Below are 247,178 nucleotides of genomic sequence, written 5' to 3'. Positions count from 1 at the left end.
AAATATACTCAGCTTCATTTTCAGATTGTTATCTCTTAGCAGAGTCACCAAAGGGAAGACTATGGCAAGACAGTTTCCCAACTGAGCTCCACCAATCCAGAATTAGTGATAGATCCCTACAAAAAATACAGCATCCATTATCTCACCCACGTAGATAGACATCAAAGTTCTCCATTAGGCCATAGAATCCAGTGGCCAGTCAGCTCTTATTGGACCCTCCTCATTGACAGAGCTCTGCTTATACATATTGCTGTTCATGCCATATCCAAGGAAGGTGGTTAAGTCGAAGAGTCTGTGAGAATAAAGTGGGATAGAGTGTTGGATTAGACTGTGGGGGGATGCATATTTGAATCCTCGTTCCAATTTGCAAACTCACTAAGTGAACCTCTTTCGTCCTAATCTGCCTTTCAAGATTATTGCTGTAAGGATAAAATAGAAAATGGGAGAACAATGGTGTAGAAATATATCTTAATAGCTAAACTCTGAATCAGTTATCACAGACAGATCAAATTAATTTGCCTCCAGAGGATGGCTGGGACACAACCCTTACCAGGTCCATTGATGTTTGTCAAAGTGTTGTCTGCCTACATGCTTTATGGAGAAACTGCAAACTGAGTTGGTCTATGTGTTTTGTTTTCATGTAATACAGGTTCATACAAGCCTTCATTTCACCTGCTTTGCTTTGTCATGCTTTTCTATGCTATGGAGAGTTCTTTGTTCTTTTTACCATGGAATTTTTAAGTGGAATAGGCACATACATATCACAATTCTCCCCTCACAATTCTCTTGTCTATAATTTCTTTAGAGTATTCTTAAATCAGAGTTCAGCTGTACTGGAATAATTTTACTCTACAAATTTCCAGGCATTGGACTGGATCCAATCAGTTTTTCCACAGCAGAAAAAAGAAGAGACTCCCTTTTGATCACTGAAAAGGCTACGCTGGGAAGCATGAACTAGAGGCATGTTGGTGAGAGCTGTAGTAAACAGTAGTTGAGTGGAAAGAAAACTGGCTGGGTTCAACACACTGTATTTTCAGTCTGTTGCTCCAAGATGAAAAACCGAATAAATGTATGAGATAGGGGATGGAAGCTGGAAATTAAAATTAATGCAAAAAGATTGCAGGCCAGTTGTGTAACTTCTAATATGACAGTAAATGTGAATATGCTTAGACATCTGATAATGGATTGTAAACAGTCAGAGCTTTTTTTCTGGAAAAAGAAATGCCAGAACTCTCAATAGGCAAATGAAGGAGAAACACACAGGTCCCCCTAATGAACCTTTAAACCATTTTTGAGACTTCTGTTTCCACAAAGAGGTTCTGGAACTCCATTTAGCTATTTCCCTCCAGAAAAAAAGCCCTGGTAACAGTCAGGGTACTTTTTCAAAAAATACATTCCGAGAGCAGTAATAATACTTCACTCTTCTTTGGAATTTATATTTCAAGGGGATTCGTGAGCCACCAGCAAAAGGGGAAAAGGAAATTAGTTTCTCCTTCTCTTGCACCTGGGAAAATAAATTGTTTTGTTAAGTGGTGCACTTGAAAAGATACCTAGAAAGTCTATTTGAAGAATGCTTATGTCACCAGGACAGAGTGCTCAATTTTCAACTTTTTCAACTGGAATGCACTACTAAACCTATTTTCCCTTTTGGGAACCACTTGCAAATTAACTCCAAGCTACTTTCCCTGTTTACAATATAATGTGCAGGAATATCACATCAGTGAATACTGAACACACTTAGACTATTTTTATATATATCATTACTGAGCAAAAGACTGCATTTCCTAGGCATTTTACACATATACTTACTTTTCTTCTCAGACCTCCTATGATCAGATGATCTTGAGCAATGATTAAAAGATTAATAAATTATTTACTAAAGGAAAATATGTTAGAAAAAAAATTGATGACCAAGTAGGTTGTGTTTGGGTCAGTCTAGCATCGGACAGGGAATATTATCACTCTGAAGTTTATTAAACAAAGAGTATGACCAATTTCGCACTCACTTTATGCCGCTGTCACGTTCACCTTCTCAGCGCGGCGTCCTTTGGATTTCCCACTATCTGCACTGGGGCTGCAAACATCGCGGCTTTCACACAGCAAACAGAAACTGGCTTTTAGCAGTTTCCATTTGCCGCATGAAAACTGCAATGTTTGCTGCAGCCCCGGCATAGATAGTGGGAAATCCGAAGGACGCTGTGCTGAGAAGATGAACATGACAGCGGCATAAGGTGATTGCGAAATCGGTCTGTGTTAAAAGCTGTGAGGTACAACAGTTTCTAAAAGCAGTAAAAAGCTCCAATATTCTAATATTTTGTGAGATATATTGTCAATTTTACCCTGACTGAAAGGGAAGAGATGATCTGAATACAAAATATAACAAAATACTTTGGAGGGGATGGCATTAAGGTGAGCTAAAGCGACTACCCTAACAAGGTGGGGGGGCATTAGGTGTCTCATATATAATGGCAGAGCCCAAGGAGGTAAAATAGCAAAAAAATGCCTTGAGCAGACTCTGTGAGAGTGAATCACCATACTGTTGTAATCCTGCTCTGTAAGGCAATTCTGAGCAAGCGAAAGGGCCTTTGCCTTAACTAGCAAGACGCTATCTTCAGTTATAAACCCTAGCTGCCTTAATCTAGCATCTACTCTCTTCATCCAAGAATCTTGTTTAAGGAAGAAAAGACCTTCAGCTTCTGAATTAAGATAATCCTTAGCCTTAGCTTGAAAGTGTTGAGCCATGCTCTAGCTTCCAATAACTTGTGACCAAGTTCAGCTGTTACCCAGGGGTGCTGCCTACACTTGGGGAAGCACCCCACTAAGAGATGGGGTCTCCCAGTCTTTCACTCTGAACCATGACCCATTGCAAAAGCAGGCCAAGAGAGAGAAGTCATGCTGGAATGGAAATACAGCATGTAGACAGTGTTTATCGTTCAGTAGAACAGCAGCAGTCCCGGGCTAAGTTTCTTTCCCTCCCCACTCTGCAATGGAATATGTAGAACAAAAGAGGTCTCAGGTAAAGTATTGCTCATGTCTTAATCTCTGGCTAGCAACTAACAGCTAATCTTTCTTAGCTTCTTGCTGCAACTCAGCATCTTTGGTTTACCTCCATGCAAATGTTGCCCAAATCTTTTATTTTCATTCCTGACTCCTCCTCAGAGTATCAGAACCAAATCGATATCTAACATTAAGCCTATTATGGCCCTTCATGACAAAACATTATGGGTAATTCTCGTCCTTTTGTCTTAAACTGAGAATCTATTTCTCTCATCCTGGAAAGCCCATCTCCTGGCTCCATTCTCTGAGCACACAGAACATTACACTTTTTGTCTAACACCTGGGAGAACTCAGACCTTGCTATTGTCAAGATCTCCAAAAACCATCAAGTTATTGTTTACCACTTTATACACCCAGTCATACCTCTGGACTGTTTTTGCCTGTTTAAGGAGACACTCTGGACATGCTCGGTGTGTCTTGTCCTTCCAGAGACTTGCACCCCCAAACACTATTTGGGTCACTTCCATATTCACTGCTTCACAGATCCTTGGACCACACCTAGAAAGGTCAATATCACCTCTGCAATAATTCCTAAAAATCTCTGTTTCTCACCCCTGATTTCCTAGCCTCTTGACTGTATTTTGAATGCGGTCCCATTATCCGAGGCGATGGTGTCAGGAATCCTGTGTGTGCAAAGGACCCTGCGCAATGCTCGGACCGCCGCCGCTGTTGAGGTGGAGGCTACCGGAATAACTCCCAACCACTTGGTGTAAGCGTCCACCAGAATGAAAAATGTTTGGCCCTGGAATGGCCCCGCGAAGTCAATATGTAACCTAGACCATGACCTTCTATTGGCTTCCCAACAGTGGATCGGGACACTGGGCGGTTCTGGCCAGGACTCCTGGCAGGCTTCGCACCTTCGAACCCACCCCTTGATCTCTTCATCCATTCCCGGCCACCATACATAACTGCGCTAGGGCCTTCATCCGTACAATCCCGGGATGAGTCTCGTGTAGGGCCTCCAGCACTTGTTTCTGCAATGGGGGGGGGGGAGGACTACCACCCTGGTTCCCCAGAGAAGACACCCCTTGTGCGAGGAGAGTTCTTCCCTGCGAGATGTGAATGCCCTGAATTCTTCGGCCTGTTTTCCCTCAGGCCATCCCCTCCCTACCCAGCCGAGAACTCGCGCGAGTATTTTGTCCCGCCCCATGGCCTTCGCTACCTCGGCGGCGTGTAAGGGTCTCTCCGGTAGTGTTTCAATGAGCATCACATGGTAGGCCGGGGCCGGATCCATGGAGGGCAGCGGAAGGCGACTGAGGGCGTCTGCGTGACCCATCGCCTTGCCCGAGCGGTGTACCAGGGCATATGAGTAGGAGTTCAGGAACTCATTCCACCGCAGGACGCACTGCGACAGAATCTGTGGCGTCTGGCGGTCTGGGGCGAGGAGTCCCAGGAGCGGCTTGTGATCCATGGCGATCGTAAAACGTCTACCGTACAGGTAGTCATTAAATTTATGCACCCCCGCCATGATTGCCAAGGCCTCCTTATAAATCTGGGCATAGTTGCGCTCTGCGGGGGTCAGGGTTCTGGAGTAATATGCTATCAGGACCTCCCTCCCGTCCGGGAGTTGGTGGCCCAGGACGGCGCCCACCCCATATGGTGACGCATTGCACACTAAGACCACCGGCAGGGTTTCATCAAAATGGTGGAGAACGTTATTGGATACGAGGAGCTCCTTGACCGCCTGAAAAGCGGCTGCCTGCTTCTTTCCCCAGAACCACGGGGCGTTTTTATCTAAGAGCCTATGGAGGGGTTCTGCTAAGGCCGCTTTGTGGGGCAAGAATGAATGATAAAAATTTAATAACCCCAAGAAACTTTGTAGCTCTGCCCTGCTCGTGGGGGCCGGGGCTTCCACAATGGCCTTGGTTTTGTCAGCTGTCGGGTGGATCCATGCCGCATCCACCGCAAACCCCACCGAGGGAACTTTTTTCCCGCTTGACTTTCAGTCTGGCCACCTGGAACCTGCGGAGGACCTCTCGCAGCCGGTTGCTGAACTCCTCGTCTGGTGCGGCGATCAGAACGTCGTCGAAAAACAGTTGCACCCCGGGGATCCCTTTGAGGAGAGAATCCATCAGGCTCTGAAAGACCCCCGGAGCCACACTCACTCCAAATTACAACTGCCGCACCCTGAAAGCCACCCTGTGGGTCACTATGGTCTGGGCTTCCGCCGTATCGGCGTCCACTGGGAGCTGCTGGTACGCCTGGGCCAAGTCCAGCTTCCCAAAAAATTTTGACCCTGCTAGGGCTGCCAAAATGTGACTGACTACTGGGATGGGGTAAGGGTTATCTTGTAGTGCCTTGTTTATGCTGCACTTGTAGTCGGCGCTTCCCCATTTGGATTCACCGGAGTTACTATCGGGGTTTCCCATGTGGCGTAGGAAACCGGTTCTAGCACTCCCTGGGCTGTGAGGCGGTCCAGCTCTGCTTCGATTTTGGGCTTCAGAGCGAACGGAAACCTCCTGGCCTTTAGCCGTATCGGCCTCACGTGGGGGTCAAGGGGTAAGGATATGGGAGGACTCTTGTAGCACCCTAGGGCTCCATCAAACACCTCCGGAAATTCCCCGCACACATGCTCAAATCTTTGCGTCCCCAGCTGCTGCACCCCCACGATCTGAATTCACAACGGGCCAAACCAGGCCAGGCCCAGCAGTGTGGCCACCAGTTTGACCACCAGTACATCCAGTTTCCCTCTAAAGCTCTTAAACTCCACCCTCACCGTGGCCCACCCCAGGATCTGTACGGGGTTCTTTTGGAAGTCCCGCAGTATGAAACCAGCCGGTCGCAGCCTAGGCCGGCCACATGGGCACAGTTTTCTTAGGGACTCCTCCGAAATTATGGAGATGGAGGAGCCCGAGTCCAGTTCCATCAGGCAGGGGTTTCCCTCGATACCTTGACCTTGTCGGGGGTATTGCTGGGCAAGTTCATTACCTGCAGGCTGGTCGAGTAGTCCTCGGTCGAGTCTTGATTGGTGGACTGGCATCCGTGGCTGGCCTTGGCCCGGCAAGCCAGCGCAATGTGGCCCATTTTTCCGCAGTTCCTGCAGTCCACACGCTCGTGCAGGTCTCCACAGCTTGCGCACTAGGTGCTGGTTGGTTTCTCCATTGCTCATGGCCGCTGGGTCGCTCTCAGTCCCGTCCCTGGTGGGCGGCGTAGCTGGTGTGTCACCTCCTCCTCTGGGTGGCTCTGCGCCGTCTCCTCCTGGTGGACTGCTTCTGCCCTCGGGTTGTTGAAAGCTTTGGTGGCTCTCTCGAATGCTGTGGCCTCATTGAAGGCGCCCTGGAGGGGGAGCTCTTCCCTTGCGAAGAGCTTCTGCTGTAGTCTTTCGTCCCTCAGGCCCCAGGCAAACAGTCCCTCAGGGCCTCCTCAAGCTTGTCTGAGCTACAGTTTCCCGCTATTTGGCAGAGAGTGGCCAGGTATTCGGCTGCCGCCTCTCCCGTCTCTTGGTCCCTCTTGTGGAAGAGGAATCGGCGGGCGATGAGTGAGGGCTGGGGCAAGAAGTGCCCCGTGAGCAGTCAGACTATCTCCTCATACGTCTTCTCCGTGAGTCTCCTGGGGGCCGAGAGACCCTTGGCGATCTCGAATGTGGCCTCCCCGCAGACGCTCAGGAACACGTCTCTTTTCTGGCTGTCGTCCGTTATCATGTTTGCTTGAAGGTAGCAATCGACCCGCTCCGTGTAGGTCTCCCACCTCTCCAGTTTAGCGGGGTTGAACTCTTCAAGGCGACCCGTCGCTCCGTTCGGGTTAGCCATGGTGGCTGTGGCGGCTGGTGCTTCCATTTCCCTGGATGGCGTGCCTTCTCCGTCTCCGGCCAGCTCCGCGAAGGTCCTCTTCGGGAGTTACCTGGCTAGTATCCCATCCTCGTCGCCACTGTAATGTACTGAGTTGCGAGACGGGTTGAAGGCAACATGCTTTATTCAGTGGTACATTACAAGAGGGGGAACACGCGGGCCGGGTCCCACTTATATACATTTCCCGGGACTGCCCCCCAGTCTGACCAGGCCAATCCTGGTCAGTCAAACTCCCCACCGCAGATCTTGATGGGCGGGGCGTCTGATAAGCTACATCCGGGGACCCGTGGGTCGCCTCTGTAGCGATCGCCATGCGGTACATCAGCTTGTGTTTCCATACATAACAGATTGCTTATGTGTGATTGTATTTTTACATATTTTTCTAAGTAAACATTTAAAAACTATTTTAACTCTGGAGACTTCCTTCTGATACTGGACCTTAGCGCTTTTTTTTTAAACAGGAATGTAGTTCCAGCTGGCTTGGTATCGGGGTGGGGCCTAATATGCAAATAAGTTCCTGCTGGGCTTTTTCTACAAAAAAAGCACTGCTACCATCCAATTTAGCTAAGAGAAAACAGATGCTAGCATTTTTCCACACTGAGAAACTCAATCTGGACCTTATCTGTGCCAGGGGGCTTGCCAGATCTCATTTGATGGATCTTATTACATATATCTTTCTCCATTATAGGGGGGCCCAGTTAGGGAGATCACCCGGCATTCTGTTGTCTACCTAAGTATTGTTGGAAGAACTAAAGGAAAACAACTCCTTAAAATATCTCGGTCATCTGGAAGCAGAGATACATGATGGCAAGTTGGATCTCAAATTCATGGCCATAGAAACAACTTTCCAAAAACTTGATAAATCATTAAGTGATGTAATAACTTATGCCAGCCCTTGTACTTTTCTTCTTTTTTTTATCATTAATTTTTGTTTTGTTTTTGAGGTCCAGTAATTCCCCTAAAACATATAAAGTATTATCTCTTTTAAATTCCCTATGCAATTGCTGAATCCTTCTTTTCATAGTTTTACACTCAGAATCGAACCACTTGTATCTTTTCTGGCACATAGCATTACTGAGCAAAAAGCTGCATTTTCTAGCCATTTTGCACATTATGTAGAGGCCTCTGCTCTATTGGTACAATACAGAGAGGCATATGCATAGAATTATATCATAATCACACCACTCTGGAGCTACACTAAGGTAGCCCTTGCCTTTACATCGTTGACGCATACTATGTGGGAATGAAAGCATAAGTGTAGAGCAACTATTGATCTGGTCACTCCAAATCTGAAAATGCTAGCATGGAGCATATTTCATGCCTATGCTGGTGACAAATCAATATATGTATTTGTATAAGTTTTTGAAGCCATCTCAACCAGGCCCTGGAGCAAAAACCATCAATTGCTCCCACAAACCTATCTTCATATACCCCAGAAAAAGGAGTCTCCACTTCAGAAGATAACCCTTAAGCTTTCATCTCTTTGGACCAGTCACCTTATGACAATGTTAAATGTAGAACTGTTTGGTAGGAGCTGTTATAGTCAGGGTGCTTCTGTTTTATTGCTTCTAAAAGTGATGTCCATGAAAGTTACAACAGAAAATTCATAAGATGGCAGATAGAGAGGAAGGTACCACTGACAAAAAATTAGTAAATGTTTTGCAATACACAGCTGATTGTGTTAGCTACTGAGTGTGTATTCTCCACAACAAACAATATTTAGAAACCTCCTGGTTTCTATCCTCCAGTTTAATCTTTCCCCCTCTATGCAAGTGAGTGAATCCAAATGAAGTGAGTGAACCCCTCCTTTTCTAAAAGAGTAATAATTCTAACAGGACACCCCAAGACAGCAAGAAAGTGGATACTTCAAGCGAAGGGTTGTCAGGTTGAATTTTGTTCCTGGCCGGGAGGGGGGGGGGGGGTCAGGGCTGTAGCCAGAATTTGGAAAGTTGGGGGGGGAGCATTTACATTTTGGGGTGGGCATTGATGTCCCACCAGTGCCCAAAACGAGCTTCCCTTTAGTGGTTCCCTCCCTGCCTGCCACTCTCTCTTGCCGCCGCCCTCCCCTCCCCCCCCAACCAACTTGCTTCCGGGCTGGGGGCAGAAGCAGACCTCGGACAAGTTAAAGGGCCCGTGGATCAGCTGTTTCACGGGTCCTTTAACTTGCGTGGCGGCTGGGGACTGCCTCTGCTGCCGGCCCACACGCTGTTTTTGTGGCAGGAAATGGAGTGTTGTGGCTCACGGGTCCTTTAAGTAGTTGGGGGCTAGGGGCTGCTTCTGCTGCCAGGAGTGACTCTAGGGGGAAATAGGCCCTAGGCAGGCAACCTCCCCCCCCCCGGCACCTTTCAGTTGCCACACTCTGCTCGCCCCCACTCGCCGCTGCGGCGCTCCGCTCACCCCCCACCGCAGTGCTCTGCTTGCCAACCCTTCTCCCCCCCCCTTCTCCACAACTGCTGCCAGCCCGTGCGCTGTTTAGTGGCAGGGAAAGGAGAGCTGTGGCGAGCTTACTGCCGCCCTCTCTTCCCCACCAGTAAAATAATACGCAGGCCAGCAGCAGAAGCAGCCCCCAGCCCCCCTGCCAGTTAAGGGGCCCGCAGCTCAGCTGTTCAGCAGGCCCTTTAACTCAGGCCACAGGCTGGGACTGCTTATGCCCCCTGCCCCAGAAGCAACCTCTCCACTGTCCTGGAGCCATGGCAGAGGCCCCAGGGACTGGTTGGGGCCCCAGAGTCAGGGGGCTGTGCCCCACAGGCCCCCTCGTAGCTACGGGGCCTGGGGGATTTGGGGGCGTTCTGGGAGGGGCCTGGCAATCCCCGACACGATTACATCACCGAATGACTTCATCACGTCCCCGTGCAGCCCCCGCAACCCCCTTTTCTCCAACTATTTCCCCCTTTAATGGGGGGGGGGGGGAGAGCGGGGCCCTCGTTTCCTGCCCTGCAAGAGACAAAATAGTGCAAAAGCTCTTTTGCCTCTTGCAAGGTAGGGGCCGACACAGCCCAAAGCCGGGCCAGCGTCGCGAGGCGAAGACGGATGCTGTCGGCATAGTGCAAACCCGTGAGCCGCTGTGCTCGCGTTCCTCCTCAATGACGCGGTTACAGTGGAACTGGCGAACTACGAGTGCTACTCAATGCATTAAAAGGCTGCCAGGTTGGCACAAGGGCTTCCTCTCGTCGCCAGCTAATGGTTCAAGGGAACCTTTTTGTGCCCGTTCTGCCCGGGAGATGGCGCTCTTCCCGAGTCGGCCTGAGAGGCGGGAAAAGGATGCTCAAGTCATCTAGGCTCCTTCCTGCGCAGCGGAACCTGCGATAAGGGGGCAAAGGCCGCATCGGCGCTTTTAGTTTCGCTTTACTTCGTAGCGCAGCGCTGACGTTGAAGGACTTCCCGGTCGTTTCTTCCTCATGGAGCCCCTGAAGGCAAGTCTCTTGGGGTCCCGATTGGGCTGAGAAGAATCCCCTCTTCTGTCTTGACTTTTCTCCCTGATACCTCCTGCTAACTTTTATCTCTCCACCCTATTACGTGATCTCTTAGCTTTCACTTTGCTTGTGGAGTCGGTGCTCTCTCCTTTTCTACTTCAAGGGATTTCAAAGGGTTGCGTTTTTGAGCTGTTCATTTTAAGCTCCGTTTAAATTTCCCCACCCATTTACAGCTCTTCTCCGTCTTCCTTATCCTGCAGCAGGGAGTCCTGCTCCCTGGCTCTGTAGTCTCCCCATCACTCTCCTTCCTGCCCCAGTTATGCTCCTACAACTTCCACCGTTTTCTGCTTATGTAAAATCGGTCCTTTTATGGTAGAAAAAGCCCAACAGGAATTATTTGCATATTAGGTCACACCCCCTGACAGCAGGTTAGCTGGAACTGCGTTCCTGTGTGTTCCTGCACAAAAAAAGCCCTGTGTAAAATATTTATATGCCACTATATCCACTTGAACTCAAGGCATCTAGCAAGGCAACAAAAAAGTTGCAAGGTCACAAAACATTAGAACATGCCATTACAAAGTAAGACAGCAAATAACGAAAAACAAACTGAAATATGTAACGTATGATTGAAGGGTGTTAATGAATCATTATAACTCATGACGATGACTGCATAAAACAGATGTTCCTCTGAACACATTTCCAGTAACCGGTGAATCATAGCTTGATGTTTATCAGAATGGGCCTTACAGTAGCCTAGCACAGGTATGATCAACTTTTTGATTTTGGGGGATATTCTTCTTGGCCAGATCTCCCATGCTTTTTGATGTTGCTGCCCATTTGCTGCAGACCAATCCGCTTCTTAGATTTTTCTCTGTCTTCCCACTGCACTTTGATGAAGAAGGGCACTTGCAGTGTAAGGAGTGGGACCAGGTGAGTTTCATGCCACTTCCTTGCTTTGTATGCAGCCTCTTCATTGGGAAATGAGAGATTGCCCCAGAAGCCTCCTAGTAAATTATATCATGATTCCCTGCTCAGTACTTATAGAGGTAGATGGAGTTTTAAAAAAAGAAAAGTTTGAATATGGTCCATTCCACCAGGTGACCAGCCTTAACCTAATGGTTGTCTCTGGTTTGCAAATAATGCTTGTTTCTTTTTTAGTGCAAAGTTATTTATCCCAGATACATCCTCAAGAACAATTAAGATAGAGCTTTGCACTACTAATAGGCAGTTTTCATACGGGCAATATCCAAATAATTGCTTCAGGTGCATCCAAATAATTGGGCATGCTCAGTGGAATCTTTTCCCCATTTTTCTTTAAACAATAAAACCTCATGTTATGTATTACATTACACAATCATCAGTTTCAAAAGAGGCTTTGCCACATGTCAGGGAGCTATTACTGGCCCAAAGTTTCCTTAGGTATTAAGGAAGAAGTTTCCAGTGTTTCCTAGAGGTGTCCTTGGTCACTTCCAGGTAGCTTTAGGCATCACCAGGAATTCTTACGTAAAAACTTCCTGAAAGTAGATTAGACCTTCTTTTTCTTTTTAATTTTTCTCTCTCTGCTGCTTGGGGGTTGGGGGAGTTCCCAGGGGTGTGGTAGCCCTATTAGGTGTGCAGGAATAGTTGCATTTTGCTGTGGATCCATGTGTTTTCTCTTGTTGACTTTAGACTAGTAGAAATAATATATGATGTCATGAGATGCAGCCAATTAATAATTTATTTAAAATTCAATAATTGTTAAATTTGTAACAGTGCTTTCAATATATTATATATTGTGTGTAAGAGATGTTGCAGTAAATTGGAAAAGGGCTATTCTCACTTACCTAGCTCGAACTTTCTTATATATGTACATAGTTTTTTCTGATTTGATTTCCCCCAGCAACTTTCAATTGTAAATGTTATGGTTCTTTAATTTTCAGTCTTTGAACCAATTAGTTAAATATAGATGTTTGCATAGTGACTTAATGTTTATGTTATGTTGAGTTTTTTAAGTATAAGAAAACTTTCAATTTTTTTTAAACAATTACTAGTTCAGATCAAAAAGAAGAAAAAAGGCAGCTTTTTTGTTAGAAGGGAAGATCAGCTTAACCTTTTTTTAAAAAAAGAAGGGGTGGCAATTTCCACTTATATTCCCCTCTGAGTGCAGACCTCTTGTGCACTTAAACCTTTAGAACTGTGTGGTTGTGTGTGTGTGTAAAATGTTATCAAGTTGCAGCCAACTCTTGGCAACCCCTCATGGCGTTTTCAAGGCAAGTGATGGACAGAGGTGGTTTGCCATTGCCTGCTTCTGCATAGCAACCCTGGACTTCCTTGGTGGTCTCCCATCCAAGTACTAACCAGAGCCAACTTTGCTCAGCTTCCAGCCTGGGCCATCCAGATCAGGGCAGTGTGGTTGAATACATGCCAGTATATATGCTCAAGTCAGTTTGTAAACTACAAAAACTGTGAGCAAGTGACTTCTGCAAACTTATTTGAAAGGCTGAATTGATCTACTAGTTAAATGCTTTAAAGTTAAATGTTTAAAACTTTGATGACATAGTAAACACTCCTGGGATAAGAGAAATTAGGGACTTTTTTTCCTTAGAGCCCAATCCAGTTGGTTCCTTATGCAGTAATGCATCTCTCTGCTGAATAGAAGACTAGAGAGAGAGAGGAATGTGGCAGCAAGGCAGCAAGGTATCCCACCCCCATACTGCATGCAGTGTAGATTGTTTCTTTGGTGCAAAATACTAAATTTGGCAAGATTTATCAGTGTTCTGAAATTGATTAACAAATTAAAAATGTAGAGCCAGCCCATCTTCTCTTCCAACTCTGCACAATTCTGTATGCATAGAGGGAGATTCAGTACCAACTATCCCCTGGTAGTCCTCCTGATGTAACTGCAGAGCAGTACACAATGTTTCAGAGTTGAATTTCAAAAAGAAAACTTGAACACTTGCAAAATTCAAGCACATAAATTCAAATTTTAAAATTTTCCAGAATTTTATGTGGGGTTTTTATGCTCTAGGCAGAGGTTTAGTGTGATTCTGAAATGTGGAGATGAAGTGGTTTACCATTCTTAGAGTTCTTTTTGAAGTGCCTGTCATTGAGCTTGTCTTTTATTTATTTTCTATAGCTGGGAGAAGAACTTTCTGATCCTTCATCATTGCAGATAGATGAAGATAACGAACAAAATAATAGTGATCAATTGGATGCAAAGCCAGACAGAAGAGATCGATTATCAATCTTCGGAAAGTAAGAAACACTTTTAAAAAATCTTAACTATGCCTTTTGCATTAAAGGGCTTTGTCCCAATTCTTCTGTGAATTAGTAATTCTGTTATTTCTTTGTACAAACTAACACTGTATTAGGGCTGTCAAGCTCCCAACGAGTTTTGGCAACAAAAGTGAGAATCATGGAGAGGAAGGATAGCCCCTGTGAAAATCGTCCTCTAACTCAACACTTCAGACATACTCAGAATGCTCAAAACACAAACTTACTAATAGTCATTCTTGCATAAACAGTAGAATAATTAATTAACAATCTACAGAACAACCATAAGGTGGAACATTATTTCCTGCAAAAACAGGGTTCTAGATATTCTGGAAATACTCGTCAGCTATGTGGTTGTATGCCTGAAGTTTTCACTTTCTGCGGAGCAGAATCCTCTTCTTTGAATGAAACAGGATCTATTTTATGTGAATAGAGGAAAAAGCATGAATGAACTTGTCTGTTAACTACCACTAACGACTTTGTGTTACATGTCTGACACTTTACCTATTCCACCTTATGGTTGTCCCATGGATTGTTAGTTAATTATTCTACTATTTGTACAAGAGTGACTATTAGTAAGTTCGTGTTTTGAGCATTCTGAGTGTGTTTGAAGTGTTGAGTTGCAGGACAAGCTGCCAATGGGGGCAAGGAATGCACTGTGCCTAGGTCCAGTTGCCCACAGTCTGGAGATAAAAAAAAATTAAAAATTGCAGCTTCAAAAGCTCCTACCGGAAGTGACAAAGGGTAGATCTATCCTAATCATGGGAAACGCTGTAGTTTCACCATAGATTTTCTGATAATTCCTATGGCTACCCTTTGTTATTTCCAATTTTTAATGTGATGTAGCGCCACAAGTGCCACTGTGGGCCCTACATGGTCTGCCCACAACCCTCCTGCTGGTTGCTACTCTGGACTCCCTCAGAGAAGTGTAACAGGAAAATGCATAAGCAGCCATCGTGGTATTCACTGTTGGTCTTCTTTTGTCATTATAAAGCAGTCACCGTCTCCTCAGTTGCCACAGCTTTCAGCTCTTGAGTTCATCCACAAGTGGTCTGATTATTTTCTCTCCTCCCCTCCCCCAGTATAATTGGATGCTGTTGAAAATCCTGCTAGTCAGGGTTCTCAACTGAGAACAGAACATTGGTTCTTTCCATCTGTGAGTTAGGAGAGTATCCTTCCCCACCCAATCTTCTATTTGTTTTTGTGGTGGAGGAAAAATGGTTGCATTCCTAAAAGGCATTAAGTTCAGTTTTTATTCCTGCATCATTTGGCTGTGTGATCCAAATATTATTTTAATGTGTTCCTGGGATCTTTTCCATATCTTCTTGCATGCATTAGCTCCTTCCTAGGCTTTCCAACCTCCAGGCAGGGCGGAGAGATCTTCCAGAATAACAACTGATCTCCAGACAACAAAGATTAGTCTCCCTGGAGAAAATACACTATACACAGCATTATACACTGTTAAGTTTCCTCCTGTTCCCAAACTACTTGCTCCACAAGGTCTTTCCCCTATTTATTTATTTACTTTCCATTTATATCCCACCCATTCCAAATGGACTCAGGGCGGCTAACAATCATATAAAAACCAACATCTCAATTTCAAATATAAAACAATAAGGCAGTCAATTATAATTTAAAACAATTTAAAACAAAGTATTAGTGCTATACAGAGTATACAATTTATCTGTTGGTGGTCCTGTTGGTGGAGTTGCCCAGTAGCATACTAGCGGCAGCCTTCTCCCCTAGTTGTTATAGACCTGTTATAGGCCCTAGCACCATGGTAACATGTAATCGTTAAATAGCTGCTCACCATCACCACTGCTCTTCCTTTTAGAATGTGGGATTTATGACTCTGTTTCTATTTGATGAAAAAAATGATTTTTAACAAACTGTTTATTTTATTTCCACTAGATGGCAGGCAAGTATAATTTTTGCTTATGAGAGCACACCATTTTATGAATAGATTTTAATTTAGGTTTCTAGAGTTGTGGGAGCTATTGAGTATTTATTATTATTGTCATGTGTTTAAAAACTCTACTTGTTAAATAAATATTAAAATATGTCGATATTCTTTAAAAATTAAATCTCAAAATAGCAAATGAAGGGGGGGAGGTTGGTCAGATTTCTGTTCTGATATTATTGTCTTTGCTTTAAAATTAAATTAAGTTTCTTAGTAGCCTTTGTTTTTTGCCTATAACTCTTAGCATGGTTGATTAGTTCAGACCATGATGAAGCACATTTACTTGCTGTGAACAATCCAATTTTAGAAACATTTAGAACCTTGTAAGAACATGTATTTATTTAGGTATTTATACACCCCCCTTATTCCAGTGGAACCAAAACCAGATTACAACAATATTTTTTCCCTCCTCCATTTTATCCTCATGGAAACTCTGGAAGGTATCTTAGCCTGAGAGCATGCGACTGGCCCAAGGTCACCCAGTGAGTTTCCATGACAGAGCAGGGTCTGCCAGATCCACTGTAATCATACTATGGTTTTAACACTTGCTGTGGACTAAATGAAGCACACTTGGAATGAAGTTCTTTAAAGGCAACAGGACATTTATCTCAACTTTTGGAAGAGCCTTTGGCTCTTCCAGATGATTGCCGTATGGGTGGGTGTTAATTTTTATGATGGCTGTTTTTAATGTTTTAAAGAATTATAATTTTTTACTGTTTTTCTTGGTGTTTTTCACTTTTGGGTCCAACTTATTTGGAGGAAAGATGGGGCTATAAATGTTTTAAATGAATAAACTTTAGGTCCAAGCATGTTTGGATCCAGCTTACGTATATTAATAGGGAATCCTGTATCTGTGCCATCCGCAACACTGTGCAGTATGTACTCTGCCAAATATAGAGGGAATACAGAAATACTTGTTTGGCAAGTTTGGGAACAAGACCTTAAACAGTTATATGAGGCATTGGGCATAATACATGAATATTCAGTTTGGTTTTTTGTTGAACTTTATGTAGTCTGGTTCCCTTTTGAGAGTGGTACAGGCAACTTCTAGTCTTGTTTTGTTTTTCAAGTCAGTGTTCAAACTAAAAGTGTGGAACTTGCACTTTAATTGTTATTCACAGCCACCTGAGTGCATTTTGCTGCTAATGTTTTGTACCATTTGTTTTTACAAAAGTTTTATTCACTGTGTGACTTGCAGTCTTTTGCTGAAGAAAGATACTGTAAGAGAGAATTTGATGAACCTTGATTTTTTTTTTTTTTACAATACTTGCACATAGCTTAAAAACCAACTGTGATCAGTTTCAGATACGTACTACAAGAGGGAGGGTTGTTCTCTAGGTTGTTTCTGTAGTGTGACTTCCTTCCATTACCACCTTTCCTGGTAGTACGCTTCTTCCCCCATCTGTAGTCACTGGATGGTTCCTGAAATCTTAAACTGGCAAAACACTAGTGGGAAAAGGATGTAATAGTTATGAAGCAAACACAAGTTGGTCCTCTCAGAGCCAGATGTGATTTTTACTCTGTTGTGTCCTTTAGAATGCTGGTCTGTGCAAAATGAAGCTACATTTCCTGATTAATTTTTTAAAATCCTTGGAAGCACTGGGCTGCATCCAAATGATTTACAGTGGAGTGAAGTACCTTCTTCTTTTTGAGACTGGCATATGGCTGTGTGGCTCCAGGATATTTGCAGTTTAAATTGCAGAGCTTGAACATTCTTTGGTATAATTTTATTTTAATTTTTGTAATGCAAATTTATGGTTAAGAAATCTTGTTATTAGTTTTAAAAAAACCTCCACTGGTGAAGGCACGTGCATTTGGATGTCGTGACTAATTGGAATTTAACTGAACTTTACTTCTGTGTTCAGTCTCAGTACACTATGCTGAGAAGAGGCAAAAAACCCCTAACTTTTGTTTGTGATGTCTTGCTAGACTTGCCAAACAAACTTACTATCAAGTATATCAAGGCTGGGGAAAAAATGGAGGAAAAAAAGGTTTCATGTGATTCTCTTGACTGAAAATAATTTGGCCACAACCCAAAATCAATCTGAAGTTAAATTCAAATTGAATAATAATAAATAAATATGCTGCATTTATGTAAATAAACTGAGGATTTTTTTCTCCATCAAGAGATTTATTTAATCATTTTCAGGAAGACTTTCTTAATAAGCTAGTATAATTGGATAATGGGGAAAGTTAAAAAGATTTATTTAAATGATAGTATAGTCCTGATTCTTAAAAAGAAAAATACACTCATCTCTTAAGCTTACTTTCTCTCCTGTACTGTCACAATAGCGTAGCGATCGAATCAGTGATACCTGTTTTTCTGCCTGTCAGCAGGAGCAGAAGAGACCTACATGACCTCAGCTGCTTGCTGGGGCCATAGTTATGGAGGTTTCAATAGTCCTATAGAAAAGTCCAGCGTGACCCGTTGCTGACACAGACAAATGCTTTGGTCTGCGAGCACATTGTAGCCTGCTTCACTCTCTAGTGTAGTATAAGCATGGTGGGATGCTGGCATTATTAGAGAAGATTAAAACTATCTCTCGGCACAAGGTAAACGTATTTTTCAGATGCAGAGTGGTGTACCACTTGATGAAGAGCCAAGGTATTGTATACTATTTTTCTCTACTAATTAATATCATGAAATAAAACTTAAATAAGATGTTTCTAGATTACTGGCAATTCAGAAGCATGTTGTTGGCCAGCAGCTTTCTTGGACCAATTAAAACAGGACATTATTGGGTATAATTAGAAAAATCATTTGCTCCCTTGCAAACAACAAAACTCTTAGATCCTGTCTCAGGTTATGTTTGGGAAGTGGTGGCCACTGGAGTATGGTTCCCCACAGCACTTGGATGATGTGAACTGTCCTGAGCGCATAGGAGAAGCCTCTGTACAGCTCTTCCCTACACTAGTGTTAGCCCACTTTCCAGGAGAGGTGACATTGTGCCACATTATCTGAATTATGCACAAATATAATATCAGAAGTGTCCTTCAGAGATACTGGAAAACTTGTCACATGTCAATTCTGGTTATTCTAAACCTTCATTGGCAAAAGAGCTTCATGAATGGCTTGAAGCTGGAAATCATCTGAAGGTGAAGCTAAAGGAAGTTTTGTTACAGTAAAGAGCCAAATGTTTTTAAATTAGCAAAAGTTATGAATTAGTGGTATAGACTGAAGCCCTAGTTTCTCAATAATAGAAAATATCAAAAAGACATTTGGTTGTTTGTCCAGAAGGTCCAACTGGATAATTCTTTATTCTGAATTTGTATTATATTTAAACATTTTGCTCCTGCTCCAAATTACAACAGTCCATGGCCTGCAGGACATGGTGCTGTTACATTCTGCTATTTCCCCACCTGATACTCTTATATGTAAGTTGTGAGTTGCACCTTTGTATTACAAAATCTGACAGGAATATTTGTTGAATTTACTTGTATATTTTAAGGGCAGTCTTTCATATAGTTTCTAACAGATTAGAAACATTTCAGCCTATGTGTTAAATCCTGATGAAGACAAAATGTGCATAACGGTTTGACGGGACTTAAAGTTTAACGGTAATAATGGATATCCATGGAACAAGATATAAAAATTCTTTACTAAAAGAAATAATGATGCTTTGATCTGTAAATGATTATTTAATTATGAGAGGAGCACTCAGTGGTTATAATTCACTTTATGTAGGTGTGGTTTCTATGGTGTCTTTTTCCATTTTTTTTTTTTAAATTTAGTGTGCATGTAAGTTACTATTAGTTTTTATGGGCTGCTTACTTCTGTGATCTTTTGGAGAATCCTCTCTGCATAATGAAGCATTGTATTGCTTAAGGCTTGCACTGTTTTGGTTGTATAAACAGCCTTTTAATTAAGAATCCAAGAAAAAGAGCAGGCACGTTTGAACAGACTGTATTTCAGATCTCCTTTTGGATTAGTTTTTTCTACATACAGGCAGGACGCACATTCAAAAACTTCTAGGGTTTAGGAAATTTAAAAGCTATATAAAATTTGAAAGATATAAATATTTTGAAAGCACATTCAATTGGGAGGGGCTGTTAATGTACTGGAGTAGAGAGCCCCACAACAAGATAGATACATATATTTTAAAGAGTAAGCACTTTGCTCACTACTGAGTCTGACAGCTTATTTGTAATTCATATCACAACAAAGGGACAACTGTAGCACTTTCCCCCTTATCATCTTTATGCATAGCTGACATCTCTTTCAGGGGTAAAAAGTTTGTTTTTTTCCAATAGGGTTGTCTGCTCTGGATTGGATAGTTCCTGGATATCCGGGGGCAAAGCTTGGGAAGTGCAGAGTTCATGGACGAGAGGGCGCTAAGTAGGAATGTAATGCCATACTCCACCTTCCAAAGCCGTCATTTTCTCTAGGGAAATTGATTTATGTAGTCTGGAAATCAATTATAATTGTGGGAAAATTAACATTCCTTACCTGGAAGTTGATAATGCTAGCTGTCCAAAGGAAGAACTTCAGAATGCAACAGAGATCTTCCATATGGAATTAAGAAATAGTTTGATGACCTCAGCCTTATTCTGTGGATGAACTCTCAAAAGCTAGAGGTCATTCATATCACTTATGAGAGTTTACTTGTCTAGCAGGTGCAGCAGAACTAAATGTGAACAGGGATCCCAGTTGGCAGTACTGAGGTTAGAGTCCTTTCTCCAGTGAGCCTCTTTCTCCTACTTCTGGGCTGCTGCCCGAGATGGTTTATTATAATTTATATTAGCCACTTTTCTACCTTACAATAACTCAAGGCAGCTTACATTGAAAGCAACAAAACAAAATTAAAACCACCAGTTTAAAATCAGCAATGAAAAACTGATGGAGGCAGAATTGAAATAAATGGAGCCTTTTGATATAAAATTATTTTAGTTTTCTCTTTTGCCTAAAAAACCTACCATAATACTTGTTGAGGCAGGGGTGTCAAACATGTGGCCCGCAGGCCAAAACCAGCCCCCATAGGGCTCTTATGCAGTCTGCGAGCAAGTGGCTGTCTCTTACTTTCTCTGGACCTGTGTTACTCTGCTGCAGCTTGCTTTGTCAGGCTCCCTGTATCAAACCTGGCAGAAATTGCAAGCCTCGGCCAGCTTTCCTCTGTCAGTTGAGGCTTGGCTCCTCTCTGCTGAGGAGGAAGGGAGGTGGTGCAGGGAAAGAGCTTCCTTTGTCAGGCTGTCTGAATTGCAAGGGGGAAATAGCAAGCCCAGCTCAGCTTCCACCAGAAAGCGCCCGAGAGCTTGCTTTGCCAGGCTGCCTGAATTGCAGGGAAGAGCTAGCAAGCCCAGCCCAGCTTCATGGGAAAAGAGCCCCAGAACTTCCTTTGCAAGGCTGCATAAATTGTGTGGGAGAAGTAACAAGCCAAGCCCCCTTCCGTGGATGGCTGAAGCTCCTCCCTTCTGAGGAGGAAGGGAGATGGAGGGAGTGGAAGTGCCCCAGAGTTTTCTTTACCAGATTGTCTGAATTGCAGGGGAGAACTAGCAAGCCCAATCTAGCTTCCCTTGGAAACTTTGCAAGGATGTTTAAATCGTGTGGAAGAAATAATAATCATCATCATAATAAGTTTTTATTTATACCCCGCCCTCCCCGCCAAGGCAGGCTCAGGGCGGCTTACAGAACATGATACAGTATCATGGCATAACAATAACAGATAATATCAATCAACAGTATAAATACAATATATAAATTAATATTAAAAATAAGCTAAAACAATACAATGGTGCTACAGTCTCTGTTTATCCAAGGCAGCGTAGTATTAATTCTGGTTCCATCTTAAAATAGCAAGCCCAGCCCAGATTCCCAAAGCTTCCTTTTGGAAGGCTACATATTTGCACTGGAGAAATAGCAAGCCCAGCCCAGCGAGCTTCCCTTGTTGGCTGAAGTTCCTCCCCACTGAGGAAGAAAGGAAGTAGGAGGGAAAGAGCCTCAAAGCTTCTTTTCCAAGGCTGCCTAAATCACAGTGGAGAAATAGAAAGCACCTTTAAAACCAACAAAGTTTTAATCAAAGTATGAGTCTTTGCGTGCCTTGCTACTCTGTGTGCATGTGAGGTTTTTGTTTTGGTTGGGCTTGTTATGCCACAGCTCTCCTGGGTGCAACTGGGTTCACCTCCCCCCTCCAATCTCCTCTTTTTCACTGTATTGAATGCAATGTATTCATGGCCTCATGACCCAGTGTTTTTCAGTAGGAAAGCAACTGAACTAGATGAGCAATAACATTCAAGCCAGTGAGAAAGTGTGTGTCCAGACCAAGTTCACCCAGTACATTTCCTTTGTAGACTTTTGTCTACATTTCCTTGTAAATTTTGAACCTAGACTTTCCAGATAGTAGGCTGATACTGACCACTATACAATGCTGTCACTCTAATCTTGCACTGCCTCATAGGAGTTACAATTATTTTTCTGGGAAGACTGTAGTTTTGTAGACAAACACATAGCTGTCAGTCTGTGCCAGATGTTCTTGACCAGTGAATATCAATAAACCAAAAGTAGGTTTGCAGCTTACAGAAACACACCTAAACAGCATACTCAAGATTGCTACACACAGACATTTTGATGCAGTAGTTCAGAGCAAGAGGTGTCAGTTATCAGAGACTGTTAAATAAACAAAATATTGCAAGAGTGCTAATGTTTTAAGCATGTTTTTATTTTATGTTTTAAAATTAATATTTTTAATTGTGTTTGTGTCCTTTATAAAGTTCATACCTCTGCTACCTGGCATTACATTATATGACACGTGACCCGGCCCAACAAGGTCTCATTAATGTCAGAGTCAGCCCTCATAACAAATGAGTTCGACACCCCTGTGTTAAGGTATGATTACATCAGATAATTGTGTAAGAAATTCTGTGTTTGAAAATGATTCCCGTGTAATGTGAAAATTGTTCAAAAGAAGTACATGAATACTTCTTCAGTGTTCAGTACTTCCTACATGAATACAACTGGAGGCCGTAAACTCACCACATAATAGAATGTTATTGAGCATGATATTGAGGATTTTTGCAATTAACAATTTAATGTAGTTTTCAGAACATACTGTTACTTTTACTTTTATGGATAGTACTATAACAACATAAATCATAATTCAGGCAACCTCATAGCTGTTGTCTACATTCAAACTACAGCTGATAATACTGAAATTTAAACTAAAATGTTTTGTTCTTGCAAAATTATGGAATGTGAACAGTTACAAAAGAAATCTTGGTTCGGCAGCAGATAACTTTAAAAGTGACCCAAGGATGATACCAGTTCAGTTCCCATGCAGCAAAAGCGTTAGTTGCTGCAATTTATCTAACTAGCATAATATTTGAATTGACAGAAGGCAAAATAATTTCTTTAGCCATATTCATGGCAGAGGGCACAACTTTTAAAAAATGCTGTATGATACTGTGCAAAGGTTTTAATGAGTGTAAAAATAAATTTAACTTGTAGGTTTAGCTGCAGCCAAAGGTTTCTACTTAGAATATAACTACCCCCAAAGTGTTTCTAGTGAAAAATTTCAGTACATGTAAGAGCAGATAAAGTTTTACAGTAATCTTAGAGTCACTGTAGGGCATAAGCCTGGGCAGATGCCTCAGCATTGCATCCCTGGATTTCATTGGTGGTCTCCCATTCACATACTAACCAGCTGTGCTTAGATTCTAAAATCTGACAAGATTGGGCAAGCCTGAGCTATCCATGGGGTTGCCAGTCCTCCAATGGGGACAGGAGTCCCCCAGTTCCAGGCCCCAACTCTCCACCTCCTGTCAGTTAGCCAGTGAGGGATACTTGCACTCCAAAAAAAGGGAGGAACACCCAGCATTTTAGCAACGTGCCTGCATGACTTTGATGTGACCCAGAAGTGCCATAGGCACATCAGAGTGATGCTGTGGTCAAAAACTCTGTGGTATTATCCCAAAAACCAGTGTTGCCCACATCTTTTGTATGTCACATTGGTGGGCACATCACTAAATTGTCAGATGAAACTCCTTGTTCCCAGTAAGACCATCCTCCCCAGCTGCCAGGAGGGACCTGGCAACCTTAGCTACACAGGTCACAGCAGTATGAGATAAAGAACTGCTTTAAGACATATGGCCTGTGGGCCAGAACCGGTCCCTGCATGGCTTGTATCCATCCCATGAGCAACTGGCTCTTCCTGCTCCCTTCTCCAGGGCTGCTTTTACGCAGCTACCTCTCTTGCTTTGCATGGAAGAGACATGAAGCCAAGCCTCCATTCCCTCCATTGACTGACTGAGGTTTCCTCCTTTCGGAGGAAGGGTGGGGGAGGGAAAGAGTGAAAGAGTACACCTATACAGGAGAGAGAGAGCAAAGTCTGAGTTCCATAGTGCCTCTAAAACCAGCAACGTTTTGTTTCAGGTATGAACATTCATGTGTATGCAACCTTCTTCAGAAGGAGGGAGGGAAGGTGGGTGGATGGATTCTTCTGACAAGCTTGATTTTACTGAGATCCCCATGTTCTGCTGTTTTCTTTGGGTCTCTCTTTCTCTCCCCCTCCCTTCCTCTCCCTCTCTCCCTCCCTCCCCCTCTCTCTCCCTCTCCCCCTCTCTCCCCCTCCCTCTCCCTCTTCCATTGGTTAACTGAGGTCTTCTCCTTTCTTCTTCTTTGGGAGGAAGGGGAAGGAAAGAGCAAGAGAGACTGCCTGAGCAGGAGAAAAATCTGAGCTCTGTGGTGCCTTTAAGACCAGCAAAGTTTTATTTCAGATATAAACTTCCATGTGAATGCATACTTTTTCAGATGGAGAGTGGGTGGATACTTCTGACAAGCACGTTGTTTACTGAAAGTAGATGGCTAAGTATTCAAAATACATTTATGATTCTATATATTCCAGTTCCAAAAATCTCCCTTTTCCTCCTCCTATCTCGTTGGCTGTCTTTCTTCACTCCCCCTGATTTTTTAACTGTTTTGTTATCATCACTAGCAATGTGCCTTTTGCCCAGTCTGAAATCAACACATTATTTCACTTGGAGAGATCCCCATCTCTAATGGCAGGGCAAGAGCTTTTGTGAGTTACTGCTCACTTCTTCAGATACATCTGAGAGTCCATTTGTCCTTATATCTTGGAGAGTGAGATGATTTCAGATGCCAAATGACAATAGCGGCTGTTGGTAATAAAACAGAAAACCTAGGTCTCAATTCAGTCCTGGAGGATGCATTGAACTTCTTTATCAGTTGCAATTCAGCAGTCTCTCTTTGAAATTCTTTTATAAGACAACTGCGACTCTTAGGTCAGCAACTGGAAGGCTAAATGTTCCACCACTTTTTAAACATCAGACTTATGTCCATTTATTCTTTGCATCCTACTGGACTGAATCCTCCTGGACCAAACTAAGTTTCCTATGTCATTACCAGTGCTGGTATCTCCATGCCTATTACCCCTCTGCATATCACAGCTAAGCCAACCAAACCTGCTTTCCATAACATTAGTCATTCAGCTGCTTTTTGTCATTCAGCATCTGAAATCACTGTTATAAAGTTTATATCTCTTGTACCTGGTGTTATATTTTATGGTGAACGTGACCTGGCCCAACAAAGTGACATTTATTTCAGATCTTGTAACAAATGAGTTCAACACCTCTGTTTTAAAAGCTTGTTCGTTTATTTATTGCATCTTGCAAACCAATTGGCAGAAAATAGTTTTAGATTATTCACTACTTTTATAAGTGCTTTTTAGGCTAAAATAAATGAATGGAGTGGACCAGAGGGCGGGGCATTTTATGCTTCCATGGGAGGAAAGAGCTACAACAGTCACACTCCAAGAGTGAAAGTTCTTGCACCCTTGCATCCACCAATGCACTGTTAGATCCTCCCTTTTATCCCTACCACAGCTCAGAACAATAGCTACCATGTAAGAACGGCAGGAGATCCCTGAATCACAAATTCCTACTCAGTGGGAGTGAAAATGGGGTAATTAACACATGGAATTCACTGCCACAGGAGGTGGTAGCAGCTACAAGCATAGACAGCTTCAAGAGGGGATTGGATAAACATATGGAGCAGAGGTCCATCAGTGGCTATTAGCAGATGGAACTCTCTGGAGCAGTGATGCTCAGTATTCTTGGTGCTTGTGGGGGACAACAGTGGGAAGGCTTCTAGTGCCCTGGCCTCACTGATGGACCTCCTGATGGCACCTGGTTGGCCACTGTGTAACACAGAGTGTTGGACTGGATGGGCCATTGACCTGATCCAACATGGCTTCTGTTATGTTCTCTTAAGTTCTTAAAAGTTTCTTATTAATTAGTACCAAAATTATTAAAAAATGACCTTATATGTTCTTGCTTGGTTAACTTTGGTTGTCTTATAAGGGCATAAAGCAAGCACAACACTAGTTAAAACAGAATCCCCCCAAAATTCTCCATGTAGTAAAAGAAGGCTATAGCTCTGCACACAGCTAATTGTACACAGAATTGCAGCTGATAGCAGGGCCAGATCTCCCACTAGGTGAATTAGGAGATTGCCTAGGGCGCCACCAGTCCAGGGATACCAAATTGGACCCCTGGACCGGTGGGGCTTTCTTCCTGATAGGATAGAATTGGCCCTAGGATAGAATTGGTTATCAGTGTGGGAGGGGGTGCAAGTAGTTAGCCTTGCCTAGAGTGCCAAACAGTCTAGGTCTGGCCCTGGCTGATAGAAATAGCCATTGGCACCAGAAGGTAGGGCATTTACAATGCAATAAGAAAATACTAAGGGTGCACTCACACATGATTTGGCCTGCCATAGGCACCCTTCCCCTTTGGATCAAACAGGTGCATTCACATGCACACATCTGGCCCCCATGCCGCTCCCACCCCACCTCATCCCGCAGTGTCTCTCACACACTTTAAATAGCCACTGGTATTTCCCAGTGGAAAACTGCTGAAGCGATTGCATGGCATGTTTCTGAGCAGTCTGAATGTCCAGGGCACACCATGCATGCGCCCTGCATACACAGGAGCAGTCTGAATACTCATCTAAGTGTGTGTATAGTCTGTGTTGAGCGCAGTCTGATGCAGTGTGTCTCTTTCAGGGGCAGCTTTTTTGAAGCTAAGAGATTGCTGCAGCAATTTCTTAGCGTGCTTCCACCCGAAGTATGATTCAAAGGAATGTGTGGAAGTTGCTGTGATCAGGAATAGGCAGATAATTATAGTAACAATACATAGAAGTTGTTATGTAGCCTTAATAGGATTGTCAGTTCCAGGTTGGAAAATTCCTGGATTTTGGGAGGTGGACCTTGTTTTGTGTGATGGGGTTTTGGGAAGGGAGAAGAACCATCAGTGGAGCATAAATGCCACAGAGTCCATCCTCCAGAGCAGCCATTTTCTATAGGAAACTGATATCTGGGTGTGTTCACACTATACTAAATGTGTTTTGCAAGTGGATTGTTTGCTATTCTTACACAGTAAAAATCCAGTTGCAAAACACATTATTTAGTGCAGTGTGAACACAGCCTCTGTCTCTGTAGGCGAGTTGTCATTCAGGAAGATAACCAGGCCCCACCAGGATGTTGCCAACCTGATGGCCAAAGTTTTCTTTTGTTATTAGAAACATAAGTTTGGGGATACATTTTACTGTTTACTGTGGAAACATATTGCACCATGCTTTCTGCCCGAAGAACTTGTACTGAGCATAAATGAAATTACAGATACCAATAATTAACTTTGAGGATTCTTGAGCCAGTTGTTTTTATAACCCTTTGCTTTGGCAGGTAAATAAGGGAAATTCCCAGATCTGATTTTTATAATGCAGATTAACTTCCTTAATGACCTGCCAAGCCTTGGAAAAATACCAAGTGTTTGCCGGAAGTGCCTAGGTGGCTTTTATTTTTAGGTTTAATGATTTTTATATTGTTATATAGGTGGCTTTTAATAATATGGATGTGATTTTAAAGAAGTGCCAAGCAGAGGCTTCCAAAGTCCAGCAAATCTGGGAAAGCTTGGGTAGCTAAAGCTTGCCCATACAGAGTTTGGCTTGCAAAGGAGAAAGAAAATGGGGAGATAACATTACAAGCAAACAGGATAACACCTTTTATGAATATCATGCCAGCTGCATAGCATCTAGCTGAGCTTCCACCTCTTTCCTGTCTGCAGATTTTAAATGTATGGGTGCAAGTCAGAGGACAAGGGCCAAAAGCTTTTGGCCCTTAGTTTGAGGCTTACAGTCTAGGGCAGGGGTGGCCAAACTGCAGCTCAGGAACCATATACAGCCCATAGTTTCATAGCTCTTGTTAAAGCTGTATTTACCAACCTTGGTGTCAAGGCAAAGAGAGATGCATAATGATGCAAACTATGGTCCATTATTTATATGGTACATGTGTATTTCCTTCTCTCACTGGTGCCAAAAAAAATTCCCTAATCTTTCCCTGTGCTGGTTTATGGGGCTTTTGTTTTTTAAAAAGTCTCGTTCTAGTGTAGTCGTGTTGTAAAGTGCATGCATATGTATTTTATCTTTATCTTCAAAGAAAGTATTAAGACAAGGGTGTCAAATGTGCGGCCCAAGGGATGGATCAGGCCCCCAGAGGGCTCCTATCAGGCACACGAGCAACTCGCTGACATCTGCTTCCTTCTCTCTCTCTTGCTTCTTTCTGCATCACAGCTTGCTTTGCCAGACATGCTCAATCACATAGGAGCCACAGAGCCAGTTTGGTGTAGTGGCTAAGTGCACAGACTCTTATCTGGGAGAACCAAGTTTGATTCCCCACTCCTCCACATGCAGCTGCTGGAATGGCCTTGGGTCAGCCATAGCTCTCATAGGAATTGTCCTTGGAAGGGCAGCTGTTATAAGAGCTCTCCAAGCCCCACCTACCTCACAGGATGTATGTTGTGGGGGGTGAACATAAAAGGACATTGTGAGCACTCTTAAGACTCTGAGATTCAGAGCTTAGGGTGGGATATAAATCCAAAAGCTTCTTTTACTGTGCTAAAGGGAGACATTTTTCTGTGTACAAACATAACAGGGAAGGATCTGTCTCATGAAAAAGAATTAACTTCTATTCTGCTGTTTTAGGAAGCTGTACACCTCAACTCTGGTAAAATTTATTCCTGTTACAGCAACCAGTTCCATAGATTTCTTCCTTTATCACATCCCAAAGCAATTTATCATCCAACTATTTGAATTTTGAGTGCCCAAAGGAATTAAAAATAATTGCTTACCACAGAGACTATAATTGTCTCTTAGCAAATACTTTTTCCTCATTCTAATGTATGTAAAGGTTTTCATGAAGCAGATACAGCAAATATACACAAGTCAGTAATTCTCTTATATGTGTACATTAACAGTGTACGTGTGTATAAACAAACTTGGTGACCGTATAACATACCAGCCTAGAGAAATTAGGGGTGGGGAAAATCATGAAAGCCAGGGAACAAACAATTAATTATTTCTAAGAGAGAGTGAATTTCTGTATTGTTAGCCAAATTGCTGGGGTCTCCTCTTTTGGGGGGAATTAGCAGAGGGAGACTTACGTAAAGCTATTTTGGAGCAGGGTTCTTTCCACCTATAATACAGAGGTCCAGTATCAGAAAGAAGACTCCAGATTTAAAATAGTTTTAAATGTTTACTTAGAAAAATATGCAGGAACACACATAAGCAATCAATATACACACAATCAAGAGGCTAGGAAAATTAGGAGTGTGGAATAGAGGCTTATAGGGATTGTTACAGAGATGATATTTACCTATCCAGGTGTGGCCCAGGGATCCATGAAGAAGAAGAATTGCAGATTTATACCCCGCCCTTCTCCCAGAATCAGAGACTCAGAGCGGCTTACAATCTCCTATATCTTCTCCCCCCACAACAGACACCCTGTGAGGTGGGTGGGACTAAGAGGGCTCTCACAGCATCTGCCCTTTCAAGGACAACCTCTGCCAGAGCTATGGCTGACCCAAGGCCATTCCAGCAGGTGCAACTGGAGGAGTGGGGAATCAAACCCGGTTCTCCCAGATAAAGAGTCCACACATTTAACCACTACACCAAACTGGCTCTGAAGCAGAGGATGTGAATATGGAAATGACCCAGAGTTTGGGGGTGCAAGTTTGGGGGTACACGTATAATGTCCACTACCTTCGCACCAGGCAGGCAAGTCACCATACGGTTTTGCCGTCCAGCTGTCTACTTGCCTAAGGATCAAATCACCAACTACCAAGACCCCCTCCCTTTCTCCCTGCCCAGGACATGCTTTTACAAGCTTTTCAGGCTTGTTTTACAAATAATTAGCCTGCTGCTGCTTCAAAAAAACATATATGCATTGGTGATATCACAGGCCCCTTGGCTACCCATTGACTGTCTCCCAGATGCCACCATGCCCACCAGACTTCACTTTCTCTTGGGTTTCTCCCTTTTTACTGAGGTGAGGGGAAGAAGCCCTCCACCCACTTCCTGAAATCAGAAGTTGCACGCTCACTCACTGTCCTGTCTGGTTGTCCAGCCAATCCTCCTCAGCAGCCTCCTTTCCTCGCCCTTTTATTCTTCTCCCTTTTATCTTCCCACCCTCCTCCCTTGTCTTTGCCTCCCCCAGCTGTCTTTGTTGGCTCACCTCCCACTCCATGGAGTGAGCTACAGTTGCAGGCTGGCACTGGGAGCCTCCACACTGGATTCCATGTTGCTCATGAGCGTCCCTGGCCTGTCATTGGGAGTCAGCATACCTGCCAACAATGGGGTTGGGTGGTGGCCCAAAGAGGCAACCTTACCTGGCTCTGCAGCCTTCCACATTGCACAGGCCATCCTGAAGCCAAATCCTTTCCCTTGCTGGCCAGTATCCTCAGTGGGTCGCTCCCGCCGTGCCCCCACCCCTTATCAAGCATCACGGCTGATGCATTCTCCAGTGGGTCATCCTGGCTCTACTCCTGCTGTCTCGTTGTGGCCATGCTGGCAAGTGTTTGTCAGGCAAGTGTTTGTCAGGCCAGCAGGGAGCTGAGGCTCCCCAGGGATCAGACTGGACTGGTCTTGGACAGGTGACAAAAATTGCTGAGTGTTGTATGTGTAATTGGTGAACATGGCTTATGCAGAAGGGACTAAAGTTTTAGCAAGGATTGTAGTGCAGTCTACATGGGTCTGCTCTTGGAGCCAGCTTGGTTCAAAATGCTGCAACTGTGCGTTACATAGATAGATAGGAGCGCTTCATTTGTGTAAAGATCATCACATATTTTCATTTATACCATATGTAGCTATAAAGAGACATTTGTGACTTGGCCCCTAAGCTTTGTTTCCATTTGCAGCCTCCTTTGTTCATTGTGGAGGCAGGTATCTGTTGCCCAATCCATTCCCCTGGCACTAGGTGCTTTTCAGCTTATTGAAAGATGAATTCTTCTTGATTAGTGTAAGTTTATCCTGTGAAATATGCTCTGCAGAAATCCACCACAGAACAAACAAAAGCAAGTTTGAGGATCTAAGCATAAATGCTTGGTACTTTTTGCAGCCAGGGTGTCAGGAAGATACCATACCTGTCAGCCTTTATGTGGTTATGCCCACATCATACACTGGTTTCCTTCCAGAACATCTGAAACTACCTTTGTTAGCTTAGGAAGTCTAGGTGGTAGATGGCCTTGTGTAATTAAAAGGTCCCAAAGACATATGAGTATAAATATTTATTTTTCTGTCATGCCCTCCTCATAAGGAGGCTCAGGGCAGGTTACAACAGATAAATTTATAATAGCGAAAAATCTAAAAACATCATTTCAAAACACAATAAAGAACAGTAAGATGGCTTTCTGAAAGTATCATAATATTTTGGCTCTTTCAAATAATAATGGATGTGGCCTGATTCATGGGTTCCCAGGTTGTAAAGCTCCCTACCAGGAACAGTTGAATAGAATAGTTTAACTAACAGTTTGAGCAGGAAGGGCCAATGGTATTGGATGCTTCAGCTAAAAGCCTTGGAATAACTCTGTTTTATTGGCCCTGCAGAATTGTAAAAGATTCTACAGGGCCCTGATCTCTATTGGGAGTTCATTCTGCCAGGTCAGGACCAGGGAGTTTTCATCCCTGGCCATAGTTGAAAGTCAGGCAGACATCTTTTTGGCCAGGTGGATTACCAGTAAATGTAGATCAGCCAGACGTAAAGCCCTTCTAGGTACATAAGGGGAGAGGTGGTCTTTCAGGTATGTTAGTCCCTGGCTGCTCGGGGTCTTAAAGGTTAAGGCCAACACCTTGAAATTGATCTGGAACTCTGTTGGCAGCCAGTGCAATGTGCACAACACCAGCTGAATGTGCACCTATGGAAATATTACAGACATTAGGTGTGCTGCTTTATTTTGCACTAGCTGCAATTTCTGGATCAGGTATATAAGGGATAATTCTACTTAAAGGATCAGAGTGGCCAGTGGACTGTTCTTTTCCCAGCTTAAGTTTGTTTAACAAAATGTTTAGAACCATTTTGATAATTAAGCATAATATGAATAAAGCTTACGGCACCCTTGACTATTGGAGAGGGGTTGAAACTTAGTGGCAGAGCCTCTGCTTTACATGCAGAAGGTCCCGGGTTCAATCCTTGGCAACTTGAGTTCAGGATCAGGTAGAAAGACCCTCATCCTGAGACCTTTGGGAGCCACTGCCAGTCTGAATAAACAATACTGACCTGGGTGGACTGAGTAAACAATACTGCTTCAGTGTAAGGCAGCTTCATGTGTTTAAAATATGAAAATCCAAGTGAATCCTTTGACCATAGGATCAATTGATGCATAAGTTCTATCACTCACAGCAAGTGTATTTCAAATATTAACATTCAGTTGTGTTTCCGCAGCAAAAAAAAGAATGGACAGGAACAACAGCCAGATCCAGAGGCGTCTTTCAGTAACCACTACCGAATTGTTACCCCAACATTCCGATACAGTATGGACTACAAGAAAGTTGGTAAATGCATTATTATAAACAACAAGAATTTTGCAGACTATACAGGTATGTGTTTGTTGCTGTTGGGTTCTGGATCTATATAATAGAGTATTTTTAAATTGCATGTACAAGGAATGATTTAAATAATGAACTGACCTTTCATGGAATGTTACCATCTGCATTCACTCAGAAATTTGTATATAGACAGTTTTTACCTGGCTATCACTTTAATGCTAGTCAGAACTTCAGAGACGTTGATCAGTCTTATTATTAAAGCTAGTGTCATTTGGAATTACCTAAATATTTTCAAATAATAATCAGCATTCTGAGTTTTACAGCCATTTTCATTCATAAATTGGTCCTCTGAAAATCTGCAGAAAATGATTCTACTTTTCTGCAGCAAAATGATCATCTTTGTTTTCTCATTAGGCATGGGTAGACGAAATGGCACTGACAAAGATGCTGGCGATTTGCAAAAATGTTTTCAAAATATAGGGTTTGATGTTGTTGTCCATAATGATCAAAGCTGTGAAGAAATGGAGAAACTGCTCAAACAAGGTAACAATGAAAGTTCATTATGTTAGCTTTCCCAATGTGGAAGTACTGTGTTCCTGTTGGTTTAGTTAAGAAGGCATATATATAAAGTCAACTTATTTTTGTAGTCATTTAGGAAACTGAAGGAGAGTCTAGTACACAGTTTAGCCGTGCCTTAAAGAACCTCTTTAAACAGACTTTCCAATTACAGCATTGTAAAGAAGCCGAATAGTATTTCCATTGTTTTAACAGGAACTGTGTTTGATTTATAGCTGCATATGAGAACCACAGCGATGCTGCTTGTTTTGCCTGTATCTTTTTAAGCCACGGAGAGGAGGGTCTCATCTATGGCATAAATGGAGCTATGCCAATCAAGAATTTGACTTCTTTTTTTAGAGGAGACAAGTGTCCTAGCCTTGTTGGAAAACCTAAACTATTTTTCATTCAGGTAAGGCATTCAATTCTAGCTACAAATCATCAGATAGAAACAGTTTTGCTGTAGATTAGTAAGCTGAAATCTAAAAGACTGAAAACACAATTCTTCTTGGTAGGCTGAAGGGCATTGGCCGCTCTTTGCAGGTTATTTCCTCCCATCTATCAAAGAAACAGAACAAGCTTCTTAATCATCTGTTCATGGGAGAGCTGACTTCTGCTCTTAGGCCTTCCTTAGCAGTGTGGGAACTAATTCGCACGATTTCTAGAAAGCTCAATTTTGTGTATTAATAGCATGTGTCTGCTTTCTTTGTTCTTTCTTCACCTCTCCCTTTTCATGTCCCACCACCACCAAATGCATGTAGAATTTGGGACTTTAAAGGCTTGAAGTAGCCAAAGAGGGTTCAGTACCAAGTGGTTATCAGCCCAACAGAATCTTTGTATTTGTTTGTTTAATGTATAAAGGAGGTAATGGTGATATGTTTGTTTCAGATGAGTCTAGTCAGGCCTGATTCAGGCATAGCCATGCACATAAAAAGCCCTGGCCATCACATTAGTTTTTTTATATCAGATCGTTAATCTCCTGGCAAGGGGTACATCTCAACACTGTTTTGGATTCATTTCAGATATAGCACAGAAGTAAAAATATCACTAGAGAAGCTTGCCCGCATTATACATTTTTATTAAAATTAAGATGCTATTGCCATCTATTGATTTTACATAGATAATTAAGCAAGAGCAATTACTTTATCTCATTAATTTCATGCAAAAAGTAAGCAGGTTATAGGCAAGCAGCATTTTCAAAGAAGACATTTCAGAAGAATTCAGTTTCCCATATTTATAGGCGTTTAAACTCATCTTTTAACAGTAGGCAGCCATCCCTCCTGATAGAGTTCACATTCTTGGCTAAATAATCAATATAGTTAATTCTCAACGTGGCCAGATCTGTGGATAATTAAATCCAGAAACTGGAACCATGAACAGACAAGACAGATCTTTCTACAAGCCAGAAAAAGCCTCACATTTGCAGAAAAATATGAAATATTTTTTAAAAAAAATACATTAGAAGCTTAACCTTTTCTCAAATAATGGAAGCAGTGTCTGTAGCTTTAAGAGATGAATGCACTCAGTTGCCATTACAACAGTATTGCCAGCATTCAAGTCTTAGGGCGATTTCCCACACAGCTTACCGAGAAGCGAAGTCCCTCCTCACCACGCAGCGTCTGTTCGGATTTCCCACCAGCTGCTCTGCGGATTCAGGAAGTGCCGCACCTTTTGCATTGCTAATGTAAACTAGGGTTTTAGTGATTTCCATTTGAGACGCAAAAGGTGCGGCACTTCCTGAATCCGCGGAGCAGTTGGTGGGAAATCCAAGACGCTGCGCGGTGAGGAGGGACTTCGCTCCTCGGTAAGCTGTGTGGGAAATCGCCCTTTAGTTTCATTTACAGGTGTCAGTTAAACTTCAGTTGTGTGATGTGAACCTGTTACAGCTACTGAATGGGAATAAAATTCCATAACTCCTTACCCCTTAACATATCTTGGATTTATGTGTGATTATTTATGCACAAGCAAATTATACGTCTTCTATGTTATGATTTCAGGCATGTCGAGGTTCTGAATTTGATGATGGTATACAGACAGATTCAGGTCCTTCAAATGACAATCTGGAAACTGATGCCAATCCCAGATACAAGATTCCAGTTGAAGCAGATTTTTTGTTTGCATATTCTACAGTGCCGGGTATGGCTGGAGAAAGTGAGAGCTTTTGGGCATTCAGATAGGATAAATTTAAAATCAGGTGAAAATTGGTGGAACAATATCAGAAGGCCTACGATCAAGCTTAAAAATTGATAATGTAAATAAAAAGTGAAAATATTATTATAGGGAAATATTTGTTCTTTGCATTGTTTTTTTAAGCCATTGTTTTAGAATTTTAAAAAATTTGCTTGATAAAAAATAGAACAAATTGGACTTTTATGCTTCTAAAATAATATAATACAAATCTTAAAGTCATCTTGTGTAATCTGAATAATAAATATTTGCATGTTTAATTCCTTTAAAGATTTAATAAATTAGCAATCCCTATAGCTAACAATATGCTGGTAAAGTGAGAGTGAAAGATGCTCTAGATGTCAGAATACAAAATATGTAATTAAAATAGAGGGATGAGACCAAAGGTAGGTTTAGCACTGTGTCTAGCCATGGCCAGCCACATGCTTGGGAAGATCACAAACAGCAAATAACTTAACCCTCCTTGCATTTGTCAGAATCTGTTTTAAAATTTATCTGTGTCAGAGGCTATCACAGTGTTTTGTAGTAATGAATCCCATGAGTTGATTCATTGTGTAAGAGAAATTATTTACTGGTGGTTGTACATTAACATATTTACTGTTCATAATTTCTTATCAAAGTTTTAAAGATCTGCTGTTGGCTAAGTTCATTGAGTTCAAGTTCTAATGTCTGGAGATCAAAAAGTTTTTCGCTGTTTTCTTTCAACACCATTCAGATCTTTATAAATAACTGTCATACCTTTGTGTGTTTTTTTCCTACACCAAAAAGACTCTGGATCATTTTAATTACTGCAGTCACAGTGGTGTTTAGACTATAGCCATGCTAGTCAGTTTTTCTGATACTAATTCCCAGACATAATTGTTATGAATATTGAAGGGAGGCCATGTTTGTTGTTGCAGCAAACCATACTGAATAAAATAAAACCTCATTACCTTACCCCATCTGAAAACTCAAATCCAATTAAATGCCCTGGCAACTAAAATGGACTTATAGTGCCCAGTGCATCTATACACAGCAAACACACACATACATGCATACACATATATCATTTCCTCTAGAAGCTATTTCATAGGGTGGGAATTGCTCCTATTGGTGTGCAAAAAAACCAAATCAATATTTTTTTTTGTTTCGGTCTATTGGACCAATTTTTTTTTTTTTTTACAAACAAAATCCAGGATTTCAATACCTGTATGATATTTGGATCTAGCTAGCCTCCAGGTGGGGCCTGGAGAACTCCCGCTTTTACAACTGATCTCCATCTGTCAGAGATTAGCTCCCTGGAGAAAATGGCTGCTTTGAATGGTGGGGTCTCTGGCATTGTAACATAATAAGTACCCACGCTCTCCCAGATCATCCCCAGAGTCTCCCAAGTATTTTCCAACACAGACCTGGCAACCATATTCGGATCCAGGATTTTTCAGAAATTCTAAATTTTGAGGGGTCCAATAGACTTGAGAAGAAAATACCATTTTTTTTAAAAGCCAGCCCAACTGAGTTGGCCCCAGGATCTGTGTGCAGCAAGGAAGTCTCTCTCTCCCTGCCTCCCTATATGGCCGAGGACCTGCCTACCTGAGGGACCGTCTTTCCCCATATGAACCCCAGAGAGCACTGAACCTGCTGACTATCCCCGGGCCGAAAGAGGTAAAACTACAGAGTACCCGCACTCGGGCTTTCTCTATAGTGGCTCCACACCTATGGAACCGGCTCCCAGAAGAAACGCGGGCCCTGCGGGACTTTGAACAGTTCCGCAGGGCCTGCAAGACCATCCTTTTTAGGATGGCCAACATTGATTAAAGAGAGAGACTGCTCAGGAAAATAAAAACTTACCACCGGTTTAATAGCACCAGGATGTCAATTTTATTAATTTTACTAATTTTAGAATTTTAATTAATTTGTTAAATTAGTTATTGCTTTGAACATTATTGTACTCAATGTATTAATTTAATGTTGTTAGCCGCCCTGAGCCTGCTTCGGCGGGGAAGGCGGGATACAAATAAAATGATGAATGAATGAATGAATGAAGACTCAGCTGGCAGGGCTTTTTCTGCAACACAGTTTAAACCAAGTTGCAAGATGTGCTAGCTCCAGTCTAAGTGGCACCACATTCTCAGCTCCCACCACCCCAGCTGATTCTCTCCTGTAGCACTGCTTAAATCAAGCTGCAAGAGAGGATCACTTAGGACAGTGGGAGCTGGCTTTTCTTACAGCTTGATTTAAACCGAGCTGCAAGACGAACCAGCCCCACCCAAGTTGGCACAGGGCTCTCAGCTCCCACTACCCATTCAATATAGCTGAATATACCCAAATAAAAGCCAAAAAAATGGTTTTTATTTGGACTCAGCTATACCAGTAGTTGATCAGATTCTCTGTATTTGGTGTAACTAGTACCTGAAAAGATACCAGTAAGGTATTTTTCATGTATTTTTTCATCTCACTTTATATTCTGAATGTACACTACTAGTTGCTATTGAAAAGAAGACTGAGCTCTGGGGAGAGTGGTCAACTGGAAGTGGTTATGTGAAGGGATTCCTTCAGATATGTGGCTCACAGACCCTGAAGGGCTTTAAAGGCTATAAGTAGAAAATAAAATTAGAACTGTGTTCCACCTGAACTTTTTGAAGAAAGGAGTACAATAGAAATGTAACAAAGGGTGGTCATTGTGACTGCATATCCAGCTGGTTTTTTGTTTGTTTGTTTGAAGTCTCACCAGAAACAACCATGTTCTTGAATGTTTTTTGAATGGGTGACTTGCTTTTACAGGAATGCAAGTTGCTGTGAAATAAACCTCCAGCAACAGGCTGTGTTTTCTTCTTCATTCAACCGATACAATCATAACTTGTAATATGTGTTGAAGTTTGTGACTCTTGCTTCTGACACCTATAATTTTTTTTTTGCTCTTCTAATTCATGTTTTCTAATTCTAATTTATAGGTTATTATTCCTGGAGAAATCCAGGAAAAGGCTCCTGGTTTGTGCAGTCTCTTTGCTCAGTACTGAGCAAGTATGCAAAACAGCTGGAGATCCTTCAGATTCTCACCATGGTTAACTACAAGGTAGCTACAAGCTATGAATCACAGTCTGATGACCCTCGCTTTAGTGAAAAGAAGCAAGTTCCTTGTGTGGTCTCCATGCTAACTAAAGAACTGTACTTCTGAAATCTCATCTCAAAGGAGATTATCAACAGCAGTTCCCAAAAATCAACTCAAACTCTGGAACCAATCAGATGCTGTTCTTCGGAAATATGCAATACCATGATTACCTCAATTGATAGATTAGATACTTTCCTAGGTGCCTCTAAAGTGTGTATGTGAGTGTACATTGATCAGTGCTTAAGTACTTTGTTTATATAGACACTAAAAGAAATATTGTTAATATTTCTCTTGATTCACTATGTCCAGGCTATTTTGTCCACATCATGGAAATATCTTTATGTTTCTATATTATTTTAACTTTTTTTCTAGCACTACATGGAAACCATCATATTTATTTCACTTATGTAGTACCTGCAAAGGAAAAAAGGGAGGGTATGAATTATACAGACCTATGACCAAGGTGTAGTGGAAGGTACTTTTAAGTTTTCAGTAATTGAATATTGATGTTTACATATCAGAGGATATTGCCATTTAACATCTCTCTATTGGTCCAAATATGGACCTTCTCTAACTGATGTAACATTTTAGCCATTTATTGTTAGAATCCTTCCATTTAAATCTCTCTCTGCTTTTCTTAGTCTTGAACAAACTAGCCTTAGAAAACCTAGGAACTGCTAAACTGTTTGTTTATTTTTATCCAATATGGGGGAGGGATTTGAGTCTATTTTGAGATCACTAAACTATGTGCGACATTCAATCTACTTCACACCGTAACAATTCATTAACAAAAATCCATTGTAATGTGTAGCTCAGTAGTTATAAAACTGAACAAATGCAAACTGTTAGTCTGTTTAAAGTATGATGAAAGTAGGCTGAACAAATGTAGACTGCCAATCTGATGGTTTCACAAAGCAATAAATAAGTCTGTAGCAATGTTCAGTGCAATGTTCAGTGCTAATGTCTTAAATCATATACTGCTGCTGAAGAACCATAATTGTTTGTTTCCAGTACTCAGGATAGTTACCTCAGTCTCTAATGCATATTCACAGGTTGAACATTCTCTTAAAGACAGAAGAACCACATCTTAATCTAGTACTTCACAGGCCTCAAATAGTAAAGTATTGTTTTCCTGTGGCAAGCATTGTCTCTTGTTTTACATCTGATGCTGTGTAACTACTGAATTTTGGTTATTACAAGAAAGCTGTTTACTGGGTGCAAATGCATCTATTCTTTGCATGTACTTACTGGTTTTACTGTTTTCATTACTGCACATCACCTCTTATTTTTTATTTAAGGATGATGTCTATCTGATATAAATTTGGCCCACAAAATCTATCAGCATCCCAGAAAGTAAAATCACTAGCCCAAAAAGTTTTTTCACATTGAAACTGAAACTACATAAATGTAAACAATCAAAATTTAATTAGTGAAAGATCAATTTAGTTGTTCACATCAAGAAGAAATTTTTTTCAGTCACTGTAAAATGGAATCCAGTGAAGGGCCATTGTCTGAAGGGACACTGCATTATGGATTCCATGATGAAACTCAAGGCTACAATGACATCAGCAAGACAAAACAAAATATAGCTGTGGGATTTCATGTGGTGGTGACTAGAATTCACCATGAAGTGCGAAAGACTGTTTTTTGAATTTACATTGACAGTGACTTGTATATTTGTTGAATAGTATAAATTTTAAACAGCAGTAGAATCCTAAGACAAGCAAACGGTATAAAACATTCTCAGTTGTTCTAAGAATTATTTTTGGCACTTAGAATTGTTGAATGCTTCAGAGTTCACTTGTCTGTCAGTTACCTGGTAAGAATTTTTTTACAGGATTTCAAAGCATCTATTCTTAGCTTTATAAAATAAAATGGGAAAACTTGGCAAGTATCTTGAAGTAGTGAGGTTAATCAAGTGTGTGTGATGGAGGTACAATAAAATGTACTGTTTTTCAGGATAAAATATTACAGGAATTTTTTTTGACATCTGTATATTTAGCAAAAATATAACCTATCTTTATGTTTAAAGATATTTTTCTATAATTATTGTAAGGCAACATGGAATATCTACTTTTCCTTCAAAAACTTGTCAATGAATTATTTAGGGAAACATAATTAAAGAAATAAAAGTAATTTCTTAACATTTTTTTGTTTAATTTTTGTCTTTGGGTGACATCCATACATTCAGAGCACTCAACTACACAGATGGGTAATTTTGTATTACTGATTCAGCCTTTTAAGGCCTAGAATCCACAAATCTCAAACTGCAATAGGGATATTACCTTTTATTTTTTTACCACATATGCATAACTTTTTTTTTTAATTTCAAGATGAAAGGGGGGCCAGCAGTTCCCATATGTGCCCCAGAGATCATTACAATCCAGCACACAGCATCTGTTGACCGTCCCTGGCCCAAAGGACGTTCAACTTGCTTCAACCAGGGCCAGGGCCTTTTCAACCTTGGCCCCAGCCTGGTGGAATCAGCTCCCCCTAGAGATCTGGGCCCTCACCAAATTGTTATCTTTCATAGGGCATGCAAAATGGAGCTATTCCACCAGTGGGCATCCTATTCCATTAGCTGGCCCTATGCAATCCATCACTGCTGCAATCCATCACTGCTGTAACATTAAATTTATTTACTGTTCTAGACTCTTAGTATATATTATATGCGCCCAACTAAGCCACCTTTTATACCTTCTTATGATTTGTTAAATTGTATTGCTTGATTTGGTTTTTAACTTGTTTTATACTGTTTTTAGAATGTTGTCATCCGCCCTGAATTGCCTAAATAAATAAAAATAATAGATTTGAAAATGACAGGAGATCTGACAGCATAGAATTGTACAGAAGAGCTGCTTAGAGCAGGCTGAAAATAGTAAATGTGTAACTTTCTCAGTTGTAGAAATAGTACCTCAACTGATGTCCAAACTAGGGATGTGCAAAAAAAAAAAAAAATTAGGTAGTGCACGGATTCGGAAATATATGGGGGGAGGGGAAAAATACGGAATCCCGTATATTTCTGAATTCCATAGTCAGAATAGCCGCATATATGGTAGATGCGCGGCTATTTCCGAATATACGGCCCCATTATACCCTATGGGCCATTGAAATCAATGGCAAATAGGGTATATTTGAAGCTGCCTGGAGGGAAGGGGGTTTGAGGGAGAGCCCCCAAATTTGCAGGGGACTCTCCCCTACAAACCCCCCAAGTCCCAAAAAGATTGGGCCACGGGGTCCAATTCCTGGGGCACCCAAAGCCAAAACTAACTTCACACCAGAGAATCTCTATAGGACCCAAATGCACTATATACATCTATCTACTCTATGAACCCTGCCACACAAAACACAGACCTGGCTGCAGCAAACCCAGATGCCAGCTCTCCACCCCTGCCCCAAACAACACGGGGAGAGCTGGCCAAGCACAACAAGCCTGCTGGTTCTGGGTCTCTCACCCAGGTGCCAGCTTCCCTGCCACAGAACACACAATCTACAGATGCCAACTCTCCAGCCCTGCCCCAAACAACATGGGGAGAGCTGGCCAAGCACAAGGAGCCTGCTGGTTCTGGGTCTCTCACCCAGTTGCCAGCTCCTCCCCCCAAAAACCAGAACCATGGAAAGGGACAACAGGAGAAGGCCAAGAAAACTGTTAAAAAAGTGGCCTTTTAAACAATGAAAATTAGGCCAAACAGCGCCCCCCCCCCAAGAACCAGAACCAGAAGAGAAAAGGAACAACAGCAGCAACAAATCAAACACAGAATCCTTTTAAAACAGTAAAAAAACCTTAACTTTTAACAATACGGGAACTTTACCAACCCCTCCCCCCCAAAAAAACCCCTTCACCCTAACCCCAAGAAATCCAAGCTACCCAAATCAGGAAAAGTAAAAGGACACTGCACTTTTAAAAGTCCTCTCACTAAAGTAAGATATGGGCAAATTGGCAAAAAAAAAAACTCCACCCCAGGCCCCCTCCCCCAGCAGAACACCCTAACCCTAACCCCAAATAAGCTACCGACCACCCAAATCTGGATAAGTAAAGGGACTCTAAGTCTTAAAAAGTCCTTTTACCAACTAAAATAAAAACAAGAATCCCAAGACTGTCTTACCTTAGACGTCTTCTCTACTCCAGGCAAGTCTGGTAAGGCTGAGAGAGAGCAGCAGCTGAGGCCAAGGGCCAGCACAGCACAATCTCTCTCACACACCAACACAGCAGCAGTGGAGGAGTCCAGCCAGGCAGACTCCTTCAAAAGGTTCTCTGGCCCTACAGAGAGCAGTTTCAAAAAAATAGCACTGCTCTGTGATTGGCCAGACAACAGTGCTTACTTGGATACCTCCTGTCTCAAAATGCCTCCTGTCTCAAAAGCACATTAGAAATATCAGTCCTGTTGTAGGGATGAGAAACATGTTTATAAATAGCTCAGAAGCTCAAGTCATCCTGCAAATAATGTTATTGCAGAAAATGAGGGGTCATGGGGGTATCTGCGATGCCAGTTTTGATTTTGGACCTGTGTTTGATAATTCTAGTTCTAACAGTTTTAGTGCTAATGCCCACATAAATGAATTGACATGGACATAAAATTAAATACACAACCCCCTTGGAATTGCAATTTGATAGGTAAGATCCATTAGGCCGCAGGGGTGGCCAATGATAGCTCTCCAGGTGTTTTTTGCCTACAACTCCCATCAGCCCCAGCCAGCATGGCCAATGGCTGGGGCTGATGGCAGTTGTAGGCAAAAAACATCTGGAGAGCTACAGTTGGCCATCCTGCATTAGGGTGTATAAATTCTTTAATTCAAGAGTTAAATAGCAGATGGAACATCTACCACATTTAAAGTAGCCACATGTCTTAGTCATTACTATTCATGGACAAATATCTGATATATTAACCATGTCCCTAATGCTTAAATAAAAGCAGCTGGCCAGCAAGGCAAGAGGTGGGGCAGAGGGAAGGAGCTCTTAGCTCCTTCTCGCTGCCTCTCCACCTCTTCCTGCCTTGGTTGGCTGCTGTCGGCAGCCAGAGGAACTTCCTCCCCCCCACCCTTGTTGCCACAAAGGGAGATAGGGATGTTGGTGGGCAGAATGGAAAGAGGAGCTGCCTGGTCCATCCTGATGGGAGCGGCCAGGTGGCATGGTACAGCAGCAGGTGGGGGGAGGGCACATGGCAGGCAGGAAGTCAAGAGCAGGGGGTGCCTTGCCTGGGGTGGCGCGAGGCTGCTAGTGGTGGCACTGATTGTGCAATATGTAGCAGATCTTTAAATACATAGCTAAATAAATAAATACTACATAACTAGCTAAATAAATATGTAAATACTATCTGGAGGCAGTCTGACCTCATAGGGACTCCTAACACACCTCCTAAGAGAACTACTAGGGCAGAGAAACCTACCAGGGCTACATGGACCAGACAGAACATGGTCAAAATGGCTGCCTCCCCCAGATCTCCTAGCGGGCAGTAGCAAGCGGATCCCTAGGCTCCCATCTCCCCTGGCAGTAAGGCCATAAAGTCACCTGCTGCCCCAGCTGATAATTCAGCCAAGTTTCAGGCCTTTGCCTTAACAAACTTTTTGATCAGATTAGCATGCCTCTAGGACCTCTGTAAGCACAGGAATCAGATGGCACTGCTACATGCTATGGATACCTGTTGGTCAATGCATTAACGGTACTTCCACAACAGTACTTAGAAGAGGGTTTGGTCGCACAGTTCCAGCAGCTCGGACAAAGAGGCCTGAGAATGGCAGGGGTCACACAGAGACCGTTACCTGAGGCAGTAGAAGAAGCAAAGCACACCCCAATACCAGGACGCACAGTCCTCCAGTGAGTACTCTAATGAGGAATCAGTTAATTACTCTGGCCAGGGCTTTTTTTTTTTTTAGCAGGAACACACAGGAATGCAGTTCTGGCTGGCTTGGTGTCAGAGGGTGTGGCCTAGTATGCAAATGAGTTCATGCTAGGCTTTTTCTACAAAAAAAACCACCCCTGACTCTGGCAAATATTGGTTGTGAAGAAATGCATTTCTTCCTCATAGGTTGGAAATGAGCAAAACCTCCACTTTGCATTTTAACAGCTTTTTCTATCTAGGCAGAAATTAGGCTGGAAAGGGGAAAGTTGTTTCAATTGCTTCTCAGACCTCAGCTTGCCTTCATACAAATGCTAATAGATCTAGCAGAAGAGATAATGGGTGAATCAAGCTCTTCCTCTTCTCCAAGCAAGGAACTGAGATTTGGAGGACTCTAGGAATAATCTTCAGGAAGGTGGCCAAGGAACTGGTTTGCTGACCTGGCCTGACCTAGTCAGGAGGTGGAGATTATAAAAACTTCTTGTGGCAGGAAGGAGCTCCTTTTCATACTGGGTCCATCAGAGGAGGCAGATCTCTTAGCTGAGGTCTGGGGGAGGCAGCCATTTTGACCATGTGTGGTCCAGAACAGCAGGAGAAAGTGTCAAGGGATCTGTAACTTCCTGAGCTAAAGAGCTGTCCTATATTTTACCATGTGACAGGGCATGTAAATAGAGAAGGACAGAGGATTTGTGCTTTACCCATTTCTTTTTGATCTCTTGCTCAGTCTGTGCTGTACTAAATGTATGCTTGTAAAGATTTTATTTTTAGTAAATACTTTATACATTTTGATGCTCTATGCCACATAGACCTCCAGAGTGTCAGACCTGCTATTTTAAAAGGAGCACCAAGAGAAGGCAGGCAGTGCACAAGGCCATAAATTGTCACTGTGGTGACCAGGCACTGGGCAGCAGGAGACACAGAGGCAGGGCCTCAATACTTAGAAGGGAAGCTTGGAGTCCTGACCCTTCCAGTGGGCAATTCCATACAAAGTTCAGGTGGTGGTGGCAAGCTATTTGAGAGTGAAAGAAAAGCCTTCCCAGGTGTTGTGAAAAACCTAGGAGTTCAGAGTGGAATAGACCTGCAAGCCAGAGCAGAACTATTCTGCCACAATTTGCCAGCACAGTGAGATAAGAACAAACAGAGAACTTGATTGGCCAAGGATTGTGAATTTGGCATGTGCATGTCCAGAGAAAGCAACGGAAAATTTTGTGGGGATAGGTTTCAGGTCAACTGGAGTAGGGTCTGATCAGACTAGCTAGGATGGAGTTAGCAGAGCAACTGAGAATTCTTAAACTGACAAGGCAAGAGCTGCAGAAGAATGCCAATAGCAGCAGATAGATTATGAGAGCAGAACTCCTGATGAAACTGTGGCAAGTCCATAGGGGTAGCTGAAGCTGAGTGCCTAAGCCAGTGTGACAACGTCAGGCTCAATTGCTCATCCCACCCTCCCTCAATGTTTTTTGTAATGCAATATTTTGCTTGTGTCTTTAATTGTCACACCTTTGTGCTTTAGGCAGTGAATGGGGGGGGGGGGGTGTGTGACTGTGCCTGTGTGCCTGCCACTTCTGGTTGAAAGGAAAAGGAAAGGTCCCCTGTGCAAGCAGCAGTCGTTTCCAACTCTGGGATGACGTTGCTTTTACAACATTTTCACGCCAGACTTTTTACAGGGTGGTTTGCCATTGCCTTCCCCAGTCTTTTACACTTCCCCCCCAGCAAGCTGGGTACTCATTTTACCAACCTCAGAAGGATGGAAAGCTGAGTCAACCTCGAGCTGGCTACCTGAAAACCCAGCTACCACCGGGGATCGAACTCAGGTCGTGAGCAGAGCTTAGGACTGCAGTAGCTTTAACACTCTGCGCCACGGGTTGGGGACTCCCTGAAAGAGTTTTGGGGGTTTAGCTCTTGCTGTTGTGATCAATAAAGCTATGGCCTTTTTCACTCCAACTCAGTTTTGTGTAATTTTGTATGGTGCTGCCTGCTTTCCTGCCCTTCAGTTGCCCTTAGGAGCACAATGGCAATACTTGTTCCTCTTCCAGTTGACCAACTAAATTAATGAATAACAAAGGAAACAGGGGGAGGGAGGAGTCTTCCTTTTCCTGAAATATTTCCTTTGGAAAGTCCAGGTTTAGAAAAGAAAGCTGGGGGCTTTGTTACCTGTATATAAGTCTATATTATTTGGGTTAATTGATTAGTGAATACTGTACACTTTTTATTTTTTTAAACAATCTTTCAACATTAACATTATCTTTCAACATTAAATGAAGGACATTCTTTTCTGTTCATAATCCTTCCTCATTGAATGTTAAATAACCAGATCCATTCTATAAAATAAACAAGAAGTCAGACGTCAGCATTCTGAAAAGTTTATAGGGACTTTAAGAAGAAACTGAAACAAGGAAATGAATTTATCATTGTTTTCTGACCTGGGTGCATTTTGTATTAATATTTATCAGGACTTATCCCATGTGTGTTAGCATTCTACCGTCTACTGTGTTTCCCCTTTCAAACATCTTTCAGTTAGAAAACATCAGCTGGGGTATTTCCTTATGACTCATCCTGAAGGCTGTGTTATAAGTCTTTTGCTGCACAATCAGCATTGAACTGGGAATAATTCAGTGCTCAGGAAATGCATCGTGGTTGGAGGTTGTTGATCTTCAACATGGCAAACACACTATGCCTGTAAGTATTTTTACAGCCTTCATTTGGGCAGTGTTCGTTAGACTTAAAGACGATTGGAGTCCTGTTTCTTTCTGCTGCTTTATCAACATTTTAACTGATGTGGCTGTTACATGATTAAGCTATGCTAACAGAAGTTGTATTTTAAAAGCAAATCACAGGTGGTATAGCCATGGAATTATCATTATTTAACCTGTGAGAGTTGGTTAAAGGACCATTATACCACTAAATAAAATGTAAGCGTACTAAAATTAAAAATTCTGTCCCAACCAATCCTAATCATAAACTGAAATTCTGACAAAGTAATCTATAATTTATGAAATCTTGTGATAGAATAAAATTGTTAGTCTTCAAGGTGCACTGAATTCTGCAGATGACTGAAGCCTCTACACCACTTCATTAGTCTCTCTCTCTCTCTCTGCAAATGATAATCCTTTCAATTTAAATTCTGATATATTTTAGTGAATAGACTTATAGGCTCTTTAAACTGTACAAGCAGAACTTAAATGTTGCTAAACTATCAAGAGGCAAAGCATGCAACTGTTTAATTAACAAACTGCTTATGCTTTTCTTTGGCTTTCATTTGGAATTATCTCAGTGCTTAATTAAATAATTTGGGCCATAAATTGCTTAATAGTAATTTATTCTGTGCCTTCACCATGGAGGCAAATCATAGATATTCAGTACAATTAGGGTTGCCAGGTCTGTGTTGGAAAATACCTGGAGACTTTGGGAGTGGATCCAGGACACGGCGCAGTTTGGGGAGGGAAAGGGCCTCAACATGGTACAATGCCATAAGAGTCCAACACATTCATTTTCTCCAGGGAAGCTGATCTCTGCCAGTTGGAGATCAGTTGTAAAAGCAGATCTCCAGGAGCTACCTGGAGGCTGGCAACCCTTCTCTTAAATAGAATATTGATCTATCTTGAGGTGTAGCTTGGCTCATGGTCTCATGCCAACAGACTTCAAAACAATTTCTATTTCAAAGTCCAAGAATTCTCAAGATCTCTGGAATTAGACTGCTGTGTTGTCATTTTTGCATTGTATTTATTTGGCAGAAATAAGTCTTAACAAGGTGCAGAGTACTACGCCATTCAACAATAATTAAAAGTCCAAGTATTTATATCACACAGCAAGGGCATAGGAGGGCCTTCTACTGGCTGCCACCACTCTGGTAAGTGTCTGCTTGGGAGGGCCCAAAGCACCCAACCACCCTTGTCTTCCTTATTAGTAAATACCTCCAAGGAGATGTGAGGACCAAGGCAGTATAACAACAACAACAGTTTATTTACAGTGTTCAAATAATGTGGGTAAAAACAGTGAAATATATATACCGTAAAAGTGGGTGCAAATAAACAGAAGCTCTGACATTTAGCTAGACATTCCCTTCCTCCAATACCAAAACTCACCACCTTGGGTAAGGGATCTCTCCTGATGCCTTCTCTCCTATAGCCTTTTCCAAAGAGAACCCACCCTGTCTGTGCTTGACCCTTTTAAGCTTTCATCCCAGGTCCCACCCCTCTCTGGGCTAGTTTCCCTCCAAAACTTTGCCACCCAGTCAGAAGAACAGACGGGATCCTGGGAGATGTATGCTTTCTGTAGTAATTCCTAGGCAGGCTTCTATGGAGCCTGTAGGCCTCACTAGGCCCAGGATCATGACAATTTAGAGTTGCCAAGTCCCCAGAATCCTGCTTTGCGTGCGACACAATGACATCACCCAGAAGAGACTTCATTCCAATGGCAGTGTACACGGCAGCTGCTCTAGGCATTTCTGGGGGAACTATGGTTTTCCCAGACGCTCTAGCCATTTTGGAGGTAAAAACTCTATGGTACATATTGCATCATAGAGTTTTCCCTCCAAAATGGCTAGAGCATCCGGGGAAACCATAGAGTTTTCCCGAGGTAAAAACTCTATGGTACATATTGTACTCTATGGTACATATTGTACCATAGAGTTTTCCCTCCAAAATGGCTAGAGCATCCGGGAAAACCATAGAGTTTTCCCTCCAAAATGGCTAGAGCATCCGGGAAAACCATAGAGTTTTCCCGGAAATGCCTAAAGCGGCCGCCATGCAACATCACCAGTGTGACAATGTCATTTCCAGGTGACATCATCATGCCAGCAACGTATGGGGAGGTTCCCCCCGCCAGCCCAATGTAGGCCAGCGGGTTGGGAACCTCCTGGGCAGGGGAATCCTTGGCAGCCTACGACAATTTATTATCCTTATCATTGAGTTGTGCTATTATTTTTATAAAGTAAAATTAGAAAGGAGCATGTCAGTACAACTGGTCATATTTTCATTGTCTCGTTAGATCTCCTCCTTGATTTCTGACATTTCTGACTTCTGGATGCCTTTGCTTTGTGTTCTTTGAAAGTAAAGTTGGCCCTGATAGAACAGATCAAACAAAGATCAATGGATAACAATGCGACGGTTCATAAGCAGTATTTGCTAAATACGAAGTACTTCCATGCTCTGACCTGGTTGGCCCTGGCTATCTCAATCTTATCAGATCTTGGCTGATGAGTGGAATTAGTTCTGGTTAGTATTTGGATGGGAAACCCCTGAGGTAGTCCAGAATCACTATGCAGAGGCAGGCAATGGCTAACCACTTGTGGATGTCTCTTACCTTGAAAACCCTATAAGATCACCATAAATTGGCTGCAACTTACCCACCACCAAATACTTCCACATTTATGCAGAGGCCCACTAGATGAGATTGGCTGCCATGTTGATCATGGCGCTGTCCCAGAACATTCTGGTCTCTATGCACGTAGTAAGATATATGCTTGATTTGGGTTTTTTGTTTGTTTTCCCCTGGGGACCAAGAATATGGTTTGCTAATGCAGGAATTTTCCGCTTTCCCACTACAGTGGACTGATCATTAGCTGGTAAGGTTTAGATTCACAGGCACTCAAAACTTCTGCAAGGGTTAGGATGGTCTGTCCTAGAAAGTGGATGCATCCAGAGGTTTTCTGTGTCGCTTGCGGATTTTCCAGTCAGCAAAGTTGGTGATACTGTTACAACACTAGCTGACTTGTAGAACATATGACCTAGGGTGAGGAAACAATAGCTACTCAATATCTCCTCCTGCAGAGTCCTGAATTGCCTCTGAGTTAACTGAGCAGCTTGGAACAAAGGAGAAAAACTTGAAATGAATGTGATTAAATATCGATGGGAGAACATTATCATTCCTACTCTGTGGTGGCGGCAAAGTGAGCTCACTTCTCTGTCACCATTGTGCCTATACAATGTCACCAGGAGGAGCTTTTTGGAGTTCTAAAAAGGAGCTCTTATCTCAGGCTCCTGAGGACTTTAACCTGAAAAACCTGCAGGTCCACTGTGACTTTTTTGCATTACATTTTGCATACAAAATTGCACAAATTATTGGTTCAGTTAAATCTCAGAATGTTATTGGAATGCAGTCTGGTTCTAGATGACAAATTAATTTCAGTTGGTGAGGCCTGATGTGGTGGACAAGCTGTTTAGAAGAATGTAGCCCACTGCACCTAGGCTTAACCCTTGCCCATCATGGTTAATAGTATCAATTTGGGGTGATTTAGTCAAATGGGTCCAAGTAGATAATACGTGCCTCTTTGCAGGAAGGTGTTGTTCCAATTGTTTGAAAGAGTCAGTTGAGAAACTCCTCCTGAAGAGGACATCCCTGTTCCAGAATGACTTAAATCACTATCACCCATTGACCAATGTTCCATTCTTGTGCAAGAAGTTTGAGTGGATGAGGGTGACAGAGCTTCAAGCAGTCTTGGAGAAAACAAATTATCTAGACATATTTCAACCTAGATTCAACCCTAAGTTTGGAACAGAAATAGCCTTGGCTGGCTGCCTCACAATCTTCACTGGGAGAGTGACAAGAGGAATGCATCCTTTTTTATTGTCCTGGACCCCTTGGTGGTATTTGATACCATGAACAACAATATGTTTCTGGAGAAGCTGAATGAGTTGGAAATGGAAGACACCATGCTCCAAAAGAACTGCGTTGTCTGCTCATCTGTTTCTGGGCACAATTCAGATTCTTACCTTTAATACTCTAAATGTCAGATAGTGTACTTGAGGGACCTAGGGTTGCCAATCCCTAGTTGGAGGGGATCCCACAGTTTGGAGGCCCTTCTCCCACTTCAGGTTTATCAGAAAGCAGGAGTGGGGGAAGGAAATGTCTGCTGGCACTTAATTATACCCTATGGAGACTGGTTCCCATAGAGTATAATAGAAAATCAATCTGTGGGTATCAGGGGGCCTGGGGAGCACTGTTTTTTGAGGTAGAGACACCAAATTTTCAGCATAGCATCGTGCCTCTCCTCAAAACACTCCCCAAATTTCAAAAAGAGTGGACCATGGGTCCAATTCTGTGAGCCCCCAAAGAAGGCGCCCTATCCATTATTTCCAAATGGATGGAAAGCATTTATAAGGTGTGTGTCCCTTTAAATGTGATAAGAGAAGCCATGTTAGATCAAGCCAATGGCCCATCCAGTCCAATACTCTGTGTCACACAGTGGCAAAAATTTATATATATATATATATATATATATATATACACACACACACACACACACACACATACACTCTGTGGCTAATAGCCACTGATGAACCTCTGCTCCATATTTTTATCTGAACCCCTCTTGATGGCCAGAATTCCCTTTGGAGTTGCATCATTCTTGTCACACCCTTGCTCCTGGCTCCACCCCAAAGTCCCCAGACATTTCTTGAGTTGGATCTAGCAACCCTACTGAAGAATCTGGCACCACAGGCCTCTGCTAGACTTCAGCAATGGGCTCTCAATTTGGCAGTTTATCCATATTCCATGTTGTATAAAGCAGGTCAGGCTATTGCAAATGCAGATGGACTGAGTTGCCTGCATTTACCTGAACAACCTGGAGATCCACATGTCACCAATTCAGGGCTGCTTTGCCTGTTTCTCCATTATGTCTGTAGGAATAGTCTAGTCGTCCTTGGCTGTGGCTTCATATTGATTATGCTGGTCAGTTTAAGGGGGTCAATGCTATTGATAGTGGTGGATGCACATTCCAAATGGCTGGCTATCTTTGCAATCAAAATGGCTACTTCTGCTGCCTCCATTTAAGAGTTCCGTTAGTGATTAAGTATCCATAGACTTCCACACATTTTGGTAACAGTCAGTGCCTCTATATTCACTAGTGAGGAATTCAAAGGCTTTCTGGCCATCAATTGGATCAGACATATCACTTCAGCAGCATACTATTTGTCCACAAATTGGCTGTTGGAAAGAAGAAGAATTGCAGATTTATACCCTGCCCTTCTCTCCGAATCAAAGACTCAGAGTGGCTTACAATCTCCTATATCTTCTCCCCCCAACAACAGACACCCTGTGAGGTAGGTGGGGCTGAGAGGGCTCTCACAGCAGCTGCCCTTTCAAGGACAACCTCTGCCAGAGCTATGGCTAACCCAAGGCCATTCCAGCAGGTGCAACTGGAGGAGTGGGGAATCAAACCCGGTTCTCCCAGATAAGAGTCCGCACACTTAACCACTACACCAAACAGTACAGACTGTGAAACGACACTAAAGAAGGTTGTAGGACAAACCTTACAAACAAAACTTTCCCACTTGCTTGCTGTGTACTGCACAACACCATGTACTACCGCTGGAAGATCCCTATCTGGAATATTTGGTAGATTTATTTGTACCCAATAGGACTTGCAAAAACCCAATATTTACAGTTAAGTCCCTCAGAAACATCAATCCATGAAAAAGAATCATGATAACTGCCACCCCACACAAGCCTTATGTCCAGAACAGGTCACCTCATGTGGGTCAAAAAATTGTCAGTGGAAATGAAGTGGGTTCCAGGGCTCTGGTTATGACAAACTGAAGCATTCTCACACAGTCCAGGTGGACAGCATGGCTATGAGATGCCATGTAGACCAGCTTCTGTTTTGCATAGGGAGTCAACAAGCCCTACAGCCCTTCTGGGACAGCATAATTTTCTGAATGCTGAGGTGACCAGGGGGGGAAATGATATAGCAGTAGTACACTGGAACACTTCCCCTATGAGGAGAGTCTGAAGAGCCTTGACTTTTCAGCTTAGAAAAGAGACAACTAAAAGCGGACGTGATAGAGGTTTATACAGTTATGCATGGGGTACAGAGAGCTGACAAACAGAAGCTTTCCTCCCAAAATATTAGAATTCTAGGGCATCCAATGAAGCTGATGGACAGTAGGTTCAGGACCAGTAAGAGGAAATACTGCTTTACACAGAGAGTGATTAAAACGTGGAATTCACTGTCAGATGATATAGTGATGGCCACAGGAATAAATAGCTTTAAAAGGAGATTAGATAGATTCATGGAGGATAAGTCTTTCAATGGCTGCTAGCCATGCTGACTAAGGGGAATATCCACATTCAGAGGCACTAATCCTCTGAATCCCAGATCCAGGAAGCAACATCAGGCGATGACCTCAACCTCTAGTTGTTGGCTGTCCAGAAGAACTGGTTGGCCACTGTGTGACACAGGATGCTGGACTAGATGGACTATTGGTCTGATCCAGCAGTGATTTTCTTATGACCTTATGTACCTGAGATAGATTCTTCCACAGCCATAATAACCTCAAATGCATCAGAGTCCCATGATGGAACTGTGGATTCTCCATATGAAGTTCCTGAATATCCTGGCCATGTAATGTTCCAGAATTATCTGAGCCAGTGCCAGCCACAGCAGTGCTGCCTTCACCTCCTATATCATAAAGACTCAGAAAACAACATGTGAGAATGGAGCTGTAGATAGTACCAGCCAGGGAAGCCCGGGCAGAATAATCCCATCCCCTGTTAACCACTGAGATCAGGCCTATTTGTGGTTAGTTGTTCATTCTGTTTATTCAAGTTGTTTGACTTATTGATAGACTTTGGAGGAAAGGATGTAGTAAGCTAAAGGTTAATCTTCTAGTCTGCAGGAGATATACCAGATTGTTGGAGGTGGGGTTAACCAAGTTCCCCCAAGACGGCTGTGTCTAGTGCTGCCAGCCTCCAGGTGGGTGCAAACCAAGAAAAATGTGTTCTTTGAAAATTAATCACAACACTTAAAGAAGACTTTCAAATTCACTAATCTTATTTATAACATGAAAATTACTTAGAGAACTAAACTACTCTTTCAATAGAGCACTTAAAGTCATTCGAACAACAAATATATTTATATAAACAAAACAACAATAAAGAATTCAGTATGAGGTAGAAAAGTCCATCACATAAGAGTCCATAAGGATACACTACTCAAAAGTAGTTTTTTGTTGACACACAGACTTCTCCTTGCAAAAATAGATAAGATATTCAATGATGCTATGAATGTTCTGTAGAAAGGATTCAGATATTGAAGAGAAGTACTACTGATAATACGATTCACAGGTAAAATTTCGTGTTTCGATTAATAACTTCTGATAAATATACTTTGATAATCTGGAATTGCAACTTATTTATGCAAAGATAATGCAATGCTGAAAAGAATCAAGAAACAAAAATGAAAGCAAAAGTTAAATTTATATCAACAAATACACTCACCCAATGCTCAGAGGTAATTTACATGAAGTAAGTCAATTTCTTACAGTGGCATTAGCAATTTTTGAAGGGAAAGACACATAGCCTCAATCTTATATTCAGTCAGGTGATAATCTGAGTTGCACTTAAAGGCACCAATACAGAATAACACTGATAAGATAACAACAACAACAAACAAATTCTATTTATATCCCGCCCTCCCCGCCGGAGCAGGCCCAGGGCGGCTAACAACACAGTTCAGGGTTAAATTATACAAATGAATAAAATTACATTAAACATTATAAGCATTTAATTAAAATCTGGTTAAGTTTTAAAATTAAATTGATTAAATTTTTAAAAGTGCTAATGCTATGTTTACTTTTTCTGATGGCGGTTTCCTTCGCAATTTCCATTTTCATCAGCGAAAGCCAGTCTGAAGAGGAAGGTCTTGCAGGCCCTGCGGAACTGTTCTAGGTCCCGCAGGGCCCGCATTTCCTCTGGAAGTTGGTTCCATAGGCTTGGGGCTATAGAGGAGAAGGCCCGGTTACGGGTGCTTTGCAACTTCACCTCTCTCGGTCCGGCGATAGTCAGCAAGTTTTTCCCGGCTGACCTCAGTGCTCTCTGGGGTTCATATGGGGAGAGACGGTCCCTAAGGTAGACAGGTCCTCAACCATATAGGGCTTTAAAGGTAATGACCAGCACTTTGTAACGAACCCGGTATGTAACTGGCAGCCAGTGCAGTTCGCGCAGCCCAGGCTGTACGTGCTCCCATTTAGGGAGTCCCAGCAACAGTCTAGCCGCTGCGTTCTGCACCAGCTGCAGCTTCCGGGTTCGGTACAGAGGCAGCCCCATGTAGAGGGCATTACAGTAATCCAGTCTCGAGGTGACCGTTGCATGAAGCACCATTGCCAGATCTTGGCGCTCTAGGAAGGGAGCCAACTGCTTTGCCTGCCTTAGATGGAAAAAGGCTGACTTGGCAGTGGCTGCAATCTGGGCCTCCATTGATAATGCAGGCTCCAGTAAAACTCCCAGGCTCTTAACCCGGTGCGCCGCTTTCAACGGCGCCCCGTCGAAGACCGGGAGAGGTATTTCCCCTCCCTGAGCGCCCCAACCCAGACAAAGGACTTCTGTCTTCGCTGGATTCAGTTTCAGCGAAGATGTCAAAACATACTGAAGTATCATAGAAAAGGAGTGAAATCAAGAGCTGCATTTAGTCCAAAGGGAATAACTGTGTTGAACTTCTGAATAAAGTATGTTTCCTTTTGCAACAATAATTTGTGCACATCTTTTACATTGTGTGAATCATTCTGCTGTATTTTATATACAATGCCACCCCTAAGTAACTTAGGATCATGACCAGACTCAACCATGTGACTCACTATTGGAATCTCCATGACCTTCGTCTTAACGTGAGACAGGTGTTCAAGGAAATGGACCTTAAAGGGTCTCATTGTTGATCCTATGTGACATAACATACAGCTACAACGTAAATAATAAATTATTCTGGAAGATTCACAGTTGGAGTAATGTCTCAAGTACCATGTAAAATTATTTATACATATCTCATTAGACTGACAAATAGTCCAGTTCTTTACACACTTGAAATGCCCTGAACGTAAATGAGATGCAGGGTCACTTTTGGAAATCAAATCAGAGTGAACAAGCATGTCTTGTAAGCTTCGTCCCCTTTTTCACCCCACTACTGGAAATTCCAAACCACCTAATGCTGTTTGCGCTCTATGCCAATGCCTGCGTAAGATCTGAACCAGCTGTCTACCTTTTGGAAAATAGACACGATCAGATTATCCTGTTCCTTCATTTTACTCTTAAAGAGCTCCTTTCTAGGAACAAAATCAGCTCTGCTCTTAGCCTGTTGTATTATTTTGGAAGGATAACCCCGACTCTTAATTGCCCACCAAGGTCGGAATAACGAGTCGGACACGATATATTGGATTGAAATTGGGCCACTTTATTAACTTACAACATGAACAGCAAGGGAACCCCACCAGCGGCCTGGCCAGGGCTAGGGGTCACCGTGACCGCTCCCCTGCCATTAACGGGCGAGGACCCAGCCCCCTTCCGGAGCTGAGCTGCTCAGCTCCCTCCAGGCAGGCCCAGCAGGGAGGCCCGCACCAGAGGGCCCAAACCCAGACGCACGTCTCGGCGGAAAGGCACCCTCTAGCCGAGCCTCCTGGACAGTCTGCATTCTCCAACCCGGGTCTCCAAACCCCAAGGCCGATCATGCCAGACCCCAAAATTTCCCCCAAAGTGGGGGATGCTTCACAGTCCTCCCCTAGCCGCATAGTGTCCTAAACCCCTAAAACCTGCCAACTAAAGTGACCGCCTATTTAAAGGCACCTTCCCAGAGCCAATTCCACAATCCACTGCACTGCTATGCAGGGTAGGCGAAAAACACACCCCAGCACCAGCCAATCAGCTGGGGCGTAAAAAATTCCTACCCGGCTCCCCGAATGAGGCAACCAGCAATGCCCACATAGCAGACAGGGCGGGTGGGAGGGCCGATCGTCGAGGGACTGAAGAGAGGGACAGGGAGCTAGCCGTTGACTCGGCTAAACCCCGCCCCCTGTAAAGCGCGCCCAAACAGCGCGCGGTCCAACTCTCCCGCCCTGGAGGGCAAACAGCTCTAAGCAGCCTAGCAGCTACGCTGCAGGCTGCAAGATTACGATTGCCCACCAAGGTCGGAATAACGAGTCGGACACGATATATTGGATTGAAATTGGGCCACTTTATTAACTTACAACATGAACAGCAAGGGAACCCCACCAGCGGCCTGGCCAGGGCTAGGGGTCACCGCGACCGCTCCCCTGCCATTAACGGGCGAGGACCCAGCCCCCCTTCCGGAGCTGAGCTGCTCAGCTCCCTCCAGGCAGGCCCAGCAGGGAGGCCCGCACCAGAGGGCCCAAACCCAGACGCACGTCTCGGCGGAAAGGCACCCTCTAGCCGAGCCTCCTGGACAGTCTGCATTCTCCAACCCGGGTCTCCAAACCCCAAGGCCGATCATGCCAGACCCCAAAATTTCCCCCAAAGTGGGGGATGCTTCACAGTCCTCCCCTAGCCGCATAGTGTCCTAAACCCCTAAAACCTGCCACTAATAAGGCCAAGTCTCTACTTAGGGCTTAGTACCCACCGGGAGGCCCAAAGCCACCCGCAACCCTTGCTGCAAATCTCTCAGAAAAAGCACGTTACCCTTTTCCGAGAGATGCACCCCATCCCCTCTGTAGAGGTCAGGACATCTCGCTGAAATATCCGGATGGGGTAAATAGTGGCCCAAACCCTTTGCAAGTAACTTTTTAATTTCTTTATTGGCCTTATACCTAGCTCTTTCTAAGGCTGCAGGGTCCACAGCATGACGCCACACTTGGCGGGGCAGCATGGCTGACCAAACTATCGTGGTCTCTGGCCATCGCTCCCTGATGCGCTGGAAGTCATCCCGGGCTTGCCACACCAAGGCCTTACCCTTCAATAACCCCAGATCATTACCTCCCAGGTGAACCATTAAGACCTGTGGAGGAGGACCCGCTCTATCTTTGAATAACAACGGCAGCAAGCCTGGCCACTGGAGGCCCCGGCGCCCCTGCCATTCGATAACCGCATGCTGGCTGAGTCCCAGCTGAGAGCCGACCGCAGTTCTCCGTGCTTGAAGACCAGCCCAAAAGACGTAGCTATGGCCGCAGATGAGAACTCGGCACTGGCTCCTCTGGCCAGGAACAGCAGCATCTAAAAAGAGAAAAACCGTTAAACACAAACGGAACCAACTCATGCACACAATCCAATGCACTCATTGCCCGTAAAAGGGGCGGATGTATGCCTTGTAGGCTGAAGAACGCCAACGCCCCAGCCTCTGAATAGAGGTGGAAGGCAACCCCATAGCAGCCGCTGTCGAGGCCGCCCCAATTCTAAAGGAGTGTGTACCAAACCGCACCCCTGATAACCCTAACTCACCCAGCGCCCTAGACGTAACCGCCCAGAACTGGTGCTTCGTTAATGGCTTACCATCCATGTGTATAAACAAAAATCCGTCCTTGGGCCCGCGCACTGCCAAATAAGCAGCCAACGCATTAACTGGACACAACTCGAGCTCCGAACAACTACCCAGCTCAAGCACAGTACCCCGCTGCAACTGATCCGCCTTCGAGCGACGGACAGTAACAACCGCCTTAGGCCCCAACAACCTCAGGTCCCTCAGCTGCAAAGCCCTACCAGAAACATCGTTTCTAGACTGAGCAACCAGCTCACTCACTCTAAGCGCCCCAAAAAAGGCCAACAAGGACGCGGCATGAAATAAACATGCCTCAAAAGGCGAGGCACACACCACGCCCCATACCCTCTTCAACCCCTGCAGAATCGACGGAGACACCGGATTCCGCGTATCAGCCCTGGGTCCGGCTTCTCTAGCCCACCCCTCCAGCATCTTTCGAAGACGAAAATCTGCTGTATCTTCCCTATAACCGAGTGCCTTACTTGCAAAAGCCAATGCAGAAAGGCACCCCCTAATAGATCGCACGGCCAACCCCTTACCTCGCAAAGACACACAGTAATGGAGCAATTCCTCCACCGGGAGGGGCCAAACCCTGCGATACCCTACCTCAGCCCGAAAGCCTTCAAACTGCCGCACGGCCCGCTCATAAGACTTCCGAGTGCTGGGCGCAATGGCTAGGCCTATCGCTCTGCAGGCTTCGGCTCTCCAATCTGCCATAGCTCCTGGGGCATTGGCACCGGCTCTCCGTCTGCCTCTGGGGCCAGCTGACGAAACCTCTCCATCTGTTTACGAGATAGAGCATCAGCCACCCCGTTGCTCACCCCAGGAACATGCCTGGCTAAAAACAATATATTAAGCCGCAAGCAGCGCAGAGTGAAGGCCCTCACCAACCTCATTACCCTCTGCGATTTGGATGAAAGGGAATTAATGACGTGGACTACTGCCATGTTATCACACCAAAAATGGACAGTGTGATTGGCCATATCCTTCCCCCACAGCCAAACCGCAACTAAAATGGGAAAAAACTCGAGAAACATAAGATCTCGGTTCACCCCTACCTGGGTCCAGGAATCAGGCCAAACATCCGCGCACCAATGTCCGCGAAAATAAACGCCAAAGCCTAAAGATCCTGCAGCATCAGACATGACCTGTAGTTCGGCCTCAAGCATCAAGTCGTCCCTCCAAAAGGAGACCCCGTTAATCGACTCCAAAAATTCCAGCCAAACCCTCAGATCATCCCTCATGCTGCAGGTAACCCTAGTTCTATGCTGGGGCAAGCGTAACCCTGCCATAGCATCACACAGTCTCCTAAGAAAAGCCCTTCCAGGAGCAACCACTTTGCAAGCAAAGTTGAGGTGCCCCACCAACTGCTGCAATTCCAGCAGAGTGACCTTCCTCCTATAAAGAAATGCATTAATCCTATCCCTCAACTCCCCCAATTTCTGCAAAGGCACCCTAGACAACTGATCAATCGTGTCAATCTCAATCCCCAGGAAGGTCAACCTCTGGGTTGGACCTTCCGTTTTTTCCGGTGCTAAGGGTACCCCAAGTTCAGTAGTGAGCTCGGCAAAACCAGCCAGCAGCTGGCCACACTGCCCTGTCCCTACAGGCCCCACAAACAGGTAGTCGTCCAAATAATGAACAACGTCCTGCAACCCCACTTTCTTTCGCACAGCCCATTCTAAAAACGTGCTAAAACGCTCGAAAGCGGAACATGACACAGAGCAGCCCATTGGCAATGCTCTATCCATGTAAAATTGGCCCTCAAAAGAAAATCCTAAGAGATCAACGCAGACTTAATATCGCATTTCGCCAACTCAGCCCCCACCCCGCAATGCCTCACCACGGCGATAGCCTGGTCGAAGCTGGTATACCTGACAGAGCATAAATGCTCTGGGATCCCATCATTCACTGACTGCCCCCTAGGAAAAGACAAATGGTGAATCAAACGAAATTCACCAGGCGTCTTTTTGGGCACCACACCTAACGGCGAGACCCTCAAAGTAGGCACTGGAGGCTGTGAAAAAGGACCAAGGATCCTTCCCTCAGCCAACTCCTTAGCGATCTTGTCTCTAACAACCTGTTCCAAACCTTTAACAGACTTAAGATTTCTAGACATAAACGCAACTCGAGGCCCCTGAAAAGGGATCCTAAACCCAAACTTAAAACCCTCCAACAGGTACAAAGCGTCCGCCCTCCTAGGATACTCAGCTAGCCATCGCTTAAGCGGTCCCACCCTTATCGGGCTGGGGCCCTTTCTTGGCTGGAAAAGCTCCTCCGCCCCCGCCAGGCTTCTTTTGATTCCTGCGCCCACGGGCTCTAGGGCAGCTGTCAAAGGCGTGGGATCCACCACACAAGGGGCAGGCATGCTTGAACTGGCACGCCTTTCTATTACACACCCCCAGGGATCCAAAGTCCCAGCAGAGCAAGCGGGGTTGAACCGCCTGCCCCGCTGTACCGCGGGGAGAGCTCGACGAAGCGGATGAGGACGCCCTACTCACTAAGTGACCACTATCTGATCGGTCACCCAGGTTAGGCCTAGCCGGAGACATAACCTGCAGCCAAAGCTGCTGGTGAATCCGATCCCACTGGATGGACGGATATAGGGCAGCCCGCATTCTAAATTCCTGGTCGTACTGTAACCAGGCTGATCCACTAAAGGCAGTATAACCCTTATAAATAATGTCCAAGTATTGGAACAATGATGCCGCCCGCCACGGCTGAGCCCTGGCAATTACCCCGGCATAAATGCAGAACCCAGGCAACCAATTAGCCCATGTTCTGTCAACCTTTCGCTTCCGCAGCTTCTCCTTTTCATCTAATTCCTCTTTGTCTTTCTTTTCCATTTCTCGATAAAGAAGGGAAAATATGTCTACATACTCTCCCTTCAAAATTTTCTCCCTTGTGGCAGGAAGCAAATGGTCCCCGAGTGGCAGAGCAACCTCCCCAAAAGGCAAGTCTGTAAAAGGCACCATCCCGTACTGCGATGGTGCTCCCAAAATGGGCCCAGATAAGCTCATCTGCCCTATACCTGGATGCACACAAGGTATGCCCTGCCCCCCTGGCCAAGCCCAATTCTGCGCAAGCCCCACCCCAGGAGTAGTAGGCACACCTAAGCCTAACCCTGAGGCGCCCTGTCCAGCTACTGCAGCAGGTCCCCATGTTCCCCATGGCCAAACCTGCCCAGACCCAACTTGCAAACCATCACTAGACCTACCTCCAAGTCCAACTGGCACCACCGGCAAACCAATGCCCGACGTCCGCGCCTCCTCCACCGCACCTGCATCGGGGCCACTGGAACCAGCATCCTTGCCAGGCATAACTCCGCCAGACCTGCCCTCAAGAATGGACAACCTGGTAAGAATATTGGCCTGCCTTGCCTTTTTGGATTGCCTAACATCGCCCCCCACACTTAAGGAAGGAACACCCGCCGCCTGCTCTAAGGCCTGCAGCCTACTCAAAATATTATAACCCACCGCCCCTTCACCCTCCTCATCCGAAGAAGATGACGGAGGTGGTGGCCTCCTAGCAGGAGCTTTAGATGGTCTGGGTGCAGGCTTCTTACCCTTGGACTTGCCTGAACCTTTACCCCCAGACATCTTGCCCACCTTCCTTATAAAAAAGGGGGCACTTCAAGAATGGCCGCCCAACTGTCTTTCTGCCCCTTTCTTAAGGAACCTAAAATGGCTGCCCGGACTGCCTAGCAACAGCCCCAGCTGCCCCTTTCTCAAGGAACCTAAAATGGCCGCCCAACCTGCCTAGCAACAGCCCCAGCAGCCCCTTTCACAAGGAACCTAAAATGGCCGCTCGAACTGCCTAGCAACAGCCCCAGCTGCCCCTTTCACAAGGAACCTAAAATGGCTGCCCAAACTGCCCAGCAACAGCCCCAGCTACCACGCAGCCCAATGCTACTCTGCTATAACTAAGGTTCTTAAGCCCTTCACCTGGCCCAAGCTTCCCCCAGGATCTATCTCAGTTTATGAGTAGCTTAGACTGCAGTACTGCAGCTTTACCCCTTTGGGCTACCAAGCTCCTGCAATATATAATTGTGGAACACACCCTATGCAGGAGCAGAAAACTCCTTGCCTTTTTGCTTCCCCCAGGATCTATCTCAGTTTATGAGTAGCTTAGACTGCAGTCCTGCAGCTTTACCTTTTTGCTTCCCCCAGGATCTATCTCAGTTTATGAGTAGCTTAGACTGCAGTACTGCAGCTTTACCACTCTGGGCTATCAAGCTCCTGCAATATATAAAAGTGGAGCACACCATATGCAGGAGCAGAAAACTCAGGCGACCACCCCAACTCCACAGGCTAGGCTACGAACTGACCCTCAACCACATCAAACACCCAGCCCCCAGAGCAACTCAGCCAGCCAGCGTCCAACTCCACCCGGCTAGGCTTCAAATTAGCCCCAAACCGCGCCAAACACCCAGCCCCTTGAAGAACTCAGCCAGCCAGTGTCGATCCTCTGCTCAATGAAGCTGCCGCCGCCGCGCCTCGCGAGGAGCACAAGGATTCAAACACGCTCCCACTGCGATGAAACAAGCCTCGGAAAAACACGCCGACACAGAAAGCCTCCCGAACACGCTCCCGATCGTCGAGGGACTGAAGAGAGGGACAGGGAGCTAGCCGTTGACTCGGCTAAACCCCGCCCCCTGTAAAGCGCGCCCAAACAGCGCGCGGTCCAACTCTCCCGCCCTGGAGGGCAAACAGCTCTAAGCAGCCTAGCAGCTACGCTGCAGGCTGCAAGATTACGAATATACCAAAAATGTAATTTTTGATATAAGTTTAGCTTTTGCTTTTATTTATTTTTCTTGATTATTTTCAGCAATACATTATATTTGCATAAATATGTTTCAGTTCCAAATTATTGAAGTATATTGATCAGAAGAAGTTATTAATCGAAACACGAAATTTTACCTATGAATTGTATTATCAATACTACTTCTCTTCAATATCTGAATCCTTTCTACAGAACATTCATAGCATCATTGAATATCTTATCTATTTTTGCAAGGAGAAGTCTGTGTATCAACAAAAAACTACTTTTGAGTAGTGTATCCTTATGGACTCTTATGTGATGGACTTTTCTACCTCATACTGAATTCTTTATTGTTGTTTTGTTTATATAAATATATTTGTTTTGCGAATGACTTTAAGTGCCCTATTGAAAGAGTGGTTTAGTTCTCTAAGTAATTTTCATGTTATAAATAAGATTAGTGAATTTGAAAGTCTTCTTTAAGTGTTGTGATTAATTTTCAAAGAACACATTTTTCTTGGTTTGCAACTTCCTGTGTTCTTCCCTTGTGGTTTACACAGCCTTCAGGTGAGGGCTGAACTGAAAGCTAGAATTTTAAATGAATAAGTGTTTCTCCTACAAAGCTAATTTAGTTCTCTTTACAGCACTGCTTTAACTTTTGAGTGCTTCTCATTGACAAAAATGTTAAGCAATTTAAAATCCAAGATAAGTGGCATGTATGATATAAATATCCTTAACACTCTTGCAGTATTACCTGCTGCTAAACAAAATCATTTTTTAGGAGTCATACCCTCAAGCTGCCATCTCCATGTTTTTCAGATCAAATTTGGTGTCTCCTGTTCACAAAATGAAATAAATAGTAACATAGCCATCCATATACCTTTCTATTTTTCTTTTAGATAAACTGGCCTCCTATCTTTCTCAGCGTCATTGCTTGGATCTCAACATATTATCTTTTGTAAGTATGGTTTCAGTTTTGGATTAACAATGGACATCTATAAGTGGAATTGTGTTCTTACATACACACAAATTAGTGTAACGGAAGCCAGTATCCATTATTCTATCATCAGAATTGAGAATATAAAATGAATACTTCCATCAGGGGTTTCTTGTGCAATTGCACCATTCTTATGAGAGCCCCATGACGCAGAGTGTTAAAGCTGCTGCAGACCTAAGCTCTGCTCACGACCTGAGTTCGATTTCTGATGGAAGCTGGGTTTTCAGGTAACTGGCTCGAGGTTGACTCAGCTTTCTATCCTTCTGAGGTTGGTAAAATGAGTACCCAGCTTGCTGGGGGGGAAGTGTAGATGACTGGGGAAGGCAACGGCAAACCACCCTGTAAAAAAGTCTGCACAGGGGACCTTTCCTTCCTATGAGGCTTACAAATAAATAATTCTGTAACTAATAAAGAATAATAAATAACCCTGTGACGGACTACAAGGCTTTTAGCTAAACAGCAAAGAATCAAGAGAGCTGCTAGGTCACATGACTAAGAGCTGTGATGTCAGACTGCTTAGAATTCTGAGGAATTAAAAAAGAAAGAAAGAAGAGCAGTGTGACAGTGAGCTGAGAGTGTCAGCAGAGTATTCAGACCTAGAGAGCAGATCTCTGAAGAAGCAGTCAGTTTGAGGAGAAACTGTTGCTTAGAGACCAAATTATGTTGATTATCTCGAGAGAGGCGGGGCGGTAGTTAAATAAAAGGAGTCTCAAACAGGAAAGCTCCTTGGTATTAAAAGAGTCACACTCTTCTGAGAGAAAGCTTCTACCCAATTGAGAAAAGACTAGGTGTCTGGAAAGGTTTGCCAAAGGTCCTGGATAAAGGCAAGGACAGTCTTTTAGGGTCAAGTGAAACTGAGGTAATTCTCATGGTGTATAGAGATTACCTGGAAGTCCAGACTAAAAGAGTCATAGGAACAACAGGAGATATTAGCAGAAGTAGAATAGCTTTGGGTGTTCTCAGAGCCACCAACAAAGTAACTGCTTTAAGCTATACCAGTATAACATTTGCCTAGAGAAAATTAAAGTGAAGTATCTTGAACTAAAACAAAAGACTGTCCTATCTAAATATTTGAACCCCGCCTGTGTGTGAATAAAGATTTATTCTGTTTGCTGTTCAAAAACTATGATGCCTGAATTTCTGAGGGGAATTTCTGAATTAAAGACATCAACCCCCCTGAAACAATGTCAGCCCAAAAAGGGTATATAAACCAGCCTGAAGGAGTGTACATTACCAACGTATTTTAAAATAAAGTTTTGTTTTAATTTTGGCAGTGAGCTACCACAAAGATATTTAATTTTGTTTATTACAGCAGCAGTACAGCTGAAGGAAAGGGGGGTGGGGGAGAGTCTGTATGCTTAACCACCACACCAAACTGGTATACACCAATAATGTAATATTATTTTGATTGGCTGTGTAATTCTGATTGCATCTTAACCCTTCCAAGAAATCGGGGAGGGGTGGGGTTAATCCAGAAAGTCATGGGAAAATTTGTTTTACCAATTTAAAGCTTTCTAAAGGAACCAAACTTCTGTTGAGCCTTCTCAATGAACTGCACTGCGTTGAAGTCCCTATCTTCCCTCCCCACTGCCTCTTTTTTATTTTTAGTTTCATCAAAATGGTAAATGCGGTCCATCTGGCTCCCAATAGACTTGACTTGAAAATGAAAGCACTATGCATAATCATTACTGAGGTTTCTAATCCCCCAACAACTACTGAAAAAAATGTTCCCATGTTTAAATAGATGGACCAACACCTATTATCTCAATTTTATTGAAAGGTGAAGCAAGGAGTGAAAACAAACAAAAAGTTCTCATAATTTATATTTATAGACATTTTTTGGATTTGAGTTTTTACAGCACTTTCAGAATTGGAAGTTGCAATGATCCCCTGAATTGTTGAGTACATAGTAGGAACAGGTAAAAGCCCTGTGTTTGTGCTTTGTCAAAGTTTCTCTCATGCCTATAGCCACATGAAAGAGCTCAAATTGAACTGTACTGCAGTTTTGGAAATGCGGTTGTTCTATCTCACAGCAGGATAAGCCTGGACATGTTTGAAGGCACCCTCTGAACCTCACATTTTCCAAATTTGAAGGAACCATGAATCCTGGAACTCTAGATGACTCCTGACAACCTGTTTTCTGAGCTTATTTTTTCCCCTTGTTCTTCAAATTTTGCAAGCATCAGAGTGATCTTCTCAACTTTACATATATGGGGTGGGGGCAGTAGCTCAGATGACCCCATCCACCTGTCCACTGAGCTGACCTTTGCACTGAACTGTTCACTTTCAAATTTTCCAAACTTCTGATTTGACCATCTCAGCTTTACAGGGGGAAGTTACTCTAAATGATCCATCATTACCTATGCACTGAACTGTTCACCTATGATCCCTGGACATCTGTTTTCTCAGCTAATTGCTTCTCTTTGTCCTTATTTGTTGTTCCACTATTATTAAGTTAAGGTTAAATGTTGTAACAGTGAAAAATGATTGTTTTCTTTAAAATAAACAGTTTTATAGATTCCCAACTGTGTCTTCTGCTTTAAAAATGGTAGGGTCAACTTGACCCCATTTACATTTTTATGGAGTTTTGACTTTTCAATGAGGGGTATTTTTGACCCCGATTCCAGATTTTACTCTCTTTTGTCCTGCATTTCTGAGGGAAGTTATTCTTTAGTCCTGATGTTTTTTCTTAGCAGCTAATGCCATGACTGAGAGTGCTATCAGGTTTCCATTGTTTTTTGCTGTAAGGTGAGGTCACTTTGACCCCTATGCCAAAGTAGTAGAGTTGTTGTTTTTTCCTCAGGAGGGTTAATATGAATTCCTGGAATGTTCTGAAACGCACTGTATTATTCAAAACAATTAACAATAATTCTGGCAAAGGAGCAAAACTGAAGTAAAATTCCATCTATTAATGTTATCTATTATGCATCATTCTGGATAGCCCATAAGGATTATCCAAGCACAGCTAACATTTATAGTATTTAGATAAACTAGTTAATGACCATTGATAAACAATAAACATTCTTTATCATCTAATACATTATTGCTAGGTTACAGTTTTTGTTTGTATATCTTAGAGCAGAAGAACAGGAAAGAAAATAAAGTTCATCACTTCCTTCTGGTCTTGTATGAAAAGGACTTATGATTGCTTACCGAGAAGTCAGGAAGATATTATAAATAGCAATGAGCACAGTGGTGGGATTCAGCCGGTTCGCACCGGTTCTACCGAACCGATACCTAATGTGCTATCGGTTCGGCAGAACCTTTTGTTGGTCTAGCGAGCAGCAGCAGCAGCAGCAGCAGGAGGAGGAGGAAGGGGGTCACCTTTGCTTTCTGCACCCCGATGAAGGAGGCCATGCAAAAGATGGCTGCAGCAGCAGCCCCGCCGCAGGCAACAAGCCCCGCCGGGTGCTGGAGCCAGCCGGGAAGCCACCGCTGCCTGCCGCCACCGGGGCCAAGGGCTCGGGCCGGGAGCAGCCGTCGGGGGGCTGGGCCCTGGTGCCCGCCATCTGCCTTCCCTCCTGCAAAAAAGTCAGGCCCGCCGGCTGCCTCAAGCGGCTCCATCGACCATCCGGCGAGCAGCAGCAGAAGGAGGAGGAAGGAGGGGTGCCTTCGCTTTCTGCGCCCAGATGAAGGAGGCCGTGTGAAAAATGGCTGCAGCAGCAGCCGCAGCAGCAGCCCCGCCATGGGCAACAAGCCCTGCCGGGTGCTGGAGCCAGCCAGGAAGCCACCACCGGGGCCAAGGGCTCGTGCCGGGAGCAGCCATCAGGGGGCTCGGCCCTGGTGTCTGCCATCTGTATGTAAACCTGTGCAATTGAGCTGGGACCTCTTTGTTCTACGTTGGCTGACCAATGATGAGTGAAAAGCATACAATATGTCTGTACTTTTGCTGCCCACACATAGAGCCTTAAGGGCTCGAGCTGGGAGCAGCCATCGGGGAGCTCGGTCCTGGTGCCTGCCATCTGCCCTCCTGGAGCGCCCGCCCCTGCCCCTGCCCGGGCTTCTTGGCGCTGGGAGCCGCGGGCAGCGGATCGCGCCCCCCCCCCAGGAAGGAGGTTGTGTGGAAGATGGCTATGGCAGCAGCCACCAGAGAGCCATGAGCCGCCCACCGCGGCTCTCCAGCGGAGAATGCGCGGCGGCAGCACAGCCAAGCGGGAAGTTCCAGTCTGGGCGATCTGCCCGCTGAAACTTCATTTTCCCATCACAAACAGTCCTCCAAAGGCAGCTGTGAGTCGCCGCTGTTTAAATACGGTATATTACAGGTGGCCTTCAGGAAGGAGGGGGCGGCCCCCCTGTAGGTGGGGCTAGGGAAAGCGCTGGTAAGCCGGCTTCCTTGCTTTATGAATTGAGCCGAGTGGGAAAGAAAGGGGCAGCGGTGCGAGCGTGAAGGGAAAGTGATGACGTCTGTTGCATGTCCCGTCTCGAATGTATGTTGTGGGCCCTGGAGATCACCTAGCCAGGCGTGGAAGCAACTTTCATCTTGGAAGAGCAAATCCTGCCGTTGGATACACAGAATCATAGAGTTGGAAGGGACCTCCAGGGTCATCTAGTCCAACCCCCTGCACAATGCAGGAAACTCACAAACACCTCCCCCTAAATTCACAGGATGCACATTGCTGTCAGATGGCCATCTAGCCTCTGTTTAAAAACCTCCAAGGAAGGAGAGCTCACCACCTCCCCAGAAAGCCTGTTCCACTGAGGAATCGCTCTAACGGCGAGGAAGTTCTTCCTAATCTTGAGACTTTTTTTCCTTTTTTCCATTCCTGGCATTGTCAAGATTCTTCCAACTGTGTTGACTCTCTGATCAGTGGCATCACTCTTTGGCTGCAGCTTGACTCACAGCTTTTTACCTGTTCTCAAACTGTTTGTACAGTGAGGGAAGTTCCCATGCATGCAAGGCACTTGAAACATATGGTATATAAGAATGCAGAATTTCTCAGAATCGGCTGCCTGCAACTCAACACACATAATCTAAAGACTTCATAATATCCTTTCCTTTTTGATCCTTTTGCTTTCAGGCCAGGGAAGCATGGAAATTGTCCCATTGGTCGTCAGCGGGGGTGGGGGGGAAGAGGAGGGAAATGTCTGCTGAGTACTCATGATTCCCTATGGAGACATTCCCATAGAAAATAATGGAGAATTTATCCACGGGTATCTGGAGCTCTGGGGACCCTGTTTTTTGAGGTAGAGGCACCAAATTTCCAGTATAGTATCTAGTGGCTCTCCCCAAAATAATCCCTAAATTTCAAAAAGATTGGACTAGGGGGTCCAATTCTATGAGCCCCCAAAGAAGGTGCCCCTATCCATTATTTCCTATGGAAGGAAGGCATTTAAAAGATGTGCAGTCCCTTTAAATGTTATGGCCAGAACTCCCTTTGGAGTTCAATTATGCTTGTCACACCCTTGCTCCTGGCTCCACCCCAATGTCTCCTGGCTCCACCCCCAAAGTCTCCTGGCTCCATCCCCAAAGTCCCCAGATATTTCTTGAATTGGACTTGGCAACCCTATTCCCTGTGCTAATCTTGAACTCCCTGATTGTGTCAGGTGCAGTTCTGTATGCCCCAGCAGCTGGTTCATCCTCATCAATGCAAATAAGGCAAGTGAGGATGCCAATCAAACAGCAATATGGAAATATCTTCAATAACTGTCAGGTATTTAATATTATAAATCTTTCTTTAAATATAATCTAGTTGTCTTTACCTCTTTTACTGTTCTTATTGCAGTATTTAATGCGTGAATTATTAAACTACCTTTCGGTATATCTTTTGGTATAGTTAAAATGGTCATTAGGACATAGAACCTGTTGTTAATTTATTTGAATCCCACCACTGAATGAGCATGAATCAAAGCAGCCTCTAATGTTTGCCTTTTGTTTATTTACCAGGTTAAGAAACCAGCCCAATGGATTCCACATATCCAAGAAGAACCAGCATGGGTACAGAGCTGACTTGAATGAGATTTGGCAAATAGAAAACCATAGCCAGCTTTATGTTGACTCTTTGTCCACCTATTTTAGATCCCATGAGGAATTGTTAGGGGGAGGGTAGAGAGAAAAACAGGAGATTGCCCTGTCGCTACAGGGCAACAATGCAAGACAGCTGACATTCAGGGCTAGATGAGTAGAATCCCACTCACCCAACCCAAAACTGAGCAGCCTAGGATTGTAATGCAACTGCCCTCCTGCTTCTTGGATGTTTGTTGCTTGCTTCCATTCAGTCTATCAATGCTATGTTGTATGTTTCATCATAAATGCGTAGCATGACAGAGACTGTGTAGTGGACCAATTAATTATTGAATTGTTCATCCTGCCACTCCTTCTTCCATATCTGCCCACTCTCTAATTTACAGCTTTTCCCCAGTTTATGAAATATGCTGCTACTTAGTTAGGAGTGGTGTCTCAGTCTTATAACTCTAATCAATTTCTTTTTGTCAGGGGATTACAGTAATGGAGATGTCTACAAGCAGGGTTTCTTCATCAAATCCCCTCCATTCCCTCTTTTCAACAATCAGGTACAGTTAGCATGGTGATAGCTATACCGCAATGATAGTATTATAATGGACTGTTTATCTCAAATGTTTGTTTGACCAGATGGCAAATCTAACTGCATTCTTTCTTCAGAGTTCCTGGAAAAAAAGACATTTTGTCCTTTCCAAGTCCAGCAATGGTTGTTTCCTTAAGTATCATAAAGGCCAGCACCATAAGGGCTGTATTGAAATCAATAAGTAAGTATTAAAACCAAGTGTTCTTTCGACACTGTCACTGACCTTTCACATATCTCTTTGGATAGTTTTTTAAAAAGTCATGATCTAGAGTCCTTTGATCAGTTAGATCAGAGGCGTCAGACTATTTGTTTTGAGGGCCAGAACTGACATAAATGTCAGTTTGTGCCATGTGTGCCACAAAATGCAATGCCAGGTATCAGAGATATAAACTTGTTAAAGGACACAGGAAAACCCAATTAACAATGGGCTTTTTCGCACAGAGCTTACCCCGGAGCGACATCCCTCTTCACCGCGCAGCGTCTGCACGGATTTCGCACCAACTGCTCCGCAGAACCAGGAAGAGCCTTGAAGAGCCGTGGCTTTTGCATCGCTAATGTAAACTGGTTTTTAGCGGTTTACATTTGCGACGGAAAAGGCTCGGCACTTCGCGGCTCTTCCTGGTTCTGCGGAGCAGTTGGTGCGAAATCCGTGCAGACGCTGCGCGGCGAAGAGGGACGTCGCTCCGGGGTAAGCTCTGTGCGAAAATGCCTAATATTATTTTTTACTCAGACTACAAATATGCTTAAAACATTGACATTCTTACAGTATCTCCCTGATGCCTCCCCTCACAGTTCCACCACCCGTTACTCATTAATACTGGGACAGCATACAGGGGCATAATGCACAGCCTTTGTCATCTGGCAATAAAGGTAATGGCCAGTAGCTCACGGACCGGATAAGAGCCCTGGATCAGCTAGTTCTGTCCACAGACCATATGTTTGACAGAAAAGGATCATATACATTTCAAGAAAAAGCCCAGCAGGAACTCATTTGCATATTAGGCCACACCCCCTGATGTTACCATTGTTCTGCACAGGGATTTTTTGTAGGAAAAAGCCCAGCAGGAACTCATTTGCATATTAAGCCACACCCCTGATACCAAGCCAGCCAGAACTGCATTCCTGTGTGTTCCTGTTTAAAAGGGGCGGGGAAGCCCTGCAGACTACTAGGTTGAAAGCTGTGTAAAAGATGGTCATAATGCAGTTGTCCACACATTTCATATCAGGTTTTATATTTGCATAACATTCTAAGAATTTGAGAAGTGAAAGGAACCCTTAAAAGAAAAAGCAGAGCTGGTTTTCATACCCTGTTTTCATCTACCTTAAGAAACCTCAAAGCATCTTACAATCACCTTCACTTCCTCTCCCCACAACAGTCACCTTGTGAGGCAGGTAAGGCTGAGAGAGTTCTGAAATAACTGTGACTGGCCCAAGGTCACCCAATAAGCTTAATGTTGAGGAATGGGGAATCAAACCTGGTTCTCCAGATTAGAGTTCCTGCTCTTAGCCACTACCCCACACTGGCTGTCAAATGAGTGACTGTGTTTCCAATTGAATATATTAAATCCTCCAATGTTCACTTGATCTGCTAGCTGGGCTTTGTACATTCTAGTTGTTCTGTGTATCTAGAAATAGTGGTTAAAACCAAATGCAATAATAGGATCAAACAAGATGGAATGTTTGAGGATCAATAACACTTCCCATACATTTTTTAAAGTGTCAAAGAAACTTAAGGTATAGAGTGACTACATAAACTGATGGTGCACCAGAAAGCTTTTTGCTATGCTCTGCTCAAGAACCAAAATTGGGGAGAAGGGTTACATGTTTCCTCAGGAGAAGGTGCTAGCATACATGTCTACTAACTTGGCAATTAGAGATGGCTTTGAAATTTATGGAGCATAGACATAAGTGCAGAGATAAAAATGCTACGTGCTCCTTGATTTCCAGACAGATTTGTTATATGCGCCTAAGTGTACCAGATCTGCTGACTGCCTGGGCTAGTCCTGCTTCCAAAAGAAAATTAAAAAAAAAAAAGTGACATAATGTGGTAGGTGAGACTGACCATGATTGGTGGTGCACACTTTGTAGTGCAAGGAAGAGAACTACCGCCATGCACTATTAATGCAGTGTCTATGAAAACAGCTATAGGAGGCTCTTGGTTGTATTATGACTACAGGATGGAGAGGAAGGGAGTTTAATCTCACTCCCAGCTGCTGTCTGTTCCAATATAGTGCCTGTGCACCCCACCCCCCACAAGGGCCTATTGAAACTGGGAAAATACCATAGGTCCTTGTGAGGAAAGGAGGGAGACTATTTTCATGTACATTGTAAATAACTGCTCAAGGGGCACAGTTTCAATTTTGAAACCATTTGTTAAATGTTAAAGCCTGGTCCTAATACTAATGCAGGCTAAATGCAGCTGAAAATTGCATTTATTTTTTTAACCATTTCTATACTGTTTTTTCTCCCCAAGGCTGCTTACAGGAATTTCCAAAACAGTAATTTAAATAGAGCAAAGTTAAGAGTTCAGTAGCACTTTTAAGACCAACAATGTTTTACTCAAAGTATGAGCTTTCGTGTTTACACACACTCCTTCAGATGCAATGAAATGGAAGAAAACTATTCAAACTTATAGACCGGCTGAACAGCAAATTAGCATATAACATAATGAAGATATTTTGAGACAAAACAGGAATAACAAGTTAAGTGTAAAGTGTATGATTTAATTAATGGGGAACAATACTGAAGCAATAAATAAGTCAAAGTGTGTAAGACAATCCTTTCTAATTGTGAGAAGTTATCTGTGACCTCTTTTACAGCAGCTGTTGACTCTATACACTTAACTTGTTATTCCTGTTTTGTCTCAAAATATCTTCATTATGTTATATGCTAATCTGCTGTTCAGCAGGTCCATAAGTTTGAATGGTTTTCTTCCATTTCATTGTATCTATTTCATTTCAAGTGTGGATGCACACGAAAGCTCATACCTTGAATAAAATTTTGTTTTCTTAAAGGTGCCACTGGACTCTAATTTTATTCTGTTGCTTTAGACCAACACTGCTACCCACCTGGAACTATGATTTAAATAAGCAAAACAAGGGAAACAGCGTATTCTGGGCAGGCCCCAGTTCACTGAACTGGCTATGATAGGCCTTGGGCCATGAACCAAAGGCTAACAAGTAAGGGCCAAGAGCCCTTTGACTGACATCTCTAGCCATGCCCAGGCTTAAGTACCTGCAAGTAGAGGAGAAAACAAACTCACATGGTACTCAGCTGTTGCTAGCAAAATCTCTCCAGTGTTCTCCTGACTATTAACATCTGGTTTAGCCCTCAAACAAAGAGTATCCTAATTTGTAAGAATCTTTTAAAATGTCAAAATTGTCAACTAGATTCCATAACACTGATTATCTACATATCGTATGTACATCTTTCCCTTGTGACAGGAGTTCAGAAATAGAAATTGGTATAGGTGACCATGAGAGAATGGCAGCAGTGAAGAGGATGTTTAAATGCCAGCCCTCCGAAGTGATGACCATCAAAACAGAGGAAAGGACTTACTACCTTATTGGAACAGATAGGTAAGTACACCACTTTCTTCAAGATACAGCAGCAACTTCCAGTTGCAGGTATGAAAGCAAAAATTAAAATGAAAGTTTCTAGTTCAAGTGTCTCTAGATTTTGTCACAGCTGCTTTTCTACAAGTCAAGAAAATGTCTCAAGTTTTCACACATTTAAGACAGACAAAAGCCCTATCCTCTGATCATTCTTACTTGTCCAAAACATGCATATACTTAGGTAGGCAATTTATTATAGTGTCTCCCCAAGCTTTCCCTTTCTCTTGGTCTCTGAACATGGCTCCAAAGTGTCAGTACACCTTACACTTGTGCTCATGCACACTGCCTTTTCACAGCACCTGCTATACCAAAGAAACCACAGTGCTGCTTGCAAACAAATAATGCAAATCCTGCTCAGCAACATTTCTGAATGTTATGTTCTCCTCAGGAAACTTCTTGATCTCAATGGAGACATTAACAATGAAACCAAACAAGTCTGCCCTCAACAAAAAAGAAAAACAAATACCCATTTGTTAGTAATGCATGACATTTCCCATGATTCAGACTGGCATGCCAATTTCCTTAGTAGTTATTTAGTCTCAGCTCTGCAACAGCTTTTTGCTTCTCTTTGTTTTTGTTGGATCATTTGGAGAGAGGTTTTCTCAACAAAGAGGACATCTTTATATTTCTTCCAACAGTGTGAGATTGCATTTTGGGCAAGAAAGTAAAGATTTCTGGGGAAAGGTTTGCTGCCACCACCAGAAATTAACCATTGAGTGTAGAACAACATATTAGGAAAAACAAGGGGCTGCCTCCCAAAACAGCAGCATTGAGTTGCTTTCCACAATCTCTCCTTCTGGAACATACAGTAACAGTTTTGTCCTAATGTCCATGCAGAAAGTGCCAATGCTTCACATTACAGACTGGCTGAAATAAGGGGCAGGAAATATACACATCTGCTACTAGGACAGGGGCAAGCGTTTCACTAGACTCTATTAAGAGGGGAAATTGTTGGTTTGGGTGGCAGCCAATTTTCTGCCAATATGTTGCTTTATTCTGATGTATCTGGATAAGAAAGAATTTAGGATGCATATAGGTGATCCTCTCTGTAGAGCAATTGTTCAGCCATAATGAAGAAGAAAGTATTACTTCAGTATAGATAGATTTACTGTTGGGGGGGAAGCCAGTCTGCCCTCCTAAAAAGCAGAAGATTCTTATCTGGATGGTAGTAAAAGGAAGGAAGTGGTAATAGAAAGGGTGCTGTGTTATGTCAAAAGAACACATTCTTCCACTATCCAATAGTTGTCAGCTATGCTAGAGAGGAGGCTAATGCAATGTAACAGCAGAGCCTCAATTACTCTTTGTTTAAGAAGGATACTTTTATACATTAGTCTCCTACTTTGATATATTTATTGCTCGACCAGTTTTTCCCCATAATTAAGTCCAAACATATTGTGACCTATAAACATAGCTTGTTATTACTATTTTGTATATGTCAAAACATCTTAATTAAGTTGTATGCTAATTTGCTGTTCACCTGTGTAGAGGCATCTGTCTATATATATGAAATGTTAATTTCCATTTCTATTCATCTGAAGTATGCCTGCACACAAAAGCTCATTTCTAAATGCTGTAACTCTTCCCTCATGAGAAAACTGCATACATCTAATTTAGCTAGTGAGAGATGGAAGTGGCTACAATTAGTTCATCATCTTATAAAACTTCATTTCAGCATGCTAATTCTTTTTGATCTTTGATCATGGCAGATATTGGTGTTTATTGGAGGAAAATTGACTCCATACAGGGAGCAGAGAAGGAATACATATTTTTCTAGTATAGGAGCTGTTCTACGTAATTACTTGCAGTATTGTCCCTGCTGTATGCTTTCAAAATAAGATTTCTGAACCAGAATAATTCAAACTGTACCAATTTGATGCAAATTATGTTTAAAAACAGATTTGCATAATTTATTCACTTCTGATAGGCATGATCATCAAGACAGCAGCACCTCTCTGTGACCAATGAAAACCTTGTTCAGTTCTTCTCCACACTTCTGATTTCATCAGGCTTTGCCAAGACAGTTGGAGCCTTAAGGGTAGAAACTTGCTTTTTAAAAATGAAACCTGAGGTTCTCAGGATATTTAATTTTGTCATAAAATAGGTGTGCATCATCATTTACATGGTAATAGATTAATGGGTTAGAATTTTCAGAAGTTTTCTAGGCACAGGTCCACAGTGTTGGGTGTTTTCATGCATTGTTCTTTTTGAAGGCCTTTGGTTGTTTTAAAGGGGACTGATGTTTTGCATTAAAAAAAAAACAGTTTGACAAACTTCACAGATGTTCACAATTCCAATCCTAAAATTCATCTTCTGTCTCTTTAAAAACATGACCTCAAATTCCAGCAAGGATGTCAAGGAATGGGCTGACTTCCTAGATGCAGCCTGCAAGGAAAAGGAAACTCAGGTAACTTTTTTTAATGATTCACAATAGTGATGGAAAATATTATAACTACATAAATAAAAGATTGTTTTCCCCCACAACTTCTTCTTAAATATAAGATATAAATCCACATTGTCTAGAATGGGATTTAAAAATCAGTAGTTCAGCTGTGGCCCCAAATGCATATTGTGGCTCAAAGATGTTTTTGATTATTATGTATGAAAATGGTCCTATTCTTGGCAGAAGCGGAATGAAAAGCAAAGAAAAGGGGACAGCAGAATAGAAGTCACTGTGGGCCATGAGTAGTATGGAGAGTCCTTGTAACAATAGGCTCTGTATAAGTGTCCTGACCACTCCCAGCCAGGACTTATATGGCACCCCACCCCACCCTCTGAAGGAGCCTGACAATCCTGATGCCTTGTTATCAGGACAAACTGGCAAGACACTCACCAGTTGGGATGAGCAGCTGGTGGAAGAGGGGCCACAGCCCCGCTGAGAAGCCACTCTGGAGAGCCTCAGAACCACTCCTCCAAGCCATTGAGTGAGGCCCCAGGTGCGGGTGGAATTTTGCCCCATCACCACACCTCCACAGAGAGAAGAAGAAACAGAGCAGCATCAGAAGAATCCAGTTGACCCCTGGAAACAGGCAGCAGTGGAGATGCGAAGATGCCCACAAGGCCTCCCCCAAGGAAGGAAAAGGACTCTCCAATGGGAGCAGGAAGGATGATGGGTGCAGCTGTGCCCAAGGCCCTGTCTGAGCATCCAGGCTTATAGGGAGGGGAGGAGCTAGATGGAAGGGCCAATGGGGGAGGTCTGAGAGGCTGGAAGAGATATAAAAAGGGAACAGTTGAGACAGAGGTCAATAAAGAGATGGTGGAGCTGGAGACTGGTGAAGTACTGACAGAAAGAAGTATTTATACATGCCCTTCACTCTGAATCTCAGAGCGGCTTACAATCTCCTTTCTTCAACCACAACAGTCAATCTGTGAAATAGGTGAGGCTGAAAGGGGGGGGTGGCAAGCAAGCTTCCAGCCAACAAAGAAGGCAACAGGGTGAAGTTAACCCAGCCTTCTATCCAGTCTGAGACCTCTGGCTGCATTCCAGGGACAGGACACAATGAGGCAGTACAACACCCACTGGAGAGGAGGAGCTGCCAGAGGAGGCGGGGTGCAAGAAAAAGCAAGGAACTTGCATAAATTAAAGGGCAACACTGACAATAAACCCAGCAAACAGGATGTAGTTCACATTTTGAACAGGATGGGGTAGATTGCAGGACAAGTAATTAGATTTATAAATATTGGAAAGTCACTGGTCTCAGCTATCATTTTTTTGTACAGTGCCAGAAAACTAATTTCTACAATAAGCAGAATTGCCATTAGGGATGGGAATGAACAGGCACATGAACTAAAGTTTGTCATAAATTTTGGCCACTTTATGGTTCATTTTGAAAACTAAACAGCTGCCATGAACTTTTACAACTTTTAAGGCATTCTGCAGCCATTTATGGCTGTTCACAAAGAAAAGAAACAATTCATGAAAACAGATGAGCAGTAGAGAGCAGAACAGAGGAGGTGAAATGGCTTGAAGCCATTTCTCCCTCTGCTTTCTGCCCACCACCACTTTTGAGCCATTTTAGAGCCATTTCATCCCCTGCTTTCTGCTCCCCACCAAAAGTGCTGGAGAGCAGAAAGCAGGGTGACAAACCAATACAAACTGGTTTAGTTCATGAACTGATGTATCAATTTGTGGTTCAGTTCATGGTTCAACCACAAACTGAACAGCAAAAATGCAGTTCATGCCCATCCTTAATTGGTATCAAATTTAAAATTATAAGGATTTGGATGCACTAGCTCAGGCAAAATACCTGGGGGTTTAGAGGGGAATCAAAAAGCTTTCCTATAAGAAGGCAAAAAAAAATTAGGTGGATTCCATACATTGCTAGTGATCAGCTTGGAAATCCCCCCTCCAACCTTTTGGAAACTAAAGTCATGGATGGATCACCCTGTGTGTGATTTAACTTCAAACAGCAGACACGGAGTCCAAAATAGATTTCAGTGATGGAAAAGGTTCCCCCCCTCTAATTATCCATGTACCATTTTTGCAATCAAAATTGCCCCCTTCCAAGACTGCTTTTAGCTCTGGTAGGGGAAAGCTACCAGACCCAATATAAGTACCCATCTTTTCCCGCATCAGAGCCAAAAGCAGCCCATGAGATTGTGCAATGGAGCAGATGGTAATGCTCAAGAGATGGTGAGAAATGTAAATATGATAGCACCAGTTGGAAGCAGTGGCCCTAATGCTATTAAGTTTAGCAATTATGTAAATAGGGAATAGCCTAACAAGACCAAAACTGCAGTCCTGGAAGCCCAGATAAAATGTATACTGCAGGTTATGAAAGTTACAAATAAGTATTTTTAAAAGGCCTGCATGGTTAATGAACAAAGTAATGAAAGCAGTAAAAGGTAAGAAGGATTCCTTTAAGTGGTGGAAGGCTAGCCCAAGTGAGGTAAATAAAAGGGAACAGAGGCTTTGGCAAATAAATGCAAGTCGCTGATCAGACAGGCAAAAAGGAACTATGAGGAACATATTGCAAAAAACCTCAAGACCAACGATAAAAATTTATTCAATTACATTAGAAGAAGAAAACCAGCCAGGAAGGCAGTGAGGCCCTTGAATGACCAAGGGATGAAAGGTGTATTAAAGGGAGATGGCAGAGAAGCTGAATGCATTTTTGTCTCTGCCTTCACTGTGGAAGATGGAAGATGCTTGTGCACTCCAGAACCACTGATTTTAGGAGTTGAAAGACCTGAGTCAGATTGAGTTGATAAGAGAGGAGGTCCTACAATTGATGGATAAATTCAAAACTGACAAACCACCAGGCCCAGGTGGCAAATACCCAAGAGTTCTGAAAGAAATCAAATGTGAACTTGTGGATCTCCTGACAAAAATATGCAATTGATCTGTAAAATCTGCCTCCATTCCTGAGGACTGGAAGGTAGCTAATATTACCTCCACCTTTAAAAAAAGGTTCCAAAGTTGATCTGGGAAATTACAATCTAACATTAATACCAGGTAAATTGGTAGAATCTGTTATTTACAATAGAATTAGTAGGCACAGTAATTAACAAAGCTATTGAGGAAGCATCAGCATGGATTCTGTAAGGGAAGATCTTGTCTCACTAATCTTTTAGAGTTCTTTGAGGGGGTGAACAAACATGTGAATAAGGGCAATCCAGTAGATTTCCTTAAAATTCCCTTAAAACCATCTAATTAAAACCAACAATTTCATGCGATTGTATTCGGTGCTACATTTTCAAAAATTTCCGATCTTACTCATTTACAGCTTTTCGTAGTGACGGTACAGCAGAATCCGCATTAAGAAAAGGTCAGCTGAAAGAGTGTAGTCTTGCAGGCCCTGCGGAACTGAGCAAGACTCCGCAGGGCCCGCACCTCCTCTGGTGATTGATTCCACCAGTGGGGATCCATGATTGAGAAGGCCCTTTCCCTTGTAGTTTTCAATTTGGCCTCCTTTGGCTCGGGGATTATCAGTAGATTTTGTGAACCTGATCTCAGCACCCTCTGGGGTACATATGGGGAAAGACGGTCCCTAAGGTAGATAGGGCCTCAGTCATATAGGGCTTTAAAGGTAATGACCAGCACCTTGTAACGGATCCAGTATACAGCTGGCAGCCAGTGCAGCTCCCACAGCCTCGACTGTATGTGCTCCCATTTAGGGAGCCCTAATAACAGCCTGGCTGCTGCGTTCTGCACTAGCTGTAGTTTCCGGGTTCGGCACAAGGTGACCGTTGCATGGATCACTGTTGCCAGATCGTCACATTCCAGGAAGGGAGCCAATTGCCTCACCCGCCTAAGATGAAAGAAGACGGATTTGGCAGTGGCAGCTATCTGGGCCTCCATTGACAATTGTGTATCCATTGTGTATCCTTGGTGCTTGGGGGGCAACAGTAGTAGGGCTTCTGGAGTTCTGAGCCCACTGGTGGACCTCCTGATGGCACCTGGGTTTTGGCCACTATGTGACAGAGTGTTGGACTGCATGGCCCATTGTCCTGTTCCAACATGCCTTATCTTATGTCCATAAATTGGGGGAGCAATACAGAGGGAAAATTACAATTCTTCTTCCCCAGTGCCTTGGCTCTGATCTGTATCCCCTCCCACAGCTGTTTTTCAAGGCTGAGTTACACATCAGGAAATTCAAGAATGGATCTCCAGTGTTATCTGTAGTTTCACTTTTAGGCTGCTTCTTTTGTATCTGTTTCTTTTGTAACTGATATGTCTTTTTATTATAGCAAATAATTCAATATTAGAACCATGTGAAACTACTTTAAAATGGCCTTGTTGCTCCTTATTAGAACAAGATACCCATCCAGACAGGACCTAGAAACCGTTCACAATCTTCACCAGCTTATTTAGATGAATATGTGTCTTCTATCAGCAAGCAGGATCAACATGAGGGCAATGAATATGAAGTAAGGATGTTATATTATTTCTCCCATGGTTCATGTATTCTTTACAAGTAAAAAGGTAAAAGGCAGTCCCCTGTGCAAGCATCAGTCGTTTTCGACTCTGGGGTGACATTGTTTTCACGGCAGACTGTTTACAGGATGGTTTGCCATTGCCTTCCCCAGTCATCTACACTTTCCCCCCAGCAAGCTGGGTACTCATTTTACTGACCTCAGAATGATGGCAGGCTGAGTCAACCTGGAGCCGGCTACCTGAACCAGCTTCTGCTGGGATTGAACTTAGGTTGTGAGCAGAGGGCTCCGACTTCAGTACTGCAACTTTACCACTCTGCACCACGGGGCTCTTTCTTTACAAGTAGAGTTAATTAATTCATAAAATGGGTCATATGAATACTGGGCCATCCGTATATCAGTGCTGCTCTCTAGTATCCCTAGTCCAGGCTATAACACAGTCAGGGCACATGGCGCCCCAGGCAGACTTGTCCGCCGCCCTGTCCTCCCTCCCTTCCTCATCATTTCAATGCCTGGGAAGGGGCAGTGGGGTGCCATGCTCTCTGGGCTCTTTAAAGGCTCCCCCTCCCCCACAGCAATCAGCTTATTATCGTCTACGTGGGACTGTTTATCATGAACTTTCAAACCTTCCTTTGTTTTCACTTTAGGTGTTCTGTGTATCAGGGTATGTTTACAAGATGGTTTGTCTGAGAGTGTTTATTATAGAAGTTTGTTTTGTAAATTTGTATAGTTGTCTTATTGATTCTTTGGAGGCTGGTTATCATGGAACCTGGGGTTTTTTTCTGTCAAAATCTTTTCAATATGCATGGTTGCCATATTATGTAAACAGGGCAACCTGCATACTTTCCAGTTTCAGTGGAATACAAAAACGAATCTGGATTGCCTGTCATGCAAACTGAAGTTGGAAAATATGCACATTGCACTTTTTATACAAAGTAGTAACGGCATATATTATTAGAAGGATCATGAGTAGCTAGCAAGTATGACTACCTTTTATTCAAAGATTGATTGTTGCTTCCCTTTTGCCCCTCCCTGCTTCAAGCATCACTTGTGACTTTTCAAGCTCATGTAGCAAATTTAACCACTTAAATGTTTGTTCAATACTTTAGTTTAAACAATAATCAGTTTAACAGTTGAAAACTGTTCCAAGAAGTTTGCAATTGACACAACAGCCAGAAAATTAGCATTGTGAACAGTGCCTTAAGCTGAGCACCAGAAGAACATATTCCCTTGATTTTGATCTTAAATGGACTCAGTCTGTGGTGATTGCTCTTCCACAAAGAGGGTTGCTGTTAAAATTGCTCCCCAAGGACAGAATAAAGAGTCAGACACAGAGTATTGGTATAAAATTGGGCCACTTTATTCAATATTCTAATAAACAGCAAGGGTACCCCACCAGCAGCCTGGCCAGGGCTAGGGGTCACCGCGACCGCTCCCCTGCCATTAACAGGCGAGAGACCCAGCCCCCCAGCCGGAGCTGAGTGTTACTCAGCTCCCTCCAGGCAGGCCCAGCAGGAAGGCACGCACCAGAGGGCCCAAACCCAGACGCACATCTCACCAGAAAGGCACCCTCTAGCCGAGCCTCCCAGACAGTCTGCATTCACCAAACCTGGGTCTTCAAACCTGAAGGCTGATTATGCCAGACCCCAAATTCCCCAAAAGGGGGATGCTTCACAGTCCTCCCCTAGCCTCATAGTGCCCTAACCCCCCAAAACCTGCCACTACTAAGGCCAAGTCTCTACTTAGGGCTTAGCGCCCACTGGGAGGCCCAAAGCCACCCACAACCCTTGCTACAAATCTCTCAAGAAAAGCATATTACCCTTTTCCGAGAGATGGACCCCATCCCCTCTGTAGAGGTCAGGAAATTTCAACAAAATGTCCAGATGGGGCAAATAGTGACCCAACCCCTTTTCCAGCACCTTCCTGATCTCCTTATTAGCCTTATACCGGGCCCTTTCTATAGCTGCAGGGTCCCAAGCACAACGCCACACCAGGCGGGGCAGCATGGCTGACCAAATTATGGTGGTCCCAGGCCATCACTCTCGAATGTGCTGGAAATCATCCCGGGCCTGCCAAACTAAGGCCTTGCCCTTTAAGAGTCCCAGATCATTACCTCCCAGGTGAACAATTAAAACCTGAGGAGGAGGACTCACACAATCTTTAAACAACAAAGGCAGCAGGCCCGGCAACTGAAGGCCCTGGTGCCCCCGCCATTCGATACACACATGCTGGCTGAGTCCCAGCTGAGAGCCAACCGCAGTTTTCCAAGCCTGATGAGCAGCCCAAAACACATGGCTATGGCCGCATATGAGAACTTGGCTCCTCTGGCCAGGAACAACAGCATCTAAAGAGAAAAAACAGTTAAACAAGAACAGAACCAACAATAAACAAACATCAAGTCACTCACAGCCTAATGAAAGGTTGCACGTAAGCCTTATAGGCTGAGGAACGCCACCTGCCCAATCTCTGAATCGAAGTGGAAGGATACCCCATGACAGCCGCTGTTGAGGCTGCCCCAATTCTAAAGGAGTGGGTCCCAAACCACACCCCAGACAACCCCAACTCACCCAAAGCCCATGATGTTACTGCCCAAAACTGATGCTTCGTCAACAGGCTACCATTTGAATGTATAAACAAAAACCTATCCATGGGCCCCCTAACTGCCAAATAAGCAGCCAATGCAGTAACTGGACACAGCTCAAGCTCTGAACAACAATCCAACTCGAGCACTGTACCCTTCTGCAACTGATCCGTCTTAGAGCGACGGACAGTGATGACTGCCTTACCCGCAAATAGCTGCAGATCCCTTAACAACAGAGCCTTACCAGAAACATCGTTTCTTGACTGTGCCACCAGCTCACTTACTCTAAGAGCCCCCCAAAAAGCTAACAAAGACGCAACGTGAAACAAACATGCTTCAAATGACAAAGTGCACACCACATTCCAAACCCTCTTCAAACCCCGCAAAATCAAAGGAGACACAGGATTCCGCGTATCAACCCTGGGACCGGCCTCTCTGGCCCCCCGTCAAGCATCTTTCGAATACGAAAGTCAGCTGTTTCTTCCCTATAACCCAGCGCCTTACTGATAAAAACCAATGCAGACAGGTGCCCCCTAATGGATCACACGGCCAACCCCTTACCTCACAACGAAACACAGTAATGGAGCAAATGCTCCACCGGGAGGGGCCAAACGCTGTAATACCCTACCTCAGCCCTAAAGTCTTCAAACTGCCGCACAGCCCGTTTGTAAGACTTCCTGGTGCTGGGCGCAATGGCTAGACCTATCTTAGATGGAAAGGCACCTCCGCTCCCGCCAGGCTTCTTCACATTTTTATGCCCATGGGCTCTAGGGCAGTTGTCAAATGAGTGGGAACTGGCACTCGTGCTTGAACTGGCACGCCTTCCTATTACATACCCCAAGGGATCCAAATTCCCAGCAGAGCATGCAGTGTTGAACTGCCTGCCTTGCTGCACTGCAGGGAGAGCCTGATGAACCAGCAGCGGATGTGGATGACCTACTCACCAAGTCACCACTATCAGAGCGATCACCCAAATTAGGCCTAGCCGGGGACATAACCTGCAGCCAAAGCTGCTGATGGATCCGATCCCACTGAAGGGACAGATAGAGGGCAGCCCTCATCCTAAATTCCTGGTCATATTGTAACCAGGCTGGTCCACTAAAGGCCGTATAGCCTTTATAAATTATGTCCAAATACTGGAACAGGGATGCCACCCGCCACGGCTGCGCCGTCGCAATCACCTTGGCATAAATACAGAACCCAGGAAGTCAATTAGCCCAGGTCCTGTCCATGTTCCGTTTTTTCAATTTTCCCTTCTCTTTCTCATCCAATTCTTCCTTGTCTTTTTTCTCAACCTCCCAAAAGAGAAGAGAAAAAATATCCATGTACTCCCTTTTTAATATTTTTTCCCTAGTAGCGGGAAGCAAGTGGTCCCCCAGTGGCAAGGCAACCTCCCCAAATGGCAAAGCAGCAAAAGGCACCATCCCATATGTTGAGGGTGCCCCCATAAAGGAACCAGCCATGCCAGGATGCCCTGAGCCTGGGTACACACTAGGAACGCCTTGCCCACATGGCCAAGCCCAATTCTGAAATGCGCCCAACGCAGAGGAGGCAGGCGCCCTCGATCTTGACATGGAAGCACCCTGCCCGGCCGCCGAAGCAGGCCCCCATGCTCCCCATGGCCAAACCTGCCCAGGCCCCTTCTGTAAATTATCACCCGACCTACCTCCGAATCCAGCAGGAACCAATGGCAAACCGACCCCCAATGCTCCAGCCGTCATCAAACCCACATCCGGACCGCAAAGGCCAGCGTCTCTGCCAGGCACGACTCCACCAGACCTGCCCTCAAGAATAGACAGTCTGGTGAGACTACTCGCCTGCTTACCCTTCTTAGATTGCCTCACACCATCCTCCCCACCTGGAGAAAGGATGCCCACTGCCTGTTCCAATGCTCTCAATCTACAAGCAATATTGGAATCAACCACTATATCACCCTCCTCTCAGAAGAGGATAACGGCGGTGGTCACCTTTTTGCAGGAGCCTTGGGCGCTTTAGGCGCTGGCTTTTTTCCTTTGGGCTTGCCCGACCCTTTTCCACCAGCCATCTAAATAGCAAGCCTAAGACCACAAAATGGCCTCCTGCAGCTCCACTCTAAAATGGCTTCCCCCTGGAAGAAGAAAGGGAACTCAAAATGGCCACAAAAGGCTCTGCTGCACACCAATGTCTCCAGTAGGAGAAAAATGGGGGGGGAGGGGGAGGTGCTCCAAAATGGTCACCTGCCAACCTCAAGGGCAATGATAAAAAACCCAGGTTGCCCCACAAACCCACACCCTCAAAAATTAAAAGGGGAAAGACCAACCCCTGGGCTCCACAACCTCTGCTCCAGCAGACCCCAAACCCTAGGCAGACTCAACCAACAAGAAGGAAAACGCCACGTCCTCCACCACCTCCGATGCCACCACCAGCCTGCAGCACTGCAGCTGACGCTCCAGCCGACACCGATGCTCCAGCCAACGCTTCACCTGCCGCTGCCCAGTCGACTGCCCCAACAAACCCCGACATCCAACCAAAAAGAAAAGCCTCAGCCTCAGCCGATCGTCTGCCAAGACGAAGGAGCCGATGAGGAGCGCGGATCTGACAGTTAGACTGTCAGATCCCGCCTTTTTCTCTGCGCGCCGAAACGGGCGCCCCTGACTCTTCCCATCCAGGGAAGCAAACTCTGCTCATGCAGCCTAGCAGCTATGCTGCAGTCTGCAAACATAAGATTATGTACATGAATACGTAGTTGTTTTGCCTGCTGGCTTTGTGCCAGCTATATGGAGTTGGGGATGTGTGGTCCATGCAGCGGTAAGGCCAACCAATCACTCTTGCTTTGGGCTGAGGGTGGGGGGCAGAGTTCAAAGTTTTTGCTGTAGTCTGCTCCAAATTGTAATGAACCAGCTTGGAAAAAAGCCATAGGGTGACCAATTTACAATTATTTTCTTTTAATTTCTTGGGATTCAGGAAATATCTGCATTTAAAAAAAGGCCAAATTCAGATCCTAGCCCTCAAGAACCCCGTGAACAAAGCTCTAATGAGTCACCAAGAAAATTTATACATCAGGTGGGTATAGTAATTAGGGATAGATAAAATGTTTGGATTACCAGCAATGTTCACTGCCTCACTTCTCACATCTTGTCTAATTTATACCAGCCATTTTCCCCAGGTTTGTGTCCTAAAAAGTCCACATGTCACTCTTTTCATGTTGCACATTAGAATTCTTTTGTGATTTGTGGAGAAGGAATGATAAAGAAATACTGTATTTGTGGCCAGGTTTTTGTTCTCTGCAATGAAAATATGGGCTGAGTTAATGTCCAGCGCACAATGTTTCACAGATTCCACCACCTAAACTGTTAGATATATTACTATGAATGATGCATAGTGAAATCTTATGAAGAGATTTAATTTTGTAATAGTTTTTCTGGTGGGTTTTCCCGCTTCTGAATGGCATGTAGAAGGTAACTGACTGGTGTGAGGTTTGCCAAGTGACACTCAAGCAGACTTCATTTAAACAGTGAAGTTCTTTATTGATTAGCCACTAGTGCAAACTCTTGCCCGAGTTTTCCAGAACCAAAGGTTAAATACACAGATAAAACTTTAATACTTTCTAAAACTGTGTGCTTTTGTTCCTCCTTTATGCTACCCTCCTTTATGCTCAAGCATTCCTCCTCAAGCATTATGCTCAAGCATTTTGTTCCTCCTTTATGCTACCTCCTTTATGCTCAAGCATTCTATAATCTAAATTTCAGTTATAATGAACATGTCTACACACTATGCTATAATTAAACAGTCCTTATCTCCAGACTTGGAAGGTTGTAGGCTCTATCATTAGTGGGAAATATGGAGGGGGAGAAAAGAGGGTGAGAACAGGTAAAACTGAAAATAGTCAGATAATGGTGTGCACTCACCCAAGGACATTGCAGACGTTTGCAAAACACTGACAGCCTCCGTTCCCAATGGGCAGGAGGAATAAAGTCCAATACTCTAAAGAACTTAGTGAAAGCATGCACATATGCATGGCAGAATACCCATTCTGACAACTGGCTGATTTGTGGAGAAAGAAGGAACTGCTGGTTTTGTTTGTAAAAAGAAGATGAGTCTTGGACATTACAAATTATGTCTCAAAGTATATTAAGCAAGATATAAGGATATTATAAACACTTTATTTTAGATACACATACCAAATCATGTTGTGTGTGAAGAACAGACAAAAGGAAAGCCTGAAAAGGAGGAAGACGAGAAAAGTGAGCAGCCATATTACGCTACTCCAAGTAGTATTCAAGCTGAGGTAAGCTACATGGCACAGCTTCCCCATTCTCACCTGATTATTGACTCAGTTTAACTTTTCTGTATTCACTTGGAATCCTTGAGCTAACTAGCAATTAATTTTTTAAAAATACCCGAGAACCTAAAATGAAGCACCAACAATACTGGAACAGCAGTCCAACACAAAATGGTTGATACTGCACATGGTCAGACACAAAGATATTCTAGTTATGTGCCTTGGGAATATGTTTCAACTCCTTGAATGATGCTTGTATTCATGCACTGGACTGAGGGACCCAGTGTGGAGAAACTATTTCTCTTTCATAACCTCTCAGTTCTAGAGATACTGGCTCTTATTTTAAAGACTGAAGAAAATCAATTGCTCCCTAATAGTATTATTTTCTTCCCCAAACTCAATAATCAACAGCACCAACAAAAGCAATGACCCATATGTCAGCAATACAGGTCTTTTACAGTTAGCTCTTAGCTCAAGAATTGCTTTGCAGTTTAAAGAAAGCAAGTTTCATAGTTAACAAGGAAGGTGGATCCTCTTCAAATTGCACAATTAATAGCTGCCTCCATAGGTGGCTGACCGTTCCTTGACCACAGCTCCACTTCAGGAAATTGCTATGCAGTTAGGTGGCGTCTTTAACACACAGAAGCCACAGTGGCTGCATCTGGCCTCGCAGGAGCTGTAGTGCTGTCCACAGGGCCCCCTGTAGCCATTGTGCTGGAATTCGGTGCCATCTAGTGTATAAATGAAAGAAATACACAATTCCTTTTAGAAGCCCAGTATGCAGTGGAGAAGAAAAGAAAAGGTCCCCAGTGCAAGCACCAGTCGTTTCCGACTCTGGGGTGACATTGCTTTCACAACGTTTTCATGGCAGACTTTTTACAGGGTGGTTTGCCATTGCCTTCCTCAGTCATCTACACTTTCCCCCCAGCAAGTTGGGTACTCATTTTTCCAACCTCGGAAGGATGGAAGGCTGAGTCAATCTCAAGCCAGCTACCTGAAAACCCAGCTTCCCCTGGGGATTGAACTCAGGTTGTGAGCAGAGCTTGGAACTGCAGTACTGCAGCTTTAACACTCTGTGCCATGGGGCTCCCTATGCAGTGGAGAAACAGACATATAAATCTGCAGGGAATAGAGTTTCTGGTAGGAAAATCCAAAGGATATTTTTAGAAGCAAAATGACATGAAAAGATTTGGAGCAATACCGTACTGACTCAAATACTGGCTAAATCCAGAGAAAAGCCGGGATGCAGAATGGGCCATTTTCAAAGCTCCGAAGTCCTTCATGGCTGGTTAGCTCCAAATCCAACACTCTATTCATGCCATTCAAATTTTACCAGGATTGGCACAGAAAGTAAAGAGCAATTATGTATAACCAAGCACTTGATAATTGTGAAATAAAAAGGGCATTTGATGAATAGAATATTTGCATTACTAAGATGAATTTTAGTATTACCCTGTTGTCCTAATGTATACAAATTGACTAAGTAACATTATTTTCCTGAGTCATCCAGTTTAATGGAGCAAGGATATTATGTTTTTGTATGCATCAGTATTTACACTGCATATGGTTTTGCTTTCATAGCTGGATCATGTTATTGCTAAATGCAACATCCCAGTACAGAACATGAGCCTAAATGACAATAATGGTAATCAATGTGGAGATTACATGCCCATGAAGAACTTGTAAGTATCCCAACATGGTGTGTTTTGCTTCTATTTTATCCTAGAGCACATCCTTATGGATTTGTTCTGTGGAGTGCACTTTTTTAAAAAAAAATAATAATTTCAGATTCAGGTTTCAGAGAAGGCACTGGTTTCATTATCCCAAATTTTCAGTAGTGTCCTTACTGGTTGGGATTCTGATTTGTTTGTTTTGGCTTCTTACATTTCAGCAGGGTTTTTTTTTTTAACAGGAATGCACAGAAATGCAGTTCTGGATGGCTTTGCACCAGGGAGTGTGGTCTAATACGCAGATGAGTTCCTGCTGGGCTTTTTCAACAAAAAAAGCCCTGTGTGAAACAATGGTGATGTCAGGGGTGTGTGACCTAATATACAGTTGAGTTCCCACTGGGCTTTTTCTACAAAAAAGCCCTGTATTTCAGGCACATTTTTTTCATATCACACCCCCCCCCCCCCACACACACACACACAGAGCAGGATAGGGAAAGAGGGAGAGAGGAAGCTGGCCTTCACCAGTGTTCCTTCTAAACTGGGTTAGTGTGAGCTAACTCACAGTTTTTTAGCCTCCAGGCTCACATATTTTTGTCTTAATTCAGGAAAAATGGCCACAGAGCAAACTAATTTATGCAGTAGCTCACAATTTTAACGCCAGTAGTTCATGAAGTGAAATTTTTACTAACTGCTTGCTGTTTAGATCATTTTAGATATCCTTGAGCTGACCCAGAACAGCTATTTTCAGGCTTAATGTTGTCATAAGTTGATGAGAATGTGCGTCCCTAATTTGTTCTCTAAAACGTTTTGGGGTTTTTTTGGGTGATCACAGGTTGACCATTATTGCATAAGTGGGTAGACACTTAAGTCTCGCAGCATACTTAGTTACCATAAATAAACAACAGAAAAACACTGAACTAAAATTTATTAGCAAATTCAGTTCTATTGCATTTGAATTCAGTTAAGATTGATGGTTAGTTTCCCTTTACACAAAGTGTATCATTATGTGTTAAATTAGCATTGCCTGGAATACAACATTATCACAAGTTACTGCTGTGACATATTGTTCAGCCCGTTCTAATTTTACATTTGGATTGTGTATAGAAATGTGCCAGAACTACTGATACCCCTTGCATTGCCCACACAATTTACAAACATATTCTTTTTCATAGACATTTATGCATTTCAGTTATGACTAACAATTCATGTCTATAACAGAGTGGGTTCTAGATTATGAATGTTTATAGTGCAATGCTTGTTAGCCTTTGAAGATTGTTTATTTATTTATTTATTTTTGTTGTTGTTATTAATTTATAGCCCACCTTTTCCCAAATGGGCTCTAAGCGGGTTACAACAGTCAATAATACAAGGTTGAAATCAAATATATATAATAAAGCAATATACAGTCTAAAAGCAATATAATAGTCTAAAACAAACTCCAAGTCTGTAGTTAATGGTATCAGTTGCCTCCACTTCTTCCATATATCCCCCTGCTATATAAGATAAATAGGTCAACATTAGGGTTGCCAAGTCCAATTCAAGAAATATCTGGGGTGGAGCCAGGAGACTTTGGGGGTGGAGCCAGGAAACATTAGGGGTGGAGCCAAGATCAAGGCTGTGACAAGCATAATTGAACTCCTAAGGGAGTTCTGGCCCTCACATTTAAAGGGACGGCACATCTTTTCAATTCCTTCCTTCCACAGGAAATAATGAAGGATAGGGGCACCTTCTTTTGAGGCTCATAGAATTGGACCCCCTGGTCCAATCTTTTTGAAACTTGGGGGGTATTTTGGGGAGAGGCACTAGATGCTATACTGAAAATTTGGTGCCTCTACCCCAAAAATCAGCCCTCCCAGAGCCCCAGATACCCGCGGATCAATTCTGCATGATTTTCTATGGGAATAAATCTCCATAGGGAATAATAGAGTTCCCAGCAGACATTTCCCTCCCCTCCCCCCACTTTCTGATGACCCTGAAGGGGGGGAGGGCCTCCAAACTGGGGGATCCCCTGCCCCCACCTGGGGATTGGCAACCCTAGTCAACATAGTTATTTCAGCAGGGTCCTTGCCAGCAGGGAGGCCACAGAAAAACAAAATGTCCACCACCTTAATTGAATGCCTGGTGGAACAGCTCTGCCTTACAGGCCCTGCAGAACTGCAACAGTCCCTACAGGGCCCTAATCTCCAATGGGAGCCTGTTCCACCAGGTAGGGGTCAGGACAGAAAATGTCCTGGCCCTGGTTGAGGCTAAGTGGACTTCTTTTGGGCCAGGGATTACCAGCAGACGTTGATCCATGAAGCGTAAGACTCTCCGGGGGGGGGGGGTGGTATACAGGAAGAGGTTTTTTCCATTTTTTCCATTACTGCAAACATAAAATCCCAATTTAAATTATCAAATGTTTTCTCTGCATCTGCAAAAAATAATGCTACTTCTTTTTCTGGATGTCTTTCATAATATTCTACAATATTTACAGCAGTTCTAATATTGTCTCTCATTTGTCTTTTGGGAAGAAACCCTGCTTGATCTTACTTTATAACGTTTATAAAATGTTGTTTAAGCCGTTCTGCCAAGATTCTTGTAAATATTTTATAGTCATTATTTAATAGCGAAATTGGTCTATAATTTTTTATGTTCGTGACATCTCTATCTTCCTTAGGTATCAACGAAATAACAGCTTCTTTCCATGTGTTTGGTACTTTCCGTTTTATTCTTATTGTATTCATCAACTTCTGCAATTTTGGTATTAACTCATCTTTAAAAATTTTAAAATATTTAGCTGTATATCCATCAGGCCCATGTGCTTTTCCATTCTTCATTGCGTTAATTGCTGCTTCAATTTCTATTTTTTCAATTGGATCATTCAAAACTTTTCACATATTTTCAGTTAAGGGCCCTATTTTTATCTTTTGTAAATACTCATCCATCTTCCCTTTCTTTATTTTAACACCTTTAAACAATTTGGCATAATACTTAAAAAATTCTCTTTTTATTCCCATCTTGAGTAACCACTTCTCTTCCATCTACCACAATTCTGTTAATAATTCTATTTTCTCTCTTTTTCTTCAATTGCCAACCAAATACTTTCCTGGTTTATTTGCTCCCTCAAAGGGCAACATTTCATTGGATTAAGAAACAAAACTGTAATATAATTTGTTTGCAAGAAGTGCATATTAAACAAAAGGATTACAAATTTTTATGGAACAAACAATTGGGAGTGGAATTTTTTTCATTGGCTGAACAGAAGAAAAGGGGATTGTTTTTTTATATTAAACAAGAATTGGAGCCAAAATTAGTATTTAAAAATAAATATGGAAGATTTGTAGCAGTAGAGACAATATTCGATGGGAAAAAAACGTTGTTATTGGGACTCTATGCGCCTAATGGTGCAAAGGATGGTTTTTTTTAAGACATTATACAACAGCTTGATGAACTGACCTATGACCAAGTTTTGATAATGGGAGATTTTAAGAACTCATTGGACAGGTCGGGAGGGAAAAAAACAATAGTAAAGAAGGAAAATTGCCAAAGTCTTTTTTTGAACTGGTTAAATAAGAGAATCTGGAAGATATATGGAGGAAATTTAACCCTGAAGTTCGGGACTATACTTTCTTTTCTGCAAGACACAAAACTTTTTCTAGAATTGACATGTTGTGGGGAACTAGTGATTTAGGTCTTATAACAAGGAAAATGGTGGGAAGTATCATGAGTAAAAACTTTGAAAAGACATTGATAGTGGGAGGCAGTAGAGTGAGAATCATAAAGGAGCTGCCAAGGCAAGTGATAAATAATAGAAGAACATATAAAAAGCACAGGATAAGCATTCTAAGTATGTCACTATTTCTTTATTCTGTAGCAAATCTTCATTCAATCACCATCTTCTCACCTTCTTGGACAATTTTGTAATCCACATTATTGGGTTATGATCAGCACCAATTTTAGGTAAAATCTCTATTTCCTTTGTCATATATCTTATGACAACATCTCTTGGTAAGTTATTTTTCTTGGCATAAAGTGAGTTCACTCTATACATATAGTCATACATGTTTTTAGACTCTTCAGGGTCTTCCTCTAAAAATTCTGCAATTAATTTTATTATATATTCTTTAAAATCACCATCCTCCTTCTCAGATATTCCTCTCAGACATATCTGAGTCTCCATCAATTTGCAGTCATGGATTGTCACTTTTTCATGCATTTTCAACAAGATGGAATCATATACTTTCATTCTGCCTTCTACCTCCTTCACTTTCTTAGATGTTTCCTCCGTTTCCTTTCTGAGATCTTCCATATCTTTTTAAATCTCTGTAATAATTTTTTTTCCCGATTCATTTATCATCTCTCTCACTCCTTTCATCATTCTGGCCTCCATTGCCTCCAATTGGTCCTGCATTTTTTCCAATGAAGTAGCCCTTGTACGGGGCTGCTTGTGTTCAGGCATTTAAAAAACAACAAAAATTTGGACCTCACCAATTTCCAATTTGACTATCAGATTCAAAAGAGTAGGACTTGCCCTTTATAACAAGTCCAATTTTGCCATCCTCAGAGCTCCCAAAGTCAAGATATTTATTTTTAAAGTTTTTAAAACTTCCAAAATGGTGGTCGCAACTTTTTACTGCTCCTTACAATTTTTTCACCTTTTAAAAACCTCCGAGGTCCACATAAATATGACCAATAGTATTTAACTTCTTACCCTCTTCTCAGTTAACTCCAATAATTTTTAATGTCCCGAATTCTTTAAAAACATTGTTTTTATTTTGACCTCCCAGCAATGGCCACCGATGTTTTTCAATGGTAGTAAATTCCTAGAGTAGGTTTTCCTTCCACTACTTCCTGCTTTTGTTGCCACGAAGTCTCATTCACACTGGTAAGAAGATCTCACGATACTTGTTGTACTTCCTGTCTTGCTTGAATGTGCAGCAGGTCTGTGACGATGGTGCTCTTTTTTCAAAACCTCAAGTAGACTAAACAATAAATTCCTTTCCACTTTTTAGCACTTTTTAACACTGTCTTTTTTATTTATAAAGTCCAAATTTTACCTCTTCCTCCCCTCTTCTTCCAGACTTTCTAGATTTTCCTTTCCCAGCTTTTAAATTTATTCCATTAAGCTGTAAATAGTTCCGGAATGAAATAAGTAATTTGTACCTTCTCTTCCAATTATCCAAGTTTCCATCTGTCTTGCAAAGCTTTAGAATGTTTGGCAATGTCCAAGAAGGTTAGGATCCTGTCAAGCTTATATCACATAAATGACTCTGAAAACTTCTGCAGATGATGAAAATGCAACTCTTCCCAGAGACCCCTCAAAGGAGCCCCTCCCCCCCCCCGGGACTCTCTTTTAGCCAAGGTAAATCTCCTCAAAGTTTCCTGTGCATATCTTGGACTAATCTCTGACTGAGAAAAGGAGGCAGTAGGCATTAAATTGCCAGATTTCAATGAAAGATTACATATTTTTGTCAGAAGATCCACAAGTTCAATTTTGAGTTCTTTCAAAACTCCTGGATGTATGCCATCCGGACCTGGTGACTTATTAGTTTTTAATTCATCTATCAGTTGTAGGACCTCCTCTCTTGTCACCTCAATCTGACTCAGGTCTTTCAACACCCCTTCCAATATAAGTGGTTCTGGAGCAGGCACACACTTCTCATCTTCCACAGTGAAGACGGAGGCAGAAAATGCATTCAGCTTCTCAGCCATTTCCCTATCCTCCTTCAGTAATCCTTTTACTCCTTGGTCATCCAAGGGCCCCACTGTCTCTTTGGCTGGTTTCCTACTTCTAATATATTTGAAGAAATTTTTATTGTTGGTCTTTATGTTTTTTGCAATATGCTCCTCGTAGTCCCTTTTTGCCTGCCTGATCACAGTCTTGCATTTGATTTGCCACAGCCTGAGTTCCCTTTTATTAATCTCACTTGGACTAGCTTTCCACTGCTTAAAGGAATCCATCTTACCTTTTATAGCTTCCATTACTTTGTTTGTTAACCATGCAGGCCTTTTCTTATACCTGTTTGTGCCTTTCCTAACTTGTGGTATATATTTTATCTGAGCTTCTAGGATTATAGTTTTAAATAGCCTTCAAGCTTCCGCAAGGGTTTTGACTGTATTTACCTTTCCTTTCAGTTTCCTCTTCACTTGTCTCCTCTTCTCAGAGAATTGACCCCTTTTAAAGTTAAACGTGGTTGTACTGGTCTTTTGGGGCAACTCTCTATTTATACAAATGGTGAAATCAATAACGTTATGGTCACTGCTCCCAAGCAGTGTGATCACTTTTACATCTCTCACCAAGTCTTGGGCATTACTTAGGACCAAATCCAGGATCACCCCACCCCGGTAGGTTCAGAGGCCATCTGCTTCATAGCACAGTCATTGAGAGCATCTAGAATCTCAATCTCTTTCTCTTGACCAGAACACATATTGACCCAATCAATCTGCGGGTAGTTAAAATCAGTTATGATGACATAGTTTTTACGTCTAGCCACTATCTTTAAGCCTTCCATCATATTATAGTCATCCTCAATCTTTTGATTTGGTGGGCGATAACAAACTCCCATAGTTAAATTTCCTTTTGGGCCCTCTATTTCAACCCAAAGCATTTCTAGAAGGGAATCTAATTTTCTGACTTCAGTCTTACTGGACCGTATGCCCTCTCTGACATACAGAGCCACCCCACCTCCAACCCTTCCCTCCCTATCCTTCCAATATAACTTATATCCAGGAATCACCGTGTCCCACTGATTCTCCTCATTCCACCAAGTTTTTGAAATTCCCACAATGTCTATGTTTTCTCCCAACACTAAACATTCCAACTCACCATTTTTACTTTGAACACTTCTAGCAAACTGGAGAGCCAGTTTGGTGTAGTGGTTAAGTGTGCGGACTCTTATCTGGGAGAACCGGGTTTGATTCCCCACTCCTCCACTTGCACCTGCTAGCATGGCCTTGGGTCAGCCATAGCTCTGGCAGAGGTTGTCCTTGAAAGGGCAGCTGCTGTGAGAGCCCTCTCCAGCCCCACCCACCTCACAGGGTGTCTGTTGTGGGGGGGGGGGAAGGTAAAGGAGATTGTGAGCCGCTCGGAGACTCTTCGGAGTGGAGGGCGGGATATAAATCCAATATCTTCTTCTTCTTCATTTGTGTACAAACATCTATAATTTCCCAGGCAAGCTAGGCCCGCCACCTTCCTCCTGCCATCTCGACACTCTGGCAGGGAGTCCATTCTGTTTGTCACCATCTCAGTGGACAACTCTGATCCATTACCCGGTAGAAAAGTAACAGCTAACCCTTCATCTCTTTGAGATGAGTCCTCCCGAACCTGAGACATTTCATCTCCTGTCGGCTTTCCCCCAAGATTTAGTTTAAAAATTGCTCTGCCGCCTTTTTGATTTTAAGCGCCAGCAGCCTGGTTCCATCTGGGGACAAGTGGAGACCTTCTCTTTTGTACAGCTCCCGCTTGTTCCAGAAAGCATCCCAGTGCCTAACAAACTTAAACCCTTCCTCCTTACACCAACATCTCATCCACACATTGAGACTTCTAATTTGTGCCTGTCTCTCCAGCCCTGCACGTGGAACAGGTAGCACTTCTGAGAAGGCTACCTTGGAGGTCCTGGCCTTAAGTCTCCCGCCTAGCAGCCTAAATTTTTCCTCCAGGACCTCACGACTGCATTTCCACACATCATTGGTGCCAACATGTACCACGATCACTGGCTGCTCCCCAGCACTGTCTATCAGCCTATCTACTACACGCGTAATGTCCGCTACCTTCGCACCAGGCAGGCAAGTCACCATACAGTCAGTACGCGGTTTTTCCACCCAGAACCAAAACCTTGAACTGGATTCAGTACTAAATTGGTAACCAGTGCAGCTGGCAGAGCACTGGTTGCATGCACACCTGTATAGGTGCTGCAGCAAGCAGGCACACCACAGCGTTCTGCACCAGTTGGAGTTTCCAGATCAGATTCAAGGACAAGCCCATGTAGAGCAAATTGCAGTAATCTAGTCTGAAAGTTTCAGAAACTTTGGTTAAAATCGTAAGCACTTAAGCCATCTTGTCCATCATAATAGCCTGGAGGGCCAACAAACAGAGCACAGAGGCCCAGGCCTTTCCGTGGTGTTGTCTCCTTGCTCTTGTATTCAGAGGTTCACTTCCTTAGTCACCATGGCTAATAGTCATACAGGCCAAAATACCTGCAAAGTTTATAGCAGGCAACATATATTATCAATACTATTTCACTGGCCACCTGTCTATTTCTGGATTCAGTTCAAATTTTACCTAAAAGCCTTAAATGTTTAGGGAACAAGTTTTAGAGGATTGTGTGCTCCAATGTGAGTCTGCCCAGTTATAGATCTTTTTTCCCCTGAGGCCCTGCTTCACATGCCAGCACTTTCTGACATATGAGTGACCATGAGAGAGACAGCCTTTTCTGTTGGGGTACCTTATCTGAAGAATGTCACATAAACATATGAAGCTGCCTTATACTGAAACAGGCCATCAATCTGTCAAGGTCAGTATTGTCTGCTCAGAATAGCAGTGAATCTCCAGGGTCTCAGGCTGAGAACTTTCACATCATCTGGTAAATGATTCTTTTAACTGGAGCTGCCAGTGATACAAATTGTATCTTTGCTCTTCCATAAGTTCAGGGCAGCTTACAACATTAAAAAATTAAAACCAGTAATCATAAAACATGGTATAACAAAATAAAACATTAGATAATATCACACAGTACAGTAGATGAACTAATAACAGTCCAACGGGATCAGTCTGGGAAGGCTGAATAAGATGTGATAGGATTTTCAGTTGGTTTTGCTAAAACAGCTTAGAATTCTGTTCCTAATGCTTATTAGCCAAAAAGGTCATCTGCTGAGTTTTGCTCCCCTACAGGGCTTTTTTTTTCTCCCTGGGAAAAGAGGTGCCAGAACTCTCAAGAGAGAAATGGAGACTTTTAAACATTTTTTGAGAATTTTGTTTTCACTCAGTTTTGGAACTCCATTCCACCATGTTCTCCAATAATAAAAAAAGCTCTACTGAATAGGCTGCTGAAAGACACTTCTCTATGTCAATTATTATACTTTGTAATGAACTATTTTTATGTATCCTTTGGATCTCAAATCTTTCATCTAAATTCCTTTTCCAATGGATGATAATATTTCTTAGTTTATTTATTGTACAAAGGACAGTAAAATATTACATGAAACAGAACGAAGTTTTAGTCCAGTGGCACCTTTAAGTCCAAGTAAGTTTTATTCTGGGTGTAAACTTTCATATGTATGTACACTTCACACATACCCAGAATAAAACTTTGTTGGTCTTGAAGGTGCTGCCAGACTCAAACTTTGTTCTGCTGCTTCCCATCAACACAGGTTACTTACATGAATCTATTACATGAAATAATGATGCTACCTGATTTGTATCATATTTACATAAGGGCGGGGGTCATTTTGTAGAAAAATAGGTGGTGGAGCTCATCCAGGGATTGTTATGCAGCTGCACATACTATTCAATGGACAAGGAGGTGGAGCTCTCAGAAAGGTTCAGGAGCTACACTCCTGTAAGCTCTCACTGAATCCGAGGCCTACATAAGTGATTAATACTGGTATTTTTAAGTTCTATCTCACTATTTCCACTGTCAAGATGGCATCACAGTATGCCAATGTAAAGATTTTTCTATATTCATGCATTAGGAAATAAAAAATGTTTAGAAAGAGTAAAATAGCATGGAAAGTACAAACCAATATACAGCAGAGTATCTTCTAGTTGCATCTCTCAGTAATTCAATCAAAAATCCTAGAATTCTTTTCCATACTGTTTCCCACTACTCAGCTATCTGCTAATACAGGGGTGGCCTAACTTGCTTAACGTAAGAGCCACATAGAATACCGTATTTTTCGCTCCATAAGACGCACCTGAGCATAAGACGCACCTAGTTTTTAGAGCCGTTTGTGTGAATTTAGAGGCATTTGTGTGAATTTTTTGCAGTATTCGCTCCTTAAGACGCACACACTTTTCCCTCCACTTTTTTGGGGGGGAAAAGTGAGTCTTATGGTGCAAAAAATACTGTAAACACCAGATGTCTGAGAGCTTCAAGAGACATGAACAAATATTACACACACACCTTTATTAAAACTATTAATAATTTCTTTGGACAGAAAGATAAAATACATGCTAGAAGGAGATTTTTAGAAAGTGATTTTTTTAAAAAAAACAAAAGCTGGGAATAACAGTCCCCATAAAACCAGCATAGAAAAAGGTTAGGGAATTATTTTTTGGCACCAGTGGTGGAAGGAAACACACATATACCATATAAATCACTGACCACCATTGCCATCATTATGCATCTCTCTGTGCCTTGACACCAAAGTTAGTGAATACGGCTCCTACAAGAGCTATGAAACTGAGGGAGAAACCTGTGTAGCCCTCTTTAATTTTATTCCTCCTTCCAGTGGCTCCATCAGCTTTTGCACTCTCTTTCCCTACTCTAGGTCTCTGGGCGACCCTTGTGGTAGAGGAGAAGAGCCTGCAAGCCTGCCTGTTTTCCTCTGCTTCTCTGCTTTACACATGGCAGAAATAGTTGCCTACCTATGGGTCAGTGCCAACAGACTGACTGAGATCCTGATGCTAAGCATGCTTACTTGAAGTTGAAAGTAAGCTTGAATTAAGTTCCTCCTTAATCTCTGGGAACTGCACAATATGTATGAAAGAGCCGCATGTGGCTCCCGAGCTGCAATTTGGCCACCCCTGTTCTAATATATAATCAATACTCATTCATCAGTTCTCCTTTTTTTGTCATCCTTCTTGTGCTTCTGGGATAATCTTCTCAAAGGCATCTAAAAATATGGCAATGACAATTTTCAGCCAGGCCGTGCTAGATGAACACATCAGGGATGCTCTAGGCTGATTCTTCATTGAGCAGGGGATTGGACTAGATGGCCTATATGGCCCCTTCCAACTCTTATGATTCTGTGATTCCATGTCTGGTTTCACACTGTGAAACTGACACAATGTTATCCCTTTCAGAAAAAATCCACTAAAGTTTGAACTGTTTCTGGGCAATCAGACAGCTGCTGCTGAAGTGGCAGGATCCTGGCAGCGGTCAGTGGCTGCCCATTCACACTGCTAGCCCGTCTTAACCACCTGCTGTGGAAAGGGCCATCTCTTTTTTAAAAAGGCCCCGTGTGTGCACTCAATTGGAGAAGTGGAGAAGCACACCTCAGATAGGGGTGGGGGTGGGGGGAAACCTCAGCCTTCCCGGAAATGGCTTGGTGCAATCACACAGCTCTTCCACTTTTGAGTCACCCCAGGGCATTCAGACAGCAGCTGATTATGCGACCTTCAGGGGGATGCTACCGGGAAAATCCAGGTAGCTTTTTTATGTGGATAGGAGGTGTCTGGAGATGGGGTGAGAACAGGTGCAGCTCGGAGGGCAGATGTGCTTGTGTGATTGTGCACTTTTAATCCGAATGGGAGGCAGGGCTAAGTCGGGGCAAATCTCCTGTGTGAAACCACCCTATGATTTCCAGCTGCATAATATCTAGCAAGGCAATCATGTGCTTGCCTACAGCAAATGTAAAATTCAGCCACAATTTATTTATCTGAAAGATTTATATGCCTACCTTTCTCATAAACATTTCAGGACTCAAGATGAATAAACAACAAACATAAAATTTATACATTTTGTTTACTGTCACTGCTACTGCCCTAGAAAAGGGCAGGTAACAGATGCTTAAAATATTCCCAAACATATAAAAATCATTTAAAAGACTTGTATTAAGGACTTGTGACTAAATTCTGGTAATGCCAGTGAGTATAACAGGGCATTACTTTATCAGTTGAATGTGTATTCTAAGCCAGAGCCTGAATTTTAGCAGTAGATTTTATTCCTATAAGGCTTTGTGTATATTTGAAGTGGGGTGAGGATGTTTCAGTTCTTCTTTGGTTTAACACTCTGACATGGGAATTGTGTCATATCAGGAAGGTAATCATATGAGCCACATATAAGGATGATCATAAAATCCTATTAGGTTGTTTTTTGCACTCAAGGCAGAGATCTGTCTTTTCTCAGACTGCTCATTACGGGACTTCTGATGAAAAAAATTAGGGTGTCACATTTTTTAAAAAGTATATATTTTTTTCCTATATCTGTGGAGACCACAAACACAAAGAGAGAAATACTAAATACCATGGGCAACAGTTATCTTCTTTTATTCCACATTTTAAAGAATTATGGGGAAACTGCCCTAAAGGCATTCTTAAGGGGTTTTGTTTTGGTTTTGGGGGGTGGTTTTTGTGTGTTTGCCAATTGTGGACTCCAAGACTAAACATTACTTGAAGTTCCTGGGTCCCCTTTTCTGTGATTCAGACATCTTTGGAAAAGCATAATGAAGATTCTCTAGTGCAATTAAAATTATTAATGGTTTATATTTTATAAGCATTCTCTGCATGATATATGTCCTTTTGCAATGTACAAAGTATGCAATCATATATACACTGTGCACAAAGTACAATAAATACATGGAAGTAGGAATAGAAGAAGAAGAAGATACTGGATTTGTATCCCACCCTCCACTCCAAAGAGTCTCAGAGCAGCTCACAATCTCTTTTACCTTCCTCCCCCACAACAGACACCCTGTGAGGTGGGTGGGGCTGGAGAGGCCTCTCACAGCAGCTGCCCTTTCAAGGTCAACCTCTGCCGAGCTATGGCTGACCCAAGGCCATGCTAGTGGAGGAGTGGGGAATCAAACCCGGTTCTCCCAGATAAGAGTCCGCACACTTAACCACTACACCAAACTGGCTCTCCCCAGCTCGCTCATGCAATTCTTCTCTTCCACCTTCTGCACATTAGTTATACACATATTTTGTCATTTGCCTAGGATTACTGTTTTAATGAAACGCTACACTTATTTTAGTTTTTATACAATTATTCTTTAGGATGACTAAAGAGAAAATCCAGCCTGTGTGTGCAAATGTCGACTTGGTAAGCTGTCTCAGAAGTAAAAAAACCAGCACAGATCTAAAGGGAGACTTGGGTACCCAACAACTCATTGAAAGCAGCACTGGAAACAAGAAGCCTCCACCAGAAAATAAAACAAAACACTTAACGAAAGTTCAGTTGTCCATACTTCTCAGGTAAGGATGTTTTGTCTGTGAATAGCTGCCATTGTTTCCTAACAATAATATCTCCCCCCCCAAAAAAGAATTTAGACCACCACAGTCTTGGGGGGGGGGGGAGTTAGCAGACAAAAGATACAAATTTCCATTTGAGGAATAACATATAAGCTCAAGTGTGGAAGGAGCCATGTGCCTTATTCAGGTGCCCCAGCAGGAGGAATAAATAAAATCAATTAAAAAAAAATTCCCTCAGAATTCTTTTAATCCTATGTCAGGATAACTGAGCAATTTCAACATTTTAATTGTATTAATTTATTTAGTACATTTTTAACCCGTCCTTGCTTCTAGTCAGAGCAGCATACACTGGTCTCATCTGTTTTGGACTTTAAAAGGTAGAATAAAATCCAGTTCATCACAAAAAAAGAAAAGAAAAAAAGATTAGCAGTGCAGTTACTCCCATTTATTTCAACATAAGATTGACAGCACTCTAAACTGCAGAATTTGGCTACAAAACATGAAGTTCTTCCAACACTAATAAACCCATTGAGAGTTACAGAAAACCACCTCATTTGAATCAATTTGAACAGACTTGCAAGTGATATAATCAGTCCAATGGTTAATAACAAGAATTTGATGTTAATGCTTTCTTTCCATATGAATTCCAAGAAAGAGTAATTAGTTTTTATTTAACCTTTAAGTCCACCACACATACTCCCATATGATGCTGCTGAATTGACTAAAGCAGAGATGTTGAACTCATTAGTTATAAGCAGGGCTTTTTTTGTAGAAAAAGCCCAGCAGAAATGTATTTGCATATTAGGCCAGACCCCCTGACATCACCATTGTTTCACACAGGGCTTTGTAGAAAAAAACCAGCAGGAACTCATTTGAATATTAGGCCAGACTGCCTGATATCAAACCAGCTGGAACTGCATTCTGGTGCATTCATGCTAAAAAAAAAAGCTCTGGTTGCAAGAGCCAGATCTGACACATAAATTACACTTTTTCAAGCCAAGCCATGTGACATAAATGTAATGCCAGGTACTGGAGATACAAACTTTATAAAGAACAGCAGCTGGTAAGCTCCAAGTTGGTGTGTCCTCCCTGTAAGTTCCCATGGGCCAGGGCTGGGGGAGATACAGAGTAAAACCTACATGGGTGAACTGGAGATATGGCAGTGCAGCGCTGGGCAAACATTCCTGCACTTCCTGGAAAGGGGACAAACCCCTTCCTCAGCTTGCTCCCACTGCCAATGGTTTGAGCTCGGGCCCTAGGGTAAAAATGCACAGCAGCTGGGTATTGCAAGCTCCCAGCTGCCCCTGAGTGCAGAATCAGCCCAAGATTTGTATTGACATTTCTGAGTGATAGACTCCACATTTCTCAGAAATGGTCATACAGTATCAAGCGTACAGCAGTTACAGAGGTGGTACAAGGCCTCCACAAGTCCTTGACACAAGTGCTGAGGCTTAAGTAGTCAGCCCATTGTACTTGCGTTTGTTTCTGCACAGCAAAACTGCAAAAGTTCAGTGATATACAAATGCAATTGAGAATCATTTGCTTAACATACTATAGACCTCAGAGGCTCTGCCACATGGGCCTCCTTGACAATGAAAGCCCAGATAGCAGCCACTGCTAAATCCACATTTTCCCATCTTAGGCAGGTGAGGCAGTTGGTCCCCTTCCTTGAGCGCGGCGACTTGGCAACTGTGATCCATGCAACTGTCACCTCGAGATTGGACTACTGTAATGCCCTCTACTTGGGGCTACCCCTGTCTCGAATCCAGAAACTGCAGCTAGTGCAGAATGCAGCGGCCAGGCTGCTATTGGGGCTTCCCAGGTGGGAGCACATTCAGCCAGGGCTTCAGGAACTGCACTGGCTGCCAATAGTATAGCGGATTCGCTACAAGGTGCTGGTTATTACCTTTAAAGTCCTATATCAGGGGTAGGGAACCTTTTTTCTACCAAGGGCCATATGGATATTTATAACATCATTTGTGGGCCATAAAAATTATCAACATAAAAAACAGTGCTCCACCAAGGGAGAATGATTCAGGCCAGCAAAATTAATGCAAATGTTTTTCTATTTGAAATCATGTGCGTAGAGCCTAATCTGGCTGGCGCACATACACACACACAGCCCGCCGCCCTAGGCAAATGCCTAGGTCCAGGGCTTTTTTGTACAAAAAGCCCAGCAGGAACTCAGTGGCATATTAGACCACATCCCCTGATATTAGCATATTAGGTCACACACTCATTAGCATATTAGGCCACACCATTTGGGATAATCAAATGAAAACTGATCTGTGACAGTAGCTTTTCCAGGCCCTGCAGCAATTCTGGCCGGCCAGCCAGCCAGGCCCCAGGGAGGCTGTCATACAGTACATCTGGGGCCTGTGATCCCTGCCTGGCCCTGGGGAGGTGCACAGCACAGCTGGGCCCCACGATCCTCACTGGCCAGCCAGGCCCCAGAGAGGCTGCCCACATGGCTTGGTTTGGCCCAAGTATGCGGCCCTCGTATGCGGCCCTGAGGACGGAGGTTCCCCACCCCTGCCCTATATGGTCTAAGTCAGAGGTGGGGAACAGTGGCTCTCCAGATGTTTTTTGCCCTCAATAATCAGCCCCAGCCAGCATGGCCAACGGCTGGGGCTGATGGGAGTTGTAGGCAAAAAACATCTGGAGAGTCACTGTTCCCCACTCCTGGTCTAGGACTTGCCTACCTTAGGGACCATCTCTCCCCACACGTTCCCCAGAGGGTACTTTGATTTGGATTCCAAAACCTATTAGCAATCCCCAGGCCGAGGGAGGCCAAACTAAAGACCACCAGAGAGAGAGCTTTCTCGATAGCAGCCCCCTACTGGTGGAACCAACTGCCGGAGGAAGTAAGGGCCTTGCGGGACCTCGCTCAGTTCTGCAAGGCCTGTAAGACCACTTTCTTCTGGATGGCCTTTAACTGACTCTGAGCCTTGTACTGTTGGGAAAATTTAAGAAATACTGTTGCCACTGAAATTATATAACATCAAGGATGCTAGCACCACATTGTTTTGATTGTTTTAATTATTGAATGTTAAATTTTATAACATTGTTGTGGATTTTAATTGTCTGTTGTGGTTTTATGTTGTGAGCCACCCTGAGCCTGCTTCGGCAGGGAGGGCGGGATATAAATCAAATAAAGGAAAGGAAAAATGCATTTAATGTAAGATACATTGTAAATAGATAAACATGCCAGTTGTAGGTTGTCATAAGAATGGGGATGAGAAAAAAACATTTGACTTTCTGCCAAGTAGGCCATAGAGTCATAGGTTGCCAGGATCCTGGAACTGCAATTGCTCTCCATGACAGAGGTTAGTGCCCCTGGAGAAAATTGCTCCTTTGGAAGCTAAATTCTAGATAAAGCTAAAGCTAAAGCTAGATAATGATAATAATAATAATAATACTTTTTATTTATATCCCGCCCTCCCCACCGAAGCAAGCTCAGGGCAGCTCACAACATTAGTTCAATATAATACAATAAAATCATATAATTCAATAAATACTACATTATAAAACCATCGTTTAAATCAACATTCCAATTAAAATTAACATTTATGGTGCTAAATTTCAGGTTTTTAATAAATTGATGGCGGAATACAACAGCAGCGAATCTATCATTAACAGCATTCAGCGAAGGCCATCTTAAAAAAGAGTAGTCTTGCAGACCCTGCGGAATTGCTCAAGACTCCACAGGGCCCGCACTTTGTCTGGAAGTTGATTCCACAGGTGTGGAGCTGTGATAGAGAAGGCCCGTTCCCTTGTGTTCTTCAATTTGGCCTCCCTCAGCCCAGGGATGTTCAGCTAATTCTTTCCCACTGACCTCAATGCTCTCTGGGGTTCGTATGGGGAGAGACGGTCCCTCAGGTAGGCAGGCCCTCGACCATATAGGGCTTTAAAGATAATAACTAGCACTTTGTACCGAACCCGGTATGCAACTGGCAGCCAGTGCAGTCTGTGCAGCCCCGGCTGTATGTGCTCCCACTTCGGGAGCCCTAACAATAGCCTAGCCACTGAGTTCTGCACCAGCTGCAGCTTCCGGGTTCGGCACAAAGGCAGCCCCATGTAGAGGGCATTACAGTAATCCAGTCTTGAGGTGACCATTGCATGGATCATTGTTGCTAGGTCCTGGCGATCAAGGAAGGGGGCCAACTGCCTCACCCGTCTAAGATGAAAAAACGCAGACTTGGCAGTGGCCGCTATCTGGGCCTCCATTGACAATTAAGGCTCCAGTAAAACCCCCAAGCTCTTGACCCGGTGTGCCGCTTTCAGTGACACACCATCAAAAACTGGGAGAGGAATTTCTCCTCCCAGAGCGCCACAACCCAAGCAAAGGACCTCCATCTTTGTTGGATTCAGCTTCAACCCACTCAGCCTGAGCCAACCTGCCATGGCTTGCAGCGCCAGGTCCAGGTTTTTTGGGATGCAGTCAGGCCGGCTGTCCATTAGTAGATAGAGCTGGGTGTCATCCGCATATTGATGACACCCCAGCCCATACCTCCGGGCAATCTGGGCAAGGGAGCGCATGTAGATGTTAAATAACATCGGAGAGAGAACTGCTCCCTGCGGCACCCCACAATCTAGCGAGTGCCTCTGAGTCAGCTCTCCCCCAATTGCCACCCTTTGTCCCAGTCCATCAAGGAAGGAGGAAAGCCACTGTAAGGCCAACCCCCTGATCCCTGTGTTGGCGAGCCGACGGGTCAGTAACCGATGGTCGACCGTGTCCAACATGGCCAACAGGTCTAACAACATCAGCACCGCCACACCGCCTTGATCCAGATGCCGCTGGAGATCATCCACCAAGGCAACCAGCACTGTCTTCATCCCATGTCCTGGGCAGAAGCCAGACTGGTAAGGATCTAAGATGGAAGCGTCATCCAGAAAACCCTGCAACTGTAGTGCTACTGCCCTCTTGATAATTTTACCTAAAAATGGTAAATTTGAGACCGGTCAGTAATTTGCCAATTCGGCTGGGTCTGCTGTACTCTTTTTCAAGAGAGGGTGGACACACACACTGGTGTTGGAAATCGCCCCTTTGAGAGGGATCTATTTACAATGTCCCATAAAGGACATTTAACCTTCCTCTGGCAAGATTTAATCAACCAAGAGGGGCATGGGTCCATATCACAAGTTGTTGGACGTATAGTAGAGAGAATTCTGTCAACTTCCCCCAGGCTAAGTGTGTCAAAGTGATCCAGAACTGAACCAGAAGACAGCCACGGTGCCTCAAGATTTTGTACTGTATTCAATGTTGTGGGAAAGTCCTGGCGGAGTGACGTGATTTTATCTGCAAAAAATTTCACAAAAGCCTCACAGCCTATCTCTAATTCTCTCACATGCCTTGAGGCAGTGTTGTAAGGTTCCTATACTAAATAATTGTGCCGGGCATGAATTTGCAGATGCAATCCTAGCCGCAAAAAAATGCGGACTTGGCATTGGCGGCTTTGACTGCCATCTCATAAGACCTCATAAACGTTCTGTAGGATCTTCTCGTCGCTTTGTCACGAGTATGCCGCCACTGCCTCTCTAGTCGTCTGAGCCCTTAATTCAGCTGCCGTAGCTCTGCGGTGTACCATGGAACCAGCCTCACACGAGGGTGCAGAGGATGTCAGGGTGCGATCTCGTTGATGGCCCTGGATAGCTGACCATGCCAAGACTCAATCAGGTGATTAAGGGAATCGCCAGGGGGCCAGGGATCCCGCATGGCCATTTGGAACCACTCAGGGTCCATCAGACTCCGCAGGCGAGCCAAAATAAGCTCTCCACCCATACACGGTTGGGGCGGCACCTTCACACGGGCCTTGAGGGCAAGGTGATCCGACCATGGCACCGCTTCTGCAGCAATATCGTCCACCAAAATCCCGGACGCAAAGATCAAATCTAACATGTGACCAGCCTGGTGTGTGGGAGTTGTAACAAATTGGGAGAGTCCCAGTGTCACCACGGAAGACACTAGGCCCATCGCCAGATTGGAGGCTGTGTCATCGGCGTGGACATTGAAATCACCCAGGACCATCAGCCCTGGGTATTCCAACGCCCAGCCTGCCATGGCCTCCATCAGGGATGGTAAGGCGCTGGCCAGTGCATTAGGCGGACGGTACACCAGCCAGATTGTCAACCCCTCCCCAACATCCCACGCCAGTCCAGCACATTCAATACCACTGATCATTGGGGCTGGGAGAGCCCGGAAGGAGTAATCCTCCTGTATGAATAGTGCCACCCCTCCCCCCCACCCTCTAGTCCGTGATTGGTGAAAGACCAAGTAACCCGGGGGAGTCCTCTGGGAGAGAGCCACCATCTCCCCATCTTGCACCCAGGTCTCAGTCACGCAAGCCAGGTCCATATCCTGCTTGAGCAGGAACTCCCTAAGGATCGAGGTCTTCTTATTTATGGACCTGGCATTACATAACACCAATGACGGAGGCGGGCTATTCCTCTTAGCCCCACTACCTGTCACCATTGGGATGGGACACAGACTGGAAGGAGGCTGAGCACTGTTTCATCTCCGTCTCCTTCCCTTATTATTCTGTCTGCTCCCACCGTCATACCTTCCCCTCCCCAGGAGCACTGGAATCCCCAGATCGGGCATCCACAACTGCGTCCAGTGTGGCCGTCGCTAATACCAAGACGACCTCACCCCCCACCTATATTATCTTAAAACTTAACCCCCCCCCATTCCCACTTCAAAAACCCCAATTTTTCGGCACGCTCCTAATTTAATCGATAGTTAATTTAATTAAAAGGACCCACCCTAAAACTCCCCTCAAATTGATTAGCCAAAAAATAGTTAATTTCATCAATAACATATTAATAAATAAACCCCCCCAATTTCAATCCCCAACAATTAATATTATATAAAAATAGATCTGCAGTGCTAAGCAATTAAATAGTATCTAATTAAATAACTAATAACAATTCTAATCCATTTAGTGCCCAGTAATATAAAACAATTATCTCAGTGGAGAGTGGAGTGGAAGTCAAAGTTACCAGTAGGGAGGTAGGTATTAAGTGCTCTTCTGAAAGTGCCAGAGCTCATAGATGTTCATAAAGTGCGGGCACAGTTTATATAGATGTGGCTTTGTTGTTTGGGGCCTGATGGGCCTCAACAGCTCAGGTGACCCTGGGGGGTTAATGAGACCTCCCCCGTGTCCCCCCTAACTGCCAGCCCCCTGCACCCCACGTACCAGGCCTCCTCATGCCACTCGAGCCCCATACAGGGCTTCCAGGTTGTGGGGCGTGGGTTCCCACACCGGGAAATGGTCCGCCTCTCCCGCCCATGTCGTCCGCACCAAATCACAGCGGGTTCCATCCACAGCAGCCTCCAGCTGCGCCATGCTGCGTTCTCGCTGGCGCCCATGCTCTCGCCACACCGCGCTCCTCTCCTCGGCTTCACTCGGCCTCTCCCCACACTCCAGCCCACAGCCGTGCCCTGCCTTCACTCCAGGGCCGACCAGCAGCAGCACTCCCAGTCGACTCTTCACGAAGACAGAAAACTGCTGCCGTTGTACTGTGAGTCGAATTTCCACCCCTCTCTGTTTCCTTCCCAATAATAGCAGCGTTGTTGTTGTTCATTAGTAGCATGTTTTTGCAAAAGCTACCAAATTAGCAGGAGCCCTAGCACCTAGGCTCTCATCTCGTCGCCATTATACCCTAATGAGGTCCATCCCTTCCCCAAACCTCACCCTCTGCAAACTCCACCTTTAAAATTTCCAGGAATTTCCCAAGCTGGAGTTGACAACCCAGTTACTCTGAAACAAAGTAAGCCACCGTTTTTTTCAATTTTTCAATGTTAGTAGTCTGTAGTGGCAACCACTGTGCTTTATTAGACTGGCATTTGGTGTTTCATGTAACAGGGTTGCCAGACTCCAGGTGGCACATGGGAATCTATTACAATTGAGCTTCAGGTGACCAAAAAGATCAATTGTAATAACAGATCCCCTGGGGGAAAATGGCTGCTTTGGAAAGTGGACTGTATGGTATTATACCCTGCAAAGTTCCCTCCTCTAGCCAAAACCTTCCCTGCCCAGCCTCCACCCCGCAAAGCTCCAGGTATTTCCTAGCCCTGAGCTGGCAACCCTATTTTTGTCTTTTGCAGTAAAATCACAGATGACAACCAACTGGAAGAGGTGGATATTCTCCTTCCCCAGAGTGATGCCATAAATTGCCTGACATTTACAGAAGCAATTGGATGTATATGGTAAGGCCTTTATTTTTATGCTGATTTGCATGCCTCCAGTTTGGAAAAACAGTCAGTTGAAGAAGAACAGTTGGTTTTTATACCCCACTTTTCTCTACCATAGGGAGTCTCAAAGCTGCTTATAATTGCCTTCCCTTCACTTCCTCACAACAGTCACCTTGTGAGGTAGGTGGGACAGAGGGAGTTCTGAAAGAACTTTGCAGGCTTCATGTGGCAGAGTGAACCAGCAGACTTCATGTGGCGGAATGCAGAATCAAAATTAGAGTTCCCCACTCTAAACCACTACACCCATGCTGAAGTAGTTTTGATCAATTAAATGCCTCACATGTAATGAGTCCACTAACCAAAACAAACTGTGACAGTCTTATCAAAAGAGCATTTAGAAGTAAAATTTCTCTTGACTTACAGAAACACAAACAAAATGCATCGATCACCTAATTGTCAGAATGAAGAAATTAACATATTATTTATGACAATGCCATAAGCAGTTAATCTTCTTACGCAAGCAATAGTTCCAATTAATATGTGATTTTATTAATTAGTCAATTAATAGCTACCAATTGATTTGCCTAAACTTCAGCCCTGGTTACTATTCATTTCAGGAAAGTATATGGAAGAATATGTAACTTAATTTTTTTTTGCCCCCTGAACGTATTATATGTTCTCTTCTGTTCATCTACAGTCTATAAGGAAGACTATCTTTCCCAGTATGTGCTGCTGTTGTGTTCCACTCAGCCAAACAAATTTTTGCAGAAGATAGAACAGATTTAAATTATGTTGCCTTGAAACAGAAAACAGTGTTTCCTGTCAGAGCCTCTACTTGGTGGAAAGGCCTTCCTGAGAGACCCAAGTCTTGGCAATCTTTCAAAGCAAAATTATTTAGGCACACATTTTTTTCATGTTAGTGCAGAAGTTCTTTTTGTTCTAATTTGTATGAATTTGGGATTGCTGAGTTTTTCAAAATTATATCTTATATCTAGACTAGGATTTAATTGAGCTCAGAACTTCAGTTTCTAGAGCACTATTTTTCTGCCTTTGCCTTTCTTGTGGAACCCTGAATTTAGGGTTGCCAATCCCAAGGTGAGGGCAGGGGATCCCCCGGTTTGGAGGCCCTCTCCCCGCTTCAGGGTTGTCAGAAAGCGGGGGGGAGGGGAGGGAAATGTCTGCTGGGAACTCTATTATTCCCTATAGAGATTTATTCCCATAGAAAATCATGGAGAATTGATCTGCGGGTATCTGGGGCTCTGGGGGGGCTGTTTTTTGAGGTAGAGACACTAAATTTTCAGTACAGCATCTAGTGCCTCTCCTTAAAATATCCCCCAAGTTTCAAAAGGATTGGACCAGGGGGTCCAATTCTATGAGCCCCAAAAGAAGGTGCCCCTATCCTTCATTATTTCCTATGGAAGGAAAGCATTGAAAAGGTGTGCCGTCCCTTTAAATGTGATGGCCAGAACTCCCTTTGGAGTTCAATTATGCTTGTCACAGCCTTGATCTTGGCTCCACCCCAATGTCTCCTGGCTCCACCCCCAAAGTCCCCAGATATTTCTTAAATTGGACTTGGCAACCCTACCTGAAATGCCCTCTGAAATCCTGTCCCAAAGCACAGTCTGTCATATGTGTCCAGATGTTCACAGAAACATGCCCTCAGGAAGCATATTGAGACAAGGTTGGGGAGGGAAAATTCACCCTTTACAAATGGAAGTCTTTGGCCTTTGGAAATGATAGTTAAGAATGGGATCCAAACCAATGTATTATAAAATATTCTAACTATAACTGTCTTTGTGTTTGTGTTATAGAAAGGCAGTTTTAAAATTCCAGTAAAGAAATAACATAATTCTCCAGACAGACTGGTTATCATAGGTTCACCTAATCTCCCATTGCCTGAGCTGCCTGTCACTAAATCTCAATGGAGATCAATCCTCCCATCCTCCAGCCATTGGCTGAGCTGCCTGTCACTCAGTTTCAATGGAGAGCAATCCCTACCTTCCAGCCCAAGGACTGACAAGAATTGAACCATAGCTTCACAGAGGAGAGAAAGAAACCCTTCCCTTAGAATCATAGAGTTGGAAGGGACCTCCAGGATCATTTAGTCCAAACCCCTGCACAATGCAGGAAACTCACAAACACCTCCCCCTAAATTCACAGAATCTTCATTGGTGTCAGATGGCCATCTAGCCTCTGCTTAAAAACCTCCAAGGAAGGATAGCCCACCACCTCCTGGGGAAGCCTGTTCCACTGAGGAACTGCTGTAACGGGTCAGGAAGTTCTTCCTAATGTTGAGCTGGAAACTCTTTTGATTTAATTTCAATCTATTGGTTCTGGTCCTACCTTCTGGGGCCACAGAAAACAATTCCACACCATCCTCTATATGACAGCCCTTCAAGTACTTGAAGATGATGATCATATCACCTCTCAGCTGCCTCTGCTCCAGACTAAACATGCCCAGCACCTTCAACCTTTCTTCATAGGACTTGGTCTCCAGACCCCTCACCATCTTCGTCACCCTCCTCTGAATCCCTCCCAGCTTGTCTATATCCTTCTTAAAATGTGATGCCCAAAACTGAACACAATACTCCAGGTGAGATCTTACCAGAGCAGAGTAAAGCATTACCATCACTTCACATGATCTGGACACTATACTTCTGTTGATACAGCCCCAAATTGCATTTGCATTTTTAGTCACCACATCACACTGTTGACTCATGTTCAGCATGTGATCCACTAAGACCCCTAGATCCTTTTAGCACATACTACTGCTAAGACAAGTCTCCCCCATCCTATAACCATGCATTGGATTTTTCCTGCCTAAATGCAGAACTTTACATTTATCCCTGTTAAAATACATTTTATTGGTTTTAGCCATTTTCCAGCCTGTCAAGGTCACCCTGTATCCTGTTTCTGTTTCTTCTGTATTTGCAATCCCTCCCAATTTAGTATTATCTGCAAATTTAATAAGCATTTCCTCTATTCCTTCATCCAAACTATTTATAAAGATGTTGAACAAAACAGGTCCCAGAACAGATCCTTGAGGCACTCCACTTGTCACTCCTCTCCAAGAGGATGAGGAACCATTCACAAGCACTCTTTGGGTGCGATCTGTCAACCAGTTACAGATCCACCTAATAGTAACAGGATCCAAACCACATTTTAGCAACTTGTCAACAAGGATAGTATGTGGAACCTTATCAAAAGCCTTACTGAAATCAAAATAAATGATGTCTACAGCATTCCCCTGATCCAGCAAGGTAGTCACTTTCTCAAAAAAAAAGAAGAGATCAGGTTAGTCTGACATGACTTTTTCCTGAGAAACCCATGCTGGCTCTTAGTAATCACAGCCATTCTTTCCAAATGTTCCAGGACTGACTGTTTGATTATTTGTTCCTCAGACTTGATTGGCTGAGGAAGGGAGGAGGAGGGAAAGAGCCAGAGAAAGCATTCCCTCAATTGGCTGAGGGGAAAGGAGGGGAAAGACCAGAGAAAGCCTACTCTGGATTGGCTAAGGGCTCCTCCCTCTCCTCCTCTGGAAGGGAAACAGCCAGAGATGGGCAGGGGGGGGATGGTGTCCCATAGGGGCAGAGAAGAGAGAGAGAGAGAATGAAGTCCTATGCTTAAGACCAACAACATTATCAGTGTTGGTCTGAAAGGCCTCTGAGGGAGAACTCATTGGGGCCAGTCCTGATGAGGGCTGCCAGTTCCAGGTTGGCAGGAAATTCCTGAAGATTTTGTGGTGGAGTTTGAGGAGGGCATAGGAGTTAGGGCTTCAGAGCAGGGTCTGCCAGACACAAGTTCTTGCAGTGGAAGCTGACTGAGAGATTTTGGACCAGTCACAGACTTTCAGCCTAACCTACCTCACAGGGTTGTTGTGCAGATCAAAGGGGAGAGGAAAATGATGGAAGCTGCTTTGGTCCCTCCCCACTATGGAGAAAGACAGTCCTTTTCCTATGTAGAGGCTGCAGGGAGGGAGAAGGCAATGGAAAGCTGAAGTCAGAGGGGCAGATAAAGGGAAGGAGATAGGGTTGCCAACTCCAGGTTGGAAAATTCCTGGAGATTTAAGGGGTGGAGCCTAGAGAGGGTGAGTTTGAGGAGGGGTGGGACCTCATACAGGTACAGTTCCATAGGTACAGTTCCAAATCAGCCATTTCATCCTGGGGAACCACTGCTGCCAATCTCCAGGTGACAGAGAAACACTGAACTAAAGGCTACCGTGACTCAAAGTTACTAGTAATTACAATATAGCACAAACAATAAAACACTTTTAATAACACTAAATCAAGCAAGTATATAATTGGAAATCCATATCATTCAATACTTGATACAGAGCTTCAACAGCGATGTCCAAAATAAATATTCACAGTATAGTCCACTTCCATTAATCTCATGAAATCACAATATGCAACAGGACCATCAGCTTTCACTTCCTGTTTCAATAATTTTCTCAGGCACAGGATTATTTTAAAAATCCAAAAGTCAATGAAGACACAAATTTACTTAAACTCCCATGGGACCAAGCACAATTCTTTCTAGCAGCCTAGCATTCATGGCTCAAGATCACTCAGAATTACTGCTCTCCAGATGGCAAAAATCAGTTCCCCTTGAGGTGGTGGTGGTGGGGAGTGAATGCCTTCATTTGGGTGGGCAGGAAGACAATAAGGGGGGGGGGCACTCATCCAGAATCTCTTTCAAGAGCCGGTTGTATTTTATTTCACAGCGGGCCTTATACCTAGTAAATAATTAAACTGATAATAATAACCCAATTGTGATACTCTTTTCCCAATGACAGTTTTCAGAGCTCCGCTTTGTATGTAATTTAAAGATGTTTAAAAGTTATTTGCTCAAATCAGTATTTCTGAGTTAACATTTTGTATGGGAAAGAAATTACATTTTATAATAAACAAATACATGTTTACTGAACAAATCCTCCCCACAACTGGAATGATGGTCTGGTGTACAATATCATTTATGATTCTCTTGTTTTGTATTGTCATGTGGTGGCTTCATAGGAAGCAATAGCCAAGAGAGCAGGCTATGAAGGAATGCCATCAGAAAACGGGGAAAAAAAGAGTTCTTCATTTAAATGCACTAAGAACCAGTGGTTGGCAGCTAAAGCTACATCAGCTTTAGATCTCGAAGTCATCATTTCAGTATTAGAATAGCAAAGAACAGGGTTTTTAGATCCCAAATTGTGCACATATCCTTCCCAGCCTACATTATTCTCATGCTTGTAATAGCTAGGAATGGGAAAATAAGGCACAAGACCGAGCCGGAGACAGCTTCACTGCTGTTCCAGGATTTCAAGTGTAAATGATAGCCAAAACACTGGAGCAAAACAATAGTGAGGCCAGTTTGCAATGTAGATGGTCACATCTGAAAGGGTAGCATTACTGAGTCTTTTGCCCAGTGTAGAATCGGCCAGAGCCTCTGCAAACCACAAGATGTCACACTTTCTCTTCCACAGTTTGTTCCCAAAATAACCCAAACAGTTGAGAAAGCAAAAGAGGTTACCATCTAGTTGTCCATCCCATTGTTTACTTCCTATGGCTACACAACTAAATTTTAAATAATATATAGATATGTTAATTTTGACTTTCAGCCTGCCTAAATCTTATAGAGCTTTACAGGTATGAAAGTGATCTCCAAACAAACTTTGTTCTCATGTTCTGTAAGCACTATCAGAGGGGTTTTTTTGTAGCAGGAACTCCTTTGCATATTAGGCCACACACCCCTGATGTAGCCAATCTTGCAAGAGCTTACAGGGCTCTTAGTATAGGGCCTACTGTACGTTCCAGGAGGATTGGCTACATCAGGGATGTGTGGCCTAATATGCAAAGGAGTTCCTGCTACAAAAAACCCCTAAGCACTATCATATGACATCCTGTTCCTCCAGAAGTTTTCTGTGGACCATGACAAGTCCGCCAAGTCTCTGCCAGTTCCTGTGCCATCACAACTGCTTGTACCTACCTTTCCCACAAGCTCCTAGAGATCACAGGCACTGCAGTGTTCCCTTCACACTATTGTTCATTTTATACTGTGTGTATATATGTGTGTATGCCAGCACATTAGAAGGCAGGATTAGGGTCAGGTGTTCTTAAGCATGGAGATTTGCCAACTCAGGATTTAGTAATTGGAAGACTAGAAAAATAATGCTATTCTAACTTTTTTTTCATAATATCTGAATAATAACATACCTTAAACAAGGTCCACTGACTTCCATACAGCTTTTCAGTTTCACAGAGGGAAACAATATCAATATTAAGCCTAAGAGGCCTGAGGATATCCATTTCCCCCATATATTTTGCAGAGTTGACAGACAGTGCGGAAGTCAGTGTTCACCCTAGAATATCAGTATCAATGACTGAGGAAAGTAGGGGAAGGTCAAAAGGACAGGCCTCATGGAGAGAAGCTATGTCTAAAACCTATCTCCTGCTGTGCTTTCCCTTGTGCGCACTCTACTCCACTGCTGCAAGACTCTTTTGATGTACTCCACTTGTCTGCTTTACACTGTATGCAAGAAGTAGCTTTCTCAGGCCCTGTCAGTGACAGGAGGAAATAATTATTGACAGGTTGAAGACATGAGGTCCTCTGACACAGAATGAACCATGTTATACATATCTTAAACTTCTGGAAAGTAAAAGGAGAACAATTGTTGCCTACATAGGGCAAAAGGCAATTGATTTACCTTAATGGAAAGAAGATTTAGCATCACATAACCTACGAGACCATTCTAGCAATGGAGCAAAGCTGAAGAAGCTTGTACAACTTCCTCCTTCTGATGTTTGTTTAACAAGACGCTATTTAGGTAGGCAGCATTTTGCTTGAGTACACAATTAGACTATCCCAGCAGCAGTGTCCCCTCTAAGCTTAGTTAGCGTGAGCTAGCTCACAGATTTTTAGCCTCCAGCTCACACATTTTTGTCTTAGCTCAGGAAGGATGACTCCGAGCACAGTAATTTATACAATAGCTCACAACTTTAATGCCAGTAGCTCACAAAGTATAATTTTTGCTCACGTGACTCCGCAGCTTAGAGGGATCATTGCCCAGCAGTCTTCAAATTTTCCAGTGCTGCTGCCCACCTTTAGTCTTCAAGCAGCAGCATGAGACCCACTGAGGTAGAGGTTCTTGATATCATGATCACATGACAGGAAGGACATCCAGAGCTATGACTGTACCACTATCAAACAAAGAGCATGGATGTACTCGATCGGGAGACGCGAGTAGGGCAACATTCTTTATTAGGAGCACTTTGCAAGAGAGAGAACAGGCGGGCCGGGTCCCGCTTCTGTACAATCCCCGGTACAGCCTACTGGACAGGTCAGGCCAATCCTGACCTGTTAAACTTCCCGCCACAGCTGGTGATTGGTGGGGATTTCACGCCCTGCGCTGGAGGCGCCTGGGACCGCCCAGTCGCCTCTGCGCATGGCGCGTATGGCTGCCGATACACTACACCCCTCCCCCCCTGGTTAATGAACATAGTCCTTAAGGTAGGCGGGAGGTCGGCGCTCCCTGGTGGACCTTCTGGGGAGGTCCGGTGGAGGCGGCGCGGCTTCCGCCGCTGGTGCGTCGGTGGGCCGTGGTGTGGCCGGAGGCTGCGGGTCTGGTTCCGTCGGTCTCTCGGGCTCTGTCGGTCCCAGCGCTTCGTGCAGCGGTGTTGCCGGTGTTGGGGCCGTGTCCTCTGGTCGGGACTCGGTTGGCTCCTCCCCGGATCTCGCCCCTTCTGTATCCGCAGGTTCCTCCGGTAACATGCGGCGGCGTAGCTGGTCTATGTGCCGCCGTAATACCTGGCCCCCCTCGGTTGATATATCATAGTGGCGGGACCCCGTTAATCGTAGCACTCTGCCTGCCACCCACTCCGGCCCCCTCGCATAGTTCCGGGCGTATACTGGGTCGCCCGCAAAGAAACCCCTGGCTGCGTCCCGGACCTCGGGACTTCCGCGGGTCTCCGAAGCCCTGTCAGGGTGTAGTCTGTCTAGTCGGGTTATGAGCTTGCGCCCCATGAGGAGCTCGGCCGGACTCAGCCCTGTGGCCAGGTTGGGGGTGACCCTATTATCGAAAAGGAACGTGGCCAACCTGTGGTCCCAGTCGCCCTGCACGATTCGGCTCAGGGCTTCTTTTGTTGTGCGGACCATCCACTCTGCCTGGCCGTTGGTGGCCGGGTGGAAGGGGGCAGACCTTATGTGCCTAATCAGATATCTCTGGAGGAACGCCTGGAAGTCGGCCGAGGTGAACGCGGTCCCGTTATCAGAGACTATGGTGTCTGGGATACCGTGTGTGCATAAGACCCTGCGCAGCGCTCTGATCGTGGCTGTGGACGAGGTGGACCCTACGGGAATGACCTCTAACCATTTGGTGTAGGAGTCCACGATTATCAGGAAGACCTGCCCCTGGAATGGCCCCGCGAAGTCCAGGTGGAGTCTCGACCACGGCTTCCTAGTTGACTCCCACCATGTGGCGGGGGTGCTGGGAGGTTCGGGCCGTGACTCCTGACATATCTGGCACCTCCGGACCCAGCTCTCGATCTCCCCATCCATCCCCAACCACCAGACGTAGCTCCTGGCTAAGGCCTTCATGCGGACTATGCCGGGGTGGGTCTCGTGTAGGGATTCCAGAACACGCTTTTGCAGTGGGGGGGGACCACCACCCTACTTCCCCATAATAGGCACCCTTTGTGGGCTGCTAGTTCCTCCCTCCTGGTCTTATACGGCTTGAATTCTTCCCCCATGTTCCCTTCTGGCCAACCCCTCACCACCCAGTCGAGCACCCATGCCAGTGTCTTATGTTTCTGGGTGGCCCTGGCGACCTCCGCTGCGTGGAGGGGCTGCTCCGGGAGGCTCTCCACTAGCATTACCTGGTGTGCGGGGGCGGGGTCTGGACCTACTTCAGGAAGTGGCAGCCGGCTGAGTGCGTCCGCGTGACCCATAGCTTTGCCGGCTCGGTGGACCAGTGTGTATGTGTATGAGTTGAGGAATTGGTTCCACCTCAACACCCGCTGTGATAGAATTGGGGGGTTTGTCGGTCTGGGGCTAACAGACCGAGGAGGGGCTTGTGGTCCGTGGCAATAGTGAACCTCCGCCCGTACAGATATTCATGGAACTTGCGGACCCCCGCCACGATCGCCACAGCCTCCTTGTCTATCTGCGCGTAGTTGCGCTCGGCCGGAGTCAGTGTGCGGGAGTAGTACGCTACCGGTACCTCCCTCCCGTCCGGGAGTTGGTGCCCCAGGACTGCTCCCACCCCATAAGGCGATGCATCACAGGCCAGGATGACGGGGAGGCCCTCGTCAAAATGGTGGAGCACCGCATTGGACACCAGGACGTCCTTGACCGCCTGAAACGCGGCGGCTTGTCGTTTGCCCCAAACCCAAGGGGTTTTTTTGTCCAACAGCCGGTGAAGGGGCTCTGCAAGGGCTGCCTTGTGGGGGAGGAATGAATGGTAGAAGTTAAGCACCCCCAAGAAGCTTTGTAGCTCCGCTTTGCAGGTGGGGGCCGGGGCTTGCACGATGGCTCGGGTCTTTTCTTCCGTTGGGTGGATCCCCGCTGCATCTACGGCGAACCCCAGGAACTCCACCCGTGGGACCCCCAGCAAGCATTTCTCCCTCTTAACCTTGAGCCCCGCTGCCTGGAACCGGCGGAGCACCTCTCGTAGGCGGTTGCCGAACTCTTTGGGGTCCGGGGCGGCGACTAAAACGTCGTCGAAGAACGGCTGGACTCCGGGGATCCCTTTAAGGAGAGCGTCCATTATACTCTGGAAGATCCCCAGAGTGACGCTTACCCTGAACTGTAGCCTCCTCACCCGGAAGGCCCCCCTGTGTGTCACAATCGTCTGGGCCTCGGCCGTCTTATTGTCTACCGGGAGCTGTTGGTAGGCCTGTGCCAGATCCAGCTTCCCGAAGATTTTAGACCCCGCGAGGGCAGCCAGGACATGGCTCACCACCGGCACTGGGTAGGGGTTATCCTGCAGTGCCCTGTTTATCATGCATTTATAGTCTGCACAGATCCGCACCTCCCCGTTTGGCTTGATTGGGGTTACGATGGGGGTCTCCCAGGTGGCGTAGTCCACTGGCTCCAGGACTCCCTGGGCCGTGAGGCGGTCTAGTTCGGCCTCTATTTTTGGCTTCAAGGCGAACGGGACCCTCCTTGCCTTGAGCCGGATCGGCCTGACCGTGGGGTCTAGTGGTAGGGAGATGGCCGGCCTTTTGTAGCTCCCTAGGGGCCCATCGAATATGTCAGGGAACTCTTGGCATATCTCCCCGAACCCTCTGGGCGTTAGGGTTTGCCCCACCCCCTCCAAGCGGATCCCCAAGGGTTTGAACCACGCCAGTCCTAGCAGGGTGGTAAGCTGGCGCTTTACCACCAGGATGTCCAGCGGGCCGTAGAAGGGCCCCCGCTCGACTTCCACCCGCGCCCACCCCGCAATTTACACCGGGTTCTTCTGAAAGTCCCGGAGTATGAAGTCCGCCGGCCTTAGTTGAAGCCGCTGGCGGGGGCACAGCTTCCTCAGGGTCTCCTCCGCTATAATGGAAATGGAGGAACCTGAGTCCACCTCCATTTGGCAGGGGTTCCCTTTGATGAGGACCGCCATTTTAATTTTGTCGGGGGTGGCGAGGGGCAAGTTCAGTACCTGAAGGGACGTGGAGTCTGTGGAGTGGAACTCCGCCGACTCGTGATGCTTGGTCGGCCTCCGGCGGTTGGGCTTGGCTCGGCAAGCCCTGGCTATGTGGCTGGTCTTCCCACAGCTCTGGCAGTCCCAGGTCCGGTACTGGCAGTCTCTCCGGTCGTGGGGGTCGCCGCAGCTGGCGCACTTGGTGGCAGGAACCCTCTCCGACGCTGGTGGTCGATCGGGTGCTCGGGGGCGTTGGGCTGCTCTGTTGGGTGGCCCGGCTGGGCGACGCAGCTGGTAGGCTTCTCCCTCCTCCGGGCAGTCATGGTCCAGCTCCTCGTGGTGGACGGCGTCTGTCCGGGCCTTGGGAAAAGTCCTGGAGGTCCTCTCGAACGCCACTGCTTCGTTGAAAGCGCTCTGGAGGGTGAGCTCTTTCTTGGCGAAGAGCTTCTGCTGGAGCCTCTCGTCGTGGAGGCCCCACGTGAAGCGATCAGCCAGGGTGTCTTCCAGCTGGGGGAAGTTGCAGTTCCCGGCGATCCTGCGGAGGGCCGCCAAGTAGTCGGCGGCCGATTCTCCGGCCGCCTGGTCCTTTCTGTGGAACAGGAACCGGCGGGCCACCCGTGAAGGCTGAGGTAAGAAGTGGCCGGTGAGGAGTCTGCTGACCTCGGCGAAGGACTTCTCCGTGAGGCGGGCGGGGGCCGAGAGACCCTTGGCGATCTCGAATGTGGCCGCCCCACAGACACTCAGGAGAACGTCCCTCTTCATGCTGTCCTCCGTGACTTTGTTGGCCCTCAGGTAGCATTCGACCCATTCCAGGTAGGATTCCCAGGCCTCTGGATTCGCGGGGTCGAACGGCTCGACGTGACCGGTGGTTCCGCCCTGGTTGGCCATGGTGGCTGCGGCGGCGGTCGTGGCCTGGTGGTGCCCTTGGTCTCCTACATAGCCGATGAGGCTAGAATCCCATCTTCGTCGCCAGTGTAACGTACTCGATCGGGAGACACGAGTAGGGCAACATTCTTTATTAGGAGCACATTGCAAGAGAGAGAACAGGCGGGCCGGGTCCCGCTTATGTACAATCCCCGGTACAGCCTACTGGACAGGTCAGGCCAATCCTGACCTGTTAAACTTCCCGCCACAGCTGGTGATTGGCGGGGATTTCGCGCCCCGCGCTGGAGGCGCTTGGGACCGCCCAGTCGCCTCTGCGCATGGCGCGTATGGCTGCCGATACACTACAATGGACAACTTGTCAAGAGGGCCAGGGTCAGTCTCCAGGAGGTATACCATAGTGTAGACCAAGCCAAGGAAGAATCCTGTCCACTGTTGAGTGACATCACCTCACTGCCCTGCAGTTCCTATCAGCATACTTACAAAGACAAGGGAGGAGGTGTGGCACTACTGCTCTCTATACATGCGTGGAAGGAAGGAAGGAAGGAAGGAAGGAAGGAAGGAAGGAAGGAAGGAAGGAAGGAAGGAAGGAAGGAAGGAAGGAAGGAAGGAAGGAAGGAAGGAAGGAAGGAAGGAAGGAAGGAAGGTCGTGACTGAGCAGGTGGAGCTTCACAACCTACCTGAGAGTCCTAACCCAAGTGTTGAAATCCACCAGACATTAATATTCTCTCCAGCGATAATTTTATGTGACTATAAACTACCAGAGCTAGAATGTCATAATGAAAATAACACCACTGGCAACTATGGCAGGACTACTGGCAAACTGAAAGATTTGAATGGAACATCAAGAAATTACTGTCATTTCTAGTAGACTCACTATTTTGTTCCATCTGCTTTTTAGGATAATGAGGAAGCCCGAAGTTTAGGTATATGATAATACATTAATTGAGCATATCAAAAAGGACCTGTGGGTACTCTCTAAAAATAATGGTGCAAATCTTCTATATAGTCAAACTCAATAGTACGTGTAGGAATAGAATTTGTAATTTACAGATGTTCTTTTATGTTTAACAGTATTAGGGAACTGGAAGTTTGAGGACTTGCTCTCAGATCACAAAATCTTAGAACAAAGGTTAGAGACTGCAGTTTTTGTTGTTTTTCATACAAAAGTATGTTAAGCCATCTCTCTGGCTCTGGATGTATTATAATCCAAGGTCACCATCACTTTGGACCTTTAACCACATATAGTATTTGTTGCTAGTTAAAGTGTGTTTGTTAATAAAACATTTCAGATCCACAGGGGGAGGAAGCAAAAATTACACATACATTCTGATTCATATTTTATGCTGCTGATACGAAGATAGGATGATAAGATTTGCAATTCTATAATGGCACTTGTGCCCCTCAAGATCACAGTACATATTTCAGTTGGCTCCCATTTTACCTTCTTGCACTGAAATAGCCTCATTTTTCATTTATTGCTGGTATAAATTAATGAATTACCTCATTCATTCATCCTAGCTATCCTGAAATTTTGATCACCGAGCTGTTAGATTATGTGTGATTACATCTCTAGACAGGAAGCCATCACAAATCAATTTTCTGAAACTAATCATGTTGTTTTCCTTCTACCACAGTGTTTCCCAATGGAAAGCTCCACATCACTTAAACTGTATATTTCATCATGGGGATCATATATTGGCTGTGAATGACCTACATGTGAAAAGAATAGATGAGGTTCTTTTCTTCATAAAAAGATCCAAAAAAAAGGAGGTAAGACCCAGCAATTTAATTACTCAGTAGAAGCACAGCATCAATTGATGAATTAGGCTGCAGTCCTAAGAATGCTTCCCTGGGAGTAAGCCCCATTGAATACAAAGAGATTTATGATATGGACCTCCATACGACTGTTCCTTTAGTTCCCAGTCAGAATAACAAGTAGTAACAGGTCTTCCTTTGTTAGCCTTTAGATTCAATTTGAGCAGGTCTTCATCTGGGCTAAGTTAGGACATCTGTTTTAGCTGTCTGAGACCTGGAGCATCATGGAAAATATAATATTAAAGAAAGAGCAAGTACAGTAAAGATGAGTATTGACTATCCTCCAACCAGATTGTTTTAAATGGGCTAAACTTCTTTGCCATGCATAGGCTAGGGAAATAGCTGGCTTTCATAGAATATTTATGAACATTATAATTGTTTAGAGAGAAGATCAGTTACAGAATGTTGACAAATAATGCAACTTCTATGAGGGAAGGTCCAACAAATCTCTTGTGGGGCCAAGGGAAATCATGGGTTGTTCTATTAATAGAAGAGAGAAACTAAAGGCATTTGGAAAAGTTCTACTCAAACGAGGAAAATACAAGAGAAACTAAATTAAAAGGGGCCCAGGAAGCTAAGAGGCAAGATATGAAAAAGCAGACTGATTGACGGAAGGGTAGCACAGCAGAAATAGGAGAATAGGGGCACAGAGATACATGGAGATAAGGGAAAGTTGATGGCTGATTCACACATTCTGTTCTCATCAAGGCTACCACACATGTTCTTATCAGATACTACTGGAAACTCTCCACTGGAAACTTAATTCACCAACACATGTGGGACCAATCCAAAGGCTCATGCCTGGGAATTAAGTTTCCAAGAGGAAACTCCAGGCACACATCTGATTAAAAGTCTTTGAGGAGCCACAAGGCACATGTGTGAACAGGCCTCAGAATAAGGTCAAAGAGCTGAGGATGGTGAGTAAGGTTGCCAAGTCCAATTCAAGAAATATCTGGGGACTTTGGGGGTGGAGCCAAGGGTCTTTGGGTTAGAGCCAGGAGCAAGGTTGTGACAAGCATAATCAAACTCCAAAGGGAGTTCTGGCCATCACATTTAAAGGGACTGCACACCTTTTAAATGCCTTCCCTTCATTGGAACCCTAATGGTGAGACACCTAAGAAGTAAAATGAGAGTGAGGAGCCACACATTGAGCTGAGGGGCAGAGGTTATATGCTGTTGTTAGGAAATGGAATTTTGTGATTTTATTTGAAATGACCGGCAATGTCATCTTCGGCTGATATCAACCCCAGATTTCTTTCTCTCTTAGCAATTGTGTAAGGAGACCACTAAACACTGTAGGAATTAAATCTAGCTCAGTTTAGCCAAACATTACTAACCTGAAGCTACTTCATGCTCCACAACACTACCCAAGGAGTTTTCAGAGTTTCCAGTTCCCTAGCAGGATTCTCATGTCATCCAAATTAAGCTAATTAAGCTGTCTGGTAATAGAATTTACCACAGCATCAATTGGTACTTGAAGCCTATAATGCCTAACTTTTACAAACACTGGTGGAAGGACATTTTGCTCACTTAATATGTTGGAAGGAGTAGTTCTTTCCACTGCAGTCCCCATGGCACCTTCATAATCCTCAGAAATGGTATTTGTGCCCTATGTTTAATGAGTTTGTCACCCCTTTACTCAAAAATACAGAATTGCTGAGTGTGTGAACCCAAGTGTCATGGCTGCTGTCAGATACAAATGATTGTGTCTCCCTATCAGTGGCAAAATTCATAGGTGCAATAGTTAAGTACAAGAGAAATAATACTGAATAAGGTCTTTTAAAATAATTTTTGATTTCAGCTTCTGCTTTAAGCTTAAAGCAGTGATAGATAGATAGTATCTGTGATCATGAACATACGAAGTTACCTTCCTTTGAGTCAGACTATTGATCCATCTAGGTCAATGCCAGGGCTTTTTTTGTAGCAGGAACTCCTTTGCATATTAAGACTATACCCCCCTGATGTAGCCAATCCTCCAAGGACTTACAGGGCTCTTCTTACAGGGCCTACTGTAAGTTCTTGGAGGAATTGGCTACTTCAGGGGGATGTAGCTTAATATGCAAAGGAGTTTCTGCTGCAAAAAAAGCCCTGGGTTGTCTAATGCTACTGTGAAAGGCGGTAACTCTCCAGGATCTCAGAATGCTATTTCCTAACACCTTCTAACTGTGATGCTTTATCTTATCTATTACAAGTGGAGACAACCTCACAAAACTGCTTCACCAAAGATTTCTTCCACAGGCAAAGTTCTGCTCATGATTCTTGGAATTCAAGCTGTACTTGTTAACATTAAGATGGTGCAAGCTGTTGAGCTATTTAAAAATTCTATGATTTTTTTTTCTTCTCACTATTTCTAAAGGTTAAACTGACTGTACGTCGGCTCCCAGATTCAGAAATTTTTCCACATTAAAGGATGTAGGTGTAAAGAAAAGGAGCAAGGGAAGGTAAACACCAAGCTGTCCTACTCACCTATGCATTTCTACGAACAATTTACAGCAGACTGTAAACACAGATTTAGACTTTTTTGGAATCAGTGAAATTAACAGGCCCAAATCCATCTACGCTGGTTTGTTAATCTTGGTTTTTTCAAGAACTAGATGCAGCTTAGCCCAGGACTATTGTGCTCCAAGTCTTCACATGTGCATTTCTTTCCTTTCTGTAGCACTTCTATTTTTAATTACTTGATGCAACTTGGTTCTCTTTCTGTTAATTTAATACATTTATTTTCTTGTTTCAGAAGCTTATCACTCTTCATTTCTTTGGAGTGTAAACCCTGATAGATCACAATATGCATGTTTTCTCTTTGCTAGCAGAAGGACACTTTTGCTAGATACAGGTGTGCATGTGTATGAGTGATTTGGGTAACAAGACACTTGCCGGACAAGTGACTACACCAGATAGAGAGAAATGGCTTTTGCCTGTTCCTCCTGCTGTTGTTGCATTCTTAAATAGCTCCAAAGAGCCACTGATAGCTCTGTTGTGAAACTTACAGCCACCTAAGGCCATTTCTGTTTGCTGTAGTCACAAACAGAAAACAGCTGTTGTGTGTGAGAGAGAGGCAGGAAATTCCCCTTGCACATGTGATACAAAGTCCATATGTTATTCACCCATAAACACAAGGACTTTGTAATGTTTAAGTGGACTCTCATAAGCTTCCAACCCTGTGTTTTTCTAAACATAACCAAATTATGCATGATATTTGAGTCATTGGAATTTTCACTGTTACAGGGAAACACTGACATGGATTGGGGCCATTGTGCGGTAGAAGTAGGATTTATCTATTTCTTCCTGTGTTGTAATCCCCAAATCCTCCTCCTCCTGCCTCCCTCCCAGGCTTTGCCAATGAGGGAGAGTGTTATGTCTTGAAACATAAGCTAATGTACCGCATGGCGATCGCTACAGAGGCGACCAGGGGAAACCCACGGGTCCCCGGATGTAGCTGTCTAGACGCCCCACCAATCAAGATCTGTGGCGGGAAGTTTAACTGGCCAGGATTGGACTGGTCAGACTGGGGGCAGTTCTGGGGAATGTATATAAGCGGGACCCGGCCCGCATGCTCCCTCTCTTGTAATGTACCACCAAATAAAGCATGTTGCCTTCAAATCGTCTCGTCACTCAGTACATTACAGAGAGAGTTTCTTTCTCTCCCCCCTCCCAGGCTTTCTCTTCACACTTGACTTTCTGCACAAAGTAGTTGATCCAAGTGTGCTCTGAAACACATGGCAGAGTCCTTTTCCCATCTTAGCTTGTTAGCTCATGCCAGTCATGGATTCTTCTGATCTGCAGCACTGTAGCACATTAAGGCAGAAGCATTTTGGGGCTCTATTTTAGCCCTGGATGGAGAGTGTTCAAAGGTGGTTGGGATCCGTGTGTGTGTGTGTGTGTGTGTGTGGCAACAGTGCTTTTGTATTCTTCCTTTCACAAGTGGACTTGTGACCATTTTACATCATGTGAGGGTGCTCCTGCAGCTCTTGAAAACACTTGGGGCAGGGGAAGGAGTTCTACAGCACAAGCCCACAGTGGATTGGGGCATCACAGCATTTTAAAATCACTGTAAAATGGTAATAATGAATTGTTGCTAGCAACAATTTTGCCTTTTTTTTAAACTGGGCTCAACAAGGAGGATGGAGGAGGCAATCTTATTTGTAACCTTATTTGTAGAATGATCCCTTGTAGAGACTTTGCATTACATCATAGCTCATTCATAACAAAGTAAACAAATAATGTGCTCACAATAACTGTACTCCTTTGCCCTCTCTAAAAATTTTCTGGCTACAGGCCTGTCTTAGACTGATATGACATTTTGATATATAAAGTATATGAATACTGAGGAAATCAATATGGTCTGTGATTACTAAATATGCCTGCCAAAATTCTGCAGAAACTGCGCCAAATGATATTAGTTGAACATGTAGGAGCCCCTACCACATGCAACTTCCTCAAGAAGTCTAAGCATGTACATTGAGGTCCAACAGATTATGTAATCCAGTCTGGAAATTTGGCAGAATCAAGATCCAAAACAATCTCAATTGCTGGCCAGGCAGGGAACAAATGTAGTAGGTACATGTCTCTGTGGCACTTCTGTTGCAGAATCCTTCTTGAACAAGACCCTAGATAAATACAAATGAGAATATAAGTTTGTCAACAGTGACACAAATGATATAACATAATAACAACACGACCTGACAAAAACGTCTGTAACACACCATCCCAAACATATGTGATTTCACTATTATCGGTGACAAAAACAGCCATTTTGCAATATCTCCTCCTATGTTATGATAGTCTCAGTTGTAGCCTTAAAGAGACTGGTACTTTTCTGGACTGGAACAGGACTATATTTTCTTGTAAATTTCCAAAGGCAACTGCATGTTGAACAGGCTTCTGCCACCAAAAATATCCACCAATATACAATATCCACCAATATACATGGGAAACAAATTACTAGTGAGCAATGTTCCGTCTAGAGGAGCCCCGTGGCATAGAGTGGTAAAGCTGCAGTACTGCAGTCCAAAGCTCTGCTCATGACCTGAGTTCGATCCCAGCAGAAGCTAGTTCAGGTAGCTGACTCCAGGTTGACTCAGCCTTCCATTCTTCCGAGGTCAGTAAAATGAGTACCCAGCTTGCTTGGGGGGAAGTGTAGATGACTGGGGAAGGCAATGGCAAACCACCCCGTAAAAAGTCTGCCATGAAAGCGTCATTATGCGACTTCACCCCAGAGTCGGAAACGACTGGTGCTTGCACCTTTTTTTAAAATGTTCCCTCTAAGCTGCAGAGTCTTGTGAGCAAAAATTCTACTTTGTGAGCTGCTGGCATTAAAGTTGTGAGCTACTGGCATTAAAGTTGTGAGCTGCATAAATTATTGTGTTCTGGGGCCATCCTTGAGCTAAGACAAAAATGTGTGAGCTGGAGGCTAAAAATCTGTGAGCTAGCTCATACTAACTCAGCTTAGAGGGAACACTGCTAGTGATTAATAGGGTGTTTTTACACTGACAGTTTGTGACTCTCTACCACTGCATTGGAAACTCACCTTTTACATTACCTAACGTTCTCACAACTGTTTTGCATTGTTGCTGCCCGAAGCATCTACATTTGTTTCGGTGAGATGAGTTCTGATGCTGCTGCTGCAACGTTTTTCTCAAAACTAGTTTTGATCCGGTCATTTCTCTACAGGCATTTCAAACTTGTATTGTAGAGGTTTTCATCTGTTTTAAAAGACTCCTGCAAAAGCCACAAGGTGCAGTAATTTGCATGAGAACTGACAGCACTTGACATTTTTACATATCATTGCTTGCCTCATCTCGTAATTTAAATTTGTATTGTTTTTGCAGTGTTGACACGATTTCCAAGTAATCCTATACATTTAACTAAGCACTGGTATTCCTTCTGCCCTCTGATCAGAGACCCCCCTCCCCCCAAATTGAAATGCTTTCAGCAGGAAATATAGAAGTTTGGCTGCGCAAAATGAGCAGAGCAAATCCACCAATGTAAAAGGAAAATAATTAAAGCGGAATGGTGGCAGGTGAAGACTCTAAAACTCTGGATCAAACTGAAAGCAAAAATACCCATAAAGTTCTCTGGCTGCAAATATGCAAATTGCAGGTAGTAAGTTCAACCGGTAAGGAATCCAAATCTTTCAATAGCAAATATATAAACAAAGATCCTGAATGGGGTACAGAGTTTATAGTGTAATAGGATATATGCAACTTCACTCCCAATGGACTTCTCCAGTGTAGACAAGAAGAAAAAAATCAACACCCGACAATAATTTCAAGGTGTTCTCCCCTTTCTCAAGAGCCTGGAGTCTTATTTACATAATAGTGATTGAATGCATCAATTTCAAAGTGGAACAGCAAGCCTTCAGCCATTCAACAATGCTTCAGCAAAAGAGAAAAAAACTTATTTTTTGCTATTGCATGGTGGGATCCAACCCACCATTTTTCTTTAGCATCTTTGTAGCTCTTCTCAAGAGGTTTATCAGGTATAATTCCAATGTGAGCATTTCATGGTTTCAGCCAGAACAAAGCACCTTTCTTAGTCCAGCAGCCAGTCAAACAGGGTCAAGGTCTCTTGATATGTAGAGGGAATAATAAGGAGGTTTCTATCTAGAAGCATTATTTCTGTTAGTGACTGTTCCAGAGGGAGAATATCATAGTTTATATAACCGGTTTAATTGACAGGTCAATTTCAAATGAGATCACCTCTGATATCACAAAACCATAATGTCAGACTTTTATCCTCTTAAAGACCATCATATGTATCTCTGACAAGGTTCAATCATGATGTTGTCACAATCAGATACTTCTCACAAGAGAACCTGGAGTTTTTAGAAACGCTGCTGGCATTTCTAGTTTGCTTTCAGAATCTAACATTCACACACATTTTCAAGACAGGAGAACTTATGCCAAGGTTTCAGAGTCTCCACATTCCCCAAACTATAACAAAATAAATTCCATCTGTTCACCATGAAGACAGTAATTGGGAAAGACTGAGCTGCCTTCATGGTTGGAAAGTTTGAGAGCCAGCATGGGGTAGTGCTAGAATGTTGGATTGGGATCTTGGAGTTCCTGGGTTCAGATCCTCACTCTGCTATGGAAACTCATTGGGGGACTTGGGGCTGGTTGCTCTCTCTTTCAGCCAAACCTATCTCTCATGGTCATTGTGAGGATAAGCCAGAAGAGGAGAGGATGACATTGAAAGCTGCTTGGGATCCTCATTTGGGAAAAAAGGGAAAGTTTTTCAACAAATCAAATTGTACTTCAAAGGATGTCAACCAGCAGTAAGCTCAAAATCTTTAGCACCCAATACCATGAGAGAAGCTGCAGGTTCTCCAACTCATTCCCTTACTCGCCTGCTGTGGAGAACGGGACTTCAGATTAATTTCTTTCTCATCATTCATTCATTCATTCATTCATTCATTCATTCATTCATTCTATAGCCCGTGAGAATTATCGGTCCCACACAATAGTCATCAGCTGGCTTTATATTAGGAGAAATATTCTTCCCAGCTTCCTAGCATCCTCTGTGTATCTTTCCATCCTCCCCTTCCCCTCCCCTCCTCCCATCCCTTCCTGCCTTCACTCCCCTCTTCTCAGGAGAAAATCTCTCTTCAGAGGTCTCTTGCCTTCTCTGACTAGCCTACTCTGCAAGAACTAGGTAATTGTATCACCTATTCCCCCCCCACACACTTATTCAGCTAACCTCTGTAATTCCTCTTGTATGCTTGAAAATTATTTGAATGGGATGTAACTATTTGAAAATCATTTCCTATAATAAAATCCACTAATTTAACCAAAGGATTCTCAGTGGTCTATCTCCATAAACATTGACAGAGACCCTGCTTCACCTCAGCTCTTGTAGACTTGCCATTTTGAGCTAAGAAATATTAATATTCCCCAACAAAAAGCTGGTTGAGGTGGCAACACTACATTCCTATGCTCTCTGCTCTGAACTACCTTCTACTTTTCATGGTCTGTCTGAATACCTGAATCCAAACAATGGATGCACCATTTCTACAGGGTAAAACAATGGTTGATTCCAAATTTTAAATGATGATTCTAGTGTCACTATAGCATTTATGGTAAGGGGATCCCACATGAGCCTGCTCCCTCCTGCATGCTGTTTAACATCTACATTAAAAGGAATTTCAATATGCTGATAGCACCAAGCTCCATTTCTTCTTAAGAGCTGAATCATGTTGTTCTGCAGAAAGCCTAAAGAGGTGCTTGGAGTATTAGCTATGGCTTGTTTGTGCACAGCAATTGGTGTGTGTGCGCGCGCCACCTTAGGAATAAAATGAGGCTTGCCATTTTAGGAAAGAAATTAAAGTTCTTTAATTTAAAGGAACTGCATGCCAGGATATGAAAGGATGAAAGCACATTCTAGTTAGCTATCTCGGCTAGGATGGACAGAAGTTGCAGAGAGCACATCTTGACTTCATGGAGATTGGACAGAGAAGCAGGAATAGAAGGAGGTTAGACAGCAGGAAGGAGACTCTCTGACAGTAGCAATCTGAGTAAACAAAGAGACAGCAGCAAAACAGACAAAAGGAAGAATACAGAAGTAAATTATTTGTGATCTTATGCTAAGCTGCTAGAGCATTATGCTATTAGTAAATAAAACTCAGCCTATTCTGGAAGAGATTTCACTTCTGGAAGAGGTTTGTAGCTTTGGGATGCTGGTTGATTGGAACAGATATTTAAAAGCTGGCTTCTTCCATGGCATGTAACATAGGATTGCCATCTGACCTCTTTGCTCCAATAGGAGCAAAAATGTGGGTGGAGGGAGGGAGAGCAATATCACACAACATTATGGCTAGGGTTGCCAACCCAAGGATGGCAAGTCACAGGAGACTCAGTCCCAGAGTGTCCATTGCCTGCAATGTCACCTCTGGCATAACCATGAAGTGCCTAATTACATCCCTGACAATTCTTTAGCATTTGTCCCAAACCCTATGGTTTAACCATAGATTTTTGGGTGATTGCTAGAGTGCTACCAGGTATAACATCACTTCTGGATTGCACCAGAAGTGACATAATAGTACTGGGATGCTGATTGCCCCCCCTCCCAGTTGAGTGGTGGCAAGAATGGCCAGCAGGAATGGGAGGTCTATTAAAGCAGGAGAACTAGCAAGCCTAGTTACGTGATTTCCATTTGTGCCCAGAAGTGACATCACAATACTCTAGTTCCCTAATCTCTATGATAAGAACCAAAGAGATTTGGAGAATTCCTAGAATGTAATGGTTATGCAATATTGCTTCACACCCACCATTTCTGCTCCTGCTGGTACAAAGAGCAGCAGGAGGGGGCAGAACCTTAGGAAAATGGTGGGCAATCTGGAAAGCCTAATGTTACAGCTTTGATCAGCTTTTCTTAAGAAGTAAGATTTTGCTACAATATACTGTATTATGATCACAACCAGATTGCATTATTGTAAGGTGTGCTATGTGGAGTTCCCTTTGATGACTACTCAGAAGTTTCAGTGAGTTCAAAATACCGCAACCAGAGTATTGTTGGGTTGGATATATATCACTGATAAACTGCCTGTATCTTGGCACAATTCCAAGAGTTTATTCTTAATCTAACCCAGGCATTTAGTTACTAAATTCTCCTGGTTACCTTTTTAGTTCCTTTGACTATGTTAATATCTTACCAACTGTATTATGACATGTACTGGTTTGGATTGTTTATTTGACAGGCCATTTTTAATTATTCTGTAAACTAATGTTGACTTTATTATTCTGTAAACGAATGTTGACTTCAGTCCTTTGCTATGTTCCTTTGTCATTCTAATATAATTGTTACCAGTCTGGGGCATTTTTGAAAGCGGCTGCTATTTAGTTTTTCTGATCGGTTATGATTGTTTTAGGGTTAGTTTATATAATATAGTGGGTTCAATGCAAGGAGGAGACGTGGTTGCAGTGATCATAGCTCTCTTTATTAGTTACAGCATGGTAATGGCTGAACTAGAAGACTGCTTTACTGGGCCAACAGGGCCAACTATATACATTTCAAGGTTCCAGTGCTAGGGCTCCATTGGATCATTTAAACCAGTAGGGGGCCTATGATGGATTAGGGCAGCAGGGATTTGGCTCCTACTGCCTTTGTTCCTTAGTCCCCAAGCTCAGACCTAAAGGCTCCAATGAGCCAAGCAGGAACCTGGTAATAGCATCATTAGTCCACATACACAACAGTTTACTTACTGAATTGCTGCAGGTAGTTTTGTCTGGAGAGGGGTTAGAGAAATGTGCTAAAGAAATCTACAACATATAGCAACTTTCCTTGTTCTGCATTAGGGTTACCAAGTCTGACTCAAGAAATATCTGGGGACTTTGGGGGTGGAGTCGGGAGCAAGGGTGTGACAAGCACGATTGAACTCCAAAGGGAGTTCTTGTCATCACAATTAAAGGGTCTGTACACCTTTTAAATGCCTTCCCTCCACTGGAAATAGGGGCACCTTTTTTTGGAACCCATAGAATTGGACCCCCTGGTTCAATCTTTTTGAGCAGTGTTTTGAAGAGAGGCACAAGATGCTATGCTGAAAATTTGGTGCTTCTACCTCAAAAAAACAGCCGCCCCCCCCCCGAGCCCCAGATACTCATGGATTAATTCTCTATTATACCCTATGGGAGAGGGCCTCCAAACTGGGGGATCGCCTGCCCCCACCTGGGGATTGGCAGCCCTATTCTGCATTCTTTTTTTATAATATTAACTATTCAATAAACCTTCATTCCTATACTCTAACAAGGTTCTAAATTCTCACTGAAATAGCCTGTATCTCAGCCATACCATGTTAGATTGCATATGGATTAAATATTCCTCTATAGATATATTTAAAAATCCATATTAAAAAAATAGAAATCAGACAATATCTTGCAATATTTTTTGCTTTCATTTTGCTGGCTGATGGGCACTCACCTGTTTCAGAGCTGCATTGCTACTTCCTTCTTGGGAAGAGAAAGGAAGATTTGTCGTAGATCTAGCCATGCTGCTAGAAACATTGCCAGCCTCAATGTTTGACCACTAAGTAAACAGTGCTATTAGAAGCACCTCAATATGCCAGCTGCCCAAAGGGCTTCTGCTGCACCAGAAATCCTGTCATGAGTCATGACCAGTAGGTGTACCACAGCTAAGCTGAGGCAGTTTATGCTCTTATGACATGCATGGATTCTGTCCTGTACCTCTTCTTTCCATCCAATAGTCCAATAAAGTCACTGAAAAGGTCTAGATCAGAGTTGTCAGGCCTGTGACCCAAGGGCTCCTATCAGGCCTGTGAGCAACTCACTGTTATCTGCTTCCTTCTCTCTTGCTCACTTCTTTCTGCATCACAGCTTGCTTTGCCAGGCTTGCTCAATCACATAAGAGCTACAGAGCAAAGCCTCTATTTTCTCCATTGGCTGACCAGCACACGAAGCAGCTTATGTACAAAAACTTGCAATGCCCAGCCATTTCATGTTTTTCCCTGGGTCTTAGGCTCAAAGCATTGACCATGTGATTTCTGTAATGAATGTCAATAAATCAAAAGTAGAACAACACCTGAACAGTGTACTCAAGATTGCTACAGCACCGATATTGTCTCCAGATTTTGATGTAACAGTTCAGAGCAAGAGATGTCAGTTATCAGAAACAAATAAACAAAATATTGCAAGACTCCAAATCTTTTAAACATGTTTAAGGGTTTTATTAAAAAAATATTTAATTGTGTTTGTGCCGTTTGCAAAGTTTATAACTCCTCTACCTGGCATTAAATTTTCTGACACACATGGCCCAGCCCTTCAAGGTCGTTTATGTCCGATCTGTTCCTTATAACAAATGAAAGCAAAACCTCTGGTCTAGATGTAGCTGAAGAAGTGAATAGTGACTCATGAAATCTCATACCCTACCACAAATTTAGTTACTCTTTAAGGTGATACTGGACTCTTACTCTTTTCTACTGAAAAGGTCTGCATTGGATTTTTTAATCAAGCCCTCAGTCAGACCCCTGCAAGTGGCAGGAAATGCCTAGTTTGTGATAACTGGGATGCCTGCATGGTAGGAAAATGAGATGGTGCTCACATCTATCTTGAGATTTAAATGTTAGCAATTGTTCTGTTTTGTTGTCTGGGAAACTCAGTAACTTGAAATTGACCTAATTGATTAAATATCATTTTTATTTAGTTGCTGCAACCCTCATCCCTTTCAAATATACATATGTCAGCAGTGAGAAAGCTGCAGCTGTGGCTTTAATAAGAAACTCATATTAAGGCCCTCGTTTCCTTTTCCCAAAAGATCTGCAGCTGTTGTTCCAGCCACTCCCAATACCTTTTGGCTTGGCTTCACTCCAAGTGTCACACTCCATCAGTGTGATAATTATTACTTGGAGGGTTTCATTTGTTTTAGTCACTGAGTAAAGTGATGAAGGCAGTTCATGAATTCACTGGATATGTAGTTTATTGTGGGTGCACAGGTTGTTTCTGCAAAGCTGCAGCTGGCATCCACAATTGCTCCTTGGAGCTTCTTGGTGCCCCTGCTAAGCTTGTTATCTGAAAGAGGGGCTATATCAAAAGAATGGCTGAGACAGAAATAGAATGGAAAGCAGCTGTGCATTTGGCTGGGATCAGGCTTTGGATATGTTTAGGAAGTAAATCAGGACACTGTTTATTCATTCTGTTTTCACAAATGCAGTCTCTTGGAGAAAAAAAATTCAGCGTATAATAATCATAATAGACACTTTACTGCTTATAATCTCAACTTGCAAATAGTTGGTGGGGAGGGGAATGCTGAACGAGTTAACTAATGTGAAGACAAGAAAGAAAGGGAAGGAATGAAAGAAAAGTAATGAGAAATGCAGGGCTAGCCCTGCCACTAGGCAAACTAGATGATTGCCTAGGGTGCCAGCCTTCTGGGTGCGCCAGCCTGGGCACTGCAATTCATCTGTTTTTGAAAACTGATTATCAGTGCAGGGGGAGGGGGCATGCCAGAAGTTAGCCTTGCCTAGGATGCCAGATAGTCTAGAGCTGGTCCTGGAGAAATGGAAAAAGGAAATCAAGAAAGAAAGAGGAAGATGAACGAGAAGGGACTGGAAACCTCTTTCATTTTTTTCTTTTCTTTTGCCGTAGACTGTGTCCCTTTCTTTCCTTCATCATATTCAAATCTTGTTCAAACCTAACTAGGGTCTGTCTATGAATAATTACAACACCTGTCCTGTTTTCTCTGTCAGCAGAACTACTATTCTGGTTCATTCTCCCTTATCATGTCCACATTACTGCAGTGCTCTCCTTGATGATTTTCTTTACAACCTCTGTCATATCTTCTTTCTGTGTCACTCTTGATTCATTTTTCTTGCATATTTGCATGAACCAAACCATGAAGCAAAATTCATGATGAATTTTGCCCTGTTCATTGTTCCTGACAGAAGTTCATGAGGGGTCTGCTGTCACAAACTTCCATGAGCTTTCAGAGCAGGTACATTCTGTTTGTGGTTCATGCATGAGGCAGAAAGCCGGGTTTAAAGGGTCTTAAACTACTGCTTTCTGTCCCCTTCCCCCACACAAAGGCTCAAAGACAGCAGAATGGCCAGGAGGTTTAAAGGGGCTGCAGCTGTTTTTCAGATTTTCTGCAAACCCCATTTAAAGAGACTGTGGTCCTTTCAACAGCGTTTGCAGAACCATGAGCCCAATGAACTAGTTTAGTTCATGAATAGATGGTTCAGTTTGTGGTTCCATTAGTGGCTTGCTCTGAACTTGAACCACATGTTTGCAGTACATCCCATCCATAATATTTGCCCATCTTTCTCTCCTTGTGACCTCTCCACATCGGCCTCCCCCATTTAAATCCTTCTCACTGATCAAATAATTTCTTTTATTGCTACTCTTTTCTTCACACCAGCTCTGGCTCCTCATACCTCTTATATTCTCTGTTCCCTCTCTCTTGCACTCTGTTCCCTCCCCACTCTTATAGGAGTTTAGATAAAAATATGGAGCACAGGTCCATCAGTGGCTATTAGCCCCAGTGTGTGTGTATATATAAATTTTTTTGCCACTGTGTGACACAGAGTGTTGGACTGGATGGGCCGTTGGCCTGATCCAACATGGCTTCTCTTATGTTCTTATGTTCACCATTCCAATCCCTCAGTTCTTGATTAAGCCCTAAATTTGGTGATTTGCTATGGAAACTGAAAATCCACTGACCAGAGATGGCTATCTACACCCTTAGACTGCACTGAAAGAGGAACAAGTCAAGAGCTTCTGACAAAAAGACTTTGAAATTGCCAGTACTGTTTGATATTTCTATTTCATCTCAGTAAAAAGTGAATGCATCAGAGATTGAAGACCTTTTGGGTGACCCAGTTTGGTGTAGTGGTTAAGTGTGCAGACTTTTATCTGGGAGAACCAGATTTGATTCCCCACTTCTCCACTTGCAGCTGCTGGAATGGCCTTGGGTCAGCCATATCTTTCGCAGAGCTGTACTTGAAAGGGCAGCTGCTGTGAGAGCCCTCTCAGCCCCACCCACCTCACAGGGTGTCTGTTGTGAGGAGAAAAGATATAGGAGATTGTAAGCCACTCTTAGTCTCTGATTCAGAGAGAAGGGTAGTTTATAAATCTGCAGTCTTCTTCTGAATGATGGGCCCCATAAATAAGGCAATTTTATGCTGGGCTAATAAAGGATTCATTTTGTCGCAGTTGAAAGTAAATATTAACTAAAGCAATGATATTCCTAGCCTGTGTCAGGAAGTAGCTCATGGTGGTGGCAAGCAGGACATTATGGTATCCATACATCTCTGGATTTTGATTATTGTAATCATTTACTTGCTGCCATTTTCTGCTCTGGACAGAAGAATCCAAGAGGCAAAGCATCACAAAAGTACAATGCACAACAATGATGAATCTAGTGTATCTAGAATATCTTTTTATGTAATTTTAGAAAAGTGATATCCATTTTTGTGTGGTGCTAGATGTAGCCCATTGAAAAGCCATGAACTCTCTGTCAGTTTGTGGATACCCTGTTACCTCATTAAGGTATGTCATATGGAAGAAATTGAAGTGGGAAGCGATATCCCCTACGTGTTCAGTTTTACATAAGTGCTTATTTTAGATTTTGTTTGTGCTGGTTTCTATCAGCATGATACTGCAGCTCCTGACTGAGTGGAAAAGTCCAGTTGGTGCCAAGGTACTCATTAGAGACATGATAACAAGATGGCATTGTATATTAATGGTTAATGGATGAGAGAAGCAAAGAAACAAAAGGCATCTCAGGTCACTTCAGCTGTTCTTGTGCCTGTCCAGCACAGTATTGGATAGCACCTTTTCTGTGCAACACTTTGAAAGGGCTCAAGGTATTTCATTACAAAAATAATTCTGCTCTCAAAGGACTTTTTGTCAAAGTAACTTTTCCAAGAGCAGACTACTTTACACCCACTATCCTCTCTCTCCCTCTCCCTCTATTGGTACCTTTTCACTGAGCATTACGTTTTTCCCATTCCCTGTTTAACAATTGCAAGAGGAAGCAGCCATAAGGGAAAACTGTAAAGATGGAAGTTTTTAATTGCCTAGCCTCTTTATTAACTGGATTTCTAATTAAGTACTTGTGTGATAAGTTTCACAGCATCTTAAGTGTTTCCCAGACTTACTGAAAATAAGCCAAGACTTAGATAGCTCAGACTAGCCCAATCTGGTCAGATCTCAGAAGCTAAGTAGGGCTGGTCTTAGTATTTGGATGGGAGACTACTGAGGAAGTCCAGCATCATGACACAGAGGCAGAGAATGGAAAACCACCTCTGAACATCTCTTGCCCTGAAAACTCCATGGGGGTCACCCTAAGTTAGTTATCGCTTGATGGCAAAAGAAAGGAAAAGGAAAAAAAAATACAGAACAAGCAGAATGCTACAACAAATAGGGACCCTCCAAAGCTTTCTAGAAGCAAATGGGATGAATTTGGGTCTCTTGATCACAGCAAATGGACCTATCAGTAACATCTAATCAGCAGTCACTTCAAGAATTGCTTGACGGCCAGAAGTTTTTCCTCTCTCCCCCACCACCATACTTTAGGAAAAAGACACCAGTCAGAGGATGAGGGACTGGCAAAGAGGAGGAAGGGGAGTTTTTGCATCTTGCACAAAAGAATTTAGAGCCATGGGATGACCCATTCTGTTGTTTTTGGAATTCAATGCAGGATCAGTAGCTTTTCTTTTCTTTACTTCCACTGTGCACCGCCTGTACACTGGTAAATAAAACAAGAATTACAAATACATTAGTGCTTTTTCATCCAGAGGAAACTATTTTTTTAATGTTATATCTTGCTGTTTTGCTAATTGGGAAAGTGGAGAATATATAACAATACAATGTCTATCAGGCAGTACACTTCAGTACCCTTTGAATGATGAGTGCTTGGGGAACACTGATACTCATGTAGCACTTCCATAGTTAGAATCATAGAGTTGGAAGGGACCTCCAACCTCCTGCACAATGCAGGAACTTCACAGTACCCCACCCCCACACACACATACATCCCTAGTGACCCCTGCTCCATGCCCAAAAGATGACAAAAACCTCCAGGATCCCTTGCCAAACTGGCCTGGAGAAAATATGCTCACTGACCCTCGAAGTGGCAATGAGCATTTCCCTGGGTGTGTAAGAAAGAGCCACAAGAACTAAGCACTGATGCAGCCCTTCCTGCTCTCCTTATCCTGATCTGCCTAATTTACAGCAACACAAAGAGTAACGTGGAAAGGAAAGAAAAAAACCAAGCCCCAAGGCATTCACGAAAGACCAGCCTCAAGTATGAAAGTATAAAGTTTATCAGACTGTTTGCGCAAAAGTGCAAAAAATCACCCGGAAACCCAATGTCCTTTCAATTCATGGTAAAAGTTCATAGTCTTTACAGTGGAAGTCCGGGAGAAAGTTGGCGAAGCCATGAATAAGGAGTCCAATGCTCCAGAGGTTTCTTTCAACATATGCCGGTGTAGGGACAATTGGCAGCCCAGCACGAGAACGCAAGAGGGAGGCACGTATTGCCTTGTTTCACTGAAGGCTTATACAAGCTTCAAAATACATTCAAAAATTTACAAGAGGCACAAAGCTCAAATATTCTGCAGAGTACAAACGGCCTGTTCTATTGAGAAACCACTCCAACGGTCAGGAAGTTCTTCCTAAAGTTTAGCTGGAAACTCTTTTGAATTGATTTAAGCTCATTGGTTCTGGTCCAACTTTCTGGGGCAACAGAAAACAATTCTGCACTATCTTCTATATGACAGACCTTCAAGAACTTAAAGATGGTGATCATATCACATCTCAGTCATCTCCTCTCCAGGTTAAACATACCCATCTCCTTCAACCTTTCCTCATAGGACTTGGTCTCCAGACCCCTCACCATCCTAGTTGCCCTCCTCTGGACACGTTTCAGCTTCTATATATCCTTCTTTAATTGTGGGGCCCAAAACTGAACACAATACTCTAGGTGAGTTCTATGCTTTATCTCACCCTGGCAGTATTCTAGGATGTTCTTATTATCCCTGTTTTACGGCAGGTCATTCAAGCTGAGTGAATGAGTTTGCAAAGAAGATTCCATAACCTTTGCATTAAAGTCCAGCCCTCATTGGCTCCCAGTCCCCAATGTCCCTCTGCACTCCTAATTCAGAGTTGCCTTGCAAACTTTTTTTTTCCTGGCAGGGTTCCTAGCAGCTGCAGGACAGGTTAAAACTGAGCAGGTTTCTCTTGAGATGCACAAGCTAGCTTGGCATTGTGGTTAGAGTATTGGACTGGGACCAGGATCCAATCTCCACTCTGCTGTGGAAGCTCATTGGGTGACCTTGGGTAAGTCACTCTCTCTCAACTTCAACTACTGCACAGGGTTCCTGTGAGGATAAACCGCTGGAGAAGTGAGACTAATGTACACCACCATGAACTCCTTGGAAGAGAGGGCAGGCTAAAAATGTGCTAAATAAATACATATTGTGATTTCTGCTGGTCCTACAGCCATTAAAAGCACAGCAGCTCTGCCAGATAAAGATGACTGGGGATAGTGTGGTCCAATGCATGTTCTAGATTAGCAGCCTTCAAGAAATTGGATTGCTTTGCGCAATCCCCCAACATACAGCTGTCCTTCATCTAGCTAATTCTCATCATTCAATCTCTTTTCCTCAAAAGTAGGGATCCTCGCTTCTTTCTGCTGAATTTCTTTTAGGCCAGGGGCTTGCTTTTGCTTTGGTTGGATGTATGATGATGTCTATGGCAATTGGCTCAAATATAAAGTAAATCTGCACAGTCAAGTATTTATTTGAAAGTGATCCTTTTAATGATGGGGCAAGCTTTGTGCACTGGGTTAACCCATGAGGGTAAATAAATGGATATTTGGACTAATGTCAGAATGTTTAAGCTAACTTCAGAGCTGTCAGACATGGCTGTGTTTCAAAGCTGCTTTCATCTGAATGCTTTGATTTTATACATAGTGTACTTTGTATACAGGAAAAACCCATGAAGATTACAATGAAACAGCTCAGCAAAATAGTGGTATTGCCTTGTTTATTCATGGCCTGCTGTCTTGCTGCTCCATCATCAAAAACTCCTGGCATCATTTCCACCCCCGCCCCCCATCTACCTACTCGTTGTCCAGTTTGGGACTATGTTTGGACAAAATATTATCTGTGACCCCAGAACACCCTTAGTGCATGCTCCCATTCTACTTTGTAATATTGTCTTCATGTTATAATTGACAGAATTATCTGACCATTAACATTCCAATGTAAAACAAATACATAACAATATGCATTTTTACCTAGTAGGGGTCTTTCATTGTCAAAGGTTAAATGTCATGGAACATATCAGAATCCCAATAAGCAACTGTGGACTTTAAATGAGCAGAAAAATCTAATAGCTGATCCAATGCCCAAGATAAAATAACGACTGCTTAATGCTCCTGCTTCTTCATTAGTTTCATTTTGCTACCCTTCTGTGGACTCCCCCCCCCCCATTTCTCCATGTAAAAAAGGTAAAGGTAGTTCCCTGTGCAAGCACCAGTCATTTCTGACTCTGGGGTGACATTGCTTTCACAACGTTTTCATGGCAGACTTTTTATGGGGTGGTTTGCCATTGCCTTCCCCAGTCATCTACACTTTCCCCCCAGAAAGCTGGGTACTCATTTTACTGACCTTGGAGGGATAGAAGGCTGAGTCAACCTGGAGCCGGCTACCTGAACCAGCTTCCGCTGGGATCGAACTCAGGTCGTGAGCAGAGGGCTCTGACTGCACTACTGCAGCTTTACCACTCTGCGCCACGGGGCTCCATTTAACTATATGCTAATACCTGCCCAGCTGTAAGACTATGCTTTGAGCCAACAAGGCATAACTGAAGTGTAAGGCCAAGCTACACAATATGCCTGATGTGTGCTGGGTCAAGGGGCTGCAACCAGACTCACAGATGTATATCAGGGAACTCGTCTTAATAAGGACTTGTTTCCTCCCTGCTGTGAGGGAGCACTTCATGAGGGGAGAAGGAACTTTCAGTTTCTCTTCCACCTGTTTTTGCCAGTAAGAAGTGAGATGGGGAGGGAATTTTCAGCTCTTTTCTGAGAGAAATGGGCTGGAAAGCACCTCCACCTCCCTAGCCACTTGCAAATGGATTGAGAGGGAAACTGGAATCTTCTCCCCCTCTGCCTGCTCCCTTGCAGTGCTGAGCAGACAAGTGCCAACTACAGTTCTCAGGCAGCCACTGGCTATTTCATGACTTGGGGCTGGCTCATTTGGCATTGACCAGAACCTGAGGCTCTTCCATTGTTGCACTGGTCCTGTACAATGGGCCCCTGAAGAGGGGAGGGAAGGCCCCTTCCTGGAGATTTTTTGGAGGTCCTGCCTGTTTGCCTTTGAGGGGAGGGCAGAGAAATCTTGGTTTCAAACTGAAAATGTTTTTATCTAGTGTTGTAAGCTGCCTTTAACTTGCTTAATGAAAGGTCAACCTAGACTACTATCTCTTCTATGACAACAGTGACTTCTGATTGTTCAAAAGAAGCCAGAAGGTTAATAGGACTAATGTGGTTTAACATTATTCTGACTCTCTTGACTAATGGAATTTTGACTTATTTTTTGTTACTTTTTAGTACATCTGTTACTGATGCTCAAACAATTCAGGTATAAAGTAGAGGTTCCTTCTCTGCATTCAATTCTTAGCCTGTGGATTAATTCTGGTCTTGCAAGTGAAGACAAAATAACATTGCATTCCTACATTTACAGATTAGCTCACTTCAGTATTTTACAGCCCAATCCTGTACATGTTTGTTCAAAATTAAATTGGATGCAACAGACAATAAGATACAAAATATGTGAAGTAATCTAACCAACATACTTGTTTTGCAATGACTATATAGCTGAGTTGTTATAAAACTGGCAACTACCAGGTAAAATGATACCATTTATTTTATAAGAAGTCATACAGCTGACCCCAGAGTCCAATTTATGAAAAAAATTACTGCAGAATTTCATTCCCATTGGACATTTTGCTTCCCTTGCCACCCACTGACCAGGCAAGCACCTTGGAAAAACCATACAGAGTAAAATAAGGAGGACTCCTGATTATAAGTGTTTTTCCATATCTGCTTGCAACTCCAGTTTAATAATCCAACAACCATTTCCCTTATTAATCATTTTGCTTTACAGGCTCCATTTAGATGTACATAAATAATGTCATCTTAAGTTTAAGATCATGATAGCAGGGGGGTTTTTTTTCCACCAGCATGTGGCCAAGCTAAAGCAAGAATGTGGATGCTGTTAATCATGAAAATTGGATGACAGGTTGAAAAGTTGCTGTTGGCCTGCATGGAAGAATCATAAGGGTGAAAATGTAGGATAGTAACAAGTATATTAATAATACATAAGAAACCTGGGAACACACTGCTCCGGTCAAATTTGGATCCATTCTCCAAAGACAATGGGAAGTTCTAGCTGATAGCCAGCCTATCCCAGCACTGAAGACTAGACAACCTCTGTTGGCATCTGTCTCTGAGACAAGATGTACTGAAAAGTTACAAGTGGTCATACTGACTTTTGCCAGTTCCAACAAAACTTTCCCAAGATTTTTGTCTAGACAACTCCATTTATGAACTCCTCTATCTCAGGCAGCCAATTCCTCTTGAAACTCACACAAAAGAAAGAAAACTGATTCTTCATGGTAATACCCCAATAAGGTGTGAAAGGTCAAATAAGCATGAAGCATTTGCCTTTCTCTCATGCTCAATTTTTCAGTCTGAACAGACACTGCCTTATTGAAGAGTATCTTGACTGAGCTGTTTCAGACCTTTGATTAGTTATTATCTAGTGTTAAAAAGGGGGGAGGACATCATACCTACAAAATTATTAACAGTGTGTTACAAAGAGAGAAATTTTCTCCCTCATAATATTTGGGTTTTCTCCGTGAAGATGGTAGACAGCAAAGCCACAACAAACCAAAAAAAATGGTTCTTCGCACAGTGTACAGTTAACAAATGGAATACATTGATAGTGGCTTAGATAGATATAAAAGAGGATTAATCAAATTAAAAATGATAGCTAGCATGTTTCATAGCTATTGATAGGTTTTAGTAATCAATTTTCTGTGGTAGTACACTTCTAAATATCAGTTTAGCAAACTAAGACAGAAAATGCTTTTCTTCGTATCCTGTTTGTTGGGTTCACCAATGCTCCTTTCTGAAAACTAAGGAATCTTCTATATGTAGGAGAGATATTCTACATCAGGTACTCTAAATTCTACATCGAGTTCTCTGTGAATGGAAGATTCTCCACTTAGGGGGAGATGGGGTACCTTAAAATCCAACCCAATCAAAAATGGATCCTTGATTTGATCGTGCATGACTCTTCTTGAGTTTTTGTCTGCTTCCACCAATTAAAACATTCCTTATCACTATTACTGTCTCTTGTTTGATAAAGCTTTATTTCATTGTAGTAATATAAACTGAAGCATGTAAAATACATCTAAAGCATTGATCAGTGTCAGAATCTAAAGAAAAACAGTAGCAGGGACTCCTAGAAAGAAGGTGCTGTAACACCTTGGGGGCACATATATTAATTTATTAAGAACTTTTACACAAAATTTAAATAAGCTATAAATGTACAGTGAATTTGAAATACATTTTTATAAAACTGCAGAAGATATTCTCATTAATGTACATTATTTAAAAATTATTCTGTTCTTCATAGCAGTGCACAAGCCTATCATTCCATGGGATCAGGGTACCTTCAAGTAATATAAGCCTGACTCAAGAGCATCCAGTATGTTTAGGAATACCCCTTGGGGAGCTGTGACCCACATGTAATTCCTCCACATTCATTTTGGAAAATTTCAGAAAACTGTCCCAGACTTGTCATACCTTTAAAATAAAATAGCCCATTGTCATTTAGCTATCTTTCTGGGTTCTTCAGTAGTAGACAGTGTGCCAATATCTTAAAAACTAGTATGTTTGGTAGTGGGCACTTAACTTGCTATAAGATCACATAACCTTCGGCTGGAAATTACTCACTGAGATCTTCATGCAGTTCCTTGACCCAAGGACAAATATATCCTTGGCCCAAGGACATGCCAGGGAGAGACATCAGAAGTTTCAGGAGGAAACAATTTCAAAGACTGTTAACTTTGCAGTCCACTGCAAACCAACTTTTGATGGCTTTTGGAATGAAAACATTGAACAGGAAATAAATCTTCACTTCTTGGCCTCACTGTTATATCTGTAGGTGTGAATGCATAGCAGGATGCCTGTTTTCTTTACCATGATGCTAAGCAGTTTCCTTTCCCTTCCAGTATATTTATAGGGAAGCAAATTCCTGCAGACGATCATGTTTATCGGGGGGGGGGGGTTAGAATCGCACTTTGAATGGCCACTCACATTACAAATTCAATTGCATTGTACACTAATACAGGGTTGCCTTACATGGGAGTCATTATAGTTCCTTTGCTGGTAAATAAAAAGGTAGAATGGAGAAGCAATGTCATGTATGCTGTGGAATATCCATTTCATACCACTGGCTTCTGCATGAAAGTATAATTCTGACCAAGGCTGAAAATTTCAAATGGAACATAAGGCATAAAGATGCTGTAGTGTAAATTTCACTCCTCTTCCTAATTCTACCCAGTAACTCCCATTTTCCAGTCTCTAAAATGCTTCTCCATTTCATTTCTGGTTTTCCAATCACCTACATTTACAGTGGGGATAATTTTGTGAGGCTTCAGCCACTGGACAAATCGCTTCATTTCCAGGAAACTGCTGTGTTCACTGTAAGGGATACCTGCCAACAAAACAGTACAAAAGACATTTAGATTATGTGCTTTGTGGAAAATATTACTGCTTTTCTTCTAAAAAAGAAAGATATGATATAAATTGTATTGCAAATAAAGATTGAAAACAATATTTTGATTTCTCATTGTCATGCTGAAATCCTCAGAGTATTATTAAACATTCATCAATCTATCTTCAGCGCAAGCAAATGCTCTGTTAAAAAGTCAAGCCCCAGAATGGCTTTCTCTGTTACAAGGTTTAACAATATCCACCAATTCAGTACAGGAAAACTACAGAAATATTTTTGTAAAAGCTTCCTCTCAGTCTGCATGCGATCTGAAAGTGAGGTACAATGGATTTTGCTAAAACTTCCAAAGAAAGATCTATTTGGGAATACTTAACTAAGAATCTAAATAAAATACAGCCCTCCCCACTCCTGTCAATGTGCTTCAATTGGCATACAAATTCAGCAATAAGAGCTACAATTGATTGTTCACTTCAGTGTATGTGTGTGTATATTTTTTTTCTTCTAAAAACTATGGGGCAAGTTGCAGGATAGACACCCCACTAGTCTTGCTAATCCAAGAAAAAATTCTGTTTATGCAGCAACTACTCAGTAAAGCCTCAAAGCCTTTGTGGGGGGGGGAGTCCTGTCAACACTATATTTATCAACTTATCTGATCAGCCTTTGAAAAATGCCACATTTTGGGAAATGCCTAATAACATGTATTTCCCCATAACCATAGCATGTTATTTTTTCATAACCATAACTCTATAATGAACCTTAGAGCAGAACAGTAAAAGCTGGTGTAGTATAGTGCTAAGAGACTGAGCTGTGGTTAAGTAGTGCCTGATTCATATCTCACCAGGGAATCATGGGCATACAGCTTCAGCCCAGTATTTGTAATACGGAAATAATACTGATCTACCTTACAGGGTTGTTTGTTATCAGTATTACAGCAAAATAATGTAGACAAAAAGATTTATACTAAGCAGAGCAACATTCTTCTTTATAAATCTATGATGAATGTTCCTATTGGTAATGTTTAGCTATGTTTTAGCCAATCTGGGGTTTTAACTTAATCTGTTCTCAATTATACTTTCTATCAAGTTTCATGAAACTGACATGGGCTTATTAGTATCCAGTTTATAGATCACATTTGGGTATTTGTTTTTAAGCGAAGGGCTGCAAGTCAGCGATCAGTTGCACTTCACACTCCACTGCTACATTTCAGTGTTTTCAGAACTCTGTATTAAAACGGATCTGGTGCTGGTTATGGTAGGACAAGTTTTAGATCATAGGACATCAACAGATGGCAGAAAACAGTAAGTGAGAAAAGCTAAACATATTAAATAATTTAAAATCACAGTACCATATATAGTGATCTTTCCTCTGGTCTGAGGTTGGATCTCACTGAAAGAGCAGCATCTATCTGAATACGTCCACCCAGTCGGTTTAAAGGCCAAAATGTGGTCAAAATTCTCAGAGAATTTGTTCAAGTGGTTCTGTAAACCCTGACAACAGAAAGTTATAGTTAGTTATTAGGAAAGCAAGACCCACCGACTTTGCAAAGACAGCAAAGATAAATGGCAAACTGACATATGGTTTTATTCTCCATGTAATGAACACAGAATGCACCAAAGCCCAACAACTGCAGCGTCCTTTTTATTAATGCATTTGCATAATCAGTAGAACTAGAGATTTCTGCTTGCATAAAATGGAAATAAATGTCTGATGCAAAATTTATGGGTATCTAACTATGTCCAGATCATCAGCTGAGGCTTTTCCACCAATACTGCTTTCGAGCATTGGCTGGAAATGGTGGCACAACTTCAAGAGACCTTAGGGAGACTTTCTTGTGTCTGTAGGGAAGCACAAGAAACCAAACGTGGAAATTAATAAGAAAAAGCAATGTTGACCAAAGTATAAAGTTTCACATTTGTTCTGTACATGAACAAAATTTCTCTTACTGATTTCAAACCTCTTGAAGACCCACAAGAATTATATCAAATATGAGAACATTAATTCCATTATACACAGAGTGGCCAGTTTAGTACCTTGAAACAGAATGGACATTATATGTTGCAGATACACAAAGAATGAAACCAAACAGGGACTAAGAGACAAGCAATAAGAGAAGAAACAGAATACCTAATTTCAGTGGATGAACACAAAAGAGTCTTAACAAGAGGACAGGAAGACAGAAAAAAGTATAAAAGCAATTAAAAAGTGATCCAGTATAGGAAAATGGTAGCTAAGAGATCCAGCAAAGAACAAGATGTAATAAATAAGATCAACAGCATGTTCACCAAGATGAGCTGGAAGAATGATATAAACTTGAAGACTGAAAGAACTTCAGAGAGAAGACAAATACCAAGTAGACATGTCAAAGACTGCATCAAAATTATTTTTAAAAACTAATTACTGGAAGAGGAGACAACAACAAAAAAGAGAAAGCATCCATCCAGTTTCTTTAAGTTAGCTGATATATACATTCCAAAGTTATGAAATTTTTATACTGTGAAATATATTATCTAATTAAAGTCTGTTATCTGGTTCATTATAAATTTCCAATATAACTGTATCAAATCTAAGGTTTTGAAAGGTAGAAAAAAGAGAAAGTCATCTCATCATCTCAGAAGTTAATAGGAGAGGGAATACGATCTCTACATAAAAGTTACTTCAAAAAAGACCTACAGGTCATCTTGTCTTGTTTCAAGAAGCTGCATTAAAAGAGATATTACACGTCTTGCAAATTGTATTTGCTATTATCTCCTTGTGCTGAAAAAGATAGGGGTTATTTTAAAAAGAGCTAACTCAATTTGATGTTAGAAAGAATAATATAAAGCTGACATGCTTCTGTCTCTTTCTCCCCAATCAATCAAAGATTAACCATATAATTACAAGCGACAGATTTTAAATTTACCTTAAAATTAATCTGCATCATAGGTAGAAGATGAAGCAAAGTACTGGTCCAATCCAGGGTGATGAGAGAATTTATTTTTGCTGATTCCAAACACTGCAGAGTTTTGTATTTCTCTTGGGACATGCTCACTTTTGAGCCCAGAACTTCAGCAATAGCTACAAAATTCACAGTGGAGAAAAATTAAGACATGATGAAAAAAGAAACAAGGGAAAGAAAATAAGGCTTGAATTTATTGTCCTGGAGTACCCTCCTGAATTTTTGTGAGTCTCTGCTGGCCTCTGACATGGCAAACTACAATCTGTAAAACAAGCCAATCCAGCAGAGGAGTTTTAGAAAGAAAGAAGTCACAGGAAATTACACTATGTAGAGCTGGAAGTAAGGTTTCTCTCATTTGAAAATCATCTCAGTTTCTCTCATCTGATGTCATTCCACCCATCCATTTTCCCCATATGGAGATGTTCAGGAAAAACTGTGATAAACATTAGCAAGGTCTGATTCCTCAAGACTGTAACAGTAAAGGCTTCAGAATTACTTTTACTACCTTAAGTCTTTTTCTGGGGGAGAGAACAGCAATCATGATAATAAATTGCAATTTAAGGAAGCAAACTGACATTTCATTCAAAAGCTGCCAACTAGTACTTTATTTATTTATATTTAATTTTTGCTAATCCTTCCCAAAACTGGGCTCAGGGCAGTTCACAGCAATGTAAAGTTATAACAGATAAAAACAGAATAAATAGCATTAAAAACTATACAAACCCCTAAGAAAAACAAGATGGCATCAAATTCTGAAGATGCCACTATCACACAGAAGGGGTAAAGCAGAAGTGTGAGTGCCAAGATGAAGCCGGTGCTGTCCTCAACTGAATGCCTGGAGGAACATCTCTGTCTTACATGCTCTGTAGAATGGTAATAAATCTCACAGGGCCTGGATGGAACTTGGCAGAGAGTTCCACCAGGTTGGGGCCAGGGCAGAGAAGGCCCTAGCCCTAGCTGAGGACAGCTGGATCTCTCTTAGGCCGAGGACCACCAACAGATGTTGATCACCAGAGCACAAGGCTCTCTTGGTGGTATACCAGGAGAAGTGGTCCCAAATATTAAGTAGGTCCTTGGCTGTTAAGGGCCTTAAAGGTCAATACCAGGATCTTGAACCTGATCTGGTACTATACTGGAAGCCAGTGCAGTTTAAAAACCCCTTGCATTGTGTTCCTATTAGAAAACAGTGCAGACTAATTTTTTTAAAAAAAAAACTATTAAAGCTTTATCTGCCTGTGTGATTAAAAGCCATGCAGCTAAAAGTTCAATAAAAGTGCAGCGATAAATATAAGGCATAAAAAGGTTTCAATTGAAATAAAGTGGCTAAAAGATTTATTTAGGGAACAATGTTCAGGAATAGTTGATGTGGATATCTCAGCTAGTTGCAGCTTGGCATGGAAATAAATTACATTGCAATTGGAAGTGTAATGTGCATACCAAGAGGTTGAGGTTAAAAGTTTTTTAAATGCCTTACATTTACAAGACTATTAAGACAGTTTTAATGCTTTAAAATTGTAGCATTACTAAAAACGGGCAGTACTCAGTGTTCAGTTCAAATCACACTCTAGTTCATGCTCTATACCAAGGTGGCCAGTGTGCTTTAGTTTAAATCACTTTTTCAGAAATACTTTAATCCTAAAAAGAAAAATGTTACAAGGAGACATTTCAAAAGAGAGCTTCAAATGTTTTGCCTGATGAAACACAAAATGTGATTCCTATTAACATAGACTACGATTGTGCCCACACTTACATAGCGGTAAGCCCTATCTTAAACTGTCATTAACACAGGATCTTTTTGCCTCCATTATACAGTCACACACATACCTAGAAAGACTTTTTCTTTTCCAACAGAATATGTGCCGCAAACAACCAAAGTCCGGGGAGTTAAAGTCACTGTCTCAAAGGCAGTATTGACAACAAACTGAATAACTTCTTGCTGGGAAGGAAAAGTATATTCAGGACTACAATATCTAAGAAATGGAAAAAGAAGATATATTGAATGTTTCCAGAGAAAATATTGCTTTATATAATGGCCTAAACAAGGCATATATATATATACACACACACACACACACACACACACACACACACACACATATATATATATATATATATATATATATATATATATATATATATATATATAAACAGAGCAATAGTAAAGCAAAGATGTAACCAAAGGCGAGTGCCCCTTAACAGTGTTCTAAATCTCCATTGCACTGCCATATGCTGGACATAACAACCGTCTTACAACATCAGACCATTGTTCTATTTAGCTCATCACTGACTCCTCTCCTGGAGATCTCCAGGGTCTCAGTGGAGAAAAGTCTTTCCTAACAGTGCCATGCATGTGTCTGAGCTACAGCTAGCAGTGTATATTGCTAAAAAAGGTGGAAGCATAAGAAGAAACAATTCTCTTGCAGTCCTGTTGTTTCATCTCCAAAGATGCTATGGAGGCAGATGCATCCTTTCAGGTTTGGGGCCAGTCAGTGCTGCCTTACTTGACTAACGTTGGGTTAGCCTTTACTGGAATTGTCACAACTAATCCTGGCAATCTTTCTATCTGTCTGTTTACACATTTTTATGTCACCTTTCCTCCAGGGAGATGACAGTGGTGAATATGCTCCTCCTTTTTCAGCCCAATCAGCAACCCAGTAACATAGATCAAGCTGAGAGAGAGATTGTCACCCAACCAGTTTCATAACACAGCAGGAATCTGAACCTTCGTTTCACAGGTCCTAATACAACACTTCAACCAGTGCAGAAAACTGGCTGCGTAGGATGAGGCTTGTTATGGGTTTTTTTTTTATCTCACTGTAAATAACACTGCAGTGATCACTGTAAGGAATACCACTTTTAACTGCTTCTTTATTATTATTGTTTGAGAATGTTATGTTTGCTTTCAAAAATGTGTGCTTGACATCCTATAACGTTACTTGTTAAAATTTATAATGATGGCATTCCTTTCATAGAGGTCGCAACTTTTATGCGGCCGGGTGGGTGGGTTGTGTGTTTACGTAATACGTAACACCTAAGCAAAATCTGTCACAATAATGTAATACATTTAATATCATTGTTGCCCACATTAGCAAAACATGGTGTAATGAGTCAGGTAGGGGCATAAGCTTAGTCAAACAAAGTGGAAGGAAGCAGATGGATGCAGGTACCAAAGATGTAAGAAGTACCAATGGAATGCATAGGAATAGTGTACAGATATTGGTCAGGGTACAGAAATGCCAGAAGTGTCCTCAAGAGCTGAGGAACTCCATTCCAGGAACCCCAAAGTGTCCAATACTGGTTAAAAATGCCACAAAAGATCATGTGAGTAAGTTGCAGTCCTATAACAGCCAGTTTGTTGTAGTGTTTAAGTGTGCGGGCTCTTATCTGGGAGAACCGGGTTTGATTCCCCACTCCTCCACTTGCACCTACTGGAATGGCCTTGGGTCAGCCATAGCTTTTGTAGGAGTTTTCTTTGAAAGGGCAGCTGCTGTAAGAGCTCTCTCAACCCCACCTACCTCACAGGGTGTCTGTTGTGGGAGGGGGGGGGCAGAAGGTAAAGGAGATTGTGACCGCTCTGAGACTTTGAGATTCAGAGTAAAGGGCGGGATATAAATCCATATCTTCTTCTTCTATGTGGGAGAGCAGTACGATACAGAACAGAGTCTGCTATGGCCCTTGCAACTGTTACTTGTGTTAGGACAAGTGGAAGAGGCAACGCATAAAACCACTATACCTTCTGTTATTGGAAAGAGGCAACATAATCTGCCCCATGACTAATCTAGGCCTCCATATCGTCTTTAGCACCAGAAAGAGAATGAGATCAAATTCACAAGTATCTCTGCATGGTGCAACTGTAACTGAATCTACAGAAAAATAGTTCTGGGACACAATACAGACTAAATTAAGCACATTCCATTAGAGAATGTAACTTACGTAGTATCCAAATACAGACTGTGAACTTTCTGGCCAATCAGAAAAGGATAACGTTCCATAGAAGGACTTGCTCTGAAGTCTCCCGTGTGCAATACAACTGTCCCATTTGGAAGGGAAAACAGGATCATTGCAGCACCAGGACAACTGCCAGGGAGCGAAAGGGTAGAGAAAGAGAAGAAAGGCATTTTGAGCTGGAATCCATGTATTAGAATCCATATATTCAATATACATTTTTAGTTAAAATATATTATTTTAACTGTTAAACAGTGATACTGGTTTTGCCAAAGATACGTACTGGTTAGCATCAAGCAACACCACTCTGATACCGTTTACTATGCATTCTGTATCCATTGGCAAGATGTGGACATACTGTTCTTGTACATGAAGCTTGCTCTTCACCAGGTTTCCAGTTACCTGAAAAACCAAGAATGTTCAGCCAACAATATCCCCCATTTTGTCAATTACCCACAATTTTATCTGATGCAAAAAAAATTTAAGAGCCAAACTGCACCTTACATTTCTAGTTCCAGCTGGTTTTCCACACAGCAGCTGCAGAAAATGGCAGGGGTCTGATTTGGCTCAGGATCATGCCATGACCGGCAGAGGGGCTCCTGCCTTTTCCTGAAACATTTGCCTGAGCTGAAATGACCCCAGGGAGGAATACATACCGTATGCCTTGCACATACAGCTCCAAAATGGGGCAAATGACTCTACCCTCTGGGGTTACTTCAGCTTGGAAAAACAGCAGGGAGGCAGGAACCCCTCTTCCCCTCATGCTGTGGTCCTGGGCCAAATTGGTAAAGTAAGCTGGGTCAAAGGAACCCGGACCCAATTCATTAAAAAATGTAATGTGTCGTTTAAACCACCTAATATTCAAAGGGATTGGAAACACCCCCCCCCCCTAATTTTCAACCTATACCTTTCAGAATTCAACTATTAGTTAGAATGCGGAAGCCCTACAGTAGATGGCAAAGCCAGAAACAGGAAACCTCTACAGGTGCAGTTTACATGGGGACTTTTCTTCATTGCAACTGAACATATTTCTAAAGGAACAGCTATAACATTTTACATACCATCCTTTCAAATGTATTTGAAAAAAAAAGTGAATTTAGAAACCTTGATATATTTTCTTCAGATCTAGGAGCCAGTATAAAAATTCAGAGCCACATTTATCCATAAAAAATACATTCTTTTCATCATCATGTGACCTGTCTCAAGCAGGTCTCTGCAGAGGGGGAATATATATTACTTATTTTCCAAAAGAAAATCTTATACCAAATTTTGATTATAAACAGACCACCTGCAATGGTTAAGAAACTCTGGGCTCCTCTGAACCCAGGGAACCCTCTGCATTTGACAAAGCCTTAGAAGCCTCAGTAAAAGCTAAGTCTTTGCTGCAGAAGGACTGGTAAACATTTTTCAATTTCTAGAAACTTATTTGACTTCAGTAAAAGCCCTTCCCAGTATACCTATTGTTGTGCAGTCTTGTACACCTTGTCTAGGTGGATGTTGGCTAGGTTGGCCTCACTGAGTCCTCCCTCAAAGGCCAAAACATCCCTGGAATGGGCACTGCCCCCTCCCCCTGCCTTTTATTCACAGAAGCCGAGGCTTGCATGCTGACAATATTGTGTGCATTGGCAGGCAATCACAACAACAGTCGTAGAGAGAACTCCAGTTGTGTATCAGCTCAGGCTACACAGACATCACTTTTAACAGATGTTAAGCTGGGATATGAATAGACCTGTTTATTGCTTGGCACACATGAGCACCTCCTTCCTCTGCTCCTCCCTACTCATACCCACAAACTAACTTAGTTTACCTGCGATATATAAATGCAGCTGTCTGAGTTAACCAGAATTTCCCTTCTCCCCCAAGATTCTAAACCAGAGAGAATCAAGTTTGTAGGAGCAAAATGACTTTACATGAGTGAATTTGTATGGCATGGGCAACAGGAATTAATTTCTAACCAGAGTTCTCTGTGCAAAAGGTGAAGTGGTGGAGTGAGAAGCCTTCATGAGTCCAGCAGCAAGCCAAGATCAGGAACGTCCTAGCTTAAAGACGGTCAAATGTGCTGCCTTAATGCAGCCATGTTCAGTATAAAGTCAGTATAAAGGTTACAGGGTACATCTACGTGAAACTTACAAAAAACATACCTTATTGCAGTATATTGGGAATGTAAACTTTTTTGTAAGGCCACCATAATGATCAGAATGAAAATGTGTAAGGAAATAGCCTGTGCATCCTTCAATTTCTCCATACTGGAATGCATCTACTACAAAACCTGTTCCTATAATAAATTAATAGAATTTAGTTAGCTCATATAAATGCTACAATCTTAAAAAAAACCCCTTCAATTCTACTGTATTGACCCACTCTTCTTCCATGCAATGTTCTGCCTCCATTTTATCCTTGCCACTACCCTAGGAGGTAAGTTGAACTGAGAGAACGTGACTGACTTAAATTCAGCCAATGACCTTCATGACAAAGGTATGCATTTGAAACTGGATCACCCCGGTCCAATAAGTACCGAGCATCGTTTTAAGGAACATTTCCAAACTAGGCTAAGCAATGCAAAGTGTAAAAGTAAACTACAGGAGCAAATTGTATCTGTGCATTTTATGTAAGACTAACAAGAAGAATCAAACATGCACAAGTATCACTTCCCTACTGTTTCCAGTTTTTTCTTGTTTCTCAGTTTTCCAGAAACCCTGTTGGTGTTTTTTTTCATAATTTTCTCACAAAATAATATAAAGTTTCAAATTTTTTAAAATCCTTAAAAATGAAATATATAAATTAAACACACTAATGCATTCATCATTGTTTAAGTCAAGCCCTTACCTCCTGATCAGAGGCAATTAATCAACACTTAAATCTTTTCACCTTCTGATTGTTCTTCCCCTCTGCTGCTTGTAGAACCATCAAGCCTCTCATACCTTTTGGTTACCTCCAGTAAAACCATTAACATTGTTTTCTGGTAAGCACATCCTTCTTGCTGAAGGGTACATTTTGCTCTATAACTGGACCGCCCTGCTGATCCAGCTGTGTGTGAGTGCGCGCACACACAGTGCTTTGGATCCTTCCTCATAACCCCACTTCCCTGTGAGTCTACTCTTTCATTTCCTGAAACAATGACCATTTTTGCTCTTCGACTGCTGCTTCTGCAGACCTCTTCAAGATTGGTAATTATTGCCCTTCCCTAAAAATCTCTCCCCTTCCTCCCTGCTTTTGTGTTGGTTCTTTTGTGTGTTTACGTCAGTGTATGCAGTTTTGTTTATTTTCATTTTAATAAAAACTTCTCCAGTTGAACACCTGCCTTCTTTATTTGGGGACAATCATTCCCATTGACTAGATCCAAGATGGATTCTGAATAGATCTGGTTATGATGGCACTGTCAGTTTCACAAACAAAATAAAGCAAACTGCATATTCAAATGGCAAATAAAACATGAACTACAGGAAAAAACTACTGACACTAATGTAGCAACTTAATAAGATTTAGTATTAAATAAGAAACAGTACATGTTAGAAAAAAGTGTCTAATTTGCAAACACAATTTTAATACTACTTAATTTGGTGAGTATTTTAAAGAAGTTTTTGTTATTTTAAAAAAAACCTTCTAAGACTTATTATTCCAGTAAATAAAACAATTTTGTATAACAGTTTTATATTTCTCTGTATAATTAGATTTGTTTTGCATACTGATGCATCATTAAAAAATAGAATTCATTTTCATGCATATTGTGGATAACAAATTATACAGGTTTTCTTCCTGCAATTAATTCAGAAGAACTGGGGCATGGGTAGAAAAACTGCAGTACAGACATTGTGCAAACCGTAAGAAGAGAATATGGCCGCTTTCACTGCCCCTGCCCTGCTCCCCTTACCACAGTTACCAAGGAAAGGCCAGCCCAGTCCTCTTAAACCATCCAGGAGTAGTTCTTCTGAACCTGGAAAGAAAGGGTGAGCACTGTTCTTTCCCCCGCATGCTCTCGCTCAGGAGCCAGTGTTTTGTTTTCTCCTCAGCTTTTCCATGCGCGTGCCAGCAGCCATGCCTGGCCAGGACTCCCGGCTTAATGTGGCTTTATTTTTAGTAAATACTTTATAACCTTTAAAAAAGGAAAGGAAAATGCTTTCTGTCTGGTCAGGATGGATTTCAGGCTGGCTTCTCTCAGCAACCCCATATTAAGCTCAATGGGGCTGCTCTGGAGTAACCAACCGCTTAGTCAGGTCTCAAGAGAGCTGACTCGCTGGCCAGTGCTGGAGCTCATCCCAAACTGATAAGGGGTGGAGCCTCTAAAGCCCCACTGTTGGCTACAGCCATGGAATATGGTTTTTACAATCAATGGGAAAACAGTAACACAATAAGAATAGTTCGAGAAACAGAACATACTACCTGGTATTTTCTTATAGAAAGGGCACTGTTTTTTTCTTGTTTCACCAGCACAAGTCCATGACTCTCTAAATTTTTTTTGCCAATGTCTCTGTCCACCAAATGCTGGCTTTGCAGAGGTGGCAGTTTGTCTTGAGCTTTCCGTAACCACATCCGAGTCTCTCAATGAGCCATCAGCTTTCCTCTTTCTAGATTTGGACCTCTTTCCTGCAGCAGTGGGTGGACTCAACATCTGTGTTTTCTCAAAAAGATTTTTTTTTTGGTTACTCTCCACTTTTGCTTTCGGTTGCAACCCAAAGAAAACACCAATGTCCATTTGTTTAAGTTCCTTGGCAGGAGCAGCTTGAACTTTAAGTTTTGCAGCAGAAACATGTAGCAATGCTTGAGAAACAGTACTTGGAAAAACAGGCATCGCTACAGTATTATTAAGCCTTCCTTCTTTTTCTATGATTGAATATGAATTGTTATGAGACAGTGTATTTCCACACGTGTCAGGGATAGTTTTAGCTATACTGCAGGAGTTCTCTAAAGAGCCAGCTTGGCAGTGCTGAAACTCTTCTGTGAATTTCAATGGCAGCTGCTTGTTTTTAACAGCAGAGTCTGTCTTGTCTTTTGAATCGGAGTTGCTCCACTCACATTCACCTGGACTGAGTATGGAAGAACTCAGTTTAAGGCCCTCAAACTCCTCCCCACTCCTGCTGTAATCAATAGGAGGAATAAATTCTTCTGTAGTGTGTTTCACCAGGTCAAGAACATTTGTTGAATTTAAAATCCTTCTGGAAATGCTAGCTTGTGAAAGCAGCTTTGAAGTTTCACAACAGCCATTGATCATTACTTCAACACTGTTACACTGCTGTGAAGTACCAGTTGTTTTATTAAATGTACAACTTCCAGTTTTTCCACTCTTGTCTTCTGGGCTTTTGGCAGCAAACAATCTTTGCCTGAGATTTTTAACCCTTGTTTCTTCCTCTTCCTCCTCTTCCCCTTCTGTAGATTTTTCTTCATCTGTATTCAGAGGAGAATAAGAAATATCACAGTCACTGAAGCCAGCTTCTGAGAGTAGAGTGTTTAATTGAAGTGAGTTATATTGACTTTCCTGACCGTGACTGTTTTTGGTTTTTTGAGACAAAGGGCCAAGATTTGCAACCTGCTTTGTACCACATGTGACCTGTATTCTGTGCTGATGGGTACCTTGAATGTTTTCCAAAGAGGAAGTCTTTATCTCAGCAACACCCCCAGAATTTGTATTTAATGAACTCTGCTCTAACAGAACACAACAATTTGGAGGCTTCCCTGAGTTCCTGTTCAAATCCATCAGTGCCCCATTTTCAGTGGTACTGCTACAGTTAATGAACTGAGAAGCACCAGGACCAAAGAGATTGTTTTCTAAGTTGGATGATGAGAATTCCACAAGATGATCCCCTGCTCTGTTCGAAGCAAGTAGAAAATGACTATAACTTTTGTAATGAGAAGGTATGGTTGAAGTACACAGAAGACCATCAGGGCACTCTAAAAAAAACAAATAAAAGTTTCAGTGGTGGAAAAGAAGCATTTCTAGAATAATACTTTATTTCTGAAATCAATACAAATTACCTACGGAATTAAGAACAAAGAGATTCAGACAACTTGGTTCTAAAAAGCTTTGCTTAGGAAATCTGTGAGGAAGCTCCAGATTTCAATCAATAATATTCATGAACACCTACTTTGAGAACATAAGAAGAGCCCTGCTGGATCACAGGTGGGCCATCTAGTCCACCATCCTGTTTCATAGAGTGTACCACCAATTGCCCTGGAAGGCAAACAGACAGATGCCAATGCCTGTTATGAAAGGATAGAATAACTAGGGCAAAGCTGGGTGGGGGAAAAATAGATCCTAGTTATACTGCAGGAAGGAAGGACAGAGATATGGCCATCAAAAGAGCTAAGAATGGAATAGAATCCTGGGCTCATCTGATTGTGTGACTAAGCTATCAAAGGAGACAAGGTAGATCAATACTAGTTGTCCCCCTTTGTGTCTTAACAAAAAAATAAAAACCCACACTAGTCACAGGAGATTTAAAAAAGGCCCAGGCTGATGGCGCGGAATCAGGTTAAATTATTTTTATTACTTAATTAAATCTAAAAATATTCCCTATGCGTTTTGTCAATAGGCTTAGTCAAGGAACTGTTTGTCTTGCAGTAATTCTTCAGAAAGAGTAAAAGGTCTTACTGCAGGACCAACAGATTCCCTTGATGAAGCCTGTTGACTAAACATGTTGGGAATTTCTGGAGATTTAATTTATTTGTATTTATAGAGTTAACTTGCAAGATTTTGGGGGTGGGAGATATTTTCATTCATTGGGGTCACAAAGCAATTTTCTCCAGGGATCCTGGAGGGGTGCTTTTGTTGTCTGCCATCTGGGTATGGAGCAGGGTTAACTGGGTGTGTGTGGGGCAGAGGTATTTGTGAATTTCCTGCATTGGACTAGATGGCCCTGGAGGTCTCTTCCAACTCTGATTCTATTCCAGTATTTTACCTGTCTTCTCTGTTAACTGCTTTTTCCTCATTATCTGTGCTTTCTAGGAGTTATTGTTCAAGCAGGCCTTCGATGCTTGACGAAGATGGCTGCCACCGGACATCACACAGAACGCCGGTGATCACTGTTTGGAATTCTAATGCTGCTATAATGTAGGGATTCAGCACTCTAAAATGGTTTTAATAATTTTAATTGTAATATGTTTTTTAAACTGAAAATGTTAAATTATGGTTTTATATATTGTACTGGTTTAATTGTGTAGATACTGTGAGCCGCCCTGAGTCCGCTTGCGGAGAGGGCGGGATATAAATCAAATGTAATAAATAAATAAATAAATAATAAATAAATAAATTCAAGATTTAATAAGAAGTGTGAACTGACCACTTAAGAAATCCCACCAACATTACACCAAGTTGCTCTGTTATACATCCAGCCTCAAGTGCCTCTCTCACATGCACACACATAGATGTTCTGGCATTTAAAAGGGAGCCAGGTATACTCTACAACAGCCAGACTCTTCTCCAAAACTTTGATACGTGTTTTTACTTTATCAGGTAATGCTTAGATTAGAGTTGTGATTCCAATTTAAAACCTGATCTAATATTATAGAAGTTATTTTTCAGTAAAGAGTAAGGTTGATGTTTTCATTGGCTTTGCTCCTGGGCTTTAAATTATGCACAGACGTACTCTCTTCATGGCACTGAAACTATTTCATCTCCTAAATCTCTTGAGAGTCAAGCTGCTCAAAGACATAGGAATAGAGCTTGTAAAAAGCATACTGGAGAAGCATTTTCTTTCCCATGACTGTACCTTTTTCAGCAGTCCCTGCACTGTCCAGGCATTCAGTAACATGCCACTGAGGCGTCTGGACCAACAGCAAAGAGAAAGGCATCTGGCAACTTGGGCAGTATCCATCATACACTGGACGTGCATTTATTGGACTTTGCTTCTTACAGTTTCTCTTAGGTTTTGCTGAAGATGATATTCTTTTGGGGGACTGTACATCATGGTTGAAAACACCAACATTCTGCTCTTGCTCTAAGGATGTCTGAATGTCCCTTTGCTTTGTTTTATTAGGCTTGTCTTTTCCTTCTGATGTTTTCCTCTTACTTCTGCAGCCATTACTTTGTGACGTACTCTTTCCACCATTTGATTCCTGTGTTTTTGTGGAGGTGACTTCTGAAGTTTGGCATGGTGACTTTCGCTTTCTAATAGATTTGTACTCCCAGATGTCCTCTTCCAGCAGGCCATCTTCAGACATGACAACCCCAAAGCATTCAAAAATATTTCTTAAAAATTTAATAGCATTCCAATATTTTCCAATGTATATGTTTGTTACTTTTTTTACTTCCTTGGTCTGAATGACAAAAATTCCTAGATGCCATGTAAAAACAAGGTGAGGCCATAAACATAAAATACTCTTCTCAAAAATATGGATTTAATAGACAAATAAATGCAAAGATTTTAATTCTATGCGTTATTTTTAAAAATCACCCACAGAATTCTTTAAAAAGACGCTTTCTGAATCTATTGTTCCTCCTGGGAGGACAGCCTTTGTAGTATCAGCTTCTGGGAAGTTTAGAGGACAGCGTGACTGGTCCATTCACCTCTTTGTTTGATTCAAACATCTAAAATACAGAACAATGAAAAAACTGTAAATTAGTTCTTCACCAACTTACCTAAATGCAAGACAAATATTGAGGGGGCAGCCACAAAGGCTTGGATCGTGCCAAAAATAAAAGCACAACTTTCTTGCCTGGCCGCTTCTGCTGCAGTCCCAAATGCCTCCTGTCCTCATATATGTTATTTCTGGAAGACAAAGGGCTTCCAAGAGCAGCATGAACAGGAAGTCACAAGTCTGCTATATGAGTGGGATTACTAGTAAAAATCACATCTCCCTTCTGTCTATGTAAATCCTCTATAGGATGCAACACATACCATGCTAGAGCAAACACGAAAAGACCTTAAAGGCCAACCAGTTAAATTAGCAGAAGGTACCCACAATGGCTAATCTCTTCATGCCTTGCCCTTCACACAAGAGACCAGTTTGAACCCTGAAAAGGTACTGCTGGTTCATGAGACTGCAGACAAAAACAACCACTTCACATGGAGACCAGGTGTGAGAAAGGGGAACTGAAAGAAATTGCTCTTCCACCACTTTAGTTACAGTAGTTATTTATGACCACTTTAGCCACAGTATTCACAAGCTTCTGTAGCTCAGCCAGCACAGGCATTATCAACAGAATACCTTAAACCTCTCTCACACAAGATTCAAGTCTTGAAGCACATCAGCTCGGGAGACTTTCGCTAAGAAAGAAGGAATGCAGACACTGGGATAACAACAAGGAACACTACTACCCACCCCATTTCCAGGGCTTGTTTCACAGGGGTCCTGTGAATACTAGCAATAACTTTTGCCAGGGCTTTTTTTTTAAGAAAAAGCCCAGCAGGAATTTATTTACATATTAGGCCACACCCTCTGACATCATCTATGTTTCGCATAGGGCTTTTTGTAGAAAAGTCCAGTAGGAACGCATTTGCATATTGGGCCACACCCTCTGACACCAAGCCAGCCAGAAGCTGTTCATTCCTGCTCAGAAAAAGCCCTGCCTTTTGTCCCCTGTGCTAATATGAGAAGGGGAAGGAGAGAAAAATTGTGAGCATAAGTACTTTCTGCACATGCAACGATAGGATTCAGCCCCATAACCGATTGTGGAATAAGCCTCTGTGGACTCAAATTCAATTAATCAAAAGCATTAAAAGTTATCCTCATTGTACAGATGTATGTATAGAATCCAATCTGCTTATACATTACAATTCAGTTACAGCAGAATCTCCTCTTGAATTTTTTTCCCTTGAAGAATGATGACTTTTGGTCACTGACCTCAGTCTCTCAGAAAATTTTGATGCAGACTTCAAAATGTCCATTTTTCACCTGCACTCCCAACCATGCTAATTCAAGTAAATCCCACTGAGATCAATGAAGTTCACTCACAAATAAATATGTTTAGGAAAGGAATGTAAATTTCACTGACCTCAGAATAATCTTACAATCTGGAGCTGCCCCCCACCAATTCCACTGTTAACAAAGCAGTTAAGTTAGCTGACATGTGAAAAATAAACATTTGTATGAGCATAATCAGAAATTCTAACTACTAATACATTAAAATAAAATAAAAGTAAAATCTCAGACACAACTGCTCTTCTGGCATTATCAAAGCAACTGCTAGGAAGAAAAAAACAAAAACAAAAGGGAAGTCAGGGAAGTAAACTGCACCAGACATTAGCTCCCTAAGCATAACATAACTCCCTAAAACATATAATAATTAAACAACAGACAAGAACATAGAAGTCCTATCTAACCAAAATAATAGTGAAGGGGAAAAAAGAGAAAATGCACATAAATTAAAAAAAAAACCCATAAAATAAGCTCTTGCAAAATGTTGCCACAACACTTCTCACCAGCAACTGGAACCAATTCAGAAATCACTTTTCTGTCCCATTAGACCTTATTTACTGAAGTTGTGTATAATATTTTGGCATGGTTTTTAACTGAAGAGTCCCTCAAAGCAGACAACAATAAAATCATGAAAACAATATTTTAGGTCATAACATGTTTCTATTTTATTCATTTTCATAGAATCATAGAGTTGGAAGAGCTCTCCAAGGTCATCTAGTCCAACCCTCTGCACAATGCAGGAACTTCACAAATACCTCCCCCCACACTCCCTTCCTGACCTTCTCATGATTTGCTAATTCACAGAATCAGCATTGCTGTCAGATGGCCATCTAGCCTCTGCTTTAAAACCTCCAAGGAAGCCTGTTCCACTGTCAGGAAGTTCTTCCTCTGTCAGGAAGTTCTCCCTAATGTTGAGCTGGAAACTCTTCTGATTTTATTTCAACCCGATGGTTCTGGTTCGACCTTCTGGGGCAACATAAAACAATTCTGCATCATCCTCTATATGACAGCCCTTCAAGTACTCGAAGGTGATATCACCTCTCAATCATCTCCTCTCAAGCCTAAATATATCCAGTTTCTTCAGCCTACCTCTCTTAAGACTTGGTCTCTAGACCCCTCACCGTCTTCATTGCCCTTTAATTAAATATAGGTAAACTTAATAGGGCAATCCTGAACAGAGTTACAGCATTCTAAATTCATTGAAGTCTACAGACTTAAGAAGATGTAATTCTGCTTAGGACTGTATTATTATATCTGCAGACCTCAATATGTTGGCAGCGATGGGGGAGAGACCTGTAAGTTATTTTAAGTCCAAAACACCAGGAGTTTTGCTTTTGCTAAGACCCTGTCCCCATCAGCCAGTGGCAAATTAGCATGGGACTTATCATTCTGTATATTTCAGTTCATCACAGTACAAAAATAATCAGGGCAGTGGTTTTGGTAGCTGCCTCAAAAACACAAAGAACCAGCTAGTAGCTTGAACAGAAGCAGATATTCCTCCTCTTTGCAGACTGCTACAATACTCCCTGTGTTACCACAGCAAACCCTTGACCTAAATCAGGGTGCTTTTTTTGTAGAAAAAGCCCAGCATGAGCTCATTTGCATATTAGGCTACACTCCCTGACACCAAGCCAGCCAGAACTGCGTTCCTGTGTGTTCCTGGTCAAAAAAAGCCCTGTCCTAAATCAATATCATACAGTTTTTTTCTATCTTTAAAGTCCTCTTTTCACCTCAGTGCAAAAGGAAAACCAACTATATACCTTCCAGGACAAGGTCCTGCACAACCATGTCCTCTCAATACTTATTTGGAAGAAAAAACTCAACAGGGGTCTTGTGGTGCCTGAAAGCCTAACAAGATTTTATTCCAGCATAAACTTTTATAAACTAGAGCCCATTTAGTTAGATGTATGCGGGTCCTTACTAAGAACACATTTATATATGAGATTATGATGGAAAATATTATAACAAAGACTATACACATCTGAGGAAGGAACCTCTAGCTCAATCTTGTGTGTCTTTAGAGTGCCACAAGCAGGGGGTTTTTTTGAGCAGGAACGCACAGGAACACAGATCCAGCTGGCTTGGCATCATGGGGTGTGGTCTAATATGCAAATGAGTCCCTGCTGGACTTTTTCTATTAAAAGCCCTGTGTGAAACAATGGTGATGGCAAGGATGTTGCCTAATATGCAAATAAGCTCCTTCCTTTGTAGACTTTTTCTACAAAAAAAGCCCTGGCCACAAGACTTGTTTATTTTTGTTGCATAACACTCCTACCTCTCTGGAGTTATTACTTGGAAGTAAGTCCCACTGAGTTCAGTAATGCTTATTCCCAAGTAACATTTAAAGAGGGAGGAAAGCCAGACTTCAAATAAAGGAAGAGAAAGTACTGCCTTTACGTTTGTGTTACAAAGCAAGCCAAAACCCAATGAATGACCTCTGCACTCAAGACAGATGCCCTAAACTCAGTGATTGGCTTACCAGAAAGTAAAGCACATCCTTTAACAAATGTTTATACGCATGTAGGATCCTGCGAATATATCTATTTCTCAGACATAGGAAGCACTCCCCATCCTCTTCTTACTCACACATTTCAGGTCAGCGACAATTTGAAGTCTTCCGTTCCCTCTTTGGCGTCTGCTACCTTCTTCCTCCCGAATCATGCTATTCATCAGGAACCGCACTTTCTCCTCTACAATTGTTCCCCTCCTTGGCGCTGTATTCCTTTAAAAAAATAAAATTATAATATTTTGGATTATCATGAATTAATATTTTTACTTTCCTGTATTTCTTTTACTAGGCATCTCATATCAACTATTCTTTCTATGGAATCGGCAGGATCCAAATTACTATTGAGTTTTGTTTGTTTGCCGAATACGCGGTTGCTCGCGCTTTAAAAAAAATTTTTTTTACATAAAATGAAAACCGTTGAAATGGAAATAGTATCTTTTTAATGAAGCAATATTAATACATTATTTAGCTGTAAATTTCTTATTTCCGCCACTGGGCGGGGTATTTTCTTGAATGTGCTGAGAACCAAACGACAAATGAGTAAACTAAGAGCGCCTTCTGGAATTACTTCATAGACAGACGTGAGGGAGACAATATGGCGGCGAGTGGCGGGCTGGCCGCCCTTTTGACCGCGCAGACACAGCTGGACTACGAGCTTGAGGATGTGCTGACGTCGCAAGAAAAGGCGAACTTGGTCTACCAGCACTTGCGAAAGGTGGATACGTGGGAATGGGATTTGAAAGTCCCGGAGTTTGAAAAAGGTGAGCGGCGCTGTGGCCTGCAGGAGATGGTGGTGGGCGGAAGGGCTTCATTCCATCTTTTGCGCATCCTCAGAATTATTCACTGTGGTTAACTCGCCGCTGGAGTTTTTCTCTTTCCTTTTATGGTCATAACCTTGTGAAGCGGGTTAAATTTAGACTGAAAACGTGACATTGCACCGGTGTTCTCCGTTAAACGTTAGCGGTATTTGAAACAAGGGCTCGCTAGCTTACGTACAGCCGAATCGGTTCCTAAACTCCAACCACGTTTTTTGTGCTCCCAACTAGGCTAGTTGAGTTTTCGGTGTGGTGCGCTCTGAGGGAGGGGCGATGGAGCATGGCACATGGCCTTGCAGTGCCACAAAGGGAGGGGGGCGGGGAGCTTGCCTGGGGCGCCACGCACCCTGGGGCCGGCGCTGCTGTGGGTGAAGAAGTACTTCCTTTTATCCATTCTAACCCGACTGCTCAGCAATTTCATTGAGTGCCCACAAGTTCTTGTATTGTGAGAAAGGGAGACAAGTACTTTCCCCCCCTAAGCTATAGAGCCCCAAGCTTTTTAACCTTTTTTTCATAGGGAAAGTGTTCCAACCCTTTAATCATTCTAGTTGCCCTTTTCTGCACTTTTTCCAATGCTATAATATCTTTTTTGAGGTGCAGTGGCCAGAATTGTACATAGTATTCCAAATGAGGCCGCACCATCGATTTATACAGGGGCATTATGATACTGGTTGATTTGTCTTCAGTTCCCTTCCTAATAATTCCCAGCATGGCGTTGACCTTTTTTTATTGCAGTCACACACTGTCTCGACATTTTCAGCGAGTTCTCTACCACGACCCCAAGATCTCTCTCTTGGTCAGTCTCCTCCAGTTAACACTGCATCAGTTTGTATTTATAGTTAGGATTTTTGGCCCCAGTGTGCATTACCTTGCACTTGGCTGCATTGAACCTCATTTAGTGTCCTACAATTTAGTGTCATCCACAAACTTAACCACTTAATTGCTTAGTCCCAACTCTAAATCATTAATCAACAACTTAAAAAGCGTCAGACCCAGTACTGAGCCCTGCGGCACCCCACTGCTTACTAACCTCCACTGCGAAAATTGCCCATTTGTACTCACTCTGTTTCCTATTAATTAGCCAGTTTTTGATCCACAAGAGGACTTGTCCTTTTACCCCATGACTCTTGATTGCTTGTTCCTGCGTGAGATTACAGAGTACTAGCTCTCTCGCCCTCTCTCCTGACTTCTTCCATGCATAAAGTTTGCAAATGAGGGTTGTCTGCTTCTCTAGATTGCAGAAGCTCCACCTCCTTTCTTGCTGCTGATCTGCTGATTACACTTTATGGAACCAGAAAGTGAAACTTTCCCAGCTTTGGAAAGTTCCTACTTGTTAGCATTTGTAGTTTACGTGAATTGAAATTTGTATCTTGGTGTAATCAAGTAGGCAGAAGTAGGCAGCCAACTAGGAATTTGCCTGGGGGGCAGAGGCTGATTTTGGCGTCCCTGCTCTGCTGGCACCCTAGGCAAATGCCTAGTTTGCCTAGGGGGCGAGCCTGCTCTGCCTATTCATTTTTTACTTGTGGTTATATCTGAATGGTGGTCAGGGAAATTGACAAATGTTGGTCAGGGAAAGTCAGGGAAATGAAAAATAAAGTTTTAGCAGCAACCCTGTCATTGAATGATCTGGAAGGTTAAAGTGTTCTACAGGTTTCTCAGTTTTGTAATTCCTGATGTCAGATTTGTGTCAATTTATCCTTTGGCATAGGGTTTGTCCTGTTTGCCCTATGTAGAGAACTGAAGGGAATTGTTGGCATTTAATAGCATATATAATGTTGGAAGATGAACAAGTGAATGAGCCTGAGATGGTCTTACTGCTGTTAGGTCCAGTGATTCCTAATGATTGAATCACTACCAGAAGCCCACCTCCCCCAGCTCCCTAAGGATATCTTCGGTACAAGAGGGTATTGAGCCATTGCCCAAGGAAAGGGTCCCTTCTAAGGGATCACATCCCTCCTCCTCAGACTGACACGCTCCAACCTCAAGACTCTCACTCTCCACAACAGCAGAACAGGAGTAGGACTGTTATGGTAAGTCCTTGAGGATCTCTTCCCCAAACTTCTCTGTCTTGCATCAGCTTCTCCAGGTCTACACTAGGAGTGTGTAAAAAAAAATTTGGAAATATACGGGGCCAAAATATTCGGAAAACCATATATTTCCAAATACCGGTATTCAGAATAGCCGTATATACTGGAGATATATGGCTATTTCCGAATATATGGCCCCATTATACCCTATGGGCTATAGAAATCAATGACAAAATAGGGTATATTGGAAGCCGCCTGGAGAGGAGGGGGTTTGAGGGAGAGCCCCCAAATTTGCAGGGGACTTTCCCCTACGTACCCCCCAAGTCCCAAAAAGCTTGGGCCAGGGGGTCCCTGTCTTTGGGCTGCCCAAAAGGCCCATTGCCAACAATGCTGGGGAAAACCCAATTAGCCACTTCCTCCACTATAATTGCTGTGGGGAAAGTGGCTCTGGCCAGAGGGGGGTTTGAGGGAGAGATCCCAAAACTGCAGGGTAGCTTCAGGGGACTCCCCACATGCAACCCCTCTGGCCCAAAAAGACTGCACTTATCTGTGGGCATCCCAAAAGGAACACTGTTCCCAATGGTGAGAAAAAAACCAATTAGAGCCACTTCCCCCACTGTAATTATCGTGGGAAAAGTGGCTCTTGAGAGCAGGGGTTTTTGAGGAGAGCCCCCCAAACTGCTGTGCAGCTTCAGGGCACTGTTCCACACAAAACCCACAAGGCCAAAAAAAAAAATTGGACCAGGGGGTCCAATTCCTGGGGCACCCAAAGCCAAACCTAACTTCACACCAGAGAATCTCTATAGGACCCAAATGCACTACATTCATCTATCTACTCTATGAACCCTGCTGGCCTGGAACCAATATAAACCCAGTTGCCAACGTCACTGCCACACAAAACACAATCTGCTCAAGGTCTGCTCTGCAGACCTGGCTGCAGCAAACCCAGATGCCAGCTCTCCAGACCGGCCCCAAACAATGCGGGGAGAGCTGGCCAAGCACAACAGGCATGCTGGTTCTGGGTCTCTCACCCAGATGCCAGCTTCCCTTCCACAGAACGCACAATCTACAGATGCCAGCTTTTCAGCCCTGCCCCAAACAACGCGGGGAGAGCTGGCCAAGGGGGCTGGTCCTCCTCAACCAGCTTCTCCTCCAGCTCCTGCATGACAGCCTGCACCCTCCTTGGGGTGATCGTTTTGGACAGAAAACTGTCCCCAAAGCTCATCTCAAAGGAGGGCTGCTCTTTCTGCCCCTCCTCCAGCTGCTGAGGCCGAGAGACATCAGCTGGAGGAGAGACTGCTCGAGCAGCAGACCCCTGCTCAGTGCCAGCACCTAATGGCACCTCTGCTGGCAGCCCCCCTGCAGCAGCCTTGATGAAGGGCCCAAGGCGGGCCTTCTTCATCACACTCCGGCCAGAGGTCAGAGTACTGGAAGGCGGCTGTGGAGTGGCCCTACGCACAGGTGGGGGGAAACCTGGGTCTTTCCCTTCCCCTCCCCTCCACCCCACCCCTCTAGTCTTCTCGTTGGCCTTGCCCCCAGGGCCCCTCTTCTTCTGCCTTTCACTCATGTCATCCTTGGCCAGTCTCACACAACCTGAACTGAGAGTGGGTTTTTTTACAGTCCTAACTCACTACATTGTACCCTGAACCAACAGGTGCCCTGACTTCTTTTTAAAAACCCTCCCACCAAAACTTGTTTTTTTTTTTGGTCCCTAACCTGTCCTTCCTTGGGTTGGGGTAGTAGTCTGGTAAAGTTGAGGCGACTAGATGATCCTGCCTCTACCTGGCTACAGTTTTTAAAAGGCTACCTTGAGATGAAGACAATCCTTGTTATATCCTCCTAGTTAAACTTCTCCTAACTAGATCCTGGGACAAACCGGATTTCCTTGCAAACTAGAAATCAGGTGTCCTCTATAGAGAGAAGCTGTGGTTTACGCTATGGAAATCTAAGGATGCACCAGTTTTCAGTGGCTGAAAGCAAGATGCACTGCAATCCTAGTCTCTTTAAAAGGGAGCCTGATGTGGCTAGCAGTCACACTGCCTTTTATGAGAAACCTAAAATCTTTTTAAATTGCCCCTATCTGGCCGAGTTGAATTTTGAAAGAAGATAAAGCCCTAAACTGGATTACGTAATTTTTTTTTAATTAAAAAAACACAATCCCTAAAAACACTCTTATTAGTGGGGCAGCCTATTTAGCGGCCCTAGCCAAACCGAAAGCACTCTCAGACTCAAAAATAACTCTATAAAAACATGGAAGTGACCCACCCCACACACCAACCGCCTCACACCAACCAGAGGTAATTTAAAAAAACCAAAACGTGACAGAAAGAAACTTCTTTTAACAACCCCCCCCCCAAAAAAAAACCCCAGAACCAAGAAAAGGGGCAACAGGATAGGATGCAAAACTTACAAGAGATCCAAACAAATCACTGAGAAAAGGCCAACAAACTGAACTGTTAAAAAAATTGGCCTTTTTAATAATAAAAAACCTCAGGTCAACTCAATCAACACTCTCCCCCCCCCCAAACCAGAACCAGGAAAAGGGACAACAGGATAGGAAGCAAAACCAACAGGAGATCCAAACAAATCACTGAGAAAAGGCCAACTCAACTGCTAAAAAACTGACCTTTTAAACAAAAAAATTAGGTCAAACAGCCCCCCCCCCCCGAACCAGAAGAGAAAAGGAATAACAGCAGCACAACACAGCAGCAACAAATCAAACACAGAATCCTTTTAAAACAGTAAAAAACTTGACTTTTAACAATACAGGAACTTTACCAACCCCTCCCCCCCAAAAAACTTCATCCTAACCCCAAGAAAGCCAAGCCACCCAAATCAGGAAAAGTAAAAGGACACTGCACTTTTAAAAGTCCTCTCACTGAAGTAAGATATAGGCACCCCTAGCAGAACCCCCTAACCCCAAATAAGCTACCCAGTACCCACCCAGCCAAATCTGGATAAGTAAAGGGACTCTCAGTCTTTAAAAAGTCCTTTTACTTTTATCCTAAATAAAATAAAAACAAGAACCCCAAGACTGTCTTACCTTAGATGCCTACTCTTCTCCAGGCAGGTCAGGCAAGGCTGAAAGAGAGCAGCAGCAGCTGAGGCCAAGGCTCAGTGCAGCACAATCTCTCTCACACACACCAACACCAACACAGCAGCAATGTAATGGAGTCCAGCCAGGCAGACTCCTTAAAAAGGTTCTCTGGCCCTACACAGCGGTTTCAAAAAATACCACTTCTCTGTGATTGGCCAGAGAACAGTGTTTACTTGGATACCCAAGTAAACAAAAGAACAACAATGTTGCTGATGGCTGGGGGATTAGCCCAGCCATCAGCTACACAACAGCCCTGCAAAGCATGCATTTGCAATGCATTTTGCAAATACATGCTTTGGATTGGCTGTTGGGGCACCTCTTCCCCTTCCCCTCTCTCCCTGATCCCAGGGAGGCTATGGGAGAGGTGGGAAAAGGCTTCCAAAGGTGGGAAAGGAAGCAAGCAGCTTCCCTGAGGCTGCAGAAGCTCCTTTCCCGCTTTTTCCATGGACTTCCGAATACTTCCAAATATTGGTTCGGAAGTAAATGCCTTCTAATTGGATTCAGAAGTATACGGTGCCGTATACTCCCGAATCAGGGGGTATTCGGCGGTCTATTCGGTTCGGCTGAACCAAATGCACACCCTAGTCTGCACCCCTAAGCTCAAGGAAACAGCCATGAGAGCCATGAGCTCCATGCAGGGAGCACACACTCTTGATTTCCACTCAATGGGCAGGTAATTGTACATGTGGCATTCTCAAAATACTGGATAGCCGCCATAATATGAAATAACACAAATGCATAACTTTATCTTACATTGACTACCAGTAGTCAGGACTGGAGTACTTTACAGGTTGCTTAAGCATGTTTAATGGCTTCATTAAAAGTTTCTTTTCAGATTTCAGTGTGGCAGTGTCATCATTATGCTTTGTAACAAAGACCAATGCCAGTGGTGAAAGCAGTAAACCAAGCCTCCACAGATAGGCTAGTGGTCTCTACATATTTTGATAACTCCAGGTGTGCAAAAAATATAACTCTGTAAATAAAGCAAAAGGAGAGGAGGCTCAAAAACTAAATATGACTCAGAAACACAGAACAATGGGGGTAGATGAATGTTGAGAAGGATGGGGGAAGGAAAGATAGGGAAATAAGCATGCTCGGTGTCCATGGAGTCCTGGTGGGGGAGATTTTGGTTGTTGAGAGATTTCTTAATTACTCCCTCTGGTGATTCTTTGTAAGTCCATCTTGTCAGCTACTAATTTTGAGTTAGTTTGTTCCATGCCCTTTTCTTTGTTGGAAATGATTTATTCATGTGCTTTCTAATTTCTAGGTCTAGAGTGGCTAAATACTGAAGGTCCCCTTTCTTTGCATAAAGACTTTTGCGGGAAAGTGGTCGTATTGGATTTCTTCACTTACTGCTGCATCAACTGTATTCACCTGCTGCCTGATCTCCACGAATTAGAACAGAAATACTCTTCTAAAGGTACCAATCAATTTGTTTCCCAAGAATACTCATATTGTCACAGAGTAATTTTGTCTTTAACAATTTTGCAAAGATTCCAAATTTATAATATTAGAAACCATCATACTTGCACACTTGTATGCACTTCTTAGAAAGGGGTAACTGTCTCTAGCGAAGTCTGAAACAGTAGTATAATTCAGAAGATCACTAGTAGTATTTGTACATATATTTAATATCAATACAAAAATCAGTCTTAGGACTTTTCAGCTCCCCCCCTTTTTTAAGAAATGCCAAGTCTTCCTGACCACCAGGGCACAATTAAACAAAAAAAACCCTTCCTCTTTGAAAATAACCTGAAATCCAGTTTCCAGATTTTAGAAAACTTGTTCTTGAAAGCAATTATGGGTCTGCTATAGCATCTGACTTGAATGAATTCAATATGAAATGAAAAAAGATAAAGAAACAGCTAACATTAATAAGTTTAAATTTGGTAAAAATGTTAATTCTGGGTGTTTTTAATCTGTACATTTTTAAAATCTTGTTAATGGGGTGGTTTTGTGTCCTGACAACTTATTGTTGCAGTATTAGCCACCCTACATCTGAAGGATATAAATAAATATGTTACATAAAACAAATTTTCTGTATTCCAAAATCCTGATGTATCTCCTGATTTCCTGGAATACCTGACCCCAATTAAAAACAACATTCAAAAGAGGGAAGAGTTTACCTCATTTATTCTTGAGCAATTGAATGTCTTTCTGAATTTCAAGTTTTGTCTAACAGTTACAAGCTGCTTAGGCCATGGGACATACAAATCCTTTCCTGCAATTTGGATCCTAGTGTGCAGTCCTATGCAGAGTTACACTGTTTGAGCTTATTGACTTCAGTGGAATGCACGGTTAAAACACCTGTTGCCAGTGCTTCTCTTTCCCCAGCAGTCATCCATACAGCCAACAATATTTGCTTTTCCTTTCCCAAGTGCTAGCTCAAAGCTCCTTGCTATCATTTCTAGCGTTCTCTTGACATTTTCCCATTAGTTCTCCTAACCCTTTGTTCTATCCTATGATCTTTCTACCATATTATGGATGGAAATGGACTACTTGGTGGCCTGCTGTGACTGTTGTGCTCAACATTGCAGATAAAACTTTTATATCTGATAATCTCTCTTGTATCAGTACTGACTTGGACTCTACATTAGTAGTGACAGGGTCAGATGGATGTCAATTTGTCCAAGTATTTGAGATAATTTTCAATTTATTCAGTTTGAAGGTGAGGCCAGAGTCCTTGGAGGTTTGAGGCCTACCACTTGTTTATATAACCCTTGCCTTTTCTGGCTACTCAGATTTGCCAGAGGGCAGCTCAGTGACTGAGTCTGAGAGGTAGTTAATGCCTTCTTGAGATAGGGTGTGGCTGCCACAGCTTTGAAACAGGATGTGGTGAGTACAGTTACCTGGACCTAGTAGACATCAGTAACTATCAACCAGTCTCAAATGTTTCATCTTGACCAAGGTTACTAAACAGATGGTGGCTGGGCAACTTCAAGCATTCCTGGATGAAGTGGTTTGTTTAGATCAGGGATGTCAAACTCATTTGTTAAGAAGGCCAGATTTGACACAAATGGGACTTTGTGGGGCCAAGTCATGTGTCTCCTAAAATGTGATGCCAGGTAGTGGAGATATAAACTTTATAAAGGATACAGATAAACACAATTAAATATATTATTTTAACTTAACATAAAAACATGCTTAAAACTCCTGTGATATTTTGTTTAAAATGGAAAGGGGGTAATAGTGGGATTTGGCAATGCAGTTTTAAAAATAAAGTATGAAGAAAAAGCACAAGGATCACAGCAGAAACTAAAAATATGAAATGTTCTGAATCTAGGAAATATGAAATTGCTGGGCATTGCAAGCTTCTTGCCCTCCCCCCTCCAGGTCTACTCAGATTGACAATAGCTCTCCATTGTAATATGACTGTGGATTCTCAGGTTAGAGTACTCACTAGACACCAGTTCTCAAGTCCATTCAGCATAGACAAGCTGGCTCAAAGTTTCAACTCTTTATTTGCAAGCAGCTTCAACTGGCCATAAACGCTCCAAAAAGTGAAACTGCCTTACCTCCATTCCATTGAAATACATTGCAGCACAGAGTTGCAAGGAAAACACGGAATAGATTTTCCACTAAGGTCTTTGGGTGCATTCCATGTTTTCCTTGCAGCTTCACAAGCCCAGAAGTCAGCAAAGACAAGGCAGATAACCTTTTTGTTTTGTCTAACATTCCCTCAGTGATCCCTTCATTGTTCCCTGTGTTTTAATTGTTTTTTGCATATGTAGCTTGGTTTTAATGGTGTGTTCTTGTTTGGTTTTAATGGTTTGTAAAGATAAAAAATGTGTTTTTAGTTTGTTTGCTACTTTGGTAGCTGTGATGAAGGCAGAAGGGCTGGGCATAAAGTTTGTTTTTAAAAGGCAGGGTATGAATTAAATCCAGTAATTTCATACATTGGGTACATTGGGTCTAGGCTGCTATCATCATTTCTTCCACTTGATTTTCACCTCCTCTTGAGCACTTTGGGGGAGAGGGGTAGGTTAGGGCAGGGGCAGTAGGACCTGGACAGCTATCTTAATCGGCATATGGCTTAGATGCCAAGGAGATAGGCATAACCTCAAGAACATGAATGCATCACTTTGGCTGTTGACATAGCCTCATATGTGTGTGGATCTGTTCATTCTACACAATGAACCTATCCTAATAGCTCTACTAAATAATTTATTGCTAAGATGCATAGTAGATAAAAGAACTGTTGTGGAAGCCTAGACCTTTTGATTCATGAGAAACTAAAAGCACAAAACTGTAGACTAAACATAGAATATATACTTAGCATAAAGTTTTTTGCTATTCTGCCATACATATTTTTAATTTATGTGGTGCATAATATATAATATACTTGTATAGTATATACTTATTTCACATAAAATATATGTTACTATGATAGGAAATGCTTGAATACAATGAGCTGTTGTGTGATATTATCAAGGCTATCTCATTTTTTTTCATTAATGCATGCACATCTGAAATTTCATAGGTCCATCTGTGGAACAAAGGGCAGTTTCCACATGAGTTAATACCACATAGCATGTTTATCTAGTATATTCTTGTTCTTATCAAAGTGCTATTTCTGCATACAGTGTGACATCCAGAATGTTATTTTAAGGCTTGCACATTCATTTCACGTCATCAGTCTAGAAATGGCCTGTTGAAATGTTGTTTGAGGAAGCACTTCTTAAATACTTGGGTAGAGGCCAGCTTGCTGCTCTTGTCCTAACCCTTTATTCCAGACTGGAATCCAACTGCATTTTTACGTAGTAGACTTTGTCTTGGGAGAGTTCAACTTTAGTTTAGAGCAGAGATGTTCAACTCATCTGTTACAAGGGCTCAATTTGACATAAATGTCACTTTGATGGGCCAGGCTATGAGTGCCATAAAATGTAACACAAGGTACCAGAAATGTAAACTTTATAAAGGTGATTTCAGATGTCAAATGGCAATAGCAGATGAATGACAATAGCAGACTTGATTGTGCTAGGTGTGATATGTAGAGGGGTAGTAGATGTGAAGATACCAGCATTGGTAATGAGACAGGAAACGTAGGTCTCAATTTCATTCAAGATGATTCAGTCCAGGAGAATGTAAAGAATAAATGGACATAAGCCTGACATTAGAAACCAGAATATTCAGTTGTTTATGGAAGAATACTAGTGCTCTTACAAGGAACTTTCAAATGAAGATTAGAAAGAGAGACTGCTGAATTGCAATTGATAATGACGCTCAAGTCAGTGCATCCTCCAGGACTGAATTGAGAACTAGTTTTCCTGTCTCATTACCATTTGGTATTAGTAATCACTCTACTCTCCAATATATAAGGACCAATCCAAATGTTCTAATTCCTAATCAGGGTCTTTTTGAAAGAAAATAAATTCAGATAGGAACAGAGAAATCCATTTTAAAAAACTTTTCAGAATAAACCAAATAATTTTCTTGATGTACATTGTACTTGTCAGAAGAATCCATCCTTTCATCCTCCCTCCCTCCAAAGAAGGAGTGTGCTTGCACACAAAAGTTTATACTTGGAATAAAACCTTGTTTTTTTTAAATCTGGCAGCATTGTTCCAACATTATTATCTCTCTGTCTTTCCTCCCCTTTCATACCTGAAAGAGGAGAAGCAGCTCTGGAGAAGCAAATAGGTTGGGTGTGGGTGAGAGAGAGATAGAGATAGAGAAGCAAAGGCAGGCTTGTCTTTGTATCTCTTCTGCATGAAGCAGCCAGGGAGCTCTCTGTGTGCCTGTGTATGAGAGAGAGAGAGGGAAGAGAGAGGGAGGCAGGAAGCGAAGAGCCACTGAGGGAATTGGGAGGGAAAAATGGTATGGTGTGGCTACAGCAGCAGTCCTGGAAAGGAAGCAGGAAAAGGAGATTGCTTAGGGACAGATTTGAGCTCTCTGTTGGTTGGGTGCAGCCTGTGGGCTGCATGTTTGACACCCCTGCTTTAGAGCATCTTTATAAGGCCTATCTGAGCAAATTGGGATGGTGAATAAGGCTTATGCTAGTATGACTTGGAAATGTGTGAGGTTATAGAATAGGGTGGCAGAGCTTGTCCTGACAGAGGAGGAAGGTTCCTCAGGGGAAGAAGAGCCTCATATAGTCCTCACTATGCCTAAGATTCCATTCATCCTGGGATCTCTAAGGGTAGATCCTTCCCTCCCTCTTTGACAGCAAGCTTTGTTCAAGACCCAGTGGACTGGGAGATCAGGTACTCTCCAAGTGGACCTGTCCACTTCCAGCACTCTCACAGTCTTCTCCTGGAGCAGAGAGCCAAAGCTTGTACCAGGCAGAGAAGTGCATGTCTCTGTATGCTGATCTCCTTCAGAGCATAGTTCTCAACAGGACTCTTGTCTGGCTAGTTAGGTTTTAACCTTCACTGGTTCAGCATCTAAACAATCAATTCATGCAGCAGGCTAGACAATTTCCTGCTGAATGGGTTTCCTTCTCTCTGAGGCCCTTGTTGCCAGTGCAGTGGAGTTGTTAACAGTGGTGGACTCTAATCTGATCTGGTTGATTCCCCACTACTCCACATGGATAACCTTGGACCAGTCACAGTTCTCTCAACTTTCTCAGCCCCAATATTCAATATTAAAATTCTGTATAGGACTACAGAATTTTAATATTGAATAAACAAAACCAAAGCACCTCAGGATAGTTCCTACTTCCTATGCAGTGTAGTCTAGTCTCCATCCCTACAGGTTGTCCCCTTGCCCAGGAATGAATGAGTTGGGATTAGTGCTGACACCAGGGATCTCTAATTCTGCAGTTCATACTTGGAGCCTAAATATCTATGAGGGGGAAAGAATGTCCATTGGAGCATCTGCCCTGAAGTCTTCTGTGTGTCTTTAGAGCCTGGCAATGAGGTGTGAAGTGCAGATATACTCTCCCCTCCTCCCTTGTTTTAAAAAAATTGCATGGCTGAAAGAATATTGGAATGCTTCTGCAGAAAAATGTTCTCCCATCTCTTCCTGCTGTCCTTAAGAGCTTGGAAACCGGGGGGGGGGGGGGTTGGCCCTGGTTAGTGTTTGGATGGGAGACCACCAAGGAAGACTGAGGTGACTGTGCAGAGAAAGGCAACTTGATGGCACTCATTTATTTATCATTCATTGTGGAAATGTTCTTCCATCTCTTTGTACTGGCCTTAAGTGTATCCATCAGGCCCACAGCAAAAAGGAGTGTCATTGAAACCCAAAACTATTGAAACCCATCTCTTCCAGATGGTAAGAAATAAAATGCAAAGCAATATAAAGTATTTTTTAAAGCTAGTGTGTGGGAAGTAACCATATCTATCACCTTATGCAATTCTTTGAATATAGGATTGTGTTTATTAACAGAGCAGAATGCCAAAATCTTATTTATGGCAGTGTTCTATCAACACTGAACAACAGAAGGACAAGGAAATTTTCTGTGAGATTTTCTGTTAAAAGGTGCTAGAAGAGTGTTTAACAGTTCTTTAAACCATAGCTGTCATTAAAGTTGAGGTTGAGCTTGGCTTTGTATGTGTTTTTTTCAAGAGCAGTTTGAATGTTCAGTAAATATGTCAAATTGTTCAGTAAATTGATTAGAACAGATTTTATTAGCTCCATAACTTTTTAAACAGATTTTCCCTTTATATAGTTAAGTAAATCTACAAAAGATAAAAAGTACCTGTCCCACCTTTCTACAGCTGCTAGATAGTTTATAACGTAGTTAAGAACTTGTATACAAAGTCAGAAGTAAAAAAATTACAAAAATTAAACCTCAGGATATCTACTTTCTTTCATAAGATTATATGTCTTCATACTGACTGTACTCCCATATTGTTAGTTTTGTAGCTTAGAAAAGCAGTTTTTAGGGGCCCAGATACATCTTGAAATAAAGTTTAATGATTTTGCAGTTTCACCAAAAATTGGAATATGTCAAGGACACAGTTGCTTTTTTTTGTTGGTCCAATAAGAATGTTCTAACACAGCATTATTATTTGGAAGATGTAGAGAGTGGCTCAGCCTTGTGGCATGAAACCTATCTGTCTCATTATTGATTTCATCATATTTTCCCTAAAATGTGATAGAAGGTAAGTCATGTATCATTTATGAAAGTTGAGTATATTAAGTCACCATTTACATTTTAACACAGTTAAAGGGAAAGATCAAAGCCATGTCTAAGAAGCACATCACCAAAATGAGTGTGGAGTAGTAGCATAGTTTCTGTTCCCTAAAGCTCCAATGATTGTTGCACATATAGCTGATTAATTTTGAGCAATTTTTATTCATATCATTGCAGTGCAGTGTGTTCATTTGGATTATTTCTGTGCTGTGTTTGTTGGTAAGGCTTCAATGGAATATAAATATTCATGTGCATATTTTAAAATTAATTAAATTCAGTGATGTGAGCTGAAGTTTAAAATGGAAGCTTTGCTTCCTGGAAAAGTTACAGGTTGGAATTTTCTGCTCTTTATGTAATGATGTACAGTCAGACTAGAGAAAACTCGATAGTGCCTTTTTGGTGTTTCCTCTGCCAGTACCAAAAAACTGGATCCACTGAAACCTACTTACAAAGACATCATTCCCTTTCTACATGAAGGTAGGAATCAGGTTCTACGACCAGATACTTTAAAAGACAGGTTGCGGCACTGACCACTATGTGGGACTGAAAAAGAATAAGTAATTTTTCTTCTCATATGGCTTCATATTGGCTTTTCCTCAAAGGAACGATACAGGTGGTAACTCCCATCAGGCATAGGTTGTCTATTGGGAACCTTTCTAAAGTGTTACAGGCCTTGAGCAAATTTTCATTTGATCCTTTTAAATTGTCTAAATCTAAAGTTTCCTTGGAAGATGCTCTTTTTGGGAATTTGACAAGGTCTCAGTGATCCTCAGGAGGGATCCTTGTTTTGTGCTAAAGTTATTTTTCACTTACCACGTTAACCAATCTTTTTGTCCTACGTCATGTTATCCTAAAAGACCTCAAGCCATGTATTGGAAAGGCATATGAAGTGCTAGAACCTCCAAAGGATATTTCAGACCACTCCACCAAATCTGCAGGAACACTGGTGACTTTTTCCACGAGAGTTCCTGTAGAAAAATCTGTAGAGCTGCAGCCTGGTCTCCTTTTTATAACTGTGTGAGACACTATATCTGGGAGCAGTTAAAATTTGCAGAAACGTAACCTAGTAGAAAAGAGTGCAACATAGCGGTGGAACAGAATAAAAATAAGGGTCCACCCAGGTTGTCACTTGGACATATAATCAGTTTAGATGACTTTCCACGGTGAAGGGGAACAAAACATTGGGAGTTATCTGAAGGTTTCTTCTCTTCTGTGGGGCGAAGTCATCCACAGCCCACCATGCACAAAAAAATAGACACAAAATCTGTTATGGAACTGGGCTATAGTAAGACTGGAGGGTCATCATCACTCTGATCCAGTACAGTCTACACAAATTTGCATAACCCTGCCTGGAGAGAGAGGAGGTGTGGCCTAACCAACTTGGATGACTTTGCTCCACTAAAGAGAAGTAGTCTTCAGGTAACTTCCAATGTTTTGTTCCCTGCTTTCCTTAGATGTATTATATAATCCAATTTCCATTACAGTATATTTCTTGAAATGTAAAAGATTCTCTCCACCTCATTGTGCTCACAGAGGTATAAAAGAAATTATGCAAGGGGTCATATTGTCAGAAACAATCCACATTATTTCTCATTGTACAGAATGACATCACTTTGGTGTAGTTTTTAAGTGTGCAGACTCTTATCTGGGAGAACCAGGTTGGATTCCCGACTCCTCCGCTTGCAGCTGCTGGAATGGCCTTGGGTCAGCCATAGCTATCCGAGAGCTGTCCTTGGGAGTGTTCTCTCAGCCCCACCTACCTCACAGTGTCTGTTGTGGGAGGGGGGAGGTAAAGGAGATTGTAGGCTGTTCTGAGACTGATATTTGGAGTGTAGGGTGGGGTATAAATCTGATTTCTTCTTCATATGAATTAAAAAACAACCCTTTCAGTGGATCAGTAAGCCTATTTTATAACCATTGCTGTACTGATCCTTTGATCTGTCCCTGGCCTCTCCAAAATAACAGCATGCTCAGAATTCTCTATGACAGTGCAGGGAGTTTGAGGTGTTGCACTTTATACACCATCTCTGAAGTGGCTTCTCAGTTCATTTCTTATCAACCTTGCCTCTACAAAACACTTTGTTCTGGTGTGGGAGCCACAAAGACCCGGGGTTAATCATTGTCTATACTTTATTAAGTTTTTTAATTGCTTCAAGTAGTTTTCAATTTCTTTTTTCATTTTGTGCTTTCAGATGGTCTTCTTGTTGTTGGTGTGCACTCAGCAAAATTTCCAAATGAAAAGATCCTGGATAACATCAAAAGTGCTGTTCTCAGATATAACATCACTCATCCTGTGGTAAATGATGCAGATGCAAGCCTTTGGCATGAGCTGGATGTGTCGTGCTGGCCAACCCTGGTCATCATTGGTCCCCGTGGGAATATACTGTTTACTCTGGTTGGTGAAGGACACAAGGAGAAATTATTTCTGTTTACATCCATAGCCCTAAAGTATTATAGGGAGCAAGGACAGATCAAAAATAATACAATTAGAACACAGCTTTATAGAGATTCTTTGCCGCCTTCTCCTTTGCTGTTTCCTGGAAAAGTTACAGTGGACACTTCTGGGGACAGGTTGGTAATAGCAGACACCGGACATCACAGGATTTTGGTTGTCAGGAAGAGTGGTCAAATTCTGCACATTATTGGAGGTAAGGGTAAATTGAGTGAACTGTCACAATAGACTTTGAAGTCTGTGTTACTTGTATAACTCCTAGTGCTGTACAGTTCATAGAATCATAGAGTTGGAAGGGACCCCCAGCGTCCTCTATTCCAACCCCCTGTACAGTGCAGGAAATTCAGAAATACCTCCCCCTAAAAACACAGGATCAGCATTCCTGTCAGATGACCATCTAGCCTCTGTTTAAAAACCTCCAAGGAAGGAGAGAGCCCACCATTTCCTGAGGAAGCCTGTTCCACTGAGGAACTGCTCTAACTGTCAGGAAGTTCTTCCTAATGTTGAGCCAGAAACCCTTTTGATTTAATTGCAACCTGTTGGCTCTGGTCCTAGCTTCTGAGGCTACAGAAAACAATTCTGCACCATCCTCTATATGACAGCCCTTCAAGTACTTGAAGATGGTGATCATAGTTGGCAGTATTGAAAGCAAACTTGTTTGGGAAGTTTGCTTACTCCAGTTATCTTTTAGCATATACCATGTTAGACTAGTCTGCAAATAGATGCTTCATTATTGAACACAGATGCACATTTCATAACCTGCAGACTGTGGACAGGCTGAGAAAACTGCAAACCCACTAATAGAGTTTAGGTGATGGCATTTCACCAAGGCTTATATTTAGTGTCAGCATGTCTCTGCTGCAAATGTTCTCATGATCTGCCACTGAAACATTGACCTGTTCTTATTCTGTATAACTGATGACATCTAGCAGTCACATTCCAGAAGATGAACCCAGATGTAACCCATGAGTTCCTGTGATGGCTGTAGCTAAATCTTTTCAAAAGAAAAACCAATATAGAAGCGTGGTTATATTTTTGGAGTATAGCTGGGATCCCTGTTCCCTTCCCCATTCAGCCAAAAACCTCACCAGGTAACCTTGGTCCAGCTGCTGTCCTCCTAACCTATCTCAAGGTTGTTATGAAGATGAAATAGGGGGGTGCCTTCCCAAGATCCTTAGAAGGAGGACAGGATAAAAATGCAGTAGATAGCACTGCAATATAAGAAAAATGCATTATTACAATCATGGTGTATGTTGAGGCAAATCATCTCCCAGTTCACAGGTCCTTTTGCATATATTATCCGAAGTTCTTGCAATAATCATAAATCAAAAATGAGAAACTAGGGGAAATGTATCAGTTTTAATTTGGCACTCTTCAGTGGTGTGTCTAGTTTTGTTTTTTTAAATCCGAAATATGTTGCATAAATTTTACTTTGGCCACCGAGATGTCTTGGGAATTCTGATGGCCCAAAACAAATTTATGAACTAAGTAAAAAGCATTTTCAAGAAGTTCAAAATGTTTTACTGTCATGTAAAATGCAGTGCCCTTAATATTTGAGGTATTAAAGAACTGCCCATGTTCTTCTCCAAGGCAAATTGGCTTAGTGACTAGAGATCAGAACATAGTGGTTGACTGACTTTTTTGGAAAATGCATGTGCCTCCTCTCCTCAGACCGATTTGATGTTGCTTACAAATAAAATGTTATAATCATATAACATAGCTGTAGCATTAAAAACAAGCCATTAAAGAACACAGAATAAAACAAATCCACAGGCCAAAACAATCCATGCAACAACATGCAGCAGTGGTTCATAAACACTCTATGGGTTGTAGAAGCAGAACCCACTCTATGGGTTGTAGAATCTGACGAAGATGGAGGTTCTCTATCTGAGCTGGGGTGGTCCAGGGGGGGAGATCCCTCTGCCAGTTCTTGATGGGGTGTCACTAATCCCGGCCCCCAAGGTCAAGAGCTTGGGTGTGCTCCTGGAGTCCTCTCTTACAATGGAGGCCCAGGTAGCAGCCACTACTAGATCCGCCTTTTTTCATCTTCGGCGGGTACGGCAGTTGGCCCCCTTCCTGGAGCGCAATGACTTAGCACTGGTGATCCATGCTATGGTCACCTCAAGAATAGATCACTGTAATGCTCTCTACATGGGGCTACCCTTGGCGCTGACCCGGAAACTACAGCTAGTGCAGAACGCTGCAGCGCAGCTGCTAATGGGGCTCCCCCAGTGGGAGCACATTTGGCCAGTGCTGAGAGAGCTGCACTGGCTACCTATTGTGTTCCAAGTCTGTTTCAAGGTGTTGGTATTGACCTTTAAAGCCCTCTATGGTCAGGGGCTTGTCTATCTGCGGGACCGCCTTTCCCCACACGTTCCCCGGAGAGCACTGCGTTCAGGGACAAAAAATCTGTTGTCTGTCCCTGGACCAAGGGAGGCTAGGTTGCGGCAGACGCGAGCTAGGGCCTTCTCGGTGGCAGCGCCAGAATTATGGAATACTCTCCCAGAGGCCATGAGGGCCCTGCGGGATCTTTCTACTTTCCACAGGGCCTGTAAGACCGAACTCTTTCGACAGGCCTTTGAGACCTAACCTAATTTGGGAAAGAGCTGCCACTTTACACCGTTACAGAGTACCATGATCACCATTTACATTTATATCTGATGATCACCATTTACATTTATATTTGATGGGGTGTGAACTGGCAGAGACTGATCAAGAGAGAGATCTTGGGGTCATGATAGATAACTCACTGAAAGTGTCAAGACAGTGTGCGTTTGCAATAAAAAAGGCCAATGCCATGCTGGGAATTATTAGGAAGGGAATTGAAAACAAATCAGCCAGTATCATAATGCCCCTGTATAAATCGATGGTGCGGTCTCATTTGGAGTACTGTGTGCAGTTCTGGTCGCCGCACCTCAAAAAGGATATTATAGCTTTAGAGAAGGTGCAGAGAAGGGCAACTAGAATGATTAAAGGGCTGGAGCACTTTCCCTATGAAGAAAGGTTGAAACGCTTGGGACTCTTTAGCTTGGAGAAACGTCGACTGCGGGGTGACATGATAGAGGTTTACAAGATAATGCATGGAATGGAGAAAGTAGAGAAAGAAGTACTTTTCTCCCTTTCTCACAATACAAGAACTCGTGGGCATTCGATTAAATTGCTGAGCAGACAGGTTAAGACGGATAAAAGGAAGTACTTCTTCACCCAAAGGGTGATTAACATGTGGAATTCACTGCCACAGGAGGTGGTGGCGGCCACAAGTATAGCCACCTTCAAGAGGGGTTTAGATAAAAATATGGAGCACAGGTCCATCAGTGGCTATTAGCCACAGTGTATGTGTGTATATAACATTTTTTGCCACTGTGTGACACAGAGTGTTGGATTTGATGGGCCGTTGGCCTGATCCAACATGGCTTCTCTTATGTTCTTATCTACGTTAAATTATATTATAGTGATACAGCACCAAAAATGCAATGGAATGTTTTAAATGTTTAAGTGTTTTAAATAATTTTAAATTGTAGTTTTTTATTGGTTAAATTGTAAAAATGTATGTTGTTAGCCACCCTGAGTCCACTTGCGGAGAGGGCGGGATAGAAATTTAAAGTAATAAATAAATAATAATAATAAAATAATAAGAATATAAAACTGATAAAAAGCTGGAACCCTTCAGTTAAAAGCCTGGCTAAAAAGGAATGTTTTGTCCTGATGCCCAAAGGAGAATAAGGTAGGCACCTGGTTGCTATCCGCCTCTCTTTTGCATGCAAAGGGAACTCAGAGAAGAGGATTTTCCCTCTTCTCTGAGTTCCCATGGTATTTTCCATTTGTACTTTTGCAGTTGCTTCCTTTCTATTCTTTGCTGCAAACAATGATACAAGTTAATGCAGAAGGACTGTTAGGTACAGATAGTTATGTCAATGTAAGAGACTGAATAAGATCAATCTTATAGAGAAAAACAAATATACATATGTTTGTATGACAAGTAATGACAAGAACTATATATATATTTATATATATATAGTATAATTCTGTGTCATTTTCCTTATGTTTCAGTTTAAGGCTTCCTTGTGAATAAAGTCAATATACTGGCAACAATTTTGTTGTGATTGGTACTAAAAAGGTAAATAAGGTAATTTTGCTCAACAAAAGAAATACTTTTGAATATTCTTTGTAACAAAACATCTATCAGTTGATCCTGAAGAGAAGAAATAGCAACTATATTCAACAATTTATTTAAACTATTTACAAACCACACTGTTCGCTTTTGATGTTGAGGCAATATATGTAAAGCTTTCTAAATTAAACTGGCTCCAAATTTTTCAAATAGGGATTTGAAAAACTGCAGCCTTCACAAATATGTCTTTCTGCTGAAGTTCTTAGAAAAGGGTAAGAAACTGCTACACAGATCTAAGGCAGCCAAATGTCTGTTGTTGATTTTTTAAAAAAATGTAAACTCTTAACTTGACAGTTCTTTTTTCTGTTCTTTTTAAGGACCAAACAGTGGAAGAAAAGATGGAATATTTTCAGAAGCATCATTCAGTTCACCACAGGGGGTGGCTATAAAGAATGGCATTATTTATGTAGCAGATACAGAAAACCATCTGATTAGGAAGGTAAGCTTTCCTTGTTAAAAATGTTAAAGGATAACTGCCAAATTCTGCTCCCAGTTACAGACACAGAAACTGGCGTCAAAGCAGCTGTTCAGAAATTACTAAATATAACTGAAACTAGAATATTGTCCGGTGTTTAGAAATATATTTTGAAAATATTTGGGATGTTCATGTTTTCCTCTTTACATATGTTTTTTATGACAAGTGATTAGGTACAATTTAATACTCTCCAAAAGGGAAAGGAATGCAATAATAATGTAGTTTAGGTCCTAACTTTTGTTCTGTTTTTAAATTTATTATATTTCAGCTTTCTAAAACCATTTATTTTGTCTCTCTTCTCCAAGAGAAACATCTACATCCCATTTTATTCATTTCCAGGATCATGAGTAAATCTTTGCAATATCAACACAGGATACATCTTATTTGCATTTTTCTGTTTGTGTAAAATACCCAATACCAAAGCATATCATTTTAACCATAGAACTGCATGAGTAAAATTGAACTGATCATGTAGTCTGTTCAAATGTGAAGCTATATATACACCACACCTCAGTAGTTCTCCATACTTTTACTCACATGATTTTGAATGCTTTCTGATTCAAGAACAAGAAAAAGTTTAAGAAACTCTTTCCCAAAGTAGGGGTATAGTGTAGTAGTATAGTATGGTAGAACTGGAGAGACTCAGGTTCAAATCCATATTTGCCATGAAATATACTTGGTGATCGTGGGCCAGTCATTCTCTCTCTCTGCCTAACCTATCCCACAAGGTTGTTATGAAAATAAAACAGAAGAGTGGAGAACCTTGTATGCTACCATAAACTCCTGGAATTTAAATAAATGTATTCAATAAATACATTCAATAGAAATTTTATTGTTTTGGTGAAGATGCTTAAAAGTAGCACTTTTCAACCAATTATGTCACACTTCACAAGTTGCTTGTTTCAAGAAATATTAGGATTGTAATGTTTACCTTTTAAAAGTTAGATTTCTTTATAGGCTATTGTATGGTGTTTCTTATTAAGTCCATCAGTTGTAATTTTACAACATGGATTAGAACCTTTAGGTGATTTATTTAGTGGCAAGATAGCTCTCCTTTAATAAGGAGAAATACATCAGTTGGGTTGGTTAGAGTGTTAGGCTGGATCCTGGTTCAAATTCCCACTCTGCTAATGAAGCTTGCTGGGTTACCTTCAGCCAGTCACTCTCCCAGCCTAGCCTAACTCACAGGGTTTTTTGTGAGCATTAAATGGAGGAAGGAAGATCTATGGATCCTGAGCTCCTTAAAGGAAAGGCAGGATAAAAATGTAGTAAATAAATACGATTACTCTTTTTTGTGAAAATCAATTGTGTTCCTTTTTTACTGGGCTCAGCAATTATTCCCTAGACCTAAAGACCAAAAGAGTTCAAACTGAAGTCATTAAATAACTGATGATGGACTCTCTGCTTCAAAAGCAGCTGTCTTTTCCCCCCTTTTTTTTCTCACATGAGAAGCCACAGTAGGTGAATTCAACAAAGCAGCTGCAAATTCTCCTTAATAAAATTGGAAGATGTTTTGCCAGGTGTAGCTTATCATGAGCTTGATAACAAAAAGGCAGCATTTCTGTCTCATTAGTATATGCAATTGAAGAAAAGGGTTTTTTAAAAAAACACCCAATTTAGTTTGTATTTTTATCCTAGATTGACCTCGAATTAAAGATGGTGAGCACTGTAGCAGGGATGGGAATACAAGGCATGGATAAGGAAGGGGGAGCCCAAGGAGAGGAGCAGCCCATTAGTTCACCATGGGATGTGGTCTTTGGAACTTCAGGTATTATTTGTAGCCTTTCACTTCATACTCATGTTTTTGTTACTGCTATCTCTTACCTTCTGCACACACTCATAGACTATTTAAACTATCCATTTAAAAACCACAGGTGCTTCCCACTGCCTACATTTCAGACCACATGATTCTGCCTCAATGTCAACTATAGCTCGATAGTTTGGTGTGTTTAAGAGTGATGGATTCTAATTTGGAGGACTGAGTTTGATTCCCCGCTTTTCCACATAAAGCCAGCTGGGTCACCTTGGGCCAATTACAGCTCTCAACTCCACCTACCCCACAGGGTGGAAAGAGGAAGGAAAGGTGATTGTAAGATGTTCCAAGACTCCTTCACATAGTGAAGGCAGGGTATAAAACCAACCCTTCTTCAGTTCCCAGATTCTACAGAGTGTCATCACCCATTCTGTAAAACAGGCTTGAATCCTTGTCACTTCTTTGTTCCATTGCTATCATGTCACTTCTCTCTTTGTGCCATTTAAGTGCTAGGTTCTTTCCTTTCTACCTCCTCAGCAAACACTGATACAAACTTTGGTTAAGCTTTTTTTCCTTAACTACTGAAAATCCACCTGGTCTTCACCTGTATTGAGTGCTCTGTTATCAGTATTATTCATCTTAGTCATCATCTTGACCATATGTGACATTCATCCTTTATTGCCTACACTGGTTTCCTGCCCTTTCCAGATCCAGCCCAGTTTTCCACCGTCAGAGCCCTCCCTGACTTCCCCCTCCTATTACTGCTGTTATAAATACAGTCCTGCTAGTCCCCTTCACTCCTCCAGCTTCACTACCTTTACCTACTCTAAGATCTCCTGCTCCTAAGCCTTCCAAATCTGGCAAAACAGCTAACTCTTGTGACAAGAATTCTGAATCAAAGTGGTTTAAAGGAAGTGCACTTCATGGCTTGTTGTTGTCACAGATAAAAGAAAATTTGGTTATTACTTCTGAATGTATTGAATAGTTCGTATTTTTAGTATAATTTTCAGTATCTCCAATGGCAAGTCTGAAGCTCGCATCCTAAACAGATAACTCATAGTTAATTATGGGAGTTGTCTGGTTTTTTTTTTTATTTCTAAGTCCCATGTGCTTTAATAACAAAAGTTCAAGTATTTAACCAAGCCAGTAAGGAGAAAAGAGACTTAAATGACTAGCTTATATATGCACTATATTCCATTTGTAGTATTAATAAAATCAAATTGCATTTCCTTAAAGCCTCAAAAGACAAGGCTACATTTTAGAAAATAGCCTTTCAGATTACCATTGTTCCACAGTTGTTTTGCATTCTAAGGAGATCGACCTTTTACGCTAATATCCATAATGTATACAAATATTTCTGAAATATCTGTGGAAACCTTTTTGTGCACTTGATGACATCATTGTGTTCAAATGTTAGTTGATGGTACCATTGAAAATGGCTTGGAGCTGCATCTTTTTAAGAAAATATTTTACCTCATCCCTGACGAAGAGTTTTTCTATCTCCTTTTCAAAGTGCATTTTAATATATAACTGTAATTTGTGTTAATTGTAGATGTTTATATTATTTCTTGTTTCCTGAATTATAAAGAATACAGTTCCCAGCTTATATGGCTAAGAGAGGCTTTGCCCTATGAGACTCAGGGTTTTATAAAGTTTGCATGGGAATTAATTTAACCAGTCACTTAAACTTTTAAGCCTCTGTGTGAATTTGTATGCTCCATTAACAGGCAAAATGTGACTGAGATAAGAAAGTAACATTACTGAGATTACTGTACAGGTAGTTGATATTCTAAAATCCAGAAAACTCTTTGGATGATTATCATTCTGTTAGTATTAAGTAATATCTGGGTATTGCATACAGTAGGAAAGTAAAATGCCAGTTCAACAATTTACAAAGCAATTCTGTTTATGGTGGGTATGGTGATTCTATGCTGTTGTTTCCTACACCAGTATGTAAATTATGAATGGTAGACATGCTCCTCAGATATTTATATGCATATACTTGAGTTCCCCAGTAAAACTAGATCAAGTATGCCTTTAGCACGACTTGCTTTCATCATTAGTAAATAAACAAAAGACTGAACAAAAAGATGGAAGTACATAGTCATTTATAACTTTAGAAGCCAGAAAGCATCAAGAGTAATAAACAATTAGGAAATTTCCCATATCACAGTAATATGACATTGCTGAATTCTGGCTGTAGATTAACTCCTAACCGTGGACTTCAGAAGTCTGTTACTTTGTGTAGTTGTCCTGACTGCTGAGGTTCAAAGCTAAGTGAGTGGAAGGTTGCTTACCTGTTGAGTTACTAAACTGGAGGTGAGGAATGCATATTTCCTTGGTTTACACTTCCCCTTCCAAATCTAGTTTCATCTCCCATTCTAAGATACTATGATCTGTTAGTAGGTCTGTTTCCTTCACAGCTTTAATATGTGACTAATTAGAGTAGCAGAAACACTTTCCTCCAGTTCCAATTCCCCCCATGTACACACATACACTCTTTGCTACAAAATAGTCTGCTCGTCAGAATATTACATCATCTGAGATTAGTGAAAGTGGCAGAGCACTCCCTACCTCTCTTTTTACTAACATTCAGTTGTCCTCAATATTCCAGTCCTTTTAGGAGGTGAGTCCTGAAGGGTGAGGGTGTTTTTTTTAAAAATGTACAGGGTAATACGAAATACTTAGGATACCCCTGGGCCTGTAGTATGCCTCTGCCTTGTCTGTAGCTGTGTGGTAGGCACTCAACCATTATCTTTATGATCAGAGGGAACAGACTTTGGCCCTCTGAAATAGGTAGGTGGAACAGTTTGGAAATCTCACTGTATTCCTCTAAAGCTCTTTCTTTAATCCTTTCTCAGCTACTCTGAACATTTTGTCCAGTCTGGAGCATATTTAATTCCCATCAGGCCGTGTTCTGTAGTATTAGTTTTTGTTTGTTTTGCTAATTTACAAAGTCAGATTGTTTTTTGCATACCTTAGAGAAGCAGCAACCCTATTTTAAAGGGCTGAAGGCCTCCCCCAATGTGATCCAGTTTGAGATGAATGGCTGGGTGCAGGAGAGGGCTCCACATGTCCCACTGGCATCCCTGGGAATGGAGATGATCAGCCTGGGGCTCTCTGTGGACTGGCTGTCAAAGAGGAGATGGGCCAGGCGACACTCAGGCAGAAAAGGCCCAGCCCTAGGAGCTCAAAAGGACTGGGGCTGTTGTGGCAACGGTTAAATGAGGCCGAAGACAGTGGTAGGAAAGAGAGTGAGAGTCTCTGGGGAGCTGATAACAGGCCCTCCATGAGCTGGAACTGGGAGCCTGGGGCAAGCCAGTGGGGGCAGAATGCTGGGCTGAAGACAGCTTGGGAAGTTAGAACCTGCAGATGACAGAAGGCATGGTAAGTGCTGCCTCCCTTCTGGGGAAGACCCTGAGAAAAGGGGATTGTCTGTAGGAACCCAGTTTTGTGTTTTCACTATCTACAGAGAGCAGGCAGTTTACTCTGGATAGAGTGATGGTGATAATGCTAAAATCACACAGCAAAAATTATGACTGCACAAAGCATGGAGTATTTCTCTTACGAAGACAAGTAGTAACATTTGTAACTTGGAGTATGTGCAAGACTTCAATTTCACCAGACTAGAAGGAAGTTGCTATCATATTTCTGAAGTGAGGTATGTAATCAACTAGCATCTTTTGTAAAATTCTGGCTGTTTGAGTAGAATATTTTACTGCTTTAGAGTTCTTGCATAAAGTGTAACAGCTGTAATGTTCAATGCTCAATTAATGACCATTTGCTTTTCAAGTTTCTTTATATCCTCTTCTATTTTTATTCAGTGCTGTTGAAAGCAAGTAGTGCTAAATGCACATTTGATTGAAGTGTGAAATGTTCTTGATAACTGCATCCTTTCTGAAAGGAACAGAGTCATAACCCAGCCTTTATTATACAAATGTGTTGCATGTGTTACAAAAGGGAGTTCTTTGGGCCACAATTAGTATCTGGTTATAAGAATGGTTGCTTAGCACACATAGGTTTTACAGAAACCATTTAGGCACAGTATACATTTAGTGGCAAAATACGATTTTTCTTCAGACTCATTCTCTCCTGGGATGCCTCTTCACTTCATACCTTTCCACATATCCTCATTCTTGGTGAACCATATTTTGCTATTGTATCCAAACCAGGCACAGTATGATTTCTTAAGAGTGGCGGGGTTGAAAGTGTATTGGGGAACATGGAGCTAAGATTCAGACAGGAAGAAACAGTGGTCCTGCCAAACATTGCATGCAAGGTATTACAGTCAATAAAATATACTTAAACTCTTGTAACACTAAAAAGTGCTACCTAATTTAACTGCCTGTGCACTCTGGTTGATCCATTCTCCTTGTATAAGCTGTTCACAGAAAGTATTTACAGCAAGAACTTTTCTTCTTGTTCATGTTACCTCATGTACTGTTTCTCTATCTAATGAACTACAATTAATTGAGGTCCTTTTCAAAAGTTATCCCTCCAATGTGTCCATTGTTCCCTCTAAGCTGTGGAGTGTTGTGAGCAAAAGTTCTGCTTTGTGAGCCAAAAGAGCTACTAGCATTAACGTTGTGAAAGAGCCTATATTTGACAATTACATTTCATAATAGGTAGGTGAGACTCAGAGAGAGTTATTGGTCAGATCTGACAGGTACTTGAAAAAAGGAGCTTTGACTCTTGACAGCTTGTGCCCTGGTAATCTTGTGGGTCTTTCAGAGGTTACTGGACTCAAATCTTCTCCCAATTCAGAATGTTTAGGATTGCATCCAAAATGTAAGTCCCATAGAGTCTGATGGAACCTATTCTCAAGTAAGCTTGTATAGGCTGCAATACTGAATATGCTTTTTTGCAAGTAGGCTGCCTTGGACCAAGAGTCCCCAGTGCTTTTGATCCTGTAGTCAGCATTGGAATTCTGATAGAGAGTGGTGGGCACAGCCACAAAAATGGCCACCACTCAAGTCAGAGCCAACTGCATAAAGCCAAGGAGTGAGGTTTTATGTATAACGTTAATAGCAACCACTCAGCCTTTCAAGGAAAAGCTTGTTTAATAGAATGCTTTTCCATCTGCACAGCCAATCAGAAGCCCTGCTGGACAAAAGTCCCACCTGATGCCACCTTTCTCAACTCACTTAGCAGGCACAATGTTGGGGACCTCTGCCTTGGACTCAGCAAGACTTACATCCATTCAGGCTTGCCTTGTTCCCTGCTCCCTGTATCACATGAATGTCAGTGTTTCAAAAGAAGAAACACATGCCCTGTGTTACAGAATATTCCCTCCCCCACCAAGAGCACTTGTGCCAAAGCCATAATTAAACAACCTGCATGTGAGACAAACTCTTCCATGATTACATCATTAATAATGTCTCGAGCACTGGCCCACCCGCTGCAACACTTAGTTCCAAGAGGAACTGCACATTTCCTGCCATTCCCTTCTCTGCTTTACCCATGGATGGTGAGTGGAGGCACCGAAAAATAAAGCACCAGTGGCCTAATCCTCAACCCTCCCTTTAACCCTTAGCCCTCCCTCAATTATGTTTTCATCTGGGACTGAAAGCTGAGCTTTCTGACCACTTAAAAAGCTGGGGGGGGGGTATTTCCTGTTCCTGCCTTTTTTTTTTTTTTTGAGGGGAGAGGGCTTCAGTTTTCCCTCCTTCACTGAGCCTCATGCCTTTTCAAAGACCCTGAGAAAGCACAATTTGCCAAGTCACACTTTCCCTATTTTTCCAAGCCTCCAAATGCTGCATTACAGCAGTGGAATCTACTCAAGCACTATAGTAGCTTTCCAGGGGGGTGGAGTGCTTCTGTTTGGAGGAGGGCCCACTGAGGGAAGAGGGAGGCCTAGGCTGAAATCAGAACACATTTGGCTTGCATCAGCCTCATGCTGCTGGAGGAGTGGGTGCAAGATCAGGCAGCTTTTGCCACCTCAGCTGCCAAGTTCTATGGCTGTGCATAAAAGGCACAGGGCGCTCGGCAGGCTTGACATGCACATCACTCCTCCTTTTTGTCATTTCATCCCTCTACTTGATGCAGAGAACAACCTTTCCCTCTCTCAGTCCCCTCATGGCCAATGGCAGAATTTTGTCACCCTGCACTAAGCGAAAAATCTGCGTGCTAGCGCAGTTTAGCGGGTTCTAGGGTCACATCCAGTCTTTCATGCCCTTTCATGCCTTATGTTTGAGTTTTTCCCTCCTGACTGATACTGGAGAGTTTGATTTGAGCCTTCCAAGTGCTGACCATATCTTGAATTCTTCTGAATTTAGTCACGTTGATTTGACAGTATAAATAAACACTTACAGTGCAATCCTAAGGAGAGTTACTCTGTTCTAAGCCCATTGAAATGAATAGGCTTAGACTGGAGTAACTTTCCTTAAGATTGCATTGTTAGTGTCTTTGGAATATTTTGTTCCTTATCTTGTCAATGGCCATCCACCTTCAGGGTTTGCCCTCTCGCCACCATTTTGCTGCATAGTCTGAGTAGCAATAGTGATCAGGGTAAAAGGTTGTTAATTAACTCATGGACAGTCAATACCATGCTAATAAAATTGGTAGCATTTGTGATTTATTCTTGAACCAGAATAGAAAACTTAGGTGTCAGAAAGTTGCAGACAAAGGTCATGTCCCAAGCAGGGCGAGCAATGAGGATTCTCTTTACACTGTTTTGGAAAGACATGGCAGTGCATGCATTTTCTTCCCAAAGAAAATATTCACTAAAACTGGATGACCTCATTCTTAAATTTCATGTGTAGTTATTAAAAGACACAAAGTACAGTTTAGATTTTAAAGTTTTTACATGCCTGATTTATCAAACCCTTATGTTTATACGATGCTGCAATAATTCCTAAAATGGATTTTTCTCTAATAGCTTTATATACTAAATATGTCACTTGTTTTATATATATCAAATGACATGCTGCCTCCTCTTTTTCCCCTTTCAAATTCTTCCTAGAAACCTGCCTTTCCCTGTGAAGCCTTTAGCATGACCCCTAGTCCTAACCTTCTCTTCCATACATGCAACTGAAGTTAGAATATGCCCACCCCCATTTTACCACTGCCTCCATCTTTATTTCCATGATAAATTTTAGATTATAAACTCCTTCGAGAAAGAGTCTTTTTGATGTTGTTTTGTCTTTGTACAGTGCCTTAAAGAATGCCCTTTTCATTACCATGTTACCTTTCTGCTTGTGACCTGTATTGACTAGAAATATTGATTTCAGAACGCTTAATGGAACACAGCAAGCCATGCTCACAGAAAACCACAGACCTCTGCATATAAATGACAGTCACTGTAATTTTAAGAGATTGAGCCTAATTTAGAGATTTCTGAGAGAGCCATCTTAAGCTGGTCTACTCAGAATTCTATTCAGGTTTGTTCAGTAGGGCTTACTCCAAGGCAAGTGTTCTTAGGATTGCACTGTAAATCATGGAAGAATGTAAAACAGTGTTACAATTTAATCTTTGGAACTAACCTTGTTGGCTTATTACTCTATAATAAGTTCACTGTATTAATGCAGGAAAAAATGAGGGAAGTAAAATAGCTTAATTTTTTTCCAAAATGAACCTGTAGCATACTATAAATCAGTAAACTGAATTTTTTAAAATAGTAGATTTGGTGATAACAGATAAAAACTATAGCTATATAGCAAGTGTCCAAATTGGTTGTCATAATTAAAACCAAGTGTTAGTGATTCCAAATTGGTAATAGGTAAACACTAAAAATTCACAAGGACAGGTATTGAGACTTCCTTGTGCCTTTGTATGTTTTGTTTGTCTGCTGACTAAATTCAAGAATCCCTGGTGCAAAGGAAATATGTTTTTTAATAGAACAAATCAATAAGTCAAAAAGAAGAAAAAATATCCATTGAGTATCAATATACACCATTTATTCCAGAATTGTCGTCCAGTATCTTTTACATTACATCCTACCTAATATGTAGTGGCAAATCCTAATATTTTACTAATGGTACCTAACTGTCTTCCTTGAATTACCAGAATGTTGCCATGCAGTCAAGTTTACCATCTGTAATACAGCTATACACTTTTAACATCTTTTTGCTAGGCAGTGATTAGTAGGCACTATTTGAATTTTCAAGTATCTAATGAGACCAATTCTTGCTTGTGTTTAATACATTTATCCAGGGCTTTTTTTGAGCAGGAATGCAGTTCCAGCTGGCTTGGTGTCAGGGGGTGTGGCCCAAGATGGAAATGAGTTCCTGCTGGGCTTTTCTTACAATAAAGCCCTGTGTGAAACAATAGTGATGCCAGGGGGTGTGGCCTTATTTGCAAATGAGTTCCTTCTGGGCTTTGTCTACAAAAAGCCCTGCATTTAACAATAATTCTCTGTGAGTAACTGACATTGCCATAATACAGTTTAATTTTTAAAAATAGTTTCATTGGTAGAGCAATTTTCCAAATTTTCCTCCTTTTTTAAAACAATTTATTACATTGAAATCTGCGGTGAACATTAATACAAGTTATCTGCCACACAATTCTATCAATCTAATATACTGCTCATCTGCAATATACAATAGAAAAATTTTCTCCAATTAATCCACATGTAATTAGTACACATATATACTAACCAAGAGTCATTTTCTATTCTGAATCTTATTATCTCCATATAACTTTATGAATCATTTTCCAAAAAAAATCTGGACTCTGTAACACATGTATCTTATGTACTAATAAGCAGCATTCTTCAACAGACAATCAATAGTTCTTGGCTTATTATAAACTTTAGATAGCCTAGAAAATGGCATATACCACTGGTTAATCATTTTAAACAGTTCTCTCTCACCTGAACATTTACAGCGAACAAGGCCCCTTTTGTATAAATAATCTTCTAACCTTCTGCGCTTACCTGTAATTGTAAAAATGTATGTTGTTAGCCGCCCTGAGTCCGCTTGCGGAGAGGGCAGGATAGAAATTTAAAGTAATAAATTTTAAAGTAATAATTACCTCAGATCCAAAGGATTTTTGCCACTTTCTATTATTTCCATATCCTCTTTTATGTTTCAGTTCTATTAAACAGCAATATATTTTAGAAAATAATTTCTGATTTTCAAACAAACTGCACTCAGAGTTGTGGGACAAAAAGACAGCTGCTTTGACAGAGCCCATGAGAAATTCTGGGAGAAGAGGACATTTTCAAATTTCCTCATCTCCAATTTCTCCACCTCCAGGTTTCTATTAGCTTTGAAGGGTTTGAGCAGGTTGAGTTCCTTCCACTGTTCCCTTCTAGAAAGGTAATATGCAATGCCTCCTAGACCTGGTCCATTATTATCAAGCCATCTTTGATTTGTACTTTTTAAATCAGTTTATATTATATTCTTATACATACATGGGAGTCTGTTGACTATGTGGAGATCTCTGCCTTGTCTGTTGGTGGTCCTAGTTTTGTTGTTTTAGTGGTTGGCATGAAAGCTTGCCACTTTAATTTTGGAAACAGTGGTGAAGATACTAGCTTCAGTATAGCCACCATATGTAAAATTGCATATGTTGTTAATGTGTAGTCAAAACTCATAGTTGAGAGCATTTTACTGACAGCAAATGAATTGACACAGGGTATAGTAGAATTTACAGTGACATTATCACATTGTACCATGGCACTAATAGACTCGCTCCTTCTGTTTGTATGTGAGCATTGCAATTAGAATTCCCCTTTCAGTATGGTCATAGTATACTTTATCTGGAGCTAAACGTAAAGCTAATTTATATCAAAATATATTCTAATTTGTTGGTCTTATTTATTGAATGAGAACCACTGCATTCGCAGAAAGCTTGTTCCAACAGATATGTATTCCTTATATCTCATTTTTATTTATTAAAAAGTTGAAACCTTTTAAATTGCACAGGAGAATAATGAGAATTTAACTTTGCCAAGTACTGATACAGAAGTAGCCTGGAAAACTTGTTCCAAGGTAATGGCTCTAGGCCTCACTAGTTTTTTATTTAATGCAGGCAGAGAATTTGAGCAAACCCTCTCTGGGCAGATCACAGTCAGGTACCCAGTTTCAAACTGCAGCATGCTGTGGCACTAAGGGGAGAGAGGAGGAGAATGTAGATAAGATTTGCTAATATTAGAGCTCCTAGTTGTGACTTAAACCTACAAGTCACAACAGCTAATCATCTTTCTCCACTGGATTGTTAGAAGAATTTATTGTTTTCTTTCTGTTCTGGGTTTTTTACCCAACTAAAATCTGTTCTGATCATTTAGAATTGTTTAGGATGAAACTGAAAACTTCAAGGACATTCATGATCTTCTTTAATAGCCCTGTTCCATTGTCTGGGCACAATGGATGTTTGGCTCTTTCTCCAATATTTCTTATCTGTGAGTTAATCTATATGCATATTGTTGATGTTGGATTTTGGAATCCAGAACCAAATTGTGCCAGCTTTAAAAGTCACTGAATGGCCTTGGAAAAATTCTTGTCTCTCAGTATGATTTACCTTCCTTGATAAGACTGTTATCTAAGTAAAATTATCCCTATCCTCTTAGCCCCCTTAAGTGTAATGAAATGTTGCTGCTACCAGTCTACTGCCCATCCCCACTTTTGTATAATTCAAACTGTTATACAGTGGGAGAATTGGAAACAAACTAAGTCATAGCTCTTAGGTTAGTTCTCCAACTAATACAGTAATAATAATACAACAGTACAACCAGCAGGTGGAGCTGGCTTGTATTATGGAAAGTTCCCTGTGTATGTGTAACAAAACCAATTCCTACAATTAAGCTTCAGTTCTAAGAATGGCAAGATGCCAGTTCAATAACACCTTAAGAAGCCAAGATGTATAAGGTCTTGAGCAGGGGTGTCGAACTTTGACATAACTGAGACCTTGTTGGGCCAGGCCATGTTTATTTAAGATTAGGTAGCAGAGATATATACTTTTTAAAGAACACAGACAAACACAACTAAAGGTTTTTTATTTAAAAAAACCCCTTAAAATAAAACATACTGAAAACATTAGCACTTGCTGGTCTTAAAGGTGCTTTCTTTGTATTTCTCCCATGGGATCCAGGAAACTGAGCAAAGGAAGCTCTGGCTCTTTCCCTCCCTTCTCAGGGGACCAGGAGGAGGAGTCTCAACCAATGAAGCAAATTGAGGTTTTGCTCCTATGCAATTGAGCAAGCAAATGAGATGCGAAAGGGAGAAGGAAGCAGACAAGAGCCAGTTGCTCAGGGGCCGGATGAGAGCCCTCTGGGGGCCTGATTCGGCCTCTGGGTCACATGTTTGACACCCCTGCTCTTGAGAGTCAAAGCTACCTTTGTTAGACATATTTGACAAAAGCGTATATCCCCCAAATCCTTTTGGTCTCTTAAGGTGCTACTGGACTTAAATCTAACTCTTCTGCTTTAGACCAGTACAGCTACCCTGAAACAATCCTTTCCTGGAGCAAAAATTTGAATAAAATGTGGGTTATTTCAAAGCAGTCCTGCTTAGAGAGAGAGCCAGCTGGTGTAGTGGTGAAGTGCGTGGACTCTTATCTGGGAGAACTGGGTTTGATTCCGCACTCCTCCACTTGCAGCTGCTGGAATGGCCTTGGGTCAGCCATAGCTCTCGCAGGAGTTGTCTTTGAAAGGGCAGCATCTGTGAGAGCTCTCTCAGCCCCACCCACCTCACTGGGTGTTTGTTGTGGGGGAAGAAGATAAAGGAGATTGTAAGCCGCTCTGAGACTCTGATTCAGAGAGAAGCGTGGTGTATAAATCTGCAGTCTTCTTCTTAGGATTGTTCCCATAGAAATATTAGCCTGTGTGAGAGAAGGAAATGCTATAGAATCTCCCTGTTGTCTAATTTTCATTACTAGGTGACATTATAGAATGGAATGGCTCATCCAACACGGGGCTTCCCTGCCCCCCCCCCCCAGTTTAATAGCCCAGCATATACTTTTTGCTTCGAATGTGTGTGTATGTGTTGTTGTTCTAGTAGTTACGATGGTAAAGTATAGTATCTAATAGTTACTGGGGTAAAATATAGTACGTACTTAGTATTAATGGGGAAAACTCTGGTGGTCCAGGTGCAACCTGTGGACACCTATGCTCAAGGAGAAAAGAAGTTCTATATCTATAGAACCCTTAAATATTGTGAAAATATTGTTTTCAGAAAATGTGTTTTGCTGTGTAAATATGTTGTGTGTCTTATTTTTCTGATTTAATGTTTAATTTTCCTGATTTCTGTTTAATTTAAATATAAACAATCTCTATGTTTAAGGGAACAGCTGGTTTGTTTACAATAAAGGATCCCCTTTTACCTCAGAGCCACCCCATTACCTCAATGCACTCCTATGCATTGACCATTCTGTTATTCTGCCAGGTATAATTAAGTCATCCTGTTTGGGGGAGGGGGGGGGTTCAACTTAAAAGTCTAAGACAAGAACATTTAGTGGCAACAAAAGTAACTAGGAAGTGTTTAGGAAGACAAGGAGGCAGCACATCTCAGAACACTACAGAGGGCTGCCATTATAGGAGTTGGATATAAGGGGCCTCAGAAAAAAGGAAAATGTTATAGGGAATGTAAAAAGAATGTGATAAGATGGATCAACATCAAAAACTGTAGTTTACTGTTAATGCTTGTTTATACCAATGCTATCATTATAAGACATTTTTTTTTTTGCTTTGATAGTACAAACAGAACTGGCAGTGAGAATGTTCAGCAATGGCAGTGAAAATATATTTCTCCTAGTAAAGATAAGCTGTATTGGTTTGGAACTGCTCCCTGGTTAGAATGTAGAGTTTAATTATATAAAGTGAAGGGAATGTCTTTGTTCCTGTTATTAGGGAAGATCATTTAATAGTTTGTAAAAAGTACTTTGAGTAAATTCTGTCCATAGAAGAATTTTAGATTGTACCTTAGTTTTATACCACCATAGTAAGACACAACAATATTTGTGATGTTTTAGTTTGTTTCAGATTTGTCAGTTTATCACTTTTCAGTTTTCAGAAGTACACCAACTTAGATTTTTTTGTAATAAGTTTGACTTATTTTTGACTTATTATAAGTTTTTTGTAATTGTTTGACTGTGTATGAAATATTTCTGTGATAATTTATTTCCTGATTTGTCTTGTAGGACACTAAGAAAAGCCAATCATGCCATCATCCTTAGACAATTGATAGCCATTTTGCTATAGTTAGTTCTTAGTGCTTGCTGTAAACCTATATGTGACTGTAAAATCTCTGAGAATCTTATGTATGATTATTCCTAAAACTAAAGAATACATCGAGTGTTTTAGAAATCTCTCTATAAGTGCAACTGTCTATAATAATACTTGCTTGTGTCCTTTTCATTATTATTATTATTATTACTAATTGTTTATTTATATTCCGCCCATTCACCTATTGGGGGCTCAGAGCGAAGTATATCAAATAAAATAAAATCACAATAAAATCATAATAAAACTAATTACAACATTCATCAAGTGCAGCAAAATAATTCAGCAAGATGGTATAGCACAAATAGTACCACAATACAGTACCAATAGAGCAGCAAAGCAGCAGGGCAATAGGGGGAGGCCAACTGATTGATGGATAGATGCCTGCTGCCTCATCCAAAGACCTGGTGGATACAAAAGGCCAATAGGCCAGGTAGGGCCCGGATCTCCAAAGGAAGCTGATTCCACCAGGTCGGGGTAGGGACCAAAAAAGTCCTGGCCCTGGTAGAGGCAAGACAGGCATCTCTTGGGCCAGGGACTATCAGAAGATCTTGGGAGGCCGAACAAAGCGACCTCCAGGGCGTATATGGGAGGAGATGGTCCTGCAGGTATATTGGTCCCAGGCCATGCAAGGCCTTAAAAGTTAAGGCTAACACCTTGAAACGGATCCGGTACTCTATAGGCAGCCAGTGCAGGTTGCAGAGCACCGGCCATATGCTCACCCATATAGGTGATGCAGTCAGCAAGACAGCTGCCGCATTCTGCACCCGCTGCAATTTCTGGATCAGTTTCAGGGCTAGGCCATCGTAGAGCGAGTTATAGTAGTCCAGCCTGGAAGTTACCATTGGATGGGTCACTGTAGCCAGGTCTTGGGGAGACAGGTATGGTGCTAGCTGCCTGATCTGCCGTTGATGGAAAAAGGCAGTCCCAGCAGCTGCTATAATCTGGGCCTCCATGGATCACCCCCAGACTCTTCACCTATTGGGCCGGCACCAGAACGGCACTGCCCAAGGCTGGGAGTATAGCTTTTGAGTATAGAAATTTGTTTCCAAGCACTGAACAATCTGCCTTTTCAGCATCCATATCAAAATAATTCTCCTCTGAGACAGAAAAAATTAATTTATTTTTAGACTTTGACAGCAATTTCTTCAATGATGTAGGTAACAAATATTATAAATCAATAAAAGCTGGTTAGATGACATAATGGAATTACATATTTTGAGCCCCGCCCCCCCCAAAAAACAAACCCTGCTACTATTTATCTTTGTATTCTCTGGGCTCAAACTGGGAAAATTATATCATGTTCTTTCTTTTTAGAATCTTGAAGAAAGCTACTTTTCCCAGAGGAAGACTGTTTCTGTTACATAATATTTTTATGTGGGCACAGAGCATCTTGAATAAATTCTTCATAAAATCTAAAATCCACAATGATTGTTTATATTGTTCTACTTAACAGTCTGTTCAGTAACTCAACCACTTCTGAACTTCAATTATTTTAATACTTTAAAATCTACATTTTGATTTTCTGTGGATTGTTATTGAGTTGATACTGCTTTAAATGAAAAAAAATGGAGAAAGGCAATCTTCATAAGTAAAAATACTACCTAGATTTGTGCTCAAAAGGCAGATGTGTGATATTTACCCAGCAACCCCTCTCTGTTAGAATTAGTGGTTTGTGGACACCCCCAGCTCAGTTTGGAGAGTTCAGAATTTGCTTGGTGGAACCCTGTTCTCTCATTCCCCTCCTGTCCCCTGGTGCCTTGAGTGTGGCTACAGCGCTGTTCTAAGCATATGGAACATGTATTTCCAAGGTGTCTTACTACCTGCTTACTACCTAACTAATTTCCTAGGTTGCCTAATACTTTGATGTAGAAGCATTCAAGCTCCCTTCATTTCAGTGCAGCAACTGGGTAAATTGGCGAATGATTGTAGAAGGGAGAGTCTTCTCCACCTCAGGTCACAATCTAAGATAAGGATGGACTTTTGACACCTAATTCAGTATACAGTGGTGCATTATGAGTGCACCAGGAGCTGGATTGAGATTAAATTGGCAGTTTCCACCAGTTTCCACTTCCCACGGCAGAATCTGTTTATGTAATTGCTCAGTGTCCTCTCTCCTTCCAAGAACAGCATTTTATGGAGATCAGTGGGCTGCAGTGAAAGGGGGGGGGGGAGCCAGGAAAGTTCCATTCCAGGGGTGGAAAATTGAGTCTGTATCTAATCCCAAATCTATATTCTGTCACAGAATATCATGAAATCACGCAACATTCACTAACCAGGCTTTCTGCTTTTATATTCTACTAGGAGTAAGGCCCGCTGTAGAGAAAAATACAACAGGCTCTAGAATGAGGCTCTGGGGGAGGTAGAAAAAAGAGGGGGAGAAAGGAGTGAGAGAAAGAAAAAATGAGAAGAAGGAAGATAGACAGGGCCCTGAGGAGTGGCAGTAGTAATTAGTAAGCTCCCAGCAGATAACTGTCTCCCTCAGAAATCTGTGGCCATCTGATGATGTTCTTGCCTGTCAGGGCCAGCAGTGGCAGGGAAGAGCAGAATCAGCCATTGGCATGGCAGAGACGGATTGTGAGCCAATCCTGCAAGAATGTGGGGAAGGCTGCAGTAGCCAGGTGACAGAGAGGCTACCCAATGGTAGTGGAAAGTGTCGACAGAGTGTCAGCCAATACTTGGTGAGGTATAGTCCCAGTGTCTGCAACGAATCAGGATGCCAGAATGTGCCACCACAGCTTCAGTTTTATGACTAAAGGATATCAGCTGCATCCTGCAAGGATATTGTGGAAAGCCACATGTTGACTGTGCTGCAGACTTCAAAGTTAGAAAAATACAAATTATTCATTTTTTCCTGAATTTAAAAGATCACAGAGTTGGTATAAAGTATGCATAAGCATTGCCTCAGCTAGTTCTCCCGTGTTCCAGTGGGAGCTGAATTATGCTAAAACTCAGATAAGTTTCCACAATATTATTGTAGTTCAAAGGAGTGAGCCTGTAAATTCCTCCATCAGCAAAAACTAAAATACTGAAAATCACTTACTCTATTAGTTAGCCATCTTTGATAAACCAAGCACTTGGAAGACCTTCAGAGTGTTGATGTCTTAATATCTCTCTAACATTACACTGGAACATGTCCTTTTCAGTAATGTTACTTTGAGATGAATGGATATCCTCTGTTGCCTACATGTGCATCTTTTCTATTTTTTTAAGGGGAGACCTGAAAATATGGCTTTTCACCACAACCATCCCTCCAACTAATACATTGGTATGAAATATCTGGCTAGATCTGAACTAGATAAAAAGTAATGCTAACCCCCACTCCCTCAAAAAAAAAATTTTTTTTTAAATTGCAGAATTGTTCCAGTCTAAGCCCTTTAATTTTGCAATCATATTGCTAAGGATATAAGGAGAAACAAAATTCATTTGTCACTTAATACTATCTATGTGCACTTGGGAAGTAATGCCCCCTCCCCGCCCAATATTTCAGTGGAGTACACTCAACAAGCAAGTAAGCAGGTCTCTAGAAATTCTCTAAATAAGATCAAGTAAATAAATAATTATGCATCAAATTGGATCCCTGGAGTCCCTGGTGTTATCAAATTCAAATGTTAGTTCCTAACAGTGTCCACCAGAATGCACTCTGTTTTCAAACAAAGTAGTAGGTGATTATTATGGATACTGTGAATTGCTTTTCTGTGAAAAATATTTGCAAGTTGTTTATTTTTCAGGAATGAAAGTATAATTTAGGGAATGATGAGTCTGCATTAGCTTTTCAAAGCTATTAATTTCATAAACAAAGGCCAAAGGAAATGAACACAACTACATGTTCTATGCTGTATAATTAGTGCACATTATTTAACACTGTTATATAATTAGTGCACAGGATGATCTATGTCATATTCCTTGTTTTACAAATCCTAATTTAGGGGTGATGAGACAACCTCTTCTTCACATACAAGATCTTGGAGCAATATATGACAGAACTAGGCTGGTAATTAATACTTCTCATTTCCTTACATCACACCCTTGACTCTGTCACAACTTTCACTGGACAAGTCAGGCTGTGAAGGTGTAGGCCACTTCCCCAGAGGAAATTATAGTGGCTTCCTCTCCCTTCCTTTTCCTCTATTCTACATAGGGAAAATGCAGAGGGAATTGTACTTCTAAGAAATGCAGTTTTGTCTGCTTCTGAATCACAGAACCACATCCTGGTTCAAAAATTAGAATTTAACCTTGTTTTAATAGAAAATGTGCTTCTTGGCAAAGCTTCTTTTATTGGTAATTCAGAATTTTTAAATCTGTGCACCATAATTTGTGTTTCTGGGAAATAAAAAAAAATTGCAAGGATTGGGTTGGATCTACACTATATTGGACATTTCTTCTGATTGCTCCTCACAGCAGTATCTCAGGGTCTCCTATCCCTTAGGACTAGCATTGTGTGGAAATCAGTGGGCTGCAGTAGGAGGGGAGCAGGCAGGAAATTTCCATTTTTCTGATGGGAACTTTAGCCTGCATCCAACACATTGCTATTTTCTGAATTTTAACGGTAGTTAGAATGTGTTGCACAGATTTGTACATTCATCCTAAGAGACTGAGTACTGCGGAGAAGTGTGGACACAGGTGAAAAACGGTTAAGCCAGTAACCATGAATTTTTCATCTGTGATGCATCTTATGAAAAAACAAATGATGGTAATAAAATTAGTTTTATTTGGTAAACATGTTTTTAAATTATCTCTGGTTTTAAAAGTTTTACTTCCTTACATAATAGTCAGCAACATCAGTAAGCTGTCTGAGTGATAGATTAAGGATATGATTTGAGTAATTCCTGAAGAGAATTACCACAGTTTTAGCCAGTACTAGAGCTGATTGTAAATACAGTTTGTCTGTGTTTATATAAATTATAACTTTGTTAACTAACAAATATGAGGGTCTGCTTTTTACTACTAAGTGAGAAGTTCTGCTTTTTTAAAACTGACAGAAGTAGACTCACCCATTGCCATTTTCATTGAGGCTGTGCTGTTTGTAGTTACAGGAATCCATGAAGGTGATGTTCTGTGGATTGCTATGGCAGGTACACACCAAATATGGGCACTCATGTTGGAATGTGGAAAGCTACCCAAAGGAAGGTAAGCTAGAACATTAGACTGGTCAACAAAACATATCAGCAATTGATAAGCAAAATATATTGTCCCCTTAGGGGTCATTTCTGGCAATATCTTGCCATACTCTCATTTCAACACTATAAGCTTATCCAAATTCCTCAGCAAGAAATCAAAACTATTTTGCTTAATTTGTGTAAGTGAAGCTCCTATTTTCACTAAAGCAAGTATAGATTCAGGTGGGTAGCCTTGTGGGTCTGAAGCAGCAGAACGAAGTTTGAGTCCAGTGGCACTATTAAGACCAACCAAATTTTATTCAAGGTATAAGCTTTTGTGTGCACACACATTTCTTCAGATACAATGAAATGGAAATTACCATGAAATTAAGAAACAGTAGGTTTAGAATAAACAAAAGGAAGTACTTATTCACCCAAAGAATAATTAACACATGGAATCCACTGCCACAGGAATAATTCAGCCCTTACATCTGTATTCTCATCAATCCTCCAGAAGGGCCATAAGTCCCCTATTTTATTTCTTATTTGGAATAGTAGATTGAAATGTAACATAATAAATAGTTGAACAAATGTTGAGTCCAATGGCACCTTTAAGGCCAACAAAGTTTTATTCAAGGTGTGGACTTTCATGTGCACATACTTCCTCAGACACACTTCTTCAGACTTGCTTTAGACCAAAACGGCTGCCCCTCTGGATCTGTTGTAATGAATAGTAGAATGTAATGTAATTCGGAATGGGAGACTGGAATGTATTTCTCTGGGCTTAGGCAGGGGAGATAACTCTGCACAGCCAATCACCCCACTTCAGAGGAGAAGATGCTGTAAGGTAGCCTCCATACTTGAGATGAGACGGATGAAGCATAATGGCAGGGTCTCAGTTAATTGCTCTCAGCATTCCATAACTGGAATACATCTGCTCATCAATCTCCAAGTTTGACATATTTATTTCCTTCACTATGTTTTCCCCTGGAATTAAACTCAGATAAATGGTAACCATATAAACTAAGCTTGTTATTTCTGTTTGGTCTTGAATCCGTTAAATGTCTTCATTATGCTATATGCTAATTTACTGCTCACCCTCTACCTATATGTATGGATTGATAATTTCCATTTCATTATATCTGAAGAAGCGTGCACGCACACAAAAGCTTATACCTTGAATAAAACTTTGTTGGTCTTAATGGTGCCACAGGACTCAAACTTTGTTCTAAAGCAAGTTTTTGGTTGGCTATATTTTGTTTTTTTGCTTTGTGTAACTGGAAAGTAAGGAAGGAAAGGGGAAAGAAATGCCAGCTGGCATTCTTAGTGGAGCTTCAGTAGCAGGAGAGATAAGTCTTAATATCCCACGGCTTTGATGACACTAAAGGAAACATTTCTTCTCTGTTCTATGGATTCCAGTTAAGTAGGATTTGGTATCACTTTGTACTTATTTTGCTATGATGCACCAAAAAGTTTGGATTATGATTCTGTTGCACTAGTTTTGGGGGGTGTTTTTAATTTGGTCCCTTTTCTCCCTAGTGACTTAAAGAAAGGAACCTGCCTTCGCTTTGCTGGGAGTGGCAATGAGCAGAACCGAAATAATGCATATCCCCATAAGGCAAGCTTTGCCCAGCCTTCTGGTCTTTCCCTTGCTGCTGAAGAGCCATGGAATTGTCTTTTTGTCGCAGACAGTGAGAGTAGTACTGTGCGAACCATCTCAATGAAAGATGGAGCTGTGAAGCATCTTGTAGGAGGCGAGAGAGACCCAATGGTAATAACCTGGAAGTTAAATGTTGTTTTTTTTTGGGGGGGGGGGGGGAGGTTAAATACTATTTTCCCCAGTCCTATTCAAGCCTGATTTTAGCAAGTAGAATCTTGGTGTTTAATATGAAGATTAATATCTTAAATGTATTGAATGGGGCATCTCTCTCAGATAGGATAGCATTTGTTAGTACAAATTTTGGTCACTGGGAAAATGCTGCTTAATATCTTTCAAAAGTCTTACAGTTGCTGTGTATGTGTTGGCTGGAGATGGGGACAAAATTCTCATGTAGCATGTTGTGGCTTTTCTAAAGCAATGCTTGAGAGGAAGGAGGATTCTCTTGTGTACCCTGGTTAATGCACAAACTAGGAAAAACTCTGTTGCAGAATAACAAGGAGATAGTTCTTCCCTTTATCTATAAGTTGCTTCAAATGCCTTTAAACAGAATGGCAACAGATAAATTTAAAATTCAGTAATGGTATAAGCAGACACCCCAAAGAGCTGAAAGAAGACTTATTTTCAGAACTTTATAGCTGGGTAAGAAAATATAATGATTCATAATATGCCAGAAGAGTATGTAGTACAAGTATTTGCAGTAGGTAGAAGAACTGTATGAAAGCAGTAAATATTAAGACAAAAATGTTATGAATATTTGGCTGTTTCTTTAGATGCTTCTGCTGTAACTGGAAGTCAGGGTTTAAGGCCGTTCATATCTTCTATTGCTTCAGGGATTCAACTTTATATGGACAGGGGCATTTTTATAAGGGGCATCATTCCTAAAGTATCTGCCCCACACCTACATGTTCTTCTAAATGTTTGAACTGGTGCTGTGAATTTTCCTTGGTTGGGAAGAGTTTTCTGGTAGTGATCGTCACTAGCGATGGAACTGAGAAATAACTCACATACTCCACAAAATAACAATCACTTGACAATAATTCTTATGCTGATTTGGATTTATGTTGATAGCTCAGAAAAGATATGCTTTGCCCCTTTTTTGTGCCTTAAGAACTGATGATTTGAATATTCGTATTCTAGAAGAATAGTAACAGATGTAACTGTGGAACGACCCCTCTAATTAAAGATTTTTTTCCCCTGAAAAAGAATTTATTTGCCTTTGGTGACGTTGATGGAGCTGGGATGAATGCAAAGCTACAACATCCCTTAGGAGTAGCCTGGGACAGGAAGCGAAACCTCCTTTATGTTGCGGATTCCTATAATCATAAGGTGAGCCTGCATAATGAATTACTTAAAGCAATTTCAGTTTCATTTAATTATCACTATAGGAAGTCAGGTGCCAATTGCAGCAGGTCGAAGAATTGTATAAAATTGTGTTTGTCAGAGTTGACATTAATATAATTTATTTTAGAAATTCTTATAGTTGCTTTGTATTTTCTTGCTAAATTGTAAGTTGTTTCTGGAGCAGTTTGAAAGATGCTAGTGGAATGTATATAGAACATCTAAGGCTAAATCCCTGTGTGCTGATTTGTGTGCCCAATAGAATTGCTATATCTTGTTGGGAAATTCATGGAGATTTGTGGGTGGAGCCTGGGGAAGGTGGGGTTTGGGGAATAGAGGAACCTCAGTGGGGCATAATATCAGAAAGTCTACCCTCCAAAGCAGGCATTTTCTCCAGGAAACTGTTCTCTGTAATCCAAAGATCAATTGTAATTCCAAGAGATTGCCAAACCCCACCTAGAGGTTGGCAACCCTAGTTCCCAAGACTTAACTCAAAATAGAAACCTCAACGATTGGCCTGTGATATCTGAGAGCAGTAAATATTGAGACAAAAATGTAATGAATTGTTGTCTGTTTCTTTAGATGCTTCCTCAAAAAGCGCAGGTCCTGTTGTGTGATTAGGCCTAGTGATCCATATCAGATGCAGCACATTCACTTCAGTGTTAAAGAATAAAGATGGGCACAAACCAGGAAAATTCAGTTTGGTTCATGGCATGCCTGGTTTGCAAACCATGAACTGTCATGAACTATCACAAACTTTTAGGAGTTAAGCAAACCCATTTGGGTTGTGAGGTTCGTGACCCAGTAGAATGGATCCTGTGTAAGCTAGAAACACCAGACTCAGAGGACATCGCAGGCTGATGCTCCTCTACCTGCCTTACAAGTTAGTGATAATTGGATTTATGAAGGATTGGATTTACGTTATTTCCCCCAAAGAATGTGCCCCCAGGAAAGTGTTTTCTGGGAAAATGGTGGTTATTTTGACAGGTGCAGGTTCAGTAGGCTTAGGAGAGTGCAGAACAGATCCCATGCAAGCAAAAGACATAAAAGTTGCAGGGGACCTCCCCCAGATGCATTTCTACATGCTCTCCAAGTTCCACCTTCTCCTACTGCTACTTTGAAGTTCTGTAAACATTTAGATTGAATGGAGACCATCTGTCTGGAAATGTATCAGTTCAGAAACCAGCACAAGCCTCCACAAACAGCTGGAAAGTTTATGCTGGTTGACCTACATATTTCACAAACCAGCCAAAATTTGTCACAAACTTTAGTTTGTGAGGTGGTTCATGGCCATCCTACTAAATAATTTAATTTTCATAAAAAGGAGGCTTTTGTTTTTTTAAAAAAATGCTTCATTTTTTCTATCTCTCTTTTTGCAGGAATTTCAGTAAAATTTCTTGAAATCCATAACCCTTTCATAAGTGCCTATGAGATTTCCCTCTTTTTGTAAGTTAGTATAGATACTGTCTGAATGGTAATTCAAAAACTCCTTCATAAGCCTAGTAAATGACATTTGAATGTCCTGCTCTTGTTGACCTGGAATGCCTTTGTAGTGTATTTGTTTATAGTTTGTAAAATATCAGGTGCTATGAGAGCAAATGGAATGCCGCAGAAAGGGAGAACTGTTAGATATGTGTATATACATACAGACACTCTCAGTGATGATAAAGGACATGCTCAAACAGGTTTAGATTTCACCCCAACTACAAAAGTATTTTCAAGCATAGTGTTTTTTTCCACCCCCACCCACTGAATGAATAGTTGGCATTCCCTTATATGGGGGAAAGTAAAGGAGTGTGCTTAATGACAGTGTTGAGGTGGGACTAAATTCCCCCTCTTGGGCTGAGGTGGAACTAAATTCTCCATCATCTGAGAAAGCTGCCCACATAGTCCCATCACTATCTACAGGGCTTTTTTTTTTTTTAGCAGGAACACACAGAAAAGCAGTTTGGGCTTCCTTGGGGTCAGGAGGTATGGCCTAATACGTAAATGAGTTCCTGCTGGGCTCTTTCGACAAAAAAAACCCTGACTATCTATAGCCGTATCCTTGATTCAGCTTGTCTCAATCATGCCACAGCATGGAGAAGAGAGAACAGTTATGCAGGGTAGGGAAGAAGTTGACACCAATCTCACCTTCTGAAATAGGCATCTGAATATAACTGACATGCACATCAGTAAATGCAAGTTTGCACATACATTTCTATGTTGATGTGTATCTATCAAGCAACAAACATTGTAGAACAATGGCACCTTTAAAACCCATCTGGATCTAACGGATATTGTGTAAACACTGAAAATTTGGTAGGTGAAACTACAGAATAGTGTGATTAACAGGATGTCAGAATGTGACTTGGAGAGACCTATGTTCAAATCCCTGTTCAGCCTCAGAAGTCTTGATTGGATGGCCTTGGGCTAGTCATATGTTCTCAGTTCAGCCTATCTCACAGAGCTCTTGAGAGGATAAAGGTGGGAACCACATGTTCCACCTTATAGTCTTAAGAGGTGGAGTAGAATTAAAATTGTAATAAATAAAGCAAAAATGATTATACTGACATCATGACTCTGACAGCATATGCCAATCAGTTTTATTTTCTCTAATGGATCTTTCATGACTTCAGTTGAATGCACTGAGTTGTTGTTAATCATTTTAATACCTTATGCAGCTTTTTTAACAGATGTAATTTTATTATTGCTTAAATACTTTGCTTCAGACTTCCTGATTGTTCTGTCCTTAATGATCCATCCTCTTTATGATGGTTCAAGTTCGAAGAAACTAGGAGTTCAGACTTGCTGGTTCCTTCTATGATTATCACTGTTATGACCCTCATGATAAAGTTTTAAAAAATTATCTCATGATTTTAAAAGGTTGCTTTTTATTTTTTCGCCCCTGTAGATTAAATTTGTAGATCCAAAAATGAAGAATTGTGCTACACTGGCAGGTACAGGAGAAGCAGGCAATGTCATTGGCTCCAACTTCACCTCATCAACTTTTAATGAACCCGGAGGCCTGTGTGTTGAAGAGGGAGGGTGTTTGCTTTATGTTGCAGACACAAACAATCATCAAATTAAAGTGCTAGATTTAGAAACTCAGATTGTTTCACCAGTAAGTCACTGTTATAAAGCTTTATATGACATTTTTACTCAAAATAAATTATTTGAGCTGTGTCTTCTTTCATCATTTCTTAATTCAACTGTCTGGATGACATGAAACATAGCTGATGTATGTGTTCCTTGCAGTAAATGCATTCCTATGATATTTTATAATGGTCTGGCAAACAGAACAGCATTTGTGTTGAGGATATCCTGTTATGCTTAAAATAAATGTTCCATCTGTTTGAGAGGCTTGGAAGGACACTAGTGCAATTAAAATGAGCAGAGTTACTCAGAAATTTAGTATTTACTTGATGTGGAGACCAACTCCCTGCTTAGTATGTTTGCTCCGTGACTTTGATCCATGGCCTGCCCTCCCCTCCCCCCAGTAAGTCAGAGATTGAAGATAGTGCAAATTGTAGAATTCCGAGATAGCCTACTCTGGATGAAGATCTGCTCCCAATGAAGGATTTGGTGTGGAGCCTTGGGGTACTGTTAGATCTGTATCTACAGGTGGATTATTCAGATTGCATCTTCAGTGTGCCCTTACCTACCTTGGCTTGGTTTGCTAGCTCTGATGCTTCCTCAAGAAGTGTGGTCTGGCCCCAGTGTTATATGATCTTGTAACTTCCAGCCTCAGTTACTATAATGTAGTAAGTGCCCTTGAGAGAGTTCAAAACTTTCATTAGTCTAATATGCAGTGGTAAGGTTGCTTGCTGGGGTAGATTGTAGGCAGCATATTACTCCAGTATTGGACAATCTTCAGTGGCTACCTTTTCAATTCCAGTCCCAATTCAGGGGAATTTTTTTTAACCTATAAAGTCCTTTACAGCCTAGGATCTGGGCATTCAAAGAATCACCTGCCTCCATATAGTCTTGTCTGGACACCAGATTCTGCATTTGAGGCCCTTGTTCCTGTCACCATATCTTCTGAGGCAAGGCAGATGGCCATGAAGGATGAATCCTTTTTAGTGGTTGCTAAAGTTGCTCACAGGGTTGGGCAAAACTGGCTGCCCCTTTAACAGAGACTTACTGTGTGGAAAGGGGCAGCCGAAACTACATGGCATGGAGGCAAATAGCATAATCTAGTAAATAACATCCCAGCAACCTTCTATTAAAGGGGCAGGACAGTTTTTTCTCCAGGCAGCTAGAGCCTTAGTGTTTGTCCCCTAGCTTTGAAATGCCCTGTCCTGTTCCCTTGGCCTAGCATCTTTACATGATCTTTTTAAAATGGCATGTTGCTCCTTGTCCATTTTGTTGTTTGTTTGTTGCATCTGGCTGTATTTCAGATTTCAGTTGGTTGCTGCTCATGAGTTTAAATATTGTTACTCTGCTGCTTTTATTTTAAGATTTTGATTATATTTTATTTTAAACCTGTCTGAGAATTTGTTGGTTTTAGTAATTTGATGGGTAATACTTTATTAATGATTATATTTGTATTATTGTTTGTTTTTTTAAATTGTTACTGTCTCATGCGCTGTGGTGGAGAGGCATATACAAATATTTTAAATAAATAAAAAAGAGAGCTCCACAACTTATGAGCAGCCACTGAGAAAGATTTCACCCAGGTCCCTGCTAGACACATCTGTGACAGTGTGGGCTCCTGTAGTAGAAGTTCCTTGGATAAACTCAGAATATGGACATGAGCATATGGATGGAGATGGTCTTCCAGCTGAAGATGCTTAGGGCTTTAAAAGTCAAAAGTGTCACTTTGAATTTAGCTCAGAAATCCACTGGGTGCCAATGCAGTTGGTACAGAATTGGTTTAGTATGCTTATTGCAGTGAGTTCCACTTAATATTCTGGCTGCTGCATACTGGACCATCTTCAAAAGCATCACTCACATTACAGTTGCCTGATCTGAATGTTACCAGCATATATAATTTTTACACAACCTAAAGCACTTCCATATTCAGTTCAGCCAAAACACTGGTTTAGCACATTTACTATTTTCTTGAAATTATGTGAGAAGGAGAGATAGAGCTGAGCACGGCCTCCAAGTTGACAGTAACACACCCAAATCTCCAGATGATTTCCCCTCAGAAATTTATTGCAGATGCTAAAACAGTAGAGAAAAAAAGATGGAATGTTGCAGAAGTGATAGGCCAAGTGGTAGAGGAGGAAAGTCCCCAATTTTCATATTCTGAATCAAAGAATGATGAACTTCGGCAATGTCATAATAGTTTAAGACACACCACTTCTGACAAGTCACAATGTAGCATAGTGATGCTACACAGTGTCACACAATTATGCTACACAGAATCTAGGGAGAATGAAGCCAAGAATATGTATGCCCACTTTTAAGAGTCCATTTGATACTTAACTGAAATATGAATGCTTTTGTAAAATGCAGCTCCTGTTTCAGCTTGTACTAATTAAAACTGCACAGTAAATAATGAGCAGAAAGTATGATAAAAAAAAAAAATCAAACCCTTATTGTAAAGTGACAAGCAGCAACTGAATCAGGGAGTTAAAGATTTTTTAAAGGTTTGTTTTATGTACCATCTGAAATAACATAAATCATGTATGACAAGCATTCCTGAGAATGCTGTTTTATACCTGGAACACTGCTACTGAAAAGTTACTTCTGTATGCAGTACATCCTGAGTAGAAGTAATCCAGAGCAAGCAGGACTTGTTGTAACTCCTAACACTGGAGGAAAAGGAGTTCATACAGCAGAAGAAATGTTACAGTTACAACATTTTAGAATTCAGAGGATGTTACACTATTTGCATTTTAAGAATGCTTTTAATAGAATATGAACAAATGACACTGTTCTTTGACTTGAGTCAACATTATAACAGACTTCAGACTTTGTCTGTGCTTTATAAGGCAAGGCAATTCAAAGGAAAAATGTAATCATGGGAATAATGCTTGGTACCCAACCAGCGTGTGGTTGCTGCTTTCTTGGTAAATGGAAATGCATTTTTACAAAAATCTAGTATCCCTCTTAAATGTCATTCACCATATGAGTAATATGCATTTTGAGGAGGAAACATGGTTCAGAGGTTGCGAATATGCTGTGCATGCAAAGGTCCCAGGTTCAATTCTTGGCATGTTCAGTTAAGGGAACTCCATGTGTTGAAAGACCTTCCTCCTCTGCCTGAAACCCTGAAGAATAGCCAGTATTGAGTTAGATGGGCCACTGCTTTCACTCCATATAAGGCAGCTTCATATGCACAAGCTCATTTTAATTGAAATTTTACAGTTGCCAAGAGCATAGTGAAATACCCCAACCACGAAGGAGAAACTGAAAAAGTCTCATAGCACTACAAACATTTTCAGCATCTAGAACAAATAGTAGATCCTTTATCTTAAGCTGTTAGATTTAAGAACTATTTGAGCTGAGAATCTATTTAGACTACAAAGCATGTGCATCTAAACAAGTCAAAACTGCCAGGAGAAGTAATATTTATCTATCCTTTGTTTGTCATGAAAGCCGACAAATACACTGGAAAAGTCTAAACTGTGCCAGATTGTAGAAGCTCAGATTTCCTTAATAGTAAGTTGTAGTAACATCTTTTGTTTAAAACACATGATTTATGTCATTTTAAAATGAGTGATTAAATGGAACATTTCACTTTAAGACATTTGGTGTGTTTGTTTCTACCTGTTGTTCAACCAGTTTAGGATTTGATTTGGAAAAAGCTGATGTGTAACTCTTATTTCTCAAGCTCCCTCCCTGTGCATGTGCATGTGTTCCTTATAGGGAAGTCCATATGAGCAAGATCTTCCTTGTTTCTGATGGTGTTAAGGAGGGACTGCTGTGTATATGGGATCCATTGAAAGAACCTGCTCATAAAATTTGGGGGTGGCTTATATTTAGCAAGATTTCTGTGTTCATGTGGGAAAGTCTAAAAAACTTAGGACTGGCTGAAGAATTACGATTCATTACACTGAGTAGACAAACATTTAACTAAGGTTCTTATCAGTACAAATGTACTAGCTTTGGTTGTTTCATGTAGAAGTCAGTAGCTCTAAATATTCAGAAGAGGCTTATAGTTTTTTCAGGAAGAGGAAGCCCAACATGTCTAATTATTAATTTTTTTCTTTCACTCTTCTAAAGGAAAAAAAATCATATTTTCAGATTAAAATGCAATTTCTTTCAAAACGAACTTCCCTTTCTATTTCTTTGATAGCTACTTCTTGTAAATGCAGAAACAGTGGAAACCGTAGATGGACCAGTTGTGCAAAAGGGTGCTACGGCAAGACTACCAAAGCTGCCTAAATCTGCTCCAAATGTTCAGCTGCCTTCCTTGGCTGTAAGCCCTGGCCAAGCACTTCAGTTCATGTTAAAACTCAGCCTTCCTCCAAATACCAAGCTGATTGAAGAAGCACCTAGTTTATGGTTTCTTACATCAGAAGGTAAAGAGCTCCTATTAAGAACATATATATATACTTAAGTAGATGTTTGCAAAATTCTGTTAGTATCGCAAGGTGATTGTCACAGTAAATTGATTTTTAAGATTGTAAGCTACAACCTAAACAGAAGTTAGTATTAAATACACAATGATCTGATACTCTCCAAACACTTTCCAGTGTCTACAGAATCAGCAACTGACAGAGTTTGTATAGCAATTATTGACTGGTTTCTCATCCAGAGGTGGGGTTAGCATTCCTAAAATTCAGCTGTGGTTACAACCTTATAACAAAATACATGGTACTGTTTACAAACTTAGTTCTAACTATATTGTTAGAAAATATACTGGAATCACTGGGAACAGAAGTCATGTAGTACCACTGCACCAAAATACATAGGTTATCATACAACGTTGCTTCTCAGTACGTTTTGTTACATCCAATATACTGTTCAATATTTAGACAAAGCGAATAAACCTCGCATTTTAAACTGCTTACAACTGTATAATAGACATTAAGATTTACAATTGAAAGGTTTAATCAGTATAGCAATGGTGAGTAGACAAAGGTCTTTACAGTAATATTTACAGTTACATATACAGTTGATGAAAAAATAAGAAGCCTATCAGACTATATGGAGTTGGTACTGGTTCCCATTTCTGCTCCCCTTGTTCAGGTCTAAAAGGCTTCACAGTTCTATAAATAAACACAACATACAAATAGTACACCAAGCAAAAATTATATAACAACTCAAAATTATAATATATAAACAACAACAAAAATATGTGCTATATATTGTTGCTACATTTGCAGACTTATTAGCAGGAGCAATTGCAGTTCCAAACTATAAATGAAAAGGAAATGTTGTTAGAGAAGAAAAGCACAAAAAAAGGAAACACCTAGCATTTTCTGTATATTATACATACGACATACCCTTTCAGATACCTAGAGTGAATAGCCAAAGAAAAAATTTTCAAAGTGGCATCCATCTACAAGAATTAATAAAGTCTGGCCAGATTCTCCTAAAGCTTATGATATCAATGTTAAAATCCTGGCATCATCATGTTTCAATGCTTATATTTAAATGGAAATTTTTGTCATTTTGTAATCAGAATCCATGTACCCTGGTTTTACCTTCCAAATGAATTGAAGACATAATATTTGCAGGCTGGTCCTGGGCATGTGTACTGTTTTCAGCATCCTATGCTTACCAGAACATTGTTTTATAATTGTATATTCACATTATAAAGAAAATACAGCAGGCTGGTCTCACCACTAAATATTGATAGAACTCTCTTGTTTTCCAGGTAGTGAGTGGTTGCTTTATGAACAAAACTTATCTGGAGAATTTGAGGACATTACCAGACAACCTGCAATCTCATTGCAAATACCCATGGGATGCCTATCTGCTGAAGTTGTTCTGTCAGTCAAAGTGTGCCTCTATTACTGTAGCAAGGACAGCAGTGCCTGTATGATGAAAGGAATCTCATTCAACCAGCCTTTACATATAGTTAATGCTAACCAAGGCAGCACTGCTCCAGTTGAGCTAACATATGCATTTTAATTGAACCAGAGCTAAGGAAGAAGCTGCACTCTTAATTTGTACCGCTTAATGGTTTTTAATCTAAGAAGAAATTTTAAGGGAGGAGGCTTTTACTTCTGGTCTTCCAGAAAAGGGTTATAGTGGTTCAGCTACAGAATTCTTTTCACCTTGAAAGCCTAAAATATCTCCAATATGCTTCATCATATGAAATAGAAAACCTTGTGCTGAATCATGAAACTAACTCTAGCCTTTGTTTCTTTAAAGTAAAAGCAATACATCTAAAATGGGTTGGGATCACTGTGAATAGAGTGGTAATCTTGAGCAAGAATGTTAGAGAGTTTGTTTTTAGAGGTTCAGTCTTATTGATTTAACATAATACATCTGTTTGTGATCAAACCTGTTTTGGGCTAAACACAAACCTAAATGTATTTTATGCCTTCTCTTTGAATAGATTATTGACATCCTGATGTTTTTGCTTCTCTGATTTATAAACATTCATTTTTTTATCATAAGATTAGGTATTTAGAAACCAGTGTGAAATGAACCTAAAATGAGCACAGGCTTATTTAGGTAAGAGCTATTATATAAATACTTACATTTAAGCCTTATATGAAAAATCACATTGTTTCACAAGGTCTAAAAATAATGATAACAGAGCTGGCTGCATTAAGAGATAGGTAAACATCTATATAATGGCATTCTATATCTAATTGCTGTGCTCATTCACTTATCTTGGTGAAAACGAAAAAATAACAGCTTAAGGCCGAAGTTTTCATGACCCGATGGAGCTTTCTTTAAAATTTGGGCAGTAAGTACTGGGAGAGAATCAAAAAAACATTAACCATGCTTTGCATCAATACCAGAACTTATTAAAGTTTTTATTAAATCATGACAGACCTTACTAGAATACTTTCATTAGCTTCATTGTATTCTATAAAGAATTAAGTTCAGTAGTCTTATTTTGATGTGTGTGTTACTGATTAACTGTGTGTTACTTTCCCTATGAAGAAAGAGCTTGGGGCTCTTTAGCTTGGAGAAACGTCGACTGAAGGGTAACATGTTAGAGGTTTACAAGATTATGCATTGGATAGAGAAGATAGAGAAAAGTACTTTTCTCCCTTTCTCACAATACAAGAACTCATGGGCACTCAATGAAATTGCTGAGCAGTCAGGTTAGAACAGATGAAAGGAAGTACTACTTCACCCAAAGGGTGATTAACACATGGAATTCACTGCCGCGGGAGGTGGTGGCAGCTACAAGCATAGACAGCTTCAAGAGGGGATTGGATAAACATATGGAGCTGAGGTCCATCAGTAGCTATTAGCCACAGCGTATTATTGGAACTCTCTGTCTGGGGCAAGTGATGCTCTGTATTCTTGGTGTTTGGGAGGGGCAACAGTGTGAGGGCTTCTAGTGTCCTGGCCCCACTGAGGGACCTCCTGATGGCACCTGGGTGTTTTTGTCCACTGTGTGACACAGAGTGTTGGACTGGATGGGCCATTGGCCTGATCCAACATGGCTTCTCTTATATTCTTACTAGGAAGGTCTCACCAAAGCGTATGCATTCTTATTGATGGAATAACTTATTCAAGTATAAACTAAGTGCCCCCAAAATGGTTATTCACAGAAACTGCTGATTGCAAGAACTCATGAAACAAAGTTAAGTTAAATGGGTTTGCCTTTAATATTTGTTTTAATATGATTGCCATCCTTAGTAAGAAACAAAACCAAGAAAATGTCAGTGAACAAATGCATTTTTAAAATACATATTTTACGAACAGCACATTTCAAGAAACAGTTTGCATATTATACCACAGCAACATGCCTCTGTAAAAGCTAATCACATTCATGTCTGTGTTAGTTTTTAATAAGCTTTGAGCAGAACTTGTTCATGGATATCCCACCTTGGTGGCCCTGTTTAGGCTGAAAGGCAAAATATAAATTTTCCAAATAAATCCCAATACCTGGAAACCAGCAGCTCAGATTATTGTGTGAGGACTTATTTTCTCCCTAAAACGTTGCTGAAAAGTTATCAAATGGTTCTCGTTAAAAGGTGGACCATATGGTGTTGTAGCTTTTCCTTCCTCCTTAAGATCACTTGCCAGCATAGCTGAGAGTTAAGAGGTCACTTGAATATCAAAAACAACAGTTTTCTTGCCAGAGCTGTCTAAGTTTGAATATTTCAAGCAGCCTTTTATCTTCCAGGCCAGCTTCTAAACTCCTTTAAGTTCATGTGTATGACAAAAAAGAAAAGAAATTCCATATCTATTAGCTATTTTTAGAAGAGTTTTTAAAAATGGGCACACCTTTTACATAGCAAGGGAGAAACAAGAGAGAAACAAAGCCTAAAAGGTACTCCCTCTTCATCCTTTACAGTTTGTTTAAGCCACCTTAGTTAAAATCATGTTTACTGCAAAGTAATAGAAACTGCATGGCAGCATTTAAAGTGTGGACTTGCTGGTACTTGGGTTTCTTTCTTATTGTGGTTATATATTCATCTTAATTTGGGGGGTTTACAAATTGTTCTGACAATTTTAAAATGCTTAATCTTTAGGGGTTTTTTTAGAAGTCCAAAGTTTACTGAAGGATAATCTATAGATTCATGAGTACAAGCTTTTTGATTGTGATTTCCTATTCAATATTGCTTGAACTTAGGCAAGACGACTTGATTAGCAAAAGAGTAACAAGGATTCATTAGCAAAAAGACTTTATTGTGGGACCAAATAGTTTTCTCCTTTCTTTTCCATGAGTAAAAGTATACAGATTGTTTTCATTAATGTGGAAGCCAATAAAGATAGGTGGTAATTTGTAACAGCAGTTGCATTCCATAAAAATGCCAGAAATTGCATCATCATTTGTCTTGTTGTCTCATTTCCATTTAGTTTGTTGGTCTGGAAAGTCTGCCTTCATGTTTAAGTAAAACTGATAACTTCCCCCCCTACTGTGAACCTAGCAGTGTGATCCTGCATTACATTGTTGCTGGCTAGTACAGAAACTTTCTATAGATCTACTTTTTGATTCTGTTGTTCTGGAGGAGGGCAGTTCATGAAAAGACCAAAAACATATTAGGAGGATTTAAGGCTATAATGATCCTCAATATTTGTAATATGAAACAAATGTAAGAAGAAACAAATTAGTTGAAGTCCTGGATATGGATGAGAGACCAAGAAGAGCCTTGCTAGATCAGAGCAAGAATCCATTAGTCCACAACCTGTTCCAAAGGTGATGTCTCTGGGATACCTAAAAATACAACATGGAGGCAACAACTTGATATTGGTAACATATAGTACAATGCCTCTGACAATGGAAATTCCATGTAGGTGGTACTGCTAATACCTGTTGACAGATATGGCATCCATATTATTTGTCTTTGAGTTTAGCAAATTATCAGTTGTATGGAATGCTTTCCTTCTCTCTGTCTTGGCTCTCCTCTCCAATCACTTTATCTAGATTACACTAACATCATGAAAAGGAATAGGGATGCTTTATTTTAGCCAATGGCAGCCTCATAAGGTAAGTCAAGAACCTAGACGTTTGAGTAGCTAAACAAAAGAATAAAATATATGTATTTTTTACAAAGTACACAATATAGATAGATTAAAATCATAGATAAAAACCATGAGGTAGTGCGTATCACATTCCATCCACGTAGCTTACAGCAACATATGGAAATTGCACGTACAGTAACTGAAATCAAAACATTGGTTACACAGAATAACTAGGGATATGCAGAACTGAATAAATACCCCAAAAATACCTTATTGGTATTTGGGGGGTATTTATTCCGTTAAATACAGATTAGAGAATCTGATCCGGCTACCAATACAGCTGAGTCCAAATAAAAGTTTTAAAAATTGGCTTTGTTTGGGCTCAGCTATACCTAATGGATGGTTTGTGCAAGAGGAGCCAGCCCCAGCTGAGGTGGTGTAAAGCTCTCAGCTTCCACTACCCCGCCTAATCCTTTCAGGTATGAGTGCAATGGGAAGAAACCTCCCCACCACATGGAGATCCTGGGTGATAGCATGTCCTGTGGTGAACTTGGCACTTCAGAGCTGACTCGGACTTGAATTGGAAAAGCCATTTAAAGGAAGTGTTCCTATTAAATGGTTTTTATTATGCAAACCACACCACAAGTGAGTCAGCTTCAAAGCAGCTTCTGGCTGAACTTTCCAGTTTGGTGTTGACTTGCATGTAACAGCTTGCATTGCAAAAGCAATTTAAAGGGAATGTGTTCCCTTTAAATGCTCCCTTATTAGAAATAATGGAGGATGGAGGCACCTTCTTCTGGGGCTCATAGAATTGGACCCCTTGTCCAATCTTTTTAATTTGGTGCCCCCCTCTGCCCCCACCCCCCAGATCCAGCCCTGTGGGCAAGAAACCCACCTTGCCCCCACTCCTTTTCTAAAAATATCTGGGTACCAAGAAAGGTGCTGGCAGGCACCACATTGGGGAACCCTGAGAAAAACAATAACATGATGGAGGAATGATGTGCTCCTGATCTCTATGCCAAAGTGATCATCCATGCTTATCTGCCATCTGGCCACCATATTACAGTTTTGTATTCTATTTAATATAGGTAAAACAGCTTATGGGTCAAATGAGTACAAGAAAGTCACAGGAATAAAATTCATTTAGTAATTTTACTTATTACATTTTGGTAGAAAGATGTTGCCTACGATATTGTCTGTTTTGTTAGAAACTATGTGCACCTGCACTGGAACAAAAAGGTTATTTTTTTAAAATGACCAGCTGTTGTAGAGATGACTATGACAGAAATTCCTGATTTGTATGCAACATGAAAATAGTCAAGAATGTTTGCCCTTTAGAGAGAGCGTTGTTTTGCACTGCTGAGGCAGAGAAATACTGTAGAAAGGTGGTACTTTAGAGCAACATATATTGGGAAGAAACCTTTCTAGTGCTTTCCATTTTTAAAGATTCTTTGTTTCACAAAATTAACAAAACTGGATGGATGCTATTGCCAGTACAACATTAGGCCTGTCTTTCAGACATACATAACCTTTATTGGCATAACAGAAAAGAAATACAAGATTCAAAGGAACTTCAAAATGGGACATACAAACCACAGTTATTTGCAAGCCTAACCAGCATGGGGTTACAACATTAGGCAAATTGTGGCAGTTTTAAAGTTGTGATTAATGTCTTAGATCCAGAGATGTGCAAACAGAAACCTAAACAGCTTTTTATAAAGAAAAAAAAAAGTAAAGGTGGTCCCCCTGTACAAGCACTGAGTCGTTACTGACCCATGAGGTGGCATCACATCAGGACGTTTTCTTGGCAGACTTCCCCAGTTATCTACACTTTCCCAGTCATTGACACTTTACCCCCAAGCAAGTTGGGTACTCATTTTACCGACCTCAGAAGGAAAGAAGGCTGAGTCAACCTTGAGCTGGCTACCTGAACCCAGCTTCCGCTGGGATCAAGCTCTGGTTGTGAGCAGAGCTTGGACTGCAGTACTGCAGCTTACCACTCTGTGCCACAGGGCTCCTTAAACAGCTTTAGGTGAATATATAATATGGTTTTAATTGGATTATTGTATGCATTTGTATCATCTCACTTCTAGCTTAAAAATCAGAAAGTGAGGATAAGCACCTGCAAAATGGTGGCTTGAAGCCTTGCACAAATGGAACTGTCGAGGGAAAAACTCACTAGCACTAGTAAGGCAATGTGAAAGGTAGCAAAGGGGAGGGTGTCAGTGCAAGGCGGAATTTCCTTCCTCTCCTCCATATGCCCCATTTTTAATATTTTACATTAGCAAATATTAGAATAGTTATGTGGGTTTGTCAAGCATACATACTTCTAAGCCATGATTGTTTCTTAGACAGAGAGCAGGCCACTAGTATCCACCGCCCCCTCCTTTTTACAACGTTTGGGCAAGCCATAAATCTATCTAGCCCAAGGATGTTTACGCTACGCTACAGCCTGGCAGGTAAAAGCTGTGATGTGCCTCTCCCCCTGATTCACACAGGCAGTTCTTATCAGGTCTTGGAGAAGTGTGAGAAAAGGAGATGTTTTTAATAGCCCAAATTTCTTAGTAATAAAAGAGATACTATGTAGTAACCTTTGAACCCGTGACTCAAATTGCGTCTGTATACTATCCTCTGAAGCAATCCTATAGAGTAATTATGTACCCATGTATACGTCATTACTTCCAAGGATTCGGTCCTTGGTAAAGCTTGAGTTTCTACAATAAAGCAACTTTTGATTTAACAACAAAAGACTGATTATTGAGAAACATCGATGCTTGACATCACTTGGGGACGTAACCAAACTGGAAACTTTCTAACCCTATGGCGGAGAGAGCTTCAGATAATGGAGAAGCCCCCAACACTCCAGAACGACCGATTGGTGAGGAACAAAGACCCGGTGCCGACCCTAAGCAACCTCCTCGGCATATAATTAACGCCCAGAGAGCGGCAGGGAGAGGGCCCCCGCTGCACATACAGCGACTGTACATCACCCCCAAAGTGTGGGTCCCCATAAGATCAACCAGCTTGATGGATGAAGCACCCGCTCGGGAGAGAGGTGATCCTGGCACTGCCCTCACTACGCTCGAGAATAGGAGACGACAGTGACCAGGGCACTTCGGAGGCGAGTGGAGGGAATGGTTGGGATGACAGGATCCATGCCCCGACCCGGATCCAGGGGAGGAGGGACAAAATCCAGACCCTCAGGATTTCCTCCAAATGATAAGATTGGAGATGGCAGAAATAGCCAAAGGGCTGCGAGACAAGATGCAAGCCAACACTACATTTATGGTCTAAGAGGTGAGGAGGCAGTTAGAGCAGGCGCTGCAACCCCTGGGTCCAAGAGGAGGGCAGCCACCTCCGCCCCCACCTTCCCTGTTGCAACAACCCAGGCTACCGCCACTGCCGCCATGTGATTACAGAAGGGGACAGGAGCTAGATGCCACCTTTGACGGGGATCCTGAAGAGGTGGAGTACTTCTCTATACAAGCCAATAGCATTATGCACTATTGGGGGAACACCTCCGATGAATTCAGCAGAGTGGATTATTTAGGGTCGAAGCTGAAGGGAGCAGCTAAGCGGTGGTACGTGAGTCTGTACAAGATCTGAAGCCCCGAATTAGACAATGTGGTGGCGTTTTTACAAGCCCTGTGACCCAGTATGAAGACCCTCTATAGGAGACCTGAGCCCTCACTGCGCTGAGAGACCTGCAACAAGGGTCTAAGGCCGTAAGAGAGTATGCGGCCAAATTCCACACAAATGCAGCCAAAGTACGTGGGTGGAATGAGCAAGCCAAGGGGGGAGGAGTCACCAAACTGATTACCCCCAGATGTTGCTTTTGATGCGGCGATCCAAACCATCTAGCTGTCAATTGCCCTGAATGGCCTCGAGGCCCCCCCCTTACTCTGAAAACCAGCGCACCCAAGGTGAAAAAGGCGAAAGGACGAGAGAAGGAACCAGCAAAAGGCAGCTCAGCATCATCAACTACTCGAGAGGAAGAGATTATCGTAGTGGACGAGCTGGGAGAAGACGACTGGAAAGACGAGCCGGCGGGAAATGGGGATGACCTGTACTGAAAGGTGCCAAGCAGCAGGTCATGGAATTAACGGCACCGTTGAGGGTGAGAATAACGGGGACTTTGTTTTTCATTCCATTGACTTTGTTGAATCCTAAGTTAAAGCGTTTTATGCATACCTGGGCCTTGCTAGAGTCGGGGTGCACTAGAAACACAATCACACTCAAATTGGTGGAAGCCCTTGGGCTCACTACGAGTCCCCTACTGCACCCCATACAACTCAAACAAATGGATGGGACAATTATGAGGGGGAATTATGCACGGAGCAAAGCCACGAAGTGCCAATGGGAATAGATGATCATTGGGATATGGAGATTTTTGTAGTGGCCCCCTCTTCAACCTTTGACCTTGTCTTAGGAGTGGGATGGCTAGTCAAGCACGAGCCTAACATAAAGTGGGGGGATCAAATCATAGACTTCAGAGATGGGTGGTGTGAACACCACCACTGGAATGAGAGCTGGGGCCCAGAGCTGCCTCCGTTAAACGAGAAATTGTGCCTCACCTTTGAAGAGGTGAAATTGATCCCTAAAGATTATAGAGACTTGAAACAAGTGTTTAGTGAAGAACAAGCCCTATATGGCCTGGGACCTGCCTACCTGAGGGACCGTCTCTCCCCACATGTCCCCCAGAGAGTACTGAGGTCTGGGACCCAAAATCTCCTTAACATCCCCGGGCCCAAGGAAGTGCATCTCAAGACAACTCGAGACAGGGCCTTTTCTACAATGGCCCCTATGTGGTGGAACCAGCTACCGGAGGAGGTGAGGGCCCTGCGGGATCTTACTCAGTTCCGCAGGGCCTGTAAGACGACCCTCTTCCGGTTAGCCTACGCCTGACTGGACAAATGTAGCTCTCTAGATATCTGTGATACTGTATAGTTAATATTAATTTTAGGTTTTTAGGTTTTTAAATGTCAATTTTAAATGTAACTAATTTATTCCGATTTTACTGTTTTATTGTTTGTTGTAAGCCGCCCTGAGCCACCCATGGGAAGGGCGGGATATAAATCCCGGAATAAATAAATAAATAAATAAAACTCCCACCACATCGAGACACTGACTGTGCAATAGAGTTGATCTCGGGACAAAGCCTCCTGAAAGCCAAATTGTATTCCATGGGGTGGGCCGAGAAAGCAGAGCTGCGCAAATTTCTGGACAAAAACTTAAAGCGGGGGTTCATAAGGCTGGCCACGGTGTCCCATGCTGCTCCAGTGCTCTTTAGAAAAAAGAGAGACAAGGGGCTCAGGCTTTGCATGGATTTTAGGGGGATCAACGCAATTTCAACTTCAAATGCGTACCCCATCCCATTAATAAAAGATTTACTGAGCACTGTACCGGAGGGAAAGATTTTCACCAAGTTGGATTTATGAGATGCCTACTTCTGGGTACGCATAAAGGAGCGGGATGAATGGAAGACGGCGTTTAACATGCCGATGGGACAGTTTGAATATTTAGTCATACCCTTTGGATTACAAGGTGCCCCCGGAGTTTTCATGAACTTTATCAATGAAGTACTACGAAAATACTTGTATAAAGGGGTAGTGGTGTACCTGGATGATATAATTATTTATTCCAATAACTTATCAGACCATGTCAGAGACTAGTCAGAGAAGTCTTAAAGACCCTTTACATGCATCAATTGTATGCCAAACTATCCAAGTGTGAATTCCATCAGACGGAGTTGGATTACTTGGGTTTCAGAGTGTCGGGGAAGGGACTAGCCATGGACCCCACCAAAATACAAGCCGTCTTAGATTGGGAACCCCCGAGGACACGTAGACAGCTCCAATCTTTCATTGGATTTGCGAACTTTTACCGTAATTTTATACAGGGGTTTGCCCACACCATGCTCCCCTTAACGGACCTTCTCAAAACAAAAGGGAAGGGTCCAGATGCCAAATGGCCTGGGGCCAGATTAGATTGGACAGCCAAGTGTCAGGAAGCGTTCAATAAATTGAAAAGATTGTTTACCAGTGAGCCTATTTTGATTCACCCCAATGAATTAAAACCATTCATGGTCCAATGCGACGTTAGTGATGTCGCTGTGGGGGCAATTCTCTTGCAACCCGATGAGGAGGGGGCCCTCAAACCATGCACCTATATTTCAAAAAAATTTTCTCACAAACAGAGGAATTGGTCAGTGTGGGATAAGGAGGCTTTTGCAGTGACTTTCACTTTAAAAACATGGAGGTCATGGTTAGAAGGAGCGAGAGTCCCCTTTGAAATATGGACAGATCATAAGAACCTGAAAGACCTCACGGGGCGCAGGAAGCTAACTGAGAAGCAAATTAGATGGGTGGGATTCTTCGCCAAATTCGATTTCAAGTTAAAACATATCCCTGGATCTAAGAACTTTTTAGCTGATGCCTTATCGAGACTCCCTCAACACAATAGTCAGAGGGAGGAGGTAATCGATTCTCTCATATCCCCCAGCCAATTGCGGGGAGCTGTAACCACACGCTTGAAAAGTGAAGCATGAGAAGTAGAAGAAAAGGGGGGGGGGAGAGAGAGACTGATTGCCGAGGTGGAAAAAGGAGGAGACGCCATACCTGAAGGGGTAAAGAAAGGTGAAGGGGGGTTTTGGTACAAGGATGGTAAACTCTACGTACCCGAGAGCCTCCGAAAAGAGGTACTCCAATTTTGTCATGACAGTAAACTCTCTAGGCATTTTGAATATGTCAAGACCCTATATCTGGTGAACAGACAATTTTGGTGGCTGTTTATGAAGAAAGATATTTCCAGTTACGTTGCTTCATGCCCAATATGCTTAATGCCCAAAAGAGGGGGGGGACCTCCTGGATTGTTACAACCACTAGAAATGGCAGCCGGACCTTGGTCGGTAGTCTCATTGGATTTCATTGTAGAACTTCCCCCCTCTCAGGGAAGGAACGTAATTCTTGTAGTAGTGGATACCTTCTCTAAACAAGCCCATTTCATTCCATGTTCACAAATACCCACTTCCAAAAAATTGCCTCAATTGTTTTTCCAATACGTGGTGAAACTACACTCATTCCCAGACAAGTTAATTAGTGACCGGGGCACTCAATTCGTTGCCAACTTTTGGTGGGAGTTTTGTAAACTGACTGGGATTGAACAGGGTCTCAGTTCCGCATATCACCCGCAGACAGATGGAGAGGGTGAACGCTCTGCAGGAGCAATACTTGAGGTGCTTTGTGAACCTCCTCCCATTTTCTGAGTACGGATACAATAACAGCATACATAGTTCCACTAAAACCTCTCCATTTTTGATAGTGAATGGATATGAGGGAAAGCTGTTCCCACAGTTACCAGGGGGAGTGAACCCAGATGTACCATTGACTTTTGAGCAATGGTGGGGAAAGTTAGGGAAGGCGTAGAGCAATATCCAAGAAAACTTAGACGCAGCAAAAGAAACTTACAAAAAACATTATGATAAGCACCACTTGCCCGCTTGGGACTTCAAAGTGGGGGACATGGTGTTTCTGTCTACCAAAAACCTGCCTTTACCGCAACCATCTAAAAAACTGGCATACAAGTTTTTGGAATCTTTCCATATTAAACGTGTAATCAATAAAGTGACCGTGGAACTTGATTTACCTAAACTATTTAGTAAGATACACCCCATCTTTCATTGCAGTTTACTTCAGAGGGATCCTGGAGCCATGCCTTGGCATCCCCAACCCCAAGTTCCAGAACTTATTCCAGTTGAGGATCAGAATCATCATGAAGTAAAAGAGATTTTAGATGCTAAGCTGAAGCGGGGTGTATTGTATTTTCTGATTAGATGGAAACATTTTTCTGTAGCACACAACAAATGGGTCGATAGCTCAAATGTGAGAGCGTCAGAGCTGATTAAAAAATTCTATGCGAAACATCCTCACAAACCCCAGAGAAAGCCTTAAGGGGGGCAGTTTGTCAAGCATACATATTTCTAAGCCATGATGGTTTCTTAGAAGGAGAGCAGGCCACTGCTAACTGAATCTGCCCGCAGTCAGTTAGATGAAAGATCTGTGGCTTGTGAGCCACCTGCAAATCACAATAACACTGATTAGGTACCAATAATTGCATTGCACCAAATAATGACTTCTGCAGACAAATTTAGACTGTCAATATGGCACCTGAAATTGCTTAAAGCAATTTTTTTAGTTCCTTCTCATGTTAAACTCATATGTATACAAATTAAGTAATTAAGATACCTGAAATACTGCAAATCACATTAGTGTCTTAACTGTGGTTAGCACATAAGTTCAAGTTTTCAGATCTGCTTGTTTCCCCCGCCTTTCCTTCCTTAAGACCTTGGAGGTCTTTAGTAACTCTGGAATCTGCTATGTTTCATTAAGGTTTAAAAAATATAAAGAAAGGTAATTTTATTTATTTATTTATTTAGGATTTATATCCCGCCCTTCCCACAAGTGGCTCAGGGCGGCTTCCAAAAATTGGTCAACATAAAATTAAACACTTTTAAATATATAGGCAATTAAATATTTAAAACCTTAAAACCAATAAACATTCCAGTTACATATAAAACAGACGTCTGGTAAGCTACATTGAGTTCTCATCTTAGCTAGGTGTAGGCTAACCGGAAGAGGGTTGTCTTACAGGCCCTGCGGAACTGAACAAGGTAAACTACACCCAGGGCTTTTTTTATAGAGAAAGCCCAGCAGGAACTTATTTGCACAGTAGGCCACACCCCCGGATGTCACCATTGTTTCACACAGGGCTTTTTTGTAGGAAAAAACCCAGCGGGAACTTATTTGCACATTAGGCCCTGATGCTAAGCAAGCCAGAACTGTGTTCCTGTGTATTCCTGCTCCCAAAAAAGCCTGACTGACCCTCCTATTAAGCCCCCAGAATGTAAACTGTTGTGTTGCATTCAGTCCTTGCTCTATGTTTCATTACCCTAACAATGCTTCTGTATGGATAACTACACCTAGCAAGGTTTCACAGCAGCCCATTCAATCTATGGTCATTTTTAAAATATTATGTATACTGCACAAAAGTGTCCACTGAAATAAAGTGGTTGGAAAATTAGAGATATTACATTTTATGCCTCCTTGGCTCTAGTTAGTTTTTTATAACCCTACCTACACAGTAAGGATCCACTGACTGAACCTGAAAAAGTGGGTTTTAAACCATGAGTGTTCATGTAGGCACAGTATAGGTAACTAGAAGTTGAAGGCAGTAGGGAGAGATGGGATGACTCAATAAAGGAAGCCACGGCCTTCAGTTTGCAAGACCAGAGTAAGACTGTCAATGATAGAAGATTATGGAGGTCATAATGCGCATGAACATATAGATAAAAGTTTATTATTAAACAGCTTCCAGAAATATGCAGGAGACACAGCACATCAATTTCCTCCATCTTACATTTTTGCTGTGTAGCCACCATCTTCTGTCATTGAATAACACAAGAGAGAACTATGCTAATCAATAAGAACTTTGTGGGGAGGAAGCACAATTTTGAATACTAATTTTGAACCAAAAGGCTTGAGCTCTTAACTAAATGTTAAGGTGCTCTACCAATTGAAATAATGCATGCTAATAATAATTGGGCCTAGTTTGTATGTCTAGATCTTTCTCTTTCTTTAAAAAAAATTTCTATTTAAAGCTATTATTTTATAAAGAGGCTTGGCTACAAACCACTGCCTCTTCAAAAGAACTGAAAACTTATTATTAGCAGTCAAATTTGCTGACAGATATGATTATATTTAAATGGTGCTGTCAAAAGATCTCTGTCACCTACAGTATGGGAAAAGAATATAAATACTCAGGATTTACCCTTCAAATGTTCTTTATCTGACCTACATACTCACATCTCACCACACATACTAAGTTTCTCTAGTAGGAAAAGTTAGGTGGGGGTGTTGAGGTGGTTGATTTGGTTGATTTCTCCATTTTCAAAAACATTTCCTTCATACTTTTCAAAGCCTCCCTTTTTCTTCTTTGGATCATTTTAAAAGTTATGGGCAGATAAGAAAATGCTACATAAATAGCGAACTACTTTATACATGCAGCTTCTCATCCTAGCCTGTTTTTCATGCTGTGGCCAGGTGTTTTGAGACTCCCTTTCTGCCACCAATGTTGTATTGAATGTTGTTCATCTATGGTAGCCTCAGTCTTCCTGCCCAATACTTGATGATCCACAGCCTCAAGAATCCCTTAAGGTTTTGCCAGAGCAGGAGGTGGACTGAGACACCAAAATGAGCCTGCAGAGGGGGCACCTCTCCTGCATCTAATGAGGGCTGAAGAGCGATTAGATGTATTGATACAGTTTACTGCTATACTTACCAGGAAATTCCTCCTTCCCAAATGGGACACATACATCTCCACGTTATGGTTTTCTAATGTCAGGTCCTTCCTCTACATCCTGGAGAAATGTCCATTATCTCACTGGACTCAGGTACCAGGTTCTGCTGAGCTTTTCTGTCCAAGAAAGTGATAATAAGGGATTTCAGCTTCCTAAAATGGCTTTTGTGCCATAATGGGAAGAACTGGTATAATCAGAACAAGCAAGCCTGACAGTAAGTAAAGTCTTGTAACAGCATACTGAGATTAGGATATTCTAATGATGGGCAACTGTACACTACACCCCAGAGACAAAAAAAAAAAGTCAGACTCATTTCTGATACCTGAATGCCTTCTAACTGTTGCACAATACCCAAATGTACTGCAGAAGCTAGAAAAATCAATTTATCTGCATGACAGAGGTAGCACAGTTTTAAAGCCTTTAATATTGATCTTGCTTATTTCATAACTAGTTGTGAAGTGAGGTTCCAGAGGGTAAACAGATAGGAATCTTAACACACTGGTGATATCTGTTACATCTCGAATAGAATAGAATAGAATAGAATAGAATAGAATAGAATAGAATAGAATAGAATAGAATAGAATAGAATAGAATAGAATAGAATAGAATAGAATAGAATAGAATAGAATAGAATAGAATAGAATAGAATAGAATAGAATAGAATAGAATAGAATAGAATAGAAGTTGGAAGGGACCTCCAGGGTCTTCTAGTCCAACCCCCTGCACAATGCAGGAAACTCACAAATACCTCCCCCTAAATTCACAGGATCTTCATTGCTGTCATTTCTTATCCCATCATTTATCTAAGGAATTCAGCTTGGTGTATGAGGTTAACCCCTTCTACATTTGATCCGCATAAGAATCCCATGATGTGGGATAGACTGAGTGATTAGCCCAATAGAACCAAGCAGGTTTCATGGAAGTTTATGGATCTGAAACCAAGTCTCCCAGCCCTCTAAACCACACTGATCCTTTCAACGAATACTCCACTGTGCAACCCACAATGCACCAAACTGGCTAACAGCATACATGAAAATAGAATGAACTCATAATGAAAATAATACTCAAACAATAAAATTAAAACCATTCAAAACAAAAGAAGACATTGGCTGCATTCGGACATCACATCAGGCAGTAATTGAAATGTAATTGGGCACAAACACTACTTGCTGGCATGCTCAGATACTCCTCTCCCTCTTCCTTGATTACATCTCAGTTTAAGATCCCAGCACCAGGCAAGTAAAACTACTCAAAGTGACTTCATATGGACATTATGGTAGATTGGAGCTTACTCAGACACACAAATTTTAATCAAGCTCCATGTAAAAAAAGAAGGGAGGAGTGAGGGGAGTGTATAAGCATGGCAACAAGCTGTGTTTGTGTCCACCTGTGGTTTAATTACACCTTGTCATGATACCAGCGTACAAATAATAGGTCTTATCCCACCAGCCCACAGTATCCAAGCGTACCAAGCAAAGCATCTACAGGGTATTTGTGTTTAGTTTCAGAGGAAAGAAATCTAGCAGTGTTAACAATAGCGTTCCCAACTATCTTCATTCCAGTGCTGATTTTGTTAAAGTTTTATCTTGCAGAATGGTTTTTTAAATGGTGAAATACTTTTCCTCAACAGTATGGCAGAACTCAAAGTTAATGGGGAAAACTTAAACTGTTGTATATGCTATGATCTGTTTATATAATAAAAGAATCAAGTTTCAGAAGTATACAATGGAAGATGACTACTAGTGTGTTCAAACAGCCAATTTACATGTCTGATACCTGAGGAAGTATACGTGCACACAAAAGCTCAAACCTTGAAGAAACTTTGTTGGTCTTCAAGGTGCCACTGGACTCTTAACTTTGTACCATCAACCCTTGTTATATGATATAAATAAAAGCCCTACCGTGATGACAAATCTAAGGATTTTCATTGGTTGGATGTGGACTACACATGATTGGCTCAGCATGCCATTGGATAATTCTGCTCTCCCCCGCTCACTGCCAGCCCTGTCAGATGAGAACCCCACCAGACAGACACTGACCCCTGAAGGAGACAGTTCTCTGTGGACAGGTTCTCCTGAGGGCTTACTGATCACTATTGCCCCACCTCAGGGCCCATTGTAGGAAGTCCAGGACAGTCCACCCCCCCGCCCAACAATGCTGCTGCACAGCAAACAATGGAGCAAACAGTAAACTTTGAGAGACATGTTCATAAGACGAACAGCAGTTACTTCTCTTCAACTGACACAAAAGGAATGTTCATTCACAGCAGGGAGGGGCCATCAGCAGATAGACTGACACTATACAATGTATCAAGCCCCCTTTCCACCTGCAAACACTCTTCACTCTTTCAATTCAAATTAAGCTACAGTGGACTCATATGATAGAATAGAATCTATTCTGTTTTATGGGTCCATAGAACACAATGGACTCCATTCTATCCTATCAGCCCACAAGACAGAATGGACTCCATTCTGTCCTATGGGCTCATAGGATACAATGCAGTCCATTCTGTCCTATGGGCTGATAGCATAGAATGAAGTCCATTCTGACCTATGGGCCTATAAGATACAATGAAATCCACTCTGTCCTATGGCCCCATGAGATAGAATGGACTCCCTTTTGCTTCCCTGCCAACTGCAAGCAGGAAGGTGTGAAAGGGAGGCTTACAGCCACCAGTGGAGTGGGTCCACCTGTCAGTTGCTTGCTTTAATAGACAGGGAGCCATTGGAAGGCTCCCTTTTGCTCCCCACCCCCACCGGCCATGCCTGCAAGTGGGAGAGTGAAAGGAAGGCTTCTAATGGCTGGCTGCCTGCCTGTCTTCCTGTCATTTTTCTGCCTTCCTTCCTTTCATTTTCCATTCTTTTACTCCTTTCTCCCCAACTTTTCCCTAACTCTCTGTCTGTCTTTTTCTTTCATTCTGTCTCCCTTCTTCTCATTTTTCTTTCTCTCACTCCTTTCTCCCCCTTTATTTTTTCCTCTCCTTTTCTTTCTCTCATTCTTTCTATGTATCTTTGTCTTTCTGTCTTTTTATTTCATTCTATCTACCTTCCTTCCTTTCATTTTTCTTTCTCCCACTCCTTTCTCTCTATCTTTCTCTGGCTCCCTCTTTCATTCATTCTGTTTGTCTGTCTTCCTTCCTTCCTGCCACCTATACGTTCATCACCCCCACCATATTTTTCTAGGGCCCATTGTATTTCTTGCTCCTATGGGCTTTACTGCTAGTATGATTTAATTTGTGAGCAGTACCAACTGTTCTTGAATAGGTAACAGAGATCTGCCAAGTATAATCCAAGATCCAGAGGTCTGAACGCCTCAAAACAGAATGCCCTCCCACCAAATCCAAAGGTCCTTATATGCTGCTTACATTCTGCTGTACGTGGCAGTTGTCTTCTTGAACAGTTAGCAACATGAGGTTTTCCAGCACTAATCTGTCTTTAAGATGGAGAGGGAGTAGGATCAGTCCACACCCTTCAAACTAGTGCTATCAGAGATGGCCATATGTCCAGTCAACTAAAGCTAAAAGCCAGTAAAGAGCTATAAACCCAGATCTGCCTATTAAGTTCTCTGAATTCCCAGATTTAATTTTTTTATATATATATATATATTTAAAAATTAAAATATTTTTGTGTCATTTTATTTCTCTGCAGTCAAGGAAGCATTGCAAAGACAGAAAATAAAAGATGTATCTTAGCAACAAAAAACAGCTATAGATTTTACTTTTAAAATGTAAGCTGGGAATTCAGAGAACCTAATAAAGAAATTTTTATGATGTAACACTATAGTGATCAACTATTGCTAGTTAAAAACCTGCAGTGGTGTGGAAGGAGGAAATGGCATCTGATGGAAGAGGCAGAACAGAAATGACACTGAAACACCTGTTGAAGTTAAGATGAATGCATTTTGGCTGCCTATAGGCAAGAAACATTGGCTGAAAGGTGGTTTGAGAAAGTAAGAGGGAGAACACTGAAAAACTATAGAAAGACAACAATGGTGTGTGGATACTTGGAAATAATCTGCAGCAGTTGGGAGGTCAAACTATACCAAAAAGCCTATGTGGAAATTTGGACTATACAGTTTTAACCTGGCTTCCTTTTTAAGAGCGCTGTTATTATCATCATTTTACAGCAGAGAAACAAAGATCTTGTCTCCCAAAGCCAAGCTGCTTCTGCTCTGCAGAAAGCCCTGCTTCCTTAAGATATACATGTTCAGTTCTAGAGTGACCCATGCTCTGATTACATCCACGTTAGATTACTGTAATGACTCTGCAGGAGGCTGCCATTGATAATGCCCCAGAACCTCAGCAGGTTCCACGTGTGGCAACCAGACTATTGTTCTGGGTAGGACACAAAGATCGTATTGCCTCAGCGCTGAAAGATTTGCACTGGCAGCCATTTTGAGGGGGCACAAGTCAAACTGCTAGTTCTTACCTTTAAAGCCCTACTAAAGGCCATTGTGGTGTAGTGGTTAGATCCAGGTGGGCAGCCATGTTGGTCTGAAGCAATAGAACAAAGCAGGAGTCTAGTAGCACCTTTAAGACCAACAAAGTTGTATTCAGAATGTAAGCTTAAGTGTGCATGCATACCTTTTCAGACAAGGAATGAGGTACGGTGAGCAGAGCTACATATAGCTGGTGGGCAGTGGTTTAGAATACAAAATGGTACAGACTCCAATCTGGATAGGGGTGTGCAAAAAAATGGTAATTATTGGTTCAGATCTATTGGACTCCCCCATAAATTTGATATTTCAAAAAAAAATCCTGGATCTCAACACAATACTATAGTTTGGAAATCCCAATTTGCAAGTGGAGCCAAACCCTACTGAAGTGGCTTGGAGGTCTCAGCTCCTGCTGCCCCAGCCAATCTTCGGCTGATTCCTCTTGCAGCTCAGCTTAAACCAAGCTGCAAAAGGAGCCAGCCCTAGCTGAGGCAGCATGGAGCTCTCAGCTCCCACCACCCAAGCTGATCCTTTCTTGCAATATTGCTGAATTTACTCAAATAAAAGCAAAAAAAAAAAAAGACTGTTATTCAGGCTCAGTAATACCAGTAGCCAGTCAGATTCTTTGATCTGTATCTGGCTTAATACTCAAAAAATACTGGTAAGGTTTTTTGGGGGTGTATTATTTCAGTTCAGTTTATGCGTAATGCACACCCCTCAATCTGGAGAACAGGGTTTGATTCCCCACTCCTTCACATGAAGCCTGCTGGGTCACCTTGGGTGACTCTAAGTTGCTCTGAGTCTTCTTAAGGTTAAGAAAAGCAGGGTATACAAATCATCTTCTCTCCTCCTGAAGATCTGCCTCTCAAGCCCATTTCTCTGTGCCCCAGCCTTCAGAACAGGGTTAATCAGAGCAGTAGTGTGAGAAAACTATGGCCATCAAGCTGATGATGTGATGTGACTTCTGGGGAAAACCTGGAAGTGATGTCATGCTTCTGTAGAAATCACTGAAAAAAATATGGTAGAACCATAATTCCCAGAAAGGACTGACATCTCTTTTGGGGAAAACCTATCATACCACTGTTGACAGCTACCCCCCCCCCATGTCCTCAATACCTCCCATTCTCCTGTTGGTTGCCAACCTGTTATTGCCTGGCAACCCTATTCAGAGGTGAAGCACACGACAACCAGAGACAGGTTTTTTTTTCATCATTGGCACCTTGTTTATGGAATGCCCTTCTTGAAGCTCACCTGGCACCTACTTCTTCTTTTAGGTGCCAGGCCAAAGTATTTCTGTTCACCCAGGCTTTTAATTAAGGGGTAGATCTTTTAACACAATTTTATAGTGTCGTTTTATGTTGCTCAATTATTTCTACTTTTATGTTCTGGCTGATTTTTTTAAAATGCTGAATTAAAAAGTTTAAATGTTTTATGCTTTTACTATGTTTTATTCTGCATATCTCCTTGGGCAAGTTCCCTAGGGAGGCAGCATAATTTATCTAAATAAATACATAAATATAAATGAAGTATACTCTTTTGATCGTAGAGTTGTCTCTGTTTGTTTGGCACTTTATTTCTGATCCTGAAACAAAAAGCCAGAATTTCTCTTTCAGTCTTTAGGAGGCACCTGAAGATGCTTAATATTGTTAGTCAGCTTGAGCTCTGTAATGAAGATGCCTAATAAATATTTAAAATAAATAAAATGAGGTCTGAAGCATCAGGATTTACTACAATGCTTTGTTTTGTTTGTTGGTTTTTTAAGCTCACAAAAAACCCAGGGTGGCTGCCATGTGGAAGTGAAAGTATTGATCTTTCCTTGTTCCTCCCACATTGACACCATTTACCCTACCCCAGTCTCCTGCAGGAGACATTCCACATACCGATACCCAGCTACAGGGATATGCAACTAAAAAAAAAATGGTATTTTTCAGATCTGCATATCAGGAAACAGACAAATATCAGTATTCTCAATTTCCCAGGTTCCAAATACCTGTTTGATGTTGGATCCAGTGCGGGCTCAGTATCCCATTTTTTTACTCCATGGGGAATGTTTCTGGGACTAGTGCGGCTGTTTTCAAAGCTACCAGCACCAAAATTGCAGTGGAGCTTCTCGTGCCTCTCCTTTAAATTGGATCAAGAGGTGTAATTCTATGGGTCCTTGAATGAGGTGCCCCAGCCATTCTCTATTGATTCCCACAGGGGGGGAAATGTAAAACCTGAGAATCTCCATCTATGTACACCCTGATTTGTCCAAGCCAAACCACAGGAATGCTGTTGCAAGCCTAGCAAATGTAAACTTGGAGAATCCAGCCAATGTACAACCCAAATATCAGAGGGAGGAAAAAGACATTGGCTTTGTAATGCATACAACAACAGGCCCGTAGCCAGAAAATCTTCGGGGGGGGGGAGCACAGAATAAAATTTCGGATGGAGGGGCCCCCTCATGGTCCCCACTCTCTCTGGCGCCACTTCTCTGGTGTCCCCCTCCACGGCGCCATCCCCCATCCCGTGAAGTGCCAGCTCCTCTTGGGGCTCTTTCCAGGCCCCCCCTCCCATGCCGATCACGGGAAAAGCCATGTGGGAAGGCTGGCGCTCCTCTGCTAGCCTTCCAGTGCTCTCAGGAGCTCTAGCGCTGGGGCCATGGCAAAAGGAAGCACCAGCAAGCCCTGCGAGAGCACCGCTGCCTCCTCTGCTTCCTCTCTACTTCCCTCCCATGCGATCCAGAGGAAAGGAAGGGGAAGCACCTTGCATAGGGGAGTGGGGGCTGCAAGAGCAGCAGGGAGTTTGGGAGCCACCAGGAGGGGCCACACTAGTCAAAGGGGGGGGTTCAATGGAGGGGCCATTCCCCCAGGGCCCCCCATGGCTACGGGCCTGACAACAAATATACTACAGTGGGAATCTGGGAAAAGGAAAATGAAGGACACACACATTGAAGCTCCATTGCAACTGTGCTGAATTAACAGCTGCTGTTGCAACAAGAAAAGGCCCAGTGTGATATAGTGGGTAAGAGCAGCAGACTCTAATATGTAGACAGGGTTTGATTCTCCACTCCTCCACATGCAGCCTGCCTTGGGCCAGTCACAGTTCTCTCAGAACTCCCTCAGCCCCCAACTAGCTCACAAGGTGACAGTTGTAGAGAGAGGATGGAAAGGCAATTGTAAGCCACTTTGAGATTCCTTAAGGTAGAGGAAAATGGGATATAAAACCAAACCTTCTTCTCCCTTCTCCTCAAGAATTGTCATTGTGTGCCAGTCACCTCAGTCACAATACAGTATAGCGTGAGATTAAGTATACAGTGCATTTGCAGAAGTGGAAAGTTTTGGGAACATTTCCACCAGTTACTTAAGACCTGGACTGAGCTTCTGTCTCTCTTCCTGTTAACAGCTATTATGACTTATATGATGACCCCACCTACTTTCTTCCCTCAGAGGCAAGATTTTTCCACCATTTTTCTCTCCCTTTTTTGACTGAGCAGCCCTATTTATCAATTTTCTTTTTTCCTGAAGAGCTATGACTGCCCCACCCTTCACATTTGCTGCTGGCTCAGCCCAGGAACCTGAGGCAAAGGACAAGATTCCCCTTTAACTTAAACATCTGAAAATGGCACATGAGAGGCTTTTTAAAGTTCAAAAATATACAAAATATTTTATTCAATGTAGAGGACAAAAAGTCAGGTGAAATCAGGGTTAAAATGTCTGAGATAAATCTATAACAATCTCTGAGATGAATCAGTATAGGCACAGTGTACTTTTTTGAGCATATTTGGTGCTTTTGGTTTCCAGAAGGCACAGATACTCTGTCCAGCACTCAAATTCCTTCAATAAATACATCCGTACTCTTTGTGAATTTTAACTGACTTCTCAGGATTTTAAAAGGCAGTTTTGACCATCTGACCAGGGATCTCTCCTCTTTTCTATCTCCCTACTTTAACTGGGTAGGAAAATTCTTCTCTCAGTAGAATATCTATCCCCTTTTCTGGCCTGAATGGGAGTCTTCACCTAACTACCCACTCCTCCTGCCAACCTTCACATTCTGTCTTTGTTCAACTGCTCTCAGTCAGGGTTAAATCCAAACCCTGCCAATATTAAACCCTTCTTTGTCAGGGCTAGACTCAGATGAGTCCATACTAGACTATTATCAGTCAGGGCTGAATTCAGATTGAGTCAGCACCCAACTTTTATCTCCCTGCTCAACTCACATTAACCAATCAGATCTCTTGGACTGGCCTGTCACTCAAGGCTCTCTGGCTCTGTAAGGAATTAACCCTTCACGGTCCTTTACCTGTTTACACAGCACTTATAAGATTTTTTTTTTAAGTGCAGTCCATCATAGCTTGGGTACGACTGAAGCAAGAGATGAAAGGTTCTTGGCTCACAGCCTGTGGTGTTGAGTGAGTGGGCCCAGTAGACCATAGGCCATTCCTGGAGTGGTACATTTTTAAATTGTTGCTGAGTTGGTCTATTTCTTTGTAAGTGGTTCTGAGTCCTCGGTGGGGAGAGAAAGCAGGACATAAATATTTAAATACATAAATACAATTATTTATCTCATAAAATCATACTGCTTTACATAACTTTTATAAAGACTAAAAAAACATTTATGAGAGAGCTCAGACTTTCAAGGCATGATCCAGATCTCTTATTTAAGTCAACAAATGATAAAAGGGGAAACCATTTAGTAATTTATAAGAGAAATTTTGTGCAGCTTCACTTTGCGCAATTATTTTGTCAGCTATTAAAATCGCTCATAGCGTAGCATACCAAATACTTATGGCATGTATAAGCTAGCTTTTCCAAAAGTAGGAAAGTTATTAAAACTTTGTGAATCTCTGTTCCTTTTTATTCTGCTTCAAACTTAAGGCCCAACTGTATCTTAGCAACAGTGTTTCATTTAGACATGTATTTAAATATTTTAACCCACCAGATGTGCCATCATATGTTCCCTGCACAACCCTGTCAGGTTTGCCACAATTTAATACTTTGGCTGTCAGCCATCAAACCATTAGTCTTGATTTTTTAGCAGCTGGACTTTCTCATTCAACTGTCATGTCTTTTTTCCATTTCTTCCTCAGTGTAACTGCAACTTCTTTACCTGCACAGTATATTTAAATTGATTTAGCTGTAGAGTTTTGGGTGATTAGTGCAGTGTCACCCAGCATGATGATGTTATTTCCAAGTTGCACTGGAAGCAATGTCATTGTGCTAGGGATGGTGACTGAGCCCCACCCCCCATTTCCCTGGGGAATTTTCTCCTACTACCCATCTGAGCAGTAGTTCTGCAGGGATACTTCAGATCAAAAAACAGCATTTAGAGTTGGCATCTTCCAGGTGGGCCTGGAGATCTTCTGTTATTACAACTGATCACTAGACTACAGAGATTAGTTCCCCTGAAGAAAATGGCTGCTTTGGTGTCGAAGGCATTATACCTCACTGAGGTCCCTTTCTTCTCCAAATCCGACTGTCTCCAGGTACCAGCCCCTAAATCTCCAGGAATTTTTCAGCCCAGCAATTTTCCCACCATTTTCATAATTGTTTTTTCTTCTTTAAATTCATCACTGCAAAGACAATGCCTTATTGGTACTGTGGATTTTAAAGATTTCTAAAAGATTTATTTTTAGTTTCCATTCATTGGACTAAGAAAACCAACAGAACACTTGTGTTTATTCCATTATTTTTCACTGTGATAACCAAAATAATGCAATAAACTAGATCAAAGTGTCAGCTGAAATGCAGCGGGCTTAGCTTCAGCTTGACTCATCATTTTGATATTTGATTCTTAGAACTATAATGATGGACTGAGAATTCCTTTTTGTAGCTCCAGAGAAGCTTGTGGTGACCTGGGACCACTGAGATCTGTTTGAGATGATGATGATGATGATGATGATGATGATGATGATGATGATGATGATGATGATGATGATGATGATGATGATTGTGAGCGCTCTCCCTTATGTTTATGCAGACATCATGATTTCTGCTTAGGGTGCCAAGCCGCCTAGAGCTTCAACTTGCACACATCTACACATGGGCATAAGCCATGCTACCAGTTTGTTACTAGGCCTATAAGGGCTGCATGTGTCCCAGTCGTGCTTCTATGGATGGGCCCAAGCCCTGCCAAAGGACTTCCAGCATGGTAGCTTGTGTACATCCCTGGCTCTGAGGAACAAGAGATTGCACGGCTGACATGAGCTGTCCAGCTATGCAGTTATCAGCCCTCCTGATGGAAGCCATTACAAGGGCTAACAGCATCAGGAATCTTCTTCCTGTACTAACGGATGCCATAAGAGCAAAGCAGGAGCCCCACGTACTCAATGTGCAATCCAGACATCTCCATAAAGCAATCAAGCTTATCTCTGTGTGCATCCTGCCGGACATTCCAAGCTATGCATCTTATGAAAGACTGTGCCAGCCAAGATGGAAAGAAGACAAAGGCCAAATCCAACTCAGAGACCAATACCATTGTGTAGGTTGGGTGTCACTTTAGATAACAATTTGACCCTATATTGTCACTATAGATAACTTTGTCTAGCGTAGTTAATCTCCTCATCCCCTGTTACCTTCCAAACCTCACCATGGAGCCTCCCATTTTCTGAGGTCACATACCACATGTCCCAGCATCATTGCCCACCTGACCCAGTGTCACAGGGCAACTGATCTCTCCACTCCCCGAGGGAAAAAGGTAGTCCTTAAAAGGTCTAACCCATTGCTCCTCAGGTGTGCATCTGATAGTTTACCTACCCTGCTGTATAGATTCACCCCCTAAATCTGATCAGTTTCAGGCCCCCAATAGTAAGATTCTTATGCTTGCAGACTGCAGCGTAGCTGCTAGGCTGCATGAGTAGAGTTTGCTTCCCTGGATGGGAAGAGTCAGGGGGCGCCCGTTTCGGCGCTCCTTGTTGGCTCCTTTGTCTTGGCAGACGATCAGCTGAGGCTGAGGCTTTTCTTTTGTTTTTGGTTGGACGTCGGGGTTTGTTGGGGCAGTCGACTGGGCAGCAGCGGGTGAAGCATTGGCTAGAGCATCGGCTGGAGAGTCGGCTGCAGTGCTGCGGGCTGGCGGTGGCATCGGAGGTGCTGGAGGACGTGGCATTGTCCTTCTTGTTGGGTGAGTCTGCCTAGGGTTTGGGGTCTACTGGGGCAGGGGTTGTGGAGCCCAGGGGTTGGTCTTTCCCCTTTTAATTTTTGAGGGTGTGGGCCTGTGGGGCAACCGGGGTTTTTTATTATTGCTCTTGAGGTTGGCAGGTGACCATTTTGGAGAGCCTCCCACCCTCATTTTTCTCCTACTGGAGACATTGGTGTGCAGCAGAGGCTTTTGTGGCCATTTTGAGTTCCCTTTCTTCTTCCAGGGGGAAGCCATTTTAGAGTGGAGCTGCAGGAGGCCATTTTGTGGTCTTGTGCTTGCTATTTAGATGCCTGGTGGAAAAGGGTCAGGCAAGCCCAAAGGAAAAAAGCCAGCGCCTAAGGCGCCCAAGGCTCCTGCAAAAAGGCCACCACCACCGTTATCCTCTTCTGATGGGAGGGTGATATGGTGGTTGATTCCAATATTGCTTGTAGATTGAGAACATTGGAACAGGCAGCGGGCATCCTTTCTCCAGGTGAGGAGGATGGTGTGAGGCAATCTAAGAAGGGTAAGCAGGCAAGTAGTCTCACCAGGCTGACTATTCTTGGGGACAGGTCTGGTGGAGTTGTGCCTGGCACGGACCCTGGCCTTTGCGGTCCAGATGTGGGTTTGATGGCGGCTGGAGCATCGGGGGTTGGTTTGCTGTTGGTTTCTGCTGGATTCAGAGGTAGGTCGGGTGATAATTTACAGGAGGGGCCTGGGCAGGTTTGGCCATGGGGAGCATGGGGGCCTGCTTCAGCGGCCGGGCAGGGCGCTTCCATGTCAAGCGCGGGGGCGCCTGCCTCCTCTGCGTTGGGCGCATTTCAGAATTGGGCTTGGCCATGTGGGCAAGGCGTTCCTAGTGTGTACCCGGGCGCAGGGCATCCTGGCATGGCTGGTTCCTTTATGGGGGCACCCTCAACATATGGGATGGTGCCTTTTGCTGCTTTGCCATTTGGGGAGGTTGCCTTGCCGCTGGGGGACCACTTGCTTCCCGCTACTAGGGAAAAAATATTAAAAGGGGAGTACGTGGATATTTTTTCTCTTCTCTTTCAGGAGGTTGAGCAAAAAGACAAGGAAGAATTAGATGAGAAAGAGAAGGAAAAATTGAAAAAATGGAAGATGGACAGGACCTGGGCTAATTGGCTTCCTGGGTTCTGTATTTATGCCGGGGTGATTGCAAGGGCGAAGCTGTGGCGGGCGGCATCCCTGTTCCAGTATTTGGACATAATTTATAAAGGCTATACGGCTATATGGACCAGCCTGGTTACAATATGACCAGGAATTTAGGATGAGGGCTGCCCTCTATCTGTCCCTTCAGTGGGATCAGATCCATCAGCAGCTTTGGCTGCAGGTTATGTCCCCAGCTAGGCATAATCTGGGTGATCGCTCTGATAGTGGTGACTTGGTGAGTAGGTCATCCACATCCGCTGCTGGTTCATCAGGCTCTCCCTGGGGTGCAGCGGGGCAGGCGGTTCAACCCCGCATGCTCTGCTGGGAATTTGAACCCCTTGGCGTATGTAATAGGAAGGCGTGCCAGTTCAAGCACGAGTGCCCCATGTGTGGTGGTTCCCACTCATTTGACAACTGCCCTAGAGCCCGTGGGCGTAAAAATACGAAGAAGCCTGGCAGGAGCGGAGGTCCCTTTCCAGCTGAGAAAGGGGCCCAGCCCAATAAAGGTGGGACCTCTTGAGCAGTGGATGTCGAGGTACCCTCGAAGGGTTGATAGTTTGTATTTGTTAGAAGGTTTTAAAGTTGGGTTTAGGATCCCTTTTCAAGGTCCTCGAGTTCCGTTTATGTCAGGAAACCTTAAGTCAGTTCAGGGCTTGGAGCAGGTCGTTAGAGACAAGATTGCAAAAGAGCTGGCTGAGGGAAGGATACTGGGTCCTTTTTCACATCCTCCAGTGAGTACCCTTAGAGTCTCACCTTTGTGTGTGGTGCCTAAAAAGGCACCTGGTGAATTTCATTTGATTCATCATTTGTCTTTTCCTAAGGGGAAGTCCGTGAATGATGGGATCCCGGAGCACTTATGCTCTGTTAGGTACCAGCTTTGACCAGGCTATTGCATGGTGAGGCGTTGTGGGGTGGGTGCAGAATTGGCAAAATGTGACATTAAGTCTGTGTTTCGCCT

General features: G+C 42.3%; 4 protein-coding genes across 7 annotated transcripts; 3 read left to right on the top strand and 1 right to left on the bottom strand.

Annotated features, from left to right (window-relative positions):
* Positions 1-10,118: 10,118 nt before the first annotated feature.
* Positions 10,119-40,268, top strand: CASP7 (caspase 7). Of its 2 annotated transcripts, none has more exons than XM_060241609.1 (7): positions 10,119-10,258; positions 13,374-13,492; positions 32,189-32,343; positions 32,707-32,835; positions 33,084-33,259; positions 34,845-34,983; positions 37,965-40,268. In XM_060241609.1, exons 1-7 carry the CDS (start codon positions 10,244-10,246, stop codon positions 38,186-38,188), a joined length of 957 nt encoding a protein of 318 aa, XP_060097592.1. In that variant the 5' UTR covers positions 10,119-10,243; the 3' UTR covers positions 38,189-40,268. The 2 variants fall into 2 exon arrangements, 1 of the variants encoding a protein (XP_060097592.1); XR_009555565.1 differs by lacking the exons at positions 10,119-10,258; positions 13,374-13,492 and adding an exon at positions 17,905-18,075 and having other exon boundaries at positions 37,965-38,974; positions 39,012-39,062.
* A 6,310-nt stretch (positions 40,269-46,578) lies between these two features.
* Positions 46,579-126,573, top strand: PLEKHS1 (pleckstrin homology domain containing S1). The gene is made up of 14 exons (XM_060242670.1): positions 46,579-46,638; positions 69,793-69,843; positions 70,342-70,418; positions 70,528-70,631; positions 73,894-74,028; positions 76,408-76,468; positions 80,815-80,931; positions 86,462-86,560; positions 87,669-87,785; positions 89,361-89,461; positions 102,363-102,560; positions 110,665-110,766; positions 123,883-124,018; positions 126,420-126,573. Exons 2-14 carry the CDS (start codon positions 69,810-69,812, stop codon positions 126,468-126,470), a joined length of 1,332 nt encoding a protein of 443 aa, XP_060098653.1. The 5' UTR covers positions 46,579-46,638; positions 69,793-69,809; the 3' UTR covers positions 126,471-126,573.
* A 19,359-nt stretch (positions 126,574-145,932) lies between these two features.
* On the bottom strand, positions 145,933-168,576 carry DCLRE1A (DNA cross-link repair 1A). Of its 2 annotated transcripts, none has more exons than XM_060241606.1 (11): positions 168,439-168,576; positions 166,639-166,774; positions 161,904-162,721; positions 158,581-160,086; positions 156,342-156,475; positions 154,484-154,602; positions 154,189-154,332; positions 152,080-152,225; positions 150,220-150,374; positions 148,666-148,807; positions 145,933-147,302 (listed from the first exon to the last, which is right to left on the bottom strand). In XM_060241606.1, the coding sequence occupies exons 3-11, from the start codon at positions 162,352-162,354 to the stop codon at positions 147,142-147,144; spliced, it is 2,958 nt and encodes a 985-aa protein (XP_060097589.1). In that variant the 5' UTR covers positions 162,355-162,721; positions 166,639-166,774; positions 168,439-168,576; the 3' UTR covers positions 145,933-147,141. The 2 variants fall into 2 exon arrangements, with proteins under 2 accessions (XP_060097589.1, XP_060097588.1); XM_060241605.1 differs by lacking the exon at positions 168,439-168,576 and adding an exon at positions 167,130-167,417.
* Positions 167,156-220,145, top strand: NHLRC2 (NHL repeat containing 2). 2 transcript variants are annotated; one of them, XM_060241608.1, is made up of 11 exons: positions 167,156-167,322; positions 173,768-173,920; positions 182,773-183,228; positions 187,521-187,642; positions 189,317-189,446; positions 207,627-207,720; positions 209,229-209,460; positions 210,553-210,675; positions 213,581-213,790; positions 217,916-218,141; positions 219,443-220,145. In XM_060241608.1, the coding sequence occupies exons 1-11, from the start codon at positions 167,157-167,159 to the stop codon at positions 219,697-219,699; spliced, it is 2,169 nt and encodes a 722-aa protein (XP_060097591.1). In that variant the 5' UTR covers position 167,156; the 3' UTR covers positions 219,700-220,145. The 2 variants fall into 2 exon arrangements, with proteins under 2 accessions (XP_060097591.1, XP_060097590.1); XM_060241607.1 differs by having other exon boundaries at positions 207,621-207,720.
* Positions 220,146-247,178: the final 27,033 nt, after the last annotated feature.

The sequence above is a fragment of the Heteronotia binoei genome, chromosome 6 (genome assembly GCF_032191835.1).
Source record: "Heteronotia binoei isolate CCM8104 ecotype False Entrance Well chromosome 6, APGP_CSIRO_Hbin_v1, whole genome shotgun sequence".
Taxonomy (NCBI): domain Eukaryota; kingdom Metazoa; phylum Chordata; class Lepidosauria; order Squamata; family Gekkonidae; genus Heteronotia; species Heteronotia binoei.
This window is presented reverse-complemented; position numbering and strand designations above follow the sequence as displayed.

Coding starts and splice junctions, on each gene's coding strand:
- PLEKHS1 (XM_060242670.1), top strand. CDS start 69,810: ATGGATTCCACATATCCAAGAAGAACCAGCATGG. Junction 80,932..86,461: donor ATGAGGGCAATGAATATGAA/GTAAGGATGTTA, acceptor CTTGGGATTCAG/GAAATATCTGCATTTAAAAA. Junction 89,462..102,362: donor TACATGCCCATGAAGAACTT/GTAAGTATCCCA, acceptor ATTATTCTTTAG/GATGACTAAAGAGAAAATCC.
- NHLRC2 (XM_060241607.1), top strand. CDS start 167,157: ATGGCGGCGAGTGGCGGGCTGGCCGCCCTTTTGACCGCGCAGACACAG. Junction 189,447..207,620: donor TGTGGTCTTTGGAACTTCAG/GTATTATTTGTA, acceptor TGCTGTTTGTAG/TTACAGGAATCCATGAAGGT. Junction 210,676..213,580: donor CGGATTCCTATAATCATAAG/GTGAGCCTGCAT, acceptor TCGCCCCTGTAG/ATTAAATTTGTAGATCCAAA.
- DCLRE1A (XM_060241606.1), bottom strand. CDS start 162,354: ATGTCTGAAGATGGCCTGCTGGAAGAGGACATCTGGGAGTACAAATCT. Junction 150,375..152,079: donor AAAAGAAAAAGTCTTTCTAG/GTATGTGTGTGA, acceptor TGAATTTTGTAG/CTATTGCTGAAGTTCTGGGC. Junction 147,303..148,665: donor AGGAAAGATCACTATATATG/GTACTGTGATTT, acceptor TTTTGTTGGCAG/GTATCCCTTACAGTGAACAC.
- CASP7 (XM_060241609.1), top strand. Junction 32,344..32,706: donor GAATTTTGCAGACTATACAG/GTATGTGTTTGT, acceptor TTTTCTCATTAG/GCATGGGTAGACGAAATGGC. Junction 33,260..34,844: donor CTAAACTATTTTTCATTCAG/GTAAGGCATTCA, acceptor TTATGATTTCAG/GCATGTCGAGGTTCTGAATT.